The sequence below is a fragment of the Thunnus maccoyii genome, chromosome 7, assembly GCF_910596095.1.
Source record: "Thunnus maccoyii chromosome 7, fThuMac1.1, whole genome shotgun sequence".
Taxonomy (NCBI): Eukaryota; Metazoa; Chordata; class Actinopteri; order Scombriformes; family Scombridae; genus Thunnus; species Thunnus maccoyii.
This window is the reverse complement of record NC_056539.1, coordinates 27,154,616-27,400,370: the sequence shown is the minus strand read 5'-3', so window position 1 is coordinate 27,400,370 and position 245,755 is coordinate 27,154,616. Positions and strand designations below refer to the sequence as shown.

The window sequence follows — 245,755 nt, the reverse complement described above, 5'->3', positions numbered from 1 at the left end:
GTGGTTGGAAGCAGGAAAAATGGGCAAGTGTAAGGATCTGAGCGACTGTGAATAGTGCCAAATTATGATGGCGACTGGGTCAGAGCATCTCCAAAACGGCAGGTCTTGTGGGGTTTTACCAGTATGCAGTGGTCAGTATCTCCCAAAAGTGGTCCAAGGAAGAACAACTGGTGAACCGGTGACAGGAGGAGCGAAGTATAGCCCGTCTTGTCCGATCCCACAGAAGAGCTACTGTAGCACAAATTGCTGAAAAAGTTAATGCCCTTGCTGCCCACTGTCCACCCCTGAAAGCACCTGCAATGGGCACGTGAGTGTCAGAACTGGACCATGGAGCAATGGGAGAAGGTAGCCAGGTCTGATGAATTTTCTTTTAAATCATATGGACAGTCGGGTGAGTGTGTACATCGTTTACCTGGGGAAGAGATGGCACCGGGATGCGCTATGGGAAGAAGGCAAGCCGGCTGATGGCAGTGACCTCTTTTAGCAGGATAACGCACCTTGCCACACTGCAGAAAATGTTCAGGAATGGTTTGAGGAACATGACAAAGAGTTCAAGGTGTTGCTTTGGCCTCCAAATTCCCCAGATCTCAATCCGATCGAGCGTCTGCGGGATGTGCTGGAAAAACAAGTCCAGACTATGGAGGCCCCACGTCGCCACTTACAGGACTTAAAGGATCTGCTGCTAACGTCTTGGTGCCAGTTACCAGAGGACACCTTCAGAGGTCTTGTGGAGTCCGTGCCTCAACAGGTCAGAGCGGTTTCGGCGGCACAAGGGGGACCTACACAATATTAGGCAGGTGGTTTTAATATTGTGGCAGATCTGTATATATTAGAGCTGCAATGATTAGTTGATTGTCATAAAATGAATCGCCAACTATTTATTTGATTAATCACGTTGAGAGTGTCCAAATGTGAGTATTTTCCGGTTTATGTAGTCCTCTTTGATCGTAAACTAAATTTCTTTGGGTTGTGGACTGTTGGTTGGGACAAAAGTAGACATTTGAAGACATCACCTTGGAACTTTGGGAAACAATGGTTGACATTTGTCTCCATAGCGACTAATTAATTCATCAAGAAAAAAAATCAGCAGATTAAACAATAATGAAAATTATTGTCAGATGCAGCCCTAATATATACAGTATAAATGCATAAAGAGTATTTATACTGTACATATGTATACACAAGGTGGACAAAAGGGATTAGGAAAGAATGTACTGATTATGTTTTGAAACATGTCGACCTGTTGTGACTCATTCTGAGGAAAAATTAATTCTTTAGAGTGCTGTGGGAGGCCCCGCTGCGTAAGAGGCTGTGGGAAACACACGTACACACACACACACACCCTCACACATGCACACACACCAACACATACTTGGGTTGGGATTTTTCATATCTCTGGCTGAGCCCTGCGCAGCCATTGGTCAGCTCCCTTCCTGTGAGTGTGCTTCCTGGGGCACGTTGTGTCATGGCAGAACTCCCTCTGTAAGGAAGGAGAATCTGTTTAACACACACACACACACACACATACACACACACACACACACACAGCTCACACACTCACTTGTTTTTGTTTCCTGGCTCCCCAGCTGCTCTGACCCATCCCTCCCCTCTTTCTCTTTTTCTCTGCTCTCCTCGGTCCATTCCAGTTTTCTCCTCTGCACCCTGCAGTTGTTTCTGAGTGAGCGATGTGCTGTTCTGTGGGTTTCGCCAGGTCTCTGGGTCTGGCCCTGCTGCCTCTGGCCCTATGCTGTATCCTGGCCAACCTGCTGCTGTTGTTTCCCATGGGAGAACTCACCTACATCCAGCTTGACCGCCCGGCCAGGTACATCTGGTACTTTGGTGGACTAGGAGGTGGAGGACTGCTGGTGAGTAAAAAACTGCACTCAAGTTAAACTCTTTTAATTCTCTGCTTATTTAATTAGACAATTAAGTCATCTGGTTAGTCATTCTGTTATATTCCTAGATTTATACTGTAGGATTTGGTAAGATTCATTTAATCTGATCTCTATTTTCTTTCAAGTTAGGTCAGATCATCCTGGTGGCATCTTAATTTTAGTGCCCTTTAACTTTTTGCAATATAAACTTTTACAGTGTATACTACCTTAAAAACTGAAATATTAGCATTTTTCACTTTTCACCACAACTTTTTATGACAAAATAATCCAAAAAGATGTAGAAGGATAATTATTTTTCTTTGTCTGACACAAGATTTTTATACAAAACCCAGATTTATTATTAAAAATGTAAACATAATAGCCCTTTTTTGACTTAGTGCACATCCTTCCATCCATTTTCTGCCACTTAAATGGGATTGGTTTGCAGTAACAGCAGTGTAAGCTTACTGTAAAGACCTTAGACTGTATTTATCATCATCTATGAAACAGGCATTTACTCAAAGTTCAGAATCTCTACCTGTGGCAGCTTTCGAGCATTTATTTCTGTATTTTATGAGCGATTCATAAACAAATATATGCAGAACACATTTATTGAAAACAGTAGAGCTGCAGTGCTTTGTCGATTGTCAGAAAACTGACAACTATTTTGATAATCAATTAGTTGTTTTGAGAAAAAAGCACCAAATTCTGTTGTTCCAGCTCCTTGAATGTAAATATTTTCTTTTTTTTTGTCCTCTATGATAGTAAACTGAATGGGTTTTGGACAAAACAAAACATCTTAGGTTGCATCTTGGGCTTTGGGAAACAGTGAAAGACATTTTTCACCATTTTCTGACATTTCATAGACCAAACAACAGATCGATTAATCAAGAAAATAATCAACATATTAATCGATAATGAAAATAATCATTAGTTTGCAGCTCTAGACAACATATAGTCATTTCAGAGGGTAAAGATTCACACGTCAGGTTAATTGGATTATGATTTAGATACATATTTTGTTACTTTGCTGTATCTCATTGTCACAAATATAATGTATATAAAACATGTGACTTTGATAATGAGCAACTCTAATCCACTATAATATGTAAAGAGAAGTAAAGTTTAGAAAAGTGAAAGTGTATTGGGCCAATGTGGCAGCATGTTTCTACATAAATAATCAGATGGGATTATTTTGCTTGGCAGAGGCTAAATCAGTGTGGTTGATGTAGGTTTAACTGAGGTCATTGGTGCCACGTGGTTGAATTCACCACTATTAGTCACAGTGGAGGCAGAAAGTCACTGAAACTATTGGTAATGACATTCACTGAGTCACTTTTCCTCTGGAACCAAACCAACTGACATCCTATGAAACTGTGTTTTGCACTTTTTTTTTTCTCGTTTAAACCAAAATGAATGAGATTCTTTGAAAGCGTACGAGCCATGTCACACTAAAACTCTCCGCTGAAAGAATTTTCTGTGGCTTTACAGTCAAACCACACTCTCTGACACTCACCTCCCTTACTGCCTTATTCAGTGCAAGTATAGAGACAAGCACTGGTACATGTTGATACAGTGGTGGCATTATGTTGACTGAAACCTCTTTCTTTTTCCCTGTTTGTGTTGATTATTTTCTGCCAATGCTGATTAAAACTCACTAGTTTGCTTTTTTAATTCACCTAATTTGATTTGTTTAGCTCTTGTTTACAGTATTCTTTAATATCTTTGATAAGAAAATATAATAAGACCAAAATATTATTAAATATCAGTCGTTCCCGCCTTCAACTCTATTCAGTGCGAGTGTGCTTGCAGTTGTTCATTGAGAACAATGGGGTGTTGTGTGAATACAGTTCGTTAATCCATCTGCTCTATATGGTGCTGATCTGTTGGGTTTATGCTCTGACTGAGCAAGAAAGGATCTGTTCTTTTAGTTTGGTTTTAAGAAGAGAGAAACAGAGGAGAGATTGTATTTTCCCAGACAAGATTAACCTTGTTGACCTGAACGCTTGCATTGCATACATAAAACCTCGCTATACATTTAAATAGTTTTTTTTGTAGTTTGTGCAACATCTAGCAAGCAGAAATAATACTGTATTCTACTGGACATAACTACAGATTCTAATAAGAAAACATGATCAAGCATGCGTCATTTCTTCAAAATAAGGCATTTCCTAGCTGATTTGACTGAGACAGATAAACATCTTTGACTTTCTTGTGGAAAAAGAGGATCAATTTAATCATTCGTGTCTGCGGAAGTTAATTGTAGAGCTGTTAAACATTTTGCTGTCACAGTATCCCATTGTTAGAAAACTGCATTCATTGAACTGAAGAAGTGGGAGACCAAGCAAAACTGTGAGAAAATGTGTGAGACTGTTTTGTTAGAGAGAACCCAACCTTAAAATGCTCCTGTCACATGCACAGGAAGAGATAAATTGTGTTCTTTTCTTCGAATTAAGCTGCTGTAAAAGCACATTTTTCACAATGAGAGTGAAATTAGAGATTATGTCTGATTATGCAACTGGAAGGTTCTTAATGTGAACTGTGAAGGAAGTGTTTTAACCTCAAACAGCAAATTAAAACGGCAAATTGGAACATATCACAAAACAAGGAGCCTTCTTACTAAGATAAGATTATAAGTCCAATAGTTAGTTTCAAATACTGGATGTTGCTTCAGGTGAGGTCAGGAGATACCTGCTGATGACACATTTTCATAGATTTCTTTCTCCTCGCTGTCCTTGTTTTTTCCTCTTTCTGTTTTTCCTTTCTTTGTGGAAAAGACAGAACACTGAGGAGTCAAAGAGCAAACTGAACCCCTCTGAGAGAAAGCTATCTTTAGCCCTCTCCCTTCCTCCTTCCTCCTTCCTTTTTCCTACTTTTTCCTCAATTTCTTTCTCACTGTGCACTTCCCTCTGTCAGTCTCTCTCTCTCTCTGCCTGTGATAAAGGACAGGGGGGACATCCAGGATGTGTATGTAACGAGGCTCTGATCTGTGTGTGTGCGTGTGTGTGTGTGTGGGTGTGTTAGTGTTAAACCTTGGGAACTTCCCTCCCTCTGTTAGGTTGTGATTTAGAGTCCCTGGATGCTAGAAGAGACAACAGCACAGGAAAGAGGAGGAGAGGAAAAAGGAGGGGGACAGTAAAAGAGATGAACACAAACAAACAGATTCAGTATTTCCACCATCTCTTGTTCTCTGTCTCGCTCTCTGTATCACTGTATCTCAGTACCGACTGGACTTTTATGCCCGTCACTGTTTGTCTGTTACATAAATCATGTTTAATCTGCCCCATTTATCCACCATGTCGAGACTTAATCGCCATACAGTTAACTCAGTGACATTGGTTTTAGTCCGTATACCAGTTATTCCAACATTATGTACCAGAATATATAATTATAGCTATCAAATTGATTGTCATTAAATTTGATATTGACATTTATGGTCCCAAGATGCAGAATCTTAATGCTGATTTTTCCATGTTGCACCAACAGCAGGTCAAAAGTTTCCACTTGTCCAACAATTCAGTTGGAAAACTCCTTTCTGCTTTGATGTTAATGCTAATATTCTAAATATTATGTTAGCATGCTAACAAGCACTATGCTACATATGTTAGCTTGTATAATTCCATTAAAAGCACAACTAAGCCAAAGCATAGTTGATGCTTATAGCCTGCTAAAGTCTGACATTTCAGAGATTTGATACCCGATAAGCTAATTAGCTAAAATGGCCCTCACAGAGAGGATAAACCCTTTTGATTTAAGTTGCAACAGGCTCGGGACAATCTTCTAGTGGTAAGAATAGACACTGAATAGCAAAGTAGTTTCTCCATTTTCAACCATGAGCCACTTTTTTTATGTTGTGTAAAGAACATTACACTAAAAACAAAGAGATTATGCCTCTTTAAGTGCTGGAAGGTGTTTGTTTTAACTTCAAATAGCAAATAAAAGGGCAAATCAGAACAGATCACAAAGCAAGGAGCAGGGGAATTTAAAATAAAGGCCTCTAGTTAGAACCTGTCTCAGATAACGGCTTGGATCTCACTTCAGCTGAGGTTATTATTAAAATTTTCATACATTTTTTCATGTAGTGTAAAGAGCATTACAGCCTCATGGGGCTGTTAGTGTTGGTGTAGATGTTTTATATTGTTAACTTCCTAAATGATGGTATTATTTATATGGAAAATATTGCCTTACACATGATACATGGATGGTTATAGGTGGGACAAAAAATGTGTTAACGATTAATCAATTAGTTGCCAACTATTAAATTAATCATCAACTATTTTGATAATTAAAAAATAGTTTTAAGTCATTGTGAATATTTTTTGGTTTGTCTATGACAGTAAACTGAATATCTTTGGGTTGTGGACAAAACAAGACATTTGAGAATGTCACTTGGGCTCTGAGAAACATTGATCAACATTTTCTGATGTATTATGGACCAAAAAATGAATTGATTAATCAAGAAAATAATCGCCAGATTAATTGATAATGACAATATTCATTAGTTGCAGTTCGTTATATGCTGTACATTGTTGGGGCAATATTAACTAAACTGACTTGTTCTAGATTCAATGTTATTGTCATTGGATAAAGTACAAGCACTGAGACAATGAAAAGCAGTGAGGCATCAAACCAGAAGAGCAAAATAGGGCAAAAAAGTGCACAGTTATAAACATTATTTACAGATCAGGTAGATGGTACATACAGGTACATATGGGGCTATAGGTGGTGTTATAAAGTGGGAAATTACACTGTCAGCACTGATTTGAAATGTTTCCAATAACTGCTAAAAAAAAAAAAGAGAGAAGCAAAATGAAAAAAATTTATCATCAAAATGTGATTAGAACCACACAGCTTGATTCTCTATATTAACTTTTGTCTTTTTCTCACCCAAAAAGTTGTAAAAAAAAAGAAAATTGTACTGAAAAGATATACTTTTCTGTGATTCCAGATGCTGATTCCAGCTGTGGTCTTCATCACTCTGGGGAAATGTAGCTGCTGCTGGAATGAGAGCTTAATGGTAAGGGACTTATCAAACTATTAATGATTTTACAGTCTGAATAAGGTCCAGGAGAGACGGTGCGGTATGATGCTAAGCTAAGTCCTGCTTAGATCTACAGCACACTCACAGCTGAATCTTCCAAAATATATAACAAATAATTAGTTTTATGTTGGTATATTTTTGTTTGCTACACACACACACCACAATTAGCTCCAGTTGCTTCTTTGCTTTTTTTTTAATCAGACTTTTTGGCCCAAAACTGTCTTTCACTCCTCACAGTGTTCCTATTTTACTGCTATTTTCCATTTTTTTTCTCACCGCTTGGTGAATAACACTAAACAGTTGTCATTAAACCAGCTGACACTGTGTTCTTATGAGGTGGAATGCTAATGCTAATCCAGCTATGATAATTCAACAAGGGTCCCATTGTTAGTTAACACTTGACAAAGTAAGCTCGGCTCACACCGCTCACGCCACACGCACAGCTGCAGAAGTGTATGTGTGTCAGTAGCAGCTGCCTCTGTTTCTTATCTATGAAACAGAGAAATGAAGTAGCTAACATTCAGACAGATACACAGACACACAAAAAGGTTTCCAAACACGTGGATGTTCTTCCTAAAAAACCCCTGTGTGTGTGTGTCTGTTGCTCTCCAGATGTGCGGGTCAGTGTTGGCAGCTGTGGTCGGCATGGTGGGGTCTGCTTACTGTTTCGTCATATCAGGGTTCGCCTTGGTGCAGGGGCCGCAGTGCTTCACCTCTTACGGATGGACGTACCCCTTCTCAGACCAGGGGGGCAGGTAGGGAACAGGAGCATGTTTGTGTTCTTTAAGAAGTCAATGCTGTAAATAAAAAATGCAGTTTTTTTTTTGTTAAAACCTGTTTAGAATTCACCTGTTCATCTGTTTTGAGCTCTCTCATCATGCACACTGGTGTTTTCTGTAAAGCATTTCACATAATACTATAAAACCTAAATGTAAATAATAATTCCTAATGTCACAAGTGCAACTGCAGAAGTAAAGGTAATTTATTGCAAAAAATTATTATATTCTGGTGTATAAAACCAGCCGATTACAACGCTAAAACCCGTTTCAGCCCATCCATATGAACAAACATGCCTTCAATAGATTAACAGGGACAGAAAATGTTAAGAGCTTTAAAGACGGTGATATAAGTGGTGCATGTGATGGTGTAAAGTAAAGAATTACTGATCTGTGCTGGCAGCTACTGGCAGCAAAGAGAAACGGGGTCAAAGATTTGTAACCCTGCAAAGTAAAAAGTGATTAAAGCTACACTGCAAAAGGTCATTTATTGCAAGAATGATGCATCATTATACATCATCATCATCATCAGTATTGTGGTGTAAACATACTGAACCAAGTATTAACTTGTTATTTTATAATTACATCTTTTGGATTAGCTAGCAGGTGTCTTTTAAAATCCTATAAAATGATATATCAAACATTTTTACAAATTATTGTGCTAAGATAATGAAAGATGCTATTGAGTTGCATTATGGGTAATGTAGGATCCAGTCTCTTTAGAGCGTGAACCATGCTAAAGTCAGGATTATTCACCTTCTGCTCCTTTGATTTTAATCATTCTTTTTTTTTTTTAACTGTCCCCTAACTTTATGGAAGTGCAATAATAAATCACAGTAACTGCAACAAAATTTTGAAAATTGAATAATTATTGAATAATAATAAAAATGCCAAATAATTTCTGATTCCAGTTTCTCAAATGTGAAGATTTTCTGCATTTGTTTATTTTATATTGTTGTAAATTGAGTGTTTAGGGGTTTTGGACATAACAAGACATGTGATTACAATCACAGGACTTTTATGCTCTCAATTTTTGACATTTCATTATTCATCCATTAATCGAAAACATAATTGGGAAATTAATTTATAGTGAAAATAATCTTTAGTTTTAGCCCTAATAAGCACAATAATACAGTGAGGTGTTCTGATACTGAGATATAGAGAATAACACAGTCAGCCTCCACTTAGTTCCTTATTTTGAAGTATTGAGACACTTCTTTGTGAATTTTTGCAGCTAATTTCAGTTTTAAAATCATCCAGCTCCTCCTGTTAGTAATTTATAACATCGTTTTTAAGAATGCAACACTCAAGAGTCCTGCTTTCTACCAACTTGCTTGCATCTGTTGCACTTCGCCACTGTCTTCCTTTGATTGACTCTCTACACTCATCTGTCTCTGTGTTCCAGGTATCTGTTGCAGCCAGAGACGTGGTCACGGTGTCTCCAGCCGGTCCATATCGTAGAGTGGAACGTGACTCTGCTGTGTGTGTTACTGGGCCTGGCTTTGCTGGAGTTCATCATCTGTCTCTTACAGCTCGGCAACGGTTTAGTCAACGCCGTCTGCCGGCCATGTTGCTATAAGCAGGAGTACAGTCTTAACGCTTAGACAAAACACACGTGCAGGTGCACACATAAAAATATACACATACAGAGCATTAATGGACATATGCGTACAGCAGCATGTGTTTGTGTGTGAGCACAACACACAGCCTTTCTACTTAGGCACACTAACTGTGCAGTATCATGGACACCTGGCAACTATGTCAGTGTATGTCAGTGTATATTTTCAAGCTTTCAGTTTGCCCTATAAAAGTGGCAAAATCACTATGCAGACATTTCAAAGGCAACAGGATATTTGTCCATAATAGCGTAAGTGTGTGTATCGCGTATAAGCCATAGAGACATAGAAAAAGGAGGATGTGTTTCACTTTGTACCTAGTGAAAGGAGCCTCAGCAGGCATTTACAAATAATAAAAACAAAGAACAACATCCTAAATAATAATAATAATAATAATGATTATATTAGGTATGCGGGATAATAAGTTTCACTAAAGTATTTGTGCAGTTGTCAGTTGTCTTCAGAACAAAAAGACACCTTTTCGTGCCTTATTTGTTTTGTTTTATTAAAGCTAAATAAGAAGGAAGAAGCACCTGTTGCTATATTTTTAATAACAACTGTTCATTTACTTCATGACAACCTATATTCTGAATATTATTATATACTGTACACTTTGTATAACTTCGTAGAACCAACAGTTACACTATCAGAAGAACAGAACAAACTATTTTTTAGCAACATAATGGGAGTGGATGGAGATGACACAATCATTCAAATCAATGTCATTACACTACTTAAGATGCCTCCCACATGTTGTTTTATTATGTTGGAATTAGCTCTTGTGGGCATTTCACTGGCATTGTTGATGGTGTCCTTGCAAGAAGTAATGTACATTTCCATGATTTTAGTTTCTGAAGGTGCCTCAAGATTATCATGATGCACCAGGAAGTGTCCTCTCTGTCCTGTATTATTCTTGTGGTTCCAACCTTTTTACGGTGTGTTGGATCACTTTATATGAGAAGATTTTTGTGTGTGTGTTTGTACATTTTGTTTTCATTTTCAGAGCATTTTGTTGTAAATTGTTTTCTTTGTGTCTTTCGGATGCTAGATCAGTGTTAACAGACATGTTATATATATTTTAGTGACATATTTTTATAATGTATGTTCGTTTGTGCTGCCTTGAATAAAAAACAATTTCAAGTTTACAACAGTGAGTCGTGAAGTTGGAGCTCATCTCACAAAAAAACACTTTTTCACTTGCAAAAACAGGTTCGAAGGACGTTCAGCAAGTAGAAGACAGCTCACCCTGAAATGAATCTGAAGATATCAGCAGTAAACAATACTTTACATGCAGCAGAGTTAGATGTATACATACTTGACTCTCCTCCTTCATCTCAATTAAACTGTCACAGTACATGATTTGTGTTCATCAGTCTATCTGGCGTCATCTGTCGGTTAAACTGTGTTTATTTTGGCCTCACTCACTCTTACAGAGGGAGAAGGTCACTGACACAAGAGCCTTATTAGCTTACTTCTGATAGGTCAAAAACGTGTGTTGTTTTCCTTTTTTGTATGTGTGCATATGATTGCAGCCAGCTCAGTGTTTCGAAATCAATTCCCGGACTAGAGCTTGTGTCCTGGAGTTTCCAGAGTTGCCTGTTATTGATCCATATCAGCACCCAAACTGAGTAAATGTGGCGTCTGATCCTGGGAGCCAAGCCCATTAAATCAAGAGAACTATAAACCAGTTTTTAAGCAAAGGAACTTCAATCTTTATAGTCTCTACCATGATGTGGCTATGTGGGGGCGAGGCTGGATTATCAGCAGTGCAAAGTGGGCAACTGCACTGGGCCCATAAGTCCCTGTTTCACTGTGTGACGTAGCTTTTTAGTAATTTGATTAATTATAACACTAAAGCACAATATCAGTCCCGCATCGTTACGTCATCTTGTGGCTCTGTCTTAAAGAGGGACTCTGTGTCAAAATGTAATTTCTCTTAAGTAATAATGAAACAACATTTTGACACAGTGAAATGTTTATTACACATTTAAGTAAGGAAGACAGTGGTATTAACATTTAACATCTGCACAAGTGACTCTACACCGGTTAATCTGGCCATGTGTGGAGGCAATTTCAATCTATCTAATGTATCTATTGTACAACATGAATAAAAAAACTTTAAAATGATGATAAACCAGTCTTGAAAGTAGAATTAATTGTCCTTAATTGACTAAAAGTGTAGATGGAAGTGATTCAAATGAGTGTTAAAGTAATAGCTGGTTCAGGGGATTAGGTCAATACAGTGAAATATGTTTGTTCATTACATATTTTTTGTGTAATTTCGTGTAAATTTTACAAGCAAGGAAATCAGTATTACAATGAATTTTTCTGTGTCTTTTTCAACCATTTGCAGTTAATGTTGACTGGATCAAAAGTCAGAGTGTTTTCATCATTGGCAAACAGCGTTTTGGCTGCATTTCAACAAGCAAAGAGAAATAATGAGGTTACACAGATCTGCTTTTCTATCTTCCAACTAAAATGAGATAAACTACATGATGTACAATTTCTACAACATATGATACCTCCAAACAAGGCTGAATCTGATCTCTCTATGTTTTAACGATCACATATGGATGTCGCAGATTAAAACATTTTCTGCTCTTGTGTAAGTCCAAGCTTTCAATCAAACAGGCAGCTGGCTCTCTCTGATAGGTTGGTCAGTGACCTGTCTGCCCTGCTGTCAGTCAGCTGACTGAGTATAAAGACACAGAGGGTCTAAAGTCTCTGAGACAGACTGACAAACTAACAGTTGTCGGTCGTCTGCTCTGTCTGTCTTCATCATTATCTTCTGCTGAAGTACTGGACAGAAATAAAGACTCATCTTCATCCTTGTCATCATTGTTTCCTGTATATTTTGCTTTGGACTTATACAGCAGTAGGTGAAGTGTCAGAAGTGTACCGTCAAAATGCAGCGGTTGGGGTTAAGGCGTTTGTTGCTGCTGTGTTGTGCAGCAGTATGTGTGTCCGGGATGAGGAGAGAATACTTCATCAGGATAGAGGAGGTGCCTTGGAACTACGCCCCAAGTGGGATGAACGTCATACAGAACCGCACACTGCAGGAGGATGAGTAAGTACACACATATCTTACATCGTCTTGATAATCGTAACTTTCTTTATGAGTCCATCAGTCAGCCCTTTGACACCTGTCGCTTGTCCAAAATGCAGCAACCAAAATACAAAACTCCTCACTGGTACCAAGAAAAGATGGTCTCCTCTCACAGTGGAATATCAAATACTGAATAAGAATTTAAAGATTATTTTAGTTGTACTTAAAGGACAAGTTCACAATTTTTCAAGTCTGTCCTAAAACAACAGTCAGGAGCCCAAATGGACATTGAAAGAGGTTCTACTCGCTGTAATCATTCCTCCTGTTCATACTGACCATTAGAAGATCCCCCCAAATTTTCTTGCAATGTATTGTGATGGTGGACTAAACCCACAGTCCTCGTTTTGAGCAAAACCGTATTTAAAAGTTTATCTGAAGATAATATGAGGTTTCACCAGTCTGAGCTAGTCAAATAAAATGGATATCTTCCACAATTACAGCCTTTTTAGTAAAAAAAACAAACCCTTCTTTATGTCTTGACGGAAAGTGTTTTCTTGTTCAGATGCAGTGGAAGGATCATAACAAAAAGAGGGAATTTTGCATTAAAAAGACTGTAATGTTGAAAGATATCGACTTGATTTAACTAATTGGCTCTTCAGTGTCAGGTATCTTAAAAGACGAAGTTATTTCAACATGTCACATTAGGAAAATCACAAGTGTAAATAAAATGAATGATGGTTGAATTTGATTTAGCTGCTTCGGTTTCAGGCTGATGGATGTCGACTCACTGTCACACTGTCATGGCTTACTGGGACATTTGAATAAAACAGAGCCATCATTAATGTTACCAGTAACACCTGTGCTTTTCCTACCATGATATGTCAAAATGTCTGCTGTGAACAAGGCCTATCCAATAAGTAACTACATATCTATAAAATCATTTGTATTACGAAACTGTGTTTTTCCTCAGTGTTACAGGTTTTGAAATCTTTTAACTGTAATCAATAACGAGTACACAAGCACACTTAATTTTGCAACTTTGGACTGTTGAAAACATTAACCTGGGTTTACTGATACTGATACTGTTTATTTTGTCCTATTTTCTGACATGTTACAGGCCAAATGATTAATACATTAATAAAGAAAATAATCAGCAGATTAATTGATGAAAATAATTGTTAGTTGCAGCCCTACTTTCAAATGTCAAAAAGACACTCCTTCCACAATTAATTCTTGTCTATATTGGTAGTTTGTCAAAACCAGTTTTGTTATTTGTGTGTTATTGGATGTCCAAAAACATTTTTAGTGCATTTTAGTTTAGTTTTTACACACTTGGATACCAAATTGATCCACTCTAGTTTACATCACATCTTGTCAAGAGGCTGATATCAGCCAAAAGCAACCAATATGAACCCAACTTAAATGTTATTTATCTACAATTCGCAGGTGGATATGTGTTCAGTTCATATTAATGGATCCTGACCACTCACCCACCTTATTGTCTCTGTCTGCCTGCATCTCTCTGCAGAGAAGCCTCAGTCTTCTTGAAGAGAGGCCCCCAGCGAATCGGTGGCACCTACAAGAAGGCCATTTATAAGCAGTACACCGACGCCACCTACAGGACCGAAATGACAAAGCCAAACTGGCTGGGCTACCTGGGACCCCTGATCACAGCTGAAGAGGGAGACACAGTGGTCGTCCAACTGAGGAACATAGCATCCAGACCGTACAGCATCCACCCCCATGGACTCAACTACAGCAAGGGCCATGAGGGTGAGGAAATGAGTGAACCTGTCCATGATTGTGCATGGACAGACTGAAGAGGCTGATGAACAGATCTGTGACTGTGTGTGTTTGTATCTTCCTCCTCAGGAGCCCTGTACCCAGATGGCACCCCTCCAGAGCAGAAGAGGGACGACTCCGTGGCTCCCAGTACAACAGTGATATACGAGTGGACCCTCCCAGAGTCGCACGGTCCAACACTAGAGGACAGCAACTGCATGACCAGATTCTACCACTCCCATGTGATCCCCGTAAAAGACATTTACTCAGGACTGATAGGACCCCTCCTCGTCTGTAAGCGAGGTACTGGGTTCCTTTTAAACATACAGTATTTCACCAATAATCAAATTCAACAAATTAATGTCAGCAAGGTGAATAAGAAGCAATATAACCAAACCCATACAGAAGTTACATAGGTTGAAATATATTAAGAATAATTAGATTTATATATATTTCAGTGTATTCAATTGAAATAGAAGAAAATATATTTTATACTTAGATAAATAAATGAAAATATAATTGAAATATTAGATCTTTTTAATATTTTCTCACACATATTAGACCTATTTAAATATATGTTTTTTATCTGATATATTTACATATATTCATTGCCTTTATAAATAAGTTCTCGATCTATGTAAATATATAATATTTCTAATATGTGTGAATATTTCAATTCCTGGTATTTGGTAACATATTAGTTTTCTGTACATGTAAATATATTTATTATTTATATTTAATTTATTTGAGTGATTTATACATATATGTAGACATATTCACAGTATATTCACATAAGTTTATTCACACATTATGTAAATAAAGTACACAGGATATGTAAATGTTTTCAATTTCATCTTAAATACATAAACTCTGATGACATAGATTACATGTATTTTAACATGTTAACACCAAACCTGACAGCAGGAAGTTTTTTGATACAGACCCTACAGTGATTCATCAAATTAATGTCAACTGGATAAACAAGAAGCCAAATAAACAAAAATCAACAAGAGGCAATAAACAAAATATCAATTAGAAACGGTTTTCCTCTTAAGATGTCCTGCCTATAATATATATATATATATATATATATATATAATGCATTTAATACTGTGAATTTCATATTAATATCTATAATTGAATTTTATGACAAACATTAAGTGCGTCTCACATATCCCTAAAACAACAGACTGAATCCCTCCTCTCCTCTGTAGGAACTCTGGACGTACATGGAGACCGGGTGGCGGACTATGTGTACGCTTTGCTGTTCATGGTGTCAGATGAAAACATGAGCTGGTACCTGGATGAAAACATCAGGACGTACATCACAAGTCCCGCCAGAGACCTGAAACAGGACGAAGATTTCATTGAGAGCAACAAGATGCACAGTGAGGAGAGAGAGTCCTTATACAAACCCACCCATACATGAACACATACAGCACTTTTAACCCTGACTGTGTATTTCAGGTATAAACGGGTTTCTGTATGGTAACCTGCCTGGACTGAGCATGTGCCAAGGCAACAAGATCCACTGGCATTTATTCGGCTTAGGCAACGAGGTAATGAATGTATTATTAATGAGAAACACATCTAACATTTTTCATTGAAACCAATGGCCATAACAGTTTTAAAACACAACTAATCAAAACTAGTTGTTTAAACTGTGGACATTGTGTGTGTTTTGTCTATTTAAGTATGTTCGGAAAAAGCTAAAAGTGACTGAAAAGCTTTGACAACCATAAAATGAGTTTACTGGTATTATGAATCCAAACATTATAAATAAGTAGGAGAACATCTGGTAACCATGAACATAAGATTTGTGTTGTTCAAACACTCTTTCAATAGTAAATAGTTTTAAGGATGCAAGCTAGTTTCAGATCTCATTTGGTGTCTGAAAGTTTGCCGCAGCCTATTTCACCAATCATATTAAAAATTTTGGAATTGAGCTGAAACAGTTACTTGATTAATTGATCAGACATTTGACAGAAAAATCAATCTAAATCTCCAAATATTTAAATGCCAAAAATTTCTTCTCATTTGGGAGAATTTTCTGTATTTTACATCATCATAAACCTAATATCTTTGAATTTGGGACTGTTGGTCTGACAAAACATCTCACCAAAGGACAGCAGTTGAAAATTAGCCAGCTAACTGACACTGGTACATTTACAGAAATTTTGATTAATGTTCGTTGTCCTTTTAGATAAATAAATAAAATGAAATGAAAACAAGACATCTAAGGACATCATTCTGGGTTTTGTGAAATTGTGACGGGCATTTTGCACTAATTTCTGAAATACAGAAAATAATCTGCAGATTTATTCATAATGTACATGTATTTATTTACAATAAGTGCAAAATAAATGTAATACGCAATATGTTATAGTGTAAAAAAAAACTTGAGGTAGTCGTGGGAGTGTGGATAATGCAGGGTATAAGTTTCAATAAAAAAACTGAGTACACCCTTGGTCAATATCACTAAAATGTTAATTACAAATCCTTTCCATTTAATACAATTTTATTTGTTTTACAAAACGCCTGAAGAATTAAACCAATTCACTTGAAGAACAGAATGTTTCACTAATTAAACTATAATGAAAGGTCCATATTTAAGAACGAACTGCAACAAAAGTCAGTACACCTTCATTAGTGAGACTCCATTCTTTTATTTTTTAATATTTTATATGCCCGCCTTTGTTTTTGATGACAGATTTGATCCTCCTGGGCAGGGATGATACCAGTCTTGTCCAAATCTGTGGAGAGATGTTCTGTCATTCTTCACAGATGATTCTTTTTAGCTGCTCTTTGCTGGAGGAGTTTTGTTGCTCAGCCTTCCTCTTTAAAATACTCCAAAGCTTCTATTGGATTCAGGTCAGGGGACACACTTAGCCAGGTCATAGTTGTCACTTTTTTCTTTTTCTGTGATTTTTGTGTTTGGGATCAGTGTCATGTTGGAAAATTCCTCTCCTGCCAACCTTCCTGAGACTGGGAGTCATCTTTTCATTCAGTATTTGGGTATACAAACCTGCATTCTTAGTGTCATTTATAAATGTCATCTCCCCTACACCTTTTGCACTTATGCAGCCTCGTATCAACACACTCCCACCTCCATGCGTCACAGTCGGCACTATGCAGTCACTGTGGTAGTCCTGGCCAGGTCCACGCCAAACATGCTGGACTCCATCTGATCTAAACAAATTTATTTTGGGTTCATCTGACCAAAGAATGTGCCGCCAGTATTCATCAGGCTTCTTTTCATGTTCTTTGGCAAAGTTTAATCTTGAATTTTTGTTCTGTTTTGTGAGCGATGGTTTTCTTTTTGGATGTCATCTGTAGAGGTTGACTTCATGTAATGTCCTTCGCGGTCTGATCATTCACTGAAACACCAATTTCCACAGTTAATCCTTGTGCCATATCAGAAGCACTTGCCCGTCTGTTTTTCAGCACAAGGTTGTGTAAATTTTTCGAGGCTGGCCACTGCACCTTCTGTTATTGGTAGTATGTGTCCTCTTGTACCTAATAACCACAGCTGCAACTGTGTTTTGACTTCTGCTCCTCTCCCTCTCCCATCTTTATGAAGTCTCACAATCTGGTTTCTTAGTTGTTCAGGAAATTCCTCACCATGTGGAGCCATGTTGCATGAGACACAACCAAGGCCAAAACTAAGAAAGTTGTGGTATTCACGGGTTCTTTTATAACCTTATTCAGGCAATTAGTCTTAATTGGAAGTCACAGGTGTACTCACTATTGTTGCATTGAGGTTGTACTTGAGGCCTGTATTTTCAATTTAGTCTTTCTAACCTGTTTGTTTTTAATTACAAATAAGATCAAACACCCTATACTTCACCCTAAACGTAATACAATCATTGTAAGATGATACGATTTTGAATCATTTAACCTTTTAGTGATATTACAGAGGGGTGTAGTCAGTTTTGTTATATACTGTATAGAAGAGGTACAGCCTTACTTTGAAATGTCAAAGAGACACTTGCTTTCCCTCCACAATTAATTCTTGTCTATGCGGTAGTTTGTTAAACCATATTTGTGAACATGTGTTATGAATGCTCAAAAATAAGTTTGTATTGTATTTTAAATGGATCCGCTTGCTAGATGATGTCACATCTTGTTAATAGGCTGATATGAGCCAAAAGCACTCAATCTGAACCCTACTTAAATGTCATTTATTAACCATTTACAGGTGGACATTCATTCAGTCCATTTCCATGGTCAGATCTTGACCACTCAGAAACACCACACAGACACAATCAGTCTTTTCCCCGCCACCAGCACTACGGCTGAAATGGTAGCTGACAACCCCGGACACTGGCTGCTGACGTGCACCGTTAACGACCATCTGATGGGTGAGCTCACATCCTCCACTCTTAAAATCAGGTAGATAATTTCACAAAGACATTATGTCATCCCAAAGGCTAAGAGCTTCTGTTTTGTACTTTTGTTCAGCTGGAATGCAGGCTATATTTGAGATCAAGAAGTGTTTCCCCGAGGTCCATAAAGCCCGTCCACATGGTGAGCTCAGGCTGTACTTCATTGCTGCAGAAGAAGAAGTCTGGGACTACGCTCCTACACTGCCGACTGATGGGTTAGTTACTTATATATTTGCACAGCAATGGTTTCTGTAACAGACCTAACCCTTTTCTAAATTGTGTTTGTGTGTGTTTTTGCAGTGAGGCAGACAAGTTTGTAACCAAAGGCCGGAGTCGTATCGGAAGCCGCTACAAGAAGGCTCGCTATGTGGAGTACACTGACAACACCTTCACAACAAAGCTACTACGCAGCCCAGAGGAACAACACCTCGGGATTCTGGGTAATTCAGGCTTGGTTGGGGTTGGTGGCACATGTCATATTAGCCAGAGCTGATCACAACAGCTAAGTTAAACCTCAAGATAAAGAACCACAGTTTTTTTTCTGGTTAAGTAAAATTAAACAATGATTAATACAACCTAGTACCTCACCTCTTCTTACTACCTGAAAAAATGTAACTTATCTATGGTATCTTATATGTTACAATATGATACGATACGGTACAATACCACACAATACGACAATGCGATACGATACGATACGATACAATACGATACGATACGATACGATGTGATGCGATACAATACGATACCACACAATACGATACAATGCGATACGATACGATACGATGCGATACGATACAATACGATACCACACAATACGATACAATGCGATACAATACGATACGATACGATACGATACATTACGATACGATACAATACGATACGATACAATACGATACGATACAATACGATATAATGCGATACAACACGATACGATACATTAGGATACGATACGATACCACACAATACGATACAATGCGATACGATACGATATGATACAAAACAACTTCATTGTTAGCTTACACTGAAATTCATTTTGCATCTTTAAGCAGTTATATTTAAGATGTTGACACACAGATTAAATATACAGATACACAAATAGCCATTTTCATAGCTGCACATAACACATCAAACAATCAAACAGTCATATACATCGCTTCATGTCCTCATGATTTAGATCTCAATTGGCAGCACACTGATCTTGGTTAAGCAACACGATAGACTGATGTATAAAATAGTTCTTCAGCCTGTTGTTTTTAAACTGAGGGACTCTAAATGGCCTATTCTCAGTTTAAAACATGTATGTTATGTAGCTAATTAGGTAGTAAGTTAGATTTCCTTCCCAGATGAAGAATTTTAGATTCCTTTTTTAAATTCAACCAACTCTTCTAAACCCAAAGATGATCCGTTTACAATGACAGAAAACAGATACCAGAGAATACCAAGCATTATTATTTGATTATTGTTGATTAATCAACAAGTAAATTGACCTCTTGAATTTCTTTTTTGGCTCCCTTCTTCACAGTTTGCCAATTAGCTAAGGCCAAGCACCCATTTCATGATGGACTAGTTCCAGACAAGTACTAGACTGTGAGTCTAATTCAAAGTTTTTCAGAGTACATCAGCAGGATCTCATTACCACCATGCTGTGAGAAAATTAGTGCTGCACTGTCCCCAATCTTGCAGCCTCATCTGTCTGAAACACTCTGTCTTTATCAGACACATATCTGCACTGTCGGGACACTAATTATGTTTGGGATATGTCAAATTTCCCCCATCTAAACTTCAACTAGAGGGCCTTTGACTTGAATTTCCGACAAACCAGTAAACTGTGTGTGTGTTTCTATCTCTGTCTCCAGGTCCTGTGCTGCGAGCTGAAGAGAAAGACACTATCAAGGTGGTGTTTAAGAACAAAGCCAGCCGGCCTTACAGTATACAACCACATGGTGTACAGTACAGCATAGAACAGGATGGGACGGTGTATCACAATGAACTGGAAGGTTAATACTCACACATACTTTTATCATTGGACTACATCTTCAGTCTTTTTTCATGTCTCCCTCATGCATCTTTACTCCTCCTCTACTCCTCAGAGTCCTACACAGCGAAGAAGCTGCGGGAGCTAAAGAAGCAACCAAGTGAGTGGAGTAATACAGCTTAACCTTTACATGCATACCTTGGGTTTTTGGCCATCTGGGGCAGTATTACACCCTGTCTAATTTATACCTCTTATACAGTTAAGCCCTCAGCTCCCTGCCATTCCTCAAACTACTTGTTTTCAACTTCTGTTGTCAAAAATCACAGTTTTTCAAATGTTTTTTGCTAAAGTGTTTGTTGTGTCACCAGAGAACCAAAGTATGTAATAGTGTTATTTTTTTTTATTACCAGTATGCAGGTTGCTACTGATAACATACAATGGAATCCAAAAGTCTGAGACCACTTTCATAAGGGAAAGTGGTCTCAGATCTTCTGGACCCTACTGTATAATATTATGTTTTCCTGTTTGGCTTCATGGTGGCATTGTTTTCTTATTGTTGCTACGTATAACTGCAGGCACAAGGATGAAGAAGAGTGTTTTATATCAGCTTACTGTCACAGTAACATGATGCTACAGCACTGAGGTGTCACATACACTACAGAGAAAGCACTTTCTTTGATATTTGAACGTTTTGATCATAGTAACTCTGAAAATTAAGATGAAGCTGAAGGAATTTTAATTTGCATGGCGATGCTAGCTCGGATGACATTAGCTCTGAACAAGATGTTATTCAAGTTGCTGTTGCAAAAAAAGCAGTCTGAGCTGTGGCAGATAAGGGATCCCCATATAGCTACTAGCAAAAACTGACGCATGCGGTTATCAGCCAAACCACCTCCAGCTCAATCTGTGAGCTGAGGTACTGTAAAGTTTGAAAAAACACCCTTGCATTTAAAATTACAACACCAGTCTCGGTAAGCATGCATGAATTACAATCTATCTATCATAATCATAATAATTTTCTTTCTATATATAAATTTATCTGTTTAGGGGTGGTGACCCCTCCTCCAGCTGCTCTGGTCAGACCTGGGACGGTGCACACCTATGAGTGGACAGTGCCTCTGGGAGCTGGGCCAGTAGAAGGGGAGGCCGACTGTCTGACCCATCTCTACTACTCTGGAGTCGACGCTGTCAAGGACACCAGCTCTGGACTGGTCGGACCCCTCCTCGTCTGTCGACCTGGCTCCCTGAAGAAAGGAGTACAGGTGAGGAGAAAGACAAAAACTAAAGGATGGAAGAGGCTTTAATCAGATTTCTTTTTAATATTTATATGTAAAACATTTGTAATATGATGAGTGTTTGGGCAGATCACATTCCAGTTGTGGTTATTGTTGTATTGTTTTAATCATAATCTGTGCTGCTGCTTGAGGAAAGATGGAGTACAATGTAATGGAGTTGCTCTGTGAAGGGACAGTGAAGTGTTTGACTGTATAATAAGTTGTGAACTTTGCTTCGAAGCAGGAGAAACTTAAAGTGACAGATGCATGTTTAAAAGCCTATAAAAAGAGATGAATGAATGAGGCCACAGGAGAATTTCAATGCAAAATTTAAAGCCTTAACCTTTATTGAAGCTTAAGACTTGTATAAAAGAAGTGGCCATGGCTGGGTCACTGCAGCTACAGTACATAATGGCACCATATGTGTGCTTTATGTGCAGAAATTCAAAGTCAAACTATCCTGGATAATGTTCTTTTGGAGATGATGGTCAGTTAAGAAAGGTGACTTATTCATACTGGTAGTGGATTTGGTTCCAGTGCAAAAAGCATAATCTAACAGTCTGATAACAACAATAATCCTAGTATAAATCTAGCAGGATTAATGTAACCAAATAGACAAAATGAAAAAAAAAATGTTAAGAAAACAGTGGAGCCAGTTAAACATTCAGGTACTGTTGGATCTTGTGAGGTGCACACTCTACAGTAGGGTTTCCCAACCCCCTTTGGACTTGTGACACCCCTGAAGGACTAAATATGTGCAGATGTGTTTCTACTTTCCTATCCTTCTAATCTTCTCACAATTTATCATGCGACCACTTGCCTTACAGTGTACCGATTCAAGAGACTCAAGCGCCCAACTTGGAGATCACAGCGAAGAACCATGACCAGATTATAAGACAAATATATCAATCAAATCGTAATTTGACACTTTTCTTCTTCTTCTCTCTTCTCCTCATGTAGAAAAATTACGAGAAAGAGTTCCACCTCCTGGCTACAGTGTTTGATGAAAACTTGAGCTGGTATCTGGATGACAACATTAAGACCTACACCACAGCTCCCACCACTGTTGACAAGGAGGACGAGGGCTTTATGGAGAGCAACAAGATGCACTGTGTGTAGTTCACATAACACGTTTTTAACCTTTTCTCTCAATTGTTTTATCATCGTGAGATAATGACTGTGTGTTTTATTTCTTTCATTCTCTCTCAGCCATCAATGGGTTTGTGTATAGGAGCCTCCCAGGCCTGACCATGTGTAAGGGGGATAAAGTATCATGGCACTTGTCAGGACTGGGTTCAGAGACGGACATCAACAGCCTCTATTTCGAGGGAAACCGCTTCCTCTACCGCCAGACCAGACGAGACAGCATCAGCGTTTTCCCTCACATCTCACACACAGTTACTATGGAGCCAGACAGCATGGGTATGCATTTCTCTCTCTTTCACACTTTTACAGTTTTTACACTTTTGCACAGTACGATTGTACTTTTATACTTGTGAAAACACTTGTTGCAATGTTCAATATGTATATCCAGATCATGCTATTCAGTACGTGATGCTTTAATTGTGTATATCCACTATCTGGTTTGTGCAATTTATGTCACTGTTAGTGTAATTAATTATTATTATTTCATTTCTTTATTTTAATTAATTTGCTTTTTATTTATTTATTAATTTGTTTGTTTATTTATTTATATTTCAGTTCTGTCTTCACCTGTCTTTCCTTTTAAACCACTTCATGGCATGTATGTGACAACTTTAACATTGCAAGATAATATACAAAATGAATAAAAACAATTGTTAACAATAAACAATAACAATAAAATGTATAAAACATTTTTAACAATATATATAGTGATAATAGGATTAATCATTTATTTGTATATCACTTGTCAAAACCAGTGTTACATAGTTCTGTACACAAAACAAGCAATTAAATAAAAGATTTAACAGAAAACCATAAAACCAACATTAGATAAATATCTAAAATGTAAACAATGTGTATGAAAAATAAAGACAAAAAATTATTGGTTGGCCAGTCAACAAAAATTAGCTTTTAAAAGAAGATAGTGAATTGGTGAGTCTGAGCTCCTCAGGCAGGTCATTTCAGAGCCGGGGTCCCCTCTGGTCTTAAGTTTAGTTTTGGGAAAAGACAAGAGAAAATTAAACCTAGTAGAAACAAAGCCATAAAAACACGATGAATCCATCTTCCCATAACAAGACTCTCATGGCCTTTTATATAGAAAGATTTAATAAGACCAAACCAGGTAAAACTGAATAGGAAGGAAAAGGAGAATATATACCACATAAGATGAACTTACTTCCCATAAGTTTGACCATGGGGCTAAAACAAAACCTTTACCCTCGCAAACTTTAACCCTTAAACAATTTCTTCAAGTTGTCCCTTAAAGAAGTGAAAACCAGCCAAAACGTCCATATAAACCCATGATGTCCTCACTTAGAAGGTCTACAACCGGAGTCCTCACAAAGATAGAAGTACAAGATCACAAACACAGTAAAATAACCATCGATTTAGACTCCAGAATGTTGCTGCAACCAATTAATTTTGTTATTGATTCCACATGTCTTGTTTTGTTTGACAGTCCAAAACCCATTGATACTAACTTTACTGTACTGTATTTAAAACAAGGGGAAACAGCAAATTCTCACATTTGAGAAGCTGGGATCGGTGAACATTTCACATTTTTGCTTGAGAAATTATTATTTTACTGTCAGAATAGTTACAGATTCATTTTCTGTCCTTTCAGGAATGACACACATCATTTTATACATGGTCCAACAAATCTAAAACGTTCAAAAAATGTTAAGGTAGGAGTTTGTTTGAGGTGCTTTTTGGATAGGGATACATGTAGACACAAAAATACAAGAAAACTCCAAGGCACTCCCTTTTAAAACAATTAAAATGCCTTTATTGTCATGGCATGGTCATTTTAAAACAAAGCTCCGACCCGTTACTGGCATTGAGCCTTCATCAGGGAGTCAAAAAGATCTAAAACGTTGTCTGGCACTGTATATAACTACACATGTAATCGTTTTGTGTGTTTTCAGGTCAGTTTGAAGTGGTGTCTCCTACAGTGAGCAATTATCATGGCGGGATGCGAGCCAACTACACAGTAGAGAAGTGCAGCATATTTCACCGTCAAGGTGAAACAATGCTCCACTCTAAAACCTACTACATCGCTGCCATGGAGATGGACTGGGACTACTCTCCAAACCGCACCTGGGAGGCCGAGATGTTTCGCGGCCAGGAAAAGTAACACCTGCACATATTCTGTCTAAACATTTATGAATTTGATGATATTTCGACCTTTCAAAAGTATAACATAATACTTGTAATTTCTTTTTTTATTTATGAAAATAACGGTACTACTGCATAAGAATACTTTGTTATAGTATTAAAAGTAGAAGTACTCATTTTGAGTGTTTTAGCATGCTATATTATTGCAGTTTTATTATTAATGCATTAACATATAAGCAGCCTTTAAATCTGACAGCTGGTGGAGGTGGACCCAATTTTAAACTGATTTCTATACTGTTTTATTGTTTAACCTATAAAAATCATATTTTACAGCTCATCATGTATTCTGTATGATAAATCTTATTCTGCAAAAGTAATTGCAGCTGTCAGATAAATTTGGTGGAAGAAAAAGTACAGTATTTAGAGTATAAAATGGGAATACTCAAGTGCCCTAAAATAGTACTTGAGTAAACGTACTGAGTTACTTTCCATTATTGCATAATCACAGCAAATATTGAAATTGTCCTTCTATGTGCCCTCTACAGTATATTTACTTATATTATACAGTATATTTATAAAAAGGCATTAAAGTCCAAAACCTGAGATTGTATATGTAAATGTACAATCTCAAGTTTAAATCTCAAATATTAAATATTTAAGATTTTCTGTCCTACTTTTTATGTTTTATGCTTTTTTGTCGTCTTGAATGTTTTGTATTTCTTTATAGTAACGTAACAGATAAACTCAGATTCATTTACACACATGTTTACGTACACACACCTCCATTTTATTTACTACAAATTAAGCCTGCCTCTCTCTCCCTACAGTCCTGCTGGCGTCTTCCTAGACCAGCAGGGTGGATTTATAGGCTCCCGTTACAAGAAGGTGGTCTACCGTCAGTTCACCAGCGACAAATTCACAAAGCAGGTGGAGAAACGACCCGATATGGAACACCTCGGCATTATGGGTAGGCTGTGAGAGCCAAGCATGAGAATTAAGACTGCCTCATATCTACAATTAAATCAAATATCCACACATTATATGACATGTTATGCATTTAATCTGGTAATTAGAGAATCTTCCCTTCTTTCAGGTCCAATGATCCATGCAGATGTCGGGGACAAAGTGAAGGTGGTTTTTAAGAACATGGCAACCAGGGATTATTCTATCCATGCCCATGGAGTAAAGACAGACACCCCTGACATCCACCACACCAAACCAGGTACAGACAGGCAGGATAAAAAACACCTAAAACCATTAGAAGTTAACATAAAACTCCTGAATGCTTATTTTCCTGGTTGTTAATGTGGCAAAGAGACAAAATTAACAACCAGTTTTTCATATGTATTTATCAATGCTTTAAGGTTTACAGTCAATTAAAGGTGAAAAAAGTGGTTTAGAAGAGTAGCAGGCAGTGCCACCACCATTTTCTACAAACTTGTTGAATGGTGGCTTTATTTGATACAGGTATAACCGGGTCTTTTGCAGCATTAGGCAAATAGCGGCCTGTTGGCCAAATCTGGACCTCCAATAAAAGTATTTGGCCCCCTAAGGAAAGCCACAGTTTTCCTTTAATAGCATCACATCAACTTTCTTACATGACTCTTCATAAATGTACAGCAAATAACAATGTAAACACAAGAATAATTACCTATATACATATTTTTCTCAGAAACATGACTTTGCTTCAACTATACAGTAAATGATTTATTGTGTGTGGATAAGCTCATGTATGTTCAGGCTTATGAGTCATTTTTTGCCAAATGAATATTAACATAAACTGCTCACTTACTGGTGGTAATTAAGGCATTAAACTGCATTTCATACAGGATAGACAAGTGAGACATAACGTTGGGAGGACTTTTATTTGAATGTTGAAAAGTGGGCATGTCAAAATTAATCTTAGTTCTGTAACGCTAAAAGTTGAGGATTGATTGATGGGTGGATGATCATGATATTATTGGTTGAAATTGGTTGGTTCAAGCCTACGTAAGCATGCGTCATATTTTGTTTTATAAGAAGAAAACATGATTGGATTTTGATATTAAAATACAAAAAAATTGATTTTTTGCAATTTTTTGGGCATATATTGTTAAATAGGTGCACAATATGACCAGGGATGTGATCTAAAAGGGTTTAAAAGGCATTTTTCATTTCATCTGGACTTTAAGTGTGTACTGCTTTAACTTTCTGAGAATATCAAAGGACTCGGTCTTCAAAACTAAATGCTAAACTGTATAAATTGGTCTCAGTCACTACTGGACTATGTGTAACTTCAGTTTTCTGAAAATAGGACTCAAACCTTTAATAATCTGAATTGGTGCTTTTTCGCAGGTGAGACTCACACCTACTACTGGTACGTTACAAAGAAGACAGGACCAACCACAGAGCAGGAGGAGTGCTCTGTGTCAGCATACTACTCTACTGTGGATGTTGCTAAGGTATGCTGACGCTAACACTAACACACAAACACACACCACGCAGCCACACAAACACACACACACACACACTGACATGTGGTCTCCCTGCCTGCCAGGATCTGTACAGCGGTCTGGTTGGTCCATTGGTGATCTGTCGCCGAAGCTGGGGCAGGTGAGCGTTGATACAGAACTATCTAAACCAGTTAATGCCTCTGTTGTTATGCAGTATACAGTGTGCTTGTGTGATTACCTGAAAATACCTGAAAAGGCAGGTAAATGCGTTTTTGTACTGCACCACACAATAAGTATGACAGAGTGCTAATATACAGTTTTATATAAAACTGTGTTTCAGGAGCCTTGGACTGAAGAAGGAAGTAGAAGAGTTTGCACTGCTTTTCCTGGTTTTTGATGAGAATGAGAGCTGGTAAGTAGAGCTACTGTAACCTTAAAATTAACCATTAAAGGATAGGATCACAATTTGTCAAGTCTGTCTTAAAACAATAGTCATGTACCCATATGAACACTGAAAGAGGTTTTGCTCTTTGTAATCATTCATCCTGTTCATACTGGCTATTAAAAGATCCTCCTCAAATGTGCTTTCAAAGTTTATCAGAAGCTGATAAGAGGCTTCAGTTGTCTGAGTCAGTCGATATCTTAGTCAATAGACTGCAGCTCTGGTTATCTTCCTGAGTTACGGTCTTTTTAGCAAAAAAATCCCTTGTTTTGTTTCCCTGTTGAGCTGCAGTGGAAGGATATTAACAAAAAGAAGGAATTCAGCTCTAAAGAGACAGTAACTTTGAAAGACGTTGACTTGATTTGACAAGTTTGGACGACTGAAGCTTAATATTAGCTTCAGATAAACATATAAACACATTCTTGCACAGAAGGAGAACTGTGGATTTTGTCCCCTCATCACTTTTAATAGTCAGTATGAACAGGAGGAATGATTACAGCAAGCAAAACCTGTTTCAATGTTCCTTTGGGGACCTGACTTGTTGTTTTAAGACTTTTGAAGAAAATTGTGAACCTATCCTTTAACTTTTTAGATCTTTTAATGGTAACTTTGCCCAAATTACAAAAAACAAATTCCCACCTTTACTACATAGTATCAATTCATGCAGATAGGTTTGATTTTTTTGAGGTTTTGAGATATCTGTGTGAAAGACAATTTGAATGATACCTCCTATAAAACACTGAAAATGTGAAATTCTCCTAAACTTGCCTCTCGAGAGACGTCACTGTTAGTCAGAATAATCCACAGACCACAAGATTTTTCATTGGGACTATTTCATTAGTAGAAAATAAATCAGATTTGAAAAGTTGATAGTGAGGGGTGCATTACAGGGTTATATTATATCCCACCTAATGTCTTTATCATATTTTGACATCTCATCAAGCTGATACACACATACTGTACACATCACTGTCAAGATACACTGGACAGTAATGTTAATATTTCTCTGTAGCAATGCTGGGAGACACAAACTGCTGTTCTATATATTATTACTATATTATTATTATTGTACAGTATTTGTCAAATTTGTATTTTTATTAATATTCTAGGTATTTGGATGAAAACATCAGGACCCATATCAGGAGCCCTCGCCCAGACTTGAAGGATGATGAAGCCTTTCAAGAAAGCAACAAGATGCATGGTGAGATAAACACACTATGATCTGCATCATTTTGACAAATATTGGGATTTTGTGTTGCATCACTTGCCGTAGACATCAAAAGAAATTTGCTGAATTCTCTTTCCGATATGTTGACGTGTGTTGTTTGTGTGTCCACGTGCAGCCATTAATGGTTATGTGTATAGTAACCTGAAGGGCTTGACCATGGAGGCGGGTGATAAGATTTACTGGTACCTGATGGGAATGGGCACTGACGTGGACATACACGGTGTGCACTGGCATGGTCACACTGTGGAATATAAGGTATGTAAAAAACATACAAACATAGCAATCATAGAGTTACAAACACACTCTGGTGCTCACAATAACACCTATAACTCTCCTTGCTCTGCAGCTGGATGGAGGTCCTCATAGTACTGATGTGTTTGACCTTTTTCCAGCCACCTTCCAGGTAAAACCTCAACCTTTTGGCTTTTTACTCTAAATGTTACATGTTGCAGTTAAACATCAATAAATCATCAATAGTGTAACAGGGGATCAATGTGATTATAGAAAAAGTTGTTATTCATCATCCATTGCACTGTAAAATCTCCTACCTAACAACTAATTTCCTTAAAAAATGATTTTCTTAAAACAAGCTTGGGAAAAAAACTGCAAATAAGACAAGAAACAGGAAATAGAAACAATAAAAACATATACGCAAGAATAGAAACAAGTGAAATAGAGTGTTTCCAATGCAGGCAACATTTTTTAAAGTTACATTTATCATCACTTTTATAAATATTAAGATACAGCCAGAAAGACAGATCAATACCTAGTGTTGTTGAAATTATAGATATGAAACACTTTACTGACTTATACACTGAATTAAGGTTGAAAATCACTGTGCTGGTCTTCCTTTGCTAAAATGTTTAAAAGGAAAATGGATGGAAGGAAATTTAAAAGGGAATTTCAAATTTACAATTTCTCATCAATAAATTACAGAAAAATTAGACTCTCTTCTGGCTTGACAGTGTTGTCAACATTTAATGAAAGTAAAATTCAGGACCTAAAATTCTCGTCTTCTTCCTGTTCAGACAGTAAAGATGCGTCCTCAGTATCCTGGTACCTGGCTGCTCCACTGTCACGTCACTGACCACGTTAAAGCAGGCATGGAGGCTATGTACACTGTTACCGAAAAAGGTGAGGTGCTCAGAAAACAGATGTGACTGGAAGACAAATAGAGTGAGAAACAGATAATAATGCTGATGATGAATTTTAACGTTTTTTTTTTCTCTTTTAAACAGCAAAGAAGAGGGGAATCTTTGGTTGAACTGCTCAGGAAAATAGACCAAAATCCAGCAATCGGAGACCAATTAAACATTCATTTCAGACTGAAATGCTGCATCACTCTCTGAAATCACCTTAACATGAGCAGAAACAATAAGCGCACAAAATAAAACAGCAACATTTTATCATTTTATATTAAAATGTGCACTTTTACCATTATCTGACTTTGATATTTTCCAAATGAAAGTGAAGATGATTGTAAAAAAAAAAAAAAAAGACAAATTAAAGCCTCTATGTTTGATGTGACTTTTATGTGTGGACCTTAATAGCAGTAATCAGACAGCAGAGGGCACAATAGCCTGATGATACATTGTTATAGCACTGTGTATAGACCTGCTGGATAAACAAATCAAACATCATTTGTCACACTTGTTAACATTGTTGATTCGCAGAAACCATGAACCTTAGACTCAGGTAACAAGTTAAGGTGTAACACATTTAAACTGACCCTCTAAGGCTCTTTGTAGTGTCTCCACCCCGTTGATTTTTAGATTTTGTTTTCACCTACGATGCTTTTATATACTTCCATATAAAGCGTTTTCTTGCTCACTAAGCAGCACATTGTTTCTCATTCAGATATTTTCTGTATCAGTGGAGGAGGCCTTATTGATGAGTGAGCGAGTCTAGACATTTCAGTGTGAGGTCTGGCACCTTAAAAATAGCAACAGTTCAGTCATGTGTAGCATCATTTGTAACTGAAAAGCTTTTGCAAGATGATCAACATGTTACAAGAAAGAAGTCTGGATTATAAACTAGGTGTTAAAAGCTCCTTTGACTCACAGGTCAGTCTTTGATCATAGAGACTGAGGACAAGGTTTCTCCCAGGTTTCATTGTTAAAACAGGGTGGATGCAATAGAGAGTTAAAAAAGCAAACATAGAACCAATCCAAAGTCTTTAGGGTGGCCCTTCATATTGGGGTGGTGACATGCAGTTTGCTACAGAGGAGAATGGGGGGAGAGCATCATTTCCAGTAAGGCCTGTCCTTGACAAAATGTAAGGGGCGTAGACCGTTCTCACCACCGTTCAAGCCACTATGTCTTGTGTCATGAGACTAAAAGCTCCTCAGTTTACTTGTCAAATGGTTTGTTGTAATTTTGCTCAAGAATATTTTATATATCCCAAAGCACAATATCCACTGGCATGACATGGGCCTTTAGGTGCGTCCTGCTTTATTACCTGATCCTGAAGCCTTGTCTTGAAGAGGCTAAATCTAATTTTAAAGAATAAGGCTGGCAATTTTCTATATTTTTCTTATTGTCAACAAATCTCATGAGCAGAACCAAACCAACAATGAACTCATCCTACTTAAAAGTATTGTGTGTGTATCCAAAGCCTGATATATCAATTCCTCTGTGCTGTAGAGCTCCGTTGTTGTCCAAAAACTATTAAATTCACGTCAATGAGTCGTAGTAGCTCTCTTAAGAGAGGCAGAGAGCATGACGGTGTGGCTGGCTATCTCAGCAGAGTAAAGTTAGCATTAGAGCTGTGGAAGTAGCAATGAATGATGCAGTGTAGCCTATGGTTTGTCAGTGAATAAATGCGACATCTCCTCAAGACCCAAGCCCACTCTTGCTTTGCACCTGCTGAGCAAAGTGGAGCTGGTTAACCCCAAAGTTAGCAACAACCTGACCACAATCTGGATGCTGAGCAGGGTTAGTCAGGGCCATGAAGCTCTGGGGCCCCGAAGAAAGTATACATGTGCATGATTTCTGAAAGACTTTGATTTGTGTTTAAAAGAGAAGAGAGGGGAATTTTGACAAAAATGTGAGCTCATAGGCATTGGTTCTTATGATGGCTCTTGAGTTCTACAGGTATGTACACAGTACGTGAAAGCCGATGAGAGCCAACAGAAAACTGCAAACATGGTATTTAGCTGATCATACTTTGGCACAAGCGAGGCCTCAGTCTGGCTGCCATTAGGTGGTAGCAGTGCTGCTTAAACACACAGGAGTTTAGCAGCCATAGCAGTCTGTGATTTGTAATGCTCGGTCACAACAGTCACAGATCAGTGTGAAGCGGCTCGGATGTCGTTGACACATGCATCTGGTTTTGTAGCTGCAGGGCTGTGACTGGATGTAGCTGTAACTCAGGTTTACTTGTCTAACTGAGAACAGAAAAGTTCAAGACCTTCTTATGCCCCAACATAGCTGACAGTTCCTCTATTCTTCCAGCTGATGTCACTGCAAACAAGGCAGTTTGTAGCCACACATACACTGACTTTTAGGGCTTCAAGGTGATGTAATTATGAGCCTTTGAGCACGTCAATGTCCCACAGAGAGTCCTTTGGGGGCTTTTGGTTCAATGCATCCTCAATAACTGATGAGAACATGAACTACTTCAATCACTGGTAACAGTCGTCTGAAGGTTGCCACATATACTCCTGCAAACTTTGTCTGTGATTCCTGGAGTCTAGTGTCAAGAGAAAAGTACTCAACAATGCAGTTTAGTATTCTGTAAATAAATCCATAAATAAGAGATGTGATGAGTCACTTTAGATGTCTCAAAGCCAGATAAAAGCCTCGAATACATTTTAAAAATAAATATGCAGTTTGACAGGTTTGTGAGGAGCCACTTCATACAGATTTTGCCCCTTTTTATTGTTCAAAGGAATCTCTGATTGTGAAGATTACTTATCAGCACCTCCACACAACCGACACTTACCTCAAACTTAAAAATCACACACACACAAACTCTCTCTCTCTCTCGCACACGTACACTGTACTGAGTGCGGATCGGTGTCTAAGCAGCCACCTTCTGCAGTCCTCCATTAGCTGGCAAGGAAATGGAATTTAAAAGATTCAGACCATGAAATATGGCCAGCTCTGATCTAAACCTGTACTGAATCTCAATGATGTGCCAACAGCTCTGTCACATTCAAGTAGTGAAACTTACCTGAGCCTCTCTACTGCACCAAAATACTGTATATGTGCTGTTAGTTGTTGGGAACATACCGACCACTGAATCAGCTGTATTAATGTGCAGTGTATCGCAGTCAGGCAAACGAGTCAGCGAGTGATCAGTCTAAAGGCTATGCTATGGATGTAAAATCAATACTTGTGTTTAATCTTTGATCACAAGTGATAAATTGTAAAGTTTGGCCAGAGGGGGGAGCCAGAAGACAGACCAAAACAAAAAAGGCTTATCCTCTGTACTGTGGCCACTTTAGGACATCTCAAATTCAGCCTGTTCCAGACTGACTACATACACGATGAAAAGTCATCATTGCTTGCACAAAACCTAAAGAAAATAAGGGGTTGTCCTATCATTCCAGCCTGGAAGTGGATATGTCTCACCTCCTTCTTCATTAAAATAAAAATGGAGTAAAATCTGCTCTGACCGCATCTAAAAGTAAAGTTGATCATCTGTTTTTGTAATTTGGGTGAACTGACTATTAAAAGGTCTAAAAACTTTTTTCAAATGTGCCTTAAATCAATAGTCAGGTGCCCGTATGAACATTGAAAGAGGTTTTGCTTGCTGTAATCATTCCTCCTCAATCAATCAATCAATCAATCAATCAATTTTTATTTATAAAGCACCAAATCACCACAAAAAGTCATCTCAGGGCACTTTTCACATAGAGCAGGTCTAGACCGTACTCTTTAACTTACAGAGACCCAACGATTCCCCCATGAGCAAGCACTTGGTGACAGTGGTAAGTCACTCCCATTCTACTTTTAAAGACTGTAGGAACCACCAGTAAGCCTGCATTCTGGGAGCACAGCGTTCTAATGGGATAATACGGTACTATGAGCTCTTAAAGATATAATGGTGCTGGACCATTAAGGGCTTTGTAAGTTAGGAGAAGGATTTTAAATTCTATTCTAAATTTTACAGGAAGCCAATGTAGCGAAGCTAAAACGGGAGAAATGTGATCTCTTTTTCTAGTTTTAGTCAGTACACGTGTAGCTGTGTTCTGGACCAGCTGGAGAGTCTTTAGAGACTTATTAGGGTAGCCTGATAATAATGAGTTTCAATAATCCAGCCTAGAAGTAACAAATGCGTGGACTAGTTTTTCTGCATCTCCTGTTCACACTGACCATTAAAATATCCCTTCCTAATGTGCTTTTAATGTAAGTGATGGGGGACAAAATCCACAGTCCTCCTTCTGTGCAAAAATGTTTTTAAAAATGGTCTGAAGCTAATATGAAGCTACAACTTTGTAAGTTAGTGAGATTCCCAGGTTACCATTTTGGTCATTTTCCATGCTGAGCTGTGGTGGGGGTAAAGTAGTAACACAAAGAGGGAAATCTGAACTAAAAACACTGTCATGTTGGAAGATAATCATCTGGTTTGGCTACCAAGACTGCAGACACCTCATATTAACCTCAGAGAAACTCTGGAACACATTTTTACTCTTGCATTGAAATCACTGCAGGAAGGGATCTTTTAATGTCCAGTATGAACAAAAGGAATAATTACAGGAAGCAAAAATGATGTCCATAAGTGCACCTGACTGTTGTTTTAAGACAGTCTTAAAAAATTGTGAACTTGTCTTTTAATGTGCTCAAACTAATGCTTGCAAAGTTTGTGACTCGACCTTTAATTCAGGTTGAAATGGTACAAATCTGCACCCTTAATTATCAGAAACTATTATTGTTGTGTGTACCTTTTTGGTGGATCAAAAGGTAGGCAATCAGCTCTAATGAGGGCTCATTATGTGCCTGTTATGGCAGATCTATACAAATATAATTCATATATATATATATACACCTATTTTGAGTATGTAATTACATTTCATGGATGTGTCTTCATGTTTTGTTTTGTTTTTTTATAGTGGGATGGTTTCTAATGCAGACTGCCCAGTAGGCCCTGAAACAGTCCTGTCAGTGTGCCGTTGAAACAAAAGCTTGTTCTGAATCTGTCTGGACAGAGGGCCTATTAGGACTGATCGGCTGCGACATCAGTGTGTTGGAAGCAGATGGCTGGTGGTGCCTGCAGTCGTATCTCTCTCCCACACCGGGCTCTCTGGGTAGATTCGACATAAGCTTAATTAATGATTTGATAACTGCAGAGGCGTTAAAAGGAGCATGGAGGCAGGCGTGAATTCCAAATGTAAGAGCTAAACTGGCTCGTAATGTGATGTGAAGGGATTTCTTACCACATGCTCGCCCCTTTCTCTCCCTGTCTCTCACACTTGCTCAGATCAGCCAAGTGTGAGCTCTACAGCACGCTGCGAGTAAGAAATAAGTTGAAGAAATGAGAACTAAACAAAGCAGATGCTTACTGAAGGCTGTGCTCCCTGTGAGCCTTCGCACCATAGGGAGCAGCTGGTTGTTCTTAAATCTAGATGGAGTAAACCATCTGTAAGATATGTAAGTCAATCTGGATGAATAAAGCGAGGCTAATAGATCTCAGTAGTGTTGAGTTTGGTAATCAAAAATGTGAACTTTTTTTTTTTTAACAGAATCTTTTTTAACTTTTAACAGTGTCACAGTGGATTTGGTTGTTTCTTTTTGTGTATTGGCACAAATTTACAAACAATATCAGTGTCCTCAGTGTAATCTTGTGGTGAAAATACTTTCATAAAAAGCACTTGGTCTGCCATTTTATCATCCAGCACATCAAAACATCCACAGAAAGAAGTGACTACTTAAAGAATATGGCTGGCGATTTTCTTGTTTTTTTCCTTACTGTCAATAAATCTCATGAACAGAGCCAAACCAATAACTTTGTACTACATCCTAAATTTCTCAAAGACCTTTAGCACAAAGTCAAGAGTTTGTGATATGTAGCACAACAAGCTAGCAAAGCTCTGTAAACTGAACCACGTTCTTGCACATGCTCAGTGGCGTCAGTCATACACAGAACTACATAATCACTGTTATTAGTCTTTAGAGACGTTTCTTAACAAACTAACGTGCCAAAACTCTTAACAGCAAAGGAACATGTCACCCAGAGCAACAGTGTGACTCAATGACATGTTTTTAATAGTTTTTGACTAATGAAAGAGGTCTACAGCACAGAGGACTAAGATATATCAGGAATAATATATGAACCAGAGATATAGAAGGTTTTCAAAGTTTTATTCAGGTGTTGGTTTTATTAAATTAACATCTGGATGTCGTATTATCTCATAATAGTGGTTTGCTATACCTAAACCTACTACAAAAGTACTATAACAATGTTCAAAGCTACAATATTTAGGATTTGAGGTGATTTAGGACTGTTGTGTCTGCCATATGAACATCTACAGTACAGATATGACCCATGAGATGAGTGGACTGAAAATAAGACATAAACTGTACAAACACCTGCAGGATGAAATTCAAGTTTGCAGTTTCAGGGCTAGAGACCAGATCAGCCTAAAGAGAGACACCCATGATGATGATGATGATGGTGATTAATTCCAAACAACCTTTTGCCTGAGGAAAACAAAAACCCTGCAGCCTTCAGCCACCATAGTAGAAGAAAAGGTTCTGTCTCCTTCGGCCAGCCTGGAAGGAAACATATTTGTGGACTTGCATCATTTGAAAACATAGCAGGTTCAGTGTCAGGGGACAGCATGTGTGATCTTTGTGGCTCTCTTGCTGAATATATAAACCCAATGAAACACACCGAATTAATTCCTTGGTCTCCCATGAGGAGAAACTAACACCAAACAGCTACTTGTCAGCAAAAGAAAATCCCCCTCAGGCCAGGTATAAGTCTGGCTAGTCCACAAATAAAACCACACACTAAAGCCAGCAATAAAATCCCTCCACCACTGAACAGCATCATCATATTAGCCCAACAAGTATCTGTCTGGAAGCTGGAGACTTTGGCCTGAATCTATCTTTCCACTTAGCCACTCTTCTGCCTCTGTGCTTCTCCAGCTGGTAGTTTGTGTGAGCACCATCTGCTGTTAAGAACTATCGTCTTCCTGGTTTAAAGCTCTGCTCAAACAACAAATACTACTCTTCCTTTGGCAGAAGGTTTATCATTAAAATAGACGTAAACACATAAAACATATCATATAGAGTTCCACTGTTTCTTTTTAAAGCACATATACAATATAAAGCCAAAAGTATGTCCACATATTTTCGCGCAGTTTTGGTCTAAGATAGCTTTTCATATTTTGAGCTTTTTACTACCAATTAAGAAAACTATTAAAGGACCTTAAAAATATCTTCCCAATCAATGGCTGGGATCCTACAAGAACACACAACTACTTTTTCTTTGCCAAAGTTGGAACTGTTTTATTTATTTCATATTTTTCACTGTTTTTTTTTTTGTTTTTGTCCTTGCATTCCTCACTGGTTTAAAGTAGGTAGGGCTCAGTTGGGAAAAGGCGATAGGCCACATATTTCTGTGCAATTTGAATCACTATGTAATGATAGTTGTGGTCAAACAACACCAACGCAGTCCCGGTGAATCAGATTAAGCTTAGCTTTAAGTTGCTAATAAATCATAACTAAGGGTGTTTTTATTAAAGAGCATATATCGTGCACATTTCGAGGTATATATATATATATATATATATATATATATATATATATATATATATATTTATATTAGGCTCTACTGGAATATCTTTGCATAATTTACAGTTCCAAAAAACCCTTATTTGTTTTATACTGGCCCTTTATGCAACCCCTCGGTTCAGCCTCTGTCTGAAATGGGCTCCTGTCTCTTTAAGACCCCCCTCCTGATGATGCCACTCTGTTCTGATTGGTTAATTTCCAGAAGCTGAGGAAGCAGGACGACAGCTCTGGAGGCTACGTAAACAAACAATAGTTGAAATGTATAGTGGTAGTATAGAACTTTCACTATGTTTAACATAGACATCCCACATTATAACAGTATATAAATGACAGAAAATCATAAAATGCATATGTCCCACTTATGAATTTTAACTTTGATCGTTGCTCATTTAGTCATGAATATTTAATGTCATAGAGAAATACTTAATGGTACCCTGTGGAATATTTGATCACTAACAGTGCTAGTTTATAATGTTTTATTCCCTGATTTCTTTGTATTATGCACAAGCACATGGATGTACATGTTTGCGAGTAAGCATATTGACCTTCAAGTACCTTGATTCACATCCTTTTTTATTGTTTTATGAGGGAGGTAATGTATTTGAGTTGAAGGAGAGCAAGACTATTAAAAAGCAGCATCAATGAAAAAAAATAGTGACGACAAAAGTAGTATAACCTATTCACAGCAGGGTCGAAATATTGTCCTATCGGATTAAATCTTGTGGCTCGGAGTAAGTGTTCAGGCATTACTACTTTTTTCATTGAAGGTAATATTTTCAACATGTTTGAAAGACCTCAAGGACAGGTGAGTAACCCTGAATGTAAACATAACTTTTATTTGTTTGCAAGAAAACTCCACAGGGCACCTTTAAGATTTGAAACCAAGTTTTCAAGGGCTCCTACGGCATACAATAATGCAGTTTGGGGAAGGCCAAATCTATTTTCAACATGAAATTGCCTCATGCACAAAATGAGTTTTGAAAATAAATGGTTTTATGAGTTGACTGGCCAGCACAGAGCCCGGACCTGAACCCCCAACCAACACCTTTGGGATGAACTGTAATTGTAATTGCGAGCCAGGCCTCATCGCCTGACCTCACTGATGCTCTTGTGTCCACATACTTTTGTCCATTGTAGCTCAGTGTACTGTACTAAGTGTATTATGCCAGGGCATGTTACCTTGTTCACATAGAGTGCTCTGATAATTAGAAGATGATTACAGATCATATGAGAGTGGAATGTTAATTTCCTAATTTCTCTCTCCAGAAGAAACGTTAGCCAGACATTCTGGCTGTTGAGCAGATTGGTTCAGACATACTCAAACCAGCATAATTAAAAGATTTAATTTTAGATAAAGACAAGCAGGACTTGTAGCAACAAACATTTGCACATACACTCGAGGGATGAGTTGTTTTTCTTTTTACAGTCTTTGGTGCCAGAACATTCATCTTAAAAGTGCACAGATATCGATTAAAGTCTCCCCATTAGGATTCAGTTCTTGCTATCCAGAGTTATAGTAACAGAATAAAAAGAAAAGGTAAAGTGAATGCCTGGGGACTTTAAAGTCCAGCTGGAATTTCAAAGCTCTTTTTTTTTTCTTTTATTAATGCCAGCTGGTCATCTTATCTGAAATAAGACAGTTTGAACTGAGTTGAGCCAAGGACAAGAATGCACTCTGACGTCTTTATTCTCTGTAGTCGACTATCCTGGTGACAAAACCCCCCCCCAAAAAAACCCAAAAAGCGGAGAAAAACACCTTGTGTGTGTTGTTGCAATTGAATGACCTTGGGTTTGTTTGTTGCTGTCAAACTCTGAAACAATGTGCTGGTGAAACTGGGGACTTTGATTCAAACTCGAAACTCAAAGTTTTTTTTTAGCAGCATTCAACAACAGAAGATTAAGACTCTCTAGAGACTTGAACATCCAGTGCTGTCAGATGTCCTGTTTGTCTTCTCTGTTAAAAGGCTACACATGCTCCATACTGCTCAGCCAATTTTCAAAACACAGACTTCATTAGCTGCCGTTAATTCTCACTAATTACATATTTAACAGGCCGCTATTATTGCCGGCTCTGCTTGGCATGAGCATCACCTTATATCCAATCAACTCCCCATCAGATTCAGCCAGTTTTCTCCAAAAATGGTCACTCTGTCTCAGGTCACTGACAACCTTTCAGCCTACCCTAAAAGTAATTATGAATTCATTGTTGTGAGCAGCCGAAAGTCACAAAGTCATAAATCATTTGTGTCCTCTGCGCTAAGCCTGAACAAACTGAATGGAAACTATTTAGTGCAAAGGATTTCCCTCTTTAAATCCAGTGATTAAAGCACATGGTATTAAAAAGGATTGAATGAACAATGAGCTGAGGAAATGACTATACAGCTGATTTGGCCAGACTGGGGGGCCAGGCAGTGTGGGTGGCAGAGTGGCTTCTTGCTTAGAGAGACTGTCTTATTACCAATAAAATCACTCATATATGGTACATCCATTAATACCTGTGTGTCTTCGAGTAACACACTGACCCTCAACCACCTTATTCAAAGTGGTCAGAGACATTATATCAGCCTTAATTTGACAGGAACTCCTTGCTGGATTATTCCTCAACCTAAAAACAGGCTTTTGACCCTGTTGTAACACTGATTGCTTTTAGGATTAACTATTAAAATATAAGTTAACTGCATTAAAACTACTTTTGGGTTGTGGGTAATGTAAGAGCATGGGGACAGCTTCTTCAGTTGAACAGCACAAACCACCTATATGAGTGTTTTCAACGCCCTCTAGAGGACGGATGGGGGGTTAGGTTTAGGCACAAAAAATACTTGGTTAGAGTTGGGGAAAGATCATAGTTTGGACACCTGAGTGTTGTAAACACAGGTGAAATGCACTGCTTCCTGCGAGGAAAAAGACACCCGAGCTGTGGCGTCTTTCACAGGAAAAGATACTTGGTTGGAAGCAGGAAGCAAACAATCATCTCCTGCAGCAAAGGTCACTTTTTGCCTTTTTGCCATCTCGCTAACTACATAGCCATCATGGTGTGGTTTTTTACAGGGAAAAACACGCCCAAGCAGTGACAACTATCGTTGTCTTTCACAGGTAAAAATACTTGGTTGGAAGCAGGAAGCGAACAGTCGTCCCCCTTGCTACCTGCCTCCTTCTGATAAGGAAGTCATCTTACATTGACGTCACCTCAACAGCGTCACTCCAACATATCATAATTACAACGGCTGCTAGATGGTGTAAGTCGTTTTTGCCGTTGTGAATTTGCTGACCTTTTACGGTCGTTTTCCTTGTGAGGACGGGCTGATCACTTCATTATCTAACAGCGTATCAGTCCACCAAGATGAACAGTGTTGTGTAGTTCCAATCTAAACAATTTATCTATCAATATACTTTCTTAGTCTCTCTGTGACCCTCAGAGAGACTCAGTAATTTCCTAAAAGAGCTGCACACTAGATTTTAGCAAATGTTACTCAAACAGGAGGAAATGGTAAATTTTTTTGGGACTAGTTTCAACTGCGGATTAGTAAATTTGGTGTGCCAGTGAGTACTTTCTGCAGCAGGACGGCGTATGTGGGATTGACTCAAAATAACTTCAGTGCCCATGTTCATCATGGCAATGAAGCAGTATGCCAGCAAGTGCAATGGTGTGACTCACTGATGTATTTTTGGATGACAAAGCAGCTCTGTGGCACAGAGGAATAAGCTACTGTATATCAGGCTTTGGCTACAGGCAATACTTGTTATTAGGATCATTTCACTGATGTTTTTTGTTTTTTCGTTGGATTTATTGACAAAGACAAAATATAGAATAATGGGCTAAATGATGCAAAAACACCAGTACAGCCAGAGAATGGGCTTTCACTCCAGCAAGACCAGCCAAGCTGAGATATTATTCTCTCTCTCCTGAATGGTTGTTTTCATATATTATGTTGTATTTTATTAATTTATTTCTCTTACTCAGAACATTTAAATATTTTCACAGCCAAGTTGCTGGTGAGATACAAAGAAATATTACAGAGCTTTTGGCAAAATTCCCTGGTTGCTTTCACTCAGCTGAGGCTTTCTGGTTGAGCACCTCCTAATAGAAGCCAGTGGAGACTGGTGTCTTCCAGTGGTTTATCAGAAGCAAACAGCCACCGAGTCTTCAGAGTACAATGTAAACGTGTGAAAAGAAATTTCATTGACCCACGACCTTAATGTTACCCGATGAAGACACAAATAATTTTACTTTCTGCTGAAACTCTTCACGTCTCTCTATTTCCAAGTTATTTTCAGAGTTAAACCTTTTAAACTCTATTCTCTGAAGCATTAAACAGATGACAACCTGTTACTATTATTACCTGTATTTGTCTTCCTCAACCTTCCTGAAATTATCTAACTTTCTTTGATGATTTGTGGTTAAGAAGCCATTCTGAATGAAAACATTCCCACCTTGGTAATCACAACCCTTCCCTGTCGTCCTTGGTTCATCCCTCAAGGCCTTTTTCAGTAACAAGCTCTCATCCTTTCTACTAACGCTGTCCTTGACTTAAAAAAATCTATTCTTGGGGATTGTGGGGAATAATAGAGAAGTTAATTGATCTACAAATATCTGTTATCTGCTATCCTCTATTTTTATCTGGGCAAGCGAAAAAATATCACCAGACAAAATTACTTTTGATTTAGTTTTAATCTAAAACAGCTAATACAATGTACAAAGTGCTGTGATGCAGTTAATGACTGATATTTAACTGTTGCTGAGCAGTCAGATATCACATCCTATCAAGCAGCTTGATGTGGTCAGTATTGCTTGGCTGTGTTTTGTTACTTCGTGTTGCTTGTTGCTATATATGCTGAAATAGTGTTTGTTATTGCAGTATTGATGTTTTGTTGTTCCCTGTTGCTCTGCATGGCTTGTATTCTGTTTTGAGAACTATTGTTTTGATTTTTTTACTGTCTTTGTAGCATCTTGTTGCCTTCGTTCTGGAAATTTTATCACTTTATAGGTTGCAAAACATCTCGCCTCAAAGGACTTCAGTTGGAAATTAGCCCGCTGGCTAACACTGGCACATTTACAGATATGTTGATTAATGCGTGTTGTCCTTATAAATAAAATAAATGAAAATGAAAACATTGCAGTGTACACTGTTTAAACCAACACCAGATGGAGAGTTTGTTTATGGCTTTGTTGAATACTCAGCTGTGATTGGTTGGTGATGGTGATTCAACATACTGTATATCAGGAGTACATCTGGTTCCTCTTTGTATGCTTGTAGCTCATCTGAGTGATACGGTTTCCTATAAAATCTGTTTTACTGAAAATTTAATGTACACGGTTACAGAGGGTCAATAAAGAAATGATATATTATCATGGTCAAAAAACAACAACTCACCAACACCAAACAGGAGAAATTTGTACTTCTTGCAAAAAGAAAGTAACACGATCTTGTATAAATTATGTTTAAAGTTGACCATTAAAATATATAAACCTATGCTGCTCCTATGCAGTATTTTTCACCCTGCATTTTCAAAAACACATGCATTGAAAAGGAACAAAAAAACAAACATTTATAACCCTTACATACTGTTCATATTCTCAGTTTCCCCTCATTATTAGTATCTATACCAAATTTTGAACCACAAATGTATCTGGCATTCATAAATACCTCATCAGTCATTAATAAATGGGTGATTAAGCCTTCATTAATGTTTCAGAGAGTAGAGAGAGTGTATTCTTTAGGTTTTACACTGTTTGTTTATGGAGAAAAAACATTCACAGTCACACTATATGATGGTTGTATGTTGCCCAAAACAGGAGAACATAACAACCGTCATGATTTCAATTAATATTATTAAATATGAAGAATGCAACAACATTTTTGAATAGTGGCTTTCATTATAACTGTGAAAACCATCTATCAACACCGCTCACATTGCTATATGATAAAAACTGCATGCACTTGTTTTCTATCAAACTGCACAATCATTACAGTCTAGTAGGTCCTGGAGTCACCTGCGCAACATTTTCTGCTGCCATCCTTCCTGCGGACATGATACTGATGTTCAACAGGTTGTGTTGGCCCCCTCCTCTGATACTTCCTATTCTACCTCACTGTCCTCTTCCTCGTATTGGAATAGCAGATCCACCAAATCAGTGAAAAAGAGGCTCAGGCACATTTTTTAGTCCTATGACAGCCGCCCTTCCGCCCTTTTTACTGTTTTCAAATGTTAAAATGGGTCAAATTTAACCTGAACAGTATGAAAGGATCAAATGATGTTAATGCTACACACACGCTATTTTTTTTTTGTCTTCCTTTTGTCTTTTATTGTAAAGCGCGGCGTCTGTTCTAGGAACGTGCTACACAACCAAATCATAGTTCATGTGAGGAAATCGTGGTTACATGTTGGTCTTATGTGGTTCTAATGTTCAGCCAGTGTCTACTGTTTCAGTCGTGTATTGATCCATATAAATGGGGAAAATGTCAGTGGTTTCATTGTCAATCAGCAGAATAGCCCATCTGCATCGCTAAGTAACAGATCCACATCCGCCGTCACTCACCCAGCCAGAATATCAGAGAAAACTGGCACCTTTGCCCCCCAATGCAGAGAGAATTAAAATGAGGTGATCAAACATTTAGAGACCAGACATTGTTATATGGAGCTGGGTTTTACTATTCACTACATGTTCACCTCAACCTGGCTCAATCCCCAAGGCTGAATCACTTTCTCTGTTTCAAAAACATACCAACGCAGGAGAAGTTTGATTATACTGTAATCAGATCACGTTCCTCAATTTGTACAACCTGTAGCATTTTAAGCATCAAAGATCACTGTCAAATTAATAGAGATATCTATGAATACCATAAACAACTGAGAGCACGATAGTAACCTCTGTCTCACACTGGTCGTAGCTGCTGATAGTGTTTCTCAAAAATTAAACATTTCACATAAACCGTGTTGCTTGATGTCAAAACCATGAAAATTAGTTTTCCTGTGTTGGAAAAAATCAGAATCAAAAGGGGGAGAAATTTATATTTAAAATTCTTTGATTTCATGATCCTGCCCTCAAGTTTTACATTGTTTTGATTAAATACTGTTCTGCCATCTGCTTATGTAGATATGTCCTTATTTAGATACAGAATATTGAATTTGCATAAAGCAATAATGTGACGTTCGATCATAGGCAGAGCAGACAGTCACATTAGCTAGATAGCTAATTAGCAGCTCTGCTGCAGCACATTAAACAGCATGTTAACATACCTGAAAATATCACTTCAGACCTGTTGGATGCAAAAATCTCTGTCAGTGACTCACTGTCTGTTCATGACTTGTAGCTACAGCAGTTTTTTTACTTTGTGTCTCGTTCTATAACACTGTTAGTCTGTCAGCTGTCAATCAAACAAGCCTCTGGCAGCTGCCACAGCCTCCAGACAAAAAAAAGAACATCTCTGATATTTTTCCAAAGACTTTTTTTAAAATTCTAATAATACAAAACTATTACAATAACAATACATTTAACAAAACATGGTGACATTATTTTTGACTGCAAAGAGGGACGACGTATGATGATTGTATGATTATTAGACCTCTAGTCATTTTAAAGCTGGTTGGAGCTATAAGCAGGCAGGACAGGAAGTAGCGTTGGTAGGGTTGTAAACATAAACTTGGGGAGCTAGCAGGGCTAGCGGACTTATAGCAGCAGTCCATAAAGTTGTATATTATACAGTTTCTTATCAAACACTTCAATAAATCTCTATTGCTGTCTTTGCACTCACTGCAGCCAAACAGTATCCCCCCCTCCCTTCTCGTGAATTATTTTGCTATACAGTCATAAAGCAAGAACATAAACAATCAATATTTGCTGAATGAGAGGTCAATCCCTCTAAATGGATGGACATTGGAGAGCCTAGTGTGTCAAAGTTGACTGAACTTGAAACAAAAGAGGCGAGACCTTTTATTTTTTTTGCCACTTTTTGCCTTTTGCAGATATAGCAGTTATGTGGTGTGTACTGTATCTTAAGAGGCATCTCACCTCTTGGTGCTTCACAAGGTGAGATCAATTCAAGACGTGAAACGAATATATTATGCCCTGGGGCCCCTTTCACCTCATTTACAACATGCAAACTGCAATTTGCAATATGAAACAGTTTCCTTTTGTGTTAAGTTTTACACGTTAAACTAATCAAAGGAAACATCACATTTACAACCTATGCATGAACCTGCAAGACAACAGCAGGAGTCCCAAATTTATCTGCAATTTGTGAGTGGATATCATTTGTGAAACAGGGCACTGGCACCATTTATAAATTGTAAATGTATATGCAGTGCTTGCAAATCGCTTTTGTGAAACGAGCCCTTGTTCCTTACAGAGATGAATGTTGAGTGAAATCCGGTGTGACTGCATCTTCAGAAGAAGTCTTATCATGTAACTGGAGTGAAAACACCTGTGTGGGTGGACTATGGGAACATAGGAGCTTTTTTGTTTGTTTTTTTTTCTTTGAAGGGATTCGTATTTTTGTGTCAAATATTTCCTGCTGTGTTAGTCTAAACACAGCACATTTACAAACCCAAAATACAACCAACTGTTTCAGTGGCTTTAAGCTGTATTTCTGCATCCAAGTTAGAGTTAAAGTAGAGAAACAGATAGCAAATTATTTGTTCTGTTTAGAGAAAAAGTTGCACAGTTTAAAGTCTCCCCACTCCATCCATCTTGATTATACTGAGCAGACAATTTGCTGGAGAGGTAGCTACATTCAGACACTTTCTTTTAAAAGGCAGAGGTCCAGCGAGTTGAAAAATCTGGGATTTTCTGTAGCAACTTGGAGGTAACAATATTATACCTTAGATCTTGCTCCATTTGACAAATGGAAATATTCTTATATTCTTATAACCCAGACATTTTGTAAGTGCCATTCCTTTCACTGTGTGCTTTTTAGTTTCATGTTATTTGATTTCCTTCCGCAAAATAACACCTAAAGCAAACAGATTCTTGCTCTCCTAATGTAAAATGGAGTTTAATATTTAACTGTACAAATTATTTAAAGGACCAGTGTGTACAATTTAGTGGCATCTAGTGGAACAGACTCGGCAGAAATGGAATAAAATATTCATAAGTATGTCTTAATTGGTCTACAATCACCTGAAAATAAGAATCTTTGTTGTTTTTGTTACCTTAGAATGAGTCCTTTATATCTACATAGGGAGGGGCCGCCATGTCTCTCCAGTAGCCCAGAACATACAAACCAGATACTAGTTCTAGAGAGGGCCTTTCACGTTTTTCACGGCCACCGTAGGTTCTCCTCCATGTTTGGAAGGGGAGGTGGAGGGGAGGGGTATTCAGTCTGTTGCAATCTGCAACCTCACTGCTAGATGTCACTAAATCTCACACACTAGTCCTTTAAACGTTTTTTTCACTTTATCCATGTTTGGATACATATACAGAAGCTACAGCACGAGGCAAAATCAACTTAGAGCCATATTTTATTGGGACCACAGCTGGAAGACGATTATTTGAAACAGTCCGACTTAGCTTTCATTCTTTTTAGTGTCTTGATTGTAATGATATCTAAAAGTTGTTTAGATAAACAGAGCAGCACTCTCTAAAGCCATTTGACCTTACTGGGGGTTTATTCAGATGCTGAACCAGCGTCCTCACTGTTATTGTTTCAGGCTGTTTTAAATTGCCCCTCATCATCTTTATCAGACAGAGAGAGGTAGCTCAGCACTCGGGGCTGCAGTCACTCCAAACTACAATATCTTAATAAAGATCTCTGTTAGTGGTTGAAAAAAACAATTGAATCTCCCATTATGCCTCCTGAAAACAAAACTCTACCAGGCCAACAACAAAAAGCTTTAATTACAGTAAAACATAAGAACTCAGCATTTCAGCAGACTGGCCTAATCTATAAATGATGGAACCAATTTACTTAAGAAACAAGCTTTTGCACTTTGTTGGTGGATCAATATATATGGTTGTTTACTGGTTTCTACTCTTTTCATGTTTTGTCTTTTTATTTCTAGTCTATACTGTAGTAAGACATCTTTAAACATGACTTGCATTCAGTAAGTGTTGTGAATCAATTTAATCCAGTGTCAGTAAATTGCATCTATCAATAATGCAAGGCAAACATCAGGGATCTCCTGCTTATTGTAATAAGACTCATACACTGTAATATTTGAGCTTTTTTTTATTTTTAAAGAAAGCAATCAGTAGTACTCAGTTTGTTTAAATGTGTTTAAGCCTAACCCAGAGGTTCGCAAGCCATTTTAGGGGAGACCCATGACCAGTGAAAAATGTAGATTGGAGCTAAACTTGAATAAATCTGGTCAATTTAGGAATAACAAGCAAGAGTAAACTGGAGGTGCAAGGTTAGCATCCGAATAGCCAGACAACATATAAATTACAAGATGGACCTAGACAGTCATATTTTAGATTTAGGAGTCTGTTAAATCTAAAATATGACAACGCCATCTTCTCTTCACTATGTAGCAGGAGAACCTTTTGAGTTTTGTGTGTAAAAACACTGACAGTTTGGGCAAAGTTAAACACACATTTTCCTCAAGAGAAACTCAAGAGAAACATGCACGAAAAGAAACATTGCAGCTCATATTCTTGATAATGTGATTTGACTAAAATTCTACTTCAGATATTGATGCCAGTTGAAGAAAATTCAATCAGTTAATGTACATGTTTAGAAGAGGAAGGGGGCAGAAAGGGTTCAGGAACCACTGATATTAATCCATCTAGTAATGATTTTCTTAAAATATGCTTTCAAGGAGGTGAATAGTCAGAGCATTATGTAACATGGTTACTGTTTCCTGCAGTAAACTGATTTCATAAATGTCATGTAAACAAAAAAAATCCCATATCTGTAATTGGGGCAAGAGACTAGAGAAACCAGATTTCTCCTGGATTTCTTGGACATTAATACATGTAACCAGATTTTCTAATTGGCTTTTTTACATGTCCGCATGTACATTACTGCACTAAAACTTCAGACCGGGAAAGAATTGCTAAAATAAGGTAGGGGGGAAGGTTGGGGGAAGAGGAAAATGTTGGTTTAACAACCAGGTTACTACAGTGCATGTAGACTATTTGGTCAATTTACCTGATTTCTTCCAGTACCCTGATTTTTGGTGTACATATAAATGTACTTAGTCTCAACCCATAACAAATGACTAACTTTATATTAATTAGTTTAGCCCTCAATGCGAATTCTTGATGCTAACACAGATTCAGATTGTTATCTAGCCAAGTGTAAGACACGTCTTAAATCATTCTTTTAAAAAAATTATGTTTTGGGAGTCATGAGCCAGATCCAACACAAAAAAATATCTTGTTCTTCATAACAACGACACAATCTCTCTCTAACATTGACGCTGTGCTTCTAAGAGCAGCCCTGTTGACTTTCGGCTGTGATGGAAGAAGGTAACCCATGGATGACATGAACTAAAGGCCTGTCTGTTCTGTGCTTGTCTCCTCAATGTACAGTAATGAACCCTCTACTGGACCTAAGTGCATGTCAACACATTCAACCCATCTGGCTATTGGCATTCCCACTAGGCTATGAGCAGCGAGGTGTGCTGGTGAGCGCCACATAAATCACTGTAGAGGATGTAATCATCATGCAAAGCTGATCGCAAGAGTCAGAGGGGAGGATTTGCTTGACTGTGGATACAGTGTCGGGTTTTCCTGGGGTGGGCAACAGACCACACACACACACATACACAACATTCATCTGACTGCTCCTCTATTATTGATGCTCTTCATATCCTCCATCCATCGTTGGCCCTCACTGTATATTATAAAGCTGTTTAATGAAACGTAAACAGATGTGGTGGAATTGCAATAACATGCATCTCTGACTTTGTGTCTGACTTGAGTCTTGATGGTTTGAGGGCTGAACTGCTGCAGCTGAAAAGGTGGTAATAATATAACACAATATCTGTCAGAAATCTACAAAAGCCTCTTTAGGGCTGAAGATATTAAGATGTGAATCATTCATTTTCCCCTAATATAAAAACCTAATTGAGACTCCTTTAGGATTTCCATTATTCATGTTTCTGCTAGCTGTGGTCAGATTATAAAGGCTGGGAATCCAAAGATCACTGTAATTACCGTATGAGGAATGGCCAACAGATGCATCAGACAGAAGTGATTTTCTCCCAAGGTCCTGCGTATTATTTTGCTCTTTCATTCTTCAGCTTCCATACTCAATACTAGGTACCTCGTAGATCACACAGCTACAGCATTACTGTGCTATTACAGAGCCTTTCTTTCAATAGGTTTCATTTTCAGAATAACAATGGACTCGTGGCTAGGGTCCAGTTTCCAATGCGTCGATACAGTGGAGGTAAGAAAAAAGTGTGTTTATTATCTCCTAGCTCTGAGATAAGGAGGGAAGAAGACCTTAAGTGGACAACTAGTGATCCTGACTGTGACTCCTCTGCACAGGAGATGGAAAAGAGAAGGAAAAGAAAGAAAGAAGAGACATGAAGCCATGCAGACAGTGTGACAGCATATGACCGTTCCAAAAACAACTTATTCTTCTGATCTATCACCCCCAGTTAAGGTATAGTTTAATTTAGGTTACTTAAACTAAAAGTCAGAATAGTAAAAGACTGTTATGGTGAAAAAGTAACTTTAAAAAAAATGGAAAATGAGAAAATGCACACCTGGGACATTTTGAAACCTGCCTTGTTTAATCTGGTTGAATCAAACTCTAATTTGTTTTTCTCCTTGGTACAATCTGTTTGGGCAGATCTGAAGACAGCAATTGATCCAAATACTGGACGTATTCTGCAAGTTTGAATTAAATGGCTCCAGTAGCCAGGTGTGCTTTGCATCCTGGGATGTGGATGAGCAAAATTAATCAAGATTCAACCTGGACTTAGCACTACAGGGTACATTGCATTCTTCATTTTTGAGTATATAAGACCTTATTCCTTTGTTTATGTTCTTGCTCCTGCTACAGACACAACCAATCAATGAGAGGAGTGAACATGCTATGTGGCTTTAAGTGATACATTTTGGTTCAGTCTATCAGCACAAGGTTACCAACTCATCCACTGATTCGAACCAGAGCAAACAAACTATAGGTTTGAAAATGACCCTTCTAGTGAGGTGCTGGCTAGCAGGCTGACAAAAAAATAATGGAAAAGCCAGACATTCATAACTCTGATGCATCCTTCTTCAGGTTCTTCAATTTGCCAAATGTTTGTTGCACCTGTAACCACACCCAACAGTGACATTACTGTGTATTGACCATAGACATTTGGATGGGAGAGTGGAGCTGACTCCACAACAAACACAATGTACTCACCGGAAAAACTGAACTTCCAACTCCTTAGAGGGTCTTTTAGTACAACCACATGCTGAACAAGACTTTTTTAGGTGACCAAAATTTTACAATTAACTTTCATCAATTGAAAACACATGTTTACGTTACCTAACCAACATTGTTGCGACTTGTCAATCACAACGTAGCCACACCCTAAAGCATACCCTGCTTTATCGTCAAATTTAAATTAAATGGGACCATAATTTACAAAATGAACATTATGCTGTGTTGAAGAAGACTTGAAACTAGTGATTGAGACCATAAACTCAAGAAACTGTTTACTGAGGTAACAAATCAAGTGAAAAGTAGGGTCATTTTCTCATAGACTACCATACAAACTGACTTCTTTTTAGAGCGAGTGGAGTCGCCCCCTGATGGCCATTAGAAAGAATGCAGGTTTAAGGCTCTTTCACTTCACTTTTCAGACCTAGAACTACCCGCTTAGTATTGACACACTCTCTCAAAAAATTAGTGTTAAACCACTGAAGTTCAGCAAAAACAAGATTTTCAGCAACTGTTGTAAGTCGCTCTTTAAAGTTACAGAAAGGTCACTTTCAGAATCAGAATCTGTTTATTCGCCAAGTATGCAAGCATACAAAGAATTTGTTTTGGTGTTTGCTCCCACAAATGCAACATAGAAGAATAAAGATATAACAAGAGTAAGGTAATAATAATAATGAAATAATCAAATAATCAAATAAACAAAGTAGTACTAAAATAAAATGAAACATGAAAAATTTAAATTTCATGGCTAAAGGGATGAAATGTTGATTGCTTGGGAAAGGATGCAGTCTCCAGTGTCAAAGTCACATGCTTTGAGAATCACAATGTTTTTCTGCACACACTAATTCAGTTCATAGTTCACATGCAAGAAGATTTGCTTTTCAGGAAAATGTAAATATAGAGAACCAATGCTGGTGAAAACAGTCTTATCATTTCTCGCAGTGCAGGCCTCTTAAGATTTCATTTTATATTAAAAATCATTACATACTTCAGCAAAACAATAAAATGTACCTGTCTGTTTGTATTTTTTAGCACATCTCAGTACTGTTTTGTCTTCCTGTAAACAGACAGTTCATTCATCATAATCTGTTACCTTCTGGACAAAGGCAAAGATAGAAGGAAACAGTGTCAACGTCATACATAACAATGTCCTGGGTTTCACTGTCTCTTTGATGAATGAGCCTATTTGATGTTCCGCTTGTGTACCTGTTTTCTATCTCTTCAGCTGCTGTCTGACTGTATGTTTACATGTATGTTTTTAACTGGTCTTTCTTCCTGTCAGTCTGCCTTACTTTCATCTGGTTTCCTGTCTGTCTTGTCTGTTTAACATCTGCAGGAAACTCCTGCTGATGTCGGTTGTCACCAGCGTCCTCCTCTATGCTGTGGTGTGCTGTGGAGGCAGCATTAAGAAGAGGGACGCTATGCGGCTGGACAGGATGGCGAGGAAAGCTGGCTCTGTGGCTGGCACGGAACTGGATTCCCTTATGTCAGTGGCTTAGAGAAGGACCCTAAATATAGACAACGTCCACCACCATGTCCACTCTGCACATCACATTAACTTGGCAGAGGAGTATGTTCAGCGGCAGACTGCTGTCTCAGTCCTGCTCAACAGACAGACTGAGGAAGTCTTTTGTCCACCAGGCCAGCGATGGCGGCGTAAAATTGACTGTTAGGCATCAGCCTCTATGTTGTTACTCATGCTCATCAGGCTGCAGACATGTTGGCTAATGGCCATGTGAGCCTTATGCACAGCTTGCATATGGATTTGTTGATATAATTATCTCCAATTTGTATTTTATATTATTTACTATTTCTTATTCTTGCACTGTCAATCACCTTGCATCTACACTACTTCCATTGGCACGTACTCTATCATAGTGACTATCACCTTACGGCTTTGTTTTTATTCTTTTATTCTTGTGTGTATTGGTGTTTTGTATGTGTCGTATAAGCTACTGGATGCCTAAATTTCCCTCAGGATCGATAATGTTTCTCTCTCTCTCTCTCTATCTATCTATCTATCTATCCATCTATCTATGCTGTCTACGCATCAGTCTGTCTTGGTATCCCAAAAGAATCAGATCCTATGTCCTAGGAAATCACTTTGACAGGCAGACGGCTCTGAAATCCTCCTGACGACCCTCTGTTTCCACCTCCTCTTCTCCTACATGATGCTGACCTTTCACATCTACAGTATCAGCACATATTCTGTCAGGACAGCATTTCTCACCCTGCATCCTGTTTGGTCTTGTGTCAGAAAGAAGAAACAAAGAGTGAAAGAGACAAAGGATGCACAGACACTGGAGACAAAAGCACTTTCTCTGCTTCAGCACCAAAACAGGATTCATGATTGCTGCCGGTTGATTAAAGAGAAGCAGACCTGAGAGAGATGAGCCTCAAAATCGAGGACACAGGATAAAGTTGACCTCAGGGGGGATTTTCAGTATAATGCCTGTGCTTTGTCCTGCTAATCTGTGTCTGAGGAAAGACAGCTCCAACAGAATGTCAAACGAAACTAGCCAGGATGTCTACAAATACTCAGCAGGATGTCATATAACTAGCATCACTGTTTGTTGCTGAGTGCACAGAGCCATTATTTTTCTGCATGGATTAATTTAATCTGAGCGTTTTATTTTATTCACATCCTGCACCCTGAGCGCACTAAAATGAGGTGTTGCACCCGTACAACTGAGTGGGTCAACCGGTAGATAAACCCCTCAGATCTACTGTCAGTCAGTAGTTTTAAACCTCAAAATGACTCTGAGTTTTCCAGTTGGAAAAACACAAGCAGGGTGACACGACCTCAGAAATATGTCTGCTGGCAGTGACTTGAAATAGATTTTATGTGAAAACTTTTAAATGCAGGTGTCACAAATCTTCCACACAAGAGTTGTCAAGTTGCGTGACTTGGAAGTTGAAAAAACAGAAAATAGTCTCAGTTAGAAATCAACAAACTAGACATCCAATATCTCTAATGTCCAATGTTTGCCACATAAATATAATAACGTTCTCTTGTACATCTTGTTTAATTTTCAGAAATAAGTCGACATCATTGACGCGCTGACAAATTCATGATTTCGTAAGTTTAGAGTTCAAAACTTGTGACGTGCAGTGTGCTGATGTTTTTTAAAAATAAATTTGACAGGAGATCAATGGAGCTGCAACAATTCGCCCTAAAGAAACATTAATATTAACATTTACATTAACGTTTAATAAACAGAAAAAGACAACATTAATTAATCACTTCAATGCCTAGCTAATGAAAGTGATCCCTGCAAGACAAAAGCCAGGGCTTCAACCAGCTCTATTTTTTCTACTTACCCAATGTTAGCATGCTCACAAATGGACGTCTGTTCCGTAGTCTTTGTTGCTAAGGTTGTTCGCGTTGTCCACTTGCATATTTCAGATCAAATTCGGGCTAGAAAACGTACAGATGTATTTGAGAAGTTGCAATTTTGAGTAAAGAACAAGAAAAGAGGTGAAATCCTACCACTATTATTCGTTTACGTAGCCTCCAGAGCCAGAGGAAGCTTCTTGAAGCTAACCAATCAGAACAGAGTGGGCTTCTCAGGAGGGGGGCCCTAAAGAGACAGGAGCTAAAACAGCTTGTTTCAGACAGAGGCTGAACTGAGAGCCTGTGTAAGATAAATAAGAAGTTTTTTAAACTGTAAATTATGCAAAGATATTCCATATAAAAATAAATCATGCCAATATATTCCAGTAAAGAAAATATAGACCTGGAAGTGCGCATAATATATATCACCATTAAGGCAACGAAAACTACCTTGTTAGGGCTAAGGAAAGATAATTGCCACAAAAGGTCCTTGTCAGGAAAATGTAAAAATTAGTTCAGTCAGAGACATTTACATTAAATAATTGACCATTAATAGCAGTTATACAGTTAGATTTGGTGGAGAATGCTCCACTCTTTGCGACAACATTATGCTGAGAGTGCTTCATAAACATAATATTTCTTAGTTTAAAAAATTAAATAATACCACATAAGACAGAGGTTGAGGTGGTGGAGGGAGGTGTGCCAGCAAACGCTGGTGACAGCAGAGTAATCAATGATAGTGTCAGGTTATAATATCCACACTGTACACCTGAATGAATAGGATTGGATGTGGCCACATATGTGTGAATGAGCCAATGCCTGAACTAATGCTATGCTCCATTTGTTTTAAATATCTGAATAAATGTCCAATGCTGTCATTTCACTGGTGAGGACAACTAAAAACTGGCTATTTCCTGTCTCTGTGTCTCACACTAAAATGTCATCATCTTGCTTTTGCGAGATCCTCCAGTCATGCTGTGTGATGCTGTGTGAACTTCGAAAACTTTGAAGTTTGAAAGTCCATTTTTAAAGCAGCAAATATTTAATCACAACTCTCTGTGGAGGGACTCGCTCTAGAACAGCATAATGTACTGTATGTTGTATCTGTATTCAGTCCATATACTTCTTCATTTCTCCAATGGTCAAGAAGATAGTCAGTGGTGGTCTCAGAAGGATTAATTATAAACCCCGTAACAAAACAATCTAATGAAAACCTGTCAATCTGTCTGCTCATCTTTCTGACTCGTTGCCCATCTCTCCTCCTAATTAGAACAACACAAAAGAGCAGAAATAACTGTCATGCTAAATCTTTTAGTCATGTTCACATTGAAAGGCATTTTCTGTATCGTTGACCACAGCCAGATGTATTGACACACGAGAATGTAGGCTGCTGTAAGGGCTGGAGCTCAGGGAGAAGCCAGACAGAGAGTTCATAGAATTATCATTCTGTAGTGTTTAATGATATTCTGTACATTGAGAAAACACACAATCCGCCATCCCACCATTGTCCTCTGCAGCCTTCAGAGGTCTCACAGCTACCACTTCATAACTCTTTCTCATTGACATTCACTGGAAACGTTTGAGGTGGAAAACTTTTGCTCAATGGTTTCACAGCAACAAGCTTATGAATTTAACATTGGTTTTATAGAACGACACAAACACTGTTATTTCATCTCTGTGATATGCTGGAAAATCTTTGGTGGGCTGTTTGGAGGAACCAGACGTCAAGTTAGCAAGAGGAATATTGATGTCTCAAAACAGCGTCTTGGTACATCTCCATTTACTTTAAACTCTGCTGAATGTGTCGACTGATGATCTTCTCTGTCAGGCTAGCAGCACTCTTCCTTAAATTCCTCTCCTGAAATTAAACTTTCATGCTGTAAAGCACCTCAAGGCATCCTAATTGCTCAGAGTGCCTCCATTGCTGTGCTTTTCCTGGCGTCTAGCTAAAATATGATGAAATAGACGGTGAATGTGCTTACAAGGAAGTCGAAAAGGCTGGTTCTGGAAAATGCAACATGAATTATAGTGAGTGGTAGAAGAGATGAAGTGAAGAGAGTATGAGAGGGCCCAAGTTTGACTGCTAGACAAGGTTTTGCAGTTGTCTCAGTTTATTAATATTACATTTCACTTTCCTTTGTATATAATAGCCCTGATGCATAAGGTTTCTGTTGGAGGCGGTCCAGTACCAATAGCCATGGTATACTGTACTGGACTACTTGAAATCACATTATATTCAAGTTTCCTTGTGTTATCCAGGTTTGGTCCAGTCTTCATTGATGTTATTTAGTATGACAGCCATTTACCATTACAAGAAAGTCACATAATTTAGTATTTAATATTTTAAAATATAGCTTAAAATGAAGTTTTAAGTACAGTGTTTTATCTAGGTTACTATGGTAAACAGCAACACTGTGCAGTTCTATCTCACACAGGCTCCGTCCTCTTCTGGACTTCATGATTAATACTCTCCTCTAATCACATGCACACAATCACTCATTGAAATTTGTATGTACATTAGGGTCCAAAAGTCTGAGACCTGCAACCAACTGAATACCTCTCACCCTCCTCTTCCAAACATGTAGGAGAACCTTCGGTGGCTGCGAAACTCACAAAAAACATGAAGGGCCCTCTCTAGAGCTAGTGTTTGGTTTGTCCGTTCTGGGCTACTGTAGAAACATGGTGGTGCAGCATCACGGAAGAGACCCTGCTCCCTACGTAGATGTAAAGGGCTAATTCTAAGGTAACGAAAGCTATATGATTCTTATTTTCAGGTGATTATACACTAATTAAAACATACCCATGAATATTCCATTTCTGCCAATAGATCCCCCTAAATCCTACACACTGGTCCGTTGAGAAAGTGCATTTTTTCATTGCCTTAACCTAACCACTTGTACACAAAGATCCACCCCAACCACCTCCCTGTGACTCTGTGATATATATACAAAAACTTAGAGCATAATTCAGCCAGCGATCATCTTTGCCAATGCATCATGATTGGGAAAGCAGTTTAGTCATATAAAAAAGTAATTTCTATGAGACAGAGATGGCAGGTTGTCTAAAATATTCCAAACTCTCTTTTATCTTCATATTGCATACAGAGATGCACAACAGATACAGGCAGAACTGGATTAGGAATATATCATCTGTTTTTAACCTCTCACAGTAGCTACCAAATGGCTCGATTACTTCTATGCACTGTGATCAAAGAAAACAATACTTGCTGCCATGTCTGACTCTGAGATTCATTGTTACTTCGGAGTGATGCTCACTTTGGGTGCACGCTTTTTCATGAAAACTTTTGGAAATGTGGTTGTCAAACAAGCGTTAACACACAACTTTAAATTGTGCTGAGGGCATTGATATGTGAGCTGAGAGTTGTATTTCCTGTCTCTAGAGATTTGAGCTGTTTCCCAGTCTGTTTTGAACCACTCCATGTGTCTACTTGCATTAGATACTGCACGCATTAGATGAGAGATGATGTGTGTGTGTGTTTATACAGAATACACTGTCTGGGAATTCAAGACAAGCGAATTGCAGTACATTAGTTGCAGTACATAGTCATTTTTTAATGACTATGTAAAAATATGTAAAAATATGACTAAAGAGCCTTTAATGCCTCTGAATGAACAATGTGTTAAACAACTGTGTTTTATCAGATTCTATCAGCCAGATTCATGTACTGTTGTGGTAATTGCTTCAAACCCAAGCTGTCATTGACAGATATGAGTGGATCATGGGGTGGTGATTGGCTAACAAGGTCATCTCTCCCTCCCATAGGTCCAAAAAAAACGAAAACTGGCTTTGTCAACAGAAACCAGCAAGTGAAAGAAGACAGATGTGTCCCTGTAGAGGAGTCTTAATGATCTCTAGATCTTCAAACCTGTACATCAGAGTAACGTGTATCAGAACTGACCCTTAACCAGGCTGTTAAGTATTTTTTTTTCCTGTTCACGATACCTTGTTCCCTCCATGAGCTCTGTGTTGCTGTGGTGACCAGGAGGGAGCTTGACCTTTTTTTGAGGACTGAAAAAAATTGGGCTGTCGTGGAGTATGAGCTGACCTTTTATCCTGAGCTCTTCTGTTTGGATCTTATGCTGCTGAGTTCCCTTTTAAAATTGTGGTGACTCATTCAGCAACAATCGAGAACTGTGCTGTATGTGTGTGTGTGTGTGTGTGTGTGTGTGTGTGTGTGTGATGGGGGTAGTAAGAGGTCTCCCAGATGGACCAGGCCAACCTCTAATTTCTCCCTCGGAGGGACAAAACCAAACTCCTTTATGTGTGTGTGTGTGCATGTATGTCTATGTGTGTGTTGAGTCTGAGTCTGGGGAGTCAGAAGCCAGATGTTCTTATTTTCCCTTTCCAAAAAGACTTGATGTCCTACTGCAAAGGTAGCAGACATGGTTCCCTTTTGGATAGTTGCAGCTTGCTAGGCACAAAGATGAAAGAAGGTTTAAAGATACTACGGAGCCAAGCAGGTATCACTGATAATATTTCAATAATTTTGATATAACCTGCAGCCAAATATGGCCACCAATATGTAAGTGCTGAAAGAATAAAAGAGAAAGGAGTGAAGGGAGCAAACAGAATAAATGTGATATCCCAGTTGTGTTAATTAGCGAAAATGTAATTTGTAGGCACACAATCAAAGCTAGCCTGCCGCTAACACTTGAACTTTGAACTTTGTTCACTTTATTTTTAATTTGTCAGTTAAACCAATAACACTTATTTGCTTTCTTGCCAAGCATTAGATGACAAGCTCAGAGCTAAAGCTGGGAGGTGATTAGCTTAGCTTAGCATGAGAACTGAAAGAGGGAAACAGCTAGCCTTCCTTGGAGTCTTGTTGTGACTGTGAGGTTGCCAGAAAACCAGCAGAGACGCTGCATAGAAGAGCTGGGTTGACAGATAAACTGCTGTGTGTCAATAAATACTGCAGTAAACTAAATTAGGTGTAACGAATTTGAGAGTACAAACTACTAATTTGTTCTCAAGAGTCAATCACTAGTGTGCGTCAAATATTTTACCAGTGATACCTGCAGAAGCACGTTGCATTCACCAAAGAAAAAAATTTGGAGGCTTCATCTCGTAATTATGACTTAGTATCTGATAATTACAAGAAAAGTGCTCATAATTACGAGATAATGTGATAACAACCTCATATAAACACCCACATTATTCAGTCACATTAATATCTCCCAGTGTCTCAAACCAAGGAGGAGAAAGTCAATCAGGAAGCGCCATTATGCCTCTGTCTTCTCAAATAGCCGATTGATAATGATAATGATTGATATATCTTGTAATTATGAGATCTTTTATTGTAATTATGAGTTACTAAATGCGTTTTCAAACCTATAGCTCGTTTGCTCTGGTCTGAACCAGTGGATGAGTTGGTAAACACTGAGTAAAATCCAAGCAAACCAAAATGTATCACTACAAGCCACGTGAGAACGTTCACTGTGCTCATTGGTCAGATAGAACATAAACACAGGAAGAAGGTCCTGAATAGATCCTCTGGCCAAATACAACATCCTTTGTTGCGCTAGTCCAGGTCCGACCTTGATGCATTCCCTGGATGGTTGCCAGCAACTGTTGACTTTGCTCATCCTGATCCCAGTATGCAAAGCCACAGGAGCCGTTTAGTTCAACCTCGTAGAGTACGCCCGGTAGTTGGGTTGGATCACGTTTCCGCTCCAGAGTTTGTTTAGGACTGGACTGAGACCATTTCCTCTAATGAGCCTTGGTGAGGTCGTTTTGGTCCACACCCGAGTACTATTACTATGTTCATACCTGCCGGATACCGATTTAACCGGACTAAAGAGTGCAGGTCTGAAAACACACTAAGTCATAATTATGAGACACTGTAAGTAATTTACAGTACCAGTCAAAAGTTTGGACACGCTTTCTCATTCAAGTGAATGGGAAGGTGTGTCTGAACTGATTGGTACTGTATCTAATTAATGTAGTTTTTTTGTCCGTTAGCGAATGCAGTGGGTTTCCATAGATACCTGCCAGGCCCCATAGTAAATTTACACATGCATATACAGTAATTTGTCTTGACAAGCATCTGCCTTACTGAAATGTTCTTTACTCAAACACTGAATCCCAACCAGCTCCTGGGATGCTGATGTATCTGATACTGACTTAAGCTGCTAAAAAAATAATGTAATGTAATTTTAAATTACAAATTAGGAGCTGTAACGGAAAAGAACATCCCACTTCCAATAAAAGTCTAATGTTCTGTCTGACATACTGTAGGCACCACTAAGGATATGAAGCATAATGTTGGGATGAATAAGTACTTAAGATCAAGATTGTAATCACACTTAGGCACATCTTAATCTTGCTGCTGCTGCTGCTGCTGTCTTAACCAGGTCTTCCTTCATTGAGCTTCATGATCTCAGCGGGACTAACGTAAATTAAAGAAGGGCTTAATCAATTATGAAAAGCTAGTTAAACAGTCAAGAAGTGAGATAAATCCATTTTGGCAAGTCAAAGGATTTGTTGACCAATTATAATAATGTGTGAGCTCCTTTATGTCCACAGTCGTCTGTTGAGACAACTCTTCCTTGACTCTACTGTTTCATGCTTATCGGAGCCTCCTGCAGAATCCTCCTGATTAATCTGCCTGCCCACAGTGAGAGTTTATCTGTTATGTTCGGGGGTCATTTCTTATCTTGTATGATGGTGCTCTGAATCACAAGGGCATACTGAGGACAAGTGGACACTACAATAAGTCATGTCCAGTTAAAAGACAAACAGCATGTTGATAAAAATGTTTAGTAGTCTCTTTAACAACTCATCATGACCACAATTTAGTGAATTCTGTTTGAATGAAACATAATTTTATAATTCTTTTCCACTCTATCAATATATTCTGTTTTTCGCCACACGTTTCAAAGTGACATTTGTTCTGATAAAACACGTAAAAATAAATCCAATGATGTGTATGATCTGCCCCGATACATGTTTAATTTCAAGGGCATACTGTATATCTAGAAGTAAATCCACTTTTTAAGGTTGAAAATGTAATTAAGCTTTAGTTTAAATCTGTCATGTGTATTGAGAAGAATATTTAAGCTCAGTTTTTATTTAAATCCATGCAATCAACCAATCATCATTCTCCCTAAGGAGAGTAAGAGATTGAGTCTTGGTGGTAAAGAAGACCAATAACATTGTATGAAGTCACAGGACACTGGGACTGGGGGGTTAAACAAAGATATTTACACTGCAAACTATCTATAAAACACAAAATGTCAGCGTGCTGCCTGCATATTTTTGTGGTTTTCTTGTTGCAAGACGACATCGATGTAGTATTTGAGGTCCTCTGGTGGCAACATCATCACAGAAAATGCTGTTTTTTACTAGATGTCATTAATATTCTCTGAAAAATCAATAATAATAGATTAACATCTGTATATATCTATAGTTTCAGTGGGAATTGGAGTTTTCTTGTGCAGATTTTTGAAGCAGAGAAAGCACTGTACTCTCACTATAACAAATATAAATGTCAAGGAAATGCCATGTAGAGGGAATTCAGTGAGTATACTGACTATCAAGTGACTCAAATTCTCACCTACTGTAGCTCTGTGCTGTCAAATAAAAAAATCACTTTGATTAGAACGTGTAAAAACTGTGAGGGATTTTATCTGGGTGACATTGGTGCAGTAATGTTTTTAATACATTCTCAAAGCCATTAAAAGTGTTTGTACATTCCATGAAAACCACAGTTTTTGTTTATTTATTTGTGACATTATAAAAACAGCAGTTACTGGCACACCAAATTCTCAACTTTGGGCTCAGTTTTTTGTAATAAAACATGGGTTGAATACTTTGATTTGATGATTTAATTTATGAAATTATGGTATTTGTAGTAAGGTTAGCTTTTTTTTTATTAGTGAAATGTGACAGACCACAAAAAGATGGCATAAATTTACCAAACACAGCGGAAAAATGTACAGACAACAACCCTAATAAGACAAAACCCATATTGTTGCAAAGCAAAACAAAACAGAAGTTACAGTTGTTTATGGGAGACTTATGTATATATACTATGTTGTATCTGTATGCGTTTCTGTGCATGTGTGAAAGTGAGTAATTTCAGCATGTTGTATATGTGTGTTACCAGGGAAGTGTGTGGGTATGTGTGAATAAAAAAAGAGAAATGAAGGACAGAGAAAGGGACACAGATAGAAAGAAAGAAGAGTAAAAGTTAAATCTTGGGATGGGGTTTTAATCTAAGAAACTACTTCAGGTCCATATTTTTATACACTACGACTAAAGATTTATTTCTGTATAAATAAATTAATTTCCATGTGGGTCAGACTCCATTTTCACACATTCACATTCAAAACATGGTGACAAAATTTAACAAGATCAGGGAGCCCTCATCTGATATGTACATTCATTAAAACCCAAATAGACAATGCAAAGCATGCTATTGACAGCGTAGTCTCCTAACCATAGCTCATATGAACACAGGAGTCTATTTGAATAACCTCCGAGGCCCAGATGGCTGACTCTAACTTCACCTGACGTAGCACAACAATAACCCCATAAGGGAAGGCCTTCAACTTCAGTTACTGTCCATAAATCCACAGATTAACTCCACAAATGGTCCACACTGTTGCCTTGAAGCATTTATTCCGAAACATTAACCGAGAGAGCGTTCTTCATCACTGTAAATTACTTTTCTCACTGCCGCTCCTTTTCCATGGGACTCTGCTTCGAGCTCAATAGTAAACAATGTTCACTCCTCCCACAATGCACCTCTCCTCTCGTAAAGCGGCGCACCATAACACCCTGAAATATGTTAATATGAATTCAAACAGTGGAGAACATAAATTCTGAAGCCTGAACTGTATCATGAGATGCAAAATTGCAAAGCAATGCAAAACCCTTGTGGGAAATAACAAATTGGGAGGTGATAAATTGTGCCAGTGTTATAGTCAGTCACACTGGATAGGTGAGAAACTCCATTTTACACATTAACATGCATCTTAGACATTTGAATTGGATTTATATACAGCTAAAACATTTTTATTTAAATCCCGGTGTAAATGCATATACACAGCCATTAATTCACAAGCAGGAATAAAAATGTTTTTGTTTTTGTTGTTCTGTGTTGCCTCATTTTTGTCCTTCTCTTAGAAGATGAAATCAACACACTGATGGCAGGCAGAACATTTACATTTACACACATGTCTTTGGCTTCATGGCAAATGCCCTGTTTACAACAGCCTGGAATTACCTGGGGACCTCGTGCGATGCAGGAATTTACCTCCTACAGGGATTATCTCCGGATATGACTCGAATGTAATGGGTGTCCATGCTGAGTAGCGACATGAGCCTCCTGAATTTTCACACAAAATGCAAATCAAAGCTGACTTAAGTCATTTCTATTACAGCCTAAAGGAAGGAAACAACAAAAACACAAAAGCACACAATGATTTCTTGCAAATGAAAAAGGCCCCAAAAGTCCTGTTGGGAGAAATATAGTAGGAAATTTATCTATTCTCTCTATATCTTCCTGAACTTCCATTATGAATGTTGCTCTGGGACCCAGAATCGATTTTAGAATTTGAAAAGTTACTCAGCCTATTTTGATAATGCTGCCTGAATGTGAGAGGAGCTCATGAATATTACATGGGATCTTATGACTCCATTAAGTGTGATATATGCAACGTTGAGCCAGTCAGCATGAAATGATGCGGTTTGATGTGGCTTTAAAAGAGTATTTATCATGTTCACACCCAGGAGGCCATCTATAAGGTAGGTAGACAGGTTTTTTTTTTAAAAAAACCTAGACCGGTTAAGGGAAAAGTTTTCAAGCCATGCAAAAGACATCTGAACCTCTTTATGAGCTTTCATTACACATCTTTATCCAACAGAAAAATATGAACACAGATACATATCTGTATCTGTTTCCAAAACTATGAAGTAAAGATGAAAATTATAAAATATACATTAAATATGTATAGCTTCAGTTTTTATCATTTATAATAACAAACCAATAAGAAGCCATGGATCTATATATCATTTACATAGTGCATTGAAATGCACACCCTGAGCCATTTTAATGGTTGATGTATTCAGCGCTTCCACACATGGAGCTCAGTCTGTATTCTATCAGACAAAACAAAAACAACTGAACTGTACAAACAGAGTAATTAAAGTTAATTTCACGCATCTGCAGATTGTGATCCAGCAGACACAGAGGCATTAATCATAATTAGTTGAGATGCTCAGATGCCCTCCAGACCTATCAATCAGCAGGCCACCTCTGGCCCCGATGCCGAGCCGCTGAGCATTGCCTGCACTGCTGAGCAGCCGTTCATTGACAAGTCTAATGCCACCGGCGGGAAGAAAAGGGCAGCAAGGACTGTCACCAACCTTTTCCACCCCGGCAATCACCTGTTCAAAATGCCTTCCTCTGGGAGACAGCACCTGTCCAAGACCACCAACTGTCTCAGAAGCTCTTTGCAAGAGCTGCCATCTAACTGACACCCAGCTCACACAATCCTGCCAGTTAGCTTTGTTACTGTCATAAATTATTACCTCTTTTCCAAACAGTGCTGCTTTGCTAACTGTACAAAATCTTTACAAAAATGTGTACAAATCATCTCCAACTCAAATGTTATATATTGATATTGTGCAAAACTGTAGTTTATGTCCAATTATGTTTTTGTTGCCAAAGAGTAGAATCCTCTCGTTGTTTTGTGCTCCGACAGTTATACGCCTGATGAAGATTGTATTGATTGAAATGCTGTACAGCAACACTGAAAAATTATTGTGGGAACAAAAAACTGTGCAAATTAATATCTCCAGTTTAGTCCAGCACTCGCTGACGAGTTTTTTTTACCTCCTTCACTGGTAGGATTGCTTTTAAATATATTATTCCTACAGTAGGTCAAACTTCTTACTCACCACTGCAGATATTCACCTTTCTCCTATACTTCATGTTTGATCTTACAGTCTGTCAAATACAATGAGCTGTGTTTGCCGCTGGGAAGCCAGTGAGGGATCACATACTTGTTTCTGCACTTGCAACTAGACCTTGTCGTCCTTGACGACAACATGCTATCAGGGGAATCACATGGTGAATATACATTTCCCATAACAACAGTGGAGTTGGCCTAGGGAAGCACAGTGAGAAAAGGAGAAAATAAGAAAAAAAAAATAAAAATAAGCAGCAATCACACTTACATCCACACTTTACCTCAGTGCAGTATAATTTACCTCAGTATACCTGCATTTCCTCCTTCATCACATACAGAATAAGCAATTATCTGAGAAAGGAAATGTTCTTACTCTCTCCAAAGTCTACTGCAGTGTGGAGTGTAACACAGAACCAGTGTCTGGGAAATGTTGCTTGGCATGCTTTTAAAGGAATGATCAATTGCTTAAAGCAAGACTATGTAACTTCTGCTGAGCAACATCAACAGCGGCCTCTCCTGCCACAAGTGACAAAAATCTGTCAAATGTGACTAAACATTTTTATTGGTCGCGCCGGTGTGCCTGAAATAACTCCCCTGTGTTACTGTTTACTTTCAGATATCATCCTTATTTTACTTTTCCTGATCACTTTCAGCCATATCAGAGCCGTGTTAAGTTACTGCTGATGAAAACATTTCCTGATACTGCTGCTTCATATTAAAAGCTTTCCGGTGACAAACTAACGGAAGGCTTTTATTGTGAAGAACTGGAGCTGTTTGTTCAGCGGATCAGTTATAAATATTGCAGAAAGGAAAAGTACAAGCATAAACAGCCACAGTGAGATGTTTGATGAAGAGTTGCAGATGACAGGCTCTTACTGCTTTTTCAGCAAACAGCACATCTCCAACAGGCAGCCCTAACAACTTATTTTACCTTGCAGTAAGGGGAACAGACTTCAACACTTACTGTTGTGACATCCCTAGCTGTGCTTCTGGCTGAACTTATTTCTGTGATTGTCAACATCTGAACCCACAGCAGCTGTGTGCTAAAATATAGTTGCTAACAGCAATTAATTTACACAGCGCTGACTGACTTATGTCACAATCCACAATGATCCACATCATCTTCTCACACCACGGAAAGTACAGTCTGGTGTCTGCCAGTATGTATCTTAGTTCTGTTGATAACGATATAGTTAGATATTTGCAAGATAACAAGTGATTGTAATTCACCAAAGGACTCATCAGGTGAACCAGGTGTCACTTATTAACTGAAAACCCTGGAGTTACGTCCAGGTAACTACTATTTCTCAAAAGTGATCGTACCTGCTCAACCCAAGTTACATAGTGCAAGAACAGGTGTTCAGGGCGCAGAGTGGGAAAGAAAGAGCTGCCAGTCTCCCTATTACAAGTCAGTGTACCATCAAAATGATTTTGAAGCTGTTATTTTAAGGTAAAATAGTTGCATAATCTTGCTTTAAATATAAGCATGTTTCAGACAAAATATGTGTTCCTTCTTCTTCTACATAAATTGAATGAATATTCGTATATCCTCTATTTTCTCTAAGCTGCATCCTCCTCCGCTCACAGCCAGCCTCTGCAGTACTCAGTATCCTTTGAAATCATGGATTAGAAATTAATCGCAAATAAACGCTTTCTTGTTTATTTTATTTCATTTGTTTATAAGAATCTTTTCTTATTCCAATGAGGATAACAATGAAGATTCCTGGTTTATATTCTTGGTAAATTCTCTATTTTTCTCCAGTGCAACAAAATCTAAAGCACACAGGAATAATGCTTTGATCTTGCTTGTGGACTTAAGCGCATTTCACAATTGAAGAGTTGAGTTATATCTTAGCAGGGAGTACTGCTAGTGGAGTCGATGGCAGATGCCTGCTGAGGCCCATCCCAGTGTTTTACTTCATGCCCCAGATTGAGTTTCTTGGTGTCATTAAAGCAGCCATTGAAAGGGAAAACTGAGTTTCTGCTGTGTGTTATGTGTCACATGCCCTAAAGCTGCAGTTGTAGGTATTTCTCTCCTATGCATGATCTCATCTCTAAAACTCTGATGCACAAAGCTTTAAAAATCTCAAAATCACAATCAAAAACCTCTGCTAGGCAAATTTTCTTACATTTGAACAGAGCCAGGCTGGCTAGATAACTTTCTGCTGGAGGTAGCTTCATAATTACCATACAGGCATGAAAGTGGTATTAATTTTGTCATCTAACATCTAGCAAGGAAGCAAATGAGCACATTTTCCAAAATGTCGAACTATTGCTTCAACGCCAAATCCACAATATGCACTCCTTGAAGGGCAGCAAAAAGTATCAACACTACCAAAGAAGCATCACTGTGATCATGGTTGAGCAAAGGCAGTTAAGAATATGATGTTTTTTTATTTGTAAATCTGCAAGAGATAAGGTTTTACTGCAGACAGCGCAGATTAAGAGGAGGATAGATGAACAGGCTGCTCATTTGGTTCATCAATGACTCAGAAAGTTTTCTGTCTCTTGTGAAACAGACGCAGCTGTTGCCGTAGCTGTGTGCACTGTACTGAACCACATGTACGATTGGCTGCCTGCAGGGTTACTCCAGCTGTGATTGGCTGCTGAGTGTCATACTCTAGTGTACATCAATCTGGCTAGTTTCCTCTGGATGTATTTGTTGACTTGATTGCTCAGTTCAGTTTTTTCTCATCCTTCTTTTTGTGAAGTTATAATTATTTTGCTGTGGTCCAAATGATAAACTGTGTTTTGAAATAAATATTTAAAATGATGGAAAATGTTTTTGTTACACAACACCTGTGCAGAAAATGTACAATGTTCTTGAATGCAAGACTAATCCTTAGTGCCCAATACAATGACTGATACAACCATCAATACTGTTTGCAGCCACTGTTTACTGATACTGTATCGTGTGGAGACAGTACCAATTTACATCTAATTTAGAATATCACAGATCATATTTAACAGGAAAAGAAAAGTTTAATTGAGGACTCAAAGATTTGTCCAACAAGCTTGTGGATGGTTGTTGGCTGTTTGAAGACACAACCGAGCCAATAAAGTCTAAGGATGGGAATGTCATCCACCTCTACCAGAGCCAGAATCCAAAGAAACGTGTTGATAACAAGCATTGATGAAAGTGAGTTATCAAGGATGTTGTAAATCAACTGATAGAGCTTAGAAACACAGTGCAATAAAGGCACTACTTCTTTTCTGATGTTCCGATGTGTTTTGGAAAAACATTCAACTGGCGAGAAAAATGGGTTCAGACAAAGTTATATGCAATAAAGAGTATGTTTATTGTATTTTGCAATAATGGAGATATGATCTAATTGTAGGTTCTGTTTGGTTCTTTGTAACCAAGACTCAGGACAACCCAAGTTGAGTCAGGTCCAAATTATATTAGTCTAATTGGCTTGAGGAGGGACCCATTGTTTTGCCACAAGTCTGTGTCAATATATCTAAAACCTGAGTGGATCCAAGCAGATGTGCTATCAACTACTGTTCCCAGTGTTGGTGTTCTCTCTGTTTGGATTGATTGCATTTTGTATTTTGTCTAGTTATGCTCAGGATTGACTTCTGAAAATTAATTTATGCATACTGCTGAAGAAAAAGCCCAAACTTTTAGATGCATGAAAACCTCTAGACGGAAAATCAAATAAAAGAGAGACTTGATGGCCATGCAGGTTGGAGTACACAGCAACAATGAAGTCAGAAATGGAGCTCAACAGGTTGCTAATGGCATGCTACTTTGATCAGCATGATAAATGCCCACATAAATGTTCCTTGACACCACAAATGCAGCTTTTGTGTCGACTGAAAATGATGTTGCACGGACAGTTAAATCAGTCACAGTGATTCATTAGAGCAAAATAACCACCCCTTCCCAAACCGGGGGTTCAGTCTGAATATCACAGGCAAAGAAAAGGCTGATTCACAGATTTTTAAATTTAAGGTTATAAGGATCAGAATTGTTTATCAGGCTGTCGTACTCTGGTTAGAATTAATTGTTTTTTCAGTTCACCTAATGCTGAAAAAAAGAGACCAAACACACCACAAGCAGAAGAGTCTGCTCATCTCTCTTCCCCAGGCAGACATTATTACACTGTGGAGGAAATCATGCCGAAATCTTCAGCAGGAAAGACAGATGAGCAGTGTATGAAGGCGAGGAGATAGGTATAGGTGTCTATGGATTCCATGAAAACTGTCTCAGCTCAGTCATTACTCTTATAGGCAGTGCATAGAAAAGCCATATCAACACCGGTGACAAGAGCATATATCTTTTGTGAATGTGTGTATAAACATGTATGTATGACTCTTTGTGTGTACATTTTTACCGGCCTGTCCACATGCCTGCTTTTGTATTTGTATGTTTGCAATCAATCATCCCAATTTGCCACCTCTCCAGGTATGTCATTTATATATGTGGCTCAGTGTCTGACAGCATAATCTATAATAAATCTGTTCCAACTGGCTTTTGTATTTTCATCTGTCTCAGTGAGTAATCCGCAGAATGCAGCCAATACTCTTCTGTTTGTTGACGAGTGACTCAAAGGCCTGCTGTGTCGTGTGCTGTGCTCCATAGATTTCCAATGCATCGCTTAATTCTGTAAATGCAGAAGATGAACACCAGGAGCACGTCTGTTGTTCCTCAAGGCACAACAGTACTGTGTACTGTATACATGTCTTCCTGCCTATAAGTAGAGTTTAGCGAGCATTCATGCCAAACATATTGGCAGTGGTTTATCGAACTTACAGTGCTGCCAAATCTGAGCTGAGACGCCTCCAAAATGTGTATCTGTTCTTCTACCCAGAGAGCGTTGGAACACTTAAAGCAACCACTTTAGTCAAAATGTCAAATATGGACTAGCAGACTGAGCCCTCATGGGCTACGGTCATATTTGTCCAAAGGGCTTGGTGCCATCATGTCTAGCCTGTGAGGGGATAAAATTGGCTAGGTGATAGGACAGACTTCAGTCACATTTGTGTACATTTACACCCCTTGTACATGCGCGGTCGGAGTGGCACTTTGAGCTGAATATCAGTATGCCACCATGCTCACAATGCTAACATGCTGATGTAGTAATAGTAATAATGTTTGCCATGTTTAAAGTCTTAGTTTAAGATTTAGCATTTGCTTATGAGCGCATAAGCATAAAGTACATCTGGGGCTGATGGGAATGTCATTCAATGCAAGTATTTGGTTGTAAACCATCGTATTGAAATCAGATTTTTGACTTGATGGAGGCTCTAAATGAAAAGTTAAGGAATCACCAAAGTGATTACAATTCATTCAAAAGGGGGACATGAATGTGTGGGGACATGAATGTGTGTACCAGATGTCATGGCAATTCATCCAATAGTTGTTGAGGCATTTCACTCAAAACCACAAATGTCAACTCACGATGGTGCTAAAGGAAAAGCCAGGGGATCACCAAAGTCATTAGGATGTATCATCTTGGAACTATGAATGTCTGTAAATAAACTATATGACAACCCAAGAAATTTCAATTAAAGACGAAAATGTCAACCTGCTGGTGGTGCGAGAGGAAAAGTGTGGCTAAAAGTGTAACCCTCAGACTTCACAGAGCATGTCATTAGAATAATAAGAATAGTGGACCAGTATCTAAGTTTATAAGGAGGGATTAAAATAAGAGACAGACAATCTGCAACTGGAATGTACAGAGTGAATACAAACATGATTTCTGTTTCCTTCGGCAGAAATCTAGCTGTTTGAACTGGTTAATCCTTAAAGTCTTGAGTTAAGAGTTGAGACAGTTCAACTCAGCTTTCTGGCACTTTTTGTATAGGAGACTGGTGAAAAATATGCCTATCCAAAACACACTGTAAAAAAGACTTCGGCAGGACTTTGGAGGGAACAACTCTGAAGTTAATTTCAGTTATTATCAATTATTATTAATTTACACTATTCTATTTTAATTCAATGTATAGAGCAAATAAAATAAAACAAGGGTTCACCTGAATTGCATTTATGTAAAAAAGATGGATAAAAAAATGCTGCGTAATCGTGGAAATTTCTACTGTTTGATAATGGCAAAGAATCACACAAAAGAAAGAACTGTTATATGTTGAGGGTATCCTGACAGTCCTGAGAGTCCTGACAGTCCTGACAGCTCATCTCAAGCCCTCAACGCCTGGCCTGAATCCAGCATCGGCTTTATCTCCCAGACCAAACTCTCACATCGAGATTTCGCACAGCTCCACTCCTCGGTCTGAGGTTTCTTGTTATCCTTGTTCTTTACTCATACAGCCGCTGCACGATCACAGGTTTCTCCCCAAGTCCCAGCTTCATCCTGAGCCCCAGTCTTCACCTCCAGCCCTACACTCAGACCACTCTACAGGGACGCATCCCTATAGTCCTCACTGCGAACCTTCTGTTTTTAGTTTCTTCTCACTTTACCCACAAATCAATCTTTTCCATTGACCCTTGTCATCACAGGTCAAGCAGAGAGGAGATGGTACAAGAGGTGCATTTTATTTGTCCCTGGACTGTGGCAAAGTGTTTTTTGTTCTTTATAGCTTTACAAAATCTGGATTTATCCTCCATTTCAGTTTTTCTGTACCTAATTACGTTTTTTCAGAATCTGAAGATCCCATGATGATATAAGATCTTTTTAAAGTCTCGTATTTTGAAAGACTGATATCAAAACATGACCTGATGGAAATAAACCTTTTGAATCATTTAGATTTTTAGAGATTGCCTGCAAATGTATGACCATTTTTAGTTGTGGTGTATTCTATTCAAAACTTGTCCTATTTTGTGCTTCTCTTTGTTGTGCAGTAAGTCTTATATTCTATTCCCTTTTTTGAATTTGTCGAGTGGTGAAGCTCTTTTTGCCTCAGCCTTGGGTTCTTGCACTTACTCGCTGGTGGGCTGCTGTGTGTGTTTTTAAGGTTGTTCATGCCACTATCCTGTTTGGGTCATTTGTTCAGTATTTGAATCCTGCTAAGTCATAGAGACATGGGACATATTACAGAAAACCTGCATGAATGAGTGAAAAAACATAACAAATGTAGATTCAGTTGTACTGCATGATACAACTAAGAAAAAAATATTTAATGACCATAATGCTTCTGCATTAGTGCAATACCATATTGTTTTAAGAAAAGAAAAAGAAGAGAAGAGAAGCAGCAGAGTCTCCCACTCAGGAAGTAGTCCTAATAGGAGACAACTCCATCTTATTTAGATAGCACCAAATCACAACAGAAGTTATCTCAAGGCAGGTCTAGACTGTACTTGTTAATTTACAGAGAACCAACATTCCCCCGTGAGCAAGCACTTGGCGACAGTGGAAAGCAGAACAGGGCCCTAGGTGGGCAGCCATCTGCCCTGACTGGTTGGGTTGAGAGAGAAAGAGGGAGGGGAGAAAGGGGGGAGAGACACAGAGAACCATAATAACAACAATAATTATGATAGAAATATGACTAATAACAATAATAATAGCAGGCGTGGGCGTCAAGCAGTGAAAAGCAGTGTTTTATGTGGGAGGTAGAGGACATATCCTGATCAAAGATAACTCCCAGATTCCTTATGGTGGCGCTGGAGGCCAGGTTAATGCCATCTAGAGTAACTATATTATTAAATAAAGTGTTTTTAAGGTTTTTAGGGCCAAGCATCATAACTTCAGTTTTGTCTGAGTTCAATAGCAGAAAATTGCAGGTCATCCAGGTCTATATGTCCTTAAGGCATGCTTGGAGTTTAGTTAACTGGTTGGTTTCATCTGGCTTCATTGATAAATATAATTAGTATCATCTGCATAACAATGAAAACTAATGGAGTGTTTCTGAATAATATTACCTAAAGGAAGCATATATAAGGTGAATAGTATTGGACCAAGCACAGAACCTTGTGGAACTCCATGTCAATTCATCATTAACGTGTACAAACTGAAATCTATCTGATGAACAGGATTTAAACCAGCTTAATGCGGTTCCTTTAATGCCAATTAAATGTTCCAGTCTCTGTAATAGGACGTGATAGTCAATAACGTCAAACGCAGCACTAAGATCTAACAAGACAAGTACAGAGAGAAGTCCTTTGTCCGATCCTCTGTCCTTTCACCAGTGCTGTCTCTGTGCAATGATGTGCTCTAAATCCTGGCTGAAAATCCTCAAATAGACCTTTTGTTATGTAGACAGTCACAGGAAGGTCGATTAGAGAAAAACAGTCTAAATATATAATCAGGTTTTACAGCTATTTCTAAGGTTTGAGGATAAATCAGTGCCTGTTGAGGGCAGGAGGTGATGAATTTTGTCTCTAATAGTTAGAAGTTTATCGTTAAAGATGTTTGTCTGTTTCTTTATCGTTAAAGAAACAGGAAGAGTCAAGACATAAAAGGTGTTTACTTAAATCAACAGACAGACTTGCTGATAGCAACTTGACATCTATCCAAAACAAGCAAACAATTCCAAGAAGCCTCTGCAGAGGTGTGAGACAGACAGGCGGAGGAAGAGTCTGGCACAAGGCAACAGAAACAATTTGGCAAGTGAGTGGGGTAACCAGGCAGGTACATATGCTCTAAGGCAAAAAAGGTAATGAGGAACAAGTGTGAAGGGAGGAGTAGGGTCAGGTGATTGGCAAAGGCAGGAAACTATGGCTATGTTCACATTAAATGCTGAAGTGGCTCAAATCTGACTCTTTTTTGCATCCAAGTGACTCAGAAGTGTTAACAAACCAAATCTGATTTATTCATATTATGTGTATGATACATATCTGATGTCTCGCTATGCGACTGCTGTCAGAACGTTTTTTTTTTTTAACATCTCATTTCTTTGCACATGCGCATATTGCTTCTTGTCATCATTCAGTGTCGGCACCTCACAGCCCGGTAAAATAAACATGTCACCTTCTTGTTCTCATTCTCATCTTCATCATCTGGACTGTCATTTATTGACATTTATACTACCACACCCATGTCATCGATATTTATGATTTGACTGTCACACAAATTACATTATTGTTGTTACTTTTGTACAAATGCAGCTCACATTTCAGTTAAATATGTGCATGTGTGGTAGTTTAGGACCTCAACGATGCCAGATACATGTTACTTACAACCTAGAGATGTGCAGAGGGCCCAGTATTTGTATTTGTATTTGAATAAAAGTGGACAGAGGCTTAGAAATCCTGTTTTTGTTTTTATTACGCTTTTAATTTCAGAAAATTCAAGTTTTCCTGAATAAAATATCTTACAAAGAAGGCACCCAGACCAGGTCTTGAACTGGAGTCTCCCACATCATAGACAGCTGCACAAACTACTGAGCTAAAGCTTTTCTCCTTTCCTTACTACAGACAGACCTCTACCTATTTATACACCCATAACACGGAGACAGCACACCATGTAACGTGTAGGGAAGAATTTCAAAGGCAATTATTGCTTTGCGCTTTTCATTTATTTTTTACAACGTAACTTTGTGGAACCCATTTTTCTGGCATGCAGCATGTTTTTGTGGTGAAAAACAAGACAAATATTTGCAAAATTTTGATCAATGGCTATTTCACAGAACACAAAACACTTAAGTCAAATAAATCAAACTAACATGATTAAGAAGATACGCACAATGACCACTTGATTGATTTATTGATTTATCCAGACTTACTGTATGGGATTAAAATGATCTCATCTGTACTTGTGACTGTGATGGATTCACATGATGCAGATTCACACGAGAGGTTTCCTGAACAAGTATACAGTTCCACTGACGAATGTCTCATCCTGTGTATCGTCTCCGTCTGACTTACATGTATCTTTAATGTATCTGTCTTACTTTTTGATTCCTACGCCAGTCCAGAGTTCCTCCTCCTCCAGCAGGTGCAGCTCCCTCTCCAGAGCTTCGCTGGAGTCTTTAGAATCAGTTGTGTTGAGTCTTTGTCAGACAAATCAAGCTGGTTGAAGGAAAATAGAATAAAAGAGAATTGTTTGGTGGACTTTGCAACACCTGTAGTGACTTTATGTGGTGATCACATCAAGTTCTCTTCATACAGATCTGAAGCTAAACATAAGGAACTTGAAAATATGATTTTTCGTATAGAAAAAACAAGTACAGTAACACAAAGCCTGATGGGAACTGTAGCTGGTTACCTAGTTTAGTGACGTGGCACAACTCCCTGAAAACACTGAATGGCACAACTCCCTAGGTTGCAGAGCACCGATCATCGCCACCACATCAAACATATAGGAGAGGATGAGGAGAGAGGGAAAGTGTAAAAAGGGAGAATAGAAAGAAGATTGGAGCAGGAAAAACCCCAAAAAGAAAAGAGAAAGAGAGTTGATGAGTTTCCAGACAACACCATGATCAGGGTTAGACTATTTTTAACAAACAGTTGAAGGTTTCTTCCTGAAACACAGTAAGGAGGGAATTTTTCAAATTTTAAGATGATATGTGCATTTCTGTACCAACTTGTGCAGGCAGATTAATTAATATTCAGACTGAGTATTAGGTATCACTCAGTTATTCAGTCTCATTTTGTCCTTTGGTTAGTCATTTTCTGTGAGGGCAGTATTATTTTCTTTATAACCAATCACTAATTTCTGCAGTTCACCCGTGTTTTCTCTTTATTATTAGTATAACTTGTCTTGTCATTTTGTAAAGTCTTCTGTAAAAAGCCATACTTAACAGTTAGAAAGTGAAAAGGATGGTTATTATATTAATTATTAGCTAAGACTCATCACACTCTTGTATAACCTCAGACTTTTTGTTCTTTACACATTATAGTCATTTGGTACTGGAGTGATTATTAGCATTTCATTATCAGTGCTGGATGAATTGCAGGAGGGTTTTAAGTTTGCAGTCTTGCTACTTTAGTTAACTGTCCAGGCCCACAAGCACCATCCAAAACCTTCCTCACAAATCCCACTGAAGTTGGATCACATGAAATTTCCCATCAGATTTGGTCCTTGTTATTATTATTAAATCTTTATCTTTATTTTCCAAGCCCGCCCTGATTAGAGAACATACAGAAAATAAAAACAGACAACAAGATCTGCAGCAAACATACAAACAACGACAACATTCAAAGACATTGAACAAAAGACATCACCATCATTCACAGATGTTTGAAATGTATGTAAGGGATCAGCTCTTCTATTTTAACAAGCTTTTGCAAATTGTTCCACTTGTGCGGAGTGAAATATTACAATATATATATTATATCGTATAAATGTCAACTTTCCAACTATAGTACTAACCTGATGTTCTTCAAGAATCCAAATAATCCTGGGATCTAGTGTGGTGTGAATGTGATCTATAATTGAGAAGACATGAAATATATACGCAGGAAGTTTGCCCAGTAGTGCTGTGTTGTTTCCTTCTTACTGCCAACGATTGCCACCCAACTTTCTCATATAATATACAAGGATGTGTTCAAAAACCATCTCCAGTTATGAATCTAAGAGCTGAATGATAAACTGCATCTAGAGATTTAAGTGTAGAGGCAGGAGTGTGCATATAAATTGTATCGCCATAGCTGAAAAAGGTTGATTGAACAATTTGTTTTCTGCAGTTCTGGGTAAAACATATTTTATTTCTGTAAAAGAATGCCAGTTTTGCTTTTAGTGACTTAGTTATATGCTTTTTTTGAAGCACAGCTTATCATCAGTCCAGAAACCAAGATATTTGTAAGAGGATACTCTTTTCAATTTGTATGATGTTGAGATCCCGTTGAAGACATGATATTCATATTCAAATATCTGAATCTCCCCATCCTGAGCTTTAGCTGATCTTCCCAGTGGCTGTAGGCTCTTTCACACACAGTAAATCAAGTCTCTTTTCTCATCTTTTTCTTTTCTCATCCTTTTCCTTCTGTCACAAATGCACAAACACACAAAAACACACTTGTTCTCTCTCTTTGTAATGGTCTTTTTCTGTCACACTCTTACTTGCACTCGGCCTTGGCTGTCTCTTCTTGTGATTCAACAATATGAATCACAATCAAAACATTTAACTTAACTTTATCATGTCAGTTCATAAATGTCTTCGCCTCAGTGTGAATCCAACATTAATATGAGAGAAATTTTCCCAGAGGCGCTGTGGCTTAGTTGGTTAAAGCGCCTGTCTAGTAAACAGGAGATCCTGGGTTCAAATCCCAGCAGTGCCTGATCATTGTAGAGTTACTTACACAGTGTTTTACTTTCTTTGTTTCTCCATTTTGGGGGAGTGTTTAGGGTACTTGCTTGGTGACCATTTTTATTTTTTCTGAATATTTTTGCCTTATTTTCAACTGAAGCAATGATATGAATCACAATTAAGACAATAAACTTAACTTTATCATATCAGTTCATAAAGCCCTTTGCCTCAGTGTGAATTCACCTTTAATATGAGAAGCAATTTAACCAGAGGCGCTGTGGCTTAGTTGGTTAAAGCGCCTGTCTAGTAAACAGGAGATCCTGGGTTCAAATCCCAGCAGTGCCTGGTATTTGTGGGGTTACTACTATTTGTGGGGTTATTATCTTTCTATTACTTTCTTTGAAGCATTATTTCTCCATCTTATCCTGGGGTACTTCCTTGGTTACCATTTTTATTCAAAATATTTTTACCTTATTTTCAACTGAAGCAACAATATGAATCACAATCAAGACAATAAACATAACTTTATCATATCAATTCATAAATCTCTTTGCCTCAGTGTGTCTGCACCTTTAATATGAGAATAGCTTTTATCAGAGGCGCTGTGGCTTGGTTGGTTAAAGCGCCTGTCTAGTAAACAGGAGATCCTGGGTTCAAATCCCAGCAGTGCCTGCATCACAAGGAAATTGTCTGCTAGAAAGTACAGACCAATGTCTCTTCAAATTCAACTTGAGCAAAATGCTTTCCAGTACCCTGAAACTTTATATGGATCCTTTATTAAAATACACAAGGAGGAACTCTCTAAACCTTCTTCTGGTATCTATGCAGCGATCAGTGCTTGATGGTTGTGAGGTTACTTCCACAGTAATTAACTTCCTGTTACTGTCTTCTACATCTTATCCAGAGGTATTTGCTTGGTGATCATTTGTCTTTAAAATATTTTTTCCACATTTTCAACCAAGGCAACAAAATTGGATCGCAATCAAGACAATAAACATAACTTTTTCATATCAGTTCATAAATCTCTTCGCTTCATTGTGAATCCACCATTAATATGAGAGAAATGTTCTCAGAGGTGCTGTGGCTTAGTTGGTTAAAGCGCCTGTCTAGTAAACAGGAGATCCTGGGTTCAAATCCCAGCAGTGCCTGATGGTTGTGAGGTTACTTCCATAGTAATTGCCCTGCTGTTACTATCTTTAAAGCATTATTCCTACATCTTATCCAGGGGTACTTGCTTGTTGATAATTTTTCTTTCAAATATTTTTGCCTCATTTTCAACTGAAGCAACAATATTGGATCACAATCAAGACAATAAACATAACTTTATCATATCAGTTCATAAATTAACTCATCTCAGTGTGAATCCACCTTTAATATGAAAGAACATGTTCATAGTGGCGCTGTGGCTTAGTTGGTTAAAGCGCCTGTCTAGTAAACAGGAGATCCTGGGTTCAAATCCCAGCAGTGCCTTCTTATACTTTGTGTTAAATCCACCACCAACATGCTTCTTTGTGACCCTTTAACTTAAAATACTTAGCTTCATCTACACCTGAGCAATTTAAATCATATGATGAATCCTGGCTTTTAAGTCACTTGCATAGATCCACAGTAAAAATACAATTTTTTTCAAGTTTCAGTCTGTCACAACTCTTCTTGTTGTTCATTTCACGTCAACTGCAGTTACAGAGGTTTAAAAATATTCCCACTGCAGTCTTCACCAGCATGCTGTACATTGCTCAACAAGTCTTAAGACGTAAAAAAAGATGGTTAAAATATCTGTCGAGTGAACAGGAGATCCTGGGTTCAATTTGCAGCAGTGCTTGATTAACAGGGAAACTACAGAATGATGTGTCTTCAAATTCAACTTTAGTCAGCAGTAATGTAAAATATACATTATTCGCTTCAGTGCTTCTGGCAGAGAAATGAAATTTCTATCACTTTAATGCAGGCAAAAGAATGTTACCAAAAGCCAAACCACCGCAACTTTCTGCAGCAACTTACTTTTATTAATTTCATGGCCACTCTGAATGCTCAATTCTGATTGGCTGCCAGATGTTCTTTAATTTCTGTTAAATGAACAGCATAACTGGACTCCTGAGGCAGGTGATAGTTGTTCAAAAGTAATGCACCAGTATTAACACTCCAGGCTTCTATGACAGAAATAGTTCAGGCTTCAGCAGTTTAGCTAAAGAGCTAAAAGTTATATAAATAGCCCAATAAGAACTGCACAAATTTAATATCAAACCTGTTTGATATTTGGGAGAATCTGAGGGGAGGAAAAGTAAGAGTTTTGGCAGACTACCAGCTATGGCGAAGCTGGTAGTCTGCAAGTTTGAGAGACAGTGAAGGAGACAGCCAAAGCCCAAAATGCTTAGTAAAATTTGAAGAGTGCAGGTAAGAGTGTAACAGAGAAGGACAATTATAAAGAGAGAGAACAAGTGCATTTTTGTGTGTTTGCGCATTTGTGGCAGAAGAATAGGATGAGAAAAGAAAAGGATGGGAAAAGAGATTTGATCTACTGTGTATGAAAGAGCAAGATGCAAATGTAGCCTACAGCCACTGGGAAGATCGACTAATATCTGTAATTTAATGACTTATGACAGTTTGTTGGCAGGTGGCCATTTTATTATGCATACAGTATACTGAAGAAAAATTAGACTACCCTCCCTTTTCTGCCCTGCACACCTCGCCCCACTTTTGCACAGTCCCTAACAAACATCCAAAACTGCAAATACAAGACGTAAAATGTGAAAAAAACAAAACAAACACAACTTGATGTTCCTTTTAAGTAACATGAAAACACAACTGATCATTTCAAAGTTTGCTGCACAGTTGTCAAAAAATGTGACCGCATCCTCTGTGATCACACTCTCTGTGAGACTTCACAACCATCCTCACATCATCGACAGTTCTGGCTGAGTCTGACATGTTGAGAAACTTCAAACCTGTTAAAAGGGAAGAGACACAGTGTACCCTGAATCCCTGGATTTAAAATTTCAGCATCATCCACTTCTCCTCTGTCCATCCGTATGCCCAGTATGTTCCAAACAATCATTGTTTCACCAGTATATCTGTACTTCTCTGCTTCACTGAAGAGAATGATAGTGTCATACAGAAGCTGTATATTTAGCTATATGTTGGCATCATGCAGATTGACAGTGGAGAAGTGGATTATGCTGCAGAAGTGGTTTGAGAAGTTTCAGTGGATCCATCGAAACTGACTGAATTCAAACAAAGATAGGTTCACAATTTTTTCAAGTGTGTCTTGAAGCAATAGTCAGGCACCCAAATAAACACTGAAACAGGTTTTGCTTGCTGTAATCATTCCTCCTGTTCATATTCATTATTAGCAGATCCCTTCTCAATGCACCTTCAATGTAAGTGATGGGGGGCAAAATCCACAGTCCTTGTTTTGTGCAAAAATGTATTTAAAGCCTCATAAAAGCTTCAGATAAACTTTTAAATACATTTTTGCACAAAACAGAGGTTGTGGATGTTATCCTCAATCACTTACATTGAAAGTGCATTTGGAGAAAATCTTCTAAAGGTCAGTATGAACAGGAGGAATGTAAACAAATTACAGCGAAAAAAAATGGTTTCAATGTTCATATGGGCAACTGAATATTGTTTTATGACAGACTTGAAAAATTGTGAACGTGACCTTTAATTTAACATGAGAAGATCAAATTTCTCACAGGCGCTGTGGCTTAGTTGGTTAAAGTGCCTGTCTAGTAAACAGGAGATCCTGGGTTCAAATCCCAGCAGTGCCTTTGAATTGTTACTTCTTTTATCCAGGGATACTTGGTGACTATCTTTTTTCAAAATATTTTTGCCTTATTTTGTACTGTAGCAACAATATGGATCAATGCAATCGAGACATAAACACAACTTTATTATATCAGTTCATAAAGTTGTTCGCCTCAGTGTATCTGCACCTTGAACATGAGAAAAGCTTCTTTCAGAGGTGCTGTGGCTTAGTTGGTTAAAGCGCCTGTCTAGTAAACAGGAGATCCTGGGTTCAAATCCCAGCAGTGCCTGATCATTGTAGAGCTACTTACACATTATTTTACTTTCTTTGAAGCATTATTTCTCCATCTTATCCAGGGGTACTTGCTTGGTAAACATTTTTTAAAAAAATATTTTTGCCTCATTTTCAACCAAAGCAACAATATTGGATCACAATCAAGACAATAAACATAACTTTATCATGTCAATTCATAAATCTTTTCACCTCAGTGTGAATTAGGGATGTGCAGAGGGTCCAGTATTTGTATTTGTATCTGTATTTGTTGAGGCAGCAAAATGATTGTATTTGTATTTGTATTCGAATAAAAGTGGAAAGAGGCTTAAAAATCCCGTTTTTGTTTTTATTACGCTTTGAATTTTAGAAAATTAAAGCATTATAATAAATGTTCATGAATAAACTACCTTAAGAAGGAAATCCCCACAGTGGGTCTCGAACTTCAGTCTCCCAGATCATAGACAACTGCACTGACTACTGAGCTAAACCATTACTCATCAACTCATTGCACACAGACCTGTACCTATTTATACACCCATAGCACAGAGACAGCACACCCCGTAATGTGTGGGGAAAAACTTCAAAGGTGATTCTTGCTTTGCACTTTTCATTTATTTCCTATTTTTTACAACCTAACTTTGTGGAAAGGTGAAGGGGAACAACAGGTTATGGAGAGTCCCTTGGGAGCACTTTGCATGTGTCAGTAGCTCAGCTTTATCTCTGGTGAACACCCCCAACTCTGGGAGTGATGTCCAAATTAGGAAATGTGCATCATGTAGCAGGTGGATGTAACCCCCCTCATTGAGACCTGCTGATAGACGTAACAGTGGAGCAGAAGAGAGAGACTGAAATAGCGATGTAACCGACCTGCATACTGGTATTTGACTCTTTTTTTTTTTTTCGAAAACAAATACTTTTGAAAGTACCTGTATGAAATACTATTTGTGCTTTTCCAAATAATGTTTTTGTCTTCAGGCACATCTCTAGTGTGAATCAACCTTTAATATGAGCTGACTTTTCCAGAGGCGCTGTGGCTTAGTTGGTTAAAGCGCCTGTCTAGTAAACAGGAGATCCTGGGTTCAAATCCCAGCAGTGCCTGCATCACAAGGAAATTGTCTGCTAGAAACTACAGAACAATGTCTCTTCAAATTCAACTTGAGCAAAATTCTTTCCAGTACCCTTAAACTTTATAAGGATCCTTTATTAAAGTACACAAGGAGAAACTCTCTAAACCTTCTTCTGGTATCAATGCAGCGATCAGTGCCTGATGGTTGTGAGATTACATCCACAGTAATTGCATTCATGTTACTGTCTTTGAAGCATTATTTCTCCATCTTATCCAGGGGTACTTACTTGGAGACCATTATTCTTTCACATATTTTTGCCTCATTTTCAATTGAAGCAAAAATATTGAATCACAATCAAGACAATAAACATAACTTTTTCATATCAGTTCATAAATCCCTTTGCCTCAGAGTGAATTCACCTTTAGTATGAGAGAAGCTTTCACCAGAGGCGCTGTGGCTTAGTTGGTTAAAGCGCCTGTCTTGTAAACAGGAGATCCTGGGTTCAAATCCCAGCAGTGCCTGCATCTCCTGGAAATTATAAAACAGTTTCACTTCAAATTCAAGTTCAATGTGACTACTTTACAATACACTGAAACTTTATGAGTACACAAGAAGAGACTCTCTTAATCTGCTTATTGGTCTCACTACAGCGATCAGTATGATGTTGATTTTGGTAAATGTCTTGCTCAACAAACCTTTGGACAGTATCTCAAAGTGTGATATGCTGTTGCTTAGTGGTTAAATTGCCTGTCTTGTAAACAAAGATCCTACGTTCAAATCCCAGCAGTACCTTATGCTTGTGGGCTTACTTTCATGGTGATTATCTTTCTGTTACTTTCTTTGAAGCATTATTTCTCCATCTTATCTCAGGGTACTTGCTTGATGACCATTTTTATCCAAAATATTTTTGCCTTTTTTCAACTGAAGCAATGATATGAATCACAATCAAGACAATAAACATAACTTTATCATATCAGTTCATAAATCTCTTCACCTCAGTGTGAATTCACCTTTAATATGAGAGGACATTTAACCAGAGGCGCTGTGGCTTAGTTGGTTAAAGTGCCTGTCTAGTAAACAGGAGATCCTGGGTTCAAATCCCAGCAGTGCCTTCTTGTTATCCTTTATATTTAATCCACCACCAACATGCTTCTTTGTGACCCTTTAATTTAAATTTATTTAGCTTCATCTACACCCGACAATATATTTGTGTTGACTGAAATCAAATGATGAATCCTGGCTTTTAAGTCAATTGCAAAGATTCTCATTAAAAATACAATTTTTTCAAGTTTCAGTCTGTCACAACTCTTCTTGTTGTTCATTTCACCTCAGCTGCAGTTACAGAGGCTTAAAAATATTCCCACTACAGTCTTCACCAACAAGTCTTAAGACAGCAGCTGCAAGTGGGAAGGATTGTGCTGTAGCTTAGAGGTTAAAACATCTGCCCAGTGAACAAGAGGTCCTGGACTCCAATTGCAGCAGTGCCTGATTAACAGAGATATTATCTCCTAAAAACTACAGAATAATGTGTGTTCAACTTAAGCGAAATACTTTCCAGTACCCTAAAACTCCACAAAAGGAGAGACACTAAACCTTCTTCTTTGTCTCAGTGCAGTGATCAGTATCATGGTAGTTTTGGTGAATGACTTGCTCAACGAAACTTAGGACAGCATTCAGAGGTAGAGCTGGTGGTGCTGTGGCTTAGTGGTTAAAGTGCTTGTCTTGTAAACAGAAGATCCTGGGTTTAAATCCTAGCAGTGCCTGCATCACAGGGAAACTGTCTCCTAGAAACTACAGAGCAAGGTCTCTTCAAATTCAACTTGAGCAAAATTCTTTCCAATACCCTTAAACTTTATAAGGATCCTTTATTAAAGTACACAAGGAGAAACTCTCTAAACCCTCTTCTGGTATCAATGCAGCGATCAGTATCATGTTGATTTTGGTGAATGACTTGCACAGTGAACCTTCGGACAGCATTGTAAATAAGTGCACATGGTGCTGTAGCTTAGTGGTTAAAGCACCTGTCTTGTAAACAGGAGATCCTGGGTTCAAGTCCCAGCAGTGCCTCATGGTTGTGATGTTACATCCACAGTAATTATGTTCCTGTTACTGTCTTTGAAGCATTATTTCTCCATCTTATCCAAGGGTACTTACTTGGAGACTTTTTCTTTCACATATTTTTGCCTCATTTTCAATTGAAGCAAAAATATTGAATCACAATCAAGACAATAAACATAACTTGATCATATCAGTTCATAAATCCCTTTGCCTCAGTGTGAATTCACCTTTAATATGAGAGAAGATTTAACCAGAGGCGCTGTGGCTTAGTTGGTTAAAGTGCCTGTCTAGTAAACAGGAGATCCTGGGTTCAAGTCCCAGCAGTGCCTGTATCACAGAGAACTTGTCTCCTGGAAATTACAGAACAGTGTCTCTCAAGTTCAATTTGAGTACTTTCCAATACCCTGAAACTTTATGAGTACACTTCATGAAAGTACACAAGAAGAGACTCTCTTAATCTGCTTGGTCTCACTACAACGATCAGTATCATGTTGATTTTGGTAAATGTCTTGCTCAACAAACCTTTGGACAGCATTTCAAAGTGTGATATGCTGTTGCTTAGTGGTTAAATTGCCTGTCTTGTAAACAAGAGATCCTACGTTCAAATCCCAGCAGTACCTTATGCTTGTGGGCTTACTTTCATGGTGATTATCTTTCTATTACTTTCTTTGAAGCATTATTTCTCCATCTTATCTCAGGGTACTTGCTTGATGACCATTTTTATTCAAAATATTTTTGCCTTATTTTCAACTGAAGCAATGATATGAATCACAATCAAGACAATAAACATAACTTTATCATATCAGTTCATAAATCTCTTCACCTCAGTGTGAATTCACCTTTAATATGAGAGAAGATTTAACCAGAGGCGCTGTGGCTTAGATGGTTAAAGTGCCTGTCTAGTAAACAGGAGATCCTGGGTTCAAATCCCAACAGTGCCTGATGGTTGTGATGTTACTTCCACAGTAATTACGATCCTGTTACTGTCTTTAAAGCATTATTTCTCCATCTTATCCTGCTGTATCTCCTTGGTAACCATTTTTCTTTCAAATATTTTTGCCTCATTTTCAACTGAAGCAACAATATTGGATCACAATCACAACAATAAATACAACTTTATCATATCAATTCATAAATTGCTTCACCTCAGTGTGAATTCACCTTTAATATGAGAGACAGTTTAACCAGAGGCGCTGTGGCTTAGTTGGTTAAAGCGCCTGTCTTGTAAACAGGAGATCCTGGGTTCAAATCCCAGCAGTGTCTGCATCACAGAGAACTTGCCTCCTGGAAATTACAGAAAAGTTTCAAATTCAAGTTCAGTATGGGTACCTTACAATACCCTGAAACTTAATAAGTAGACTTCATGAAAGTACACAAGAAGAGACTCTTTTAACCTGCTTATTGGTCTCACTGCAGCGATCAGTATCATGTCGATTTTGGTAAATGTCTTGCTCAACAAACCTTTGGACAGCATTTCAAAGTGTGATATTTGCATTAAAGGAACTGCATTAAGCTGGTTTAAGTCCTATTTATCAGACCGATTTCAGTTTGTACATGTTAATGATGAATCCTCCGTGAAGGCAAAAGTTAGACACGGAGTTCCACAAGTTTCTGTACTTGGACCAATTCTATTCACCTTGTGTATGCTCCCTTTAGGTAATATTATTAGGAAACACTCCATAAATTTTCATTGTTATGCAGATGATACCCAATTATATTTATCAATGAAGCCAGATGAAACCAATCAGTTAAACAAACTCCAAGTTAAACAAACTCCAAGCATGCCTTAAGGACATAAAGACCTGGATGACCTGCAATTTTCTACTACTAAATTAAAATAAAACTGAAGTTATTGTGCTTGGCCCTAAACACCTTAGAAACATATTATCTAATGATATAACTACTCTGGATGGCATTACCCTGGCCTCCAACACCACCGTAAGGAATCTGGGAGTTATCCCAAAAAGATGCAGAAAAACTAGTTCACGCATTTGTTACTTCTAGGCTGGATTATTGCAATTCCTTATTATCAGGCTGCCCTAACAAGTCTCTAAAGACTCTCCAGCTGGTCCAGAATGCAGCTGCACGCGTATTGACTAAAACTAGAAATAGAGATCACATTTCTCCAATTTTAGCTTCGCTACATTGGCTTCCTGTAAAATCTAGAATAGAATTTAAAATCCTTCTCCTAACTTACAAAGCCCTTAATGGTCAGGCACCATCATATCTTGAAACCATTTTTCTTTCAAATATTTTTGCCTCATTTTCAACTGAAGCAACAATATTGGATCACAATCACAACAATAAATATAACTTTATCATATCAGTTCATAAATTGCTTCACCTCAGTGTGAATTCACCTTTAATATGAGAGAAGGTTTAACCAGAGGCGCTGTGGCTTAGTTGGTTAAAGTGCCTGTCTAGTAAACAGGAGATCCTGGGTTCAAATCCCAGCAGTGCCTTCTTGTTATCCTTTATATTTAATCCACCACCAACATGCTTCTTTGTGACCCTTTAATTTAAATTTATTTAGCTTCATCTACACCCAAACAACATATTTGTGTTGACTGAAATCAAAAGATGAATCCTGGCTTTTAAGTCAATTGCAAAGATCCTCATTAAAAGGAAATGCTTTTCAGTACCCTGAAGCTTTATAAGGAGCCTTAATTAAAGTACACAAGGAGAAACTCTCTAAACCTTCTTCTGGTTTCAATGCAGCGATCAGTATCATATTGATTTTGGTAAATGACTTGCACAACGAACTTTTGGACAGCATTTTAAAGATAAGCACATGGTGCTGTAGCTTAGTGGTTAAAGCGCCTGTCTTGTAAACAGGAGATCCTGGGTTCAAGTCCCAGCATTGCCTGTTGGTTATGAGGTTACATCCGTAGTGTTTACATTCATGTTACTGTCTTTAAAGTATTTCTCCATCTTATCCAGGGGTACTTACTTGGAGACCGTTTTTCTTTCACATATTTTTGCCTCATTTTCAATTGAAGCAAAAATATTCAATCAAGACAATAAACATAACTTTTTCATATCAGTTCATAAATCCCTTTGCCTCAGTGTGAATTCACCTTTAATATGAGAGAAGATTTAACCAGAGGCGCTGTGGCTTAGTTGGTTAAAGCGCCTGTCTTGTAAACAGGAGATCCTGGGTTCAATTCCCAGCAGTGCCTGCGTCACAAGGAACTTGTCTCCTGGAAGTTACAGAGCAGTGTCTCTTCAAATTCAAGTTCAATTTGAGTGCTTTCCAATACCCTGAAACTTTATGAGTAGACTTCATGGAAGTACACAAGAAGAAAAGAAGAGACTCTCTTAACCCTCTTATTGCTCTCACTACAGCGATCAGTATCATGTTTAATTTGGTAAACAAACCTTTGGACAGCATTTCAAAGTGTGATATTGGCATTAAAGGAACTGCATTAAGCTGGTTTAAGTCCTATTTATCAGACCGATTTCAGTTTGTACATGTTAATGATGAATCCTCCGTGAGGGCAAAAGTTAGACACGGAGTTCCACAAGGTTCTGTACTTGGACCAATTCTATTCACCTTGTATATGCTCCCTTTAGGTAATATCATTAGGAAACACTCCATAAATTTTCACTGTTATGCAGATGATACCCAATTATATTTATCAATGAAGCCAGATGAAACCAATCAGTTAAACAAACTCCAAGTTAAACAAACTCCAAGCATGCCTTAAGGACATAAAGACCTGGATGACCTGCAATTTTCTACTACTAAATTCAGACAAAACTGAAGTTATTGTGCTTGGCCCTAAACACCTTAGAAACATATTATCTAATGATATAACTACTCTGGATGGCATTACCCTGGCCTCCAACACCACCGTAAGGAATCTGGGAGTTATCTTTGATCAGGATATGTCCTTTAACTCCCACATAAATCAAATTTCAAGGACTGCCTTTTTTCACTTACGTAATATCACAAAAATCAGGCACATCCTATCCCAAAAAGATGCAGAAAAACTAGTTTACGCATTTGTTACTTCTAGGCTGGATTATTGCAATTCCTTATTATCAGGCTGCCCTAACAAGTCTCTAAAGACTCTCCAGCTGGTCCAGAATGCAGCTGCACGCGTATTGACCAAAACTAGAAAAAAGATCACATTTCTCCCATTTTAGCTTCGCTACATTGGCTTCCTGTAAAATCTAGAATAGAATTTAAAATCCTTCCCCTAATTTACAAAGCCCTTAATGGTCAGGCACCATCATATCTTGAAGAGCTCATAGTACCGTATTACCCCACTAGAACACTGCGCTCCCAGTATGCAGGCTTTCTGGTGGTTCCTACAGTCTTTAAAAGTAGAATGGGAGGCAGAGCCTTCAGCTCTCAGGCTCCTCTCCTATGGAACCATCTACCGGATTCGGTCCGGGGTGCAGACACCCGCTCTATGTTTAAGAGTAGGCTTAAAACTTTCCTTTTTGATAAAGCTTATAGTTAGGGCCAACCAGGCTCACCTTGGATCAGCCCTTAGTTATGCTGCTATAGGCCTAGACTGCTGGGGGACTTCCCATGATGCACTGAGCTCCTCTCTCCTCCTCCTCCCCTCCATCTGTATGCATTCATGTAACATCAATGCATGTCACTAACTTTGCTTCTTCCCCAGAGTTTTTTTTGTGCTTTCTCATCTCACAGGAAACCCTGGGTTCTGGGCTGAGCCTTCGTGGTCCTTCACAGTCCTGTTGGCATCCTTCTCTGGCTGATATGTCATTGTCATTATTGTTATGATTGTTGTTATTATTGTTGTTATTCTGTCCCCCCCCACCCCCCCTTTCCCTCTTTCTTTCAGATGGCCGCCCACCAAGAGCTGCATTCTACCCGTTAAAGGGGAGTTTTTCCTCACCGCTGTCCCCAAGTGCTTGCTCATGGGGGAATTGTTGGATCTCTGTAAATTAAAGAGTACGGTCTTGACCTGCTCTATGTGAAAAGTGCCTTGAGATGACTTTTGTTGTGATATGGCGCTATATAAATAAAAATTGATTGATTGATTGATTGATTGATATACTGTTGCTTAGTGGTTAAATTGCCTGTCTTGTAAACAGGAGATCCTATGTTCAAATCCCAGCAGTGCCTGCATCACAGAGAACTTGCCTCCTGGAAATTACAGAACAGTTTCACTTAAAATTCAAGCTCAATATGGGTACTTTACAATACACTGAAACTTTATGAGTAGGCTTCATGAAAGTACACAAGAAGACACTCTCTTAATCTGCTTCTTGGTCTCACTACAGCGATCAGTATCATGTTGATTTTGGTGAATGACTTGCACAACGAACCTTTGGACAGCATTTTAAACAAGAGTGCATGGTGCTGTAGCTTAGTGGTTAAAGCGCCTGTCTTGTAAACAGGAGATCCTGGGTTCAAGTCCCAGCAGTGCCTGATGGTTGTGAGATTACATCCACAGTAATTACGTTACTGTTTCTGAAGCATTATTTCTCCATCTTATCCAGGGGTACTTACTTGGGGACCATTTTTCCTTCATTTTCAATTGAAGCAACAATATGAATAACAATCAAGACAATAAACATAACTTGATCATATCAATTCATAAATCGCTTCACCTCAGTGTGAATTCACCTAAAATATGAGAGAAGGTTTAACCAGAGGCGCTGTGGCTTAGTTGGTTAAAGCGCCTGTCTTGTAAACAGGAGATCCTGGGTTCAAATCCCAGTAGTGCCTGCATCACAAGGAACTTGTCTTCTGGAAATTACAGAACAGTGTCTCTTCAAGTTCTATTTAGGTACTTTACAATACCCTGAAACTTCATGAAAGTACACAAGAAGAGACTCTTTTAACCCGCTTATTGGTCTCACTACAGCGATCAGTATCATGTTGATTTTGTTAAATGTCTTGCTCAACAAACCTTTGGACAGTATTTCAAAGTGTGATATGCTGTTACTTAGTGGTTAAATTGCCTGTCTTGTAAACAAGAGATCCTACGTTCAAATCCTAGCAGTACCTTATGCTTGTGGGCTTACTTTCATGGTGATTATCTTTCTATTACTTTCTTTGAAGCATTATTTCTCCATCTTATCCCAGGGTACTTGCTTGATGACCATTTTTATTCAAAATATTTTTGCCTCATTTTCAACTGAAGCAACAATATTGGATCACAATCACGACAATAAACATAACTGTATCATATCAGTTCATAAATCTCTTCGCCTCAGTGTGAATTCACCTTTAATATGAGAGAAGCTTTAACCAGAGGCGCTGTGGCTTAGTTGGTTAAAGCGCCTGTCTAGTAAACAGGAGATCCTGGGTTCAAATCCCAGCAGTGCCTGCATAATAGGAAAGTTGTCTGCTAGAAACTACAGACCAATGTCTCTTCTAATTCAATTTGAGCAAAATGCTTTCCAGTACCCTGAAGCTTTATGAGTAGCCTTTATTCAAGAAGAAAAGGAGAAACTCCATAAACCTTCTTCTGGTATCAATGCAGTGATCGTTATCATGTTGACTTTGGTAAATGACTTGCACAACGAACCTTTGGACAGCATTTTAAACAAGAGTATATGGTGCTGTAGCTTAGTTGGTTAAAGCGCCTGTCTTGTAAACAGGAGATCCTGGGTTCAAGTCCCAGCAGTGCCTCATGGTTGTGAGGTTACATCCACAGTAATTACATTCATGTTACTGTCTTTAAAGCATTATTTCTCCATCTTATCCAGGGGTACTTACTTGGGGACCATTTTTCTTTCAAATATTTTTCCCTCATTTTCAATTGAAGCAACAAAATGAATCACAATCAAGACAATAAACATAACTTTATCATATCAATTCATAAATCGCTTCACCTCAGTGTGAATTCACCTTTAATATGAGAGAAGGTTTAACCAGAGGCGCTGTGGCTTAGTTGGTTAAAGCGCCTGTCTAGTAAACAGGAGATCCTGGGTTCAAATCCCAGTAGTGCCTGCATCACCAAGAACTTGTCTCCTTGGGAAAATACAGAACAGTGTCTCTACAAATTCAAGTTCAAAATGGGTACTTTACAATACCCTGGAACTTCATGAAAGTACACAAGAAGACACTCCCTTATTCTGCTTATTGGTCTCACTACAGTGATCAGTATCATGTTGATTTTGTTAAATGTCTTGCTCAACAAACCTTTGGACAGTATTTCAAAGTGTGATATGCTGTTGCTTAGTGGTTAAATTGCCTGTCTTGTAAACAAGAGATCCTACGTTCAAATCCCAGCAGTACCTTATGCTTGTGGGCTTACTTTCATGGTGATTATCTTTCTATTACTTTCTTTGAAGCATTATTTCTCCATCTTATCCCAGGGTACTTGCTTGATGACCATTTTTATTCAGATTATTTTTACCTTATTTGCAACTGAAGCAATGATACGAATCACAATCAAGACAATAAACATAATTTTATCATATCAGTTCATAAATCTCTTCACCTCAGTGTGAATTCACCTTTAATATGAGAGAAGATTTAACCAGAGGCGCTGTGGCTTAGTTGGTTAAAGCGCCTGTCTAGTAAACAGGAGATCCTGGGTTCAAATCCCAGCAGTGCCTTCTTATTATCCTTTATGTTTAATTAAAATTAAGGAGAAACTCCATAAACCTTCTTCTGGTGTCAATGCATTGATAACTATTATGTTTGTTTTGGTGAATGTCTTGCTCAATGAACCTTTGGACAGCATTTTACACCAGAGCTGATGGTGCTGTAGCTTAGTGGTTAAAGTGCCTGTCTTGTAAACAGGAGATCCTGGGTTCAAATCCCAGCAGTGCCTGATAGTTGTGATGTTACTTACACAGTTATAACTTTCCTGTTACTGTCTTTGAAGCATTGTTTCTCTATCTTATACAGGGGTACTTACTTGGGGACCATTTTTCTTTCAAATATTTTTCCCTCATTTTCAATTGAAGCAACAATATTGAATCACAATCAAGACAATAAACATAACTTTATCATATTAATTCATAAATTGCTTCACCTCAGTGTGAATTCACCTATAATATGAGAGAAGGTTTAACCAGAGGCGCTGTGGCTTAGTTGGTTAAAGCGCCTGTCTAGTAAACAGGAGATCCTGGGTTCAAATCCCAGTAGTGCCTGCATCACAGGAAGCTTGCCTCCTGGAAATTGCAGGACAGTTTCACTTCAAATTCAAGTTCAATATGGGTACTTTACAATACCCTGAAAGTTTGTGAGTAGACTCCATGAAAGTACACAAGAAGAGACTCCTTTAACTCGCTTATTGGTCTCACTACAGTGATCAGTATCATGTTGATTTTGTTAAATGTCTTGCTCAACAAACCTTTGACCAGCATTTCAAAGCAGAGAGTCATATGCTGTTGCTATAGTGCCTGTCTTATAAACAGGAGATCCTGGGTTCTAATCCTAGCAGTACTTAATGCTTGTGGGCTTACTTTCATGGTGACCACCTTTCTATTACTTTCTTTGAAGCATTATCTCTCCATCTTATCCCAGGGTACTTGCTTGATTCAAAATATTTTTGCCTTATTTTCAACTGAAGCAATGATATGAATCACAATCAAGACAATATACAAAACATAAGTTTATCATATCAGTTCATAAATCTCTTCACTTCAGTGCATCTGAGCCTTTAATATGAGAGATGACTTTACAAGAGGTGCTGTGGCTTAGTTGGTTAAAGCGCCTGTCTAGTAAACAGGAGATCCTGGGTTCAAATCCCAGCAGTACCTGATGGTTGTGAGGTTACTTCCACAGTAATTACCTTCATGTTACTATCTTTAAAGCATTATTTCTCCATCTTATCTAGGGGTATTTGCTTGGTGACCTTTTGTCTTTAAAACATTTTTTCCTCATTTTCAACCGAAGCAACAATATGAATCTCTATCAAGACAATAAAAATAACTTTATCATATCAATTCATAAATATCTTCACATCATTAAGAATCCACCACTAATATGAGAGAAAATTTCCTGGAGGTGCTGTGGCTTAGTTGGTTAAAGCGCCTGTCTAGTAAACAGGAGATCCTGGGTTCAAATCCCAGCAGTGCCTGCATGAGGCTGTTCATTGCTAATTTTTCATTACAGTACCAGACTAGTTGGTTTGACTTGAAGAAAACCAGCAGTTTGAGAGAGCAAATGTTGCATGAGAACTTAAACGTTTCTATTGCTGCAACAAGTAGCCGATTAATTGATCGGCAGAAAATTAATCTGTAAGCATTTTGATAATCAATCAATCATTTTAAGTCCAAACATTCTCTTGTTTAAGCTTCTGAAACGTGAGAATGTGCTGTTTTTCCTCCTCTTAACAGTGCAGTAAATTTAATGTTTTAGACTTTTGGACTGTTCCTACGAAACAAGACATCTGATGGCATTTTTACTTTTTTTCATACAATTCATTGATCATGAGAAGAATTATTAGTTGTAGCCCTATTTCAGGATATCACTGTAGCTTTAGTAAGAAAGAAACTGTAAACATTTTTACATAACCCCTATGTAATACCCATCAATAACCTAAAATGGCACAGCCCTAGTAAAATATGAAGCCAGACAAAGTTTACAAAGGCAAATATGTACTGTAACAACATGATATATTTGCAGCTTCTCACCTGTCTCACAGATGTCAACTGTCAAAACAGTGAATGAATGAGAAGAAGCAGAGAAGCAGCAGAGAAAACCTGTTGCTACGTGTTCAGTGAATCAACTAGCAGTAGCTTAGCTTTACTTATTCTGCTTGTTGGCTGCAACAGTTCATGATTCTGTAATTCCACATTATATTATTTATATGCCAAACAAGCTCAGATGCTTACGTGGTGCTGTGTAAGCTTATGTCAAACACCTCGCAACCCGCCTTCAACACCACTTAGTAGCTGCAAAAAAAGACTCCAAAAAAACCAACTATGGCTGCAATGAATGTTGACTGCAGGAGCAAAACGTGCAAATATTTTTAAAAGTGATAAGTGAAATGAAAATATTCCAATTCTCAGTGGACTGTTTTGAAAATTACATGTTTAATGCACAAAACTGCTTGGTGGTTCATGTTACATCGCCACTAAAAATATAAATACTAGCATGAAAAACTGATTACTGAACAAATAATCCTACTACAATACTCACAAAGAAGGAAAGCAAGTGTACAACTCAGAAACAACACAGTTAGCAGTTATGTCCTAGCTCTTAATACACAGCACAACAATATCTAACCAGCAACAAGAGAGGTGGTAAAAAGCACTTACAAGAGTCCAATCCTCAGAGTGCTTAGCCCAGACTGACACACAACTGAAACTGGCTTAGGGTGGATTCAGCATAAGTGGGACACTTTTTGGTAAATGCGCCAGGGCACTATAGTAATAGATATTCACTTGCAGCAGTCGTGCTTTCGTGAAAGGGTATGACCCTTTTTAACATACTGATGTCAAGTTTTGAAGGGAACTGATAATTATTTAAAAGTTATAGTCTCTCAAACTCAACAAGAACCCCTTGTCCGCTTGTCTGCTAAAGTGGAACATTGGTCTACAATCCCTTTTAAAGGCAAGACGATGTATTAACTCTTTTAGAAAAATCCATTCATTCTATGCCCTAGCTATGGCTGCTTTCATTCTTTCTTCAGTCCACTGGTTTATTTGAACTCCCTTTCTGCCCTGCTTCACTTGTTCTCTTTCTTTCACTTTCTGATTAGTTTTGTGTTAATTAAATTTTCCTGCCTTATTTTCTCTTCTTGTTATTTAACATTTCTGTCTCTTGTCACCTTTTCATGAATGAATGGGTGTGGGAGCCTTTTTTCTGTAAAGGTGACATATGGATTTAACTAGAGTCCACTGAGCCCAATATGTTGTAGTAGGCTAAATAAATAGAAAAAAGTTATAACGACATCTATTTTTAAAACAATCAATGATTAAAAAAGCTGATATTCTTGATCTGACTTGAAATAGTAACCTCTGCTTTACGATACAACAGCTTTAAAATCCTGAGCCACTGTAACTGTCTCATCAAACTTTCAAACATTATTGAACTAATATACGTATTATTGCAGGAATACTGCATGAAATACGCTTGCTGCAATGACTGTTCATTAACAAGTAGTGTTGTGGCAAGAATTCAAGATAAAAAAAACAACTTGTTGCTTCTATCCAGTCAAATAATTAAGTATGGCAAGGCTTAAATGTCCCACTTTTGCTGATGTCCCACTTTTGCTGAAGCAGAGCAGGCAATACTCAACAAAACTTGCAAAACAAAACAGGGAGGCGAGTGCTAACGACTCAGAAACACATCTCTTCTCTTTACTGTTTTTACAATAAAGACCACAAGCTGCTCCGCTCGCCACACTCTAGCTGAGATGTTACGGTTAAAACAGTTAATACAGCTCAAAACTATTCAGCCATGTAACCACTAATACCTGATCAATGCAGTGCATTTCCTTTCACCTGAGATAGTTTTCTTTTTACCTTTGCATCCACTTGACAAAGGCCTTGAGGGAGCCTGTGGAAAAAGAGGTAGAGTCTCTTTCACCTTGACTGCCGCTCACCGGCCTTCTCATCTCTGATCTCTTTTCCCTTGTAGCCCACGAGGGAGGGAGAGGTCATAGGTGGTGTTCTGCCTCAGAGCGCTCGCTTAAACTTCATTATGCAGATTTTCCTCCATTTTGAGATTTTATATTCCCATCCATCCAGTGCCCCACTGAGACTGGAGCTGAATCATTAAAGGTTGGCAAAGAGCGGTCATGTCAGAGCAATCAGTGTGTCAATAAATCTCTGGAGACTTATTCCCGGGGACCATTTATCACACACACACGCGCATACTGTGCACTCTAATCACTGACGTTAGCATTATTAGCAAATTTAATGTAAACCAACACATTAATATTGACATTACAGGCAGCTTATTCCATAGAAGCAAACGTTTTACTGCGCTAAATACCTAAATACAAATCAGCAATAAAAGCTACTTGCCTGTTTAGCTGCAGAGGGATTCAGTAGTTTGGTGAATTGTCATTTTCAGCTGAGATTTCCTTCAGGGACACGAGAGTGTGAGATGAATGCTGAAAGCATCTCATGTTTGATCGTTTGACAGCTCTGAAAATAATTCAACCACTGACCATAATGTGCATTTCACATTTAATGGCTCATTGCACAATGAATATATGAATATGTAACCATTAGTGCAACATCATATAATAATTTACATGCTTTTTAACAATTGGAACTCAGTATAATTGTATTGTGATATAACTGTTCTTTATTCTGAGTGGGCCGGTAGGAAGAAGTGGGAGGGATGTGTGAACAGAAAAGGCCTTTAGTTTATTTTAATTATGTCTTTACAATCGGTAACATTACAGTCGTGTCACCCAGGAGCTTTAACATTTAGGCAATTTGAAGGGTATTGAAAAACCATTAGTAACACTTGCACCGCTGACAGTGTGAACCAAGCTTATTTAAATGCAATATGGAATATCTACACATATCTTCACATTTCAGCTTTGTGTCGAGGGGGAGTGGGTGGAGTGGATAGATGACGGGAGGAAAGGAGAACAGAGGAGAGCAGAGGGGAATAAAGAAAGGTTTGAGGATGAGAGACGGGATGGGATCATCATCATCATTAAGGTGACACAATAGGCCTCATGCAAGAACCACTCATACCAACAGATTTGTTACACGTACAAGTGATGTATGAGAACTTTGCATTCGTCGATTTTCTTCAAACTTATTCCGTATACGAACAATAATCTGCCATTCTCCACAGGGGAGGAGAAAAAGTTTGATTTAAGTTTTAATCTGAATAAACTTGGAGTTTAGATATATTATTGAAATCGACAACAGCAAATGAAATAAAATAAACGTGATGCAAAATTGACGTCCCTTTCATTACTTTGCTTGACTTTTAATGGTTTGACAACTTTAAAAAATCTTTTTTTTAAAATAATATCAGTGTATTATGGACACAAAAACTTACAGTTCAGTAGTTGCCAGCGAAACTCTTTCACTCCAACAGCTGCCTTTAGCATCTTTATGCAGGTAACTCTGATCATTACTTCATTTATTTTTCATCTGCTGATTTTTGACAACCGGAGTTGAAGCTTTGCGGTGTGAAAATCTTCTTTTTCAACAAGTGAAGCGGAACAGGCAGCCTTACATAACAATTTGGTGGCACTGATAATGCCAGTGATAAAAACTCAAAACTCATATTTCTAGTGAGCAGAGAGAAAATCTTCATTTTGAGCAGATGAAGTAGAAAATTGTCTCCTAGTGTCGAACTCTGCATATACATCATTCTGCACAGTTCTCAAAGAAAGAAACACAGTTAAATCAGGAGAGACAAGTGAATGGAGAAGATGATGTTTATTATACAGATAGAAATGATAGTAAAAAGTCTTTGGACTCCATGAGGACATCAACCCCTGAGCTGCCGCGAGACAGATCCCCCCGTGGAGTCCAGACACTGGTGGTAGTGCTGGTGGTGGTGGCTGATGACTTCGAATGAGACTGTTAGCCGATGAAGTGATGGGACTGATGATCCTGCGGAGACTGGGCGGAGATGGGGAGGTGGAGGGGCGTGCATCACAGCTGCATGCCAGACGAAAGCAGAGAGAGAGAGAGATACTCCTGGCATGCAAAAGACAGTCTTCCTGACTGAACTTTCACTAAGCTCCATAGAGTGGAGTTGAGTGGAGGGGGACTTAGTTAGGTTTAGGCACAATAACAACTTAAGATTTGGGAAACATTGAGGTTTGGGTTAAAAAATACTACATTTGGCGTGGTTGACTGCCGTCATGGTTAAAAGTGGTTAAGAGATCAGCATTGGCTGTGGGTAGGAAACAGGAAAATAACATAATATTTAAAAACTTATGTGTTGAAGTCAGACATTTTTTGGCCCATCCATCAACCCCAACCTCCTCCTTCTGTGAACTTACAGTATGCCACTCTATAATAACATCATGTGATTTTGCATAACTACTACAGCCACTAGTAGGCTTTGTCACTTTAACATAAACTCATGTTGTTTTGGGGATTTTCTGAGTTAATTAATGCTCTCGTTTTTCTTTGGAGAACAGTCTCGAGGCCCGATGTGTTTTATACAGCAGAAACATTCTCTTTCCTCTGCTGCCTCTATTTTCAGCCTCTATGTTTAGATTTAATGCAGGCAGGATCTCTGGCATGCTGCCTTTACACAGAGCCATCACTCGCTCTCTCCCAAGTCCCCCTCCAGGGTCTACCTTGCTGTGAAACTGAAATCCCAAATGTTTAACTAACAAAGTGGTCAGCTTCAACTGTGGATTTAATATCAACCTTGACAAGCCTTATTTCCTCTGGGAATCCCTGACTTATAAAATTCCTGTTTAATATGTGGAACTAACCACACTTCTTACATGAGTAGAGGTTGCTCAGATCGGTTTTAATTTTGTCTCTGCATGTACCATAATCTCCTTGTAGGAGACGCTTGGTTAAATTGGGTAAGATCATCTAATGTGCTTACATGCATTTGCAGCAAAAACACAATTTCCCATTTTCTCCACTGGCACAGGCATGCTTGGGAGACTGCAGTGCTGATTTGATTCTCCCTCTAATCACAGATGTGAACGTCAATATCCAGGAACCATTTAGCAGATGGTGCGGCATTATCCGCGATTTGCTTCAGAAACAAGAATCTGGTGTTTTCAAACCAATATGCTGTGTGATCTCATGCTCAGTGATCTTTTGAGCATGAAGAGTCTGTGCAGTTGGCAGGATGAGATGTGCAATATTGTCTAACTGTGTCACTGTTCTGCTTTCTAATTCATGTATAATAGTGTTAAACATTGCGGTCTATCTTCGTGGTCTGCGTGTTACTTCATATTTCATGGTGTACAGTGCCGTTGTGTAATGGTTTCTCACCCACTGCCACTGGCCTGAATCACATTTTCTGTCCCCGGATCTCCGTCTTCCATTTGCTATAAAACTAATGATGAGATAGAAAACAAAGCTTTTTTTTTAGTTAAACCTGCATCAACTGAGTTTTTGCCATTTAGGAGCAGAGGAAACAAGTCGTGAACACAACATTGACGTATCATCGCCTTTTGAGTTTATATGTCGAACTTGTTAGCAAACAGTTGCTTATTTACATACCCAGCAGTTATGGAGCAACATTATCATTCATTTGAAGTCCAATATTTACTCTCTTTTAGCTTGTTTTTTTGCTCTCTACCAACTCCGGAGGGAAATATCTGGCTCTTTAGCTTCTACACAATGAGAGCGCAAGAATGAACCAAAACAGTAAAGTTGCAGCCAGACAGCTAAACAACGAGCTGAAACTCGCTATAAACCTCCGTAAAGTTGCCGTACACAGTACATCGTACAATAGGTGACAGAGACTGAAAGGACACATGCTGGGACACTTCTCAGATGTGAATATTTGCTAATATTCTCATTTTTCCATGATAGTAAACTCATCATCTTTGGCCCTTTTTTTTTTACTGTCGGTCAGAGAAAACAAGTCATTTGAATATGTTAACTTGGGCTTAAGGGAATATTTATCAGCATTTTTCTTTAATTTCTGACATTTTATACATTGAACAATCCATAGATTTATAAAGGAAATAATTGTTAGACCTACTGATAATGAAAATAATTAATTTACACCTCACAGTACTCCTATGATGGAATAGCACTACCTTGCCCCAGGCTTTCTGTGTGCAACTTGATAAAACACAACTTCACAACAAATAAGCACAATAGAAACTTTCTCTTCAAGAACAAATTTCTGCTAAATCAAATTATGTAGACCCAAGTGATATGGAGTAAATATGGGCTTTTGGAGCTCCTGGACACAGCTGGCAATCCCAAACCAGAGTCAAGAGTGTTGCTGTACGGTTACATCTTAGACTGCAACTCCAACACTTTTGTGGTCATTATTAGTTCCGTCATAAAGGTTTGACTTTTGAAAGTTGAATCGCTCATTTGACTTTCGCAGTTCTAACTCGTAACTTCTACGCTGGGCAATTATCTTCTAGCCAGTTATGTTCCCTTGGGAGGCGTTTGGCATGCTTTAGGCAGTTGGCCTTTGATAAGAGTACAGGTCGAATAGAGAAATAATTATCGCATTAGCTTTCACTGTACACCCTGACTGGGGACATTTATGTGATGCTCAGTGGGAGTGGAATGTGTGTCCGAGCTAAGACACAGAGAGAGAGAGAGATAAGGATTAGGGTCTTTGGTGGCAAAGTTGACAAATTCAGTCTGATAATGACACATCACTTTTACTGAATGGAGGAGCACCCATGACCCTCTGGGACCAGATAGTGAGTTGCAGGCTGGCGGCAGGGCCTTAGCGCTCACACTGTACAGAATATTGGGTGAGAAACAAATGTTGTGTCTTTAAATTTCACACCTCTGCCTGTTGTGTCTCACACCGCCCCCATCCCTATCTAAAGAGGAACTCATAAGAGTCTTTAAAGAAGTTTAGTGTCACTGGACTCCTTCTTAAGTTTGTCCTTGGTTTAAAAACAGACCAAATTAGTTGTTTCAACAAGTGGCCCAGAATGACGTTTGAGTGACATATTCCTCTACAGCAGCCACAGGAATTATGACGGAAAAGGAGGAAATCAGGTGACATTGTTATAGAGCACCTTAACAGCAGCTTGTCACATTATAAAAAGTATTGTATTTTAACAGTAATTAGTTTTGGAAGGAACAAATGATGGTGTCCTTTCAACTGAAACACCGGATCAGAAAACAAAATCTTCTAAATGTAGGATACAATCTGCTTCATATCAGATATTTAGTTACAAAAATTTGGGTTTTTGATTTGAATTCATCCTCAAATATTATTTACTTTACTTCAACTTACTTTACCTTATTTCATCTGTTTATTTATCAGGGACAACACACATGAATTAACATCAATGTGATGTAAAAGTATCAGATTTAACCAAAAGGCAAATTTTCGTCTGCAGCCCCTGGGCAGCAATAATAAGACCAGTTTAACAGTACAAACTACAGCCTCAGAAACGACCACAGAGGTGAATGAAAAAGTTCATTATAAGCTTCACAAAGATACAGTGAGGTGTAGATTTTTGGTGCTTTAAGCTAAATAGTCATGAAGCCTCATACCCCCATGTCTCTACATGTTATCATATACAATAAGAATCAAAAATACAAGAATAAAACTGTAATTTTCATTTGCTCTACATTATATTAGCCCTCTGGGTACAAATCTAATTTGCTGGTTGACAAACCCAAGGTGGCATCGTCCGTGTTGCATATTGCAGGGATATCTCCCTATGCAAGCTAATGTTTGCATCTCATTTGGTGACATTATCAAAATATGTAAATAAGCAGATTTGATTCCCATTTCTTGAGGCTTTTCCACAGGTTTTCCTTTTGATTTCTATATTAGGGCTTTATGGAACTCTTTCCTCTTTCCCTGTGAAGGTCTAACGATTAGTGTTGTCATTAACATTTGTTATTTCATATATTGTTTGATAATGTAATTATCAAAATTTGTGTTATTGCCACCCCGCCTACTCAGCATTTATTTGAGCTATGCTTACAACAACAAATATTTTAATTGCTTTAATTAGCGGGCCCTATTTATGACTGCTTGAACACATGTGTCTATGACAACCCGCTATTATGTCACCAATCTAAACTGTGGCATAAATGGCCATTTCAGTGATGTGTATTGCTTTTTTCTTCTACTTTTACATGTTTGAAAGCATAAAATAAAATTAAATTGTTGTTAATTGCTGCCTAATTTATTATCTGATGAAAATTTACAAGGTAAGATGGAAATGAACAAACCTTGGTCCATCCTCAAGCCACCCACTTTGAACCCCCGCACTTGATGTTGCAAAAACAAATTCCTTTCCAGATAGATGATACACTCAAGAAGGAAGGAAAATTCAATTCAGGACTGTTTGTCCTCTATTCCGTCTGTTGAGTCCACTTTCACGACCAAAACGGCCACTGAAATTTCCAGAAACCCCAAAACCCTGTTCCTCTGCTCATAACAGGCTATCAAAGCTATGAGGAGCACTGAACTGTGCCAGCTCAGGTTAAAACCAGGGAGACTGAAACTGCAAACAAATCTAAACTGCAGCAAGACCACAAACCACAGAGGGAGATGTTGGAGGCGGAGGTAACAAGCTCCTTTATTTTGTGTGTGCGTTCAGCTGAACCGTAGCTGAACAAGAAGCCAAAAGCAAAAACAACTTTCCTTTCAAGTTCAAGGTGGATGCCAAGAGATCTCCTGTGGCATTCTGAGCATCTTTTCAGGCAAAATGAAGCTCAACGGCTGATTATTTCGTTGTGAGTGAAGAGCAGCACAAACAAGACTCAATCTAGATTTTCTGACGGAACGAGGCTGAATGATTAGGCATTTACTTGTAAATGAAAATAACTGCAAATCAGAATCACTCATGGGTGAATTGCATCAATGCTCTAAGCCTTCAATAAGCACGAAATGTGAATGAAAGGGGATTACTAGTTTTACAAATTCTCTTATCAGTAGGTAACACCTGTTAAACCTGTTAATTGATTTTAATGTAATTGTATGGATTCTGATTCCTGAAAAAGTAACAAATGAGAAGCAGATTTGTTGCTTTTCACACACATATTTTCCTACGTTTCCTAACATTAAGGATATGTGTGATTCAGCCTTGTGTTTAGTAGTTGGAGAGTGTTTAGATCACAGTATAACAGAGAAACAGGCCATATTTTCACCCCGCTCCTCTCAAGTGTCAGAGAAAAGTAGTCTAAAAAAGGGGGCATTTTCTTGTTTTACTGAAATGTGTCACTGTCTCAGAGAGTTCAAAGCCTTGGATACTATTAATCCATCACAGGCTTGGCTCCCTGGCCCCCCTGCTCTGACCTTGGGCCATAAACAGCATTACTGATGTATTACAGAGCAGAGACTGAATAATTACACAGAGGAGTTGAGGGAATTTGATGCACAGCTCCACTGGCTGGATGTTGCCAGCAGGGATGGGTATAAATACTATATGTCATTTGAATCTAGATACGCCTACAAATCTGCTTCTGTGTGGGGTAAAATCACAGTGTTGGTGGTGGCTGTGATGAGTCTGGAGGAGAAACTATACGCATTTCTCACAATCTATAGATATCCCACTGCAAGGGAATACTCTATGACTGTACTGTTTAAAATTGCTTTGTTGAAAGCTTGATTATAAGTTAGCACATTCTTTAACTTTAACCAGCAAGACATTGATGCTTGTGTTTTAAAGTTCCCCTCCAGTAAAAAAAAATGCGTTTTACTTCTTGTTTAATCTCTATAAACAGATATCTGCATATGAATGCAGAATCTGTAGGCAAGGGACAAGATTTTGGGATGGGATTTTAGTTTCTGCTTTTGTTTCGGGCAATTTCTTCATGAACATGCTTTGGATGCATGCAGGTAAACTGTGGGAGGAGCGAAAGACGCAGAAATGTTGTCTGGGCCTAAAACTCCTACAAAAAGTATCAGTGTTTGTGTGTTGTGTGGAGAAATGTTCGACTTGTGTAATAAAAGAAACAAATTGCTTTGAAAGTCAGATACAATTACCCTTGAAAAAATTATAGGAGTTGGCAATTGTTAAGCAGACTGTAAACAATGACCGGTGCATGGAAGAGGAGGTCTTGGGCCAATTATACATTATCTGGATATGCGCTGGCTACACTGTAACCCCCAGAATATTGGCCATTGCCCCCAGAGGCTAAATCATTGTCAGACGATAGCAGATGGGCTCTGAGATGTTCCTTCACTTGGATATTTGCAGAATGATGTATGTGCAGAGTTTGACACCAGAAGGCTTTTTTCACATTCATCTGCTGAAGGAGGAAAGTTTCTCTTGTGCTCACCTTAAATCTTAGTTTTATTTAATTGTTCAACCCCTTCTGCACACTCAGTGTTGTGTCTGTCCCAAACCGTGCAAAGAAAAGTGTCTTGCTAGCTTAAGCCATCTCTCTTTCATGGGTCTAGTTGTGGAAATGGGAAATGTACCAACTGTCAAAACTGACAGTAACTTGTAGCCCCACCTGTTATTTCACCCCTAAGTATATTAGTGTGTGATTTAAAGCAGTCACAGAGTTAACTGCTAAACAATGGCTAACAACTTCAGCCCTGCAGCTGGTTAGTTGCCTGTATAGACGCTGGAACTGGAGTGTTAAACTGACTCTTTTTAGTGTCTGCCTTCACAGATATTGCGCCAATCAAATAACAAGTACCAACAGTACCATAAAAATGTACAACCCCTGGAGAACACTACTGTAAGGGTTGATGTCACTGCAATAAAAAAGATTAAATTTAAATTTCTTCATTTTGTTAAATCCAATTTTAACTAAATAAGTATACAAATCAAAACAAACACCAGCAAAATATAAAATTCTAATTAAAAATGCCTTAAAAATGTGATATAAAATATGACTTTACATGATCAGATAAAAGCATTAAGTCCAAACATGTTTATTCCATCTTCCACCGTTTACTACTGATCATAGACAGGATATGTATTATTATATTGATCCTCATTTGTGTACAGAGAGTGACAGCCTTTTTAAGTTCACAATGTGTCTTATACTTTGTTCATTCTTGTGATGGTACCGTTTTCATCAGCAGCACAATGTGTGTGTGTATTTGTGTGTGTGTGTGTGTGTTTCTGAGAAAGGAAACAATTGCAGCATTTCTGCATACATATTGATGTGACCTTCTTTCCCGCATACAGAGCGAAGGAGCAGCGGCAGCAGCATCTATTGTAGCCACGGTTCAATCTCCCTGATGGCGAAATTAAACCGTATTCTCCAGCCCCACCTGGGCCAGACTGCCTCTACAGCTGTGCCTCCGTGTCTGAACAAATGAACCAAACAAACTCATCATGACTTATATAATTATTTATGGTTATCTGTGTCTTCGCTGACATCTGCTCCAGTGATTCCTCTGCTTTAGAGGGATCAGGAGAGGCAGCGATAAACAAACACTGGGAATTCATTGTAATAACAAAATACATGGTGCAGAGCTCGGAGTTCTGCTTTTAAATGTCAGCAGATATAACTTATTGGTCCCAAGACACTAATATAAAATATTTTAATGGTCAGAGTACTGCCCGTTCTTGAGTATGGGTGACTCTTCTACCCTTACCTGCAAATGTCTTGATGTTCATAGTACGTCCTGGTATCTCGCCCTGTTTTCTGTCCCATAAAAGTCGATATTAAAAATTGTCACTTGTCATTTTTAATCTTTAAAGGCATCCACTTCCTCAAGTGCCTCTCTCAACTATATATAAATCATTATGCTAACGGTTAATGTCAAATTACGACATTTTATTTTATTTTAACTCATCTGGATGAGTGGCTGACCCCATTTTTTAACTAAAGTCTGACATACAGAAACAATTCATCATCCAACCTCCCTGATTCCATTTTCAAGACAAAAACTTGTCTAAAGTGTCTAAAAACGCCCCAACCTTCACTGTGAAGCGCGATGATTGTTCACATTAAACTGTCTTCAGAGCTGCGGAGACCTTGGGGAGCGCTGAACTGTGCCAACTCAGGTTAAAACCCTGGAGACTGGAGTTGTAAACAACAAATCACACCACAGCAAGGCCACGATCGTGGGAGAGGCACAGGTACAAAGCTTTTTTTTTATTTTGAACATGGATTTGATTGTTTATACTTTATTCAACATATGTGGTATCTGGCTGAATGTTTTATTCATAAGTTAAAAATGTGTATATTGTCTACTGATAGCGGGAGTGCAGTGTAAACACCTCAAGTTTACCATAAATAGTATTTTTAGGTGATTGTTGAAATGTTTAAATTTTTCTGATGACAATTTTTCATGAATAAAAACAGAAAGTGCAGTTTCATTCGGCTCATTTATCACTGTAGTGTTATTCTCAACTCTACCTCGGGATTGCATGTACTCTGAGGCTTTTTGAAGGTCTATTTTTATGGAAACATGGGTATAGCCATCCAAATTACAGAATTCTCTTATAAAGATTAAAGTGAAAGTACATGGACAGTGGGATATCATCCAAGTTAGTGTTTTGAGTGAAGAACATCAGCCAGCAAGTAAAGTCAATCACATTATAACCACTGTTTGTCATCACAACTTCAAATCTTCTCCTGCAGTGTTGTAAAGTTACAAGGTCGACTAAACCTGTCCTTGTTTGCTAAAAGTCTTGTGATGAACAGCTGTAAGACACAACGTTCACATCCTTCAAACTTTACAATAGTTTTGAAACAGGTGCCAAGGTTTGCTCTTTTTGAACTTTTGTATGTAACACAAGCTTAAAAACAACATGTACTGTATGTTAGTGCAACACAAACAGTTTCCATCATCTGTCATGACACTGAGAGATGAACCGAAGCGGCCTGAAGGATAAACTCCAACTGTTTGCATGCAGAATATCAATAAAACATGAGGTGTTTAAAGACTTTGTGTCCGCCAAATCACTTTTATTTATGGAGCTTCTTCTGCATAATGCTGCTGAAGATGTAATCAGCAGAGCAGCAAAGCCCAGTGATCTATGTCTGTACTCTTATCAGATCACTGAGGGGTTGAACGCTGGCCGGGCAGGAACGAGATGTAGCGATGTTCCTAATTAATAGTCTACTTTGTGTAGATGTTGTGGTGTCAAAAACCAACCATTGCTTCTCACCACAGCCCTACGCCCTCTTCCTCACACATATCATGGTGATAAGACACAAAAGTGATGTTGAAAAATGTTTAAGAGGAATTAATGTATTATCTGATGCTGAGGTCCCAAGGTGGCATTGTGGTGATAATTGATATGAATCAGGAGGAATATTCTCTGTGGAGGCAGGCAGAGTAGAGAATCTGGAGGTGCTGAGGAGATAGCTAATCTAGAAACTGCCCCCTTCATCTCCAGAGTACCCTCCAGATGTTCCTGACCATTGTTATTTCTACAACACAAATTATAAAGGCACCGACATATACATGTCTATGTTTACAGCTATCTCTGATCAGAGCTATTTCTGCCAAATCTAACTATGTAACCATTTTCAACACAGTAAATGGTCAATTCCTTGATTTAAGTTTCACTGATGTATATACTGTATACATAGTTGTTTAAAGACAACTAATATGGAGTCATCAGGTGTGTTTCCATCCACCCAACTCATAAAAAACCTGAGTTGAAATGCTGAAAATTTGAAAAAAATCCAGAAATATCACAAAAAGGCTTTTATGCTTGGCTGATGTGTAAATTGTCTCTTGTACTTGGCAGTGACTGTAATGTAGTCAGACAATTAGTTTGTGCTCCATCATAGTCTGCCAGGTCATTTGGGTATCTGAAAAAACTTACAGTCGCATCTGCAGGTAATGCTTCTGGCAAAGGATTAAAATCTGATGTGGAGAACTTTTGCCACTTCTGTCAGGCGTGCCAGGTAGTGGGAAAAATGAAAACAAACAGCTGTCACTACTTCCATTAGCTCACCAGTCCCTCGCCTCCACACAGTCCAAGGTGAAAGGAAAATATGGCAAAAAACCAGTGAGAAAGTGCCAACCTGTTGGTAAAGTCTGTCTGCGCTTCCAGCTTGTAGCCAAAAAATTTTTTCGGTTCATGTCTTATTGAATGCCAGGTAAGTCACACCAATTATGTAAACACAATGCCAGAAAATCAGAGTTTCATCTGTCAGTGTTTAGTGCAATTCCTTCCATTGTACCACTGTCTCCGATGTCACTGAGCTGCTACAGTGAGGAAGATGAGTTGAGTGAAAGGCAAGCTTGAGTCTTGTGCGCCTGCCTTAAGAATTCAATTGATTGATTATTGTTACATTTACCAGTGCCGGCCTGTAATGTCAGGTTTAATAGTCATTCTGTGCTTTTCTGTGTTAATCCCACTCAGTATGGCCATTTGAGTGATTAAAATTCAGCAAATGAGAGGGAAAGAATGTTATGGCTGATGCACTTTGGCGTGAAATCAAACATTTCTTCAGGGGAGAAATGTTTAATCTTTAAAGAGGGAGGTGTTAGAACCCAGAGGTGGTATAGTGACATTGTTTGTATATATTTGTGTATTATGTGATTTAACCCCTTCTGTGTGAGCCTGAACATCTCTCTCCCTCACTGGTAAACCTGCTGCGGTGGCTCTGTGTGTAACAGGCTGCAGGTAAGCCTGTCTGATTGGTTGTATGAGTGTTTGTGTGATTGAGTGTGTGAGTTGTTCCAGGGAGCTGATTGGTTTGGTAGAGATTTAAAGGCCGGCTTCCCCCAGCTCCTTTGGGCTCTCCTCTCTCCACTTCCAACCAGCTAGCTAACATGCTGTGGTTTACATCTTTGTATTGTTAACAGCACCATGCAAGTATCTATAGCAGCCCTGGGATCTATATGGGTGGGTAGCAATTCTATTTAATCTCTTTTCTCCTGTTTTTTTCTAAATTAGAAGTAAGAAATTGATTAATTTAGCTCCATTTGTTTGTTATTTCGTTGTTAATCCACTCTCAATATGTCCCTAAACAACTGTGTGAAGTAAATACTCTGAGGGTTGTTTTTGGGTTTTTTTTACCTCTATTTATTCAGGGAACTTTCACTAAGCCTCTCCCTTGCAGGAAAACCCTGATCACATTCACACAGTCACACCTGGAAGCTGGAAGGCACCACAGTGCCCTGGGCACTAATGAGGGAGGGGCAAACTCTCTCACTTTTTCACTTTTTTCCCCACACAGATTTATCCTGCCAATTGAACCGACGACCTTCCAGGCATAAGATCACTTCTCTCACCTTTAGGCCGCCACTGCCTACAGGACTGTAATCCTTGTTGAAGATTCTTGGGAGTTGGGAAGAGGGGAATCTCATTTTTTGTATTGCGCCAGGGTGTCTCCTAGGTCTGGTCATACTAGCACTTGCCCAACTGTGTTTTTAAACTCAACACAGTGTTTTGCCACCATAAAAGCCACATTGCTATTCCGGATACATTTCTCAGAATGATTATGATGGATACAAACTAACAACAGAGGTCTGCAATGTCATTTGTAATCAGGTGGGTGGGGATGATGTTGCTGCTCGTGGCACTGCAGTCTCATCAGATCACTAATCAGGGAGAAGGCCGCTGGTAATTATCCAGCCCACCTCCAGAATGCAGCAGGAAACAGCAGCAGAGAGTCACGGCACTCGCCACCCGCCTCTTCTTTTACCGCTGATTGCTGCTGTTTCATCTGCATGGAAAAGCATTAATCAACTCTCTTCATTCAGGTGAGAGCCCGTTTATTCATAACACTTGACACCAAACTTGAGTGAGCAGCATGTTAAATTCAATTATCATTCTAGCGAGCCGTACAATGCTTATGCCCACACGTTACATTAGATATGAGCAGAAATCCTAATGGTATTAAGGTAATTTTGAATCATGTAAGCATGAACTGATACAACATAATTATTAAAAAATTACAGCAGTTGCGAAGATTCCTCTGAGGGCTTGTAAAATAATCTGTGACGGGCTTGTAAATTGAAATGCTGCATTCAGCAAAGTCAAATCCTCAGGAATTCTGCGATGCTTTGCAGTGTCCTGTCAGAGTGATCAAATGCAAAAGTACTTTGAACAGTAAAAGGAGGGAATCTGAGGAACAAAAGACATGTGATGAATACACAGAGGTCCACTTTTCAAACATCAAAGAACTAATCCAAAAACCTCTCTCCATGTCAAAGAGACAGTGTTTAATTTGTAAATGGATTATCAGATGAACAGTCAGATGAACAGATGAGTCACAATCACTGTTATTAACATTCACATTTTTTATTTCTGTGCCACTCTAGTAGTTTATTCATTGTAAAAATAATGAAAAAGAGCAATGAGGAAAATGTATTATTGTCAAATTTCTAACTATAACTTCCCAACACAGTGTTAACATCAAACACTCTTTTTAAACAGTTTACTGTGACTTGGAATAATAAAAAGTGAGAAGACAGGCAGTGCCAGTCTGAAACAATTCTCCTCCAGATTTCCAGCTTTCCTATTCTTTACCCAGGGAGCTGCTGATTATAGGCTTGAATTACTCCCACTGGGTAAATACAAATACCTGGTGATCATCAGATCACTGCATTGTGCGTCATCTATTGTGGTCCAGAGTTGTGCCTGTGCATGCAAAGAGGAGAGAGAGGGAACAAACAAATAAGAGGATGTCAAGCAGGTTGGCGGTGGGATGAGTCTGAGCTCAACAAGCTGTCTGAGGCTTCAAAGTGTCTCCATCGCACGTGGGTATATGAATTGTTAAGAAGAAAAATGGCAGAGCAGCAGCTTCGACTCCATATGTGTGTCTAAACAGGAGGTGTTCAGTCACAGTCTTAAGTGTAGGTCACCAGCTCAACACACAATCACTGCAGTTATGCGTGTAGAACAAAGACAATAGATGTAAGAATATGCTTTGAGCTGCAGTCACGCGAGTTCATACACGGCTTGTGTAGACAGCTGCTCTGATTAAAATAGGAGCTACTAATGTCCACAACCTGTGTGTCTGAAACTGTTGCAAGTTTGACGTAAGGATGTTTGTTTCATGTGTTCATGTATTGCGTTTCGCTGGGGACGTAACTGCAGGACTGGACTCTCTAACGAGGCTGATGCTAATAGCAGCTGTTCCAGCTCATACACCCGTCCGCTTTGGCATTCTCTTACTTTGCTCTTACTCTTATCTTAATATAGACAGTTCAAGTTTCACACTACCCTGTGTCAGTCAATCAGTCAGCCCACCACTTTGGTTCAGACTTGAATATGTCAACAGATATTGGATGGATTGCAATGACATTTTGGACAGACATTTTGGTCCCTGGAGGATATGTAAATCCCAGTGACTTTGGTGAACCCTTATTGTACTTTTCATCTAGCTCACTAGTAGACCAAGTTTTTCCAGATATCCAATGAAATATCTCAACATCTCCTAGATGGATTGGCACAAAATGTTGTACATACATTCATGTTCCCCACAAGAGAAGCTGTAATTACTTGGGTAAACAACGTAGACTTTTCATAGTGCTGCCATCTGGTCACAATTTCAATTTGGCATATAATTTGGTTTTTGACCTAATAATGTGTAAAACCAGTGACATTTCCATCAGCCTCAGTTGCACCAAATTGACCAAACTACAAGTTTTATCATGTCTGTATGGATAAAGAGCAAAACTCATGTCACATCACATCAGTTAATAATCCATCTGACATTATAGGACCAAACTCCCCATAAGGAAAATAATCAAAATCATTCATTCAAAAGTCTCCTGGTGTCACATACTCTTTATGACATGATGAGATATTACCAGAAATCTCCCTAAATTGTTTCTGCATATGAATATTTCCTTGAGAATAAGTGTGTGAAAGAATCTGAGGCCAAAAAAAAAAGTAGAAAAGAGGGTGCAAGGTCAAAGAATTGGAAACACCCAACACGTCCACTTCAATTAGTTTGAAAATGTCATGAGTTCAAATGACCCATTGAATAGGATTTTAAGCACCTCTGGGACATATGGACTATATTGTATAACAGGAGTTAATGAATATTTTCCTTATTTCTTCTTCAACGGACGCTCTATCAGACCTGCACTCCCCACGGTTCCATTACAAGATAATTAGATGTCATCTTACTCTGTACTACATTTCCACTTTCAGTCTCTCTTCTTGGGGAGGCTTGTGGGAGGCTCTATTAACTTCATGCAGATAATAAGCAAACAGGATAAAATACCATCTAAGTTTAAATCTTTGCAGGCATTTCTGCTTTATTAAAATCAAACAGATGCAAGATTCACATTGAAAACAACACTTGTGTTATCAGCCACAACACAACAAAAGAGATCTCTACTAATTTGACATGCTGTAGATGTGCCCTTTTTGTTTAAAATTAAACGATAGTGTTCAGTCTGGAGTGATGAACTGAAACTAAAGAGTAAAATCCGAACACAGCAGGAAGCAGCAGTCTGTCCAGAGAAAGTTGCAGTTTTTTTAACAACATTTGATCTTTTTGATTTTTTTTTTTTTATTTGTTTGATATAAAGCATCCGTTGGTAATATGAACATGCTGTGTGATGTTTACTGTTATCACGTTACACAGTATCTGGGTTTTGAAGATAAGATGTTTGACAGATTGCCACTGACAGCCAATGATGCCCAGTGCACCGTTTGTAGCATACTTACAATAAAGTAAGAGGAAATAGGAGAGAAGATTTCATTTAAAAAAAAAAAAAAAAACATGATAAAATTGACTTCAGAGCTGCAACGATTTGTTGATTAATTGATTAGTCGACTGACAGAACACTAATCGGCAACTATTTTGACAACTGAATAATCGTTTTAGTCATTAAGCAAAATTGCAAAACATTTGCTGGTCGCAGCTTCTTAAATGTGATGACTTGTAGCTTTTCTGTGTCATACATGTAAAGTAAACCGGATTTTTGACTGTGGATCATAGAAAACAAGACGTCACCATGGGCTCTAAGCAATTATAATTGGCATTTTATAGACAAAATGATTGAGAAAATAATTTTAAAATTAATGGATAATGAAAATAATTGTTAGTTGCAGCCCTAATGGACTTACCTGTATGGGTTAGTGATGTGGATAACATCTTCTACCAGGGTAATTATATATTATGACAAGTACATTTTACGGAAATTACATTGAGAAACAATGTATGAAGAGAAAATAACAAGATGGGAACAAGATGGTCCTGGTACACTTGTTAGCAACATTGTTAGAGCCAGAGATACTACAGGGACAGCTACCATGGTAAAAAATCTCTAATGGCTGACATATTTCTATAATGTCAATCCTCATGCTGCAGGACATGTTTGTTAGGAGACTGACTTCTTAAAAGCTGAAAAACAAGCACAGGTGCTTTCACTTATTTTTGGATGATTAAACACCTCATGACTGTATGATTCTCAGCACAGCTCCACCCTGCTTCCACCTGAGCGCAGGTCTAATCAGATTAAATGAAAACACCTGTGTCAGTGCACATGGCCTTTAATTGTGTTTCTTCAATTTGGAGCCAGTGTTACTGACAAAGAAGAGCACAATGTTTCTTATTCCATCTAAAAACTGGGTCGTTGTTCAGTAATAGACACATGTAGGACGTGAATTGCATCATGTAGAGTCTAGTTAGATATTAAAACTCTTATATCTGTCAGAGAACATGTAGTATTGACTCTCTTTGCCAACAGGGAATCAGCCCACAGAACTCTGACGACACCTAAGCAGATTTTCAACAAATAGAGATGTTGCTTGTAAAACTCATAATGTTAACACACGTCCATCCCCTTGTGCATGTGTGGAACAGTCATGTGTTGTTTTCTGTTAGTATTTAAGACCCAGTGAAACTAAAAATACATTTTTCCATACATTACATTTTAATCCTGTGTCCCTGTGTTAATCGTTCATTTATCTCTTGTTATATGCCAAATAAATGTGATAAAATCAGTATCAGGGTATTTTTTACTTTCCTCCTTCTGTAAAATAGTTTCAAATGTTTGCTACACTTAGAGGCGTTTACAAAAGTTCATCCAATTAAATGTGACTCTGGGCGAGTTGCTAGCCACACCAGTCAGCTGACAGAGCGATATGGAGAGAGACATGAAGAGATGTGTGTTTGGATATCAGTGGGCAAAAACTTTTGTTTTCATTTCCAAAACAATGTGACTGAGCTCTAATTCTTTCATCTCTCCCTCGTCCTCCTCCTGATCTAACAATAGGTGAGGGAGGTGTGTGTGGAGACAACAGTCCTCTTTGTTTCTCTCTGCAGCTCAATTCAGTTCAATTCAAAGGGCTTTATTTGAATGACAGTTTCAAGAACAATGTTGCCAAAGCATCAACGTGCATTTTTTCTTAATATTTGGACAGCACACAATAACAGTAATAACAGTAATATGAACATTAACACAACATTAAGATTGATATATATATATGTGTGTGTGTGTATGTGTGTGTGTGTGTGTGTGTATGTGCTGATGAAGTGTTTATGTTTAGGGAAGGATGAACGGATACAGTAGCCATATTGAAATGAATCCATTGTGTGTCCAATGTCCATTTCCCCCAGTAACAGCACTGGTCGTGATGGTGACGGCGGCATAGAGAGAACAAATCAGATTAGACTTCTCCGATAGCAGAACTTTGATTCGCTCTTTGGCTTTGTGATGTCTATCTTTGTGAGGATCTGAGTTTTAGACCTATGTGTGTGTGTGTGTGTGTGTGTGTGTTAGGACAACAACAGTATGGATTTTATACATTCAGTACTTACATGGGTCAGTCAACCTCATTGAATTATTGCATGTAGGCTGTGGCTGTGTTTGAAACCACAAACTAACGTAATGCCTACTACATACTCAGTCAGTATGTACTCGATCCTGCCTACTACATGAATGATATACCATTACTAGCAGACTGTTCACACTGAGGCATACTCAAGCAAGACAGCCAAGTATCCCAGAATGCATTTCGCACCAACCATTAGCGATGGCAGCGATTTTAGGCTAAAAGCTTCTGTAGTTTTCGATCTAGGACTGTTAATATGTCACTTTATTAAGTTTTAATATTTTTCATTTACTTTTTACTAAATTAATTTTGTAGGACAATTCAAACTTGGATATTTGGATATTCAGAATATCCAAAGATATTTAAATTTTAAGCAGATGCATTATTTTAGAGCATCTGAGAAAGTTTTATGTTTGAATGTCATGTTTTTGCCTTTGCTATTTTTAGAGGTTCTCGAAAGATATTTAGTGAAGTTGAAGTCAACCGTACCAGTTATTACACGCCTTTGTTGAAAACTCGATTCTGATTGATCAATTATGGTTTTCTAACAGACCATTGCTATGCACGCAGTTCTGATCATAGACTTTGGAGGACCACATCCAATCATATCAATCCGCAGAAAAGAAGTCTGGTAAAATTACCAACTGCAGCTCATTCATGACAGCCTGTGGTAAAAAAAACTATTAGACTCCAACCATTACAGAAAGGGAAAGTGGAGCAAGATCCTATCTGGTGAGCTCCTCTCCCAGTTGCCTGTCACTACATACTAGCTTCAGCAATAAGCAGTAGTGATATTAGTAATATTACCAGTTGTAACATTAGTAACAATTATGTTTCCAGGTGTGTCTACCGCAAAGCCCTGGCGAGAAGTAAAGGTAAAGATGAACGTGGACAGAAACATCAACATCAATATTCCCAAAGGAGTCCCATTCACCTAGTCTCACTTCACTATTGCTGTACATTATCCTGCTTATCTTAGTATTTAGCTCAAAGCGCTGCTGTGCTGCTTCCTCTACGTTTGTTTGTTTGTGAGCTTTTTTTTTTTCATTGTAGAGCTGTGAACAGTTTAGATTGATTGTGGCAAATTTATTTGAAGTTTCCTGGTTTCCTGACAAAGATTAATGGTTTGATTGCTGTTTTTGCCTTGTTTGTTTTACGCCTTCAATAAAAGTGGGTTTAGTCCTTTGTTGAGGATTTAACACTGCTGCAGTAGATTTGCTTCTGCTCAGAAGTTATTTAGTAAACAAGTTCTAGTACTACACTTTTATTGGTGAGTAGATTAACTTTATTTTATTTGACAAAGTGATAAGATAAATCATTTCTGTCGAGGAGATATCTCAGTTCTCACAAGCAACGTTTTAGCACAGTTCCACTGGTTTTAATTCAGATATGAATAAACTCTGAATAAACTCTGGAAGTTGACCTTTGCTCTCTGTTGTAATGCATCACTATTAACTACAACATCAAATAGGCAGTCATTTCCAGTGTTGGGGCACCATTGCAGACTTTAATGATTTGCTTTAACCTCCAGCTTTTGAAAAAGCAGAGGAGAGTTTGGACCTCATAAAAAATTACTTTGACATTTCCATCTCCTGAATGTTTCAATTTTAGTCATTTAGTCCACCCGCTTTATCTCTACTCTACAGACAGAAGCATATTAATACCCATCAATAATGTCATGTAAAGAGAACCCTCCCCTGAAAAGTTGAACAATCTGTGATGTAAATTTATGTTAATTTAATTTGCTGTCGTGAGAGAAAGTGTTGCTGTGTTTCAGCTTCATTTAACAGGGAAACAAAAGACCTCATCTGCCTCTTAACACCACATTTTCTGCTACAGTAATGAATCTTTTTTTTTTACTACACCAGGATTTATGCAATCCATGAACATTTACTTTAAGACCATCAGCTATGATTCTGGAATCCCCCCGTACCAGCAGGCCAAATGTAAAGCAAATATCCTCAACAATCTTGATGATTCAAAAAACATTATAGGCACATATGAGTAGAGATTTGTCTGAATCCCCCATTGGTAATATGTGCCAACAGAGTGATGCAGATAAAAAGCTGCACATCACACTGATCACAGACTGAAAATCCATGAGGAAGCTAAACAGAGGGGGAGTAGTTCAGTTTCTTTTATGCCAGTAAGTTAAAGAGTTTTGCACCGCTTTTATCATCTCAGTTCCCCCGTTGGATCCGAGAGGAAATGTGTCAGCCTTTAACCTCTTTATCCACCAGAGAATAAGGCCCACAGCAGACTCCTCGCTCCTCATGTCTGCGCTGATCTGAGCTGCTTCATCCACAGTAACAACAAGCAGCAGATACAGGAGACGTATAATATTATCAAGTAATTGACGTCTATCTTGTTTGTGATGTGTGAATGTGACTTGTACTATCTTTGTGAAGACCAATATGAGTTTTAGACATTGAGGACATTTTGGCCACTCTTGTCATCAAAGAGCTGTTTGAGTATTAAAGGAATAGTTCAACATTTTGGGAAAAATGCTTATTTGCTTTCATGGCTTGAATTAAATGAGAAGATTTAATACCACCCTCACATTTGTTTTCTAAAATGTGGTTAAATTAAACACATCTCAGTATTTTATTTAAAAAAACAAACAAAACAGTTTTATTATCATCATGGAGCAGGAATTTGCTGTTAACCAAACCATCTTAATAGAGAAAAAGTTAGACTTCCAGAAAATCACGCAATGTCACCAATGTTACAATTATTCACAAATACAGCATTGTTTTATTTAATAGTTCTATTTAATATGATTATGAGAAAACAACAGCTTAAATATAAAACTGATCCTGTAACCTCGTCCTGGCTGTTTGACAGATGATTATGAGGCTGTGATCATATGCATACTGGTACTGGGATTCCAAGATATGAAATTATACAAACACTTCAGTTCACTTGTCTGTTTTATGGTCTTAATTTTGTCAACAGAACATGCAGAGTGAGATATTAGCCACATTGTAGGATGGTCTGTATATGTAAACACCATACTCTTTAAAACATTTTTAAGAGTCACTGTCTTAAATCATCATAAATAATCATGTGAGCAACAGATAGTGTATAAAAGGAACAACACCTCTGAGGCCGGTCTCACCAGCTGTTCATGAGTTCAAACTTAGCCTCGTTATAATGTAAAAAAAAAAACCATAAAGTTGGCACACGTGCATGAAAACAAATCAAAACAAGAGTGGTGAAAACTGATATAAAGCCCCCAGTTTGTAATCTTGGACTTCCAGTGTCCAAGCCCAAGCTGATAACCCTGATGACATCACTATGACGTCATCAGGGTTATTTACTGATATATAACAAGTGTCATGATGAGTTAACTGATACTGATGTGTAAAATTGGTGGTGAGTGCATTTAAACATGGTGGCTCTAACTCTGTCTTTTTATTTTTCCCTCTTAAATGACTACAAGCAGCGGTGAAATATGATTTTGATATGATTGTTAGTCAGGTCAAGTCTTGTGATGTTAGAATATTTACTGTATCGGGGAAACACTGACTGAGAAACGTTTGCTTTCGGGATGTTGACATAAGGTTGGCGGAGCAAACTGCTGCAGGACATTGAGTGGTGAGACCAGGTGCCATCTCGATTTCATTTTGTTGGAGGAATTATCACAGTATCTGCTATGATTCCCATGTTGACACTGGCCAGAGTGACAATTTGGCTTGTACAACCACTCACTCTAGCAGACCACTGGCCAAAATATGCAGAATGACAATGATGGAAATAAAGCCAATGAGATTAGGTAATAATAATGTGTGGTGTGAATTCTGAAAATCTGCACAGATTGGTTGTCTGTTATCTGAGGAAATTATTGTTTGGTCTTGAGGGCATTTTAAAAATCTCACCCTTGTTGTTCCTACTGACTGGTAAGAGTCAAGTGTTTGAATTATAACATGACGCACCAGATGGTTTGTGAAGTCGTCCTTGGAAACTGTTTGGAAAAGGGCAGGTGATTGGATGATCCATCTGTCTATCACGGGCTAACCTCTCGCTTTTGTCACACCTAAACGACACCCGTAGCTGCCAGTAGTCCCTCAAGGGGACGCTGACTGGTCCAAGCCACTGTTGGTTCGGCCACAAGCCCATGACTTGATGCCTAAAACGACGGATTCTTGTGTGATCTTGCAAATCCAGCTGCCTCGCGAGGTAATTTGAATTAATTAGTACTGATAAAACATCTTGAATGAGTTATGAAACATAACAAAGACACAGCTTTGCCTCTCTTCATAGAGCAGTGTGTTGTGCCTACAGAGTCGGTACAATACAGAAGTGCAACTACATCTTTATATTTGCTCCGTCCATGTGTAAGATCCTTATTTTTTCTGGTGACATCTTCAGTGTCACACAGCCATTAATTCTACTTTACTTTACTAATTTTGTCAATCAGGAAGTGTGTCGAGCTCTGTGTTCTTTTAATTGTATTTTCTGCTCATAAAGTTTGGTGGTGTATCTTTCTCTGTTTATGCACAGTTGCAATCGGTGCTCTTGTTGTTAACTACCAAGGAAATGAAAAAAGCATCACTTTATTTACACGACAGGAATTTTCAAAGAAAGCTACCAGACAACAGGTGTTTAGAAGAGGAAATGCAAATGCTTCCATGAACTGTATATTACCATTGCGTGAGATTATTATGAGCCAAAGAGCATCAAAAGAGACATTTTGTTAATATGAAAATGTTGCACATTCTTTCTTTAACAATTAAAACATAAAATACCTCCACCTAGCTGTAATGAAGTAAAATCATAGAGCAAGAAACCATGTTGAGATGAAAAAAAAAGAAGCAATTTTGTACTTTTTTACACATCCTGCCTTTAAAATCCCACCCACGAACCAAAGTATTGCAGTTACAGTGAAGAATAAATATCCAATATTAATACGGTTGGCTTTCATTGCATCATTTATATCTCATTGTCAGCCTTTCTTTCAGTTCTCACTATTTCCTGTTCTGATTATCTCTTAGACTACCTGTCAGGCGAACACAGATTAGTGCTTCAGCAGAAACACATTAAATGTCTGCAGAGTGAAGAAGGTGACAGACAGACAGTGTTTAATAGTCTGTGCAGCTAAAAGCTTCACTGCTACTTTGAGAGTTCTTGAGCCAGATGCATAACCGTGCATACGCCATTTCCTGCACACAAACTGGTATTTATAAACACAGACTGTGCGGTGAGAATGCGAACACCTAACGCACTCTTTCGACCAGACGTACACATTTTTCTAAAGCGATCTGAGGCTGATGTGACGAGGTGGAGATGAAATATAAGCTGAGAGATAAAATCTTTTAGTAAAACATTGTTTAGGTTGATAACTAGCAACACTGAGTTTTTTTGCCAATCAAAGGCACATTTATAAATGTAACACTGATTAATTACTTTAGTGTGATTCATTTTATCATTGTTTTAATTTACATGGGAGTCAACATTTTGTTTTACTCTTATTATTCTTTTTATTTTATGTCACACCTTGTAAAGTCGGTTAAGATATGAGCGCTACAAACTGATCGTTGATTACATTTGATATCACTGCTGAGGATGGTTTTCAGGTCCATGTGATGAATTAATGATATGGACGGTATAAAGAGCCGGACAGCCCTGTACAATGACAGCTGTCCTGCTGTTGGAGAGCCTCCCTGGTGCAACAAAATCGGTGAAACGGCACTTCTTCTTTCCTGTCTGTTTCATTGACAGGTGTACAGACTGTTGGAGCAGAACTGATATGAAAACAGCATGTTCAAGGCGTCTTCATCCATTTACGGCTAATTGTGGGAGTGGAAATGAGGCTCGTGCATCTGCATCTGTTCCACAGCGATTGAGATTTATAAAACAGAACCATGCATACGCACGGCTTTGTAAATCTGACAAAAAGAATACGTATGCATATTTCTTGCTTTGTGAGCACACACAGTTTTAGTCACGAATCTACACAGAGTTTTATGCATCTGGCCCTTGGTGTTGGCTGCTCACGGCAGGTGGCACGTTCAGAAAGTAGAAGTAAATCTTGGCATCACTGTAAAGCTTTTATTTTGCTCATGATATAAAGAAAATGCAGAGTGAGTAACATAAAAGCCTTAAGACCAAGTGTGGAAGTAAAGTTTTTAGAGTAACTTTAATTTTGTATTCATATATACAGCAGGGGTTGAAATTATGTTCAGTTATAGCAGATGGATTTTAGTAGATTCTGTGACTGTGCTTCGGCTGAGCTTTTATATGTGAAACATGTCAGTCCTCCACTTGAACACATACTGTATGACTCTGGCGTCTCAAATTTCATTAGCTTCATCATCCTTGTAGAAAAGTGTTTTTTTGTAAACCAACAGAGTCCAAAAGTCTAGTTTCACTGGAACAAAGCTGTGTTTTGATCATCACATCTACTCAGCATGATTCCTTTTAATAAATTATTTGTTAGGGATGTCCCGATCAAGTTTTTCTTTGCCCCTGATCCCGATCTGAGTCATTTAATATTGAGTATCTGCTGATACTGAGTCCTGATCCGATACTTGTATTTTCCTAGATAATACAGCTGCACAGTGCACACTTGAAATACATTAAAGTTATTAAAAATAATCCGATATATATGCTTGACAACTGAATAGCTCTGCAATACATCAAGAAAAAAAAATGCCTGCATCCAAGCTGTTCCTTAATGTTTTTTTTTGTTGTTGTTGTTGCTGTTTTTGTTTGATGTCTGAAATGTAGTGTGGAGATGGTACAGTAGGGCATACCGTGGCTCCAAAAGCTCCAGAAGACTGCAAAAACCTGCTACCACAACGATGGGCTACTCATCCAAAGCAATGAATTCAATTATCTTCTCTGTAATGTTTTTGGCCTTGCCGCTGTCTCGAGGAAATTTCTCTCTCTCCTTTTAAAAGTATCCTCCAGTGTTTGTTGCTTCAGCGCAGCCTTTGCCTTTGAGTTACATGAGTGAACTCACTGTGTTGAATGTTTATTTTTATTTTTTAGGTGGCGTATCAAATCGGTAGTGTTGAACGCAGCTCTGTTACTACTGCTTCATGAAATGCTTGCATTGCATTACAGGTGGATGTTGGACTGCTTTTATTTTCCAATTAAATTATGTTTCTACACTGCAGACAAACAAAGGATTGGGCTTAAGTTCTTGCTCAATATAGTTGATACCGATCACTTAAAAAAATGCCCTTTATTGGCCCAGATACTGATCTTTTAGATTGGATCGGGACATCCCTACTATTTGTAACGTTTCATGGCACAGAAATATATTGTAATAACCACACAAATCACCATTTACATTTATAAATATTTACATCTCGTTGACAACTTAAAGTCCACTTGATGTCCTCACTTTTGCCAGTTTGTGCAAAGTGTATAATATTTACAACCAGAAAGGGGAAAAAAAGGAAATTGTTCTGTTTTTGACTTCACATCTTGTCGATCCACGACTACCAGAAGCTGAGGGACTCTGTGGTGTCCTGTAAAGCACTGAGTAGTTGGAAAATCATCCCGCTCTGTCCTGTCAGGTCAGTGAGAAGTCAATGCTCCTGCTAAATGAAATACTCCTTTTGGTTTTCACTGGGAGCGATCTGGGAGTCTGCCTGGCTGCTGAAGGGGAACTCATGGCTGTCTTCAGGCTGCGCTGCCTTTACCTCCTGGTTCCGGTACGTCTCTTTCCTGCTGCAGATGAATCTCGCCATTATCACCAACACAGAAACAGTGACGAAGATCACCACTGCGATTACCCCTGAAAACCACAGACGGAGAAGGACAAGGTTTTTGGGAACAAAAAAGGTGCGGGGGAATGAAGAAAATCATAACTAGAAACTTCCTTTTGTCTAAAACAATTAAATCCAAGGTCTGAAAAAATAAATAACTTGATTTCAATGGCTGAGGGTGAAACTCTGGCCTGTTCTCACACTGTGCCATCAGTCCAAATGCTGTGTCATTTAAATATATGAATGATCAAACTCAGGCGAATCTATATTTTCCTACAGAATGGATATTTTTTAACTGAGTGACAAAGTGTTTGAAGATTAAGTCAGACTCTTTCTCTCTTCCATGATGGTGTTAATTAATCCTTCCAGTAGCGCTGTGTTCATATTGCTGCTCAGCACTGATATCTGCATGTGTATTGTTCTGGGACAATGTGGGTTCTGTCACTCTTCACCCTGCTGACATTTTCATCTAAATTTCAGCACATTCACATTTATCAAAAGATACTGGAGTTTCTGTGAAGTTGGATGTGTGATTTTCTTCTGACTGTGATTTACATCTCCTGAAAAAGAGCTACACTATGGCAAGGGTCATTAGGCTCTCTCCAAAGTTTTGTTTTAACCATAAACAAAGTTAAGTTTATATCACTAAGGCTTCTGGTTTCATTTGTTAGAAAAAAAAAGAATTTGAGAGATGAGATACTGGTTGTCTGAGTTAAATGTTGCATTAAGGTGGTTTTAAAAATGCATAAAATATCCCTTTGACAGCAAAGTTTTTATTCTTTGTGTGAAATCTAACTGAAAATCTTATCTTTACAAAACCAGCCCCACACCTTCCCCTTAATGCCTCTTTTTTCCCTCCTTTAGTCTCCATCATAATAAATACTCATTCCTCACTTGGATCTTCCTCAAAACTGGAAATGTTATTTTCTTTGTCCCACAAGATACTCAAATGCATCTTCTCAAATGTAAAGTTTTGAGTTAGTTGTTATGACATTTATAATTGCTGTTTCCTTAATCCTGCTGAGATCGATTCCAGTTTGTATTACCTCCAATTAGAGCTGAGTCACTCCTAATGGCATTGACTAAAGGTTGACCTGGATCCACTGAAGCAGGCTGGTCTGCAGAGAGAAGACAAAAAACAGAACAAAAAGGATAGGAGAGAGAGGAGAAAGGATGTTGGGGATAATGAGAGGAAGAGAAGAAACAGAAGACGTGTTAGAAAAAATGTGAAATAGAATAAAAAAGAAAGATGAGGTGAAGGAGTATAATGGCAGATAGAGAGGAGAAAAGGTAGACTCAGTGTGAGAACCGTCGGTCGGTGAGTTAAGACAAGGCTCGTTGAAAGCCTCAGTGCAGCCTCAAATGACTTGACTACAGTTGTCTGACTAATCTCATCTGTTGTGCCATCACTCTGTCTGCTTACTGAGGAGGATGGTTAATGAGCCCGTACAAAAGTCTAATGAACAGCCTCAAGAATAATATTAAAGACATACCACACTGGAGGAGGGGTAATTAATGATATACATAGTAGAATATGGGCTACACAAAGAGCTGAGTCCGTTCTTTGTACCTGATAAGGAGTGTGTGGTTTCTGCTGCGTAGGGATTGGCAGAAGAGGAGGAACCGCAGCTTGACTGGGCCAGCGGACCTGTGACGATAACGGGGCTGTCAGGGTGGAGCAGCGCAGCCTTTAGAGGACTGATGGAGTTAAAACGAACTGCTGATAGACAGCCGGTGAACCCAAGAGAAGCCACCGTGGTCAACTCTGCACTCAACTCCTCAGACTCTGGATACAGACGGAGAGAAACACAGAGAGAAAAGAGAGATTTATTATCAGTAAGATCCAATTACACATCTAATAATTCACTTATCTTTTATCTTGATGAGACCATTGTTGTGACGATAAGTAGCTTCTATTTTTTCTATATTAAAGAAGAGGATACGCCTGCTGGAAGTTATTTTTCCCCAACCCACGTGCCAAATGAAATGTAGATATTAGATATTGTACAATTCTGAAAAACGTTAAACAACATATTTTGAACTAATTCTTCCTACAATGTCCATCCATGGCAACTGGAGTATGATTTAAATTACAAACATTGGTTTTGATACTATTAATAGTCAACATTTTTTCAGCAAAAGCCATTTAATGTATTTACATTCCGTAATTACGTTTCTATTTAGCAGTTTTCATTGTTAGTGGTGGAGTCCACCATTCCTGCATGAGATTCAAATAACCTTCACACACACAAGGGATTCGCAGGAAATGATGCATGTAAGTAATTCAATGTTACTGTTGGTTCCCCATAGCCATATCACAGCTGTATTAAGTTACCGCTGATGCGAAGCCAACATTTCCAACTGCCTCTGCCATGAAATGCAAGGTGGCTTTTATGGTTTAGCAGACACAAGAAACAAAAGGTATTTGTAGCGCTGACGGTGAGCATTCATCAATGATAAAATGAACAATAATTTTCAGAAACTGTTGTAAGCAGATCATTATTTGCAAGAGAGTAAATGTGAACGCCACAGTGATGCTGCACACTTCCAACTTTTTACTGTGCCCTGCTGTTGTGCGGAAAACGACTCGTCCCATGTGCAGCATGAAATCAGACTGCAGTTGCTATTATTACTGACTGACTTTTCAAATTAAAACAATTTGAAGTTGTTTGGCTGCACTGTAAACAGATGGATTAGTTACTTTTCTATTGTATTTCTGACAAAGTAGCTGTTCGATGAGTGTTTGCTGTAGTATCAAATCACACTTGATGTAGGAGACAAAATAGCAGTTTTTGTTTATATTTAAAGAATAATTATTATTTTAAGACATCCTATACTTTTTGGTTATAGTTCTGAATCACTGATTTTGATTGACAGCTTGGCCACTGATTAGCAAGTCGGCCACGCCCCATGGTAATTAGGGACGTGGTATGATTCACAAATAGAAGCTGGAAACACTTGGTAACAATGGAGTCCAAGCTTTAGTTGAGACCAAACGCAGTTTTTTAACCATCTTATCTCATCTCATTGTTTATGAATCTATTAGTATAATCTTCTATCTATTTTCTGTCTTTCAAACACAGACACACACACACACACACACATACACATTTGAGTCTGACATTGTTTATTGCATTGGACTACAACGTTTTGGTAGGATATTTGAGTTTATTTATTATTTTCAAAAAATGAACGCATGGTACCTGGATCTACCACAAAGGTGCATTAAAACAACTCTTTTATTGCTGGGGCAGTGGCTATAATTTTGAAATGTTATGGCCACTATACTTGCTGTTACCATTGGTAACCATGGGTGTCACCAAATTGACAAGAACTGAAAACCTTACAGACTCAAACTTTAAAGATCCCTCCCAGACATGTATTAAGACGCACAAAAAAACACTCCTTGGAACAATAATGCGTGTCTGATAGGGTATAATTATCACGTTATAATCCTTAAAATGGCATCCACTTTTTCTCCCTAATTAAAAATTCCTATCTATAAATATGTAAATATATTTAATCTCAGAGGTTAAGCTGCTGAACACAAGATGTCTCCTACTTCACTATGAAGTCCATTCTCAGTGCACTGGAAGCTTCAAGTTTCCACATCACACTTGTGTAAGTTGAATATTGGACTGAAATTGGCTTCCAAACTACTTCTGATGTCACAAATCATGCTCGGAGGCCCACACCTTAATACTGGATTTTCAACAAGCACAGAGAAACTTTCCTCCCTCAGCAGGTGAATGTGAAAACAGCCTTCTGGTGTCAAACTCGGCACATACATCATTCCTGCACAGAGAAGCTCAAACATTCAACTGTTGGAACAAGAAGAAAAACATATTTTTGAGGGACTTCTAGATATAGGTATGGTTAGGTAGCCAAAACTTAGAAAATGTATTTTTATCAAGCCAACACCAATTGTTGTTTTGTTGCAGGAAATAAATCCCAATGTCCAGAAGACCAAGACAAAACACCAATGGGTTCATTAACATCAAAAAGGTTTATTCCCTTGAGTGCATGAATTTGCTCAGAAAATTTGTATGATCTTTCTTTTACTACATTATGTCTTGTGTAAAAGTGGAGGTTTTAGTCTAATAGTGGAGGCAAAGGTCTGACGGACTGTAAGATTCATGGGGACTGTAAGTATCCACAGCAGAGTTTGACTATTAGTTACCTACCTCGTCCTGGACCACAATGTTGGACAAGGATAACAGACATCTGCCAGAGAATCGACTGTAGAAGGTTATGTGCGTTTTAATGTCTTTGTAACTGATGACAGAATGAAGCAGGTAATATATTAGCAGTGAAAACTTAACTCATGGTCTCAGTCATTGGAGTGCTTCTCAGCTCTCAGAAATAATAAAAAAACTACACAAAAACATTAATACACAAAGCCCCTAAAGAAACTTACCAGTGAGTCTCAGTTTTGGCTGATGTACTCACATCCCTGTGACAGCAGGTGCTAAATAAAATCTTCAGTAGCTATAAACGTCAGTGCAGTGCAATTTGATTACACAGCACATCATTGCCAGTCATCTAAGTTATTGCCAGAGAGAAACAACTTTTCACCACACAAATGGGACATTGCAGAGTGGCCTGGCTGCACAGAGCTGTTCATCAGCTGTATATTTGATCAAGCTTTGATTGAGTTTTAAATTGAATGTGATCCTCTGAGTGGCAGGAAATAATTTGACTTTGAATTATATATCTCATGGCACATGCATATTGACTAGCCTGCAGGATGGGGGGGCAAAATGATGGAGATGGGAGAAAAACTCGATACACAACAGATTTAAATGGCAGCTGTGGCAGTAGATATTCTAGTAGTGCAACATTTTTTCTTTAGTGGTTAAAGAGACATACGTTTTACCCTTTTATTTTTCAAACAAATTTAAGTAGGGGAGTTTATTTCTATAAAGACTGATGCAAAACTAAATTATGTAAAAGAGAGTAATATGGGTTGATGTGATACAATTTCAGAGATCTTTACAATATTTTACAATTGAAAAGCATTAAAATGCAACTTTATTTGCCTATTAGTGGATATTAAAAGTGCTGACAAGAGTTTGTAACTTCACCGAGAAGGATTTGTGTAAGCAGTCAAACCCCACATTGACAGCACTGTGAACTGTCCACCTCCTCCCAGCTGCTGCCCTTTACCGCCACCTCTCTCATATATCGCCATCTCTCCCTGCCTCTGTCTTTCCCCCATCACTCTCTCCCTGTCTCTCTCTCTGAGTATCTCAGTCTCTCCTTTCTTTCCTGGTCCATTAGTTAGGCTGATGGATGACAGAGCTGGCAGGGAGTGACAGTATATCAACTATCTTGCTGCCTCTCTGATACTGATATGACTGTCTGAGTCTTTTGGCTAAGCTGAGGGAAGTCACATGTTAACATGGCCTAGGTCAGCAACGGATTAACAGAAAGAAGGGACCTGAACCTAAAAACCGCATCAATTTGTACAGGTTTTCTACATGGGGACCGTGTTCTCATTTGTGAGGAATCATTAAGAGACCTTTTGGGTTTTTTATGGTCAAAACTCTGTTTAAAGTCAATGAAAATAGTCACAGTACTAGCCCCTCATCATCTACGCCTAGGGTTGGTATATTAAATAGATTTAATCAATTCTAGTTCTGACTCTGATTTACTGTAGCCAATCAAAACCTAAACCATAGGTATCTATGGTGAGATTGCTTTTAACCCAAGTATAAATCCAGCTTTAGGAATAGGGTAAATGAATCATACAGTAACCATAACCCACATGCATAACCACTGGGGTAAGTTTTCAGAAATATGTCCGTTTTTTAAAATAAATTTCTGGCTCTTACGAATTTGGAACCAATTTTGATTAGCAACTTTTTTTGATACTCGAACCTGTCTGAGCCCCTCATGCTTGAAACTGCATATTTCCAAATTTGTCTCAGATGGTACTATCCAAAAATAAATTATTTATAGAAGAGGAAAACACTAATGAATCACAGAAGTCCGGGACAGACAGTGCAGCCATGTAGAGAATGACAGGAGTGATATGAAAGTACCATGTTCTGTTATGCAGAGTGAGGTTTAACTGTACCGTCTGACTTCTTGGTTTAGTTTGACCCTACTCACACCAGCTAAGGCTTATTGGTTGTTATGTTGAAACGCAGGGTGCTGACTCCAATCTTCTAAGTAATTTGTTCTTTTTAATCTCTCCTCATTACCATACAAAGTGTAGGACCTTTTCTAAAGTTATTATCGTTAGTGCCGTCTGAAGCCCAGCTCAGGTAGACAGACATGAAGGATAAAGACTGTATTACTCACCACTTCGACACACAGATAAGAGTTCACAGACATATACTGTATTTTCTGAACTTCTGCATTAACGAAAAAACAATGCTGCCATTTACACAAATACATTACCTACCCAGACTGTGGCTCTAAAATGCATCTAATGCCACATAACAGCGACTTAAGTGGGTGCCTCCACCTTTAGTCATTTCCAAGGTTGTTCTTATTTTGCATCTCACCGGTAAAGTGCTCTCTTTGTGACCATCTAAGTATGGATGTCATCTTGTTTTTAAAAGCGACCCAGCTGTTGCACAGAGAGCAGCTTTCCCTCTGGTCTGCCCAACATGATGAATAGAAAACAGCAGAAGGCTCCAGAACAATGCTTTGTCGCATGAGGCCAAACATCTCAGTGCAGTTATTCAAATGAGGACGTCTAAGTGCAGGATTTTGCGCTTGGAGAGCATCACTTACCATGCACTCTACCGAGGATGAGTGATTTGATGCTGTTGAATTCCACATCAGATGTCAAGTTGAAGTCCTCTCTGGCATTCTGGTCAATCTGAAACATAATGTATGTCACATCTGTAAAGGTAAAGGATTAACAGGTTGAAAGTAAAGCCTGATAACATTGTAAACAGCAAGATGTCAAGGACGGAGTTTGTCTCCATTAAGTGTTTAAACGAGGGCTGCATTCTGAAGAGACTTCGACAAATGGCTGCAGAGAAGCGAGCAATTAAACATGAAAAGCTAGCTGTGGGCTCAACCTCTGGTCTGACCTGCATATGCAACTGGGATTCAATTCAACCTCAAAGCTGGAAACCAATAGACCCTTGAGATTTTGTGGTTCACAGTGGCTGAGCAGAGAAGTCTAAGTGGAGCAGTTTCTGGGGTGGTAAACGCCTCTTTATTTTATAATAAAGAGAGAGAGAGAGGGTGTGATGTATTGCTTGCAAACACAGAGATTCAGGCTTTAGTGAATCATTTATCACTAAGACATCTGCTAATGTTGATCAACCTGAGACTAAAGTGGAGCCACAGAAAACAGAGAAACAGAAAGTAGCTTGAAAACAGTTAGGAAATAATATTAATATATTGTATTAAAGACTATTTGTAAAATTTAATTCTACAAGACTAATACCAGGTTTACAGAAATATCCTTATTGCCATCACTGTAAAACTAGGTGAAAAATTTGGTGGCTGTGTGTGCAAACATAAGGGTATGTGTGAGTGTGTGTGAGTGTACCTGAATGGAGACAGTGTCTGCCAGTCTTCTAATGGCCACTGTGTGCAGATGTCCATCAGCCAAGTTCATGACTCTGCTCTCCAACACCTCCACATCTCTGCTGCTGTGCAACTTGTACCTCAATTCCAGCTCATCTTTGCAAGCACAAAATAACAGTACACTCTTACTCTACAATGCAGACCTGTACAGAATCAAAAATATCAAATCCTTAAAAAGATACTGGAATGGAGAAATACTGGAGCCTTGTTAAAGAACCATTACATTACATCTATTACATATTGTAAATTTAACCTCAGATTTTATTACCCATCAGATATAAAACAGATCTAATACAAGCAGTTTCTAAAAACGTCAACCATTAGCACTGACTTGACATATTTCTTTTCATATGTTTAAACCTGCATTAACTGATTTTTTGACAACTTTGGCATGATTATCAGTCATTTGGAGTCGCGTGTCTGTCCAACTGATTAATGTAAGTCCAATTTTCACTCTCTTTCAGCTCTGTTTTTGCTCTTTACCAACTCCTAAGGGAAATATCCCGCTCTTTAGCTGCTAAATGCTCCACTATATTTCACCAGCTAGTTGCTGACTGTGTCTTTTTGCTTTTTTGGTGCTGGTAGTGTGCAGTGAGTTTTTAGAGCTTTTGCGGACAGATAACCAATGAGCAGAAACATGTTATAAAGCTCTGTAAAGTGTTATAAATGTAGGTTTATCACTACGAGCGACACCTCTGACATTACACGTCATTTGATATGTTCTTATTATTAAGAATATTGTTTGTAGCCGCTTTAAAGGAATTTGAGCATTTTCTTTATGGCTCAGATTTCAAGCTCTGTTATCAGTGACGACCAACAATAAAGAAAAGCCCATGCTGTGAATGATTTAAAAAATGCAAGATATTACTCTGATGTATAACTGCTGCTTGGTATAAAAATGTCTAAAGTCAAAGAGCCAAGACAAAACTAAATTTACTGGATAATTCATTGAGCACTTATACCAGTCATTTAAAAAAAGCTGAAAGTTACTTGTACTAACAACAATTTGTAAGATTTTATTGAAATCAAGTATATAAAATGTAAATTTCTCCAAATGTCTTAAAGCATAACTACCCCCAGATATTTTCACTTTTTATTGTTATTTGTTGCTGTCATGGGGACTGATTTTGTTCAAAATTTCAAAAGAAATCTCTAAAACCTCCACACCTAGAGGTTGTTCATGCAATTGAAAATATTGTGTAATTCTTGTGTAATTCAGGTATATTCACAAGTTTCAGGCGCTGGATACCTTGCCAGGTGGAGCTACAGTATGTGCACCACTACAGTGAAGCAGGTGATGAAAATTTGAACACAATAAATAATCACAATGGCAGAAACGACTGGGAAGGAAGACCCCCACTGAAGATAGAATTATCATTTAATAGTAACTGCACCAAATGTTTTCCTTGAATCTGACACTGTGCATGACAATGGGCCGAGATGCACAGAAAAGGAGGCAGCAGAGGATGACAGACTGACTCTAGAGGGAAGGAGAAATTAAGTGATTTGAGAAGAGTAAATTCAGAAAACAACAGAAAGACAAAAAAGCCACTGAACGTCCTCACCATGTTTATTGATGAGCAGGGCCAGGTACTCTCTGTAGAAAGAGTTGACGTAGAGCAGCAGAGCAGGACTCTGGCTGGTCCTGAAGCTCAGGGAGATGTTTTCTCCTTTTAGTGTCATATCGGAGTAGACGGACCAAGGCAAGGCACTGCTGTTCCTGCTCAGTTCATAGGGCTCCTTCAGGATGTAGGCGATGGACGTTGTCGACTTAAAGTTGGCTGAAATCTCTGAAAGTTAGAAAGTTATTGGAGTGTGTCAGTGGGGGAGCTGACTAATCAACCATGTCTGTTATAAATTAAGTTTATTTACTAATTTGTTTAGCCAATTATGTTGCCTATATTTTGCTTCCATGTAAAATATTTTCCGTGAAGGAACTTTTTGTACTGCACACAACTAATGGGGAGAAAGTTGGGGTTGATCAGTGAAGTACGGAGCTGTTAATAAAGTTGACACTGCATGCTTTGTGCTTCAAGTCACTGTTGACTTCTTCAATATTTAACACCACAATCTTGAGTTCCTAGACAGAGCCATAAAAATGTTTTATCACTATTTAGTTGTGCCAAGTGAATATTGTAGTAAAATTAATAGTATGAAACTGTGGTTCCCTGATGGTGGAATGAGCTGCCCAGATCGGTCTGCCGACTCCCTTGGTGCATTCAAGAAATGCCTGAATACTCAACGCTTCTGTGAACACCTCAACACTTGAGCCCCTTTAACCTTCTAGATTGTTGCAGTACTTTCTTGTTGTTTATGGTATCATTGCACTTGTACCTGCCTAGCTATTTGAGAATTAGTACCACAGCTCTTTTGAGTCACTGTCCTCTAACACTTGATTGTTTTGCCCTGCTTGTAAGTCATTTTGGATAAAAGCGTTTGTCAAATGACAAAATGTAAATGTTAATTAATTACATTGCCAATTAACATTTTGGGGAAATGTTCAGACTTTTTGTAAATTGGCAAATATGTTCATTAGAAATATCTTGCTTTGTTACCAAAAAAAAAACATGTTTCTCTAAAAATGTATTTGCTTTTGCAAATTTTTACTATTTACACATGGTTGGACTGGTGATCCAGCCTTTACTGTTAATATTTGGCTTTTTCTTTGCTGTCCCACATCCCTCTCTATTGAATCTGCATTTTCTTGTGAAACTGTCTGTATCTGAGAAACAGATATTCAAGATAAGCTTAAATATATAATATATGTAATATATATATATATATATTACATATATTATATAAATCCCTTGTTTCTTTGGAAATATGATTGAATGTATTAACAATTGGCCAACTATCAGCAAACACACACACAAAAAAAAAACTAGGGGAATTTCATCAGTATGTCCTTAACTCCATGTTTACCCTGTGTGACAAACTACGGTAAAACTTTCAACACAAGTTGGTGTCAAGGTTTTCCTGTACGCAATATATCAAAGACTGAAAATACTTTTTGTTGAATAACCCTACTTTTAATTTGTGGCTTTAAAAGTCAAAAATGTTAAAGTTTAACTACACAGCACAGTATATTTCTACAGCACTGATTGACTTTGACATTATGTTGACTTTTACCACTGTGTTCAACAAGTCCTTAATGCATCATATGTTAGACACAATGGCATGGTGGGATAGAAGAGTCCTTTAAGATAATCCTGATGCTTGACCTTCAGGACAGAATGAGTTCATTATGACCCACTCAAAGCCTGTGTTGAGAGGCCGAGCAGACAGAGCGAATGAGACAGACAGTCAGGGTCAGTCTAATGTCTAATGCTTTCTAATCCTCTTCAGAAAGCTGTCTGATCTTTGCTCTCTCCTCCTCATTAAAGCACCAGGGCATGATAGGTCATAATAATTGCGTTATGTACAGCTTTAACATAAATTGCTGTCGGCTCAAAAATGAGCCCAAAACTTGCTGCATATCTAGTCCCCTTTCTTTTGCAGTGTTTCTTTAGTAGAGTTGTGAAAAATGACAACATTTGTCATTGTAGAAACATTTATATCTTTGGAATTTTAGGTGGTTGACCATTCGCTAAACCCTTTCCCCGATCAGTGATTGTCTAATCATAAGCCTCTTTTATACAGAGGACCCGCATTATAGCCGTAAAGAGGATCCGCCTTTGCTTTTTTACACTGAACCACACAAAGCCGACATAAAGCCGCCTCCATGTGTGCGTTTACATAGCATGCCAGCGTTCCGGATTCAGAGGCGTGACGGAGATGAGACTGATCAGAGCTATAAACTCTGCCATGAGGGAGTACAAAGACATTACTAGGATGAGGGGAGGACATTTCTCTTCATTTGATAATGTTAAAAGTTAAGTTAGACTTTTCTGTCGGCTTCCCAACTCATTTTAAAAAAGACTAGGAGAAAAGAGAGAGAGCAGCTGTGGTCGAGTGAGCTAGAGGGATGAATGAAGAGAGGGAGCAGTGGTAGTTAGGAAACTGGTGAATCAGATCAGTTATTTTCTGATTGTTTACACAGCAGTTACTCTAAAGCACAAACACGCCCACACACCTCCATTCAATCCCATGGCTGTACTCTGCACCTCCTGATTTGGTCTTAATATGGGCTAACACAACAACATCAGCTCCCTGTCCCTTTTGCACACACAGTTGACCCGGCTCTGTGACTACTTCCGTAACCGGCTAAATGGCAGAGTAACTCTGCCCCCCACTCTGTGTCCGTAACAGCGAGGCGGATTAAAGGCGCAGTATTCCTCACTTGAACGGGCTGTGTAAAAGGGGCTATAGTATAGCGACAGTATCTGGATTTCTCCCCATCAATCAGTGTGCATGAGCACTAGTAAAAGCCATACTTGACATCTAGAGAGTTTGGATGATCTGCTCTATTGTGAGCTGCAAACGCTAACAAGTCCGGCTAACTACAGTAATCTACAGCAGTAACCCAGCATTACTTCCGAGGCCAGGGGCATTTCATTTATACTGCGTCTCCTGGATGATGTCAGAGTTTAGGGCAATGTGAGTGGGTCTGTTCTGCTCTTTTTTTGGATTTGGGCAACTTTAACCTTGCTGGAGCATGTAAGCTAAGCAGCTAAACAGGGTTATGTTAGAATGAAATAACTGTCTAATCATACTTATAACACTAGAACTAGCTAACCAGCTCTACACTGAACAATATTGTGTCTTTATTTTCATGTCCCTGCGTGGATCATCAACTGGTGAGAATACTGACATGCAGCTTTAGCTCTTTTCATGATATCATGTACAGTATATGTAGCCATTCCTTTTAAAAGGAGTCTGCCAAAATCATTAAAAAGTCAGCTGGAGACTGTGATTTTAACCAACTAACCAACAAATCTGCTTCTCCTTACTGGTGACAGTTAGTTTCGTTAGCTGAAATGACAACTTTAGCTAACTAAAAATAAGGACCCTACTTTTGCCAGCATCTGTCTGAATCCAAAGACTATGTTTGTGTTAACTTGTTAGCCCGTAGACAATAGAGTCAGTACTTGTTAGCCTGTAGGGAGTACACAAAGTGCTTGTTAGCCTGTTAGCTTGTTAGCCTGTAGACAGCAGGCTCAGTGAAAGTTAGCTTGTTAAGATATTCGCTGCTTGCAGACTTGGGAGATACTCTCTGCTGCAGTCTGGTTGATATCTTTACTTTAATGAAATTTAATAATCATTCTGCATTTTGATTTATTGGTTGTTTTGCGTTTTGATTGAAATGTCTTAATTTTCTTATTTTGTCATGATACAACATACAGTAGGCCAAATTTTTATTCCCCGGATGGCGTGACACACGTCTCACATGGGCTATGTGGCTGCTCTAACCTGTTAACATGGTCGCTGAAATGAAAAGCAAGAGGTTCCGTGACACACAGGCGCTGCTCATGCATCCAGTGTGTCCCAGGCGTAAGAGGCTGTGGGTTGCAAACTGCTGTAAAACCCCCAAATTGAGACACATATTCTGAATGCACTGTATGCATGTCTATACATGTCCCGAATAATATCAGTATATGCCACATGTATTAATCGGAAAATGTTACACCCAGAAAAAGGCCTAATTTGGAATATCCAAACGGACTATGCTCTTTACATGACCCATATCAAATTTGGAATAATGTAAATGTAATTAATGTCTCTTTTGAGACCCCTATATGCGTTTATATTTAGCAAATTAGCTCCATTAAAAGTGCTGAATTAGCTGATCTCCAACCTGATTTCACAGAATTACGTGGTGGTGGCATGTGATGTGTTAAAATCATGTACCGGTACTTCGGAAAAAATGCCTGTGGAAAGTCAATTAGGATACTTGGTCATGGTAGATAAACCAATGCCCTGATTCAACAACATCATGCAATGGGCGGTGGTTAATGTTGTTTTCTAGTTACTTAGAGTTACGAACTTGTTACTAACTTTATTCTAATATCAGGGTTTCCCATACATTTATTTGTTAAATATGATATGACAATGCTCACCTGTGGTTAACGTGACTTTTTGCTTTATTGTGAATTTACATATAATTCAGTTTTATATGATTTGAAATTGCTTGAATACTAGAACTCCAACATACGGAGCCCCTAAGGGGACATGGCCATGTTTTACTACATCGTGCCTGTAACGCTATTTTGTGCACACAGGATACAATTCATTCTCACGTTTTAATTGATTTGTGTGCACAAGATAAGTGTATATACAGAGAGCCAGCACAACAGACCAGCGTTTCTTCCCAGAGCATGAAGAACAGTGCACCTGCTGCACTTTAGTAAGTTTTAATCATTTTTCAGGCAAGAAAGTTACCGTGTAGATTCCCAATATGTGGTCAGTTTATCCAAATCATGTTTGTAATGATGAGGATGCTTAATAAAAACGCAATTTAATATCGACTGATCTGTTTATACATCTGTATTTATTGAAATGTGGTGATATCTGTAGTACATATAGATCCCCAGAAGCAGCGCTGTTGGTCTGGTACAGTAAAAACATAAAGCTTCACTTCACATTCAGACAAACTAACGTGGCAGCTACAATTGCTGATTTCATCTGTGAGACCAACATTTATCTTCCAAAAGGAATTCTATCATTTATCAAATTGCTACGGAGACATTAGACATAGCAGTAAATCACCAAAGAGCTGCACAGATCAGTTCATCGGATCACGTTCTCCCTGGGATGAAGACAGCCCGTCTCACCCAGCCTCACATCTCCAAAAACATTGAAGCAGATTTACAAACAGGCGTTATTTGGATAAACTGAACACATATTGGGAATCTACATGGTAATTTTCTCGCCTGAAAAAATATTAAAACTTAATATTCAAAACAAACAACAACATCACTGCAATGATGATATATGTATATATTTTTCAGATGTATTTTCTTAATTTTAACACATTACGTGCCAATACCACGTAATGTGGTCATTTCACGTATTTCTGTGAGATGAGGTTGTGACAGCAGTTCTTGTTTGTAATGCAGCCATGACGTATGTATGTATGCATGTAGCTGCTTCCTGTGAAGACTTAATGATTCTGATTTGTAATCACCATCATTAAATTTGTTGTCCGATACTGTTTTCATAGTTTCACAATTGCTTCCAGTAAAAACCTCAACCTGCTGTCTTCAACCTTTATTGATTAGCTCACTGCAGAGCTCTGCACCTACATGCATAGTGAGGGCAGAAGAAGTCACACTGAATGATATCAATATGTGTTTATATCTGAAACATGAACACCTGTTAACATTCCTGAATTTCGGCTTTGGCTTGTTGAATGTCTGTGTCTATTACAGATCATATCCTGTCATTCCCCACCATTAAAATGTCGTCAGATACCATGAGTTCAATTAAAGAGGAGCACAGAATGTTTTTGTGTTACTATAATTCTATAACCAGTGACATCACAGGATTGGATGGCTTGGCTGAGTTCCACAGATACAACGGTAGAGACAGTGAAAGACAGAGAAATATAGACAGTGAATGGCAGACACAGTGAAAGATGGTGACTAGGGAGCCACAGGACAAGACAAAAGGGAGGCCACTACTGTATTACTCCTGGGTGTACGAATGAGTTTTATCAGGTTAAAGTCAAGGACAAAACAGTCCATTGTCATAAACTGCCACTGAAACAGAGAACAACCTGCTGCCCTGGCTAGTGGCACTGACGAGAACTGGCAGAACTGACTGCAGGGTTTGCAGTAAACATTTTTTGGAGGACGATTACATTAGGGAGAAGACCTTTGAGTCAGGCAAGCTAATGGTTCGCTGGACCTCGTTGTCCGTCTATTTTCAATTTCCCCGTTTATAACGTGTCCTATACCGACTGCCAAACATACTCTGACAATAGTAATAGATAGATAGATGGATAGATGGATAGATATTACTTTATTGATCCCCGAAGGGAATTTCAAATTGTGAAGAGCTCATCAAAATATAAAAACAAAAAAACTATCAAGTCAATTCATTTGCTGTATTGCTGTGGGGACGAAGGATCTCCTGAATCGCTCCGTTCTACAGCACAATGAGAGGAGCCGACTGCTGCAGCTACTCCTCTGTTGCTCCAGGAGGCTGTGGAGAGGGTGTCTGCTATTGTCCATTATAGCTTTCAGTTGGTTCAGTGTGCCTCTCTCCACCACAGATCTTAGCAGGTACAGTCTCCTGCCTAGCACTGAGCCCGCTTTTTTGACCAGCTTGTCTAATCGCTTGGTGTTTTTGTCTGTAAGGTTGCCTCCCCAGCACACTGCAGCAAAAAAGAGTGCACTGGCCACCACCGTGTGGTAGAACATGGTCATCATTTCTACACACACATTGAAGGACCTCAGTGTCCGCAGGAAGAACAGGTGGCTCGGCCCCTTCCTGTAGAGGGCGTCGGTGTTAGGGGACCAGTCCAGCTTGTCATCCTCAAGGACCCTTAAATATTTGTAGGTGTGCACCACTTCAATGTCCACCCCACAGATCTTCACTGGCTCCAGAGGGGGCTTAGACCTGCGGAAATCCACGATCATTTCCTTTGTTTTTGAGGTGTTCAGTTGAAGGCGTTTTTTTTTTTTACTTCAGTCACTGAAGGCTGTTATTAGATCCCTGTATTCGGATTCCTGTCCATTCCTGAGTATCTGAGTATTTCTGGATGTGGCAGGACTCAGAGTTGTATTTGAAGTCCGAGGTATACAATGTGAACAGGAATGGAGCCAGTACAGTTCCCTGTGGAGCCCCCGTGCTGCTCATTACTGTCCCAGAAACACAGTTCCCCAACCTGACAAACTGTGGCCTTTCTGTCAGGTAATCAGTGATCCAGGGATCCACTCCCATCTCTCTGAGCTTGTCTTTGAGTATGATGAGTTGGATGGAGTTGAATGCACTTGAAAAATCAAAGAACATGATTCTTACATAAGTGCCTGATTCCATCAGATGAGAGAGGGCACGGTGGAGCATGTAAAGGACAGCATCATCCACTCCAATGTGTTCTTTGTATGCAAACTGCAGGGGATCAAATTTGTCTTTGACCTCAAGCCTCAGTAGGCGTAGAAGCAGACGCTCCAGGGTTTTCATGATGTGCAACGTAAGGGCCACCGGTCTGTAGTCGTTTAGTTCAGCCAGACATTTTATTTTTGGTACCGGTACAATACAAGATGTTTTCCACAGAGCCGGGACCCGCCCCAACTGTAGACTCAGGTTGAAGATCTTCTGGAGAGGTTGACACAGTTGGGCAGCACAGTCTTTAAGCAGACACCTACTATTGGCTGTCTTTTCTTTTTGTTGTAGCCAGAGATGGTGTTGATTCCTCTCCACAACTCCCGGATGTTGCTGTGTTGTAAATTTCTTTCAATTCTCTTTTTGTATTCCACCTTTGCCATCTTCAATCTCCTCTTCAACTCATGTTGCACTTGTTTGAGCTGTTCTTTGTTACCGTCTCTAAAAGCTTCCTATTTCTGGTTGAGGATTGCTTTTATGTCACTTGTGATCCAGGGTTTGTTATTGGGGAAACATTGTACAGTCATACAGGTATGACTGTATCTCTACAGAAGTTGAACAAGTAAAACAATCAACTTGACTGTCAGTGTCCATACTGTTCCCGTCTGCTTCCAGCAGCACATTCCAATCTGTGCATTCAAAGCATACCCTCACTAGCCTCAGGTGTCCATTTCCTGACTGTGAGGGTAGTTGTAGGCTGACTCAGCACACGGGGATCGTAGCAGGTCTGCAGAAAAACCAGGTTGTGATCTGACCAGCCCAGTGGTGGTAAGGCAGTAGCTCTGTAAGCTTCTTTGACATTGGCATATAGCAGATCAAGTGTTTTACTTTCTGTGGTAGGACAATTAACAAACTGTGTAAATCCAGTCAGGTGGGAAGACAGTTTCACATGGTTGAAATCTCCAGATATTAATACAAGTGCCTCAGGATGTTTAGTCTGTATCCTGGCACCAGTTTCATGGAAAATTTCACATAAAACTTCAGCAGTTGTCTTGGGAGGAATGTACACAAGTATTGTTATGATATGACTGAATTCTCTTGGTACATGGTATGGTCTCATACCAACTGCCAATAATTCAGTATTTGGACAGCACATCTTCTCCTTGACAGTAATATGCAAAGGACTACACCATCTCTGATTCACAAATAAAGCCAGTCCTCCTCCTTTCTTCTTTCCACTAGCTTTAGTGTCTCTGTCCATCCGTACTGTCCATCCGAGAGTGAAGCCAGGTAGTTCCACACAGGAATCAGAGATGTTTTGATTCAACTAGGTTTCAGTAAAACACATGAGGACATAATTGTATGTTGTTCCTTCTTCTTACAATTCAATAAAGTTTTTTAGCATGTAGGATAGCTAGTTTTTCCTTCACATGGCTCAACTGCCGAATAGGTGTCACACGCCTAGTGGCAAATTTTAAAATATATATATATATATTGTAGCCATCCAGAACCAACATAAGGCACAATAATTTGGATAGTAAATAATTTGGAGGGAGAGCTGTCCGGCCTGTGCTGAACAACCAGCAGCTTCCTCCACCTTACTGTCACTGTCACACTTCTTTTTCTTGTGCATCCAGCTCCAAAAACCTTTTTTATCCCCAGTCTTCACTTTTTCTTTCTGTTTTTTTTTTATCATCTCTTCTTTTTTTCATTTCTGTTTTCTCCTGTCTGTCCAGCTTCGTCCAGACCGGTTTCAGTCTTTGCCTTTTTCTTGCGAGACCAGAAACGTCTCTTCTTCTTCATTGTGTTCTTTTTCTGAGAAAAAAGAAGACACTGGAGTTACTCAAGTGTCTTTTTCTCCTCCTTCATCTGTTTAACCCTGGCCTCTAAGCTCTCTTCTCTCTCGGTCAGCTCCTTTGGGAGTTTCTCCTCCAGAGCGTCGCACTTGGTCTGCCAAATTTTCTGGTTCTGGAGAAGTTTGGTCTATCTGCTGCTGAGCTGGTTGGAGGTCTCTTTCAGCCTCTCGAAGAGATCCTCCTCCTTCAAACAGAGTTCCTGGAGTTTCTTCTTCTCCTCAGTCTGTTTGAATCTGGCCTCTCAGCTGTGTTCTCTTTCAGCAAGCACTTTTTTCAGCTTCTCCAGTCTGGTCTGGAGAAGTTTAGTGTCTTTGCTGCTCAGCTGGTTGGCGGTCTCCGTTAGCCTCTCAAAGAAATCCTCCTTCTCCTTCCTGAGTGTCAGGATTTCAGCATCTCTCTGGCTGAGCTGCTCTTTCAACTACTTCAGCTTTTCAAGCCACTTATCCTGAATCTGCAGTGTCTCCTGTTTCAGCTTGGACGCAGCTACTTTCTCTGCCTTTCATTGTGTTGGAGAGGCACTTCTCCTTGCAGAAGTGCTCCATTTTGTTGGTCTACAGGGTCTTATTTTGGAGAGTTCCTCTGTGAACTCCCTGTCTTTGGTCTCTAGATCTCCCTTCAGCCTGTTCACTGTCACTTTGCAGTTGTGTAACTTATGGCTAAAACTCAATTTTTCAGTCTGTGCACTGGCCAGGATGGGCTTCACAGATTTGTGTCACTGGATCCAGTCCGCAATCACCCTGTGTTCATCTGCAAGGGAATGTCACAGATGGCCGCGGTCATGGCAGGGAGACCTTCCAGCTTGTGGTTTGTGATGATTTAGACGGTGCTCAGGTGCAGTGTTGGCCAATCTCACCTGGCGTCCAGGGTTGTTTCTTCTGTTCATGGCTCTAACAAAGACGATGTCCAGAAGTGAAGCAGTAGATGTTTGTTGGTACTGCAGTTGTCTGTAGTAGACCGTACTTGTGAGGGTCATAGTGGTCTGTAGAGGATGGTAATGGTCTTTGGCAGACTGTACTTGACTCTGACTCGGTTCTCAGATATACTGGCTGCATAACGTTCTTGAATCCTGTATCATAAAGAATTTCATAACATTCTTTTGTCTTTCGATAGATAGATAGATAGATAGATAGATAGATAGCCTTTATTTTAGCAGGAAGCAAGGCTCTAATTTTCAACAGTGCCTTGCAAATGCACAACCAAAACAACTATATAACGAAAATTGTAAAAATGTAAAATCAACAATCCTATACAAAGCATATATACAACACAAACACATAACAAATGACTTACAAAATACAAAAAACACAAAGAAGACAGTAAAATAAGTAGATTACATTGCAGTCAAGATTAAGAAACATAAGAACATTCATTAAATAAAATATTGTTCAACAGATTCTTAAAATGTTCTAGGGATAAAAAAATGTCTAATTTAAGGGAGTCCTGAAGCTTAATCCACCTATGAAGAGCACAGTAGGTGAATGCATTTTTTCCCAGTTCTATGTTCATATATGGAATATCCAAGGTAATGCATTCTTGTGAACGAGTATCCCATATTAACTAAGTCTTAAAAGTGATGATAAATAAAATGGTAGTTTATTTAGTACGGGTTTATGAATAAAAACAAGACAGTGTTGTTCCCTTCGATTGGTAAGTGATTTCCACTCTACCTTCTCATAAATGATACAATGAAAGTTTCTAAAACTGTCACCTGTAATAAGTCTAAGAGAACTGTAATACACAGCATCAAGGGGTTTGATTAACCATATATAATATATATATATATATATGATTCAAAAAGGCCACATCCACAAATATCACATGTCTAATGAAATCATCATCGTCACTCATTGACTCGACATCCGTCACCTCATTAGTTGAATAAAAAAACATGAGATGGTGAGAAGAATAAAATCATATTATTTTTCAGAAGTTACATTTTTGCGCAGGACCTTCACATATCATTGCAATGAGTGTGGCACTGATGATGTATGTGGTTTATTCCACTGTGAGATTGACTAATGCATCACTGACTGTCATTTCAAACTGGCAAACAAATATCTTCCTCTTTATTTGGAGAGCCTCTGGATAGGATGCCCAGACTGAGCTGGCAAAATAAAATGCAATAAAAAGCAATAGAATAGGCTGCTGTTCAAATAAAACAGTAACAACACTATAATATTATACTGATATGAGCGAAATATTATAAACTCGCTGTTGAGTAATAAAGAAAATAAGCAGAGAGCTAAATTAAGTTACTATTGCATTAATTCAATACAGTTATATAAAAACTATGAATTAATATAGACATGTTTAAAAATGTATATTGTGGTAACAGACACATAATTATCTGCTGCAGATGAGTTCTATAATATTATACAGGGTATAAAATGATTAAATGAAATTTAAAATAGTCTTTTAGAGCAAATGTTATTTTTAAAACCTACAATACTTGCAATAATCTTTTTTTTCATTCTTTATCCCTTCAGTAATTTCTAGAGCTTTATTATATAATGTGTCTCACTCTGCCTTCCTTAGACACAAACCTATAATGAGCTTCATGCTGAATTATCCATTCATCTGTAATGTACTATATAGGGAAAATTAAATTGTCAGGGCAATTGTAGAGATGTAAAGCTAAATGAACTGATTTGGAGTTAGAGAGGAGACTTCATTATTCCAAAAATGATACCAGAACATGTTTCCCTCAGGTATTTACCGTCCTGTGTTTGATCTGTCTGTCATATATGATTTGACTTGTCAGGAGCCTGTTGTCTCTTGAGATGTCTGCTGAACTGAAAATCTTGTACATTCTTGTTAATGTTATCTCAGGCACAGAATATCAATAAATCAAATCATTGGGTCTGTATATTTACAGGCAGGAAGTCTCTGGTGTGTATTTCAATGTCTGTACCTTTATGACAGAAGGCTCCAGTGTAGGCTGACTGGCCACAGTCGCAGGAAAAACCATTGGCTCTCTCCACACAGCGACCCTGGTTCTGGCAGAGCGAGCCGTAGCTGCTGCAGTGGCCTGGGCATCCAGGTCGGACCCCGGGGGTGATCCTCGCCCTTTCCTCCAGGTCCAGAGTGACACCGTTCAGCTGCAGAGAGCGAATACAGCCCAGAAAGCCTTTCTGCCTGGACGCTGTGCCTCCTGCCAAAAAAACAAAACACACACACACACACATAATACACTGCTGTTAGCTTTCGCTTAGTATGTCACACTCTTACTCTAACTCTGTCTCTACATGACTAAGTCTGTATTTTCATTTGTACATTTGTATCTTGGCCATGTCTGACCTACAGGACACTCCAAAAATGACATTGCCTTGCATTGCGCTGGCTGTTGATTGGCTAACTGCTTGGCTGATGAGCCATCTGGTGGGGTGTGTGATATTCATCCTTTCCACTAACTGGCGACAGGAAGAATCTCTTCCTCCTTTCATCTGACAATTAACATTCTAATATAGCAACCTCACACTGTTCAAAGAGTTTAAACTTGGCAAAATGATATTTCTCTCGGAGTTCCAAGCTGGCAACATCTTATTTTATATTTATGCTTGACAGTTGTTATTGTTCTCGCAGATTGGAATTGGCAGGGTATTACTCTCATAGTTTGACTCTGGAAAAGCATCAAATGTTCAGGCAGAGTAGCTTTTTCATACCACTAACTCACTAACCTCTGTGTGACTCTAGCCTCCTTCTGTACAGACGACACATTAGGAGCACTCAGAGTGGGAAATTCAATTAAGCATTCTCTAAACTCCTCAATAAGGAAAAGTTTGACTGCACTGAATGAAACACATGCACAGTAAACTTCTTTGATGATGCTTTTGACAAAGACTTTTATGTCTAGATTCTGAAAATTGCCGGTTATGACTGCAAAGAAAGATGAAATCCTTAGTGCACTCTGGCTAAAAGGCCAATGACAGACTCCTGGGGGACATCTCCTCTGACTGAGGGAGCAAAGCAAAGAACAGGAACTGCCAGAGAAAAAGCACTCAGGGATTCAGAAGAAAAGGCCTGTGTGGCAGTGAGGAGTTCAGACATTTAAGCAGCTTCAGATTTTCACCTCATAGTGTGAGAATACAAAAGGGTCTAATATTTCATAAAAAGCAAGACATCAGTATCAAATTATATATTTCCTAATGTGACATAACAAACTAAGCAAGAGGACATGAGCACATGTTATATTCATATCAGCCAACACAGACACTGTAACAATACATTGACTTATTCATAGGAGTATCATTTTAACTTTGGCTAGTAGAAGGATGTGTGTTACAGTGTGTATACAAAATTCATTTTTTCCTAAGGGAATAAATGAAGTTGAACTAGAATAACTTTGTGTCAAGGCAATATTATGGCTTATTAATTCAAACTATGGAATATCCTGTGTTATTAAGCTATATGGGACAATGTTATATATTACGAATGGGATGGATGCACTATTCAAACTGCAGCAATATAGATGTCTTTGCAGTATTGTGAAACATGATATGAGGGCATGTTGTTAACATTATTAATTAACAATAACAATCTCTAAAACACATGGCTCTTCATTTTCTATAACAAGAAAGAGAGCAGACACCTCTGCTGTAAAATGAGTATTTGTAAAAGGCAAATACCTGTTCGCACAGCAGCATATTTCATAATCTGTTCACATTTCCATTCACGCATATGAATCCCTCAGCATGGCCAGTAAACACCAACAACGACCGTCATACCCATATAAGGAGAACCACTCGTGTTCACTTCTTTCTAGCTGTTCAGGGAGGATTATTAGCTCAACACGGCCGCATCCAATCAATGCTCTCCTCGATCTGTCTGCATCTCTCCACTCCCATCATTGTTTGTTGTTTGTTGATTTTCCCCTCAAAATGTGTGATTACGAACGAACGAGTGTCCACAATATTTGCAGAAAGATAAAGCCTCATAATGCAAGATGGATTTTCATCCTCTCAAACACGACAGTTAACGGTGAGAGGTTAAACACAATTATGAAAAGCTGTGGAAGAGATGAAGTGAAGATAAGAGAGTTTTAACTGATGGAGTTGAGGTGAATAGAAAACAGAGAGATTGCTTAGAAGTTTATAAAAGGCTTCAGAGCCTTAAAGTGACCCAACAGATGTAATTTTAGAAGCATAAACTCATTCAGCTACAGTTTATTGCATTTATTTTCTTAAACCAAAAATGAAAAGTCTTACTGCTTCCAGCCATTCTGTCAATGATAAGTCTGGTAATATTCAATCATTTTCTTATTGTCAACAATTCCATTGAAAAAAACAAAGCCAACAATGAATTGATTTATTCTATAAAGTAACGCCTGTGTAGCAAAAGCCTGATACAGTTTATTCCTCCATTGTTGTCCCACAACTATTAAAAACACATCAATAAGCCACACCGTCGCACATGTTCATTCATTATGATGAACGTGGGCACTGTAGTATTAGTTTATTTGGATTCAATACCACAGACACCGTCCGGCTGTTGTAAATACTCACTACAGCACCGAATGTGTATTTATCTTTGGCTGAAAATGGTCCCCAACAAACGCACTAGGAAATTACTTAAAGGGGACGTATCATACACATTTCCAAGTCTAAAATTTACATTCTGGAATATCTTTCCATGATTTACGTTCATAAAACTCTATTATTTATCTTATAATCACCCTTTATGTAGCTCCTCAGTTCAGCCTCTGTCTGAAAAAGGCAGTTTTAGCTCCTGTCTCTTTAAGGCCCCCATCCCGATGACCCCACTCTTTTTTATTGGGTAGCTTCTAGAGGCTACCCCTCGGCAAACATCTGGCAGCTCAGGAGTCTGACAAACCTTTTTCTCATTTTTTAATCAAAACATAAACTTCTCAAATACATGCGTACATGTTTGTGCCCAGATCCGATTCGAAATATGTGCATGGACAATGCAAACAACCCATGGAACAACCTTAGCAACAAAGACTACCAACAGATGGCTGTTTGTGGGCATGCACAAACAATCTGCAAACAAAGCATTTAGAGCAGACTGAAGCCTGAGCTTTTGACTTGCAGGCAGCATTTTTACATATATCCACCTCAAGTTTTGGACCTTTGACCATGTTTAACATAGATATCCAACATCATAACAGTATAAGAATAACAGAAAATCACAAACATTATATGTCCCCTTTTTTAAAAATAAAGATATATACCTGTGACCTGAGATTTACATCTTCAGTAGCAACAAATATGCTTGGATTGGAGTGTCACAGAGAGGGTAGAGAAGCAAGAACATATTTAGAGACAGACTAAAGCATTGCTGGTTCGGCCTTTTCTTGGGATTTGTTGACAATAAGAGAAATAGAATAACACCAGCCTTATCAGCCTTAACTTTAAAGGTGCCAAAGTCAACGTGTCATCCCGTAAATGCAGTGTTTCCCATTCACAGGCTCTACTTGGGCGGCCCGCCCAGGTAGATTAAGACCTGCCTAAGTAGGTAAGATCTGTCTGAGTTGTGAGTTGCAGTAACTGAGTGGGGACTAGAGGCTTCTCTGTGCACAGCCGCCTAGCTAGTGTCTACAATTAACGCATATAAACATGGACGACGCGTCTTCACTTCCTACCGCTATGCAAAAGTGAAGCCAAAATATCTAATTTCAGGGAGCTGCCACCTTGCTTGTGTGACGTCTTTTGGAGCCAGAGTTTGCGCAGTAGAGTCAGGTGGTGGGATGATGGCCGGCAGGACACGCCCCCCTCAGCTGTCCCACCGCCTGATGGAGGTTTGAGAGCGGCTGTCACAGCTGTCAATCATGACGCCACACCCCCTTTTTATATTGTCAAATAACTAATTAAAAACAAACTCATCAGAAAAAAAATGAGCACTTGGGGGTGGGGCCACTAGGGGGCGATCGAGATGTTTTGGCTTCACTTTTGGGGAGCTGTCATGTAGTCCATATTTATATATAGTCAATAGCCTCTACCAATAGCCTGCATGTGAGGCCTTTAGGGAACATCAGTAAATTGTAGCGTCTACTGATAGTCTGCATGTTAGATGTTTAGGGGACATCTGTCAATTGCCGCTACAGAAAATAACCCGGGTTACATTCTCCCCCTATAAACTGCATGAGTCTCTGGATGCATTTGGGTCACACGACATGCCACCCACCACTATATGTAAATTCTCAACCTGTGGGAAACACTGAAACGCTTGCACAGTCTTTAGCTGCTTGAAATTAGAGTGAAACATTGTGTGTTGAATTTGACATTTCATGGTAAAGGAGAGCTTATTCACTGCTTCTGCCTGTATTTTCATGCAATTTTCCAGTCAGCAAGTCAGTATTGCTCCGTACAGACACAGGTGCAGCTTTACAGGCTACACACACACACACACACACAGCAAGAACATGATCTATTGTATCAGCACACTCAAAAACATGGTTATTTATCAAAGGTAATTATTGTTCAGTGTTTGGAAAGCTTGACTCAGCAACTCCTTTTTCCAGCATAAAACTGATGACTTATTCCCCCTTTATACAGCCAAAAGCATCAGCACTTGTTAATGCACAGTTAGGCCAGTTATATACTGCAGGAGTCTTTAGTCTATTAGACATATGCAGCTGCCTGGTACTGTTGCCTGAACTCAAGCAGCTGCCCATGTGAGATTTGTGTGGTGAAGTAGCAAAACTTTTATCCCACAAAGCTATCTAAACAGAACTGCATGGCAAAGAGGGCTGAAACAGCAGCGTTTACTGTGTTAAAGGAAGAAGTCTGCTGAGGTTAAATTTCTCTGAGTGGCTGCGTACTTCAAGATGATCCAGTGAGACAAAAAGACTGAAATCTTCTACTGTAGTTCCCTCCGCTCGTTAATTTTTTTTTTTGCCACAGTAGGTCTTTGTGTGTGCTTGTGGACATATTTGCATGCTTTTACAGTAAGTACAGTGTGTCTGTGTTGCTAGAGTCACAGTATAAGATAAGAGTAGATAAGACCTGGGAGCAATTATCACCAGCACTCAGCTGCTAATGAGGTAAATGTTCAAACACCATCATTCTTTCTATAACCCTCACTCCTTAAACCCAAATCCTAAATCTACTTCTTTGAAAATGCTCTCACTTTGAATTTTTACTCATCTTACATTTCGAAGGCATTTTGAAAACAAACACTCTTGCTTCTCACCTATGAATAACTGGCTGTTGAGCTGCAGATGAATGTGTCCATCAGAAGGAGCCTCCTGCGTGGCGGCAGGGAACTCGTCGACACGAAGCGATGCCTCCTTCACGTTTCGCTCGGCTCGCACACTGTGCCACCGGTTGTCGTTCAGCGGGACGCTCGTCATCACTCTCACCTCCAGTGGCCCGTTCCCCACATCGAAAGAGAAGAGCACCTCAAAGGAGGCTGGACAGGAAGGGAAATGGGCAGAACAGTGAGATCACACAATGCAGGGTGAGAAAACATGTAAAAGAGAGATGGTAGTGTCCTCAGACTGTGTAGCGTTTGGACGACTGGTTGACTGTCACACCAGCAGAGTGAGTTTGACTTGTTCCTGCCGGATTCTAATGAGCTGATTAACAAACCCTCCCTGACACTGAGATAATTGTGTTCTCTGATGAGGGAGACATTGTAAATCCCTTGTGTCACCGCCAAAGATGCTGCAGCTCCATCTATGCAGAGAGAAACAGACTTTAAACAATCCGTCATGGCCCTGCGATGATTCTGACACTCTTAAACTTGCATTTGCATATTTACAAATGATTAAAATGATTTGTATTTGCAAGATTTTACATATGTCACTTTGGAATCTACGGCAGAAGTCTGAAGAGTCTGTCCTTTCCATTATTCCTATAGACCTCCTCCTATAGTTACCTACGGGGGTGTAGGAGGAGTTCCAGTACTTACAGTCTTTCTCTTTGTTTAAGAGATATCCTGACAAACTTAACAACAGGAGCTCTAAGAATAAAATTTTACCTGCAAGAAATCTTTTTTCCAAGAAATATGTTTTACGTTTAAAAATATGACACATTTAGATAAAACATACAGGTTCCTTTTTCAGTTACATTGTTCATTGGAGAAGCATTTTTCCCCACTTTGGCTCCAGTCTGAGCTGTCTCTCAATGAACCCATTAGTCATGTTACTCCATCATCATATGTTGGCAAAAGCGTGAAGTGACTTCCTCTCACCCGTCCATCTGTTGGCAGGATGAACAGACAGCTGGACGCAAATCTGAGATGATTCAAAGACCAGCTCAGGGTCCAACTCTTTGCGTCAGAGCTGCTGAAACACCATTCACAAAACATCGTACAGTTGTGTGGCATCAACCATGTCTGTCTTCAGTCCAGCTCTGCGCTGTCGGCAAACAAACAACACATACTGCCGTTGCTTTTTTTACTCTTCTAAAAATCAAGACACCCGTTCGACTTAGAGGTTAAGATGCTGACCATGAACCTTAACGTCCCTGGTTTGACTCTGGTTGGAGACGTTTGTTGCATCACTTTTGTCAAGTTAACCATTGTTATATAGAACATTTTTAGAGCCTCAGACAGTGTGTGGGATCCTTTCTTAATTATTTTAACATCCAGTGCTAGTTTTCTAGGCTACATAAAGACTTTGGTTATGTGTTGAATTTTCCTTTAGTGCCACTTTTAGCTTGAAATTTGTGGTTGTGAGCGAGATGTCTTAACAGCTTTTGGATGGATTGCCACAAAATTTGGGACAAACCTTCATGTCCCCTTTAGGATGATTTCTAAAAACTTTGGTGATCCCTTAACTTTTCATCTAGCACCATCATTGAGGCATTTTATTTTAGCATGCTATAATGTTAAACTGATGGGTAACATGCTAAATATTATACATTTGTCATTGTGAGCCTCACCAAGCCACTAACATACTGTAGCTGTGGCTCACTTTTTCCACCTTGTTGATACATCACACACATAGACGGATGGACATTGCATTGTGAGTACGTGCTATCCCAGTGAGGCTGAAACTAATCTGGGTTAGCGTGCTCTAGTCATTAATCTTCACAACATTTACACAGCTCCATTAGGTTAAAAACTTAAAGAGAGGTGAGCCGAAGGCCACATGTCCTTTCATCCATCATCACGCTGCCAGCATGTCTGCGCTCCACATTTAGGGGGTAGCAGTTAGCAGAGTGGTGACATCTGTGTGTGAAGAAAACATCATTCCTGTGGAGAGAGACGCTGCACCGCTGTGGGATTGTGGAGCCATTTGATAGAAAAACCCAGAGGCATAACTTAATTTAGAAACTGCTCACTGGCCGCCGGGTACAGTCATGTTAACAGAAGTAATAATGATACAGAGCCATCTCAACACAGACTGTCACAATAACAGCAGTGAAAGTGTTGCAGCGAGATAAGAGACGTGCTCTGCCATAACAATGTCGGAGGTTTCCCTAAGGAGGAGGCTACCATTGTCCTACTGTGTCAATGCATGTGTGTGTGTGTGTGTGTGTGAGAAGAGAAAGAGAGCTATCAGAGAGAGATTACGCTTTAGCTCCCACAGATCACCTGTACGCTTCTTACAACAAACAAAAAAACGTCAACAAACGATTGAGCTCTCACTTACAGCTGAGTTCGATCCGGATGAAATCCTTAATGCCCAGATTTTCCAGGAAGACCCCAGAGGAAGATGTTGTTTTAAACAGAAAGGAGATGTCTGCATTCAGCTCTCCGTGAAAGGTGGGGAAGTGAAGGTAAGACGTCGCCTTGTCAAAAAACGCAGCGTTCCAGAAGTTCTCTGTGACACAAACAAAGGCCTAACTTAACTAATGCTTCATATTCTTAGAACATGTCCTAAAACGTCCTTGTTTTATTGTTCCCCAATATAAAAAGATGTAAATCTCTTTTTCGAAAGCTGGATATATTACTCTGGAACAAAGCTTGTTAAATGGGAACTCATTATGATGGCTGCATAATGAACATCATGTAGCAAACAAATGAACCAACTGTTCAGCTAATTAGCTAAGGACGAAGGCATAACTCCATCTACGCTATCTCATTTAGGTTGATTTATCTCGCAGGGCATTTATTTATTTACTTGTTAAACTGAAGGCTGAAATTAGAAGCAATTAAAAAAGGTAAAATATATCACTTAGATTAGATAATTATGTATCTTTTCATTAGAAGTTGCTATTAGAGAGCATAAAGGGAGTTATATTTTAGCTATTGGTCTGCTAATTAGATAACTGGCTGCAGCCTGTTTTTCCATTAACCAGTTACATGGCAGGAGGGAGACTGAAGACAGGTTTCAGGTCACTGTACAGTTGTATAAAAACTGTTTGAATCCCATTACAAAACACTCAACATGTATAATATCAAAATAGCCACAAAGGATACATGGTGACAAAAGTTAGCTCTCATTACATGTCAACATTGACACCAGCATTGTGTAAAACAATAACCAGGCAGCTTAAATAGACTTACTGTCTCCATGACAACGGAGGGGTCCCACCCTGTAGGCAGCCTCCGACCCCGGACGCTGGATGTCACCCAGCACCAGAGACCTGACCGGGAGTGTCTCCTTATGGGTGAGCAGGCCTGAATCATTAGCCCTGGACGAGGAGAGAAAGAAGAAGAAGAAGAGGTAGAACAAAGAGGAGGATGAGAAGAAGTATGAAGAGGAGGGGGGACATGAGGAAGAAAAATGAGAAGGAGCAGGCAGACCGTGAAGAACAAGGAAGGAGGAGGAGAGTGAGAACAAGGGAGGAGGAGGAGGAGGACCACAAGAGAGATGTGGGGAAAAAAAGAAAAAGGAGGCAGTGTAGAAGAGGACGAGGAGGAGAAGAAAAAAAAAGAAGGAGGAAAAAGACATCAACATTAAAAAGTTGAATAGTGTAAAACTTGCGCCCACCTGAAGTGTGTTTGAAAAAGTGGGACGAACTGTATTTAGATTACTAACACTCCATCTCTCGACTGTGTTCATTTGTTCTCCGAGTTTTACAGGTAGATGTTCAAATGAAGAGAAGCAATTCAGCTGACACGACATGTCTGAGCCGGTGTGTTCGTGGAACCGTTTTCCGAAGGAACGAAGACTGAGTGATTCATCTCCACATTCAACACACACACACATACACTCACACACACGCAGCTCTGCGGTGTTTCCAGCTGTGTTCCTGGGAATTTTTTTGTCAAAGAATAAATCTAGGACTGTAGGCACATACAGCGCTGCTGAATCTGATGAGATATTGACGGCAGGAGAAAATCTATAAAAATAGAGTCGCACTGATTTGAGAAGGGAGATAATAGAAAAAAGGACCTTTGGCTATGCAGACAGAAGTGGGATTGGTTAAAATACAGGAAAATGGGTCTACCAGCAGAATTGGTCTCAGTATTGGGGAAGGTGACCTAAATACAGAATTGCTGACAGCATGGATAAAAGGATTTAAATACAGGATTGGATCAAACGTGAAGTGGGATGTTTAAATATCTTGGGATTTGTACCCAATGTCTCATTCTGTCCGGTAAGTTAGGATGTGATGGTAAACACCAACTAATTAATGACTCAAGACTGGATCCAAAATGCAAATTTCAATTAATCATTTTATTGAAGAGTGTCAGAAACAATAGGTGTCTTTTTAAAGTGTCTAAATCTGTCTTTATAAGAAACATTAATAACATATTTCCTTTCAAGGTTTTTTAAATAATATTTTATAGACATCAAAGTTGAACTATAAATACATTTTAAACAAATTGCAGTTTCACCAGTGTGATTTAAATGATGAACAATGTTCGTGCTTGTGTCTGATTTGATGGCAGGTGTCAGTTCAAATCAGACATAGTTTTGGTTATACATTGATTTAAGTATATTAAACAGCAGGTTAGCACAGAGACAAGACGTTCCCAGTTAAGCTTGGGGCGTACCTGAAGACCAGCAAGACTGGACAGACTACAAATAAAGATTTTTCCACCAATTGGCACAGATTTTTTAGACTCTTTGACAGTCAGGAAGGAGCATGCACACAGACAACACACCGAATGACTGCTCAGAAATGATTTGAGTTCTGACGGTTGACGACAATCCCGCCATAAAGGCAATTATCACGTACCGAAAACAAACATGGACAGCAACCAGCCACTTGTTCTGTTTATATGCAGTGCAACTTGTGCTGAGAAGGTTAAAAAAAAAAAAGAAAGAAAAAGAACTGCAGAGTTTGGGTGAGATACTGGATGGAGAGGTGGACTGTATAGCCCACAGAGGGAATTAACAGTGTGTGAACTCTGTAAAACGAAGCCAACTTCAAGTTCCGGTCGGCTGTGTAGGTCTTTGATTTTATGTTGAAGAGACATTCATTCTCTTTACAGCTCAATCGGCTTTTCCTCTATTTCAGTTGTCTAGAGCACTCCCACACCACAAACTTTTCTGCTCGCCGTTTTCCCCTTGTTTTATTAACTTACCAGTTATCTGCCGACTGTCAACACCAACTGACCCAGACTGCAACAGACCTGCTCCAACTCGGCCCAATCAGTCATCATGCCCAAATCATATTCACAGATGCAAATGCAATTAAGTAGGTAAACTAACAACCAAATTTAAAACATGACAACCTGAACATAGCTTCTCGTCTTGTATTTGATAAGATTCCTTCACGTAAGTGCACTCAAAGGTGTCCTGCATTTTAGTGCTTTCTTTATCATGTGGATTAGTAGATCAGATTGTAAATTGTAAATTCTTATAAAACATACAGGTATTGGGAGGTGTTTTTCATGATACTGGATTCTGTAACATTTATACACCTCCTACTGTAGGTCAATCATTAAAACATGTGTGATGGATATGAATGGAAGGACACAGGAGTCTAGTAAATGACAATACCATTGGTCGTAGTCAGCGTCACAGTTGCAGTAGTGGTTTAAATCCAGACAGCTGTCCTGCAGGCCGCAGGCACACTGCTGGCTTCCTGGCTTAGCTCCGCCCCAGTATGTCTGGACCTGCCCTGGACCCGGACCTCCCACCCACCAGCTGAACGGATCACCCTCTGAAACACACACACACACAAGCACACTATTAACCACAAGAAAAAAGCAAAACATGTATAGATAACTGAGCGCTGAATGAGAAATGCGTCCAACAGAGCTTTTGTCACTGTTTTAATCACAACTGATTTTAGAGATATATCACTTTTAGCACATGACTGGAAACATCTTCTCTCCATCCATCTGTTTAACAACACCCTTCTGTCACTGCCCTTTATTGAACTCTTACACTCCCGCTGCCCAGCCTTGACTGTGTTTCACTGCTGTTACCCGGCTAAAATTGGATAGATAATGGGCAGCTCTCCCACACACCTTGTGATAAGTTTTGTAAGTGTACACAGTGGTGGCTCTCAGGTCAAAAAAAGATGGGCAACCTTCCTCTGTACAGTTTGAAACTAAAGTGTTCTGTTCTCCCTTTTATACCAGTAAGAAGATGTCAAAGTTTAGATTCCTCTGGCGAGCAGACTAGCATCAAGTTTGTGGTAGAAATGCAACTCGTAAGTGCCTCCTTTGTACCTTGTGCATTGCTTTTTGCTGGCTAATGATTTACTTAAGAAATCGAGTGGTGCAGATAAACATTTAGCTGTTGCAGTGGGAACGAGGAGGAGAAAACGCACAACAGAAACGTAATCGATGTTTTAATTAGTTACTAAATTAACTAAATCAGCACTTCACACCGCTCCTCTCCCACTCCTTCCAGATATAGATCCCACAGATGCACAAAAGCTCGCTGTGCAAAGAATTGCCATTTCCCATTTAAATGTCTCTGTTCTCCATCTCGCACTCTCTCCTGCTTAACAACAATAAAACTTAGATATCTCGCTGTCCTTCCAAAATATCACCTCTCAGTGTTGATACAACAGAAAGGATCCCGGTGTGTTTACCTGGTGTGTTGAGGAGGCGGGACTTCCTGCAATGGTAGGACAGTTCCTGCTCACAGTGCTCTGATTGACTGATGATGGCAGCTAACTGCTCCTCTTCAGAAGTGTAGTCAAAGTGGGCTGAATGTTGGTTTCTCTCAGGCGACGAATGCACTCTGGTCAGCTCCGTGTTATTGTGCTGGATCACCATCCATGCCCTGTCTTCTGGTGTTAGGGAAAAACAGAGGAGAGAGACTAAGAGACAAGGGAAAATAAATTATTAGCATATTTTTTTAAATTTATTACTGAGTGAAAATAGGAAGATGTGAGAGGAGGGGGGGAAAGTAAACCAATAATTATCTTTTTATTCCTATAAACTTAAAAATTTGATCAACAATTTGTGTGAAATTAAAATATTTAACGGCTCCACCTTGAGCAGATTTAAAGAGTCAAATTGGGTGATAGCCTGATGCTGTCCTTATGTATCCTATATGTGTGTGTATGTGTGTGTGTATGTGTTACCTGTCATGTTACAGTATATGAGCTGCGGTTTGATTGGTCCACTGCCGTCCACATCTATGTAATAATGTCCTGATGCGTTGCCTTTGTGTTTGTACGCCTCACATGACTGCGCGTATGTCGCTGTGAAAGAAAAACACAATACAATCAACTTATCTCGAGAATAACAACTATTTTATTCTAACTAATATTAGCATATTGTATGAATGGGCAGAATTAGCTTAACTGGTTTTCTGAAAACAGCACTGTAACATGATCTGACAGCAGTAGTTGGGTACCAAGAACTGGTTCTGAATTGTAGGCCTGTTGAGTTTCTATCTACATCACCTGTATATGGACAATGTTTACAGTGAGGTGGAGAAGAGAGAGCGCTCCAACGTGCTTAACTTAAGACATTAGTGACACCTACAACTTTTACAAGTGTAGATAACTGAACACCAGAACAATCAGAAAATACCATGTTCTTCATTAAAACTCTCTTTCCACCAAAAGCTGCTGAAAAACGAAGCTGATTTTGCTTTCAAAATGTCTTCCATTTCTTTTTTAGTCAAATAATGTTAACAGGGTTTCAATAAGCATTGGATTTGATAAGCAGAAATGAAATTACAATTGATGGAATATAAACAAAATCCAGCCTTTCTTGATAGCTGCTCGTATCCGTTAAAATCTTACGAATGCATACGAGCGTGTGTCGCTCCGGATGAAAACACGTGCCTAATCATAACTGTGTTGGTGTTGTATTTTAATAAATATAGAGAGCAACTAATTCAAAAAGAGGTCAACAATAAAAAAAAAGGCACAAATCAATTAAAAAAAAAAACAGTTATGTAACAATAAACCTGGCAACTATGGAACTAAAATAGGTGAAAACAAATTATATAAACCCCGCTGATTATATAAGAACACACACACCTACACAGAAAGTTTCCCACATGCATGCACATGTGTTCTTTTCTTATTCTCATGTCAGTCAAAGACTTCTCCCAAGACATTGCCTTGATACAGCTACAGAAAGGTTTTGACCCAAATATAACATTCAAACACAGAGGTGAGCGGCATGTGTGTGTGTGTGTGTGTGTGTGTGTGTGTGCTCTGATCCAGCCCGGAGCTGATCGCACCACCGCAGTGTAGATAGATTCAATCAGTGCTTGGCAGCGTAATCAAAGCCACAATTTCTTTAATTTCTAAATTGACTCAACTAAAATACTGTAGGCAGTGTCTATGTTGAAATCCGTTTATGTGGAAAGAACAGTCTGCCTTAGGACTCCTTTTTCTGACATGCTTTCTGCTTCCATCTCTCTCCTTGTATCTCTCTGTCTACCTCCCTCTCACTCTCTTCTCTCTCTTTATGACTCCTTCAGTCCCTACTTCTCTTTCGGTTTCATCTCATTCTCCTCCTTCTGTCATTCTTTTTGATAACATACTGAGGGATTTGACTAATTTTGCAGTCTTTCATACCATTTCAAACATTTTGACCTGAATAGCAACATTCGTAACTTACTAGCCAACAAGTGCTCCAAATTATGGTTGCTTCTGAGAATAAATATAACCGTTTTATAATTCTCTTCTTAACTGCTTCTTTTAATGATAGCTTCCTTCAATCAGCTGCCTGGCAACCTCGTACTTCTAAAATCAAAATACTTAAGCGAGTGGAGAGAAGTTCACATCAGTTGTGCTGACATTGTGGTTGATGTGTGCTGTTTGAAGTGAGAAGTGGGTGAAAATTGTAGCTTTCATCTACAGCAGGATGCCATCCCTTTGTTCTGTCTTCAGCTTTCTCTCCATGGATCAAGTGACACCTTATTTCTGCATTATGAATTACCAACCAGGCTGTTTTTGTTAAGAAGCAGGATATCAAATTTTGGTGCACACTTCTCCACAATATGCCTGCAGGTAATGTATAATATTCAGTAAATAGCCAAGTTTTTTTTAAAGGTTATTTTGTATTAAAAGCATGTTTAACTTAATCTACACTTGAAATGCCTGATGCAGCAATGCCGCTGAGAGAAAATGAGTAACTTAAGTATTCAGAGTTGCTTTGATTATTGTTATAACTGACCAATCCCTGCAAAACATCCACTTTCACCAGGTGCCTCTCTATAAATCAGACATTTATTCTGCAAAACAAATGATTTTTTTTCCATCTCTCTTTGATTTTTTGAAGGAACATGAGAGATAACTTCTGTGTTTTTTATTGTTTTATTGTCACAAAGTGATAAAGTTTCAGTGGCAGGTGTTTGATTTCAGCATGAACCTCTGCCTCAGTCATGTCCGATGGGACTTGAATGAAAAGCAACCTGTCACATCACTATACAGTCTGGCCTACACTTACACACACACACACACACACACACACACTATCTCTGAAAGCCAAAAGTAAGACCTTAAAAGACTGGAATTAAATGGAAGTCTAATTTACTCAGCATAATAAATTACCACCAATCTGTTTAGCCTATTCCCGACTGAACACGGCTAATTAAAGTTCTGAAACAATCAAATAAAAAAAAAGACAAGAAAACTAAGGTTAGGGGACATGGTGTCACAAAGTTATTAAAGCAGATACAATGAAAACATGTCTGGAATATTAACCCTACTCTCTATTCATCAAAGGCTGCTCAATATTTTTAAATAGACAGTGGGTCAAATGAATATGTGTAATGTTTAAGTGGTTGCTTATAGTGGCAAACACAAAGAGAATTATAACCTGACTCTCCATAGTCGTTTTAACATCTTACAGCTCTTTTTCATTTGGTTTTATAACCTCACCTTTACCGCTTTGGTTAACTCTCGGCGTTTCAGGCAGAAAAAGTCAGATAAGGCCAGAAAATGTCAGATAAATCCACTACACGCTACCTGCCCAGCACCAAAGCCAGCAGACCAAAAAGTTGGCTACTGGCTGGTGAACATACTTGAGCATTTATCAGCTAAAGAGCCAGATAATTCCCTTAGGAGTTGATGGAGACCAAACCAGAGCTAAAAGGAGAGTGAATATTGGACCAGGTAGCCAGGAGCATGACCCCAAATGAATGCTAATTGGGCCTGAGTGATATATCGACTTAATTAGATTCATTCAAGTGTGAAATAGTAAAAAGTGTAAAATGTCTAAATCCTTAAAATCAAGCTAAACATTCACAAAAAGGTTACTTTTAGACAATAAGTAACAAAGATCAGATAGCTGCTATGTTAGCCGTCTTCAGTTACACGCGCACCTGCCGCAGTTTACCGGACTGTTGTGACTCCAGGTAAATAGCTGCTCTGGCTACCTTGTAGTGAATTTAACAGTCACATCTACGAGAAGGACAGACAGAAAAGGACTCACTGATCTGCACTCTCAATTTATGTTTGTTGACGAGGTTTCATCTTTGGTCGTAAGAGTTGAAGTGCAGGGAGTCAACCTAGCAGTGTGCGGATTCTACTTAGACTTAACACTAGTTAGTTAACCAGCAGTCTGCAGATATCAGGCTGATGAGTCAAAGAACACATGATGATGAATTAGTAAACAAATTTTCCTATTCTGTTTGTGCTGAAACGGATTATTAAACTGGATGCCTGTGCTCTACTTAGTTGAAGCCTCTGGTGCTGACAGTCCATAGCTGTGTGTGACAACCTGTATTTATGCATAATGATGTCAACCTTGCAAGTGGTGCAGGTCTTTATTATTCTTGCACATCATGTCCTAAAAAAATATGATGTTTCAATCCTACATTTTGCAGGAAAAAAATTTGTTAAAAATTGTGAATCGTCCCTGGTCTTGAAAAAAAAAAATCAAGACATCGCCCAGCATTAATGCTAATGTTGCTCCAAGTCTGCAGGATGTGTAAATGGGCATCTGTCTGCATGTTTACACATTCAACATAACAAATTTATACGTTTTTCTTACGGTGCCTTTAGGGAACATTCACATGAAACTTAAATTTGGTTAAAACCTGTTCTTACAGGGTGATGATGAAACCATTAAAAAGTATATTGACCCCATTTCAACACTTAAAGGGTTTATATTTTCATGTTAAAGACCTGTGGATGACATGTGGCCGGTTGCTTACAGCTGTGGCAGGTGGCTCCTCTGTAGCCACTGTTGGAGCAGTTACAGTGGAAGGTGCTCCAGGACTGAGTACATCTACCTCCATGTTCACAGTGACTGGGGGAACACCTGAGAGAAAGACAGACAGGGAGAGAGCAGCTTATTGTCAAATGTTCTCTAAAAAAAAGCTTCGGTAGGATGTTGGTTTGAGAAGGAACAACGGGCATCAGCACACCTGACTGTTCTGATGAGCAGCTGTGTAGGAGGGACGTGAATAAAAGCAGTCTTAGAAACTTTAAAGAACATTTCAGAAGTCTTTATTTTCATGTCAGCTGGAGCGCAGGTGCATGCTCTGAGAAGAAGTTGGTTTGAAATGTCTCTTTGTTGTTATTGTTAACCATTATTGCATCAACTCCCACCTGACCTGTCTCTCGAACAGTAAAGTTTAATTATATATTTTCATGTTTTTGGGACCGTGAAAGAAGACATTTCTCATCTTAACATTTCTAGACATTGTCTTTCTCTTTCTTCTTCTCTAACAGAAGATATTTCAAGTGTTAAGCTGGCTGTGAATTCCAATTTATATTGTCATTATTATTATTATAAATATTCTTTTTTCAATTTTACCATTGGTACCGAGCACTCACTGCTATATTATTGCTGTCACTCTGCCAGCTTGCAGCAGAGAGGACCTGCAGTGGATGATGTCCAAACTGTTTCCCCACAGGATGAAACTTGATTCAGGGTGGCTTTGGTGGTTCTGTTAGAGGTGAAAGGATTAATTTTCTGTTGGGATCCTATGACATTTAAACATTAACTGCACAACAGTTTAATGTATCGTATATTTATCTGGGACCAAGTGGAATGAAATCAACTGTAGCAGATTTACTAATAAGATCATTTGTATTTGCTGTCTTTTAGCAGGACATGCAACATTCACACACGACACACACACACGTGATATGAGCGTTTTGATTGATTCCAGCTTAGTCACACTCTCATGGATTTTTTTTAACATGGATTTTAACCGAGATATCTTTTCACATCTTGACTACTGTAAGTCACAGAAGCTGGATTGATCTGCTGATAGAAAATTATAAAAATGCTGATGACAGGAGGAAGAGACTCAAGAGAGAGGAGATCAGGAAATGAGAGACAGACCACAGTGAGATGGAGAAGAAATTAACTGAGAGTGAGAAAGATGGTACTATATGTTTGTCTTCTGTTCATATAAATTCCAGTTTCACTCAGTAAAATATGTTTTTAGTTATTGGCTATTTTCTGTTGTCGTTTACCTGCAGAAGTAGAATGTACAGTATTTTTATTTGGGGATTGCACCCGTCACCCTCCCATGCCAACCTGTCAAAACCTTTTGCCACCTTTTTATAATCCAATGAAAAAGTTCTAGATCCTGTTTTTTTATTGTTTATGATTAACTTTTTCAGTAAATCATCCTGATGAACGCCCAGCATGATACGTATTGGTGAAATAAAGAAAATTCAGCTTAGTGTTGCTGAGTTTTTTATTTCAAATATCCTAGAGTGGTACTGCATTGTACTATCTAGAATCTTTTTTTTTTTTCCAATCAATGCGATTGAACATTAATGCACAATCCCAACACTCATTTTCCATCACTTTTCAATTTTAAATGTACAGTTTTAACTTTGTTTCCTAACCGAATTCACAAGAAAACAGACACAAATATAAATCGGGGGAGCCACAAAAGTAAATTGCAAACCAGTGGGATTGTGGTCCATACAAAACATCCACACATTAATGACAAACACTCAACGTCATCTAATCTCTAAAATGCATTTTTTCCATAATTGTGTTGCCCAGAAACAGTTTGAGTTCAAGTTAATTTCCTGTCATATACTGATATTAGCAAACAAAACAATAGAATAGGAAATCAACTTGGACCCATTCAAAATGTTTTTATATGAAACTGTGAAAGGGTGTATTACATGATCCATTGGTCGACTCTACTACTTCCACAACATAATTTTCCCCAAAACATTTCAGATGGGCGCTGTCAACACACATTGACACAAGTACAAGTACTTCTATACTTGTAAATACCCTCTTTCAAATAAATCATACCCTTCCCCTAACCCCAACCTTTACCATCATAACGACATTTCCTTCATCCCCCAAACCTTGACCAAAATGGCCTCACTCTCAAGGTCTAAAACTCAAATTGGTCCTCACAAAGTGTGCACACACAGTGACACAAAATCTTTCTCAGGAAAGGCGGGTATCCACAGGGATGAAGGAAAGGATGTAGGACCAGAGGATTTAAGAATTAGGAAGCATAGATAGAGGGAGGCAGCAGGAGAGAGAAGCACAGAAGGTGGGAAGGATGAGGTGAGACAGAGGGCTGAGGGTGATGAGGGAAGAATAGATGAAGAGATCAGCAGCGAGATGGAGGTAGTGACTGGATATGAACCAGTGGAAATGAGGTGAACCAGTGGAAATGAGGTCAGGGAGCTATGGCTTGAGAGAGGGAGAGGCAGAGAAATGGGAGACAGTTGTGTTCACACTATGTGACTTAATAAATTATGTTGTACAGAATTGTGGCACGATGTGATCGAAGTGAAACTTGCAATGAAATGAAAATGGTTGAACATTTGTTCCTGTAATACCCAATCCTAAATCAATTTGCTTCTTCCCCTTTCCACTCAATTCTGACTGTCCTAATCCCAATCCTGAGTATTTATTTCCTGAGGAAACACAACAGACATCTCTCAAAATGTTAAAGGCATCATTTTGAGGCTTTTTCAGCAAAAGAACCTTCCTTGATGGCACAGATTTATTAAAATGTGAATTATTTTTTGACATTCAGTTTCATTTAAATGAGTAATAAGCAATATTTTGAGCAAACCATTAAACCTTTCCTCTGAAAAAAATAGGAGACAACACACATAAGAAAAGCCCAACCAAACTTCAATTTACCATCGTGTCAGTGCTTCTCCCATGCAGGCCCCAGAATGAATGCCAAGAAAACCTTTCTTGTTTATTCACGTAATCTTCATTGTAAGAGGGGACAGAAAGAGCAGGTAGACAAAAACATCTGTTCATGCACCCATTTTACTGGATTTTTCAACATCCAATTTGTTCGTACTCTCACTGTACTCAGCAAAAAGTTGGGAAAATTCAGCTAGGAGAACCATCTACAGCCACAGTAGTCAACTCTTTCCAGCAGCATTGGTGGAGTTTTCTGTCACTGTCTCCTCATCCAGCTTACTGCGACATGTAGCTTCAAACAGGAACACAGAGAGAAAATTACCAAAAGACTCAAGAAAACAAGTCTGGGTCAAACAGCGAACTCCACTGTAGCCTGTATCATTAAAAAATCTACTATAAATCTTTTCAGGGCTAAAAGTTCCTACTTTTGCTAACACTTTGTACTATATAAATCTCCACAGGCTTCTAGCTTGACTAACAATTTGCAATGAAATGTGACAGTGTACTGCACCACAGCTTAGATCACAGGACTACTGGCTGAACTGAGAGAAGAGACTTTGTAGCTTATCTTAAAGTTTGTAGTGTGGTGTGACAGTGTCTTATAACATAGCTTGGATCACAGGGCTCGCATCCAATCTCTGCGGTTTCTATTACTGCCTCTGGCTGAACCAACACAGCCCTGCACCTCCCTGGTCTGCACACTATTACTGGACAGGTAGACGGGCACATCTTACAAAGACTTCAAATAAATGCAGTCAGCTGAACAGTGTGAGAGAGAGTAAAAGGTATGTATTTTTATCCTTTCAGACTGCTCTGCACCTGGTCCTGGATCCACAAACACACACACACACAGTACAGGGTTTGTAGAGTAAGATGCATGCATGAGCATGAATGAGTGTGTGCGACTCCCTGGCTACAGGAAGCAACAGACATGTCATAAAGTTAGTGGCTGACAGACATACCAACACATACACAGACAGTCAGACACAACAAGCAGAGTGGACCTTTTGGTGACCTGTGTTTCTTTTTATGTGGACGTGTGGGTGTGCTTTGACAAGGTGTATTATTAAGTTGTCAGGAACCGACAGGAACAGAAGCAAAGAGGTCAGAATTACTGCCTTCAGACAGCTTCATCTATTTCGCTTCAAAACATACACTCGCACACACGCTTGCACGTTGACGAGAGAGGTCGGAGGGGAGGGGACAGTGAGTTCAGACACTTCACAGTCTTTGAAAACAAGTGTTTCCTCCAAGAGGTAAACTAAAACTCTTTCTGAATTTTCAATTTTGTAAGTTCTTGTGCCCTGCACGGTGTGTTATATAAAATTTTCAATGGCCAAAAAACAAAACAAGGGTGAATAAAGTTTCTGCAGTCGCCAAACGAGGAGGCAATGAAAATATTGGCCAAAGAGAACAATAGGAACCTCAACACTCATTGCCAGAACGATAGATAAATACATATTGTAGTGGTACACAGGCTGCTATAACACAGCTGCGGTCAAGCTCATGTCCTCTAACTTACCATTGTCACACCACACCAATGTTAATATTCTGCTTCTAAATTGTCTGATCATACACAAAAATATACCCTCATTAGTTGGTTTAGACACATCTTCATTTTTAAAGTTACTATCATTAATACCCTCCAAATAGCTTGTCTGCAGTTAACCTGACACTCCGTTCATGCTACAGTACACTACGATACAAGTATTATTTAGAAGTTTAAGGCCCATGGAACTGTAGCCAACATCTCTGGACATGGTCACAAGAGGAAAATTGGCCCGAGATTGAGAAGGATTGCTTGAATGGTTGAGAAACAACCAAGGAAAACTTCAATACAGATCCAAGCTGATCTTCAAGTTCAAGGTACAATAGTTTCAAGTTGCACCATCTGTCGCTGTCTGAATGAAAATGGGCTCCATGGTAGAAAACCAAGGAAGACCCCACTTCTAAGAGGGAGACACAAAAAAGCCAGACTGGACTTTGTAAAAATGCCTGTTTACAAGCCACAGTCCTTCTGGGAGAATGTGCTTTGGACAGATGAAACAAAATTAGAGCTAGTTTGTAAATCACACCAACCATGTGTTTACAGAAGAAAAAATGAAGCCTTCAAAGAACCATGCCTACCATGAAACATGGAGGAGGCTCAGTGATGTTTCGGGGTTGCTTTGCTGCTTCAGGCACTGGGTGCCTTGAATCTGTGCAGGGCACAATGAAATCACAAGACTACCAGGACATTTTGGAGCGAAACATACAGCCCAGTGTCAGAAAGCTGTGTCTTAGTCACAGGTCATGGGTCTTCCAGCAGGATGATGTCCCCAAACATACATCAAAAAACATCCAAAAATGGATGAGAAGAAAACGTTGGACCGTTCTGAAGTGGCCTGCTAGGAGTCCTGATCTGAATCCCATTGAACATCAGTGGAAAGAGCCGAAACTTGCAGTTGGGAGATGACACCCATCCAACCTGAGAGAAGTGGAGCAGTTTGTTCAAGAAGAGGCCGAACTACCAGTGGAGAGGTGTAGAAACTTTATTCAGAGTTACAGAAAGTGCTTGACTGCAGTTATTGCCTCCAAAGGCTGTAATGCAAAATATTAAGTTAATATTAACTTATAATATAAGTTGTAAAACCAATATTTTCAGCCACATCTGTATTTACAAAAAACAAGGAATACCTGCTATCTGCTTACCATAAAAAAACGCAACACTTTTATACACCAAGGGTCTCTAAAAACCTTATAAAGCCTTTAGCAAAAACATTGGAAAAACAATGATTTTCTACCATTTTTACATATTGACACTTGAGAACTAGTAGCCTGAGAGCTTAATTTAAAAAAATAATGAATTAGACAGGTTGTATGATGGTCCTGGGTCTCTAAAGACCAGAGGAATGCATTTCAAGAGTTAAATCCTCTCCGAAACAGCTTGGGAAGAGCCTACTGTACTTACCATTTTTGGATTTGATAATCACCTTAAGTAAACAAGGACATGAAGTACTTTTACCTCTTAGTCCTAATTAATCCACTTAGTTACAAATACAGTAAATCTTTTAGTGTCTCCCTTGCAGTTTTCCTGAGTAAGGCAGTTACAGTTCGGTATAGCCATTGTGTTAAATTTCTGAGAACTGGAAGTGTGGATTAATAAATGTGCTTCTGGTACTTTCATTCCACGTAACAAGAAAGAGATTTAGCCACCCAGGAGAGATGGCTCAGATTTGGAAACATACAAAACTGTGTGTGTGGATGGAGGAGTGTGGATTATAAGAACCATCGTCCTCTAGAGCTTTTCCTAGAATAAAAAGCCTCAGTCAGCAGGTTGTCAGATACAATAGCTTGATATCTATCACCATTTTTATTTGCATCTATTTAATCTTAATGTAAGGTGAAACCCAGTAAATGCAACACTTTGTATTCACCTCACATAAAATTATGAATTATATTTTCTATCTGAGTGCACTTAGGTATTGTTAAGGACTGTGAATTTGCATGCTCTAGGAAAAGAAACAAACACAATGCACCCATTAGAAAGCAAATTCACATATTAATACATCTATATGACATGAATGGCTTTGGAAAGACACAAGTATGGCTGCAACGTGCAGGCTGCAGCGCTCTCCAAGGTCCTGATCCTGCAGTTAGACAGCAGCTGCAGTAGGGAGCTGTCCACACAGACAACCACTGAGAAGTTTCAGCCAATTATTGATTTAATCTCTTTGGTAGTTTATACATAACCTAGGCTAGTACTTGAGTACACCTCCCTCATCCTATTTTCTTGTCTCACTGCTTCTCTCTAGCAGCTCTGTTAAAGGCTGGCAATATTCTGTATTCTTGTTAGTGCCAACAATTTGCGTTAGTCCGTTTCCAACTTCCCCAGCGTGGCTGAGGCTTTAAGTCCTAAGCCTGTTCCCTCCTACTGAAAATGTAAATGTTCAGAAACACGTTACAAATATACATTTTATAAAAAGGGCAGAATAATTTCCTAAAGCAGCTGGGCATTCACTTAGCAAACGTACAACAGAGATCTATGGCACAGAGGAATAAGCCATATCGGACAATACTTGTAACTCGGATCAGTTCATTGTTAGTTTGTGGATGGGATTTAAATAAGAAAAATATAGAATATCGCCAGACTCATTTGAATCATGATTCCCTTGTCTATATGTTGTTTTTTTGAGTCATAGAGTGACTATCTATCAGGACTTGTTGGCTGTGGTGTCTTTTTTCACAAAAATCAACAAAACTACATCTACAGTCTCCTGCCTCTACGCGTGTCTGGTTTCTCATCTGCTACAGAGAGGAAAGCAACAAATTAAATTGCATTTTCCATTCAACTGTGTGTTGTGTATCATACTGACCACGTTAAAATGAGAAGCAGTGTGTACAAAAATTACATGCAAATAAATTACAATAAGAGTAACTTATTCCTATCACAGTGGTCATGAATCTCAAGATGACCGTGGAAGCCACTTTGAACCAAAATAACACACAAAGCAGTGAGACATCATAAGAAAGCTAATGAGCACTCTCACCTTGAAAAAGGAAAATGAAAAGTAGACTGGCGTCACATAACACCTGTGGGATGTGTCAGTTTAATGGATGTAACAGCAAGGAAAAAAACAACATTCAGATTCTACTTTTGGAGACTAACCTGTCAATGATGCCGCACATATCAATCTGCAAGTGGCTGTAGTTTCCCAGCAGCCTTTGTTGCACTTTGATGAGGTCAACAGGTTGGTTGTCTAGAGTCAAGAGACGCATACAGCCCTGAAAGACTTTAAAGGGGTTCCTGCACTCCTGACTGCTCTCCTGAGCAGGACAACCTAAGGATGGAAACACATGACAACACTCCATCAATGGTTGGGATGCATGGCAGCAGTAAACTCTGAGTCATTTATGTTTGTGCTGATTTAACAACTGATTGACTTCGATTGTACTGGGCAGCTTCCAGGTGTGAATGTGTGTAAATGAGCAGATACATAAAGATTAAAAAGGGGTTTAAACTTATTTGATATACTATATGGGGTTAAAACTCACATTGTTGGGTGTTAAAAGTAATCGTGATTTATTGTTGAACCCCAGTGTGAAATCCTCACTGAATGCCAGACTGCGAAGAACACTGAATATTTCTCATCTCAGACACAGATTGAGCATTTATGCCAACAAGACACTGGTGACACAGGATGACATAAAGGCCAACAGACACTTTAGCTGCCACAATCGTGTAGAAAATGGCCCCTCCAGGTTATTATTCACTATATTAGCCTCACAGCCTACTCTTAGCTTTTTCATTTTAAAAGAGAACACCATTTAGAAATCTATTGCAGGTTGATTTTCTTTCAAAGACTGCGACTAGCTGCTGTGAGGAGCCTCTCCAGAGAAAAACAGCGCTTCCCTCACTTCCCTCACCAGAGTTGCATGTCCACATTCAGTTAGGAAAAGTAGCAAATATCTTTGACTTGTTTGCGAGTGTTTTTGTTATCCACTCTGTTATCTTGGCCTGTGTGATGAAACTTGAAGCACACATTTTGGATTCTCTATTTTCCCCCCTTATTTGAGCCTTTAGCAGATGAAAACTTGAGGCAGCTGTCAGATGAAACCACTCTGTCACCGCAGCGTGTGAACAAGCTCCATGTCTTATCCATCAGTGATTCATGCTTGAGGTTGATCCTGGATGGTGGCATTCTGCAGCCAGATACAGTATTCCTGCTCCAGGCACTGCATCGCTCTAATTACAGATGGCCCATCAGGCACAGTTTGTCACCTCCCGGCAGAGGAGGGGGGAGGATGATGATGCGTGGTGGAAGTTTTCACAATCCATGTGAATTTAGACAGATGGTATTTGGTTTTACATGCTAATGAATGAGATGCATCTGTAGCTTCACTTTAAGATATAAAAATCACTGTGATTCACTTTTGCAGTCAAAATCAAGAGACAACGTGATGTGTCGTGGGTTAATATATGTATCTACAAGTGTACAAGAGTGTGTGTAGACTAGTTTGGTCATAATTTATAGTTGGAGAGAGATCATACCGCCTCTGCAGTTAAGTGTTGCTTAGCCAAGACAGGAGAAGAGAAAATAAGAGAGAGGAAAGCTCGATAAAAATTAAAAGAGGGGGTGACTGAAGAGAAAGAAATTCACTGAGCAAGGAAGAGCAAAGATGAAAAACTAAAACAGGGAGAAGGGATAAGAGAATACAGTGGAAGGAGAGAAGAAGGGCAGACTGAAGGAAAGTAAGTAACAGAGTAACAGGGAGGAAGGGCAGGGAGTGGAGGAGGGAACGGAGAGGGAGAGAATTAGCAGCTTTATGACTTCATCTCTCTCGCGGTGGCACTAAACCTCCAAAGGAGATCTGAAGATGATAATTATTACTTCCATGAGTACCTCCATGAATACTAGTCGATAATTTGCATGTCAGCAATTTTCCTCATCTTTCACGGCAAAAACTTTAAAATATTTGACATGAGAATGCTTTTAGTTGAAGAAACACACCATTTGGAAGCTGTCTGTAGCTGAAACTACAAGTGACATGGTGAATATTTGCCCTGATTTTTGACCAGAAGGCGATAGTTTCCTGATCAACATACAACTGATTGTTGGACATGGGGAAAATTCACAAAGTCATTCATGTTACAAGCAAATCAGCTCCCAGCAAAGAAAACATGTAAGCATACAATGTAATTTCATTCAAGGTAACTTGACTGAGCAAAGGTACTTTTATGTTGGTTAGTTATTGAACAGTCTAGTTATATTGAAACTCATTCATAAAGTATTGAACATTGTGAGATAGATGTCAAATTCACAACTAGAAAAAAAACATTCAGTGATTCACTTAACTTTGCAGACATGTTTTGCTACAGCTATAAAAAAGAAAAATAATAAACAAAGCTAAAAACAGTGCACATAATGCAGGTATTCTTACCACCAAAGAAGAGCTGACTATCTGTGAGAGGAAGCTGGATGCTGGTGTGAGCGGTGGCTCCTTCGTCTTTGTCCACTGTGATGCTCAGATGATCGTGTCTGGCGTTAAACTCCACAGAATGCCACTGACCATCACTCAGACCTGAGCCTAATAGTACACGCACACACAGACGCATAAAACATATCAGTAACATTTCATTTTAATATGACCTACAATTGGTTTTATTGTCTTTGCTGTCTGGTTTTGGCAGCAAATCAGGATTAAAAACTTATATTTTAGTTCCTGAAGATTGATGAGGGTGCTTCTGCTTTGTGAAATTTTATGAAGTAGTGGTTTAATTATGGGGTCAGATTAAAGAATACCTATAATTTTGAATGGCCAAGTCTGAAGAAATATGAAATCGCAAGTTTTTGAAGAGCAACATTGTGATGTGACTAAAACATCTGAATTCAAGATCCACTTGCAATTCTTTTTCCAAAGCTTCATGTCTCACATCTCATGGCCTCCCTTAGTGGATGTAGCTTGACATGGCTAGAAGGCCATAGTCCATATACAACCACCTGTTATCATGTGACTGAAGTTCCATACATAGGTCATGTGATGACAATTGAGCAAACTCCATGACATGTGAGAAAACTACCCACGGAGGAACACCGTGAGATAAAAGCTACTGTTACTACTGTTTTCAGTGTTAAGAATGGACGTTCACATTAAACATTTTGATTTGCTTTGCATTAAATAAAACCTCACACATAAAACTCTTCTGCTTCTGTTACGTCTGTGACATGAATCTAAACTATGTGAACATGTTATAACTTTGCTGCTCTTCAACTGAACAACACAATCAACAGATTTGCGCCTTTGTCTTAAAGGATCACTCCACCAATTTTACACATAAACTCACCTTGAGGAGTAAAACTGAGCCTTTATATAAAGTTATCTGATGTAAAAAAAATTACCTTTGAAGAATAAAAATGTATAACTGAAAGTCTGAAGATGTGGGCATTTACCTGCATTGAGCTCCAAACAAAATGACAATATTGGTTGCTTTATGGAAAATGTAGGATTCATTGTTTTTGGAGCTTCCCCATACTAATGGACTAAAAGTCAGGATATTTTTGCTTCTGTTGCTTCATGGAAGTATGATACTAAATCACTGCAGGACACCTTTAAATGGCAATGGTTTAACAAAGGTCGCAAGATCATGTTTGGACAAACCTGCGCTGAGCTCCAGCAGAGCCCTGCCAGCTTTATTGATCTGTAGATGGAGTCTGGTCTCACTCAGGTACAGCCAGACGATGACCTGCTGCTGCGGAAGGTTAAAGGTCAAGAGCAACCCCACCTTGTTCCATGTCCGGAACTGCAGAGCTATGGAGACGAACCCTGATGACCACGATGTCAGTCCCGGCAACTGGAGGAAGCTGTGGGAGTCGGTGAACGTCACACCAACTGAAACTGGCTCAGCACAAGAAAAGGTCACATTGCCCTGAGAAAGAGAGGAAGGTAGGGAGAGAGAAATGATTATAAAAGAGATAATAAGACATGAATATTCAGTCGTTGCAGAGGCTGACTTGGTTTGACTTGGTGTCCCTGAGGTCACATCAGCAGCTCTCTGAAAAAGGACACCTGTATTACCATACTGATATTTGCTGAATAGCGAAAATAATTGTCTATGTAGAAAACCTGAAGCATCAGGGTCACACAGCTTTTGCACCCCATTTCAGTATTGCCTCACATCTTCTAATCCGAGCACGACATCACAAAATACAACTGATACAACAAATAAACTGATATCAGACTAGAATAATTATTTTCAGAAATGATCCAGATGTTCAGAGGCATTTCAACAGCACATTACCAAAACTATAACCCATTAGTACTTAGCAGATACTCAGCAGGATGGATATGTGATATAGTTAGTGTTAATTGACTGTATCAAATATTAATTGATGTATACAGATAAGTCAATTTAATAAATATTTACATCACATAAACTTTGATAACTAATGTTCGTCAAACAGTGCTTTTCTCTCTCTCTGTCTCTCTCGCTCCTCCCTGTCTCCTTCTTTCCTCACTTCTCTTCAATTTTAATTCTCCACCTCTTTTCTTTTTCCTAATTTCTTTTTCTTCTCGTCTTCTCTACTTTCCTTCTCTATTTCTTTTTTTTTTTGCTTTGGGCTTTGTAAAATGTGGATGTGATGACATTGGTGATTATAATGAGGGAGACCGTAATGATGTTGGTGATGATGACGGGCATAAAAATGAAGAGGATCATGATGCAGATGATGAAAATAATGATGATAATGATAATAATCATGAAAATGACCTTCAGCATAATAATGACATTGATGCTAAAAGGGAAGAAGAGGAGGAATGAGTAGGAGAAAGAGCACATAAGAGTGTGAAGTCAACAAAAGTGATCAACTTGTAATGTTCCTTATCATGGCAGCATTTGATTATCGCGCTAATCAAAGACGTTAACAACTGAGAAGGTACCGGACGAATATTAATTATCGACATTATAAGAGATAGCCAAGGCTACACTTGGGCTTTACTAGGATCATCATGTGAAGTCACTAAAGTTTTAGCAAAAGTAACTTCATGTCTTGACTGCTACTCTGTATTAGACAACAACTTTAAATAACCTTGAAGTCACCCACACAAACACACTCAAAGGTTTCATGTGTACAGAGCTGCTTGAAAGTTTGTGAACCCTTTAGAATTTTCTCTATTTCTGCAAAAATATGACCGAAAACGTGATCAGATTTCCATCCAAGTCCTAAAACTAGATAAAGTAAACCCAATTAAACAAATGAGACAAAAACATTAAACTTATTCATTTATTTTTTTGAGGAAAATGATCCAATCTTACATATTTGTGTGAGACAAAAGTATTTGAACCCTTGCTTTCAGTAACTGGTGTGACCCTCTTTTGCAGCAATAACTTCAACCAAACATTTTCAGTAACTGTTTATCAGCCCTGCACATCAGCTTGGAGGGACTTTAGCTCATTCCTCCTTACAGAACAGTCTCAACTCAGGGATGTTGGTGGGCTTCTTTGCATGAACTGCCCGCTTCAGGTCCTTCCACAGCATTTCTATAGGATTAAGGTCAGGACTTTGACTCGGCCATTCAAAAACAATAACTTTCTTTTACTTTAACCATTCTTTGGTAGAGCGACTTGTGTGTTTAGGGTTGTTGTCTTACTGCATGACCCATTTTCTGTTGAGCTTCAGTTCACAGATGGATACCTTGACATTTTCCTGTAGAATTTGCTGGTGCAACTCAGAACTCATAGCTCCATCAGTGATTGCAAGCTGTCCTGGTCCAGAGGCAGCAAAGCAGCCCAAACCATGATACTACCCCTACCATGTTTCACAGATGGGTTAAGGTTCTTATGCTGGAATGCAGTGTTTGCTCATCGGCAAACATAATGCTTCTCATTCAAGCTGAAAAGTTCGATTTTGGTCTCATCTATCCACAGAACATTTTTCCAATCACCTTTTGGCTTATCCATGTGGTCTTGAGCAAACCGTAGATGGCAGCAATGTTATCTTCGGACAAAGTGGCTTTTTTCTTGCAACTCTGCCATGCACGCCATTGATGTTCAATGTTCTCCTGATGGTGGACTCATGAACATTGACTGTAGCCGCTGCAAGAGAGACCTTTAGTTTCCTAGACATTACCCTGGGGTCCCTCATGACCTCACAGCTATTACACACCCTGCTCTTGGTATGATCTTTGTTGTTTGACCACCCTCTGGGGAAGGTAACAATGGTGTTGGATGTCTTCCATTTGTACATGATCTGCCTGACAGTCGATTGGTGGAGTCCAAACTCTTTTGAAGTGGTTTTGTAACCCTTTCCAGCATGGTGAGTATCAGCAATTCTTCTTCTAAGATCCTCAGAAATCTCCTTTGTTTGAGCCATGACGCACTTCCACAAACCTGTGTTGTGAAGCTCAGACTTTGATAGTGAAGATCCAGATTTCTCTTCTTTAAATAAGACAGGGCCTCCCTGACTCACACTTGATTGTCATTCCATTGATCGAAACACCTGACTCTAATTTCCCCTTCAAATGAACTGATAATCCTAGAGGTTCACATATTTTGCCACACATAAGTATGTAACATTGGATCATTTTCCCCAATAAATAAACAAATTTGGTGTAAGGTTTTCATCTCATTTGTTTAGTTGATGTCTCTTTACTTAGTTTTAGGACTTGAATGGAAATCTGATCACATTTTATGTCATATTTATGTAGAAATAGAGCAAATTCAAAAGGGTTCACAAACTTTCAAGCAGCACTATATATATCATTGCTAAACTGAATAATATGAAGTCAAAATGTATAAGAATCCTACATCTGAACGTTTGTGCCCTTTTCACAATTAGTCAGTAAATATACATGCATATAATTACAGATCTACAGCATCACTGTGAACAACAACAACAAGCCAAAGCATATAAAGTAATTGTAGAGGCCAGATTCATATCTCACACTGCACCATAGCTGCACTTTAACTTCTATTCTCTGGTTTTATCTGTCTTATTCTATTTATCTTATAATAAATTATAGCCTATTATTTTCTATTTTATTTAACTCCTTTAAATACTATTTAAATGTGTCTTTTATAACGTCTTGTGTGTCTTTTACATTTTGTCTCAATGCCTTTTATGTTTTATATAAATCACTTTGCCTTGTTGGTGAAGGGTGCTTTACAAGAAATTTTTCTGGTAGAGTAAAATAAAAAAGTAATTTCCAACCATGGGTACAGACCTCCCAAGTAGTTACAAGATGAATTTGAGTGGTCGTGAGATGATTAAGCACTTGAAAATCAACTCTGTGCTTTTTGCTTTTGAAATACTGGATCATTTTATTTCTTCATGACTAAAAACCATTAAAAGAAACAATCTGGAGGTTAAACATCACTTGAACTGTCCATAGCAGCTCACACATACCTGTAATAAGGGGTTGTGAATAGGAAATATTTTGCTATAAAGGGTCACAAGCCAAAAAATTTGGATTCACTGGTCTATGTGTGTAGTTCCTCCATTGTAAACCAACATATCTCCACAGTCACCCATTTGTCCCATTGATGAACTCTGAAAGGAAAATTAATATAATGATGCTCCAAAGACGATGAAACACAATAACTTACCACCACAGTGACCTGGGGGTTGTTCTGTTTAGCTAGGTCTATCAGGTTGAGGTCATTGTACAGCAGGTTTTCCAGGCAGCCATGGAAGTTCCTGTTGGACAGGATTGGTTTCTGAAGTCCATGGCTTTGGACAGCTCCCAGACATAGCTGCATACGAAAAAAAAAACACCCATATTGTAATAAAACTACAGTACAAAATACAGTTACTGCCTCAAAGGTTGCCTTAAAAAGTTTGCTTGTTGCATGTCATCCTCCTCTGTTTCCCTGCATTTCCTGTTTGCATCTTGTCTGTCACTTTCAAATAAAGGAAGAAGCCATAAATATCTATAAAAAGTTTGTTTTTTTCATCCTTCACTGAGCATGCAGCTGTGGTCTGCAGTCATGCTTCACTAGAGTATACCTAAATGCACAACTTCTGTCTCAGTCAAGTTTATCTTTTCAGTCAAGTTAGTTATGATTTGCTGATTTGCGCAGATATTTTGTCAGGATAATTGGCTGTCTCGAGGCTGGTGTTTGGTTTATTTAATGAGAAAGTAGACGTTCAAGTGGCATGCCTGGGAGCCAATCAATAAACTATAAAAGGAATATTCAGACTGTTGAACAAGTTGCTGGCGGCTGGAGAAGTGGATTATGCTGCAGGAGTGGTTTCATGAATTTCTGTGGTTTTAATAAATTTTTACATCCTAAAAACTGGTCACTATTGGAAACCATTATAACCAGCATGAACTCAAGCTGATCATAGGTGCCACTTTCCTTAAAGGAAACTGCAAACTTGTGTAGCCACTATTCAAGTATAAAGAGGATGAGTGTTTTATGCCTAAAACCAGGCTGGAAACCACTTTCTCTCACCTGGTGAATGTCCCAGTGGCTGAGCTCTGCTGGTATGTGAACTTGCTGTGTGTTTTTATCCACGACGAGGTTCAGATGAGTGCTGAGCCGCTCCAGCTTTACACGGTGCCAGTGCTGGTCGTCCAGTAGACTTCCCAGAGAAACAAGAAGCTGGCCGCCGGAGGGTGAAGTCACACCTGCAATATGGAAGGATGGGGGAGGAGGAGGAGGAGAAGAAGTAGTAGGAGGAGGAGGAGGTGAGGATGTGAAAAACAATCAATTATGTTTTCATGATGGTGCCTTTTTGATAGCAGAGCAGTGGCTGCAGTTAATGTGGAAACCCTCTTATGTGCACTTCCTACTCAGAAACTTTGATTTCTCTCTAATGAGGTGTACTGCCTAAGAAATGCAGTAAAAAAAACACTTCAAGGTCAGCATTAGGTGTGTCCTCTTCCATAATGCATTTTAACAAGGACAAACATTCTTGAAGAAATCTGATTAAAATGCGTCTTATTTCTGGCAGCAGGAAAACCTGAAGGAAGGTTCACATTTGATTTATCAAAATAAGAAGAAGTGGAATATTTTCATCTTTGTTTCAAACAGAGAGCAGGTCACCGAAGTCACCCTCTCTCATTAGAGTCATCATATCTGTATGGTGGCAGGGAGGAGGACTGAGCACAATAAATGATGATGCTGCAAAATGATAGCAGGACATAATTAATGACAGACCCAACAGCAGGTCCAAATCGGTAGATCCATCTCTGCATCCCCTAACGTGTTGGGGATGCAGCAGAAAAGAGTTTCTGCTGACGAAAGGAGCTACACAACAGGAGGAGAGATTTACACGCACTCATTAATTATATAGATAGAAAAAGCGTCAACTTCTCTACAAATACTAAGTCAATTTTTTTCTGAGTCATTATGGTCTCAATCGCTAAATTCAGACCTCTAATAAGTGTGCTAGTGGTCATTTTAACAATAATTGCTCAGTTGATAAGATTTGAAAACTTATAGCAGCTTTAATGTCTGCCATGTGGACACTGACTGACAGCTGTGATTGACATTTCACTTGCCTGCTGCTCTCCCCGGCTCCGGGGATTTCGTGTTGAGTCAGATTATTGTCGCAATATTACAGTAAAAGTGTTCCCAGCTAGCGTTATCTTCAGCCTGAGGTAGCGGGGTGTGTTTTTACAGAGTCTAAAAGGCAACAACTAACCCCGTACTCTTTATTTGGAAGGTCCTGGATCCAAACAGAAAAAATGGCGCTGATTATAAGCAGCAACTTGGGGCTTCAAACCTAAATGTAAGCTCCGTACTTAATGCACTGACGTGACAGTGGTGTCAATGACAGTATTTCTTAAAAATGTAGATCTATTCCTTTAATGATTTGGCCATTTAATGAGATGCAAGAAGACTGAGGGCAAATAAATATATAAACACTTAACTGACTTTCATTCATAAAAACTCTTTCTCCTTCTCTTACTCTCTGTCAGTCTTTATTTCCCTCCTCTCCTTGGATGCATGCTTGTGAGGAGAGAAGTTCAGTCTGAGTGCATTTCAAACTTGCCGCCATCTTTATTGTCCAGCTGGAAATAACACAGGTGCGCTACACTGCAATAACTGCTTGATTTATCCACACTGAGTTGACTAATATTGAATGTTCTAAGGAGTCCAGGCTGAGCGCTAGTTTCCACTTTCTATCGTTCCAGACAGCTCCCTGAGGCAATATCTGCTAATCATATTCTGTTTGCTATTCCATTACGGCTCCTCACTCAAGCTCTAAATCTATTTATGAAGGACGGCAATGACAGGTCTTATCAGGAGACAGACTGTTGTTTCAATTGTTTTAGCATTTCACTGCCACTTGGCACTAGCGTTTGAAATACAGCTTGACTGTAAAAATAATGTACTTTCTCTAAACGTATTTCAAGCTTTAGTCACAGTTGGGAATTGAGTTGTTATCATAAAACAAACTGGAAAAAAAGAAAGATATGGCACAGTGGTATTCTTGCAACAGTTTCACTCCTGTCTCAGGTCTCTCTTTCTGTTTCTAATCAGTTTAATGAATGAAACTCTATTAGCATGATGTTTTGATTAAAAACACATTGCCAAAGTGAATATTAACAGAGTAAAGTACTGAATACATTTGGTGGTGTTCTGCACTATAGAATGAAACAACTAGCAACTCATATCATTTGACACTTGATGACAAAAACTATGATTTGATAACTGAAAAAAAAATAATAAGCTCTTCTCTTGGAAGTGATGGGAAGACTGGAATTTTTGAGTTACTTTGAGGAAAAGATCATCTCTGATTTTTTCATATTTTGGGGATCTAAGTAAATTCTGTCTCCACTTCTTCTGTTTTTCTCAGCCTAACCATTGTTTTATGTGGGGGCCTATTTCAATAGCCATCCTGTGATTAATAAGTCTGAATTTAGTTAAATGTTGTCATTGCACAATCTGTCTAAATATAAGTAAAACTGCTGAAACTCAACGCTGTAACAAACATGTTTTGGAGGAAACATAATGCCACCCGAATTACATTTTCTGTCACCATAATGAGAAAATATTGCTAATTAATGTATCTTGTATTAACATATTTTCAGTGACAACATGTATAATTATCCAATCTTGCAGTAGCTTCAATATCCACCCGTAGTGACTACAGCATTAAGCTTTTTCATGGTTCTGTTTAGGTGCTGGCAGCACCTAGCAGTGGTTAAGGATGGGGAAAGATTGTGGTCTTGGTTTAATACAGAAAAAAGGCTTTTGTTGCCTAAACCGAACCACAGACAAGACTCGGGATGCCAGCTTGGTTCTTTAGAGTCCTGTGTTTTGTACGCTTGCCATCCGCCCTGACGTCCTCCCTATGACTGCGGTGAGGTATATACAAATGTATTGCTTCTTTCATTGGGAAAAATGGTGCCTATGAACATAATCCAGGCAGCGACTATGTTTGCTAACGTGATTGGGAAAACAATTTAGTAGTAAAGAAACATAATTTCAAGAGACAGTGTTGTTAAATTATATAAAGGATGAAATACTTCTCATGTGATTTGGGATTTTATTCCAAATTTTAGTACCTGTATATGTACAGAAAAAGGGATCTTAAGCTATACTGTTCATTTGTGATGGCTCTGGTTATTCGCCCTAGTCTTGCAGAGTTAGTCTTGTAAAACATTGTGAGACAGAAGAAGGTTATTCTGTGCAATTATGGAAATTCAAAGCATTAGATTGCAAAGCACTACACAGTGATGAGTTTAGTGAGAAAGTTTAAGATTACATTTTCCAAACTCTATTGTAGATTCTTGTTTTTGGTTCAATAAGTTCTGCGTTGGAAAGAGACCAAGGTGGAAAACAGTAGCAAGTTCCTGAATGTGTAACTGCATGAAAGTATGTATTTTATCTAGCTTCATTGTTTTACTTTGAAACACGTATTGTATTGTTGCTGCACAGAGGGAATCAGCAGTAAAAAACCTATTATTCAGTAGGGGCATGCAATACAATAGGAGTCCCATGGCTATCTTAGCAGTTTCAGGCTGAAAATATAGAGGCTGCTGACTAAAAGTCTTATGAGGCCGTTTACAACAGACACTCCTGGAGGCGCACTGTAAATCACTGTAGACAAAGTGGAATAAAGTAAGTAAATGCAACAGTAATCACCACAATTCATAGTCTTCTATTTTCTCTGCCAACTGGCACGCTTTGTCCAGAGAGCTTCATCTCTTTGTATGGTAACAGCATACTGCAGATGCCTGGGGGAGGAGCTGATCGTAGCTTTTGTTGCTCTGTACGATTAGTGAAAAACCTTTGAGATTGTGGTGATGTTTTGTTATTGTAAAAGCTGAAATAGTCTGTTCTTTATGGAACCAAAACATAGCCAGCAACCACAAACCAGTGACAGCAGGTCCTTATTATTGAGAATACAGTGAAAAGACAGGCTTTCACTTAACATGCAGCATTGCCCTGCACGCCTCTCTGATGCCATCCTAATTTAGTCAGCAACACTTAACACCATTTGTCCAAAACGCACTGGAGCAGGACACACCAGCCCTCGGTGTATTTACTGCTGTGTATTACAGCTTCCCAGTGACAGCTCAGAATTGAACTGAATTATGAAGCAGTGGACTACATTACAGCAAACTGACATTTTGATAAATGTAAAGCAGAGAGGAAATGAGATGGTTTTGGATAGCGGACATAAATCTTAATGAGCCAGCCAATTTATTCCAACTGCTTGGGCAGCTACAGGCAGATAGAGAGGACCTAAATGTCTCACCGCTGTATTTATCTGTTTGTTTGCCTGTCTGTCTGTCTGTCTGCTTCCGCCCATTGGTCTGCCTGTTATATACAATCGTCAATTTATGCTAACTGATATTTCACTGTGTCTGACAAAAACAAACACATCTGCTGTTCCTGAGCTCTTTATGCATGCATTTTATAATGCTCAATGCCCAGTTTTAGCCATTAGTTTCTCTGTGTCACAGCCAGTTTCTTTTCCTCATAATGCAACATGCATCAATGTTAGAGAGAGAGGCCCGGGACTGAGAGGATCAGGTTGCCAAATGGGAGAGATAAGTATGAAGAGCCTCAGAGAATCTCTCGAACTCTGGAGATAATACATCTAAATCTTTAGGTTTTTTTCTCTTGTCTTCTCTTGTCTTCTCTTGTCTTCTCTTCTCCTGACTCTTGAGCCCACAGCTGATGGTGGAGGAGCATGCTGTGGCTCAGAGTGGATGCTCCTAGCTATTGATCCAAATTACACTGTCTGCAGACTGTAAACTCACGGGAGAGAGCAGGAGGGAGGGAGCATGCAATTGAAAAAGGCAAATAATCGCCTCTGAAAAAAAAAAATCCAGCAGGGGCAGAATTGGGGCAACATATGAGAGAGGCAGTGATAAATAACAATGGAGAGAGAGGGGAAAATAGAAAAGGCAGAAAAAGAAAGGGGGGCAGGCATGTAAGGGAACAAAGAGAGCCAGAGAAAGAAAGAGAGAAAAGAGAGTTATGAGGCAGGAGGCAGTGACAGCGCTGTGATTGAGGCACACAATGTTTTTGTTTGGTTTTTTTTCTTCAGTGTTGTCTGTATCGCTGGATTATCATAGCTCAATCTAACCTCTGCTCCTTTACAAGAACAGGCCATGTTTATTTTTGTCCTCTGCTACTTGTAGTTCTTTGAGTAGCTTGTTGACTATCAGCTCTGGTCTTGCAGGGAGATGTGACAGACGTCACTCAGGGAGCTGGTGTCAGACTGATGGCTTGTGCAGATGACACCTCTCTACAGCTGACATATACTAGACAAAACCACCAGGGAATTATTTCTCCTCCACCTCATCCCTATGAGTGAGATTCTGTTTTCATTGTAGGACTGTTGAGAGGGAGTGACAGCAGGGGGGTTTAGACAAGTGTGAATGATGGAGGGGAGCAGAGAAAGGTATAAACTAGTGATGAAAATACGGAATTAGGACGCTCAGCAAGATCTGCTTCTTTTTCATGGGAAAAATACCTGAGATTATAGGAACCTGGGATTTTCCATGTGCATGCTTGTGTGTTTGTGTACACCTGTGTGGTTACATATTAAATACTATTGTACAGTACAGTACAGTATATGTACATTAATAAGAGGAAGAGGCATTCATCAAACAATGCTAGCAATATAACTTCTATGCTGCTGTGGTTCCTTTGAAGTACGTTTCATGGTCACTTCAGCTGAAGTGACCATGAAAGTCATGAAGCTAATATGAGGTTTCAGATGTCCAAATTAGTCAAATCAAGTCAATATCTTCCACAGTTACTCTCTTTTTAGTGCCATCCTGCCAGTGCAGTGACACTTTTTTTACTAGAAATACTGTAACTGTAAGATCCCAACTTTATTTGACAAACTCATACCTCACACTATCTTCACACAACCTTTTACATTTTTACTCAAAGTGAGGAAGGTGGATTTTTTCCCCCATCACTTACATTGTAAATGCATTTGGAGGGGATCTTCTAATGGTCAATATGAGAAGGAGGAATGATTACTACAAGCAAAACCTGTTTCAATGTTCATTCGGGCATCTGATTATTGTTTTAAGACAGACTTGAAATATTTGAACCTGTCCTTTTATGAAATTAATCTATCCAAGCAGTTCAACTAATGGCATGCAGACATGCAGGCCTCCATCCCTAAACTAGAGTGCAGAATGGCATTCAACAGGTGGAGCATTGCTTGATACATAGCCTGAACGTTAAAACTAAACATCCAAGAGGAACTGTGCCCCTGCCTCAAATCACCAAAACAACACACCGAAATGACTGCAAGGGATGGATTTCCCCTCAGCTTTGCACTATTGACATAAACTTTAATCTTTCCACTATCCACCTTGTGAAATGGAAGCCCAATACAAATATTAAATGATATTTTGACCTCCTGTGCTGACATAAATCTGTTACCCTCTGACAGATGACACCATTTTCCAACCCAGACCCAGCTTAAACTGCCTTTGAATCCTCATCTTACCCAAGCAAAGAGCAGATACTCAACTTCCTTATACGTACATTGTATCTGCTTAGGCTAAACTGCATCGGCTGGCCCTGCTGGCTTGATAGGCAGTCTCATCTGAATGCCACGACCTGCTCAGCTGTCCAGCCACCATCACTGTTTATCTTGTTCCACCAGTCTTATAAATAAACTTTAATTAGCAATGTCTCTGGAATCAGAAACACATGCATCATTTCCATTGGCCTGTTTTAAAAAGAGAAAGTTAAGATAAGAGGATATTCTGAAAAACAGAGCATCACGATTCTCGAGTTGTTTGTCCTCATAAAAGACAGCAGGAAAAAATAACATCAGAAAATTTGGATAAATTCCATTTTATGATTTAAGTGTCCAAAGTATTTTCAAATCCAAATGTATTTAGAACAAGAAAACCTGTTTTACCCAGAAAAAAGTGATATATTCCTGGGAAATAATCACAGATAAAATCTTAAGGAAACCTTCAACCCTAAATGAAGGACAGAAAAGAATGAGTAATCCAGAAGCCAGATGGCATGGCTGATGAGAGGTTTGCCATATGGTGAAAATACGATGGTCTGGCAGTCCAACAACACCTCAGGTTTAACCTTGTTTACAGCTACACACACACACACATACACGCACACATTTCCTCCCATAGTCTCTACAGTGCTCCACTCTGTGCAGGTGGAGACCATGGATCATGTAGTACTGTGCTTGCCCACTGTGCTCCACAGAGTTCATCCTTAACACGTGTTGCTTCCATCCATCATAGATTAAAAGAGAGAGAATATGAGAGAAGGGTTTCAAGCTGTGAGAGAAACAGAGCGATACGGAGAGAGAGAGATGTAGATGGAAGAGAAAGTGATGAAAAAGAAACAGAGAGAAGAAAAAGACGACAGATGACTCTGTCCTCCTTCACAATCAACAGCGTGTCTAATTCTTTGTATTGACCTGTAACTGCATGCCGGCAATAGTGACACACACCAATTCCCCAAGTTTCTCCAAAGTCTGATTAGTTTTGTTTGACATATGGATAAATAAACACTACAATGAGCTAATCAGCATATGCAGAAAGAAGCACAATTCACCCGAGTATCCTCAAAATTGGATCAGTGGTATCTTAAAAATCACATCTGACAAACGCGAGCAAACCAGCAGATGGGTGGAGACTGATTTGAAGCTCCCTCCATTTCATTGTGGGGACGAAAATGTGCTAGATATTAAATTCCTCATATAGAGACGGGATGGTGGAGGCTCTGGAGCCTGAGTGAGTGCATAATTATGCCGTACGACTTAAGCGTTTTAGGCGTTTCGCTGACATTTAATCAGAGCAATGAATAATGAAAGAACAAATACATACAGCGGCAAAGTTTGCCAGCGAAGTTGCCCAAAAGAACTTCCAAAATACTTAATTAAATTCAAATATCCAGAATTTCCAGCCGCCCTAAAGTAGTTGTTTTTAATCTGTGTCCTCAGGAAGTGAACTACTACTCCCAGGTGGAAAGTAGTCCCTGATTATAATATGTCAAGAATGAAAACCAGCAGTACTTAAAGGGGATGTATCATGCACATTTCCAGGTCTATATTTATATTCTGGGACTCTACTAGAATATCTTTTTCATTATTTACATTAAAAAAACTCCTTATTTATCTTATACTAACCCTTTATGCAGCCCCTCAGTTCAGCCTCTGTCTCAAACAGGCTGTTTTAGCTCCTGTCTCTTTAAGGCCCGCCTCCTGATGAGCCCACTCTGTTCTGATTGGTTATCCTCCAGAAGCCGTGTCTCAGCTGACTTCCAGCGGCTCAGGAGGCAACGTAAACAAACAGTGGTAGCAGGATTTCACTTCTTTTTCTTGTTCTTTCCTCGAAATGGAAACTTTTCACATTTTAGAGCCAAAATCCAAATCAAAAATACACAAACAAACCGTGGAACAACCTTAGTAACAACCTTAGCAACAAAGGCTACAGACGCTTGTGGTGTTATGGTTCATAAATCTTCTCAAATCAACTACATTATGTCATCATAGCATCAGATATCATGTAGAGAGAATGAATTAAGATTAGAGCTGCAACGACTAGCTGAATCATTAATCAGTTAATCAACAGAAAATGAATCACCAACTGTTGTGAGTATAGATTAATTGTTTTGAGTCATTTTTAAGAAAAATTGTCCAGATGCTCTGATTTCAGCTTCTCAATTGTGGTATTTTTTATCTTTTTAATTTGGTATGTCTGGTACATTTAGTCCTCTATGACAGTAAAATTAATACCTCGACTGTTGGAGGTGACAAAAGACGTGGACATCACCTTGGGCTTTGGAAAACAGCAATCAACATTTTTCAGCTTTTTTTTCACCAAGTAACAGACAGATTAAGGGATAATAATCGTTAGTTGCAGCCCTTATGAAAATCAATCCAGACACTCTCTAATCTAATTTAATCTCACCAAAACCAGAAAACCTTGTTTGATATTTACTTCATCTTTCACCACGTATTTAAGTACTGAATGAGAATAAATGACAGAAGTTATAATGTTAGAGATGCCACATGTGCTGCAAGTTTGATGACATTCACATACATCCTTATACATACATCAATTATGGACTTTGTGTTCAGCGATGTTTGTGTGGAATACAGTAGCACAATACTATCATGAAATATGTGAAATAATGTTATACCTTTTTGGTGATAGAGAAGCAGCCTTCCTTTCTCCAACACCAGAGTGAGGCTGTGATCCCTCCGTCCCTCTGCATGGAACAGTGTCCCAGAGTTCTTCAGGGTTTTAAACTTCAGAGAAATGATCTCCATGGCTGTTCGGCTCGGCAGCACACTCAGCCTGTAGACCAGGCTGCTGCTGCCATCAAAGTTTGCCACGTCAGAAGCTACAGAACAACACAGAGTAGGTGACATTCAGTTTTGGATGTTTATAATTCATCAAACTGAAGTTTGTTGATTGTGGAGGAATTTGTCATGTGTCCATTTTTTTCAATTCTTACTGAACACCATACTGAAACAACGTCTGTTATGGCTGTGGCTGTACTCCTGCAGATTCCCCTGTGTTTCTTGTGTTTACTCCTCCTCTTTGTTTCTAGTGCTCCCCTGTCTGTCTGTATGTGTGTGTGTGTGTGTGTGTGTGTGTCTGTGTGGGCATGGACGTGGCTCCCCATCCTCACTCCCGGCTCCCTGCTTCACCTGCCTTCAATTGACTCATCTTCTCCCTCAGTAAACACACTTGCCATCCATCATCTCATCTCCCCTCCAGCATATCAACCCCTGTTTCTTCACCCACTCTTTGCCAGTTTGTTGTTTCAACCTCAGTGGTAGTTATTTGTTTCCAGGCCAGCTTAGTCAGTAAAATCCTTGTGTTGATGTTGCTATTGAATGCTAACCTGTATTTCTTGTGTACCAGGATCATCTCATTCCTGCCTGCCATCCTGGCTGTCTGCCAGCCGCCTCCTAGCTTCCAAGCTACCCCTCAGCTTCCCCTCATTCTCGCTCACAGCCACGCACCTCCATTCCCCATCTCTCCAACTGCTGCCGCCTGGATCCCTTTCCCCATCATCACTCCAGGCCCAGAACTGTCCTGCAATAAAACTTTTTCCTTAACCAACATCACACTGTCCTTGTCCTGTGTTTGGGTCCCTCCTGAGTTCACAACAGAACAATCTGGCCAACATGGACCTACTGGACACAAACAATCTCCACCAGGTTCTCGCCAACCAAGGCCATGGCTCGTAGGCCATCACCATCAGGTTCTCTGAGAAGATTGATATCATTTGCATGTCTGTGCATTAGGTGCGGAGCTGGATCCAGGACATGATTAGCCTAGCTTAGCATAAAGACTGGAAACAAAGGGAAACAGCTAGCCTTTCTCGATCCAAAAATCTAAGATACATGTTGCAACACCTTAAAACTCACTAATTAACTATCACATATCTTGTTTAGTAAATCTGTACACAACCGTAATGTAAAAATGACAATTTCTGATATTAGATGTTGCCAGGTTTGGTATCATAATGCCTACACAGAAACATGCACCGTAGCTATGACTTTGTAAAGAGCCAGCTACCTTCTGTTTTCCCCCTGCCTCTAACCTAGGCTAACCCCACCATGACTCCACATCTGTGCCAAGCACACAGACATAAGATTTATTTATTTTTCAATCTCACTCTTAGAAATAAAGCTAATCGTTTATATGACAGTTTTTGTTACACATCAAAATAAATGATAACAAATATTAGATTTTTACAAGTAAAAGATCTTCAGTCTATATTACTATATCACTGTCTTAATCATGTAAAATAATGAATATTATTAACATTTAATAATATAATAAACATAATCATGTAAATAAGCCCATAAAGGCCAATTAATTCAAAATCAAGATTCTTAACGTTTATACCTTCATCTGAGCAGACATCTCATGGTTTTTGAAGTGTATGAGCTAAAACTGTCACAGAAAGAACACTTACTATATCGACATCCATATATTTCCAGTCTAAGTCCAATCCTCCCAGTAGGGTTCCAGTCCAGAGGGATCAGGCGGAGGTAGCGAGCTATCACCGGCTGTTCAAGTTTGTACTGGACCACAGTGTCAGCATTACTGTTACCTGAAAAAGCCTGGAACAACAGAGCAACACATTAGTTCGCCTCATCTTTACTTCCAACTATCCTTGTTGCGCTGGATGCTGCAACAGTAAAGGTGTACAGCTCTGACAGAAAACTTTGTAATAATTTGTAATAAACAGTTCCTCCAGCAAGGACACAGAATCCTCTTTTGTACTTTGATGCTCATAATCAAGCTGTCTATTACGTGAACATATTATCTTTTGAAGTCTTACGGCCAATCTAGAGGCAAAAAGTTACCTTTTAACTTACACTAGATAAAAAGTAAGCTATGCAGCATTTTTAAAGGGGACCTATTATGCTTTTCCTTATTTCCAGTCATATATATAGTGTTACAATGTTGGATGTTCATATTAAACATGGCTAAAGTATCAAATAATGAGGTAAACGTATGTAGAAGTGAGCAAAAAGCAACGGCTTCAGATTGCTCTGAACGATCAGTTTCCAACGTTTTTTTCTACTTTCAAACCAAGCTTACACCAGGTCATGATGGATTTCTTTATATGCTCATCTGCTCCACTTACAGTGCACAAGTTCACTGCTCCACTCTGCTAACATTATAGTGTTTTTCCATTGTTTTAGGGGTAGTCACTCTAAGCCATGACTCAAGTTGAGCTGGCACACTGTGAGTGTTTTTCCATTACACAGCAGGCAAAGTAAAATAAGTAGTTTATCTGTTGGATGTGTGCTGGTTGTCTGCAGCTCTTCATCAAACATCATCATCACTGTGGCTGTTTCTGCTTGTACTATTCCTCCCTGCATTACTTCTGACTGATCCGCTGAACAAAGAGCTCTAAATATCTTAATGTGTTGTTGTGTTGTTAGCGCTGCTAACGAAGCTCAGCTAATTCAGTGAGGAACATGTTTCATTTCCTGTAAATTCTTCACAACAAAAGTCTCCTGTCATTTAATCATTTAAATGCTATTTAATCATTTAATATGAAGCAATAAAGCAGGAAATGTGTTTTCATCGGTGGTAACTCAACACGACTCTGATACGGCTGCCCCTCGGGAGGCTTTTGGAAAGCTGGCCAGTCACAACAGAGTGGGCTCATCAGGAGGGGAACTGAGGGACTGCATAAAGGGCCAGTATAAGATAAGTAAGGATTCCTTTTTGAAGTGTGAATCATGCAAAGCTACTCTAGTGGAGTCCCAGAATAAAAATATAGAGCTGTAAATGAGCATAATAGGTCCCCTTTGATCTAAGTGTCTTCAAAAGCAGCACTAGTCCTGGTTGGAGTTTATAGCAGAGTGTAGAGAAAAACTCTCACCAACCTTCCTGATCCTGAAACAGACTTTCTGCATTTTCAAGCTGTGAGCTCACAGAGGCCATTGATCCTAACTGCTGATAATGTCTCTCCCTCTCTATGTCCACTGATCAATAACCCTGGGACCTATTCTGTCTCCGTACCAAAAGACTAATGGCTTCTATTTTCCCAATCAGCTGCCTGTGGGAATCCAGGGGGATTCTCTGGCTGACAGGCACACACAGAGCAACACTTGCATTAACATCAATAAGGGAAAAAAATTACCAAGCAGCATTTGTGGTTGTGTGTTGATGTGTTCAAGTGCATGTGCTGTCCTCCCTACTTGTGAAGCTGAGTGTATGACATTGCATGTGTGTGTGTGTGTGTCTGCTGAGTGTGTACTGATGTGGCTACGTGAGTGAAATTGGCTTCCCTGGTGCTGCATAATTGTGATCTCAGTGTCATCTTCAGCGCTTTGAAGGGCTGAGCCAACTGGGCAGCAGAGCATTAAGCTCAACAAATGGCTCAGTTTCCTGCTGAAGAGGCTGAGAAGAGCCGCATCTCATTTACTTGCTGATCATCTTTTGAAATATGAGTAGCCTCTGACAAGCCATCAGTCAAAGAAGGTAAGAGAAGAAAGAGAGAGGAATGAGAACGAATCAGAGAGCAACAGTGGTGGAAGAAGTATTCAGATCCTTTTCTTAAGTGTGAATGCTGAAAAGTAAAAAAAAGTCCATTACAAGTAAAGGTCCAGCATTTAAAATTCTACTTTAAGCTTTCATCCTTCAAATTTTCAAGAAATCAAACCCTGTTTTTGATCGTATTTATGGTATCTTTTCTGTAATAGCCACTCAACATATTTACGTTCAGTAATTATCATTCTATATAATATTTTTATTGGTACTTGCAGAGTCCATCATTTCCACATTGGATTCAGATTTCCTACCTAAACATGAGAAATTTACAGGAAAATGCATACATGTAATCTAGCACATATGATTGTATCAGAGCTGTATTAAGTTACAGTTAACATCCTACTGCTGCTGCTTCACGTTCAAAGTGTTCAACTGGCGAAATGCAGGGTGATTTTTATCAGAAAAAGAATCAGAAACAGTTTTATTGTCAGTTAAGTAAGTTTACACATACAAGGAATTTGCCTTGGTGTTTCCTTGGTGCATAAAAGTCAAAAATATACACAAAATTAAATAATCCTAAACAATATAAAACAAGAAAAAAATTTACAGTAAAATAATACGTAAAATATATTCTAAGTGAGAAGAGCTGCTACAGATTTAAATTTTAAATTGAAGAGAATGAAATGTACAAAATATTAACCAGGTATGTGCAAATGTACATAATGTAAACAGTATATGCAGTGTGCAATTAATAATAATGATATTACTATTACTATTACTTATTAAGTTGTGTAACGTGCCATATTAGATCTAAAATCAAAGATGTATACGTATAAGGTTATGATATTTTACGTTAATATAACATGTAATGTCCATGGGTCTGATAGAGTCCGTGTCATTACACATTACTATATGTGTAATGTCTGTGGGTGGGCTAGAGTCCGTGTCAGTGGGGGTCCTGGACCTTGTTCATGAGGCCAGCTGCGGACGGGAAGAAACTGTTCTTGTTCTTGTTATTATGAAGCAGTCACTGGAAACACGGTGTAATTTTCACAGCGGTTATTGCTGACGGTGATCCATTATCAAAAAATGGCTTTAGTGGATCAATTTTAAATATAGGAGGGAATAATGAAACAAGAGGGAGCAACCAAAGTGAGCTGTGAACTGCAGGTGAAGACTCCTCAGAATTAACTGTGTCCTGCTGTTGTTCTGAAAAGTACTTGTACCGTGTACAGTATGAAATCAGATCACAGTTGCAATTATTATTGACTGACTTCTTTATTAAAACAATGTGGGTTTGTTTGCCTGCGCTGTAAACAGATACACCAGTTTACACCACTAAACCACACGTGCTCACAGGTGTCACCAAATCAACCATCATCCCAAGCAGTATTGTCAGTTTTAAGTCTGTTTCACCTCTGACCACACCCAGCAGCATTGATGGGTGTGGTTGAAAAGTGAAAGTATTCTCTGTTACACCTGAAACCACACCCAACAGTGATGTCATGTGGCCCTGGAGTACACCTATAAATCACTACAACAAGGTGAGAAGTTGAACTTAAGTTGCTCAGTTTAAGTATCAAAGTACGAGCTCTACGGAAAATTGCCCCCTGTGATTGACAGTATGACATTATCAGAGCTGGTAAAGGTGTATAGTTTTAACTAATGTACAGAAGCCTGTGAGTTAGTTCAGGCATACACACGTGACATGCCTCACTCTCCATATTATCCACCAAACACATCCTCCCAATTCCACGGTCTATTTTCTCTCTCTCTCTGCTATGCCAATGCTGCTGCTGCTCTGCACCACATATTGCTGCCTGCTAATTCAGCCCCCCTCCCCACCCCCTCCACACCCCCAGCATTCACCTGAAAGCTCTGGCTTGGGAGAAGATATTTATGTATCACTCCCCAATATCTCTGTGAAAATGTGGTCTGCAGGGAGTGATAAGGGTTGGAGCCTAGACGCCAAACTCTATGTTCTTCTTGCTGTAGTTGTCTGACTAACTATAAAGTTAGGTTTAGTCCAGTGGTTCTCAACCTAGGGGTTGCGCCTCCCATAAATTTGAGGGTTCATGAGATGAACAGTGGGGTATAAAAGAATAAAAAAAACTAGATTTGAACTCCTTTTGTCCTTTTCTCTGATCTTAGTTTTTTTTTTTGCGAAATATAGCCAAAAAGGAATGTTTTGAAAAAAAAGATTATATAACATATAATCCTAATCTGAAAACTATTAACTATAGCCATCAAATAAATCAAAGTACAACATTTCCCTCTAATAGAGTAGAAGTATAAAGTAGCATAGGACGGAAAGTACAAGTACCTCCAAATCTTTCAGTAAATGTACTCAGTTACTTTCCACCACTGGAGAGCAAAGGGTTAGAAGGAAAAGGAGAAAGATGGAGCATCAAAGCTGAGAAGTCAATGAGGAGCTGTGATGGTTACAGCTGTTCTTGCAGTCAAATGTCCTCCTTAACAGACACTAAGCTGGCCTGACTAATATATGGAGCTTTAAAATCACTGTGAAAGCTAATCTGGGTTTATCACCTTTCAAGCTGAGTGTCAAATCAACAAGTTTTTAAGCTTCAAGAAGTCATACCCTGTTTTCTCTCTTTTTAGTGATGACTCCCAGGCTTCACAGAGTTTGAATTCTTCACTGTGAGAAAATCGTACCCTGTCATACTCAAATCAAAAGCTGTTCTCCGGGCTGCTTTTGTAACAAGCAGGGTGCACTGTCTTCTATAAAGGAGGGAAGAGATGCTTGGCTGCGTCTGAATCATATCTAATGTTGTTCAATCAACAGAGGCCTATATGGCTTCCTGTCATTCTGACACACAGTACTGAAGTTTGCTCAGTGGTGATCAGTCATTCTGCTGTCTAGTATCATTTCTTTTTACTGAAACATGGCATGGGTACTAGTTTCAAAAAATGCTATATAATGCTCGAAAATAATGATTTCTAGAGTGAAAAAGAAACTGGGGAACATGTGCAGACATGAAGCACTACAGAGGGAAGTCATTCGGCTGTGAGTCTACAGGGAGGACTTCATACATGAGCTGGAGTAACAGTTTCACTACAAAGTCACCACATGATCTCAGCCAGCTTTCCTGCCAATTTCTCATTCGCATTTACATTTTAAGGCTTCGAGCTGACACTCTTATCAAGACTGGCTCACAATGACTGAGCTAGCAAGTCTTCAGCGATTTGCCCCGAGACTGTTGATGGACACCTTCTCTGCTGCAGGAATCAAAGCTGTGACTTTTTGTACACCAGGCAGCCTTTCTAACAACAGCACCAGCCTCCTGTCAGCGGAGGTTAAACTGCCTGACAGCAGCTCCACGCAGTCGACAGAGCCCTGCCCAGGTTCCTTTCATTATTCCATCCATTATTAATAGAGAGTGAAAGGCTCCTGGTGAGCGGGCTGCAGGCCGTACCAGTCCCCACAGATAATGTAAATTATGTCTATGGCAGTGAGGCCAACTGTGTTTTAACTTCAGTGAACTTGAGTTTTGAGCCCTCCAAAGCTGTATTTCTAGCTGTCAAATTATACAATATTGTGTAAAACAAATGCAAATGTGCATGTTTTAACCCAAGTAAAAACAAATGGTGTGCACTTTGCATTTTTGCAGGCCATTTTTAATGCATATCAGAGTTTTTTTTTGGATAAATCTCCCACAGCAAGCCTTTTTTTAAATTCATCTTTAGAGATTTGAAATTTCATGAGCTTGGTAATCCATCACAGCAGAGATGTTACTGTCTTTTTGGTCATAGTGTTGTTTTTCTTTAATGTTTTGTCACAGTTACTTCATCATCATGGGGACCGTTTTTTAAACTCTCCCTCATTCTACACTTAAGGATGCTCCAACAGGAAAGAACAGAGATAACAGCGGCATTATTGTACAAACTAATACAACTTATATTAAAAATCAGATTAAATTCAAACAAAAATGAAACAAGGCAACACAATCTGTGTTTTGAATCTCCGAGGGATGATAAAATGAATCATTTTGTGACCTCACTGTAATTTTCTGAATCAATAATATGTTCAACAAACTTACCCTTGTGCATTGCCCTTATTGCCAACGTGTTTAGCATTACTGACCCATCAGCTTTAAATAACCACATTTTCTTCGGCCGACTAACAAGTTGTGTTTGTATCTGTGATATTGTCTTCTAGCACATTTTTGAAAATACCTGCAACCTGCCTCCAAACCACACATTTATTAATTGGAATTGAATCCAAGTTAAAAAGTTGTCCATGAAATGCATTTGTGGTTTGGAGTCAGTATGCAGATGTTACTTTATCACTGATGCCTGGCCCCATTTGCAACAGCACATCTTTTCCTCACCTGTTAATATTAACAGATTACATCAACCAAAGGAAATGCCATACTTGCAACACAGGATACACACTTTTATCTGTAATTTACAAGTGACGGTCATTTGTGAAACATGAAACTGCCACAATTTGTGATCTGTGTGTAAGCAAATTCCTTTTGTGAAACAGGTACCTGTTTTCCAATAGCCTTCCATGCTTATGTGATGTTAGAGTAATTACCCCTGAACTGTCTTCCTGTCGATGCTGCCTCCAGTTGTGTCCCGTGTCGCTGAACATCAACAGGTAGGCCGTCAGCCAATCAGAACTGCCGTAGCGTCCCTGTGTGGCAACAGCTGTGACTTGGGTCCTCCTCCCCAAGTCCACCTCCAACCACTGGTATCTGTCTGAGATGAGGGGAGACCAACCTCCAGCCCCTGCAGAGAGGACAGAGAATCAACTTTCACTTCATACAATAATGTGTGTTTGTGTGTGTGTGTGTGTGATGGAGAGATAGAGATGCTGGCAGAGGTGAAAAAAAGAGAGCGAGGATCAAGAGACAAATTGTGAAAGTGAAATGTGATTTATTACATTTTAATCTACTTGAAATTAAACTTTAAATCTGTGAATTTATAGTCTGGAGGAAGCGCTCCGTGCTAAGATTTTAAAGCCAGCCAATAATAAATCTAACAGTTTGGATATGAATGCAAAAGGCTTGTTTATATATTTGAGTAATGTGTTTAGTGGTGAGCTGTTTGCATAAGACAGGAATGCCAAAGAGAAGAGTTAAGGTACTGGGAAGGTATAGGAGCTAATGCTCTACGGCAGTCAGCACAGTTAAAGGAAGCTCTGCTTTTAAGTTGAACTGTTACAAAACATAGTATAAATATAGCTTCCCCTGGCCCTGGCTTTGATTTAAGTCCACTTATTCACTCACACAGTTAAAACCCTGCAATATGGTTTGGTAATGATAAACAATAAATCCTCATAATTAACATAAAGAGGGATATATCTGAGTCACAAACACTTAAGTCTAAAAGAATTAGACTGTGCAGCACCAGGATGGTATTTAAAGTAAGTTGATGACTCTCCACAACAGGTGTCATGATGCGTCCTGCTATTTAATGTGTCTACTTTGGTTATTATGGGACCACTAAGGTGACAACACTATGATAGTGTGTCGAATATGCCATTAAATCATTTGATGTCTTGTTCATTCAGCATTTCTACAATGATATGATCTAAATCCCTGAGCTGAAGCTTTTGTCTTTTCAACAGTGATTTGCAGAACTGACGTCCAGCCGATGTTCTTCAGGGTAACGTGCTCTCTTTCTCTGTCCTGGCGACAGCTGTTGCAACAGCTGGAGAGGACATCCAGGGATGTATGAGATTATATCACGCTGTGTTCATATTGTAGTCTATAAAAAGTTGGTCCCAGCACTGTAGGATGTCTGTCACTGCAATGGCAAATATGACAAAGTAGATTTTTTTGATTTTGATACCACTGCCTGCAAATCATTTATTACTAGTACAGTGTGACATTTCAGTTCAATTTAAAATGTTTGAAAGCATTATTCCACATTATTTCTGGGATAAACTTATCGGAGGCCGACCAAAAGACAAAGGTCTTGGTTTACTAACTTCAGCAGATGATAACTACTACTTAACATCTTTTTTCATTCATATTATTCTGGTACAAGGAAAAAATAAGAAAAAAATCAACCTTTAAGCTCCAGCAGCAGACACAGTACACAACTCTTTATGTCAAAAGTCTAAGGATACATGATGAAGGACAGATTTCAACATATTTCTGGGAGGTTTATCACTGGCGGTGTCAGATTACGAAGCTATAAGGTAAAAATATACACATTTAAGTAACAATAAAAGTAAATTTTAAAATTAGAAATAGGAAGAGATAACATTCCAGCGCTATATCATTGATTTGGTCTGTTATGAAGAAAAAGTTAATGTGTTTCTGCAAGACTACAGTGTAAAAGATCGTTTATGTTGCATCATATCACTGCAGAGCATATCAGTACATATTGATATGGAGACATTGTTTCAGTGATAGCAAAAATCTGAAGTAGCGGAAAGATTACAGATTAATCAGGGTTTTCACCAACTTTTAGAAACAGAGATTGATTTAAACAGACTTTCACTTGGATTTTAGGTTCCTCATCATGTTTTCCTGCTTCAAGACGAGAACATTCAAATTTACAGTAAACAAGAACCTGTTGCAATGAGTTGCTGAAAATATGCTTCTGTTTAAAAAAAAAAAAACACAAGAAAAATGTGAAAAAAGCGTAAATGACCTGATGTGCACCAAGATCCATTAAAGGTGTAGAGGTGAAAAAAGAGGAATAAATTGAACTGTTTACGCTGAAAAAAGGTATTCATGACGTAGCGATTCTATTTAATTTTCACATTTTTCTTAAAATATTATAAATAAACACATATACATTTCTGGATGCATTCTAATCAAAAATGATAATAGTCTCCAGTTATACATTATCTTTCTTATGTCCAGTAACTGTCCTGAGCTTAGGTTTTGAATTTAATCTTTTGGCACAGTCAACCTTTTTAAAACTGAGCTAAATGTGTGTGGTATTTGAAACTGATGGCTCAGCAAAAAGCCATGCAAGTAAACAATGGCTCAATTTGAACACAGAGAAGTCTAGAGTTTCAAAGAAACCCCACTGAGTGGTCCGGTGCTAAACAGGAAACAAGGCGGAAATACCAACCCGCCTGAACTCCATCCTTTGTCATAACCAGAGAACCAATTAGTTGGACGTGTTTTAATCAGAAAATGTTGAACCTGTTGCAGAAAGGGTCTGAGAAAGAAAAGACAGTTGTGTGGTTTGTGTCATGCAACAGGAAGAGATAGAGAGAGAGAGAGAGAGAGAGAGAGAGAGCAGGAGAGTTGTGCCTTAATACAGTAGCTAACCTTTGCAAGGACATTGCCAAAACTCTTCCAGCTGCAATCTCATTTCTACTTTGGATGCTGCTGGCATCTGCTACTCAAAGGACTGTGTGTTTGCATGTATATGTGCGTGCGTGTGTGTGTGTGTGTGTGTGTGAGTGAGAGAGAGATAGAGGGACACAGAGAGAGAGTGAAGGGAGAGCCATGGCAGAACCTGATTATGAAGAAACATTGGAGGTGATGGAAAAGGCTGGAACAAGATAACAACACTTTGAATACAGAGAAGGGTATGTATGTGTGTGTGTGTGTGTGTGTGTGTGTGTGTGTGTGTGTGTGTGTGTGTGTGTGTGTGTGTGTGTGTGTGTGTGTGCATGGCTAAGAGAAAGTGCTGAGTCAGGCCAAAACGAATACCTGGTGCCTGAACAGCAGATGGAGGATTTCTCCACACACACACACACACACACACACACACAAACGCTCACGCATGATAAAACAGCCAGCTTAAAGAGCACTTGAGATTGCGTTGCCAAGGTGATGTCACGCTGACACAAGGCCAATACAAATCAATACCACAACACTTCAGACACACAGCATGAAGTGGACACGTACCTCTTCCCATTATCAATCTAACCACATCTATTATAAAGCCACTTACTACTAAAATAGCAAATGATTACTGTAGTATCACAACCCACCGTGAACCCCATTAGGATCATGGGGCAGTGGTGGCCTAAAGGTTAGGGAAGAGAGCTTGTGACCGGGTCGCTGGTTCAATCAAATCTGGATGGGGAAAGAGAGGAAGAAGCGCTTTCCTCTCCCTCATTACCACCACTGAGGTGCCCTTGAGCAAGGCCCTTAACCCCAACTGCTCCGGTGGTTGTACTGAGCAGCTTCCAGGTATGAAAGTGTAGTTGTGTGAATGTGATCAGGGCGTTACAGAAAAAGAGAGGATTGCTTTCAGGGAAACTCCCCTTAATAAATAAATTTTAAAGAAACATGCTGTTGATAAGATGCTTCTTGATGAACCACGGTAGCAGCATCCTGCCACAGTTGGAAATGTCATTTAGTTTGGTTGAACGTAGAATATATCAGTGACTATAGAACAGTGGTCACTAAGGACAAAACACATGCAAAAGAAAAAGCACAAATATGAACAGAAATGGCCTCCAAATCAAAAAATGCAACTAATACTAAAACACATACAACAGCAGAATAGTCACCTGATTCACACACACACACACACCTGAATATCCCAGTCACCTATTACTCTCCCAGTAGTATATACCAGCTCATTTCCTCCAACACTTCGCTCAATAACCTTCATTGTTATAGTGTTTGAGTTTACTGTTTCCTGCCTGCCATGTTTTGTGAACCCTGCCTGTCTCTTTCGACTTGCTTACATGTTTTAATTGCCTACCTGTTGCCAACCACTGCCTGCGGTTTTGACACAGTAAACTGTTTTAAATACTGTAGCTGTTCTTTTGAGTCCAAACTCTCTAGACTACTGTTAATGAAGTCTCTTCATCTTCCATCAATACATTTCTTTTTTTTGTGTTTGTGTAATAAGCATTACTGCCTCACACGGTGTGACTATAGAGTTTTAAGCTTTTTATTTCTAGGGCTGCAACTAACGATTACTGACTAATCTGCCAATCATTTTCACCATTAATTGCTTCATCTCGTTGTCTCTGACAGCAGAAAACTATGAAAAATGTCCGTCCCAGTTTCCTGGACTCCAAGGTGACATTTTCAAATGTTTTGTTCAACCAACAGTCCAAAACCCAAAGAGATTTAATTTACTATCATGTAATGTCAAGAAGAAGCATTTGATAACCTGGAACCAGTGAATTTCTGACATTGTGGCTTGAAAAACGACTGAAACGAGTGATAGATAGATTAGAGTTTAATTTTCTGTTGATCGACTAATCATTGCAGCTCTACTCATTTGATGATAACATTTATGCACATTATGCACTGACAAATGTGCATATACTATATGTATGATGACAGATGACACAGGATACTTAGGCAGGATATAATGTGAGGTGTGACTGTTCAAAACTTAATAAATGCTGTAATAATAAATATAATATCATGAATAAACTTCTAACACCTAACTCAGGTGTCTTCGTATGTCAAAATACTGCAAAATGCGACTGTCTTTTCACTTTAAAAGCTGTGACGTGAGTTTGGGGCTCACGTAATTTGTCTAAAAAAAACAAAAATTTCATTTCATTGTTAACAAAACCAATATACACATACAAGACTCAAGAATAATGAGTGATTTGTTTCCATGCCAATTAAAAGCTGATTTGATCTGGTTTATGGAAAGAAAGAAGGTTGAATTGTGTCTGAGGTCATATTCTTTCCTCTGGCTTCGGTGTTTTTTCCTCCACCAGCTGTTTCGGTGCTCGTTAGGGCAGCAGCTAAAGGCCAGAGCTAATAAGTACCCCAGTAACAGACATGAACGCTGACAGCACAACAGGAGAGAGCAGACACCACTGACCTTTACTCATGCCCGGATTGGAGAGGAAAGTGAAGTGAAGAGCAGAAGCAAGGAGGGAGACTGACAGAGAGAGAGACAGAGAGAGAAATAACTTGACATCTACAGGATTGCAGAGGAGGAATTAGGAAGAGAGAGAGACAGGAAGAGAGGTAGATACCTTTGCTCATCAAAAACTAGAGAAGAAAGCAGAAGGAATCCAAATGCAAGAGTCAAAAGTGTAAACATGGACGTCCATGTGGTAAAAATTGTACACTAAAGCCACCATGTTTCTCACATATTACTTCTTTGATCACTAAAATAATACTTTCTGTCAACTATGTCTGTCAGTTCAGATCCAGTAAATCTTCTTTGTTTTCTCTCCATAAGTGCCTGTAATGACACCAAAGCACTCAAGAAGGTAATTGAGGTTAAAGACAGGTCAGAAGCTTTGCATCGACGCTTTGCTGGACATTCAAATTAGCACGTTACCACAATGAATTAACCAATAAGCAGACTGTGACTTTTGGGGTCAAACACATCAGAGGACTGACTTCAGGCGTAGCGGTGATCTGAGGTTGGAGAAGTGGGCTGGAAGGTCATCAATCCAGAGGAAAAGTGTGTGAATAATGCTCCTTCCCTAAACCGAGTCAAAACCATTAAAGAGTCCTTGAGCAAGACAGTTAATCTCTAATAAGCTGTTCACTGACAAACAGCACATATTGTTTTTTTCATATTTAACCAAGACCACAATCTTTCGTCACTTTTAACCAAGTCCCTAAACAGAATCAGAAAAAAAATGTTAATCATGCTTTACTTGCAGATATTGTGTTGCAAGAGCTGAAATACATTGTAAATTTGCAAACACATGAAACATTAACATTTTGCAACTTAGGAGATACAAAAATGTAATTTGGGTGGCATTACAGTTATCCAGAAATGTATTTACTGTTACAAATTAGTAGCATATAAATGTGATTTTTATAATGGTAATATGAGACTAATCAAAGACTTAATTGTAAGTAATTAATTTAAATGATGTTTGTTGATGAGCTTTGTTAAATTGGTATAAAATAGTTAAAACCAGGGCTGGGTATCATTTGAAAAATGTTATATTTTTATACTTGGCTGAGTGTTTTGGTAGCAAGATTAAAGTAATACTTTTTTTCTTTGGGCAATTTAAAAAGAAAAGTTTTTCTGTAAAACTCTACTTTAAGTCTACCTATTTAGATTTCATAAGCAGTTTATAAACAGTTAATAAATGGCTTATAACACACCATAATGTGATTGTAAGCAGATATAAGTGTATACTACCTCCTGTAGGCACCCATGAGTTGAGGCTGCTGTATAAACAGATAAATGAGTGACAATATAGTACAACACAACTGTAATAATATAAAATGCCATCGGAGAAGTTGTAATTGTTTACCAATACTGTACATTAATAAACACTTTTAAATGCCTTTATATCTTCTTACATTACAGTGTGAGTAAACCATTCATTAAATGTTTGCATACAGCTTATAAAGGCTAAATACAGGGACTTTAAGTGTTTTTTCTTCCAACCCTTTTCTCATTTAATAAAAGGAGTACAACAAAAGTTCTCGAATGTTAAATGTTGTCTAATTACACAGTGAACATAATCCTTTTATTTTCTTACAGAAAATATCTTAAAATTGCCCCCAAAATTTGAATAAAATCAGAAACTATCTGATCAAAGAATAAGCAAACAGTTACGAGTCTGACCAAACATTGGTTTTTGGTGTTACAGATACTTTTCAATATGTACCAAAAAGTACTGAGGTTTGATACTCAGCCATATAAATAAGGTTAAACAAATATTTCCTGTTTTGAATTATGGATCTGAAATCATAGCAAAAGACCTTCTTTTCCTAGGATGTGAAAATATTGGCTGATAGGAGACTGCACAGCTAAAATCAACAAGTTTGATTAGTACATGGTCGTTTAACAATAAATCTGGCTAAATTGCTGTATTGAATGCACAATTCTTTATTATTAAAATATATTCATCTGAAGGCTGCTGAGAAAAATGTTTTTCTATTAAAAGGTTAATCATGTGCTAATCTACTGAGGGTACATGGAGGATTTAGGTGTCTATGTTCTCATGTGCTCAAGTCTCTATGCATTCCTCTACACAAGTTAATATGTGTCAATCATACATAGATTTGTTTGGACTAGCATCAGAGGGAATAGTATTTTGGCAGCCACCACCTGGTTCAGTACTAGGATACAGGCCAAGGATGTGTGGTGTCAGGGCTGGATTATGACTTCTTTATGGTGGCAGTGGTGGGAGATGGAACTGAAACTCACTCCTCACAGTTTGTGCCCATCAGAAACCACAAGTCTTTTACAAGTGTCCTTGATTTACTCTGAGTAACAGCACAGTCTTAGCATCTAACTACTTTTTAAATCAAAACATGAATCCGCATTAGTGGACCCAACTTGGAAACCTCAATCACTTTTCCACTGGGACACAAATTATCTTGAATGTGGAGCAAATTTCACTTTGGAATCTCAACTTCACACCGTTAAATTATGGCATTTTCTGAGTGGCTTAACATGCCCTGAAAATAACAAAATATATTACACTGGGCTGAAACATGAATTAGTGTATCGGTAATAAAGGGTGTAAAGGACAAACAAAACCATCCTCAGTTTCTATCTTCAATTTCTTACCTGAATGGATTCAGTACTGTGACACTGTGACAATCTTTATTTCTTTACATGATGCTGTAAACCACAAAGCCAAAACCAGGCCAAGCCCTCATTCATAAATTCAAATTAATCATAACATAAAAGAGGAGATTTATGCATCGCTAAATTAAAACACATTGCACCCCATGAACTAGTTCTTACAAACACATTTGTTATCAAATACACCCAGTCACTGCCAGGTGCAACTGTTGCGTAACTGAACTAACAAAACTAACGTTAGCTTGCTAATAAACCCATTTAGGTTAAAGAGGAAAAGAGAGAATATTCAGTTTTGTCGACATATAACTGACACTTGATCAAAATGTAGTTTACTAATGATGTAAGGAATATTTTAAATCACTTTTAAAAATGTGATTATTGTTTTAATTAACAAGAAGTTATTTCACAGTTTACATTGTTTAATAACAATGTTTAATAACAATGTAAACTGGAAGATTTTATATTACATTTCAAAAAAAATAATTCAATGGCGACCTCATCACACTAATTAACTGAGTGTAATATTCGCTCTGAAACACATTAATGGATTTTGACTGGACGATGCTACAGCTGTTACCTGATTTACATATTACTAAAGTCTTCATTCAGTAAGACAATTCTTAAACTTTAATGGGGCAACCCAATTTAGTAAATAACAATACTAGTTATAATAGTAACTATTTAAATTAGTACAGTTATTTACTAAACTGGGTTGCACCATTACAATGACTTGTATCTAAGACCTTAGGAAAGACTTAACACACAAATTAGTGAAGGACTGTGCAAATAGCTGGTCCAACATAATCTCTATACAATCCTGCTCTGTAGATCCACAGTCTGTTTTCTAAGTAATGAATAATGATGGATGAATCGCAGAGAGGCCCTTCGAGCTTTGCCTCAGTAACACCACACCCACAGCTAGACCAGCTGGGGTGACATTCAGCCATCTCCACATGGAGAATTAACCTCAGCCTTTGTCTCTCTTAATAAGACAATAAAAGAACATAACATCCAACACATTATTTCTACCCGTTCTGTTCTGTTAATTGCAATCTCCTTTAGTGTCGCATGGGAAATAGAGGCTGACACAACACTTGTCAGGGCAATGCTTCACTGGAAAGAGCAGATGTGCGCACCAAATAAATGCAGTGTTTGGTAAGCAGTGGAGCACTGTTGTTGTTTGCTGAAAGAAAGGTAAAGACACTAAAAGGGACAGGAAGAAAAAAAAAACAAGACAAATGAGTGAAGAGACACAAGCCATAAAGGGAGAAAAAATCACCAGGAGTCAGCGGGTCTCAAAGAGAGGCAGTGAGATAGACAGACAAAGTCACAGACAGCCGAGCAGATACAGAGAGAGACAGGCGGTATTACCAGGTCAAGAATTGTAGATGTATCTGTGTGGGCTTGGGGAAATTTTAAAAAAAGGGGTTTAAGCTGATTTAAGTTGGAGAGTCACAGAGTTAAAGTGGATTTTAGGTAGAGCTCAAGGTGCTTTTCTGCCAGCCTGGGAGCTAATATGCAGATATATCTAAAGAATGACTCAGTACTAGAGCAAACAAACAGCCATATTATCATTTTCAGAGACTGCCAACAAATCAAAAAAAGGGAACAAGTCCAAAATGGAGCAGTTTTAACAAGACAGGTCACTGGAGCATGTGTGTGAGGTAAGATCCATTACAAAGACCTTGAAAACATACAGCAATGAAACCAGTTTTAGAGATCTTAGCCAATTGTAGCTGAGGAAAAAGAGGACCGACCCTTGGAGACACTGGTATGTGGAATTTTCAACAAAATGGCAGGGGGTCTGTGAACTAACAGGTCTGCTAAGTAATGGGAATCAGACTGACAGGGATTTTGTAAGGGGGAGGAAATCAGTGGAGCAGTTTGCAGAGGCATCAACAGTGTTCACATACAGTATATGTGACAAAGCTAATAGTGGTGTGACTGAGAAACAACAAGTCATCATAGCTTACTGACAAAATTGAGTCGCAAATGAGTCACTTGAGCATTTCCTGATTTGCAACCTCCATTGTAAGGTTTAGGCAACCAACTCTGTCTCCTAGAATTTATGTTTATTTACTACTAATTTGTTTTGCCAGTTACTTTTTGAGGAACAGGGATTCGCTGCCTGGATTATGTTTAGTGAGAACATTTTTTTCAATGAAGCAAAGTGCTAATTTGCACTGACTGTGACACCGAAATTTGCATTCTGAGTCTTGCATGTGGTTAAATTTAGTTAACAAAAGCACTGTTGAGATAAGGAAAAGATTGCGGTTTAGGTTAAATGTTAATAAAGTAAACACATCCTGCCTTGTGCTTGAAGTCACTGTCGACTGTTTCAATATTTAACGAAGACAATGATCTTTCTTTAAACTTATCCCAGTGTTGTGAGTGCCTAAACTTAGCCTTTCAAAAGTTTAATCATGCTTTAAGTTTAAGTGACAGATGCCATCTAGCTTGTGCAGGAATTATGACTGGAGTCCACATTTGGAAGAGTTCGGGTGGTGGACTGTGTTTTTTAAAATCTGTGGCGACAATCATCCCCTAACCTTAACCACGTGGTTATTATTGTAACCATGACATAGAAGGTTGCGTAACCTTAAGGAAGTAGTAACTTCAACCCAAACCACATGTTTCTCACAATTTCCAAAATGACCACCAGCACACTTATTAGAGGGTCTGAACTGAGAGACTGAGATCATAATGACTTGTTGAAAAAAATTTATTGGCATAGAATTTCTAGAGAGAAGTTGACACTTTCTGAATGGGAGTCTATTGGACCTAGGGGATTTTTTGGAGCCAGCCATCTAGTGACCGTCAGTAGTATTGCACTTAAAACATTGGCTTCAATTTCAAGCTGCAGTTGTTGGTGAGAGGCTTTTGGGTGCATTTTGTCAAGAAATCCGGGAATATTTACCCATATAATTAGATTCATGGAGAGAGTGACTACCTCCAGTTAAGAGGATTTGAGTGGAGGAGTTGTGGAATTAAACCAGATAGCGTTTTAAGGCGGTATTAAACGGCCACCTGGAGAGGCAGCGGTGGCACATAAACATCACACAAAGATCAACACCTGATTCTATACTTGCCTCCACCCACATACTTAATTTCAACCTACAGCCTTCTGCTAATGTTTAAATACCCTTTTCAAATCTAAATTAGTACTTCCAGAAAATGATTATTGGGGATTGATGGAGTGTTCTGAGTCTATTTCAGAATAATTACAGCGGATTTAATGTGCAATTATCAGTATGGCCCACTGAAAAACAGAGACCGTTTAGATGTTAAATACTATCATTAACATTTGCCTATAAATGTTAAATGCTGTCATTAACATTTGGCTATAAGATGGAATGAAGTTATCTCAATGTTTTTGTGGCAGTCGAAATGGGGCTGAGTTAAAATTACTATTACAGCAGACCGCAGTCTATAAGGAGTAAAACAAGAGAGTGACAGGGCAGGATATGACTGAGAAGGGTGAAAATATAGGAATAAATGATGAAAAGAAAGAGTAAAGGTGATGAGGGAGGGAGGGAGCAAAGGGAGAAAATAGGAGAGGAGGAAAGCTAAGTAAAAAAGTCAAAGGTTTTGGAGGTTTAAAGAACAAATCAGCAAAAAGGGGGCACAGAAATAGGGAGAGTTAAACATCTGACAACTTTTTAAAAGAGGCATTCACATCCAGTCAATAGACTATTAGGGACTTTTCATCCTCTAGCTATCAAACCGCCAGTGTGATCAGTGAAATCTCCTTTGTGTGAACGCAGCACTCTATTTCAAACAAGCCACTACAGACTTCAACCACTTATCTCCGCTCACACAAATCTACATCCATGTATCCAACTCACCAGGATAAGTCTCATCAACCTTGTGAGTAGTGGTGACAGTGCTTGTCACTTAGTTTTATTCAGCTCCATTACAACAACAACATGTTCAAATAGTTCTTTGTTGACTGATTCATCAATCACGAGGTATAGAGCTGCAAATTAGAAGGGAGCTATTTCAGGCGCTCCCGGTTCTGGAAGTTAAAATCTGTTTCATTTTTTCCCCTAGACAACGTTATGTGACAGTTGAAGCTCTTCTAAGACTTGGATCGGCATGAAACTCTCTCAGTTAAATAATCAGTACTAAAGATGAAGAACTGCGTTCAAAAATACCAGGTTCTTTGATAAAAAGTCGAAGGTCCAAGACTGTTTACATAAAAATTTCGAGGCAGAAGATAACTACGACTCCCAAAGTGCATTTCAGCGAAAGCTAAAGATTATGGTGTTGAGAAAACTGATTTTACAATCTGCAGCGTCAATCAGTTCAGTTTTAATTTCTGGGTCACTTTCGAGTGAATTCAGCAACTGTGGCACTTCATTTTGTTTACAACTTCAACAACAAAGTGTTTTCAATTCATTACCACTCTGATTTTCGCCTCTGACTGACTTCTTCTAATTGAAACTGGTGGCTACAATATAAACCTATAGGATTGTTTCATTGTCTGGGAGATTCCTTTGTTTATATTTTAAAGGACCAGTGTGAGAACCCAAATTTTGACAAATGGAGGACTTATTCTTTGGCATAAGAAAAAGCAGGGAGTGTGAATCCTCATCATCAAAGAAGCAAAAGCATACAGAAGCTAAATTAAATCACGACAGTTGGGACAGGTGACTTCAGAAAACAAGGATAAACATTGGCTTGGCCTTTCCCAAATGGAAATCGCTGATAAGGGACAAATGTTTTCAGAGTGACGCCGAAGTTGCCTGTTCTCTGCTGGACAGGTGATTTAGCCTATCAATCTAAATGCAATTTGTTGTTTGATAGCTTTAGCTAGAGCATGGGCATAGTTACCAACACAAGTCACCTTTTTCCCCGTGTCACTGTTGAAACATGTCTAATTGCTACCAGGATTGTGATTTTACATTTATGTGCCGAAACTAGAATTCATCTTTGTTATTTGGACCCAAAATACCCAGTGACATAACTGAGATCACCCCCCAGCTGCTGAGGATTATTGCCAATAAAAGTGTAATGTTAAGCAAAAAACTTTGTCAGCCAACAACTAACATAGCCAAACTTCACATTTTACAATCCTGGTGGAAAATTTTTATTTATGCATTTTGCTTATTATTAAAATTAAATCAAAACTCTGTGCAGTGCCTGTCAAAAGTGAAAATTATTATGTTTACTTGCTCCATTTGTATACAAAAAAGTGGAATGTAATGGTTTTTCATTGCTTTTTCTACTGTGCACAGAGGTGGAATCTGATGACGCACAGGGTAAAAGCCATTGCCAAAGGTTGCATTGTGTGCCCACAGCCCCCATTAATGGATATAAGTAGTACTTTTTGTTCAGATTCTATTCCAAGAGATATAAAAAAACAACAATTTGGTACACTTTGGGCACTTTGTTCATCCAAGTGAACAGAATGGAGAGGACCCATGGGCCTCTGCTGACTAACCCTTTGTAAAATTGATGTTCTTTGTTGTCTACTCTGGCATAGTCACAGACACTTGGCAAAGATTTTCCAGGTTGTTATCTATCCATGCCCAAGGTCATGCCTGTAGCTGACCTTATAATTGTTGAGCTGTTGTTGATTTATTTTGCACCTTAGGATGTTACAGATTGTATTACAGGGGTATGCGACTGTGTCATGTAGCACTTAATTTCTTGATGTTGTTTCTCCAGCTGTGAGAGAGGTCCCGCAACATTGACTCCCTTGAAGGGAAAACTTTTGCAAGTCACAGCTTCAGCAGTGTCTAGCATTGGTGCTTCTAGTGGGTAATTGTGCTGTCCTAATATGTCTGATTTCAAAGAAAAAAGTTGCTGATTACAGGGTTTTTCTTTCTAAGTTTATGTTTACTGTTGTATCTCCATATATGTAATGTATAGAACATGTTCTCTATTACAGAGATGGAGCATCTGAATGTCATTGCAGAAGCCACAGAAATTCAGGGCCTTGAACAAAAGGTAATAGTTAAACTGTCATATGTTTTTTGCATGTTTTGTGTTTTGTATGTATTCGTAACTTATATTTTTTAATGTTTTTATTTCTACAGCTTACATGTCATGAGCCTTGTTGAAGAGGACATGGAGGAAAATATTTTCAATGACGCTTTGAACAGTCTGTAAGTAGTGCTTCCTAATGACATTTATTACCATTTAGTGTTGTCTTTATGGAAGTTATTGTTTTCTGAATATGTCATTCTTTACATAATTTATTGGCAGATGAAGGTAAACAAAGTAAAGGACTTCTGGGAAGAGAGGACGACTGAGGCCCAAGGGAAAGATGTTGTTGTCCTAGGTATGTAACTTAAACTTTACCATGTTATATAACTATTGAAGACATTAGGCAATGGCAATGTGATTGTATGTAAGCAGCTAACTCATATGTTTTATTTTTGGATTTTATTTTCATTACTTTTTTTCAGTGGATGGCAGAAATGACTCGCCAGGCCATTGTGCACAGTACTGCAGCTACCTCATCATGGAGAATGACACCAATGAGATAATTCATGTTGCCACCATAGACAAGTGACAGACATCCTGGAACTCTGTCATCTTGGAGGAGGGTTTTATCGAGACTGTGGACAAGCTGACATCAGAGATAAAGCAGGTGAAGATCTGCACAGATGCTCATGCCCAGATCAGAGCCCTTATGAGTAAGTACTCATCTGATATAATATATGAATACATGTGTTAGAAGATGATTAAAATATTGTAGTAATATTAAATGATTCCTATTTCACAGACTTCTAAACAAAGAAGTGCTCATTTTAATCGTGCAGTGGATCAGAATGTGTCATTTTACCAACAAAGTTAAATTCAAATTTATAGTATTGTTCTACTGTGACAGATTTATGTTCTCATCACAAACAGACAACATATCACATGATTTACATGTGTTTCTTATGTATTTTCTTAGTATACCGGAATATATAAAATACCGCAAAGTTTATAATCTGATACAGGTACAGATCAGTGCTGAACACTAGACAGACTGAACGCTAAAAACATTCACAGATCTAAAAGTGTAGGTTCACATCAGAAAGTATTAATGCATGTATCAAATACATGACTTACACACTACTCTACAGCATGTTAAGATTTGTTATTCCACTTACTTTAAGCTTATTACTCAATACAAGGCTCAGCTTAAAAACCAACAATGAAGAAATTGTTACAAGAAAACAGCCAGACCTCCTGCACACTCATTCACAAATCACACAACATCAACAGGTGACTGAACGACCACTCAATTAAAAATGGGATCAATTCCAAATGAATGAGTGAGACCAGATAGCTCACTGTAACTTCAACAAGCAAACTACCTACAGCACATTATAGGATCTCTGCTGCATTCTTGTTAAGGAGATAAATTCACACAACAGCCACAGAGATGAAATTAGCAACCAAAGAGACAGAGAGAGAAGCTGTTTTGATTTTTTCCAATGAAGAGAGAAAAATATTTTATAAATAATACTGAGATTTGGTAATGGTTTATTTCAACCAAATATTCTTTTTTAATATTTTGATCTCCCTCTTGCCTCTCAAAAAATAGAGGAGGAGCAACCTCTTCTGCTTCGATGGACCAGCCTCCACTGTTAACCATGTACCACTGATGGCCGAGAGTACGTAAGTTTTCATTCCAGTCACAGTCAACAAATGTTGATTTCACTGATTAGCACCTCTTCTCTGGCTGAAGGTGTGTTAATCAATTCAATCATCTAATGTAGTCTTTGATTGGGATGAAAATCTGCATACTCTCAGCCCTCTATGGAATATGGCTGAATACCTATATCTTACATTATTATGTATGTTTTGTTTCTCTCCTCAAGTCAACAAAGATAAAAGGACAGTCCATTCTTCTCAACTGGCTGAAAGACATCATAAACCATTTTTGGTGGTGTTGTAAGACAGCTGACACCATCGAGCGGTTTCTTGTAAGCACGTAATTTGTATATATGTTTTCTCTTAGTATGTTCATTCATTTCCATATGAAGGAAATTTTTATAGTGTTGTTTTAGGTTTTGCTGCCACTATGGGTTGGCATCATTCACCATGTCTGTGACATTCACACCTGGACTATGGGAAGCTGCCAGCATGGGCACCTGGAAGAAACACGTGGAAAGGAGTGGATCCAGAGAGACTCCAAGTGCCACAAAGATTTAGTGGACATTGTTCTCAATAAGTGCTGACAGAAGGACATACATAAATATCTGCACTTCTGGTAAAGTGGGCAACATGATTCACACAGATGTACATTATATAACTATTTGTGCTTATTTTTAAATTACATATATATATATATATATACATACATATTTGTTTTTGTTCAATCAGATCAACTGCAGGCCTAGAGGCATTGCAGAATCATATTCTGATGTATGCTAGTAAGCACTATGCTTTCAGTCCCCCAGTTTATGAGGCAAGAGTTCTGCTTGTTGCTCTAGACTATAATTCCCACTGAAACAGACCAACAATGAAAACAGCTGAAGGCAAAGAAGATGTACATTTTACATTTGAAATATCCCCATTTACAGCACTGACACACACATTTTCTACAGTGTTTTGTTTGCAAGTGATTATTTATTTACATGTGCACTCAAGGTTGTCAGTTGTTATAATGAATAACTGATATTAAATGGTTGAAATTTGTATAATTACAGAAAAATGCCAGAAGATACAGCGTATAAACTTATGGATACATTTCTAAGTTGCAAGCAAGGAAGAGGAGAATCACAAGCGGAGGGGGGATGCCTCGAAGGAGGAGCCTTCGCCCCGATGACCCCAGTGAGCTCAGTTTGCTGCCCCCCCATACCTGCACCAGCAACATCAGAAGTGGTGCAGACACAAGTCAGGAGAGGTCTAGGTAAGTGACACACATTTATTTGTCTTTATTGTAGCATATTAACTTACCCTGTAACTCATACTCTTGGTGAAAAAGCATTATTTTCACAAAACCGTATAAAAACTATAAAGTAGTATATTAAATTAATGGGTAATGGCACCGGCTTCAACAGGATCAGTTTTCTATGCAGCTGCTCATTTGGAATGATCCAGATACGACTTCACCATGCCTCATCCAACAATAAATAGTTGAATCAAGGTGCTTCTCAGGCAGGACCATAGAATTAAAGAGCTGGAGCAAACTGATGATAAACTCACAGGTTTTAGTGTTTAAACAGACGAATGTTTCGACAGCCTATTCTGTCTTTATCCGAGTTGATTCTGATGAAGACGGAATAAGCTGTCAAAATGTTCGTCTGTTTGTACACTAAAAGCTGTGAGTTTATGGTTGTGTGCCAGCGTTTCTCCTTTTATTGTCAAGATTGAAAAAGATGGATTTTTACATTCATTTTATGGTTCAAACTTGTAAAGTACAGCAGTCCCCTGAAATGAAAATATACATTATAACCTCAGGTGGTAATGAAAATGTACTAACACTGCAGGGAAGTACTGTTATATTTATTGTATAAATACATGTTTATATATATATCATTGCAATAAATACAGCAAGTGCATCTGATTATCATGTTTTATTCATTAGTTATTGCACTTTAAATTCAAACTTCAATAGAACAAACATAAATACATAGATTATGAATATATAAACAAAAAATATAGAAAAGATATAGAAGAACAAGTATAATAATATATAAACTATCAAAAATGGGACAAATAAATAGCATTAGGTTTGACGCCTTGATGATGAACAGGCAAGTGTGCGAGTACTTGTGGTACTGTATGAACATGCCAGAAGGCCTGGAAGGAAACTCAGAGGCCAGATGTGAAACCAGTGAACTGTGCTTGGGGATCAGTGAATTTGTGCCTGATCTTCCAAACTCAGTGGCTGGCAATGACAAGTCAGTTTCCCTGGCCTAAAGAACCATGTTGCCAATAGATAAAATATCAATAGGCTGCATAACGGTACTCCCAGTTGTCATCCCCAGGATCCCTTATTTGGCCTAATACCGTAGTGTTTTCCCAGTACTGCCTGTGAGTGCGTATAAAACCTTCTTCAAGGCAGTACTGGGAGAAGTGTGGTAGTAGGCTCACAGAGCTGTCTGGCTCCTGGCCACAGCATTTCCTCTCCCTGGTCCATAGGCATATCCCTATAGTACACCATGGTACCCCTGGCACTCCAGCAAAAGGTGTGGCACTATGCCTGTGCTGATGCATCATCAAGGCATCAAAAAGTAGCCTAGGCTGCCTCTCAAGCAGTTGGGCGGGTGGCTCCCTGCGCTCCTCCAGGCTCATCTCTTGAAGAAGTCTTTGAAGAAATAAAATACAGGAAAAACACAGATAAGGCTTATAAATTGCGTGATATTATGTTGGCAATATGGTAATGGCACTGCAGATTAGGGTGTGTAGGCTGTCCAGCATTTCCCCAACATGTCTAAAACAATAACATGAGTTTAAATGTGTGAAAATATCACTACATGATACTGTTCCTATATAGTATTTATATAATCATTCAGTAGTGCCACTTATGTATCCCAGGCAATGACTCACATTACACTGTGATAACACATCAAACTACAGACTACAGTAACATTGCTACATGTAAAGCAAAGAGCTGCTATGTAAATACCACTTGGTGTTATACTGGTATTGTTCATATCATGCAGACCAGGTAGGAATAAATAAATAAATAAAATAATTTTATAAATACAAACCTTCGTTACTTCTTTTCAGTCTGTGTGGAGGGCTTCCACCCTCTCCTCTTCTTCTCTTGAAACTGACGCTCTGGTAATTCCCCTCCCTCGCCTGGCCCTGATTGCTCCACCACCTTTGCCTTTCCGCCCTCTTTCTCCCCCTCTCCCTCTAACCGCCGTAACGTTACGTGGTCTATCTGGTCTTTGACTCTGAAAATGGAGAAAAAAGATATGTATCCTGCTAACGCTATGTCACTATCAGACTAAATGCCTAGATTAAAGTAGCTTTTTACCATTACTTTGCTAATGTTAGCTTGTATTAGCATGCAAAGCAGCTAGCTAACGTTAGCAATAAAATGCGGAACAAGTAACAATAATAGTTGCTATTTTACATGTAAGCTATGACCTATAGTTTTACTGGCTAACTAAATGCAATTTCTAAATCTATCTATCTAAAGGAACCTCAGCACTTGACGAATTATGGCTACTCGATGTGGTCGTAGATGATGACATAAATTTGGAAGTAGCTACTGGCATCTGAAGGCCACTGTGGTTGTCCTACACACTTGGGAAGGGAGGGGTGAGGGGAGGAGTATTCAGTCTGTTGCAATTTGCAACCCATGGATGCCAATAAATCCTACACACTGGTTATTTAAGTATTAAGTACATATTGAGACAGAAGAGTAATATCAAGAAAAAAAAAAATGGGAATACAGCATCACTGTGAGTATATTTCCAATGCCACTGCTTTCTTTTGGACTTCATGTTTCTTAAACACAGAGTGAAAACAGCAGCAGTCCAACACCAGCCCCCTCTGCCCTGGTCTCAGACCCACCACTGCTGCTCACCTGGTCAAAGGAAGACAGATGACCCCATGCTGCTACCCGAGACCCTATTTAATGGTCTGCAGTAGCACTGATCTGCTTGTGTTAAAGCACCCCCCTGATAATCTGTAAACCTGTGTGCCCATACTGTGCCTTTTTGTGTGTGAAAGCAGGTTGCCACAGGACAGCAGATTTGAGCAGGCCTGGCCTCATTATTTTGTATTTGAAGGAGTGGCACAGTTAAGAATGTGAAAGATGACTGTTTAAGCTAAAAACTAGTGCATGTCAGCTACTGCAACTGTACCACATTTCATACTGTAAATACTATTTTCTGCCAGGGTACTACATTTTTCAGGCAATATCAGTTAATGTCATCTTGCTATTTCTTGATAAAATACAAAATTAAGTAGAAATACACTTGTGCTGAAAACAGGACAGGACAGATACCATCAAACTGCTCCTATGTGTTTTAATGAACTGACTTTTTAAAATTCTCATCCTCAACACCATATACCTTTCTGCACCATAAACTCCGGTGGAACTTTACTGAGATCATTTATCTGCTTATATTGGCTTGGTGGCTTAGAATGCAAACTGAACTCATGAGGGTCTATATTAGCTGCCTTGTTATTCTATTTAGACAGTTGCTTTTGGTTGAATGTGAGGTCTTAGTAAACAGTTGCTCGACTTTGTCTAATCATGCATAGTACATATTTAGTGCACAGCTTGCCACTTCTCCTCTCTAGCAGTGTCATTTACATTCATAAGGCCCTCCTCCTGTTGTTGTTGTTCATCTTCTGCATGATGATAACATCAGCTGAGACCATCAGCTTTCAGCTTAAGCTTAAGCTAGCCCTTCACACCACAGCCGTCTGTTAGAGGTCCCCTATGTCAAGGCCCCCCATTGCCAGCCTTGTGGACTTCAACAGAGTGGAGGAGAGGATTTAACACTCAACATCAGGGCATTCCCCAACATGCTAGATGTCCACTTTTTTAACCTGAATTGGACCTGGAAATATAAAATGTACGCTTTGTCCATTCATTGTGCAGCCACAACCCTGAGAGTGAAGGCAGGGCCACTGATGCCTAAATGGGAATTGAGTGGCCACCATGTGTGAACAATCCTTTCCATGCCAGCTCCCATATGGGCTGACTCACCAAGATGGGACTGACTGGCAGCAGTGAGGGCCAAGGAGGCATGTGAAAGTTTTGTCGCCTGGCCACTTGGCCTCCAAAAGAGAAGTATTGGGTCCTGAGACAAATCAGATGCAAAACAGAAGGACGCTTTTCTGTTGTTCCTCCAAACAAAATCTTTTATATTTGACATGTTTCAGATATTTTCTGGTTTCCGAGAAAATTAAAAATCTATCCTGAACCTGCCCTGAATAAATTCATATTGCCAAAAGACACTCCATATGCTTATGCTATACAGGATGGTGGAACTGGTCCAGCTGGGTGATTGGCTTTATGTCTCAGTGGTGCCAACAGACCCAAAAAGTGAGGACAGCCTGTCTTTTTCATTTATTTCCTGCAATGTGCTGCAATGTGTTTACAGGAAAACAAAAATGTACAAGCTTTACAATCAAACTTTCTCAGAAAGCAACATTCTGCTGGCTTATCTTCTATTTGTTTCCAAATAGGTAAAAGTATTCTTACAGTGGGTGTAGAGGAAAAAGAAATCCCAGACTCCCTGATGTGCTCTGCTCTGGCACCACAGTAAGCCACTGAGCACTGCAAGTGGGGAATCTACAAACCCATCCCTACAAAAAAAGCCAGGATAGCCCTTCACAAAGCCCGCAATCAGCATCCAGTAGAGAGCTCCATCTTGAATTTTTATTGTGGTTAGTGAATCGCAACTCAAATTTATACCCCTATTGAGAGGAGGTGGCCCTGTGAAGAGTTTTTGATATGCTAGTTTAATATAATTCCAATGTATATCTATACAATATACAATACAGATAGTTGGCAGTAACCACTGTCCTATCTATCTATCTATCTATCTATCTATCTATCTATCTATCTATCTATCTATCTATCTATCTGAGGCATCTTTCAGACTGTGTGAATCCAGCTGAGGCTTGCCTTTGATGTTTTGTGCTTTGTGTCCCGTAGAGAGTCTCTCCTGCACTAAGGGGAAAATGCACCACTGAAGCCCACAGAACAGAACACATCTCAGTGAGAAGAGGGGTATACAGTCGAGGGACATTGCATTTGCTATGGTTCAGTTCTCAGTCTGTTCCCAACATTTCTCTGGCCTGAAGGTGCTTCTTGACAATTGATGTTAACGACTGATCAAGTGTATAAAGTTTAAAGCGGCTCAAGGCTAAACTTTTTACGGACAGTCTGCACCCAGAAACCATCACTGTTTACGCTTTGAAAAGAAACTGTGAAAAATGGAAAAGGTCACGGCTGTAACGGAAAAGGGTATGGAAGAGAGCTAACCATGGAGCTTGAGCTAACAGGACCCTCCTCTCCCATTGATTTTCTATAATCAATTCAATAGGCAGATGGCCAGTGTTAGCAGGCAATCCAGCAAACCCCAATTGGGAACAGTGTTACACAGACACACAGAAATTTAACTCAAAATTACTGTAACAGAGTATTTTACATCAGGGCAGTATCATGGGGAAAGACCCTACGTATAGTAAAGAAAATAGATGGAGATTTTCTATATTTATCTTACTGTCTACAATAAGAACAAGTGTTGTGTGTGTATCCAAAGCCTGATATATTGTATTCCTCTGTGCTGTAGATCTCCGTTATTATCCAAAATGATTAAAAACACATCAGTGAGCCACGCCGTTGCACTGGGTGGCATGATCCTTTGCCCTGCAGAGTTTGTGCACAGTAGTTTTTTAGAAACAGCTCCAAAGACTAATAACAATCATCAGATTTTCATTCTCCAGAGAGTGGGTCCATGTATTAGCCCTTTTCCATACACATGTGCAACATGGCTTGACCCAAGTTGACTCGGCACGTCAGCCCAACACGGCAGGGATTTGCATCTCCATTACAACAGGCTACCCACTTTAGGGTGTGTCTTTAACCGATGATGCGCTTGTCTTGTCAATGAAATTTAAAAACAGTGCCCTCTTTAGCATTGTTTACTTAAGCTCCTAGGAAGTGCATCGAGCTGTGACTAGTGGTCAAAGTAGCAGCTGTAAAATGGTGGAAACATTTTTTCGAGTGTCACATCCCCCACAAAATGACTAATTTCACTATCAGAATTTTATTCATTTGGCCCGATAACATTTGGAAAGTCTAGAAGAGCCGCACGATTGAATCATTTTATCCCCATTCAAGTTAGCGGATAGCTAGCTAGCCAGCTCGTCCCTGAATGATGACGAAGCCCATCTGACGAGGCAGGTTGGGCACACTTTGACCGGAAGAAGAGAGATGGAGATGGAGATGGTCCATCTTGGGCGCAACTATGCATGACTAGGTGCAACTTGGCGTGTGTAAGCTGGAAAAGGAAATATAAAACAACATGGCATGGTTTGACTCAGCACAGCCAAAAGTGCCAAATGAAAAAGGCCATAAGTCAAGAGGTTGTGATATGTTGCACAACAAGATTGTGAAGCACTGCACATTCCCACACATTTGCAGTGGCCCCTGCCTTACATGGAACTGCACTCTGGGGACTGAAAATGGGATCACAATGGTGTGGCTCATTGACATGTTTTTAATAGTTTTTGGACAACAATAGGGGTCATATAGGAATAACATATATCAGGCTTTGGATTCACAACTTGTAAGTAGATTGTTGGTTTGGCTCTGCACATGAGATTTGTTGACAATAAGAAAAATATAGAAAATCACCAGCTATATCCTTTAAGCCAATACACCCACATGAGAGAAGTGTGGGTGTTTGCCAGAGATGGTCCACACAGGTACTCAAGACACAGAACCACACACATGCAGTCATGGAGTTCCAAAATAAATCTTTTTGCACTGCTGGTCTTCACCACAGAGTGGATTTCTAGAAATATTAGAGTATCCATTCAAGTAAAAAATAAACCTGATGAGTTAATAAAATCTAAAATTTAGATTTAGAAGTGTCCCATCCCTGCAAATCAAGATGCTTAATTCTGTCTTGTTTACCCAAATTAAATCCTGTTGGATGTTGTGTGCAGTCAGACAAGTAAATTCTTCAAACAAAAGATAGTCTCTTAAACTGCAGTGAGTGAGCGCTCTCTCTCCTCTCTTTCAGGAAAGCTGGATTTATCAACTATGAATGAATGTCATCACCACCTCCACTTCCTTTACACGCTAAGATGACATTTATGTCAGAGGATTTTACTGCTAATGTTAGAGCACTGCAAGTCTATATATAAGTTCTAGATAATGAAGTCACTCAAACTTTAAAAACTTACAACACTTGGGTGAGAGGCTTTCTAGTCTAGTTTGTAAATCTGGGACACTGAAACAAAGTCCTGTGCCAACTAAATTAAGTCCAGTCATGTCCTATAGGCAATCTCTGTAGCAGAATTCCACTTATTTATTTAAACTCATCTGTTCAGACAAGCATTTCGGTAGCATGTAGTATTTTATGTTTTCACTTGTGTTTTATGTCTGTTTCCCCTTGTATGTTTTATCTGTTGTTTATCTTTGTTTTATTTATTTGACTGTGAAGCACTTTGTGTCTTGAGTCTGTGAAAGGTGCTATATAAATAAAATGTACTTACTTACTTATTTATGACAATGTCAAGGGCATACATCTGTCTTTAAATTTGTTTTAACTGCAATATTTAAGTTTGACATTTGCAATAACAGTGATAGTTCCTCACCTTCCCTCCTGTTGACCTTAGCGAAGACCGGCCCATGGCTGCTAGACAGCTTGGAGGAACTTCTGAATGATGACGGTGGCAGATTGGACACCAGTGGGCTGTCACATACCTCTGTTAAAAAAATCACAAGGCAAAAAAGAGAAAGTTAAGGGTCAAGAATCATGTACCATTTCATTGAACCTATAGACATTATGTTATAGTGTCTTGTTAAAAAGCCAAGACTGAAGGAAATAAGGAAGTTTCCTTCTAATTGAAAGGTTAATCTTGAACATTGTTGAGTAGCTATAACAGAGATAACTGTGGGTTGGGGAAGATAACTGGTCACAAAGGGCAGGTGCAGGAATAAGACAACATGGTTTCAGAGGGAGAAGGAAATCAGCTAAGACCTTTTCATGCCTCCTACACTTTGATGTTTATGAATGTTAAGGATGGGAACTGGAGATCTAAGTTGAGAGTGACTCATATCTTGTAAGCATCTGTAAAACAATGCCATTGTTGCATTATATAGAAATAGTTTTGAAACTTTTTTGAGGTTATGGATGATGTAAGATTACACTTATGCACCAACAAACAACACTACATGTATGGCAAATATCTTTCAACAAGGACCCAGAGAAAGGACTTAAATTGCAAATGCAGTATCAACATAAAGTATGTTAACATTTTATCAAATGCCCCAGTATCCAGTTCAGTATTCAGTACGAGGTGCCCTGGTGCCCTAGAGGTCTGACACACTGACCATATAATTGCAACATCACAGTTTTTAAGGATAAGTCTGGTGTTATTTTATTTATAAGACCAAAACCCACAAACAAAATATCCAACTAACAAACATTGTATCCACAAACTGCTTATTAATTAACTTGTGATTTACCTTATTGTTAGCCATAACATACAATATAATATAACATATAATATAAAAAACATGCAGGCGAGTCAAACTGTTGCATTGTGTGACATACTGCATTGCTTCATTTTGATGAACACAGCCAGTATATCTATAAATATACAGTATACCACAGTCTTAGTAGTGATAGTAGTATAATTTTGCAATTTTTATTGTATTGTTGATTGTGTACACGTTCATTTATCATTTTCCTCATCATCAGATGGTAAATTTGACAGTTATAGCAACATTATATACAGCTCATTCAAGAGGTGATCATAAACAACTTAACACTGACTAAGATTAGAGATTTGATTCAGACTTGTATTAAATTAAGTTTTGAGTTTCTCTAATCAATGTTCAGACACAACCAAAGTTGAAAAATGAGATGCTGTAAAAACATAAAATACATTAAAAAAGCACAAAATCTCCTTCAACTCTCTTCCTCTAACTTTTAAATTTTAAACACATACACCTTTGCTTGCTAAGACAACCATTTCTTCACTGAAGTCTCTGAGTCAGCCTGTATCTGCCCTGCTGAAGTGTCTTTTAGCAAGAAATTGAAGATGAAGTTGTTATTCTGCAGCTGACAAAAGCAGTTATAAAACAGAAGCTGGGACTAAATTTAACATTTATCCATGGGGAGGCATTTTCCCTAGAACACTTGATTATTAACTAATTTCAGTTGGGACACTTACATCAAGGTTTTAATCATTTATTACAGCAATCTGCATTTAAGTCTTGCTGTGTGCCTCTGCTCATGTGATGCTCTGGAACAAATCTGAGCAAGCTTGACACAGACTTTCCCTGAGCTTGCTGAACATGAACACATATTAAAAGAAAACATTCAAAATTCATGAACAACTAAATCTAATACAGGATGAGGCTGAGGAGGTGAAGGGAGGTAAATTTTTGAAAGCAGGCAGCAGTGTAGCAGCGGGGATGAAGAGCTCAGCGTTATTGTACGCAGACTGAAATGTTTATATGAACCTCCTGTTGTGACAGACATACATGATGTAGGATGTACATAACATGACTATAAAATGACTTCAGTGCCTGCTTGAACTCCTGTGAGACTCCATTAACAAATGTTCACTCATATCCATGATTACTGTGTACGTTTAATATAAAACCTCTCTGTTAATGGACATTGTTCTCCACCACTGAGAAGAGAGCCAGTTCAAATTATTCACACTCCATTCAGAAGTGCCCAGTCCTGTCTCCCTACTCTGGCTTCAGCTGAGATTACTTTGTCAACATTATTGTACTTCATTTCAAGCACAGAAGGATTTTCATTACCTGAAACTATAAACCACCGGCTTTTGACAGTTTTGAATAGTCTGTCATATCTACCCAAGCATTCTCTAATCTAACTCCTCTGCAGGCACTTCAGAGTTTGTCTGTGCATTTCCACTCATGCTCAGGTCATTTACTACACATTCAGACAGATGGACTCTACAGGAAACTCTTGGCTTTTTATATCTCTCAGCATTTTATACAGATTCCAAGAGTATTTCTTCAGGATAAGAAGTTTAGAGAATATTTTCTCTGCTGAATTATCACCTCTTGTTCACACCTCCTCTGCTCACCTCTGATGTTTGTTAATTGGTACATGTGCAAAGTTGGGAAACTGAAAGACTGGACTCTAATTTCCTTTTTTTTATGTGTTAGTAAATTCACATATAAAATAAGAATAAATACAGAAATCAAGCCAGTCAGACCTCAAGGATTCATGGTTTTAAGGAGCCATGTTCTGCTGACGCTCAGGAACTCCTTCATAACAAAAAACCCAAGAGAAAAGAGCACATTTCGCCACTTTTGTATTCAACTTGAAAATCCAAGAGTGACCACCCATAAGACTTAAAAGACACGTAAATAAATAAACAGCATTGTTCTCGTATTACAATGTAGAGCCATGTCAGCCCTAGCATTATTAAGTATGATACAGGAAAATGTGGCAGACTATGGTAATAGTTTGGTTTATTGTTCATATTCAACAACTGTATATTTCTCTTTAAACATTACAAGAGGGAAGGATAATGAGTAATGTGTTTGGTGAACATAATGTTAGAGTCGCTAGAGCCTAAGCTTCCTTGAATCCAAAAAAGAGCAGTACAGAGAACATTTACATTTCCTTCATCACTTCGTAAACACAACCTGTTACTCCACAAACAAATGTAGTTAATGATGTGCTCCTTGGCCTTGGAGGTAATGCTTGGTTGCATTTTACATTAGAGCAGATAAACACACTGTGTAACCCATTCCTTATGCTTTTACTCTTACAAAAAAGACACCACCCTCCAAACTCTTTAAATGCCAAATATTTCTCTTGCTACAGCCCAACGCACACTTGTCAACAAGCTTGACAGGTCTGATGTGCCTAACTATGATTGCTAAGTTATCATCAAACAATTTTATTTGTGGTAGGGGGTTAAGCGAATGGTCAATTACAGTAAAGAACTTCTAATTTGAAGGGATGACCACAAACAAAATAAAGACTAAATAAACTTGTATAGATAGTGGAGCCTAACTCCATTCATTGTGCTGCTGTTGCATCATCTCCATCCAGCGAGGCCTGAAGCTGACACACAGACACAGAGCAAGCTGCGGATAATAGTGGAGCACTGTCTGCAAAGTATAGTGGAATTAGTGTAGAGAGGTGAAATGAGCACTGTAAAAGCTCAGCGGATAATGTGCTGTGAGAGCATGGCCCTGGCAAGAAAAGCTGGATAGAAGACAGATAGAAGCTGGATAGAAAACGGTGTTTGAAAGGGCGAGGCTGAGGCTTTCGGAGGAGTTGTGACATTTAAAGATTCTCTCCACACATGTATTAAGAGTTTAAAGATACTCTGCTTGGAGAAATAATGTGGGTCTGATATGGTTTTTTCGCAAAAAAAGTATAATTACCGCTTTATAAGCCGTAAAATGACATCTACTCCTTCTCCCTCATTAAAAATTCCAAAATCTATGAATATGCAAATATATTCATGGCTGCGCACAATAGTGCAGCGGCTTCTCTGGCTCTCGGTTATGGTGTACAGAGTGTTAGGGACACTTACTCACTCCACATGAGTAAGTGTGCAGATAACATGACCAGTGCAACTAGGCCAAGAAGGCACAACCCAACTGCACTTCTGAACATTATCAACAACTCACCCACCTCACTTCCACCGACTGCAGCTCCTGGGGACATAATGCCCTGAGGCAGTGGACTGGTTTAGCAGACTACAACAGCTCAGAGGTGAGAGCAAGTAGTTCGCACAGAAGCAGAAGAGGAGTAAGTGGGGTGGTGTGTTAGCTAAGCTAAAAGCTAACGTGACCAGTCCAGCAATTCCATCGCTCTTTCTGGTCAACGTTTGGTCGCTGGATAACAAAATGGATCTGATCTGTCTGAGACTGAGCGTTCATCGGGAGATGAGCAACTGTTGTGTTTTTCTCCTGACGGAAACTTTGCTAAACAGCAATGTGCCAGACTCGGCTTTTCAACTTGACAAGTTGCTCCTCTTCCTTGCAGATCAGAATCAGCTGTCAGGAAAAACCAGAGGAAGTAGATTCTGCATATAATTATCTATAATTATAAATGATCAGTTCCTTAGATTTGTGATGTTTTGAGACTGCCCTTGGTACACTGCAGTTTCAAAGTGGAAATTCTTAGTCATGGTGTTGACTGTTTATTTTGCTCCTGGTATATCTTGTTGCATATGAAAAACACCACATGGGCATGTTAACAAGGTTAAAAACTTGAAAACTTGGTGAGGGTTTTTCAAAGTGACTGTGAGAAAATAGAGCACAAATACAGGCAGCTTTGAGGAAAATGAAAGTAAAAGGCTGCTGAACTCGTAGCTGCTGACCGGAGCTTTGTCAGACATGATTTCAGGAAACTACAAGACATTTCTAAAATGGAGCTGAAAGAAATGAACAGTTTCATTATTAAATCCTTGACTGACAGCAAAGGGGAACTCTACTGCAATATATATATTGTTTTTATATCACAGCTAATGGGTGTTGTACCCCCTTCAATGTGATAGAATCACACTACACCACTACCAGGAGTGAGATATTGCTTTAATAAAATGGTTACAAAATATTACCATATATAAATTATAGACACAATCTAATGAAGACAGTTTAATTAAATAACAATTACATTACAAGAGTCATTTACAAAAAAGTAGTTCCTGGCTGCCATTGGTCGCTATGCAATGTTAGCAAACTGCTAAACTAAAATTCAAGCTAGTCAGCGATCTAACCAGAATTTATTTATTCACATTAATTTTAATGTTCCCTTTAATTGTACACCCATGGAAAAACTGTCTAATGCCACTGGGGTCCATTTGCAAAGCGTTTGTAATAATGTTAGGTCAACTAATGTTGTTAGGAGATGCATGGCTTGGTGTGGCGAGGATGCTGCTCCACTGTCTTTGGACACTGAGCTCCAGTTGCCAATAGTTCTGGAGAGATCTCTCACATTTGTGCCCGCTTATGGACGTTATCTTTCATGCTTCAAGGCCCGCATCCGAAAGCTTTTGCACCATGGTACTGCAGAGACCGTGGTTGGTGGAGCTCTGTGTCGTCCCCGCTTGCTTACAGATTGCAGGCAACGTTTTAAAGGTAGCCATGGAGGGATAATTAAAAATAGAACTGTAAAAGGACATTAAACGTCATAGCCATAGTACACACTCATTATACCACAGCTATCTACCAATCAGAGTGCAAGATTTCAACTATCCATTTTATAATTAGAATTTTTGATTAGAATGGAACAGAACCCAGAAGTTGAGGTTTCACTTCAGTTTTCTATAGAAGCTGCGTGTTCAGACAGAATGCGAAATTAATTTTAGTACATTCGCTGTTTGCAAGACAAAATAACGCAAGGCGAAAATTAGCTTCGTTCTGTCGGGGTAAAACGCATCAATATCTATATACACACTTCATAAAAGCAGCTATCATATTTACTCGCTGCATCCTTTTACTACACTTTTAGTCTGTATGACATTGTTAACTACCAGCTTCCACGACGTTGCTAATGTACCTGTAAGCCATTGCTTACAGGTACAGGACAAAGACACCAACACAGAGACAGAAAGCCCATCTATCCATCTGCAATATATCATCCACTTTACCATTTTAGTGAATAACTTAGTGCCCAGAGAAACTACCATAGAGCCAGAGATGCCGAATACCGGTGAGTATCATCCATCATTTCAAACAAAAGGTAAAAGAGCAGTTTAAGTGTCCCAGACAATCAAGAGTCGACTCGATGATCAGCCTGTCTCTCTCTCTCTCTCTCTCTTCCTCAGAATGAGCAGGATAATGAGGCCCTGCAGTACTTGTTTGTGCTCCAGAGCACTAACAACAATCGTCAAGTGAAAAACAGCTGTACTTGTTTTTTGTCTGTTTGTTTGTGTCTTTACAAACTTCTCACCCTTTACCAAAGCCAGTAGACGGAGGTTTATTATACGCTATGAGACTGTTTGACTGCAGAAACAATACTGGAAACTAAAAGGTGCTTGGAGAGCACAAGCCTCTGCCAACATTTAGCAACTTTTCCAACTTAGCAGAAACACAAAAATAAATCATGTCTAACACTGAAATTCAATCTCAAATGTATTACTTGAACTTGCAAATATACCCCACATTGCTTCTGGTGATTTCATAATAATGGATATAAACAATAACAGTCTATTTTTAGTTATTGTTTGCCCTTTTCATTGCAAATCTCAAACCTGTACTCCCTAGGTTTTTGAGATGCTGACAGACACTTAAACTAAAAGGATTTTCAAAACATGAAAATCCACCCACACTCAAACAAGCAACTGTCTGGTCCCAGGTGTATCACAAGGAACAGGGTGAAGGACATGACTAGAGAAAAGTGGAGGACAGAAACTTACAAATGTCAAAGTCCACATTCAGCATCTTCCTACTCAAGGTTGGACTGACAGCAGGTGTTGAGCAGTGAAAGGTCTCAGCCCGAATGGTGGACATAAATTTGTCTCCTGCAGACTACAGTGTTGGCACATGTCACATGTATGATTTCACATTGTCATTTTGCACTGTATGTCAGGTCATAATTTCTCTGTGTGTCAGTCTGTCTCACTGAGCATGTCATTGGAGCAATGTCAAAAAAAAATCCTGATTATTGAGTGGGCTATACTGCTATATTGCTAAAGTGGTGTGGCTCCCCTAGAAATTGCATTTCTAAACTACAAAATTGTTTTATAGTTGGGCTAATTAACATATTTCTGCCTGGATTATGTTCACAGGCAACTATTTTTAGTGAATGAAGCACTACATTTATGTACCACACTAAAATTGGAGGCAGTTGGGTTGTATGACAGGCGTACAATGTCGCCACAGAAAATGTTTCAGCCATGTTTTTCAATCATCCCTATCATGCACCTCTGATGAAAAAGATACACTTCTGTTTTAATCAGTATCCTGTGTAGACACACAGACGGCACACTAGCTGCTGTTGCTGCTCTGCTTACATGCTGTGTAGACACGGTTAACTAAGTGCTATCAGTGGCTAAACATAACCATAAAAAAAGTTTAATAACGCCTATAGTCACTATGAGATATTTAACTGCAAGATCAGATATTTTGGTGAGAAAAAATAAAATACATTGTCACTAAACATTTTACATACAGTATGTTCAGTATCAACATTTATGCAGCTTGCCATATACATTAATTAACAAAATGTTCTCGTTATGTTGACAGAAAACATAATTTGAGTGTCATTATGTTTCCCTCAAAACATATTTGCTGTCACAGTTTAGTAATATATGACAGGAATTTCTAGGAGATGATATTGCTAGAGATGGCAATGTCAGTTGACAGTCCCCTGACTGTTCATCTAGTGACATCACCAGGTCAAAATTTGTCCAGTACCTTTTGTTTAGTGCTACTTTACATTGATTAAAACATGATGATTTTTACACTGTACAGAAATAACAACCAGTAACATACATGTTATGAATAGGTAATGTCTAAATGCTCAGAACAAATAAAGACTGGATCAATTTTTAACATCTTTACTTAACTTATACTACATATGATATCATAAATCTCAGTGTTGACCTTTATGCTAACACTTTTGTGCTCACAACATGATAAACCTTTCTGATAAAGATTTCCAAAGACCTTTATCCTGGCACTACTGTCTTACCATCTCACCTACACTTCAGTACATTTAGTTCACCCCGGCTGCTGAGGATCAAAAACAAACTTTAGACCTCAACTTTTAACAGTGTTGTTTCTTTACAATGAGCATTACAATCTCACAGGGACTCTAGCATGGCTGTAAATTCTTAGTCATGTTTCTTAATAAGTGCTACATAAAGTGTTAGATTCCCTCTGTAAATACAGACAAAATTATATTCACAAGTGAGCTGTGACTGATAACTGGTAATTATTCCCTGTTTATGACTTTCTATTGCTCTTCTTTCTCCCAAAGTTGTGAAGTATCACCTAAAAGTATTTTGTCAAGTCATCTATAATCATCACTATTTCTGGCTGTGTAAGACTTGGACGTGAAGCTTAATCGTTTGCCTGGTAAAGCAGTTTGGCTGAGACTCATGTGAATCCTGTGTCTGCTTTGGCTGCCGACTGGAGTCTGACAGTCTGACGGCTTAACTGCGACACTCTGCTGCTGGGCTGACTGCTAACAATGGGAGAAATATCTATTCCTCATTTCCAGCCCTTCATCAGTTAGTGACACAGCAGTCAGGCCAGTGATTCTGCTGACTCTCTCCATCTAAGACCTCCCTAGTTAGAAAATTACATTACATGCATAAGTAGTACAGCACTAGATAAACTGTTCTCTGCAACACGATTAACTACTTTCTTTCAGTGAAATGGTATGAAAACAATGCTGTAATTTCTTCCATGCTAACTACATTAATATCTGGCTCCATGGGAGGCAGACCTAATCAGCAGAATTAAATGATTAAAAAACAAACCAAAAAAAACTGCACTGCAATTAAAACATTCATCTAAAGTCTGTGAGGTTTAACCCTCATCACATGCCGAGTGCTGAAACAAGCAACACAAAAATAAATGCAAACAGATTAGTAATGAGAGGACAAATTCAGAATCATTCACAATGAAATATGTCAGTCTTATGCAGATTTGGGAGAACTGCTGCAGGCTTCATCACTTCCGCTAATGAACCCGGGAGGAGATGTGTGGAGTATTTGATGAGCATATCATTAATGGATCATATTTGCATTTCAAAATAGGGACAAAAAAATTGAATGGCATAGTTTTCTTTGCAGACATCCTCATTGAGAAGACATTAAGTCACTTTGTTAAAAAAGAGTGATTATGCCGTTTTTCCATTCTCCTTTGCCTCTAGCACTATTCCCTACGGGTGCAGAGGAACTGATATTTCTAAAGGATTTTTAACCAATCAAGCAAAACATTCCCCTATTTTCTGAAAGACAAGGAAGTTTTGCATGATTTAAACCCTGGGCTACTTAAAGACATTGTTATTGGCAGTACGTGGGATAAACATCCTGTTATGGACTGTAATTGAGCTCTTATGGAAATGTAAATACCTGCAAATCAAAAATTGCAAAGAGCCTAATGTCCTACTCCATCCTTCAATAATGCTCTAATAGACATTTATTATTAACAGTGATGAACCCTTCAAATATTTAATTATTAATCATTCTATATGAAGATGATTGCTATAAGTTTGTTTGCTCGAATTGTACTTATGTTTGCTGTTGGTATTGTTAAAATATACAATACTATTGTTAAATGTGAAGGTCATTTTTGGTAAAGTAACCACCTCCTAACATTGTGATCTAATAGTAAAATTTAAAAAGCTTTAATCAGCAGTTAATGAAGGGAGGAGGTTGTGTCTTTGTTAGTTATAAAGCCCTTGGATTACATTTGTTTGGATTGCACAATTTGTGTGTTGTTGTCACAGAATAAAATAGATATATTAGAATATTTATCTGCAGCTACAGAAACCATTCATCTGGTTGAGTGAATTTGTGAGTAACCTTAAAATTTTGAGATGGATTTATTGTAAGAATCCTAAGAAGTATAAATGTGTTAAAACTATGCATCACCAATAAACACCATTTTCCTTGATTCGATTATCTGTTCACATGTTTTTTCCTCTTTTTTTCTCATCTGCTATGCTGATGATATCCTACTCTATCTGTCCTTCCCACCAGATGACTCGACTGTCTCAGCACGGATCTCAGTATGCCTCAGCTCAGTCCCTCTAAGACTGAACTCTTGGTGATCCCAGCCAGTCCTTCTGTTCAGCACAACATTGGTATCCAGCTCAGTTTAGCCTCGCTCTCTCCAACAAAGTCTGCTAGAAATCTGGGCGTTGTGATTGATGACCAACTAACTTTGACTGAGCATGTTGCTTCACACTATATAGCATCAGAAGGATCAGTGCTTCTCATCTCCTTGTACAGGCAGTGGTAACCTCTTGCCTTGACTACTGTAATGTCCTTCTGGCAGGGCTGCCGCCATGCACAGTAAAACCTCTGCGAATGGCCCATTATGCAGCATCACATCTGGTCTCAAACCAGCAAAAATCAGCTCATGTCACTCCACTTTTCATCACTCTCCACTGGCTCCCTGTTGCTGCTCGCATGAAGTTAAAGTCACTAATGCTCGCTTTCAGAGTAGCTCATAGCATAGCACCCACCTATCTGAACTCCTTCATCTAGCTTTATGCGCCTTCTCGTTTTATACAATCTGCAAAAGAACGACAACTAGTCTTACTCTCACTACAAGGCAAGAAATCTCAATCGAAACTCTCTCCCTGTATGATCCCTCAGTGGTGGAACGCATTCGGTCAGCAGAATCCCTTTCTGTCTTCAAAGATCACTTGAAGACCTACCTCTCTCAGTAAGTGTACTTACTGACTTTATATGCTCTTTGTCTATCTCTCAATCCTTCTTTAGCTCACTCGCTCAAAAAAAAAGTAATCTGCAAGGCACTTATATTACTTCATACACCTGCAAGCCTTGTGTCAGATGGAACGTGGATGGTGTTGAAGTACTTACTCTCAATGGCTTCTACTTGATCTACTGCACCTCATTTGTACGTCGCTTTGGATGAAAGCGTCAATGAATAAATGTAAAACTACATGGCAACCATGTATCTCAAACTGAAAATGTTTCCATTACACAAGATAATGTTCATCTTTACATGTACAGTCTTATAATGTGATTTTTAGAAGACTTGAGAGCAAAGTTGAAAGTTTTCTAGTTAACTGGCCAGTTTTCAGAAGTGACCATTTTTGCCTAATATATCTTGTAGTGCTTGTGGTGTCAGTTGCAAAAAGCAAAACAGCAGTAAATAATCAATTGACTGTGTGTTGCAAGCTGACTGATGTTTTTAGCATTTTAGAGAAAACTGACAAGCTGTAACTGTCTATTGCAGGCACATGACATCCATTAAAATTCAAGTATTAGAAAATATTCTGCTATTTTGGTTTGTTATTGGTTTATTCATACAAACAAAGCAGAAATTAGATCATACCGTTAATGTCAACCTCATTATTATAATACCTGATACAATGTTTCCTTTAACATTGGATTCAATTTTAACATTTTTGTGAAAAGACTTAAAATTATTGCCATCATAGTCATAGATTTTATATGTTTCATGCTGTTTCACAGATTATGATAACTGTCTTGACGGTATCTTCTGAGAAACCACTTAACCTGTGTTACCGCAGCAGGGTTTTCTTCAAAGAAAAGGTAATTGCATTGAAAAATCTCTGTTACAGTAATTTCACCCTCCTGGCAGTACAGTAAAATTTTTCAAACGAACAGAACTTTATATTGCTGAGACTTGTGTTGCTGTGCAGCACAGAGCTGCAGCTGTGTGAAGGTGAGATGAGGAGAGTCAGGCGAATGAATCTGACATCACACACACACACAAAAGAAAAACCCACTGATGGGTGAAATGAGAGAAGGAGTTGGGACCGTCACTGCATGGCTTAAAGACGAGGGGTGACTACAATGGATGTCCACACAGGGCACTAAACTAAACTCCTCCACTTCTCTTTCTTTTGTACACTCCTCATTTCTTCTCTACCTTCACTCCTCTCGCTGCTCCCTTCTTTTCAGTATTTTTAAACTACCCACTTACTGGGCAGTCAGACTGAAAACAGCCCTGCATTACAAAAAAGCAGAGGGCTGCATTAGTAGTATGATACTTTGAGTACCAGTAAGATGATGAAATACAAACCAGGAACTCTAGTTTGAACAACAAATACATAAGTTTCAAGGTTTATCACTGCATAGTTATCATGACGGGAATTATCTTTAATGACGATTATGAGGTAAACAATAGAAAATCTACTAGGAATGTCTGCTTGCACGTATTTGGTTGGGCAATGAATTGCCTTGCCAGATTACACTGTATTGTGTCCTAGCTAAACTTGAGCCAGGTTTAACTTTTTTGCTGGATCAACCTGCATTCTTTTTGCCAAATCCATCTACACTGGTACTGCAGCTGTGCAAATACAGCTTTAGCATTGGAATGAATGAGAGGACTGATTTTTTTATGCAGTGTTGTTATTGTTTGAGACTAAACATGCTGGAAACATAAAACATATAATTTCCAAATATACTTTTTCTTAGTTTAGAAAAATTGTGGTATTGTTTTTAGGAACTGGATATAGATTGGGTTATTGTGTTACATTAAAGTAGACATAGCATCCTTTTTTCTCATTTTCTGTCATTTCTATACTGTTAACTGTTGAATGCTTATGCTAAACGTGGTCAATGTTCCAAAATTTAAGGTGAACGTATGTAAAAATGCTCCCTGTAAGTCAAAAGCCAGGGCTTCAGCCTGCTCTAAACGCTTCTTTTGCAAAGTTACCTCTACTTCCCCATCAAACTGACGTCAGATCGTGCCCACAAATGGCCATCCGTTCCATAGCCTTTGTTGCTAAGGTTGTTCCACAGGCTGTTCGCATTGTCCACTTGCATATTTTGGATTAGATTTCTTCTCAAAATTTACAGATGTATTTTAGAAGTTCATTCTTCAAGTAAAGAACAAAAAAAAAGATGTAAAATCTGACTACTACTGTTAGTTTAGCCTCCGAAACCAGTAGAAGCTTCCTGAAACTTGCCAACCAGAACAGAGTGGGCTTATTGGGAAGGGGGCAGGAGCAAAAACAGCCTATGCTGTTTCAGACAGAGCCTGAACTGAGGGGCTGCATAAATGCCCAGTATAAGATTATAAGGAGTTATTTAAATTGCAAATTATGCAAAGATATTCCAGTTGAGTCAGAGTCATAATATAGAAATGTGCATGCTATGTTCTCTTTAAGTAATACACATAATATTTTTCTTAATAGCTGATGACCACAGTTCCTACTTTCCTCCTGTTTCAGAGAGTGACAGTGAATAGTGACCTCAGCAGAATGTGGCTGATTCTTGGACCGATAACAAGTCATCTGATATAATGACAGGGCGATTTGATGAATGGCTCTGTTTTTGGGGAGGCAGACATCCACTGGGGAGCCGGCCTTGGGCAAATACAAAATCCCACAGGTCACAAAGGCAGATGGATGGACTGCAGTTCTGTGTCACTTTTATCGCTTAACTACTTGTCCCTGGATTAATAAATCTAGAATTATGACTGGCAGCTCCAGGCACACACCACCAGCCACTGCCACCCTTATGTAACCTTGACTTAATCAGAGCCTCTTCATGACTCCACTTATACTAAACACATTTTCATAAATGATACTAAAGAAGAAAAGTAAGGGTGATTTATTCTCCACTACTTTGCTCTTTTCGTGTGTGGATCTCTAAGACTGTGCTGTCATGAAGCATAAAGGACAGCAGAGTTTCCAGAGAAAATGTCTCACACATTCACACCAAATTGATTTTATTCAGAGGTTTATGTTCTCTCAGGGCAAACCACCACCTCATTGAAAAGTAATAAATTCTGATGAGACAGGACTGTTCGCATATGAAACAGGGAGCTAGGCCCAAATTTAAATCAACTCCTCTCCCAGCATATTTTTTTTTACCAGCTTATTCTCGGTCTAGCTCTAGATTGGAGGAAATGAATTTCCAGCACTCTGAGAAAATAACAGCACCTTAACCCTCATCCTACCAACATATTTAACATATAAGGACTACCGACTGGGGTCCCTGGGGACCCCAAGAATACATTACTGTAAGAAACAACCATCATAGCAAAATGTTAACTTATTTCTTCTCAAAACATTACTAGTTATCTGAATAATGCAGTCTGAAAAACAAACAAAACAAAACAAAAGCAGATTATTATTATTTTAGGAAAGTTACGGTTAATTTGCATATTGTGTAAAATAAAAATATATACTTTTCTTTGATACAAATTGCAGCTTTTATTCCAAGTACAATCTTTCCACAAAGCCTTCAAAATGACTGACAGAGTGCCCCTACCCCCCCCCCCCCCCCCCCCCGATAGAATGTGATACTTCACCCACGGCAAACATGAACTCAATAAATACTTCCATCTATTTAAACTTCATAAGCGGAATTGGATGCTTTTGACTGGGGTCCCCCAGGACCCCAATACATATTTTAGTATAATACATATAATAGTATTTTTAAAAAGCACTGATTAAAACAGAAACAGAACACAATGATATACAAGTCATGAAAAATTGGAATGACAGAATAACGCACTTGTGAGGTATGACAAAAAGTATACCTCTGGGGTCTGCAGGCACCCCAGTCGGTAGGATTAAGGTTGAAGTTCAACATGAAGACAAAATTGTGTTTTATGTAATGTGTCTACCTGTACACTGCTGGTGGTAAAGTGCAACCGATGGTTATTGCAAAATGAAGAAAAACAAAGACGGACAGTGTATGTGGGAGGAAGAAGGTGCTGAATGTTTTAACAGTGACATTATTAGTGATGAAGTTAATGAAGATGGTGGCTATGACGATGATATATAAGGATGGTTTGTTGACAAGTCGCCTCTTGCAGTCCAAAACCAAAAGAGACTCAGTTTACAATCATGTAAAGTCACAACAAAGCATATCACATTTGAAAACCTGGAACCTGGAGGACTACAATGGAAATAAGCCCTCAGGCTTTATTGTGTTTTCATCCTCTGTGATTTTTAGTTTATGTAATGACTGCAGCGCAGGGTTGTATGTGTTTTTTTAAAATTCAGTCATTCATTGATTCAACTGGTGAGTTTTTGACGTTTGGCTTCAAAAATTACTGAAATGATTAATCGATTATCAAAATAGCTGCCAATTAATTTTCCGTTGATCATTTTCTACTTCTACATGTGGTAAATAAAAAAGATGCAAAGTGTGGGTGTGGAAGATTTTGAGTTGTTTAAAAGCAATTTTGACGGGGCTGGCAGCTGAGTAATGAAAGTAAAGTAATTACTAATGGAACGTGTTACTTTTGCTGCTGAGTAATGAGTAATGTAATTACTTCTACAATGAGTAATGTGTAATCAGCAATTGATAACAATTTTCAAGTAACTTGCCCAACAATGGTCCCCCAATACAAAACATCTAATTTTAATAATAATAATAATAGTAATAATAATAATGATAATAAACTTTACTTATAGCACCTCTCAAAACAAAGTCACAAAGTTCTACAAAACAGCATAAAATGGTAGAGAAACAAAGGTAAAAATAATTTTAACATTTAACAGTTAAAGGTTGTACAACATTGGGAAGAAAATATAGAAGCAAAAGGAGCTACATATGAAGAAGAGTAAAATAAGAAAAATAAAAGAATATAAAATAATTAAAATAATCAATAAAATAAGAATTAAGAGAATGACTTAGGCTTTAAGAAGTGACTTAAAAGATGAAAGTTAATTCAGACCACAAGCCCTGTAAAAGCACACTTAGATAGAAATATGTTTTTAAGGGATTTAAAAGAGGATAAGGAGCTCGCCAGTGTGATCTTCTCAGGGAAGTTATTCCAGAGAGTGGGGACCCTAACAGAAAAGGCCCAGTGACCCTTGGGCCTCAGCCAAGATTGTGGAATGGCTAGCAGAGCCTTGGCTGAGGACCTCAGGTTGTGACCAGGCACATATGATCTGAGATGTACACAAGTATGAGTCTGAAGCGGGCCTTAAAAGTTATCAGTAATTTCTTACAATCAATTCTAAAAATTATGAAGAGAGAAAGAGAAGCTAAAATAGCAGTAATGTCTCTTTTTTGGCTTTGGTGACGAGTCTATCTGCTGCATTTTGGACAAGCAGTAATCTATGTAGACTCTGTTGGCTCAGACATGTGTAGATTGAGTTACATATAATATGCATTATATATAATAGTCTAAACAAGAGTAAATAAAAGCATGTATGACAGTCTCTAGATTTCTACTGGATAATATTGAACTAATCTTGGCGAGTCTCCTGAGGGGCGAAAAAACAAGACTGGACAACTGTGTTAACATGCCTGTTCAGGCTTGTTCAGGCTAAGGCCTACGGTGATTAGCAAAGATGACACCAAGATTTTTGCAGTTTTGGGCTGTACTGTGGGACAGAGAGCCCTGATGTTTTGAAGTATAAGCATTAACTGTGCCAGGGCCAATAATAATTACCTCAGTCTTATAAATATTTAGCTGCAGGAAATTTTGGGCCATCCAGCATTTGAGGTCAAGGACAGTCGTTGAGTGTATTAATTTGCCAAAAATCATTTGGGTTAAAAGAGAGGTACAACTGAGTGTCATCTGCATAGAAATGGAAGCTCACATTATGCCAACGGATGACATGCCCCAGGGGTAACATGGAGAGAGAGAACAAGAGTGGTCCCAGGACAGACCCCTGCGGTACCTCGCAGGTCATCTTCACAGAGGATGACTGTGACTTTCCAATGGCTACATTGAAAGATCTATCTTGTAAATAAGAATAAAACCACTTTAAAACTGAACCAGAGATGCCAACCCAGTGTTTGAGATGTTCCAATAAAATAGAATGATCAACAGAGTCCAATGCACTTAGATCTAACAGAACTAAACTGAAGACTTTCCAGCATCAGCAGAAACCAGCAGATCATTCATCACATTAAAGGGTGCAGCTTCTGTAATGTGGTTTGCCCTAAACCCCGACTGAAATGTCTTAGAGTCTGTTTCTGTTTAAAAAAGCAATCAATTTTTCAGCAACAGCTTTTTCTAGAACCTCAGAAAGAAAGAGAAGTTTGGAAATTGGTCTGAAATTATCCAGGGAGTTAGGGTCTAAAGAGGGTTTTTTTCAGAAGGCGTTGAACAATTGCATTCTTAAAATAAGCAGGGACATAACCAGACAATACTGACATGTTAATTATGGAGAGAATATAGGGGGTGACTGATCCATATACTTCTTTTAGAAATTTCACAGGCAGGATGTCGTGAGCACACAAAGAGGGCTTCATATTATTAATCACCTCACTGAGAGTGTCAATAGATATTGAGTATCAAAGGACTCAAAGAAGGCAGTAGCTTTAAAAGAAATTGTTGAGTCCTTTGCAGGAGGGGGAATGTGCATTCTCATGCTAGAGACTTTGTTGACAAAGAAGGTTAAAAATTCTTCACATTTCTCAGGGGAGGAGTCCATACTGACACTTGGAGGAGCCTCTGTGGCATGGTTAATTACACTGAACAAAACCCTGGAGTTGTGTCAGTTCTTTTCAATTAGGTCTGAAAAATACAGTGCTCTGGCATTTTAACCTCTGTATTAAAATTTCTCATAGAATTTGTTAAAATGTCAAGGTGCATGGTTAGTTTAGAGGTTTTCCACTTCTGCACATAGTGTTTCTGCTCTGAAACACTATGTTTAAGGACAAGATCAAGGGTGTGGTCCCTGTTGTGAGTGGGCCCTGTGACAATTCCACTTAAATTAAAAGATTCAACAATGTTTGAAAAGGATTATCAGGACAGCAAATGTGTATGTTAAAATCTCCCACAATCAGAACTCTATCATATTACATTACAATAGAAAGGAGTTCAGAGAACTGTTCAAGAGAGCCAGACACAGATTTAAGGGGGCTGCAGATTAAAAGGCACAGAGTTTTAAGGTTCCCTCTAATAGTTATAGAATTCTTGAGCTTGTCAATTTAGAAACTCTTGGAGATATGGATGTCTTATGCAAAAAGTTCTATTGACAAACACAAACTTGATCGACCAAGGAGATAGCAGTTACGATTTGATGGTGTAGACCCATTGAGATACCACAGCAAGTGGTTCAACCCTGAAGGAAAAGGGTTGAACCACTCTCAGTTATTCAGGCCGTGCCCAAGCGACCTTGTTCCTTGTCATAACATCAATGTAAGATTGTTTACTTTAGCGCTGTCTCTATGGCAACAATCATAAAGTTGTCTGTCTCTCACTGCCTGCCTGTCTATATGAAACTTCACAATAGTGAAACACGATGACTCAAAAGATGAAAAGTCACCCAAGGAGATGAGTGAGCACTTGAAGCTAACAAATTCAAGTTGACCTCCTTTACCAGATAACCTGAGACAGTTGAAAAAGGAGACATTGGGGGGTGAGAAATCTATCAGGGACATTAAGCCAGGTTTCTGGTATCATAAAAAGTCAATTTTGTTAAAGATGATAAAATCCTGGCAAATAAAAGATATGTTGGAGAGGGACCTTATATTAAGTAAAGTGGCCAAAAGTAGGAGTTGGATTTAAAATAACTAAGTTACATGTGTTTCTATGATTTGCAGGGGCTTCAATGGTTTTGTAAAACCATTTGAAATACACGTGTTAAAAACATGGCTATTAACACAGGGAGCATGAAACCCACTATCAGCTGAAACAAGTATATAAAAAAGGTCCCTAGGTTGGGTAGGGTCATGCTGATGTGCAGGTCCGTGGGTCTCAATAATACATTCAATAGGCCTAAAACTGGATAGGCCAAGCGCACTGCAATAAGTGTAGTTTACAGCAGAACCAAAACTGAGAGCACTGGGCCCCTGTGGATGTCAGTTAGTGACGGGGCTGTCCGCACAAGTGCGGATGCTGAATGTTGTTGTCCATAGCACAGACATGGGAGTCGGAGAGGATGGAATAAAACACATTTGCAGAGGACATTTGTGAACCTGCTTGATTTGGATGGAGTCCATCACGCTTAAAAATAGAAGCGTGTTCCCAGAACAGATTAAAATTGCCAATAAAACCAAATTGTAAACGGCACCACTGCGACTGAAGCCAGGTGTGAAGCTGCAAAAGTCTTCTAAAATGCCCACTGCCATGGCCGAAAATGGGGAGTGGGCTGGAGATAAAAACTTCCTTCTCACTGAGTTTTAGGATATTAAACTTAACTGACATATATAGATATACTGACACAGCAAACTAGGAAGTTCTGCCAGAATGTCATTTACCTTGGCACCTGGAAAGGTTTTTTCCCTGCTGGACCTGATGTCCCTGATAATGGAATCACCCACAATCACAGTAGGCTGTGGAGCAGGTCAAGTAGAATAGCACCCTCAACTATCATGCACTAGTGGATGAGGATTCCTAACCAATGCAGAGGACACTGCACCAGGTGGATGCTACCATTGGCCGGTTCAGAGTTGGCAGAGTGTCTGGACACTTCAGCAACCTACGGCATGAGAATGAGGTTTCCTTTTGGGATCTGGGGTGGTAAGCAGTAGCTGATGGGGAGCGCTCTGCTCCTGGATGCAACGGACCAGTCAGTGGAGGGAAGTCTTTCTTGCCCAGGATGTCAAATCCATTTGCTGGCAGGTCAGGGGGAGCAGCCGATGAGGAGGGAGGACAGCCAGCTGGAACAGGATGTACCAGAGATGGTGGAGAGGTCAGAATTTCCAGAACTTGAAATTGATTCCCAAGCTGAGTTACCTCCCATAAGAGTGGCTGGAGACAGTATTTACACCGGCTGAGCTTACTGCTTTTAACCTGGCTCTGAGATGGATGGAGTTGAGCAAACTTGGGTCTTAGGTTTTGCTCCAAGGTGGAGCCGCACATCCTCCCCCGTGGGAGAGAGGCCCTTAGAGTCCCTCTCCCTGAGTTCAGCCTTCAGTCGTGTAGCGTCTATCTCCAAATGTGCAAAGGTAGGATGGCAATCCACACACACAGCCATAGTTGTTGTCAGGACCAGGATTTAGCCACCTGGTTACAACAAGCCTGGTTAAAATCCTCACTAAAACTGACCCCCTAGCCTAGCCCCAGGCTAAAAACAAACCTAGTTAGGCTTAGCAGGAGTCGAGGTAGTCCAGTGATCAAGCAATGAAATTAGCATAAAGTGCGTAGAAGTTCTAAAAGTAGAAGATTGTTTAAAAACAACCTAAAAACCACAAATAAAGCTCTTAAAAACCACGGAGGGTTAAACTAAAACATAAAAGTCAATGTAAGAAATGGTGTGGTAAATGGTGTGGTCATGGCTAACTGGAACCACGGTTATGACTAGATTAGTATTAGTCTCCAGGAAATTAATGTAAATCCATGCAATGTCTTCCTAAGTGATGGAAACATGTTTGTCTGTGTTTATCTGTGTACTTTAGGCTTAGGTTAAAGTTAGGTTTAGGGTAGCCCCATATGTGACCTCGGCTCAGTCACATATGCTTCTCAACGAAAGCCTAATGGTAAACCTAAACACAAATGTTTTTTTCTAGCTGTTATCTCGCAGCAATCCCTAGATAAGAACATGTTTGTTTTGTACATGTTTGTAGTTCTATTTCTGAAAAGCTGGGCACAGTTTGTGGAAATACTGGATTTAAACTTTGGTTTCGCCTCAGGCAAAGATGTTCTCATCCCAGGCAAACAGTAAACACACGTGCAATCACTAAAAAATACCTTGGAAGATGCAAACTGCTGTTGGATAACAGCAAAAAGAAATGTACTTTGTATACCCATAAGGTTTGCACTGAGAAGCCTGTGTGACTGGATCAGAAGTCTAAGTATAACTATGTGTGTGCTTGAGAGAGAGAGAGACATATATCAAAGAGAGAAAGACAGAATCACTAAAGATGATGAGTGTGACAGTGACAGAGATCTCTTGTCCTTCATGTACAAAAGATGATGAAGGATATGATAGTTCCTCACTGAGCTGAAACATTTTCATTGCTTAGGAAGCATAATCTGGGCAGAAAACAGGTCTTTAAGTGGATGATAAAGGCTCTAACTGATACACACCTGATGTGAAACATAAAGGACAAGGAATTGATACAGTAAAATTGCAGGTTTTGTGATTTGTCTCTTGCTCTCGGGCTCCATGCACTGAGGAAATTGTTGTGTCTGAGCCAAAACAGATAATGTATTTATCTGAATTTGGGTCAATGTCAGTCAATACTATCAATACTCCTTTTTTTTTTTTTTTTAACAGCCGTTGTCTCTCCAAACAATCAATACAGTTGAGAAGCCACAATGCCTATCAATGCGTACATCCCTCCTCTCTCTCCTCCATTATCCATCCATCTTTCCGTTCAACCATCGATTTCACAACTCAGATCTCTTTGTGCTGATTAACAATATACGTGTGAAAACTTTCTGATCCATCAGGCTTATTAGTGATGTTTTTTTATCAGTCTGCCTACAGTGGTGTCACGTAAAAGGCTGATCTCGCTCCAAGGGACTACGACACTTCTTGTTGTGAGGTAAATTCTCTTATTCCTTAAAATCGGTTCTGTCACACAACTATTTATCAAGCAACTTTTTCAGTGACTTCACTTTCTAAATCTTCCCTTTACCCAAGAAGTCACTTCTTAGGATATTTTCTTAAACCTTATCTGAATGTAAAACTGGAGCCAAAACACCAAGAAGCATCAGCAGCAGCAGCATCCTCCTGTGCAGCTCTCCCACATCTCCATGGATAGACCACAGTCTCCCTCCCTCTCTCTCTCTCTCTCATGAGAACACATCAAACACCAATAGCTAAAATAAGAACACAACTTGTGGGATTCACTATCTCTTAAAACTTGACAGCCAAAAATCCCTCAGAGGATGTGTGTTCCCTTTCAACAACAAGCCCCTGCAGTGCCAACTGTTTAATTCACTAAATTCACGGCATAAACAACGTGATCTGGGCTACTTCTTCCCAAAAATGCAGAAACAAGTTCCAGAACAGATTAAAATTAGCTTGAAGCTACTGTCTTAACTTCCTTCTTTTATTCTGTAAAAAATAAGAGCTCTTACAAATAAATTATTAGGAAAAGGCTTGAGCTGAAACAATCAGTCAATCTGCACTATTTGATAATCAATTAAGTGATTTTTTAGCAACGTTACCAAATATTCTCTGTTTCCAGCTTCTCTAATGGGAAGATGAGTAATCCTACAAGGATTTGCTGCTTTTCTTTTTTATATAATTGTTGACGAATATTTGTCTGTTTATAGGACAAAGCAGAGCATTTGAAGGCATCACTTTGGACTTCATAGACTAAAACATTAATCAATTAATCGAGAAAATATTAGGCAGATTAATTGATAGTGTTACTTATTTAAAAACAGTAAATAGAGTTATTTATTAGCCTATACCTTTAATGAATGCTTGTATTTTATTCTTTTTTCTTTGTAAAGAGCTGATACATCACTATATAGACACTTAAAATAGTTTCATCAACAGCCATACTGTTCGTGTCTTCATCCAGCCAAGCACGCAATATGCCCCCCATTGTTATCCCATACAGCTGAGTGTTATCTTAATGCAATAATAACCATGGGGGTCCCTTTCAACAAAACAACTCTGTACAACAGCCTGCGCTCCTTCCCCAGGCAGCGCCGGAAGCGCACGGAGCCGCTCACCTTCTGCACCTGTCCCACAGGAGCCGAGCAGCAGCGAGGCGATCAGCGCAGTAATCCCAGCGAGTCTTTTACTCCCCAGAGGCATGTTGAAGCGACAGGATGCTGCAGAGTATAATCCCGCCTGTCGGAGGACAGACAGTCCGTCCTCCTCCTCCTCTTCTCCTCGCCTCTCCTGTTTGCTGCTTTCCTCTCCTCTCCTCCAGCTCCGCTCCGGTGCGCTGCGCTGCGCTGCAGTAGCCCTGCTGCCACAGTGTGGAGGGGCCGGCCGGTACCCGGTGGGGAGGAGGAGGATGCTCTCACGCCGCCTGCCCTCCGTCAAGTGATGGAGAGAGGAGAAGGAGCAAGTAAAACAGGAGGGAGGGCTTTTACTAGACTGTCGCAGGTCCGAGTCCAGCGCACCGCCCCCCTCACTGAGATCCTGGAGACGCACGGAGTTCCTACACTGATTTAGTTTTATTACAGCACAGTGAGAGCATGTGGCTGACTGCTGTTGCGAAGTTGTAATTCTTCCCTGCATGGGACCAGAGATGCCGCGGATAAACTCTTATATCCAGCTTTTCTTTGAGGCATCAGATGAAACAGTTTGAACAGATATGGTGGCCGCGCACCAGATAATTTGCGTCTGAAAATATATATTATTTTAACTGGTAGCTGTGATGCCTCATGAGGATCACCACTGACACTGGAGTCAAGATCCCCTCCAGACATGACACCTGCTTTGCATAATAATTTCCGCTCTATAAGGTTTTTCCACAAAAAAAGTTAAATAACTTAGTTAAAAATTACATCTATACCTCCTCTGTCATTGAAAACATAAACTTTGAATATGCGAGACTGTTGGATGCAACATGGCTCTGTCTGAAAAGTCCATAATTGACAGCTATTTTCAATAATCGTTTTACTCATTTTTAAGGAAAAATGCCAAACATTTTCTGGTTGCAGCTTCTCAAATGTGAGGATTTGAAGCATTTATGTATCATGCATGATAGTAAACTAAATCTCTGGATTTTGGACTGTTGATCCGAAATTATTGGAGGCATTTTTCAATATTTTCTGACCTTTTATAGACAAAACGTTAATTCAATTAATCAGTAATAACAAATGTTCCTTAGTTGTAGCCCTAGTTTCCAAATCACACACATAATTGATTTCCATACTAGTTGTGATGTCACAAAATCACACTTGTATGTGCATGTCTTAAACCCACATTTAAGGAGAGAAACACAGAGAAACTTCCCCTCTTCCAGTGGTAAACTCTGCACAAACATGTTCTTCATGATGAAAGTCAAACATCCAAGTGAAGTAACAATAAGTAAAACACGTTCGGCCTTTTGGAGCTCATCATCAATCATCGTTTTGTTTGTACAATCAGTTTTGTTTGATATTTGTTTGAAAAGCTGTGGTCACTTGTGTGCATGCAAATATATTTGTATCTAAATTTGATTTAATTCTGATATACTTGAAGGGCATTAATAAAATAATGCCTTAAAAAGAGCCGTAATAAAAGCCATGACACAGAACAAACAGACCTCTCAGACATTCATTTTTGCTAAAGTTTAGTACCAAGGTCCTAAAAACAAAAATCATTCATTAGACATTAATGATCTTTGCTAAGCAAAGAGTCTGTATTGAAAAGCAGACTGAATAGATATTCATCTCAATGAGAGGTCAGCAGTGCATGCACTGTAGTTCCTCCTTTTCCTTCCTGAAATTCACTTTTAAAATCAGATTTTCCCCACAAATAACATCTTTACTGGAGAGAATCTTGGCTGCATCATTTCTAGGGAAGTACATTTTTAAATATTATTCCTCCAATTTTTCTGCCTTCATAGAAAATTCATAGTAAAGAGAGATGAGAAAGCTGATCGAAGGACTCAGAGAGCACAGGCTGGATGTGACCTGCAGATCTCGCAGCTACAATGCACTTCAGCCAAATAAAGACTATTTTTGACAACTGAAGAAACTGTCGCCTCTCAGCGCACACACAGAGTCAATCCTCAGATCGATGAATATTCTAGTCTGACACACCTAATCAGTCATTTGATGTGGTAGACAGAGGTGAAATGCAAATTATGTTGTTTGGCACAAAGTACTAAAAACACTTTTATAATTATTCATGTTGTTTTCTACATATATTCACAGAGAGAACTCGAACACAAGAGAACCTTAAATTCAACATGAGATGTCCATAATCAATTAGTTCTGCATTTGTCTTCCAGGGTTACAAAGAGACATAGTCAACTTTAGACAAACACCCACAAATGTCAGTCATTCACAGATACCTCCGGAAACACAAAGCCAAATATACCGCTGACCTTCAAGCCGGAGAGAAAGAGCAGTGGAGCTTTTGTTGTTCACTATGAATCTGTGGGAGCGGCAGTAGCTTAGCCTCGCTAGTGTTCACCCACACAACCTTTGATCCTTGCTCTCAACTGCGCGCTGTTTCTCATGAAGGTCATGTGTTGCTGGCTGCTAGCACAATCTCTCTTTGATGAGGGTCTTTTCAGAGGTGGGCACAGTAATAAAGAAATTAATATCATTCTTGTGTAACGACTCAGATATGATGTGTTTTTCACCAACATATCACATCCTGGATCACAGGCCCCAATAAAAAACTGCAACTTTATAATAGCTGCTTCAAAGCCAGTGTCACAGTATATACAGACACACATATATATATATATGATAAATATTCTAACTGCCAGGCACATGTGAGCCCATAAACACTTTTGTGGGACGACATGTATGAATCTTTTTGAGCATACCTTCACCTTAACAAGTATTTATACCTGCAAGTTTTCTGATCTGGCACTTCCATTGGTAGGAAAACCACAAAACAGGTCATTTGCCTGTGTCTTAAAACCAAAATTACTAATTTAAGTGTTTTCTGACACCTCTATGGTTGAGGTTAGGTTCAGTTTAATAATGGGTTACAGATTGGGAAAGAAATGGTAGAAAAAGCTTTTTTTTCTTTTTTAATATAAACTTTTAGCAATTGAGTCATGCTGTTGTTTTTTTGGTGAGGAGTGTCTCAATATGGTTTTGTGTATTAAACACAAGAGGACCCAACTAACAGCAGTAATAGTTGCTCCTCTGAATGACCACTACCTTTGAAGTGGTGTATGTGTTAAAGTAATGAGGGAGGGGAGAGTTTATGTTTTGAAGCAATAGTGAAATAAGTGCAGTCTCAGCTCACCTAAATAAAATAGCATAATGTGGGCAAAGTAAAGAAATTTACATAAAATTTGCATATGTATGAACCTACAGGTGCAAAGAGGCTTATTTTGGCGTAAATCCACTCTGCATGGCTCCGTGTACCTGCTCTACTGTACCCCCTGAAATGAACACTAACAAGACTTCAGCGCTGAGCAAGAATGAGCCGCACACCACCCGCTTCATTTCCCCACTGATACAGTGTACTGCCAACGCTGATGAAGCTGCTGTATGATCATATTCAACAAAGCATGCACGGTAAGGAATGATAACTGGCAGCAGAAATGAGAGGCGGCACGTGTTCATATGCAGTAAAGGAGGGACAGCAGAGAGGTGATAGATGAGAAGAAGCACTGCGATGTGAGACAGCAGGTAATATCAACATACAGTAGAGGAGGGACAGGGTCTTACACACACACACACACACACACACACACACACATATACTACGACTATTACCTCTCAGTGCCTTACCAACTGACAGCACATAAAGGAATCAGTGGACTATGTAAAGGCAATATTTGCTGTCTAAAAACAGAAAAGGAGGAAGATGTGCACAACCACAGTAGATATATTCCAAAAATACAAAACTGATGAATATCTACTGAATTCATTGCCTTCCAGAAATTCTTATTTCACTCCGTAGGTGCACTGCAAGAGCAGTTTATTAGTAGTTCTTCACTTTAATGTTCATTGTTAAGGGGAAGAGTTCATGAGTTCACCGGTGCCGCATAGAAAGCACCACACTGGTAACACTTTCTATTCCAACTCAGTAATAACAAACTGATAAGGGGGTAATCTCTTTGGAACAACAGAATATAGGGTTAATACCATGACATAACCTTATAATATCTTGGTAATAACAATACCATGGTATGATAAGGGTTTATTTTCTGTAATAGGGTAATAGTAGGGTAAAAACAGATGAGTAATCCTACAAAGAACATCTAAATAAGGCTCTAAATAATCTAAGTAATAAAACATGGCAGCTTATTAACCTAGAAACACCCTCAATAGGAAACATACAAAACAACAAGAAGCAAAAATGAAAAAATCTATAAAAATACTATAAAAACTTGAAGAAAGACACCTGATCATCCTTGACAACATGCGTGATCCCTGTGTGAAAGGTTTTATGATCCATTCAGAGTGCTGTGGTTAAGGAGTTCCACATATCGATCCCCCAAATAGAGCAAGATGTCTGTCCAAAGGAGATTTTACAAAAGGACACCTTAAAAGGCACTGAGCCAGAAAACCTGAAGGTTTCAATTTAAGCACCTTAGGAGCCTGGTTATGTCTGACCAGTATCCCTGCGAATTATGTTCATACTTTTCACTTCCTGTCACAAACCAACAGTTAAAGCTTCCTTTTTTTCAACCATAACCATAAATGTTTCCTAACCTTTACACAACTCAGACTTTATTTAACGTTAACACAGTCTTTTCCACGCCTTAACAACAAAAGGAAATTAAATTTGGGAAGTACGATTACTCACTTTTTTGCCAATAATGAAACGAGAAGATCGATTACAGGGAATATAATTCAGGGTTTTGCAAAATCTTTCTGTCTGGTGACAGGAATGAATTGTGTCAGCATCGATCTGATCATGTTCAATAAACACAGGATGAGATCTTATTATCCGTTGTGGCTGGATTGTGGTGGATGGATGACACAAAAAAAGTTTTCAGGTGGACACACTCCTTCCCTGACGTTTTGTTGATTAGCCCACAACATCTCTGGAGGATTCGATAGCAAATTCTGGTGTCCTAGAGTCAACCCCTACTGTGTCTTCCTAACCTGTTGGTAAGTTATTTCAAGGCCTCGCAAGCATCCCGACACCACCTTCCTGCTGCCTCTGAAGCAGCCTCCAGGCCTGTCGCAGGTTCTGGCCTTTGATCCCCAAGTCTCATATGAGTCTGGTGGTAGAAGTTGACACAAGTATATTAAGAAATTAGATGATATGATCAAAACCTAGAGAAGAAGTTATTCACTGCCCTCTGCCCCTGGTTAAAAATGTCAAGTCTGTTTCACCTGTAATCACACGTAACAGTGATGTCGGGATGTACCTTGAAGTGCACTTCTACATC

The 245,755-nt window shown here is 38.8% G+C and overlaps 3 protein-coding genes, 1 long non-coding RNA gene and 27 other non-coding genes across 31 annotated transcripts; 29 read left to right on the top strand and 2 right to left on the bottom strand.

The window, feature by feature from the left end:
* Window positions 1-1,555: 1,555 nt before the first annotated feature.
* On the top strand, window positions 1,556-10,433 carry tm4sf18 (transmembrane 4 L six family member 18). Its single transcript, XM_042417137.1, has 4 exons — window positions 1,556-1,865; window positions 6,823-6,891; window positions 7,528-7,670; window positions 9,097-10,433. Exons 1-4 carry the CDS (start codon window positions 1,686-1,688, stop codon window positions 9,293-9,295), a joined length of 591 nt encoding a protein of 196 aa, XP_042273071.1. The 5' UTR covers window positions 1,556-1,685; the 3' UTR covers window positions 9,296-10,433.
* A 1,843-nt stretch (window positions 10,434-12,276) lies between these two features.
* Window positions 12,277-30,708, top strand: LOC121900570 (ceruloplasmin). The gene is made up of 24 exons (XM_042416996.1): window positions 12,277-12,374; window positions 13,882-14,126; window positions 14,226-14,438; window positions 15,350-15,523; window positions 15,603-15,694; window positions 18,334-18,496; window positions 18,597-18,735; window positions 18,821-18,960; window positions 20,380-20,520; window positions 20,614-20,658; window positions 21,546-21,760; window positions 22,733-22,883; window positions 22,982-23,194; window positions 24,841-25,045; window positions 25,858-25,997; window positions 26,124-26,252; window positions 27,365-27,471; window positions 27,567-27,622; window positions 27,803-27,874; window positions 29,014-29,105; window positions 29,248-29,387; window positions 29,479-29,535; window positions 30,161-30,266; window positions 30,371-30,708. Exons 1-24 carry the CDS (start codon window positions 12,277-12,279, stop codon window positions 30,394-30,396), a joined length of 3,159 nt encoding a protein of 1,052 aa, XP_042272930.1. The 3' UTR covers window positions 30,397-30,708.
* A 46,803-nt stretch (window positions 30,709-77,511) lies between these two features.
* trnat-agu lies at window positions 77,512-77,585 on the top strand. Its single transcript has one exon. It is a non-coding gene; the product is annotated as a tRNA-Thr (tRNA).
* A 240-nt stretch (window positions 77,586-77,825) lies between these two features.
* On the top strand, window positions 77,826-77,899 carry trnat-agu. The gene has a single exon. It is a non-coding gene; the product is annotated as a tRNA-Thr (tRNA).
* Window positions 77,900-78,152: 253 nt separating this feature from the next.
* trnat-agu lies at window positions 78,153-78,226 on the top strand. The gene has a single exon. It is a non-coding gene; the product is annotated as a tRNA-Thr (tRNA).
* Window positions 78,227-78,628: 402 nt separating this feature from the next.
* Window positions 78,629-78,702, top strand: trnat-agu. The gene has a single exon. It is a non-coding gene; the product is annotated as a tRNA-Thr (tRNA).
* A 248-nt stretch (window positions 78,703-78,950) lies between these two features.
* On the top strand, window positions 78,951-79,024 carry trnat-agu. The gene has a single exon. It is a non-coding gene; the product is annotated as a tRNA-Thr (tRNA).
* Window positions 79,025-81,250: 2,226 nt separating this feature from the next.
* Window positions 81,251-81,324, top strand: trnat-agu. Its single transcript has one exon. It is a non-coding gene; the product is annotated as a tRNA-Thr (tRNA).
* Window positions 81,325-81,517: 193 nt separating this feature from the next.
* On the top strand, window positions 81,518-81,591 carry trnat-agu. Its single transcript has one exon. It is a non-coding gene; the product is annotated as a tRNA-Thr (tRNA).
* A 1,008-nt stretch (window positions 81,592-82,599) lies between these two features.
* trnat-agu lies at window positions 82,600-82,673 on the top strand. Its single transcript has one exon. It is a non-coding gene; the product is annotated as a tRNA-Thr (tRNA).
* A 416-nt stretch (window positions 82,674-83,089) lies between these two features.
* Window positions 83,090-83,163, top strand: trnat-ugu. Its single transcript has one exon. It is a non-coding gene; the product is annotated as a tRNA-Thr (tRNA).
* Window positions 83,164-83,680: 517 nt separating this feature from the next.
* trnat-agu lies at window positions 83,681-83,754 on the top strand. Its single transcript has one exon. It is a non-coding gene; the product is annotated as a tRNA-Thr (tRNA).
* Window positions 83,755-84,636: 882 nt separating this feature from the next.
* Window positions 84,637-84,709, top strand: trnat-ugu. Its single transcript has one exon. It is a non-coding gene; the product is annotated as a tRNA-Thr (tRNA).
* Window positions 84,710-84,955: 246 nt separating this feature from the next.
* On the top strand, window positions 84,956-85,029 carry trnat-agu. Its single transcript has one exon. It is a non-coding gene; the product is annotated as a tRNA-Thr (tRNA).
* A 538-nt stretch (window positions 85,030-85,567) lies between these two features.
* Window positions 85,568-85,641, top strand: trnat-agu. Its single transcript has one exon. It is a non-coding gene; the product is annotated as a tRNA-Thr (tRNA).
* A 248-nt stretch (window positions 85,642-85,889) lies between these two features.
* On the top strand, window positions 85,890-85,963 carry trnat-ugu. Its single transcript has one exon. It is a non-coding gene; the product is annotated as a tRNA-Thr (tRNA).
* Window positions 85,964-87,088: 1,125 nt separating this feature from the next.
* Window positions 87,089-87,162, top strand: trnat-agu. Its single transcript has one exon. It is a non-coding gene; the product is annotated as a tRNA-Thr (tRNA).
* A 331-nt stretch (window positions 87,163-87,493) lies between these two features.
* trnat-ugu lies at window positions 87,494-87,566 on the top strand. Its single transcript has one exon. It is a non-coding gene; the product is annotated as a tRNA-Thr (tRNA).
* Window positions 87,567-87,805: 239 nt separating this feature from the next.
* On the top strand, window positions 87,806-87,879 carry trnat-ugu. Its single transcript has one exon. It is a non-coding gene; the product is annotated as a tRNA-Thr (tRNA).
* A 2,155-nt stretch (window positions 87,880-90,034) lies between these two features.
* On the top strand, window positions 90,035-90,107 carry trnat-ugu. Its single transcript has one exon. It is a non-coding gene; the product is annotated as a tRNA-Thr (tRNA).
* A 226-nt stretch (window positions 90,108-90,333) lies between these two features.
* trnat-ugu lies at window positions 90,334-90,407 on the top strand. The gene has a single exon. It is a non-coding gene; the product is annotated as a tRNA-Thr (tRNA).
* A 530-nt stretch (window positions 90,408-90,937) lies between these two features.
* trnat-agu lies at window positions 90,938-91,011 on the top strand. Its single transcript has one exon. It is a non-coding gene; the product is annotated as a tRNA-Thr (tRNA).
* Window positions 91,012-91,242: 231 nt separating this feature from the next.
* Window positions 91,243-91,316, top strand: trnat-ugu. The gene has a single exon. It is a non-coding gene; the product is annotated as a tRNA-Thr (tRNA).
* Window positions 91,317-91,563: 247 nt separating this feature from the next.
* Window positions 91,564-91,637, top strand: trnat-agu. The gene has a single exon. It is a non-coding gene; the product is annotated as a tRNA-Thr (tRNA).
* Window positions 91,638-92,174: 537 nt separating this feature from the next.
* trnat-agu lies at window positions 92,175-92,248 on the top strand. The gene has a single exon. It is a non-coding gene; the product is annotated as a tRNA-Thr (tRNA).
* Window positions 92,249-92,393: 145 nt separating this feature from the next.
* On the top strand, window positions 92,394-92,466 carry trnat-ugu. The gene has a single exon. It is a non-coding gene; the product is annotated as a tRNA-Thr (tRNA).
* A 248-nt stretch (window positions 92,467-92,714) lies between these two features.
* On the top strand, window positions 92,715-92,788 carry trnat-agu. Its single transcript has one exon. It is a non-coding gene; the product is annotated as a tRNA-Thr (tRNA).
* Window positions 92,789-93,326: 538 nt separating this feature from the next.
* trnat-agu lies at window positions 93,327-93,400 on the top strand. The gene has a single exon. It is a non-coding gene; the product is annotated as a tRNA-Thr (tRNA).
* A 246-nt stretch (window positions 93,401-93,646) lies between these two features.
* On the top strand, window positions 93,647-93,720 carry trnat-agu. The gene has a single exon. It is a non-coding gene; the product is annotated as a tRNA-Thr (tRNA).
* Window positions 93,721-121,002: 27,282 nt separating this feature from the next.
* On the bottom strand, window positions 121,003-241,401 carry LOC121899937 (contactin-associated protein-like 4). Its single transcript, XM_042415718.1, has 24 exons — window positions 240,456-241,401; window positions 217,865-217,975; window positions 193,740-193,933; window positions 187,146-187,293; window positions 185,352-185,555; window positions 176,193-176,368; window positions 175,344-175,490; window positions 171,401-171,668; window positions 170,183-170,329; window positions 167,910-168,081; window positions 160,320-160,426; window positions 156,280-156,399; window positions 155,782-155,982; window positions 154,737-154,899; window positions 152,348-152,475; window positions 151,491-151,661; window positions 149,084-149,302; window positions 143,847-144,086; window positions 131,720-131,944; window positions 130,117-130,250; window positions 129,345-129,432; window positions 124,171-124,386; window positions 123,647-123,718; window positions 121,003-122,629 (listed from the first exon to the last, which is right to left on the bottom strand). Exons 1-24 carry the CDS (start codon window positions 240,970-240,972, stop codon window positions 122,433-122,435), a joined length of 4,365 nt encoding a protein of 1,454 aa, XP_042271652.1. The 5' UTR covers window positions 240,973-241,401; the 3' UTR covers window positions 121,003-122,432.
* Window positions 211,120-212,884, bottom strand: LOC121899938. The gene is made up of 2 exons (XR_006096828.1): window positions 212,275-212,884; window positions 211,120-211,868 (listed from the first exon to the last, which is right to left on the bottom strand). It is a non-coding gene; the product is annotated as an uncharacterized LOC121899938 (long non-coding RNA).
* Window positions 241,402-245,755: the final 4,354 nt, after the last annotated feature.

Excerpts from the sequence above, each read along its gene's own strand:
- LOC121899937 (XM_042415718.1), bottom strand. The coding sequence starts at position 240,972 with ATGCAGGGAAGAATTACAACTTCGCAACAGCAGTCAGCCACATGCTCT. Across the intron at positions 151,662-152,347 it reads CCTCCGTTGTCATGGAGACA|AGAACTTCTGGAACGCTGCG; the intron begins GTAAGTCTATTT and ends TTTGTGTCACAG. Across the intron at positions 123,719-124,170 it reads AACCACACACTCCTTATCAG|ACCAGCCTGCTTCAGTGGAT; the intron begins GTACAAAGAACG and ends TTCTCTCTGCAG.
- LOC121900570 (XM_042416996.1), top strand. The coding sequence starts at position 12,277 with ATGAGGAGAGAATACTTCATCAGGATAGAGGAGGTGCCTTGGAACTAC. Across the intron at positions 15,695-18,333 it reads TATTCGGCTTAGGCAACGAG|GTGGACATTCATTCAGTCCA; the intron begins GTAATGAATGTA and ends AACCATTTACAG. Across the intron at positions 30,267-30,370 it reads GTACACTGTTACCGAAAAAG|CAAAGAAGAGGGGAATCTTT; the intron begins GTGAGGTGCTCA and ends TCTTTTAAACAG.
- tm4sf18 (XM_042417137.1), top strand. The coding sequence starts at position 1,686 with ATGTGCTGTTCTGTGGGTTTCGCCAGGTCTCTGGGTCTGGCCCTGCTG. Across the intron at positions 6,892-7,527 it reads GCTGGAATGAGAGCTTAATG|ATGTGCGGGTCAGTGTTGGC; the intron begins GTAAGGGACTTA and ends GTTGCTCTCCAG. Across the intron at positions 7,671-9,096 it reads TTCTCAGACCAGGGGGGCAG|GTATCTGTTGCAGCCAGAGA; the intron begins GTAGGGAACAGG and ends TCTGTGTTCCAG.